This window comes from Chaetodon auriga, chromosome 1, assembly GCF_051107435.1.
Source record: "Chaetodon auriga isolate fChaAug3 chromosome 1, fChaAug3.hap1, whole genome shotgun sequence".
NCBI lineage: Eukaryota > Metazoa > Chordata > Actinopteri > Chaetodontiformes > Chaetodontidae > Chaetodon > Chaetodon auriga.
In genome coordinates, this window is record NC_135074.1 from 11,123,628 (window position 1) to 11,392,609 (window position 268,982).

Consider the following 268,982-nt stretch of genomic DNA (forward strand, 5'->3'; position numbering starts at 1 on the left):
ACCATGTCTGGTAACTTGCAGGGTTTGTTAGAAAGGTTTTTGAGTTTGTACACATAAAGACTGAAAGTTTAGCAGCTAATGCTTGTGAGGAACAGCATTTGTTATAAACTGGAACCCTTTGACCCAGGACCTTCTGTCTATACACGATATTGGACCGTCTTTTCATATGTTCCTGATGATATTTACTCCACACTGAACATCCGTGAGATACAGAACAACATTGTGAGGATGTTCGACCCTAAAATTTGGATTGGAGTGCATTCAAACAGACTCGGTGCTCAGTAGATATGATGCAGTCTTTTTCTACCTGGATGTATTTGCAAACACAGGCAATATCAAAATATCTACCTGCTGCATGCTACGTTTTCTCTAATAATACTTTAACTGACTAATTACTTAGTTTTTAATTAAAGAGCACTTGCGTCAGTATTAGCAAGCTCCAACATTCTTCAACTTTGTATGGCGAGACAGTTAAGAATGAAATGCTAGCTGCTGCAGTGTGAAATAAATATGTGGCCTGTCCACAAGTAGAAGAGAAGTTTAATGTTTATACTGCATATTAGAAAAAACTATGGTTTATTTTTCATCACTGTAGTTGTTATTGTGCCTCTCCTTTTTGTTCCTCCTGCCTATCACTCTCATCCCATCTCAATACTTTGCTGTTAGATCAAGTGAAAAACGCTGAAAACATGTCAGTGATGGCTGTCTTCAGAATCTTTGATGAAATCAGGCATACACCTCACTGTCACTTCACACCTTTATGCCACAGCAGCACCAGACTGCTGCTTGTATCTCTATGGAATTGGGTGGGACAGAAAACATTATGTGGAATACAGCGGAGAATTTGCCTCAGATACTTTAGAAAACACTCCAGAAATCACTTATCACACAAGCTACAAAACTTCTCTGACACAAATATAGACAATGCGGCATTATACATTTTCAGAGTGTACCACAACATGGGAATTAATATGTCAACGTTATTAACAGCACCAGCAGTTAGCTGCATATGTTCACTTCTCACCAATGTGGAGTCAGTCAGTAACTAGCACTCAGCAATGGATATAATATAATAATAATAATAATAATAATAATTTTATTTGTATAGGTGGGTCTTAAGTTTGCTTTTAAAAGTATCAATATTACGTGTTGCCCTCAGATCTTCAGGCAGGCTATTCCATAAACGGGGGGCCTAGTAATAAAAAGATGCCTCACTGTATGTTTTGATTCTAACTTTGGGTACTGTTAAAAGGCCACTTCCAGAAGACATGAGGGCTCTGCTGGGTTCATATGGTAAAAGCAAGTTAGATAAATAAGAAGGAGCAAGACCATTAAGAGCTTTATAAACCAATAAAAATTTGAAAATCAATTCTAAAATGCACATGAAGCCAATTCTGAGAAAGAGATATGAACAGGTTGCATTAACAGTATTATGTTGGCAAGTTTCAGTGTCTGTTTAACTTAACATTCTGTAGGTGCAACATGGTTTCTGTATGTCAAGAAACAAAAATAGTCTAAATATTCACTAGATATTCAGTTTACCATTAAAGCAAATCAGCAAATCCTCCCAGCTAAGAAATTGGATTTGGGTCTTTGGAGGACTTCTACCCAAAAAATGTTAGTTATTTGTAATTAGTCACCAAGAATTATACTTGAACAAATGTTCACGGGTCAGAAATAGTGGGAACAGAGTAGATAGAGTTAAAGTGTTATCTCCACATTTATACCATGAATGCTTGGTCAGACATAGACGTGAAATAAACCAGTAATCCGTGGATCACAGATGAGAAGACGGGTGCCCTTTGTGTCTTCTGAAGACCGAAATAGCTGAGCCCCAAGAAAGTTCAGAGTCTGAAGAGTGACTGTGTTGCTGTCATAATAAGAGTGAAGAGGCCAAAGTAAAAGAAGGTCCACATATGGAACAGGCAGATGTGCTCACATTGTGTGAGAGGGAAGTCAAAAAGGTTGCTGGACAATGAGCAGAACAAGGTCAGAGGATTTATGTGGTTAGCATTGCAGTATTGCAACCACAGTCATGGTTAGTGGATAGCATTTAGTGGCAGAAATTGCAGTTACCATCTATTATATGGGTGAAAAATGGGTGGTGGGTTGCATGTTTTTCAATCTTTACGCCACGACCAGTGAACAGTACTTAGATGTCCACTTAACAGAATGGTCTGTTCCAGAGGTTTTCAAGCCATGAGGCAAACCTCGCCAGGGGGCCACAGCAGGGTTGAAGGGTGATGTGGAGACAGAGAGACACAAGGCTAAGATACTGCATGAGGTGAAAGGGACACATACGTGCTGGTGTCCTGAAAACAATGGACAGTTAGTTATTGTAATTTCACCTTCTAATTTTGCCTGTTCGCCAGCACAGTCAACAGCAAAAGCTGTGACACTCAGCACATGGAGGCAATTATGGTAAAAACCCTTAGCACCAGATTGCTGTGATTTGTGTCAAAAATAGCACTTATCCTCTGAGTCATAACTCAGTCAAATCTGTACACACAGACATGATACACTCATGATTCAGTCTGACTAACGCTTTCCCAGAAAAGTAAAGCTGTTTAGAAATCGCAGAAAAGTAGACTAATAGAATTTGCCTGAGAATGAATCTAAGTTTTTTTTTTTAAAGGAACAATATGTAATATGTCTAAAAATGATGAGGCCTTTGTTTAATATTTTGTTGAGCTGTGTGGTTAAAATGATCCTAAATGTTTCCAACAATTTTCAAAATCAGAGAATTTGATAGCATCATATTCCTCTCGAGTTGCTATAGCTTCGACAACACGAGAAACAGTAGATGATACGTCAGGGAGTGAGCGAGGGAGTCGCAGAACTAGCCGGCCACTGAATATACATCACTTAATGTAATGTGAATAGAATAATACATTACCTTGTCTGTGAAAGTTTCTGCCGAGTCATGTCAGATAGATTTTCATCGGCAATGTTGGTTGTTTAGCAACGATGACAACAACTCCCATGATCCCGCTCTACTTCATGATGTCATCATACTTCGTCTTTTGTCATTGTTTTGATTGAGATCAGAGAGTAGCAGCAGAAATCATGCAACAAAGTCATCCAGTGATAATTGTTTGTGCATCCCTGGATTCAAGCAAACAGGAACGTCTGGTAACTAATTTGGCATAATTTGACAAATGCATCAACAAATATAGGCTAAAGTTGTAGCCCAGAGTGTAGCTAATTGAATCCCTTGCAACATCATGCTTCCTGTTTATATTCTCCAAATCATCCTGGAAACAGTCGTTCCAACAATTAGAGCATGCGCATCCCTCCAAATATAGGAAAGATTAAGAATAATATGATTGACAAAACTCATTAAGATGAACTTTTTTGTGTGCAACTGTGAATATTTTGTCTCAGTTTTGTTGCAGGGTGCCCCATGGTGTCAGTCTTCTTATAATCCCTGCCCTATTCCAACATGCAGCTCTGAATTCGAGCCCACATGTCTAACAGTTTAACCTAGGCACTCCCTGTTTTTGCTGCTAAGAATGGAAGTTGAACTGTGACACCACCATCAAACAGGAATTTTGTTGATCATTACTTCACAACCTCAGCTGTTACAGTTTTCATGGATGGGTAGCAAAGACTGGACGTCTGCAAAATTAGAAGTCAATATTACCCTTGATATCTTAAATTAATAGGCCAAATTGTTGTGGGTGAAAAGACTTAATGGATCATTATCAACCAAAAAAAGTCAGTCAGTAATCTCTTAGAGGCTCGTGTCCACTCAATTTCACCATCCGTTATGGCTGGCAAAGCCCTGTATGAATGTTTGAAAGTGAACTCTGTTTCTTAAAATGAAAGAATCATGTGTAAATAGCAGCTTTAAACAGCTTCATAGAGCAGACTTTTAAAAATACAGTGCAGCTTCTCTGAAAATCTACTCAACTACAGTAACTAGTTTGTCATTGTTGCACACAGCAGCACATCAAAGCAAGCTAAACTGAGGATGTGATGAGCTTGAGTGGATAATTGATCAGACTGAAATTACCAATGGATTTCTGCAGAGCCTACGCCTGAAAATCTATCGTGCTTCAGGTGATCTATTGGGAATCATAGAAGTATGTAATACAGTGAAATGGGCACAGAACACAGTGTTAATAATATGTTTACACTTCAACCCCTTTCCATTGATTTCCATTCTCACCATGCACTGACAAGCACCACCTCCCCCAAAGGACTTCAGCTAGTTTTGGTGAGAGCACAGACATTGCAAATGAAACTAGACAAAATCTGTTACGAAGGTCTGCTTTGATTTATCCTGTGTTATATACGTACATGTTACATACTGCTGTATGTTTATGTTTGCTGGTGGTGAGCAATTGTCAGTATTTTGTAAAAAACTTATTGGTAAGCCATCAGTTCTTGATTATTTGCAGGACATATTGATCGAAACGTCTATTGAATTTTGTTCACTCATTTATGAATGTACATACATCATGTTTATGTCTGTGTATGCAACTCGTTCTCTTTCCCAGAACGTCAAATACCAATGCTCTGCCACCCCCCGTGACATCTCACGCAGGGTACATGTAAGTGTCTGTATGATGCACCAGACATTCGACTAAGGCCATTGTAAACCCATCCACAGCAATATTAGATGCCCAGAGCCCAGCGACGCACAGAGCATTCCTGCCAGAAGTCTTTCAAATGTGATTTAGGCACCAAAGCTGTTTGGTTAGTTATGAGAAAAGATCGTTCACCTTTGTTTTCTCGTGGGACATGAACCCTGGTCTCCTGGGTGAGAGTTGTGTGTGGCTTTACGGTGAAATTTGTTTGAATTCCTGGTTCGTCTCATTCAGATGCTAAAGGGTAGCCACGTTGTGCGTCTGTATGAGACGTCAAGGCGTGTGACAAAACGTTGGTATTTGACACCCTCCGAATGAGACTAGGCTCGTTTGTGTGTTGGTCTCTATGACAAGATTGTGTGTGTGTGTGTGTGTGTGTGTGTGTGTGTGTGTGTGTGTGTGTACAGCGTGTGCCTGTGTGTATGTTTCTTGGATGAGTTTTGATATATAGCCTCGATGACAAAAGGTCAAAACTTAGATGGCCAACAAATTCCAGCAGATGGAGGTTCAGAGTGGGCAGCGGTGATGTACAGTGTGCCTGTGCATGAGTATGTGTGTTATATGAATTAATAGTTCTTATCTTAAGGCTGAATGATTTGAGAAAAATATCAAATTATGCTATGTTCAGTCAGTCGAAGAAAAAGTCAATTTTTAAATAAACTTGATTATCTTACTTTGTTAGTAACATTATTTATTATTCAGTAATTTGCAAATACAATCATGACATTCTGTTTTGAAAGATTATTTCTTTTGCCTTTATTTACATAGAGGAGAGTGACAGTGGAAAGGAGAGCGAGAGAGAGAGCGAGAGAGAGCGAGAGAGCGAGAGAGCGAGAGAGAGAGAGAGAGAGAGAGAGAGAGAGAGCGAGAGAGAGAGAGAGAGAGAGAGAGAGAACGACGCACAGCAAAGGACCACAAGTCAGAATTGAACCTGGACCACTGAGGTAAGGGCACAGCCTTAGTGCGTGGCGTCCTGATGATGAACACATTGTAAAGTGGTATTATACTCTCTAGTTAGTTATAGCAGCAGCATAATGCCCACTTATGGTAATGATGACAAACTACTGAGAAGTCACATCTGCCGATGTTTTGTTATCTGGCTGACGTTTGATCCAGCTGACAGTTCTGCATCGTAGCTACTTGAGCAAACATTAGCTGCACAGACTGACAAGACAGCCTGAGCTACCGGAGGCTGCAGTTTACAGCTTTTAATGTGATGATGTTACACAATTAAAAAAAAAAATGATGAGAGATCCCATAAACTGTGTTCACAAGCTGTCTGTCAGCTGTCTGAATTTTACACAAGGTGATTTAGATCATTTATGTGGAAAAAGACTGTAACAGCAAAAAGAGACTGCTGCTTATAACTTGCTTTATCAAGTACCAAAATTATACCGAGCGGGTATCTTCTTCTATAAAACCACTTTTGGCCGAGCCTAAATAGTGCAGACACTGTTATGAACCAGGTAACAGCAAAGAGTTTCCTTTTTATTGTTTAGCCAACTCATAAAATAAAAATCAATTAACGACAGGTGAGAAAATGATTATGGTTAAATCATGGCTCATGGGATTTGAAAATTGTGTTCTTTCAAATTGTAATTTTCATATGAAAATGATTACCATTATTTATCATATCACAATCAATTGTTCAGTCCTACTTTATGTACATTCTACATTACCGATAGCATGATACATGATCTCATTTCCTGCATTGTTTTACATGTATTCATATCCTTAAATTGTCCACTCCACACTTCTGGCTGTTGTGCGTGTGTGTGTGTGCACTGTACCGTATTTCATTCACCTGTACCTCCTTCATCCACGCGCATGCCTATGTGTGTGTTTGTGTGTGTGTCTCACTGCAGCTCTGTCTGTCTGCCTTTAAAGAGGCTGTGAATGATCTTATTTAGTGTGCGCTGATTGCTGCTTTAACCTGGCGGCCACGCTGGCTGCTGCTGCATTAATAATCGCAGAGAGGCAGGAGAGCTGGCGAGGCCCGCACCTTGTTCACCGCTCGCTCGCTCGCTATCTCCACGGCACCAAGGAAAGAGCCAGCAAACAGCAGGGGAAGTGTGGCGGAAAATTACAGTCCTCACATGCCAGCCAGGGAGGCTGCTGCTGCTCGGTGGGGGCCAGTGCTGTGTGAAGAAGACAGAGGAATTGGGAGGACATTTTGGTGTATAATGCCTATGTGGAGGCAGAGGGGTGGTGTGTGTGCGTGTGTGTCTTTGAACCAGTTTGAGCTGAACATCTTGGTCTCTCTTACTGAAGGAGCTAGTTTTCAGGCTTTAAGTTTGAATCAGGATTCAGCTTATAAGTTATGAGGCTTGGGTTTACCTTGACAATTAAGAAATGGCATGAGTGTTGACAGCGTATTCGTGTGTGTGCATTCCATATTTGTGTAAATGGCTTTGGTATGCTCCAGTTTCCTCCCACAGTCCAGAGACGTGCAGGTTCGGTGATTTTGAAAGTAATTTGGTCAGAGGTGTGAATTTGAGTGCTAATGCGTGCATGTTAGCCCCGCAACAGACCGGCAAACCGTCCTCGGTGTATTCTGCCTTTTGCCCAGGGCATGCTGGGATTTGCTCCAGCGGGTATGTAAAATATATGGATGAGTGATTTTGTATGTTGGTGAGTGGGTGTGCATACGAGGCATGTGAGGAGTAGAGGGAATGAAACACGGAAAAGCAGAACATGGCGACAAAGCGGTCCACCAACAGACCTCCTTTGTGTCAATATTAACTAGATGAGTTGAAACTGCTGCCCTTTTTAAGCATGGCCAACAATTCCCTCTTTCAGTCCAGTCCAGACGACATTTTGATTGGTTGTGTGAAGATTAAAGCTTTGCACTCTCTGCCAGGGAGAACAGTATAATTGATATTTCAGCCCTGGGCAAACTTGCTCTCGCAGGCCAGTGGCTGTTTCAGCAGAAAATTAATGTTAGCACAGCTTGGCGGCAGAACGCTCGGCATGTTTCAGGAAATATACTTTGAGTTGGGTCTCTCTGGTCCACTGGCTTCTGCTGCAACTCTCTGTGTGTGAAATGAACATCCTGTGTCACGAAAATGCATGTTCTTGGGCACACACGCACACACACACACACACACGCACACACTCACACACACAGACTTTAAAGATCTGTGCTAAGGGAGGCTCACTGTATGTGAAGCTGTAGAAATACCTTTTTTATGGCCTTGTCTTATGATGCCAAAATGTTGCATACAATCAAAGATGTCAAGAGTTCTTCAAAGAGGAAAACAACGAGAGTCTGAGCAGGATTTGATCAGTCCCAGTGCTCCTCAATGATATCAAGTTGCTTCACAATGAGGAGCATCTCGTCTACTTCATTAACACATGTATCATTCAGCCAGTGTGAAGAACATAAAAATCGACCTTGCATGAAACAACGCCAGAGTCCTCGTTCCGATAGCACCCTCATGGTGCACTTGTCCTGAATGGGCCATTTAAGTGGACACAGGGGATTAGGCAGATGATGGCAGCCGAGGTCCTCATATTGGTGCAGTGTGACTCGGACCACATTAACAGGACATTAGTCTCATTTCCATTCCGATGGCGTGCACTTCCACACAACACTGGAGAGCGACTAAAATCATTGTGACCCTCACGCTCCAGCCTTTCATTTCCTGTCGCCATTCAAACCTTCCTTATCTCTCCCTCTCTCTGTTCTCCCATTTTCCTCCTTGCCCTGTCTCTGCCGTCGTTCTTTTTTTTTTTTTTTCCCGTCCTTGCCCCCACACACCCCATCCTCTCCCCTCTGTCTCCTCTTTTTTTCTTTCTTTCCTTCTTGTTCCACATCAGCAGCTCGGTGAAGCCTCTCCCCGTCACGCTTGGCCGCACTCCCCTTAATTACCATGTATTCTTCTTTAGCTAATAAAAAACGCTGATGAAACCGATTACATGGCAGCAGGGCTTTGTATGGAGTTGGATTTAGGCACGAATGGAGAGTGAGAGAAGAATGGAGAAAGAGAGGGACATTGAAAAAAGAGCGATAAAAGGAGAGAGAGACAGTAGGGGAGTAGCAACAGGAAAAAGCTGTAGACAAAGGGGTTGAGAGTGATAGAAAGAGGAGGAAAAGAGGAGACGGTAGGAAAGACTGTGGCAGAAAGGAATGGAAAGGATGGAAGGAAATGAAAAAAAGGAATGGTTTGGGCAGTAACCCGTTTGTTGTCTTTGTTGTTGTTTGGGTCAGAGATGCTTTAGGCCCTGAGGGAACTTCCTCATCTTATCACAGCGAGCAGACGGCTGGCACATCTTTCTCATTACTAGCCTCTCAGTTATAGATTACTCCTGCCTTACTCCTCTCCCCAGCCACAGGCAGTCTCTGTTACAGTCTACAGAGCCACGCTTGCACCAAACGCAGTTTGAACCCCTGAATATAGAGTTTGCCTTTTTCTTTCCCTTTCATGAGCATTAAGTCACTCTGTCTGTCCATGTAATTGTGGTTTCAACTGCACCCAACTGTGGCTTGGAGGAGAAAATGAATTAGGCCTTCTTGCTTGATTGAAAGCCTTCTGTTAGGAGCTGGTAACTGGTTCATGATACACTCCTTCTCCCTGCATTGCATTGTGTCCCTGCTCAGCTGGATGGAGCTCGTATGTTCAGCTCATTTAGTTTTTTAGAGTGTTAGTTTCAACGCATGCTAAACAAAACAGAACAAACAAAAAAACAGCAGCCAGCAGAGAAAAGCTGTCAGTGTTGCAGCATTGTGTCTGTTACAGTGGTTGAGATACCAAGAACCTGGTAAATGTGATTTAACGTGAGCATGAAAAGTCTTCCTCATTTTGCTCTGGCACTCTTGAAGAATTGTGTTCCAATAATGTAAGAGTGGCTGCTACTGCAAAGTGACCCCTAATGTTAGGAAATGGTTACTGCCAAAATATACATAGACAATTTATTATCACTTATATATATTTATATATATAGTGTGTGTGTTGTGTGTGTGTGTGTGTGTAAAAAAAAAAACACCTCAGATATTCCTAATCAACAAGTTGGAACATAAACTATGACCTTTGTACCCACTGCTAGTGCAATTTTCTGTTTGCATATCTGGACCCATTAGCAGCAGAACAGTGCTTCGGAACAAGCTGTGCCATTACTGGTTTGTTGTCCTATTTCATGACCCCTTTTCAATGAATACGGAAGCCCTGTGAGGCATCCTCCACATTTACATGTTAATGTTTGCAATTTGTAAACATAAATTGAAAATGTCAGAAGCTCAATAGCTAAATGGAGATAAGTAAACACATTATTGAAATGCTGTGGCCACTTAAAGTCGGACACCCATTCCATACAAAAGTCGAAAATTATTAGGAGGAGAAGGAGGAGGAGGAGGAGGAGGTAAGAGAAAGGAGAGGAGGAGGAGGAGGAGGAAGACAAAGAGGAATAAGAAAGAGAAAAAGAGGGCAGGGGCGCTTTAATTCGCACAGCACGTACTTGCCGAGGGGGTGAGACGATTAGGTTTGTGATGAGAGGCAGTAGTGTGACGGAGAGGGCATGGGGGTTGTCAGGATGAGCGAGGATGAGGGAGATGAGAAAGAGAGAAGTATTATCTTGCCGTGCTTTCAGAATCCTGCACATGCATGTGCACAAGCACTCATTTATATGTACAGATACATACACATGCGATTACGTTGACTTGTGCGTGGCGTGCCCACATGGCCACACTTAAAATGTATACATATGCACATAATGTTCACACTTAGTATCTATTTCTGCCTCCTGCACACACACACACACACACACACACAAATGTGCACACAGTCAGTGGAGAAGAGGAGTCACTGCAGTTGGCACCTGGTTCCCCTCTCTGCACACACATTCATCACTCAGTCGTGGACCTGACAGAACCCTCTGCCCCACAGGCCATGGGTCCACACATACACACAATCACACACACACACACCTTTACGCTATAACACACATGCACAGACTAGAGAGGCAGAATGAGGAGACATCAGCAGTACCATCCAGCTATAAAACTGCCAACAGGCCAGAGACCTGCGCATAAACACACTTAGGCTGTTGCACAGTGTCAATAAAACATTTTTCAAGGTGTGGTGGCATCTGTGCATTAATTACTGCATTGTAAGTACGGAAGACTATGATAACTAATAGACAGGTATACGGAAAGGTTTGTGCCTTAAGGAATACTTCAGCATTTTGAGAAATATGCTTTTTCACTCTCAGGGTTGGATTAGAAGATCGATGTCACTCATGTGTGTACATTAATTAAGTAATCGGTTAGCTTAGCTTAGCTCAAAGACTGGAAACAGGTGGAAACAGCTAGCCTGCGTCTGTCCAAAGGTAACAAGATCAGCCTACGAGCAGCTCTAAAGCTCACTATTGAAAACGTTATCTTTTGTTTAAACTTCTCCTGGCCCGCCTCAGCCTCACATACACAACAGTCGTGTGAATGATATTGATCTTTAGGGTCGGGAGGGAAATCGATTCACATAAGAATGAAGTAATATACCTTCTATGATTGTGAATCGATTCACAAATGCTAAAAATCCATTTTTATACGTTGTTAACAAAACTATGGTGACGAAATGAAAAAAAGGTGGGAATCATCTATGAGACCGCACACTGGGCACATTTTGAATTTAAAAAGTTAATAATGAATTTTGCAAGACGAAAAAATATTTTCTGGATTCTCTTCTCGCCATCACCCAGAAACTAATGTTAGTGGAACTCCAGCACTAACAAACGAGACTGGCTGACCAACACCCGCTGCAACACAAAACTCCAGCTAAGTGTGGTCAGGTGAAGAAAATGACTCCATCCACAGTGAGTTTCGTTCCAAAAGACCTGCTCCCATACAGCGTTGTAGATAACAATGGTTTTCCCCAGCACAAACGTTGCAGCAGAGAGGCTGTTCTCCACTCCTGGAGATATCACTTTAATAACAACACAGTGGAACGCCTGGCTTTTTTTTCCCAGAACACACCTCAACTTCTTTTTTAGCAAAAAAAAGAAAAAAAAAGAAAGCAACCAGCGATGCTGATCAGTAAATTGCACTTTCATTTCATTACTCACAGACTGCTACACGCATCCAAATTAATGCAAATACCTTTTTTTAATTTAAAAAATGTGCGTACTCACACATTTATCTTTTATGTACTTTCCTGTTCAATCAAAAAGTGACCTTCATCAAGCGCAGTTAGCCTGTGTGGTAGTTAATGTTTCACATTGCATTTCAGTGGAGTAAGAGCCTGACAATGCTGCACACATTTCTATTTATTCAGTCGAGAATTGAGTTTTGAATTGAGAACTTGTCTTGAATCTAAACATGACTCCACATATCGAAGAAAGATGACAAAGTATCTCACACCTATTGATGTTCTTCATGTACCTCTTGGCAAGAAAGGCAATAAGGGTATTTCCTAAAATGTGGAATTATCCCTGTAATTTCAATGAAAGATCAAGATCAAGTTTTAATGGTATGAATACTCTGGGTTTCTGCAGATGACAAAACTTGTATTTGTGTATTTGTCATAGAACTGTACTTTACTTTTACTGTACTTTTAAAGCATATCCTGTTTTAAAACTGGTTGACCAGGAAGCACACCAGACCACCATAGTGACCATAGAACATTCATCTGAATGGGCAAACCTGCGTTGTCTAATATAAATGTCATCAAATCTAAACCATGGGACAATGACAGTATACAGTTACAATGGAATCATTAAAACATGTGGCCCTATAGACCCATTGATGTCAAGTAGGTTGTTTCATGATGGGATTAAATGAACAATACAGATCCCATAAAGTCAGTTTGCCTGTACCTCCATGTTCAGTAAATAGTATATATATATGTGTGTATATATATTGGAATTGGTCCTGTTTCATGCCAGAGTGATGTTTGCTGAATTTCAGCAACTGAACCAAGGTCACGTATGAATGGCAGTGACCAGGGATCAACCCACGACAGCAGGTTGAATGTGTTCATTATGGTGCACCAAACGTTGGAGTTTACGTGTGAAATTGGTTGAAGACACTCAGCAGTCATCATGGGAGGCAAATGTCATCTCACAACAGGGAAAAGAGAAGCTGCTATTACTGTGAGGAATGAAAGATTGTCTTACAGAGAAAAACTGTCAAAAACCTTTAATGTCTTTGAGCTCTGTGGCCTACACCATCAAAAGGCACCCAGAAAATGGCAAAACCTCCACTGGAGCTCTGTTTTAAACATAGATGTGGTTAGCATTAATAAATACACAGCCTGGTACAGGTTCATAATTTGAATAATCAAGGCCATTTTGTTATCCATTAGACTTCAAACATTTCTTATTCTTCACTCCTCTCACATATTTAGAGATTGAGGCTTAAATTCTAGATTAGATTTAACCAAAATATTTGATGGTAAAAACCTTTGGTGGTGAACACGTACATGGACTCAGCCTATCTCTCTGTCCTACACACAGGCACCAGGCATAATTTACTCAATACACAGCGTGTGTTTACTCCTGTCCTTCATCGTACAGACGGTGGAATTTTGCTAATAACACAAGTACACATCAAATGAGCATTGGGTCGTCCTGCATGAGCTATGGCAGTATTACCTTGTAACTTGTTCTTGAGAAACAATGGTTAACAACATGTACCGGGATCTCTAGAATGCATGCTCGGAAGTCACTCCAGTTACAGTAAGACAGTAGATTTAGAGCGAATCATTTGTCAAAACCTTCCACGTCCTGTTGTAACAAGGTAGTTTTTTTTTGTTGGTTTCTCAGCAAAAACAACTTGATTGCAGCACAGGAAAAGAGTCTATTTACAAAAGAAAACAGGTATATTTGTAAATTGCCAGTGATTCATGAGTTACACAGCCAAACCTCATTTTGTGTGGAATTTTGCCATTTCCAGATTCATCATTTGAACATAACAACAATTTCCACCATTTCGTTCTTCTGTTTCAGGTGGCCCTTTTTTGATATGTATGACGGCATGGTACAGTTGTACAGCTTAAATGATGAAGTTCAGAAACTTTTTCATCAGCTCTTGACTGCTTAGACCACCAGAGATTAAAAAAAGTGAAGCCCTGTCAGTTAATTTAAGTGCAGCGTAATGTGCTGATGTCAGCCACCTGAATAAATTGTGTTTTGATTTGCCCCCATGGGTCCATGTAACCCACAAAATCCTTTGATTGTATTTCCATGTCAGTCCATGTGGTTTACGGCTCGTGGTTTGTTTGTAAGACAACACAGTGGGACTGAAATAGTCTGACTGCAAACTGCTATTATTTTTTCCTGGCATGATGAAGACAAATAACAATAGCTGTGTCGTGTGCTTTGAAAAGTAAATGAGGTGATGAGGACACTCCCAGACGCCTTCAAATAAATATAAAATACAGTACATTTTTTAAAGTATTTAAAATTCCAGTTTTAATTTGGTACCACAGACACTGGAGAGAAAGATTGAATGGTTCAGTCCAAAAGTTAACAGTATTAAATGCTCTTAAAATGTCATTGTACTTTGGTGCCACCAGGCATATATTATCAGTATATTAACCTCTCTTGCAGTAAGTGTCAAACTGCACACCATGCTAGAAAATTCACTGCTTTTTGACATTTCACTGCATGCAATCTCATCAGCTGACCTTTACCCCGGGAACCTTTTACTCTTCTCACAGTATGTGAGTCCAGTCAGTGGTCCAGATATACATACAGATTATAAATGTTTTCCTTTTCATCATGATGTAAAATGACATAATTAATACAAACAGTAACAATGTACTGTAAGTAATCTGGATTGCTTTTTTAAATGGATGCAGTGGTAAACAGTATTTTAAAGTACATACAAAGTGTTGACAGATAATGCTTCATTAAACTACACAGTGTGTCGACGTCTTCTCTACCAGTAATGAGTAACAAATATTTATATATGTAAGGAAAAACATTCAAATTGTGTCTCACCATCAAGATGCAGTGTAAGCACAAGGAATGATACATTTCATGATACATTAGGCCTTTTCTTAAAGTGCAACTTGAGAAAATTGCAAATGTGCATGTATGCGGAGCTTTGCCTAAAGTAGTGTGTGTCTGAATGTGCTCATTTGAATGTGAGCACTTGTGTGTGGATTGCAGTATTAATGGACGTTCCAGTACATTTGGTCTGACGCCAATGGGCCCAATTGCTTAGCATGCCTGCAGGACATTAATTGATGGCCGGGTTACGCTTCCTAATAAGTGTCATAAATAACGGTTTAGCAGGACGAGGGGGAAAATCTCAAATACATTAACCACTGCGTTGACATCTTAATGGAGATTCAACTGAGATGTGATCAAGTGGAATCCGTCGAGTAGGAATCCATTAATGCGGGGCTGAACCCTCCGCAGCGGCAAACTGGTGACAGTGATGACGGGGATGGGACAGACCAGCTTTACTGCTGCCCATGTGTCACTCGCAGCTTTAATGGACAGCCTTGTCAACATCCTCATCCCCACCCGCACATGGCCCTCCACCAACACAGCTGTTGAAGATCTGTCAAACCTCCGTGTCAGAGAGCCACACACACCCTCCCAAAAGTCACTGATGGAGCCCATAAAAACCACGGGCCGTTCACTGGCAGCATCATTGATTTTATCCCCGAATTATTGTTGAGGACACACCACGCCTTGCATACCAATGGCGGGCCTGTCACAGGCAGACAGACAGAGGGTCAAATTAGCCCCAGGTTGCCACAGTTCTTGTTGTGGGTATGGAAGTTGGAGAAGCGAGCACTGGCAGCTTTGTTTGGCGATTTGTCGAGTCGCACGCACAAACACTCAGGCGCACATACACACAATAAATTCATAGAAACGCACCCACGCACACTTTGCCAGATTTACCTCCGTATTGGGTACACAGCCAATAAGCTCATCAGTGGAATTACAGGTTTAGCCAACTGAGGATTTTTCCGTGTAACCAAGCCTCAAATGAATGGCATAAAAAAAACCTCTGAGCTCCCACGATATACTGTAAGTGGTGTGCGACTCAGCAAAGGTACGAGCATTGGCACGGGACGTGCTGGGGCTATATTACGGAGAAGTGTGCGTATTCAAGTGCACATGTGGGAGTGAGCCAGACTATGCATCTGCATATGTTGGTGCATACTCATTTCTGGGTTTGTTGACATGTGTGAATGGGATTCTGGATATAGTGCATGCTTATTATGGTGTATGCGTACACATATACCTCTGAATAAAGATAAGCATTAAATTCGTTGCTGTCCCTCTTGTTACTGTAATAGTTTTTTTTTTCTCTCTTTTTTTTTTTTTTTTTACTTGGCTTCTTTTCAGTGGGATGTTTTTTGTGAACCCATTTCACAATAAGTCTGCAGTGCAAGGATAATGGCACTCCTAGTAGTGGTACCTTTTTGATAGTTTGACAGGAATTGCCAAAGACAGGAAAATTTGAAATTATGCACATACAGATTGGAAATTGGCTACTTTTTGCATTTAGGTAGAGTTTTACATTCTTAAGTGACTGTTAACATAAGTAATATCACTCAGAGTAACAGTACTTTTACTTCCGTATAGTGTCTTACCGCCCTTGCTGTCAGTCTCTTTCAATAAAAATGGCTGTTCAATAGTGTAGCATAAGATGTGCCATGCTCAGCTCTACCAGCAGAGTGGTGGATGTAGTCTATCATTAGCCTACATACTGTCTTGACAGGTGCTTTTGTTAAAGGAATTCCCTCAAGTTTATCAACTTGGTCCTCTGAAGTTTCTTTTGTAAATGTGCCAGTGTTTAGGAGGTGAGTAGAACTGCTGCGGTGACAGCCATTGTATGTCTGTGTGTGTGTGCCAGCAAGTGTGAATGCCGGTGTGTGTGTCAGTGCGGGTGCTTGTATGTGCATGAAAATGTCTGTTGGGGCCTGTGGGGTGACAGTTCTGCTCTCAGCAAGTAGGTAATTAGCATGCATTATTCAAATGAAAGACGGAGGGAATGAGGGTGGGGACCTGTCCACCTGGTTGTCAGCACTGGAGCCCGTCTCGTTCAGCGCCACTTACTCCACATATTTGGAACATCAGAGCGTGTCTCTTGTCAATGTATTACCCTCCTCTGAAGCGTGGTGATAATGTACTTTTACAGAGCCCCATTATGAGGCAAGATATGATCGAAGTAAGCCAAAGTCAGAGACATTTAATCTTTAAATTGGAACAGAAAAGCTGTTATGCACTTTTATATTTGAGTCAGATCAAGTCAATTTTATTTGCACAGCACATTCAGCAAAAAAGGTCTGACAAAGTACTTCACACAGCAGCAAAGGGCATTAGTAGACGGGCCTTCACATTAACACAAAGAACGCTCAGCACAGAATGACATACAGAGCTTACAGTATGACATTGAGGTTCTATATAAAGTGGAAGCGCACTTATAAAGAGGCCAGACTCGCCTGAAATCAAACCAAAGCTGAACCTCGTACAAATACGAGCGCACAGTACTGGAACGCTTGTATCTTTTTAACCAATCCAATTTAGTGGCCTTGCAATGCATCTTACCTTTGTGAAGCTAATATCTTCTTGCTGTGGCAATTCTGTGGTAATATATCAGGCTGTAGTTTGTGGTCTTGCTGGATTACCATATATTGTAAGGTGCTCCCGTTATTGTGCCTACTCCCCTGTACTTACTCACTGAGGCTTTGCATTGTTGGTTTACTTAAAACTCCATGGCAGCAGAGATGCAGGAAGCAGAATTGGAAATGCTTTTCCACAAAGCAGCAAAAGCAAATTGTGGTATTTTAGACCAATTACAGACTTTCATGCACCGGGATCTGGTGTGTGAAGAACTCTCCTAGTTCAGCCAGCAAGCCTGTGCGAAGGCTGAAGCATCTGTATCTCCACAAACATGTCCCTTTGTTCCTGTGAATGAGCTGAATTATGTTTCTGCAGCAAGTGCACTGGCAGCTAAAGTAGCACGAATACCACGTTGTGCCTTTGAAAGCAAAAAATGGAAACGTGAAATATGAAAACAGGACTGTAAAATGATAAGATACAAGCTTATCGTATCTGTATACACCTAAAATATTGCTTAGAGTGTGAAAGTGAATGCACAAAAAAAATGAGCTTGCAAACATACACACATGCACTCTCCCATGATACTGACTTTTGGCATGGTTTACAAAATATTACACCATTTCTGCTGGATTATCATCTCCAGGCTCATATTTTAGCTACAGATGAGTCACGAGCACCTTGCCTTATCTCCCACCCATTCTCCAGCCCTGCCACGACACCCCTGCAGGAGCGGCCTCTGTTTACTTAATTGATCAATTAGCTGCTTGAGAAGGCTCCCTCTCTCCTCCACACGTCCCATTTAGCCAACATTTACATGTGTCAGTTTAATTGTGTCCCTATCTCCTCTCCCAAATTATTTACCTACTCACTCACCCACACTGCAAAGCTCCCATTGTCCCCAGGTGACTGATAGTCTGACTGGAATGGCAATGTGCTGTCTGCATCATAATTTTAACTTGTTTTTTTTTTGGACTGGAAAACGATGAAGCTGAGGACGTCTAACCAGTAATACTACAGCATCAACCTGCACAGTCTCATAGATTCTTTTTAGTAACTATACAGGTGACAACTTTGACCTATCAAGTGCTGTTTGTTCTACAATATTTAAGCAACAGTCACAGTTTCAGCACAGAGCTGAAATAGAATTAAAAGTGAGTCCTGCATGTGGGCAGACATGAAAACAAAGCCAAAATATATCCCCAGATGAAAACTGCAGGAACAAAACATTTACAGAGGAAAGTGATTTCGTGTCGGTGCCTGACTTTTCACAATGCCTTTTTTTCTTCCTTGACTATTCAGCCATGGGTCTGCTGGCCTGAGGTCCTCTTCCAGAGGGTTGACCGGGCATGGAATCAGACTGGCATAACCCTCCTCTCCCTCAGTGGATTTGCACGATTTACATACAACAGTCTTTTGATTGTGCTGGACCACCAACTAATCCTTTGTTCCCAAGAGAGCTTGGGCTGTAGTTTGTCCACTCTGTGTCTGCTGCAGACTCCTACTGCCCTCCAGTGGAGGAAGGGCATGTTACAGCCTGGTGAAGGAAACAGTCGCTCAGTATACTGTATTTGTTGATGCTGATTCAAATATAAGTAGGCAAACATATAATTTATTGTCTCCCAGTAATGAAGGGCGGATTGATGCATTCAAAGTATTTCTTAAAGGGGAAAAAAAAGGAATTCCTGAAAAATTGGCTTCAAGAATCAACACTTGTTGCACACTAAATTACACAAAATGACATTACACTCCATATAGTACAATGACAACCTGCAAATGGTTTAGCATATTTATAGATGTAGATCATCATATTAAGTTGTGTGCTGATAATGCACTCAGGGATTCTTTAATTTGCCTTCTATGTAACATCCTGCTTTTATCTGAAGGAATGTTTACTGACCAATTATTTACCTTTTGTTTTTTATGTATTTGTTTTTATATTTGTACAGAAAGGTACTCTACTTTTTTTTGTCTTTAAATCAAACAAGCTTATTATTATTACAACTAGTCTTCTACCCTCCAGCAACCACAAGGTGGTGGTAAATCACTAAGATTGAGTTGGTGTTTTTCTTCTTGAGGCTTTTGAAACCTGGGCCGAAATGGGAATTTTTTTTTTCTCTCATTGAAAACAACAAAGAGTGCTGTTTAATTTTTTTTAAACCAGCATAAAATATTGCATCCTCCTTTGAATGTCGTCACAGTTTGAACTCGTCCTTCATCCTCTCCACTAGTTCAATAGAAATAATGAAAAATGCAATATGAACACATCAAATAGCATTTGTTTCTGTACAGACTCTTTACAGAAACCAGTCCTTACTGGATTGGAATTTTAAGTCAATAAAGCAACATGCTTCCTGTGGTTGTTTTCACTGTTAGAAATTCAGAGAAACTCATCCTCAGTCCTTACAGAACAGTCTACTTTTGTACAAAATGTCCCTGTGACAAACTGTGAGGTATCTTTATATGTAAACTAACAAAAAAGGGCCAGCAACAGCTTCAAAGAAAAACCTCTTCGGCCAGAATTTGAAACAGTAAGATCTGTTTGTTCCTTGTAGAGCACAGACTACAGCTCAGTGTGAGTGCAGCAGCAGCAGAGGGGTTGTGGTCAGAGTCATATTAGTGTAAGGTCGTGTTTCCAGTCCTGTCCAAGTCCTTGAGCAAGACACTGAGCCCCAACCTGCTCAGGGCCCTCTGACCGAACCTCCCCGTCAGTCTCCAGAATACAGATGAAAGTCACTGATGATCTCTGTGGCCATGTTAGTGTGAGGGGGATGATGGTACACTACAACATATGGAATTATATACTGGTTGAATGGAATAGCATGATATATGGCGTAAAGGATCACATATAGTGATATATTTAGGGCTGACAAAATCTTTATGTCAAAACATTGTGGTTCATAGAGAATAAATGATTAGTAAAAACTAACATAATGAGATCTTTGAGTGCCAAACAAATCTTTTCTTTTAATTGTCATAGTGTCCATGTAGTTCATGAAAAATATCAATCCATAAATGATTAATGATGAAGCACCATGTGCATGTGCACACTTTAGCATTCAATAACAATCAGTGCTTTATTAGACTCAGTATAATTATTACATAATTATGTGAAAATTAATGAGTATGCTGTAACTTTAATGTAAAATAAAGTGAAACTGAAGAACAATCAGAACAACAAACAGTAACACAGATCATTTAAATATATTATAAACAAATTGCATGTAAAATAAAACATTTGTTAGAAACAATAAATATATAACACTGAGTAGAAATTCATTTGCTTACTTTAAAACTTTAAAAGTAATGTTGCAGCATGTATTTGAAATTCTCTGCATTTGACTTTGCTGTGTGTGTGTGTGTGTGTGTGTGTGTGTGTGTGTGTGTGGATGGAGGCAGATGTGTATTATATGTTTGTACACAGTACAAGCATCATACATTGCGTTTCCTCTTAGGAGGTTCAGTAATGACTACATCTAACACAAAACCACAGTTTGGTGTGGAGTCAAGACAGCGGTATACTCTGTGTGTGTGTGTGTGTGTGTGTGTGTGTGTGTGTGTGTGTGTGTAGGTATATGTATTCTCATGTGGGCGTCAGTACTCTGTTGAACACTGGTGTACTAATGGTACGGACCTCTGTCAGATTCAGGCCCCCATCACAAGCATCCAGCCATCAGAGTTCAAGCTAGGATCTGCCCATTAACACGGAGGCTGGAGGATACAGGCTATCCACACCAGGAGAGAGAGAGAGAGAGCGAGCCTGACACAGAGCAGGTCGCTCTCCCACAGCATGCGCACCAGCCTGCACTTTCCAAGGACATTACGGCTCCATTCCACCAGCTCTCCAGTGGCAGGCTATCATTAGTGCGCTTGCAAGAGCCCAGAGAGGTGATAGCAGGGGAATTGTGGGCTTTCATATCCACAAGCTGGTCCACAGGATGCCAGGCAGAGTGTGGCAATTTAGCTCAGAGGTGATGGAAAATAGTAGGTTAGTTTAATGACAAGTTTGTGTGGCCATGTAAAAGCACTCATCAGAGAGTGGGCGATAGAGAGAATGGGTGAGAAGCACCAAAACGAAGAGAGAGAAGGGACTGTGTCAGTGTGTTTCTGAGTGTGTATGTGTGTCCTCTTTTCTTATTACGGCTCTGTTTTCTTTTCCTAATAGCGTGCCAACTTACATACCAATTTTCAGTGGCTTTAGAGTTTATTTAAAAGAAAATAGATCAGTGAGATGTCAGGGGCGAAGGCTGAATCTTAAATCCATCCTTTCTTTTGATAAAATGAATCGGCTAATTATTGGAAATTCAGAACAAAAGACAGACATAAGACAAAAAGGGCTGACGCTCCACTCAATAATCAGGACAAAACGTAATATCGTACATTAATATTGTACATCAATTCACAGATTAATCTAAATCCAATGTAATTGTTGTATCCATAATATAATACTATGACTGACGGGAATATTAATTCAAATCACATTATTTGAAGACTAAAATACAAATACAGTTCCCTTTAAATGTATTTAGTACTTCATTTGTCAAAGTCTTTATAAAGGTTTATTTCCAGCGACGCCCCTCTTAATTGCATTTTTACATTTTAATAAAATTGCTAAGAATCAAAAGAACACTGTTATCAGTCCAATAACAGTTTACCTTCAGAGTATCCCTCAGAAAAGCCTTGTGATCATAAAAACAGACTCAGTGCTAATCTGTCTGATAATCTGTGTCCAGATCAGGTTTAAGACTGTAAATGAATGAAACCACCATTCAGAAATGTTAGTGCACCTTGTCTTGATGCATTGTTTATTCATGCATCTACTTCACTTTCAATTTCAGTCCTAAAAAAAAGAAAAAGAAAAAGAAAAAAAAAAATCAATCCTCCATCTCTGTCTCCCTTGGCAACAAGTTATAATCCATAGTTACGAGGAGCGGTTGCTAGGTGCGTTGCCGAGATACAGACCCTTGTCTCCGCTGGCGCTTCGTAGGAGGCCGCCGGGTCCTCGATGATGGCAGAGAGATGAGGGACGGGTGAAAGGATGACAAGAGACAGGACAATGAGGAGAGGAAATGGACGCGCACACCTGACAGAGGCTGCGCGAGCAGAGGCACAAAGACAGCGCAGAAGAAAGGCAGAAAAACGAGCGCAGAGCATGAAAAGTAAACACAAAGAGGATAATGTAACAGTCTAAGTGGGCAATCTGCACACCTCCATTTGCTGCGGCTACGTTTTAGTGCGTCTGTCTCTGTGCGTGCGTCTGTTTCTGTGTGTGTGTTTGTGAAAGACGGAATGACAGCAGAAAGGAGAGCGAGATGGGGAATCTACTTTGACTCCTTGAAAAACCTGCTATTATACTAAAAGAAAGAAAGATTAAAAACAAAAAAAAAAAGCTCCTCTGATGACTTCAATCACTGAATCTTTCGTGTGAGGGCTTTTTTCCCCCCCGGGGAGTAGGGAAAAAAAGTGAGCAAAAAACAAAAGGAAGGAAACTTTGAGTACGGCCAGCATTTTCAAGCTCCAGGTGGCTCCTCTTGGGCATAAATAGAAGTTAGGATTCGATTAAAATGGAAACAAATACATGTTTTATCATTTTGAAGCCGTGGTGATGATTCTGGACATGTTGGACCTGTTCTGTTCCAACAGATGTTGCATACAGAGGCAGTAACAGCTCTCTGTTTATTGGTGCTCATGGCCATATAAGCACCTGAGTAGCACAAGCTGTCATTTTTTTCTGAGGCTGATCCGATTAGTATGGTGATGATAGAAACCCATGGGAGCGCTTACTTCTCAAGACTTTCCTTGTTGGTAGATAGAAAGAGCGTTCTTTGGTGGTGAAGCTGCAGGAGCCATCTGCCGCTCCCAGCGCCGATTATCCCCAGCCTCTCCCCCAGGGGGCAGTAGCACCGTGCGCACGGCCACTCGGCACACTCTGCTCTGCCCTGAGATCAAAGACACAGAGCTACTGCAAGCCAAAACAGCCACCATCGCCCTCTCCTCTGTCTACCTCAGGACAAGTTTTCAGTAGTTTTATATTTTAAAAAAAGGATATTAATATGATGTCATAGAATGAGAAGCCGACCTCGAAAGCAAGGCTCTTCTTTGAACAGGAAGCGCAGCTATGCCATGCCCATCGCTTCTGACAATGTTATTAGGAAGATAATTCTCACAAGCAAATAAACAGTATGAAACACCCCATGCGAATTTTGCTTTCAGGTTGGGTTATTGTGTGTGTATTTCACTGATATTGTGTCATCTGGTGAGGGAGCAAGTATCAGGGACAGTTAGAGTTTGGGCTTTTGATCTCTTTTGAGACTGCAACTGAGAGGGTTTATGGATGATCATGAGCAATGCTTTACACTCAGTTGAAAAGCCACCGACATCAGTCACTGACTGACAGCGGTTGAAATATATTTGCAGCTCACAAACACCTAATTTTGTCTGAGGTGCTTGGATTTCACAGTTGTACCCTCGTTTCTCTGCTTTCCTTCATTGTTTTAGGACCAAAGTAATTCAAGAATCACATGACTGGTAAGAAGTACTTAAAATGTTCTCCAATTTGTTAGGTCTGTTATTATTAAAAGTTAATGAATTTGAAATCTCAATTGTTGGCTGCCTTGCGTGATTGCTTTGATGCCTTAATGTGGCTACCCAAACAAAATCCAAACAAAAGGGAAGAAATAAAAAAGGAGAAATTAATTAAGTGCTTATTAGTTTGTGATTTGCACGTCCTCACTGAAAAAAAAAAACAAAAAAACGAATCAAATTCAGAAAAAAATACAAGGGTGGCAAGAGACTGCTTCGCTGCTTTTTGGTAAACTGCTCTCTGTGACCGTGTGAAAATGCATTGTGAGGCAGTGCAGACGTCTTTGGATGAAACATGAGATGGACCCCTGGCTCAGTATCTGTCCTTCAGCTCAGCAGCATCTTCATCCTGTAGACTCTGCTTTGAGGAGAGACCCCTGTTGCTCGATTGGAATGACTTCCCTAATTGGATTCAATTCCTAATTGAAACGTAATAAAAATGCATCAGTAGACGTGGTGCCAACAATTACCTCATGCAAATCTCTTGATGAATTGACGTGAGGGGCGTAATTGCAGCTGTTAAAAAAATGCATTGATTTCTCCTGGAATAACATCAATTCAAATCAGTTCACACTCACGCGTCAGCCTGCGTGCGGAAAGCATTCGTCACTGCTCAGTGTCCCCGTATGGAGGTGTGCAGAAAAAAATAGAAACATCTGCGCCCTTTCACATGGGCATGTCAAACTGACTGAACTTGGGAGACTTCGTATCAAACGCGCCACATCTTATCTTTGCATGTGTAATAAATTATTCCCAACACCTGGAGGAGGGAAACAAAAGAAGAAACGTGTTTATCCTTTGTTTTCACTTGGATGGTGCACAGGTCATGACTTCCTTTGGTTTGTAGAACATGTTCTGCTGGGAATGCAACACACACACACACACACACACACACACACACAGCTGGAAACAGTTGGAGAAAAAAGAAATTAAATCAGAGAGACAGAGAGGAACTACGATGGCTTTGATTCTTCCCTCCACCAAATGTTGTGAACGTTATCCGTCTGTCTGTTGATCGGGGGTGGCGGTCGAGAGGGAAAGGGTTAAAACATCTTCTGAGTTATTGCCTACCGCCGTAGTCATAGCAACAGGTTAATAAGTAGCTTCTCTGATCTTCCTCTGTTGCTGCACGGGTTGCTAAGATACAAATAGCATTCTGGACCCAGTGGACTGAACTGCAAACATCTTTTGATAGCAATGAACTTTAAACATTTAAAAGTAATGTGGAAGGAAAAGAGCCCTATATGCACTGAGAGGTGTAAAGGGAAAAAAAGAAAAAGCAGCAGTAGCAGCGTTACACCTACAACCACAGTGATTGCATCTACCACGTTTGACCTACCCAGGCCGAACAGGAGCACAGCAAAACAAAATTGAACGCTTGCTAAATCCAGCTACCTCATACCTAGGAGGCTAGTGGTTGGCCCATGTCTAAAGGTAAACGGGCCAATCAGCTTTGGAACAGAGTGGCTGTTCCTAGACGCGTGTGCGAAACCAAGGGCAAATTAAAGCATTGCCTCCGAGTTGCATCATTCTCCCCTCACAGCTCTATTAGTAGGCTAGCCACAATGTCTCTTTACGAGAGCTACTCTCAGAGCAGAATTAGGCACACTTCCCCGCAGTGATATGTCTTTTTATGAAGCACACTGGCGTCATGTGTGCCAGTTCCTACAGGTGCAAGCCACAGTTTAATTCCTGGGAGAAATGCATGTCTGGATACCTCTGTTCCCTGTGAGGTGACGTAATCGCAAAGCAGCAGCTTTATGTATATTTTCTTTTTCAGTGAGATTCTGGCTCAATGAATTTCTCAGACGTTCAGATAAATGAAGACGCGGATCAGGACTGACGATCTGAACGCTGATTTGAAGAGATGAGAAACAGGTGGCGTCATCACCTTTCTGTTCTCATCTGAACTTTTTTTTTTTTTTCTTTCTTGTTTTCTGCTCCTTGTCTCCTTCCCCTTCAAATAATAGGAGCTGAAAAGTGCATTGATTTAAAAAGACGGACGATCCACATTGACACAACAAACGAACAAACACACCAACAGCTTGACTGGAGGAAGCTGTGAGGCCGCAGTAGGGAGCACTGGAGTCGTTTTTGATGATAATGCTTGATCCCTCTGTTCTCTCTGTCACTGGGCCTCATGCTTTCACTTCAGCTCAGCTCAGCTGTCAGCCGGCAACGGCTACTCACTCAAGCGCGCGTGCACACGTCCGAGCTCACGCACACCCACCCTGACACTCGCGCATTATCCGAGGTTGCTGGATTGCGTGCTCGCTCGTACGTAATTACAAACTGTGGTGAAACATGTGATACGAGAGTCTGATGAAATATCCATTTGTGTGTATCACATTTCAGAAACGAGAAACTATCCATGTGTGGTAATTTGGATGCTTATAGGCAGCATTAATTGTGTATTTGTGTGATTAAGACAGTAATCAGAAAGTAATGACACTTCAGTGTGATTTATGAGAATGGATGAAATTTCACAGCTGAAAGGTGACAGGTTAAACAAGACTGACCCGCCAAATGCCAAGAGAGATTTAAACAAAGGCCAGAGCTAATTCATCAGTGAAACAAGGAGGTTGGGGGGTGGGATGTGTGTGTCGCCGAGCTTTGGACAGCATGAGGAGTCCGTTTCAGACAAGAAGGGATGTTGAGGTTACGCTACTTCTGAAGGTTGAAAAAGGAGTACCCACAAAAAAACCCCCCAAGTGTTTCGTGATAGAAGGAAATGCTCTTGATGCTCTATGTTTATTAAAATGATGCCCTGGGTTTTCAAGAGATTTTGACAGCGCGAGGGTCATGAAGCTCAGCCATCCTGCTCGTGAATATAAAGAATCGCATATTTGCAGTTGCAGTGTTTTTAACCACAACAGTTTTATTCAGCGTACATCTACAGATGAAAGCACCACTCTCTCCAATACTGATTAAAGGCTCTCCGCTCCCTGGGGGCTGCACGCTGGTTTGGGTTCATTCAATCTCGGCCTTGATTACTCGATTGGTCTCATTGATTGAAGGGGAACTTTAATGACCTATTATCTCAAGTGTTAATCAGGTGTTGACAGACAGCTCTCTGCGGGACTGGGCAGGGCTGAGGGCCAGAATGGACAGAGCTTGCTGGACTCCTGCCGCTTGGATGAGTCAAGGGTTGTGCGGCACACAGAGTACAGACGCACAGCTCGGCAAGTTTCCCTCTGGAGCACAGTCTGTGCACCGCGGTGACATCATCTTCAGTTTGCCCAGGTCGCCTATGACTCAGATGTTTTGCTGCCTTTTTTTAACGCGCTCATTCTCACTCGCTTTATCTTCCCTTGTTACAGTTTTACCACCCTCTGAAGTAGTTCTAAATGAGAGAGAAAGGAATTTTTATATATATATATATATATATATATGAAAAGGAGGCTCGTTCGTGCTCTCCATGTCTTCTCATTTCATTTTGTATTTGGAGAATATACGCAGTCGTGTTAGCCTTGTCGAATATTACATGAGAGCCACTACATTAAATTGAGCTTTCGATTGTAGTTTGGAATGAAATTACTTCCAAATGTGTATAATGCATTTACACTGTATGAGGTCCATTGTATCTTGAATTTCATAAATTTCTCTAAACTGGCTTCATCAAGGAAAAGAGGCATTTCGAGACAGATTCAACAAGGAACCTCTCTTTGCTTTGCTGGTGCTTTGCTCACTATATGAGAACTTGAACATGATTCGGTGGTATTTATCTGCAAATGTAATTGTTGCTGTGTGGTTTTCTTTGTCAGGCTGCCTTTGAAAGACAAATTGAGTTGCAGTGTTAAAGTACAGAAAGAAATCCTTGTAATTGCACTTTACTTTTCACAACTTTAATTTCACGTGTAACTTAAGTGTCCCTTGTAAGACATTGTTTCTGCTCCAATAGTTTTTTCTCTTGTTCAGGTGGTAGTGGGTGGAAATCTTAGCAAATGCACTTCCTGCTGTTCCAGTGGAAAGCAGAGACGGCTACACGAGTCCAAGTTACACCTGTCTGCTTCACCACCTGTATCTGCAGCCTAAATCTCTTTTGTCCCTCCACCCTCCCCCACATCTCCCACTGCATCCCTCTCTTTAATTATCTCCCTTTTCAATCCCGGCATCTTCAAGTCTCATCAATGCTTCTTAATTTCCATCAATACCACTGCAGCCTAAGCTCCCCACACCTGTCCAGTCACCATGGCAACCTCACCTCTGACAGCAAAGAGCTCTGTAAGACATGGCATGCTGTATTCCCCTTGATTAGATATTGATTAAGCTTTTGTAATACATAATAGGATCAAAGGGATTGTGCAGCTTTGCTTACCCAGGTCTTCTTCACCCTTTCATTTAGTTATAGTCTTTTGTTATTTAGGAATATGCATGTTAAGAGGGATGGAATCGAAATCTGCCACCCTTTGTCATAGCCATTCAGAGCCTCCTTCAGGGACCAAACCTTTTTTCATTTTATATAATCGTTCAAAAAAGAAGTGAAGTGAAGGCACAAAGACTCTACTGTGCAAATTTGCACTTTAAAGACAATGTTGATCGCACATTCGGGTTTCTGAATGGTGGAGCTTATGCTTGGTGTTTGCAACATGTTTCCCATTTAAGAACATGCTAATAGGCCCGTTGGAGTGTGCAGAGACTCCCGAATGCTTGAGTGTCCCTAATGGATGCATTGATAGATTAATGGACGATAAAAGTCAAATGCTAAATGCATGGTAAGTGACAAGTGATAAGTCAATGTGGTAAATATTTGTGCAGGACATAGTTAAGAAGTTGAAAGGCCATTATTCACGATTACCTAGAGACAAGCCATTCCTTGGTATAATGAGGCACATGGCATGAATTTAAAAGCGTATGAGAGTAATGGCGTGAAGTGGATTTCTGTTAATTATATATTAGTGTCAGCTGCAAAAGAATCATGAAGACATTATGAAATTGGTTTGCTTTATCATAAAGCTATTTAATCAAATGTTCCATGTGAGGAGACAGAGTAAATATTGTTATCTATTGACAATGCGGTGCCCGTCCAAAACCTGCCTGTCCAGAACACGCCGACTGCTTGGCCTCTTGCACTTGTCTCGAGAACCTTTCATCCAAACAACATCACACTCAACACTGCGCTTCCTTGGGTCCACTTTAGTAGTTTTAACTGTATCTTTCAACCGGATGACGGATTTTAGTCATTGGACGTCTGGATCCTAAGTTATCAGAGAAACAAGCTGAGCTAACATTAGCGGCGGCTCGGTTTGCAGCCCATCCTGACGTCCCGTGTCTGCTGAAGAGCGCCGGAGACACACTGATTTTTAATGTGAAACTGCTTTATTCACAGTTTGTACCTGTTTGAATGTTGGGCCTGTGTGGAGGAGGAGGAGACCTCGGGTGGATTATTTGGCTCCCAGTCAAAACCTCCTGAACAATGAACATGAATTCTTACCTTTGAGAAAACAGCAATGGTAGTTCTCTCATGATCCCACGCTACATCTCGACATCATCAAACTCTGTCTTTTGACAACCTTTGGCAACCTCTAAAATTACAAATTGTACGTTGAAGCCTCCAAATTGGGTAAGGCCCATGTATTTTTCTTTCACCTGTCAAACTCAGACATGTCCTCTTGCTTGTGAGATTATATTTACTGGAAAGTCCTCCATATTGTGAAGCAGTGCCAGGTCTGAAGCTGGCTAGTATTTTCACCCAGCTGGACACTGTATGCACTCGTGGAAAACACTGCACTTTTTGATGCAGCCAATTCACATGCTGCTCTTTGTTGACGTGAGTGATGTAATTCTAAAATCCTGAAGACACTTGCTTGAGGACAGTAGAAGGATTGAAACAGATCTTTTAAACACCTTTTTTTTTCTTTCTCATGTGTGTCTGTGTTGTCAGCTGCAATATTTGAGCTTCATAAGACCACCCCATCCCAATCAACATCACCAAAAAAGTAAATACACACAAGAAACACTCCAGCCAGACAGGAGGTTGTGTGTTTGTCAAATTTACACTGAAGATTTAGAGGGATACAAGGTTGAGAGAAGTGAGAAAAATGATTTTTCCTTTCCCACACTGAGTAGGGGAGTCGGAATTGAGGATAAACCCGGGAACTGCAAAGAACCATGTTTGGAACAATCTGACCTTTTTTTTCTTACAACTCAAACAAGGATAAAGACAACAAAATGTAATAACTTTCCCCTATCCAATCCATACTTCATGATTATCCCTCACTCCAAAACATTGGAAAAAATGGAACTGTCAAAAGAGTCTGGTTGTTCCATTTTCTTTCCCTTGGCCCCCCTCCTGGAGACAAACAAACAAACCCCTGTTAGCACATTTCATTAGCTTTAGGGGTTACAGAACAGATTGAGTATCGACAACAGTGGCTGTCGAGGCTTATGGCTCAAAGGCAACAGTAGAGGAAAATCTCAGGGGTAGGAGATGCAATCGAAAGGACCAAAATAATTCAGCAGGACTCACTCGAGGAACAATCCAGTTTGTCATGTGGAATCATGGAGTGTCTGCCGCACAATGAGAAAGGGTCCCCCGAGACTCTGGACGGGAGTCAACATGTGAATAGCCAAGAGTTAGTGCCCCAACTGGCCACTGTTTGCCTTTTTATCACCTACAAATTTAGCAACCATAAATCTGTTTCCACACCAGTGCTGCTACACGGATGCACCAGAGAGGCCCATAAACAAGGAGTGATGTTTGGTGTCTTGGGATGGTTTGGTCATTGATGTTCCCCGGGGTGTCATGCTCTATTCTGGGAACAGTTGCTGTCAGAAGGTTTTGATGTTTTCCCTCTGTTGTGATGGACAGTTGTGGCTGTTGGAAATTGTTGAACCATGTTGAATTGAAGTTGAAGAAACAGGTTGAATTATCTCACCCGTTGTGCACAGGGGGTTCAGGTTAATTGTGGGACACAATATTATATGGGCTTTTCCTCCTACTGTAATAGACTTTGAGGCATCTGGTGACTTCTGACTGACACTGAGGGTTAATGAGGGAGGACGAGTCTCAGGGCCATAAAAAGGACACTGACTATAGGCTTCAATGTGACCTGACCCTCCTTACCGTAACGTCTCTGTCGATAAAATGCAGCATGAGGAAAACCTCTGATTAATCGATTGACCTCCTGCTTCTTATTCACAGACGGTAACCAGCAGCAGCCACTGCACCTGATTTTGTTTCCACTGTAACACCTCCACAAGACAAGAGCTGAATATCCATTTCCCTTTAATCAATTCACAATTTATTCCCCTCCCTCTTCCAATCTCCCTTCCATTTATTATGCATTATTCGCCCTTTTTAAACGATTTTCTACTAACCGTCTCATCTAATTTGGTATTCGGATATGGTTAGCGCTGTTAGCTCAATTAATACAATGACATGTCCTAAATGCATTCTCTCCACAATCCAAGTGACAAGAGGACACCGAACACTTCACATCTTTGCAAACGGGGTCATGCATGCACACCATGATAGATCCAAACCTTCAGGAATTATTTAATCAAGCTCTGTGAATAGATAAAAAGGACAAAGCAGCCTCAATCTTCTACAGGACTGTGCTTTATTTTAGTCTAAGCAGAATATAATGAACTAGAGAACTACAGAGTTCAGGAGCACTATGGGAGATATCACCTCGAATCAGGGAAACAGACCCGAGCCAACGCTTATTCAAATTACATCTCTGTTTCGAACAAAAAGAAAACAGTAAATCAGTTTGTTCAAGTCCAATAACAAAAGAAATGATTATTCCATTTGTTGTGAATATAAATACCCAAATATATTATGATAAATGAATTTTGCATGAGTAAAAGTGAAGAGGATGAAATTAGATAGTGAAGCTGGGAATGTAATGATTTATGATACGAAGATCCATGGTGCAAAATTACCTATGACTAAATGTGAATTCTTTAAAGGCTCTCACTGAATGCTTGATTGGAGCAAACGGCTCAGTTAGCTGAGTTTGTTTACATTTTGGTCCTTGTAACCAATGGAAATGGAGGTGGATGACCACATCCGTATTTGTGTCAGAATGGGCTTGAGGCAAAACTGACTCTGGCAAAGTGTTTGTCTTTACAACAGATTTTTGACCTTTGAAGATAGAACATTTGGCATCCCCAGAATGTAGTGTGTCTGACCACTGTTCACAGGTAGTACTGTCAGAGAGAACAGGCTGGGTTTAAGGCAGAACTCCCTCCTCACATTAACAAATCAACCTGACGGGAGGAAAGCAATGTGACACTCTCTGCTGTTGGTACAAGTCGTCAGTGGATGGAGTCACATTAGATAACAAACTGTGGAAGAAACTTCCCATCGTTAAGAGCAGAGAAGATGAAAATCGAAGATATGTCAATGATTACAACAGCGCAAAGAGCAAAACAACAAAACTAAAAAAACAAAAGAAAAAAGAAATACACTGTGATAGAGAGAGACAAGAACATTACAGGAAACCATTCATGGCTTGGAGACAATGAGATATGACAGCATAGGTCTCAAAATCAATCTGACTGAAAAGCTTGATATTTTTTTGTCCTTTTTTTTTTTGGTCTTTTTTTCTCAAAACAACAAAAGGCCTCAAATGAGATTTTTTTTTGAACATGCAATGCTGATTCATTTGAACTCAGTTGTGCAATGACCAGTACCATCAATCATCCTTTTACAGTGCAGTTTGTTAATTCTTGTATTGATTTAAGAGCTTTCAGTGAGCAAAATCTCTTTGAACTCGCCAATCCACGAGGGATTTCATACGGGGATTGTGCAGCCAAAAAAATAAGGAAAAATGATCAAAGCATATACGAATAAACCTCATGACAATGGGTCTATCCCAGCTTCAGCAGATAATAACTAAACAAAAGAGAGAAAATAAAGGACCATTTACTAACATGAGTAGAAAATCCCATTTGTGAACATCAGTGCTTCACTATACAAGAAATAACATCATTTTATCTTCTGTTTTTGATAAATTATTTCATAGGTTCCTTCTCTTAGTTTCACTGAAATATATTAACTATTCTTTTAATTTTTTTTAAACGTTTGAGCATGATCTATCGTACGGCCTATAAAGAAGGTTCAACAGAATTGAAAAATAAGCTATATTGTATGTACAGGAGTAACGCAGCTGTGTGGTCAGGAGAGCATCGGCAGATTGGGTCAAGCAGGCAGGGGGTTCTGCTGGGTTCTACAATAATTGCTCTCTTGTTTGTCCCCATCCTCCAATCTCAAATGTGGGTTGGACCGTGTGTGTTAGATGATGATTTATGTACATGTTGAATAAACTGTTACCTGGAGTTTCATTTTGCAAAACGAATGTCCTTAAATGTTGTGACGGCCAAACTTTTACTTCCAAGAATTTGAAAGCGTCATGGTGGCTAATGCTTTTTTTTTTCTTTTTTTCTTTCTTTTTTTTTTCCTTTTTTCTTTTTTTTTTTTTTTTTTTGTCGCACTGTCAGGCGGTAAGCATGCAGATGGATGAACTCCACTGTCACTGTCATATCTGTTCATCAGCCCCAATTGGACTAATCCAATTACCGCACAGGCGATCTTTCTTCTGTCAGAAAAATCATGACATGTCGGTGTACACAGAATCTTAATTAACGGATCACTTCGGGGCCGTGGCTTAGGTTTGACACTAAGTCAAATACTCTCTAAGCCTTGGTCCGATGCTTAGGGTTGTAGGATGCATGTTCAGAGCCCAAACTTAAGGGGCTTAAAAGGACTAAAACTCTTCTCGATCCCTGCACTGCTGTGGATACATTTTATAGTGACATCATTGTCCCACAGAGTTGGGCTTCTTAACACGAGCTGCTATACAACCTTCTTTTGTTTTTGTATTTCATAGGCTATTTACATTAAGGAATAAAAAAAGTCTTTGTCTTCATTACTGTCAGCCATCTTGTTAAACATAATTGCACACCTCCAGCAATTCACTGTGCATTGTTAGGTGGACGATGGTATCTTTTTTTTTTTTTTTTTTTTGTCTGTTTGTTACTCTTGGAACTGGATGACGATAGTATAAATCCAAAGCACAATTTAGGTGCTTCATCAGCCCTTCTGCTGGCACAGCACTTCCCCGCGATGGGATGCGATCTGACCTCATATTTGTGATTCTGCTCGACCAACCCTCAGGATCAGGGGTAAGGCAAGGCTCTGAACCTCTCCACTAATCATGACATCATAGCGCCTGATGCCCTGAGTATTGGGAGTGATTTTGTGGAGTTTCAGTTTAGCACACAGCACCCCCACCACCCAGTGCCTATTTCCACCTCCACCTTTTTCCATACAAAAATCCCATTTCCACGGCAAAACCCTTTCTGCGCAAAAGAGAGATGACGGAAAAGCTCTCTCCCAAAGCAGCTATTAAATGAGAGGCATTAATTTCTTCCCTCCTGTCCAACAGGTTCCTTTAATTATCTCTCCACTTTCAGTCAATTACATTTCACTTCCTTTCCTTGACAATCACTGCTATTTTAGGGTGAGTGTTATGCACCCAGGGGGTTGGAGACTCGTAGACATGCTCTAGCACTCCTCTGCTTGGCCCCGCCATTGGTTTGGGCCTTGAAAGATACATGTTCCTCTAGAGGACTGACCGTGTGAGCAGTGGTGTAGTGGTAAGTACGGTGTATGAGTACGCTATGTACACTATATACCCCTCAATGTCTCATGTATTGATACAAGTCAAAGTGGGTACTTCCATCGGTGGCAGCAAAGCAAGTTGCCTAAATTTTCACTGTCATACAGCTGGCTGTACTTGTGTTAAACCACTGATTCTGAGATGCTAAATAAAGACAGCATGGCCACAGAGAAGAGAAGCTTTATGCTTGTGGCGATATGGACATCATTTTGACATGTCCTTGTAGGTTTTTGCCTGGCATGCCAAATATTATATTCTCATAATTAATTAGATTCAAACTAATTCCTTTTGGCTAAAATGCCAAGTTACATTTTCTCTTTGTAAATTAGAGGACAAATATCAGATAGCATTTTGGCAACAGCTTGGCCAGTGCCTGCTGGGTTGACATTTGTCATTGCTCTTAGAGGTGAAACACGGCCTGGACTAAAGTAAAAACCAGAGCAGACTGAGGCTGGGAGCAGGGCAAGAAGAGACTCTTGTCAATAAATGGGGGAATGGAAAGATCTAAAAACAATCTCTTCTTGTTTTGGTAGTTCCGGAGCATGTTTCATAGCTATTTCTGTTTTTAATGCACGTCACTTCAGTCACATCCTCCCCGGGTGTAAAAGTACTAAAAGCACCCTTGTTAAGTGTTGATTTCACATTGCCTAATTTAGCCCTGGCATAGCAGAGATGCTACATGAACACTGCACTGTTAGCCAAGCAGACAGCAGGATACTAGGCTAGGCTGGGTTTTGGCTCACTGGGGACTCAACCTGCCATTAGCAGTAGGAACTAGTACAGCATCTGGTACAAGACAGAGAAGATCAGTGGAGCAGGCATGCAAGGTTCATGTTCAGCCTGACAGAGCATCACTTGCAGAAGGTATTCTAAAGATGGCCAAGACAAGCACAGGAAATTTCATTGCTCATGGTACATTAGACTTCCCATCGATTAGTTCAGCTTCACATGAATAATGAGCACAAATGGTTTTCAGAACATGGCTTTGTTTTGACCTACTTCACATCACTACAACTCATGTAGCTTCCTGCTTTTCCTGCTAATGTCCGATCAGGGGCTGAGGAAGGAGGGCTGGGCTTTCCCCTGCATGTATTTGAAAGCAATTTCTTTTTCTCTTTTTTTTTTTTTTTTTTTTCAAATGTCATTTTGATGGGCATCATTTTTAGTCTGAAGAACTACTGTGCTTCACAAATATTCTTTCAGCTTTGAACAATACTGTGCTTTGCAGGTGTCCCAGCAGGGATACAAGCAAGAAAAGGAAAGAAGTATAGAGCAAGTTATTTTGTAAAAAACTGCAGCCTCTGTAGAGATCGTTGAGACACAATTACATGCTGAAAGAAGAAGCACAATAACACAGTTGCCACAGCAGCTGCTTCTACAGAATTGAGGATTTCCAGCAAAGTTGTTAGTTTCGACCCACTTTTAAGCAACTATTGTTGCAACGTTTGTGCTGAAGAAAAAAAAGGGTTTCGGAAATTTTACTGTCCATCTTTCTCTTGTCATTTTCGGTAACACCAATCTACTTTGCAATATTAACACCTCGCTATGATATGGAAGGTTTTATCCCACATCCTCCATTGCCTCTCTGGGTAAATTTGGCAGTATTATTGGTGCCAGGTCAGCTGTCGGCAGCCTTGCCAGGGAGTAGGCACAAACATAATTCTCTCTAATCTTCCTTCTGTCATCCATGTGCATGCAGGGGACCATCTCTCCCGTCATTTGGTCCAAGTGATTATCCCGGTGATTTTTCACTTGGTTGCTGCTAATGTATAGAGGCTGGTGATTACAGTGTGATTAGAGGGAAAGGTGAAATAGCATGTCTAATACGGTGTGGGAGATAATTGAAGGGTAGCGAGCACAGACATTAGCCAGGTTCGAAAATGCTGTTCCAAGGGGAGAGCAGCTGAACAGTTGGGCTGAGGTTTGGAGAGGCATGGCTGCTCTTTGGACATGGGAAAGAGAGGGGTCGTGTGGCGCGCTGATATCAAGGACTCGAATCAAGACCCTCTACTTACTTAAATGAAGAATGGTGGTACGCTGAATCTGATGACACATTTTATTAGTCCCTTTTTCTCTGAAGAAATCCAGAAAAAGAGAGAGGTAACGGCAAGGAGAAGAGTCTCAGTAGCAAAAAAGAACTGTTTGGACTGGAGCCTAAGGTACCAGACTTCAGTTCTATTTGATCCTGTTCTTTGAAAGCATCTAGCACAGATATCTAGTGTGTGTCACCAGGAGCTTGTTTACAGCTTCTGATTTTTTGGATCAAGTCACTGGGCATCATCCGAGAAGTATCAGTTTCAGGGATCTTGATGTTTGGTTGTTGACTTCCTCTCGTCACCTCCCTCTCTCCTTCTTGCCTAACCATGCCTCTTACTGCCAGCTGTCAGTGCTCAAAGGGCTGGTGTACGGATGTGAGCTGGTGTGCGACAGAGAAAATTGGGAAGTGTTCAGACTGATTGAAACAGCATCGCTCCTCCCTCTAGACTCATTCCAAACATATTGATCTGCTTTTAGAGAAGAGCCCGCATGGAGAGCTCGAAAACAGTCAAAATAAAGGCTACAGGACTCTTTATCAAGACATGACAGTACTGGAGTGCTTTCCTGTGTTCTGCCTGGCGTCAGTGTCAGAGAGGCTACAAGCGAGCTGAACGATGGTTAAGAGTGACTGTTAAAATCTCATTTAGATATAGTCTGTTTAAGCAGTAGCTTTTTCCCCCATAGGCTCTATGTATAATATATGAAGAAAGCAGGTCAGGGAACATGTTAATAATGGAATTTACATTATATTTGACAGAGCTAAATGAGCTCTAAAAGCCTGCACTCCTTTGCCATCAATACAGTAAATTGAGTTTGTCTTCAGAGAAATTTATGTTTGTATCTGCCAAGGGACAAGAGGCAATTTTTCTCAATCTGGAGTTTTGCAGCAGCTCCAGTGGACACACATTTCCTTGGCATGTCGCTCATATAAGTCCTGGTTGTTTACAACGGGCATACTTTGTTTTGTGACAGAATTCTGACGCCACAAGGGCCAATTCATTTGTATGCTGAGTTCATTCTGCTGGCAGTTTCATTAGCTGTCACCTCACTCCTCCTCCCGCTCTGTTCCCCTCGTGACCATCCATTTGTCCATCTCTCTTAGTGGAGCCATCTCCTTTAAACAATTTGTGGCTTCATAATTCACACTCCGTGTTGCAATATAAAAGGTCAAGAAAAGAAAAGAAAAGAAAAAAAAACAAAAAAACAAAAGACACACCATGTCCATTTTGCTTGGTCTTTACAGTGGATTGTCGCTTGAACACAAAGGCCAGTGAGAAGCCTTAAACGTCTGCACTCCGTCCAGCACAGACATTAGTAAGTTCAGTCTTTTTTTTTTCTCTTGTCGTTCTTTTTTTTTTCTTCCAGAACGGTCTGTTCATAGCTGTCAGAGAGCGCGGTGACTTATACGTCATGATGAGCGAGATATCCAGTGGCTGATACCTTAACATCCAAGAGGAAGAGACTTGTTGCGTACAGGGGCAGATGAATGTTTTCATTTCCCCCACTTTTCATTACGACTTCAAGTATTTTTTTCAAACAACAGCAAAAGTTAGCAAATCTACATTTTTTTTTTCTAATCTACTTTACTATTCTACAACCTGGTGCTAAATCAGCATCCAGAGCAAAAGATCAGCCCCTATACTACAATTCCATGTCTTTTTTTTTATACATTATTCCATTTTCTTTTATTCGTACTTACAGTAGGCCACTGGATATTGATTTAATGATTTTTTTGACTACGAGTAAATTGTAATACTTGCAGCTACAAGGTATGAGTTTTTAAATATATATTTATATATTTATATATTTATATTCTTTTAAAAAGCGTTTAGTCCTTTGGTCCCTATTTCCTAAGGAATGATGCATGTAAATTATCCTGGATTCTCCTCTTCTCTCCTCGTCTTCTTCTCGTTTTCTTCTTTGATCCAGAGCTTGCCCTGTCACAGAGCACAACACCTGTGTAGGCACAAAAACCAAAATGGCAGCAGGCTGGTGTGTGTGTTTGTGTGTATGTGTGTGTACACACACGCATGTGTTTGCTTCAGTACTTGAGTTGGCATTTTGCACGTATTTATACATGTACAAAGTAGATTTTTTTTTCTTTTTTTTTTTAAAGTGTAGCATCCTTAAATGTGTATGTTTGGTTTGTTACCTGTGTGTATGTGTATTTATCTATATCCTGTGTCAGTATGCATGCTTTGAGCATAATGAGTCTATAAAGGTTTTTTTTCCCCATCATGTCTAAAAAACAGCAGCAAAAAGTTGGTCTCTGCAAAAAATCTTCTTCCACAGACGCCAAAGCAAAACAGGGAAAAAAGAGGCATTTGCGAAGAAAGAAAGAAAAAAAAAAAACTCTGGGATCCCTCACTCAGTCACCCAATCTTTCAGCGGGTTTCCAGCAGGATCAAGGGACCACCCTTCCTTCATGATATGTAGCAGAGCAAGAAGTCTTTGTACTTTTACTGCACTTGTGGAAATAAGGTGTTGTGGCCCTTCATCCTGTGACAGAGAGAGAGAGAGGGGGAGGGGGGGGAGAGAGAGGAGAATAAGGAGAGTGGATTCAGTGAGGCTGCAGCAAACATGCTCAGGGTTGCTGGCTCCTGGTTATCACACAGACTGACAGGCACAGCCAACAGCATGAGAAACAGACGGGAGGAGAAAAAAAAGAGGAGTGTGTCAATCAAAACCAGAAATAAGTGGGCTAGAGGTGGGGTGGGAGATTTGTGTTTTAACCATATGGAACAGACATCTACACTGTGACAGCACTAATCCAAGGAAGGCCTAATTTAAACTGACTACATCTCCCTGCACGGAGAAAAAAATACAGCTGAATGTTGCGTGAGATGTTGCTGTCATTCATCTTATTGTTAATTCATTAAGGACAAACTACCAAAAGAACAAGGAGGAAACATAAAGAAAACAAGACAAGTGTGTGTGCGAGTGATTATGACAGAAAAAAAACGATGGTTGTCCAATATGAAGGAAAAAAAAGCACATACTCGAGAAATAACCTGAAAAATCCCACTTAAAGAAAAAAAAAAAAAGCCCTAGCTTTTCCCCTGCTTTTGTGTTGCCTTAAAATGCTGCATTGTCACTAAATGTGTCCGTACTGGCCAGCTTTGGATATAAGAGATCTACTTTACAGCCTATCATCCATAATATGTTGTGAGCTGTGATGTGGGAGAAGAAAGGCTGTGAAATCACAGCAAATCACTCTCTGGGAGTGAGCATGAAAGGGTCTGACTTTGGGACGGGAACACGCGCCCAGACGCTCTTTGTTCTACCTTTCCATTCCTGTAAATGAGCTTGTTACCATTTCATAATAGATCTGCTTTTTAGATGTGGCAGCGGAGATTCTAACTTATTTCTTATGCGTGCCAAAGCGAGCTCAGCCATTAGCAGCATGAAGCACTAACAGTCCCGATTACAGATGCCCTCTTTCATAAGCCGCTAGTGATTCTCGCTATATACGTACATCTACCACAGAGCAGAAGAAACACACTGTGGCTTTAAAATAGATCTCTTTTTTTTTTGCAAGTAAACAGCTTCTTTCAAAACATCACAGCTATTTCACCCTCCAACTTTGTCAGATGATGAAGAATTTATTTTCTTTCTTCCCAAGCTGTTTTGTCCCAGTCCCCCCCCCCCCCCCACATCGCCACCTACTTAGATGGCTCCATAAAAGACACCTGGCAGTTAAGAGGCATAGTTGATGCCAGAAAGACCTTATCCCTCCCGGCTTGCCTGGCTAGACACCCCCCTGAGTTCATTGGATCGACTACGGGAGGGCGAATCGCCTGCAGGGCTTCTGAAAGAATAGGGCAGAACGAGTTCAATGAAAACGACTAACTCTTATCAGGGTTTGGCCTGGAGGGATAGAAACAAACTCACTTGCAAAGAAAGGACCTTTTTCCACTGTGAATCTGTTTGCTGCCTTTTCTTTTTACAGACCAAGTAACAATTATCTCACATACAAGCAGCGAAAACACAAGCCATAATTTATCTGCTGCCATAATCCTACTAGTAGAACAACAGGCAGCGGCAAAAACTCATCCCTGATATTTCTATTTTGTATTTCTGCACCCTCCTGCTATATCTACAGTATGGCTGTATGGTGGACAGATTTTGGCCGTGTGGGTCTGCAGCGCTGCCTGCAGCTCCGCTATCACGGTGTAATTGGTTTGCACCCTCATAAATAAATAAATGGGAAGTGATTCTCATGTTAGGCAAACAAAACAATCTTGCAAAAGTACTCCCTGTGCAGATGGAATCAAGGGAGAAGTGGAGTGTCAACATTTGCCTGTGCTCTCTGCGTGAACGGTGGAGATTTAATTGGCTACACAAACATAGGGTCGTCTTGGCCATCTCTCCACTAAACAGCTGTCGATCGGGTGGGAGAAAAAGGTCCTTTTTGCAAAGATTCAGACTTTCATAAAAAAATATATTTTGCTGAAAAGAAAAATAAAAAAACACTGATGTGAATGTGAAGAAATAGAGAAATAGAAAATACAGTACATCCATACACATGAACCCCACAAGAGAAAGTAAAACATCACAAGGGCACATGGTACAAGAGCACAAAGGGTTAAAGGCCACTTCCAGTTATAATCAACCAACCAGTCAGCACGTCAGTTACATTATGTACAACAGGTACCAGCCAAGAAAGGCATTGTTTTACTGCACTCCACAAGCTGCCAATATACAATATACAGTAAATATATATATATATACGTATATATAAAAGGAGGGCAGAATATAAAGATAAAGTTTAGAGATATCAATCAACGCCACGTCATGCAACGCAGTCACAGTCCCACCACATGACGTCATCCAAAAGAAAATGACACCATGGGTTCAACTTACAGCTGTGGGAACTTGGCCCCATGACAGGTGTGGGGTTGGGGGGTGGCTATAGCGGAGAAAGGCCACCTCACACTGTGATTGGCCATGTCAGGTTGCCAGGTTGGTGGGGGTGCAAAAGAAGGAAAGAAACAGTGGGATTTTCTTTTCCTTAAGTCAGAATTCAAAGCACTCTTTCCATATTTGTTCCACACTCTCTCACTTATTCTGCCTGACAAATCAAATCAGGTTATTATGGTCATTACCATAAAAACTGGAAAAAAAGGAAAGAATTGACAAGTAAAACAGAAATAACAGAACAAATAATCTTCAACACAGCACAAAAAAGGAAAGGCCTGCTCTTGTGCCTCAGTGTGGTGGTGAAATATTCTCAGGCTGACAACATTTGCAGGTTAAAAGGTTGAATTGATGTTTTTATATTCACAAAGATAACCCTTGGGCAGAAATGCATATTTCAGAAACTTGTCCTGTCTACAGTAATTGGATTTGCCTTGCATTGTTTGCTATGAGGGTGGCCGTACAGTGAGTGCTTCAGCTTTTTTTGCATTAAGTTTATCTTTAAGACACAGAACGCAATTTGAGAGTAGCAGGGCTCCTGAGACCAGCAGAAGAGAATGCTGTCTGATCGCGTTTTTAATTCAACTTCAAAGCGAAATCGTCAGTGTTATAGGAAAAAAAAAAGGGGGGGGGGGGGGGCTCTGAAGTTATCTACATATTGAAGTTTTCACCCAAGGAAAGCGCGAGAATTCATCATTCAAGTTTCATCGAAGTTTTACATCGTTATAGTTGAATTTAGAGAAAATTAAAGTTACAGGTGAACTTTGCTTATTTCAGTCTTTTCCTCAAGTACTCGATGCGCTGTCTGTCGCAATGCAAGGCAACAAATGAAAAGAAAGAAATTAGAAGTCGATTGGTCCAATTTTTCAAATAGGTTTTTTATATAAGATCCCTCATGATTTTTAAGAATCTATAAACCAGGAACTGCCTTCAGAAGCTCCACTGGCGTAGATTTTCTTTCCCGTTTTCATGGGATTGCTCTTGGTTTTGGTCTATTGGGTTTCCTTAACAACACAAGTGGTGTAATAACAGAAGAAAAACACAGAGATGGATTGAACAAGACCAGAGACAAAGGAGGACATGAAAACACACACGCACACACACGCACACGCACAAACACGCACACACACACACCTCCTGATAAAGTGACAGAATGCTGTTGTGGGAAATGTCTGTACTTGGAGAACATCTCAATGACTCTCCTGTCATTCAGTGCTGTTGCTGATATTTTCCATTTGTCCCTCATTGATGTGCTAAATCAACCCCACCCACCACCACCACCACCACCTCCCCACCCTTTCGCAGGGTGTCTGCTTTGAAAGCCTCTCTTCAATTAGCAGCACACAGCTCTATCCAAAGGCTATCAGGCAAGGGATAAAGGGAGCATCTATCATTTGTATTGCATACCACCTTCCATTAATGCCATCCTGTGGCTTTTAAAGAGTCAAATCTAAAACAAACAAATGGTATTACCATGCTTTTATTTATGGAGGAATATAATCCAGGCTTATGTTATTGTAATGAAAAGTTGCCTCGCCAATTGGGCGAAGAGAGCATGCATCTATATTATTTTGCACTGGCAGCTGCACTTTGTAACAGATGGGCGATGATTCTTTGAATGAAGCCTGACACTGTGAAATTAGTCGTTATTGAAGGATGGTGCCACTTTAAGTGAAGCATCTTTTTATTAGTTTGTATGGAAGCTCTGCCTTTTTAAGGGCCAAAACAAGGAAGTGTTAGTTATTGAAGATATGTGCTGGCAGATACAGTATGCTATCAGCACAAGTAGGTAACCATACGTTTGCAAGATCTCTTTTGCTCCACTCTGTGAGTGCATACTTCATAAAAAACAGTATCATTAAAACATTTTAATGACCCTAACCCTAACGACAGATAATTGTGGGCATAGTTCACATCTATTCCGCAAAGTATAAACTGGATTTCAGTAAGTTATACATTAACTTAAATGGATGCGGAAACTCTGGTGTAGTTTAAAAGTGATGCTTTTATATAGTTCCGAACACCTTCCCCAGAAGAACACAACAAATTTCCAACATGAATGTCAGTTTTGCCATTTTATTAGGTGTTCAAAATGCTATTTATTAACATTGGAAATGTTGTTCATTTCAATTTATTTACTTTCATACACAATAAAACCATAAACCACATTCAGTGCCGCTTTGTGACAAGGTTATGGTTCATTTAAATGAGATATGAAAGCATGCACTCAATGCAGAACAAATGTCCTCATGAGAAAAATGTCCAGAACAGAATAAAAAAGTTGAAATTACAATCCTAACACAACCCTAAAGTCTGTTTTTGCTATTTTGCAAACAAAGAATGACAGAATATGAAAATGGAGTATGACTGTTTTGGCTGAGAACAGATTGTGAAGCATCACTTGAACTAACCAAATGGTGCTTACTGGGATTGGTGCTGTTCTCCACCATTATACGAGCCACTGCTGTTTGTAGAGTGAGTGAGTGCTTTTCCATTAAGCATCTTTTGGTTTATTTCTGTGTGCACAAACTTTTTCTCTCAAACATCATGCATTTACTCATCATGCTCATCAGCAGTCTTGTAAAAAGCTGTTATACTATGAATCTACTCTGTATTATCATGCATCCCCTCTGCGAATTTTCCTACAAGTTAATGTTCAACTGAAAGGACCTCTAGATTTTGCTAAGCAGCTGACAGAAATCTAATGCTGAGTTATTTTAGGAGAGAAATTACAGCTATCTGGTTTTATGAATTTGTAGCTTAACAACTCGCATCGATTCTCAACGCCATCCTCAGTAGACGGATAATTATGCACAGCTGGGTATTGATGATGTCATCAGTTTGCACTGGAGCATCCTGCAGGTACAAATTAGATTTCAAACCCCTGAAGAAACAAAAACAATTCAGTGGAGCAGAGCAACCTGACAAAAATCTCAAGAGGTTGATTCTGTGAGGAGGGCCTGCAAAATCAAGAAACTAGCTCCCTGACACTTTCACAGCTAATATGTTAAAAAAAAAAAAAAAAAAAAAAAAAAAAAAGAACACGCTGACCTGGGAGAATATAAATTTCACATAATTTCAGGGCTCATGGGGACAAAGTCATAGTTAACTGCAGAATTAGAATTTTAACTCTTCCCCCGCATTGACCACTTTAATAGTTAAGTAGGTAATTCATGCATTTTGTAGTTTTATTAGTCTGTCATATTGATAAGTATGCAAATTTCAGAGAGTATTTCTTACGCAAAGTGCTGGTTTTCTACTGTTTGGAAATAGAAGTCGACACTAGAAAAAAAGTTACCTTTTTTTAAAATAAAATTGGGATGAAAAATTTGCAGTTATTAATGGTTTTATTCATTCAGGTTAAGTCTCAGTTTTAAAAGGACATAAAATCTCAAAGGAAAAATCCATCTTATATAGATATGAACTTTGAAGAATAGTCCCTATTTTTGCATAAAGGTTAAATTGACATTCAAGGCAGTGCACTCTCAGACATTACTGCAGCAACTAGAACTAAACTATCCGAGTGAAGTGGGCAGTTTGGTTTGAGAACTGGCATGACATGGCATAGCATGGCACTGTGTGTTATGGCATGGGTGTTACTATACCTGGGTATGGACAGCAGAGGAGTCAATAAGGTCGGTTGGCATCCTTTGGCCGCTTTAGCTGCACCTTCAGCCTCTTCATGCCTATCTGAAAGCCGTTCATGGCCTGGATAGCGGCTTGAGCACTGGACGGGTTATCAAAACTCACAAAGCCTGAGACAAGAGCACAGAACGGCAGAGAGATGGGGCAGAGAAAAATGGGAAAATGGAATAAAGGAACAACACATGAGGGGAGAAGAATGGGGAGAGATGAGAGTGAAACAGGACAGCGAGAAAGGGAGAGGGAGAAAAGACAGGCGAGATGAAAGAAAAAAGGGGACAAGAAGACCCTTTTTAACTCGCAACAATGACACAACAATAGGTCTTTGTTTTCTCTTTTCAGCAGATTAATTGAAAATCTTTGAATTAAAGAGATTACATAAAATACCACAGAGGCTAATAACACAGATATTAAAAATCAAACGAAGAAGAGCTATTAGAAACCGTGAGTTTAACTTGAACAGAGAACAAAAAAAAAAAAAAAAAAAAAAACATGAAAAGGTGCTCAATGATTAGAGAGAAAAAGGGGAGTCTCATGTTGTGTGTGGATTTTCAGAGCAAAGCCGTGTGTGTGTAAATGTTACCTGAGTGTTTGAACCATGCAAGAGTGGCAGTGCTCTGTGTGTGCGTGTGTATTTTCATGTATGTGTGTGACTGAGCATGTATCTGAGTAAAGAGTAAAGGGCATGGGGGTCGTGACGAGAAGCTAGGAGCAAGGTGTGCAGGACGGAGGTGCCTGCTGCTCTGAGTTATCACCTGGGTGTCGAGGCGGAATGAGCCCACAGCTTTCCACACCGGGACTCCTTGCCTGCTCTTATCAGACACCTCTGTGATTGACGGCCCGAATTTTCCGCCTGCCAGCTGATTTGATCACACCGCTATGGGTCCAATTTAATTTGGGGGGAGAGGGCAGGCTTTTGTCAGTGCGGGTGAGATAAGGCTGCTGCTTTTACAAACCCTTTAAACAAACTGAGCAGGGAAGGGCCTGTCAGTTGGCAGTGATCCCCCTCCCAATCACACACACAGACACACACACTCTGCCTGCCTTTAACGAATCTCCATACTTCACATTTACATCCACATGCCAAAAAGGTGATAGGATGCTAGGGGTCAAAGTACGGAAGAGGAGGACGCAGAGTGCAGCACAAAACACTACGCGCTTGAATCCATGCACATTAAAATAATCAAAAAGCAGATTAAGATATTTGAAAGTGTTTCTCGGTTTTAGCTGTTTTCTCAAGACAAAGTAACTGGCTGGCATTTCATATCTTTGATTCAGCACTGAGTGTGTGGAGCTGTGCAACTCAATACCCCGAACACTACTAGTGTTTGAGGTATGGCTCTCACTGCAGCCATCCATATCAGCAGAATGTGTGTACACATTGTAATGTTATGCATTTTTAATAAAAACGCACAAAGTTGCAAACGTTACTGGGTGACAGGGGGGAAAATACAAGTCGAGGGCCAGGTTGAGCGGCTGAGTGTGCTGCAGTACATAAGTCACGTTGCCCAAAGAAAAGAGGTACTGTGTAGTCATGCTGTGCACTAATGCTGTTTGGTAAACCCTTTTCTGCACTACGCCATAGTCTAGAGGTGAGATCCTGGTTCAAATACCCTCATAAGCTGGGAAAAGCAACGTCCCCTGCGCTGCTTTAACTACCCTTGAACTCCCTTTCAACAAGTAAGTCAAGCTCCAGGTTATCCACCGAAGGTGCTTAGTAGTCAGAAATGTTCACAGGAGGCTCCACTACAAAATTTACAGCTTCAATAAATTTTTATTCATTTATTTATTGTGATGATTATTTCGCATTTGCAGGTGTTGACCGGAGGTTTGCTTGTTCTTTTTATAGAAAAGATAGGGCTTTATGGTGGCTGGATAAAAGTGTTAAATTAACTGAAGATGGTGAATCTCTGCATCGTAAATATATGAATGTGCCGCTAAAACAAACATGCACAGGCAACTTCCCCCCAGCTTGAAAGTGGTAAAGAACAAAACGGCAAAACAAATAAAAGGGGAAAAAAAAAAAGGTATATCGTGTTTTCAGAAGCCCTCCAGGTAAATTGCATCTCTTGGTGTATATTTTTTCTGTCATATCTAAAAAGCAGCAAGCTTCATATTTTATGAGTGTGTGTGTGTGTGTGTGTGTGTGTGTGTGTGTGTGTGTGTGTGTGTATGTGTGTGTGTGTGTGTGTGTGCGTCACTCCACTCTCAGAAGACCTTTTGAAATTCATTTTCAAGCTAAATCCAGCTAATTCCACTTAACAAGGTAAGCTTTGATCACTTTTAAAAGTCAATATTGAGTGACTAAACGCAGAGGATTAAGACTAATGTATCCATAGAGTCCCAGGTTAAATTAAACACAACCATATAGCTCCTCAGCAGTGAACGTCTATGTGGTTTACACGTTTGCCTTGTGAATGTTCAGTGACTCAATAAAGCATTAGTAACTAAACAGACACACACACACACACACACACACACACACACACACACACACACGCACGCACACACTGTGTTCATACCCGCTTCACTCCTGCTTCCTTGTCACCTTTAATTTTTTTAATTACTTTGAGGTGAATAATCCCTCAGACTTTTCTTCATCTCACCTGCAAACCTGTTTAATATCATGCCATGTCGTGTATTCGTATCCATTTGATCAAAGTGCAAATAAATTTACTAACCTCAACAGACATCTGTCTGAATTGACAGTGATGCATCCCTTGAGAGTATACTCCAAACCCTACTCCAGAAACACAGCCTTTATAAGACCATGCTTCGAGTGCTCCTCCAGTGACCTTTTCATCATATTCAAATTTTCAAGCTTCCCTCTAAACACTCCATCTCAAAGAGTGATGCCTGATTATCTCCTCTCAAAATCCCCAAATGTAGTTCACCTGTGCCGCAGAGATGTCAGGCCATGCGCGCCTGGATGTTAGTGTTGAAACTCGTGAGAAACATTCTGCTGTGCAAGCAATTTGCCAGAAGTGCTTCATTTAAAATGATTAATTATATTAAGTAAATGTTTAACATTCTTTACCTACTCCGATACTGTAATATGCTGCTCTTTATGAGTTACACCGACATTTTTTACAGAATGTAAGATGTATTTAGATGGCAAATGTGAGGTAATGCTTTTTAGATTTTAATTAGGAAAAGAAAGAAAAATGTGGAGTATCTAAATGAGACTGTGCTGTTGTACTGTTCAAAGGACAGCGGGAAAATTAAAATCTTGGTTAACTAATTGCTTAAATATAGTCTGGATTTATTCGTATGTTACAGATCTGAATAATTAACTTGCCTTCCTGGTTTTTCATTTTGTCCGATTTGAATGCACTCTGCAGTGCTTTTGAGATGATCTCTTCGGCTGACAGTGAGGTCGTAGGCTTTCACTTGGTTTGTATAAAATGCTGTCTGCTTGGTGTCCATCATTGCAGCGCTTTGTAGATGCAAAATGTCGTGTTTTTTCTTGTTTTTCACACCAGTGTGTGCGAGGCCAACTTTGTATATTTTCAAAGGACAATACATCAGTCTATCCATCTATCCATTTTTCTACATCTGTGTACTGTAGATATGCATACAGTATACTGTATCCACACATGCCCGTGAGTCTACGGAGCCCATTAACCACATCATCAAGGCTAAACTCACACATTTTTAAGATGAAGTGATCCAAGTTCTTGGAGGCCTAATAACTTATCCCCCTTAATGCACAGCATCTTCTGCCTAATTTGTTAACGTCTTACAAAGGAGCCCTGGGGCCTCGGCTATAAAAAGGAGGGAGAAATGAGTGAACAAAAAAAAAAAAAAGGCCCAAGAATCATGGGTTAAATTGCTGTTTTTCAGCCAAGATCTTAATTACTAGCCTTGGAAAATAAGCCGGTGAGACTGATGAGGTCACCGCCCCTTTGTCCTTCCCCCTTGTTGACTGACGGATAGTGATAGCGAGCGGCATATGTTTAGAGGAGAACACACAAAGGGGGCGAGAGAGAGAGAGACGGTCCGGAGATGGACAGAGTGAGACAAATGAGAGAATGAGGGAAGAGTGGAAGAGAAAGCCTCATAGACATGACATGTTGAAGAGAAACTGAAAGAAAGCCAATGCTGGGTCTCTCTCTCTCTCTCTCTCTCTCTCTCTCTCTCTCTCTCTCTCTCTCTCTCTCTCTCTCTCTCTCTCTCTCTTTCTCTCTGCCTGCCTGTCTCCTGGGTGCTGCTGTCCAACTGAATCAACAGCAAGGCCCACACCAGTCTATTATTATCTCTTTAAGCCCATGGATTCCACCTGCACCGCCTCCACCCTGATGAACTGGTTTGCTGTGTGGGTGGGAGGTGAGAGAAAAGGAGGGGAGGGGTGGCGGGATGCTGCTGGGCTGCCTGACTGGTGGACTGTGGGGTGGGGGGGGATCTGGGAAAATGCTTTTCTCTTGGGTAAAGGAGGCTGGGAATGGCAGAGAAGAGGGGATGGATACTGATTGTATTAGGAATGGTGTGAGAGGGTGATGAATGGCAATTGTGGAAAGATGTTTGGGTCAGTGAGGGATTTGTGGTGGCGTTGGTCTGTGTGACTTCAGGAGATTAAAGCATCCACCCTCTCACACCACCCTCCCTGCTTTCCATTGCCGAACCCCACCATCTTACATATGCCTGTGTGATGGAGCCAGGGAGCATGGGTGTATTGGTCTGTTCATTTCAGTGAAATTCTCTTCACTGTCGATTTTTGACTCACCAAAACATTTGCTCTGATTGGTCGCACGGTCCACAAAGACTTTGGCAGAGATGACGTTGCCAAAAGGCAGGAACATTTGCATGAGCTCCGCGTCTCCGAACTCCTGGGGCAGGTGATAAATAAACAGGTTGCAACCTTCTGGCCCTGGTGATGAGAGAAAGACAACAGGAGGGTTACATGGGAGCATAAACAGGGGATGCCTGGTGAGAGAGAGACTGACCGTAATAACATGGAAAAATGACTCAATAAAGCAATCCAAGGAACGCAGGAGCCATGTAAACACCAAATTCTGATTACATCACCTGTGGCACTAATATTATTGGTGTTAAACCTAGTTATGGTGGTATGTGTGGACCAGGAACACCTTAATCTCCCTTTTCAAGTGTTATAAGGTCAGCTCTTTTCCTGGATTCCATTTGAATCCTCCCATGAACCCCATTTCAGGTAATAACTGCATAGATAGGTGGCACTTTAATATATGATATTATGGGGCCAAATTTGACTGTTGTCTCTGAAAATGTGCTGGCAACAGCTGCTCACGTGCAAACTGCCACAGAGAAGCAGAGATAGGAGTAAAAGAGAAAAACAGGCAGATAAAAACAGAGACAACAGGAGGAAGAAAAAGCACAGAGAGGTTGATTGAAAGAGAAAGATTAAGAGGGTTATATTGAGAAAGAGAAACTCTGAGACAGAGGAGGAGAGAGGGGAGGAGGAGGCAGAGCATAAGCCAAGTTTTTGTCCCAATTACTGTGTGACAGTAGGACTGTCTTCCAATCTCTCTCCATCCCTCCACACTCATCCACCCAGCTGCCACATATTGTACAGGCCAATCTGGATAAAGAGAGGAATGAACTGGAGAGAGAGAGCAAACCATGGACAGACAGAGAGAGAGAGAGAGAGAGGGAGAGAGAGATGTGATGGACTCAGGGACAGTACGCTTGCAGCTGGCTGCCTGGCTAGCATTCTCTCCTGTCTCATTGCTCAGGGTGATAGCATGACGAGATGAGACTGGGGCTGGTGAGAAGGCTGATAAGAGGGCTGCAGTGGTGGCTGGCTGTAGTGATGCTATGCCTCAGCGAGATAGAGGACACACACACACACACACACACACACACATACACAGGTTGACAGAGCGAGGATTTTTTTTTCTTTCTTACAGTTTAAGGCTGAATTTCAGCTCTGTCTGTTTAGGTTTAGGTGTCTCACAAAATTCATGCTTTGAAAAGAAGAGGATTGTTTGAGGGAAATAAATGTCTCCAAATGCTGTGTGTAAAGACTGTGGATAGCTTGGGTTTGCCGCACATTTAGTTCACTCCTCACAAACATAACCTTCTTTTTTTTTTGGTGATTGCATGAACATTATGCATTCATTTCTGCCTCTTCCATACATGCAGATCTGTCCATTCGGCTGTGTGGGGGAAAGGTGACTTCTTGAGCTGCTGCATGTCAGTGACCATGTGACTGGATAAAAGCATGAGAATAGAGTCATACAGTCATGTGTCTTACACACTGCTTGCACTTTTACCCAACAAAGAATATTGTTACATGTGCTGGGTTTCCTCCAAAAAGTATTAACATTTGTATTATATTTATTAAAATCTTGTAACTGGCAATTTAAAAAACGACAATGTTGCTGTGTTGTATTTTTTTTTAAGGTATACAAAGAATAAAAGTTGCAGCGAAGACGACCGCTGGCTGCATGACTTTTATGCACATTTTAGGAAGTTATGTGGTATGATTCACATATGCAGAACTTATTATTATTTACTTTTGAAAGGGGAACTTCATCTATTTTACACATCAAAGTCTGTTTGCAGGTGTTGGTGAGCACGGCTGCCTTTGTGAATAAAGTTGGAGAAAGATCTCTGTGGCTCCACAGGGAGCTGCGTGAAATCTGATTGTCCCAAGTGATGTCACTTGCAGCTTTGGCTGGTCTGAAATGTACAAGTTTGAAAATGAAAAACATCTTGGTGTGTGGAGTTAGATTGAAGTGAGATTAGCAGAGCTCTGTAGCCCACTCCTCATCTCTACTTGAGGCTACATTAGCTGCCACTAGCATAACACACCTTAGTTAGAGTTGCATTGTGGGTAATGCAGGCGCCAGGTTTTGACAAGGAAGAAGAATGCATGAAATAAAAAAGTCAATATCCCTGCTACACCTCGGACCACCCTGAAATGATTCAGCTTATGCAATTACAGTTGGCAGTGATGCATTCAACTCAATTAGTTTAATCAGCACTGATTAAAAGTTGGGGCATTTTTCGTTTATCCACAAGGATTTGACAGCACTGCACCGCTTCAGGCACAATACATGTTGATATTTTCTGTGTCAGCATGTGTTGCTACACAGTATTGACATGATGCACATAGGGTAGCTATGCTGGAAATGCCTAAGATGCTCATCTGAAGTGAAAAGGACACATTGTCAAGGAGTACAGTGAATATTTATCTGGGTAAAATTATATTTTTGGATTTAGGGGGATTTTCTTTGTTCACACACACACAGACACACACATACAGAATATATTGTTGAAATTGCTAGCTTTCAGAGGGAGGTTGAAGCTGAGGCTTGACTGTGCCTGTTTATTCAGGTTTAGGTGTCTCTTGTTAAATGGCAGGGCTGCAGACTGTGGCAGTGGACTGAGACAGGCTGGGAAAGCAGCCAAAACCCAGAGGAGGCCAGAACTCAGACAGGCCACTGGCTCAACCAAGAATAGCTCTGTGTGTGTCTGTGTGTGTGTGTGTCTGTGTGTATGTGAGAGAGAGAGAGAGAGAGAGAGAGAGAGAGAGAGGCTGTGTCTGAGTGTGTATGCATTACCATGACTTCTATAATTCTTGCTAATGATTAAAATGTTCCAAGGTAGCAGTGAGCGATGGGATGTCCTTTATAACTGTGTGTTTTTCCCGTGGTGTGAAATTATGCCTGCATGTAAAGCGAATAAGCTGCTGGCATGTGAGGATAAGTTTGTCTATGTGTACTTCATCCGTACAGTTCTGCACTGTGACCCTGGCGTGCACTCACACTCCTGAGAAAATGCAAACATAAACTAACTTTTCCTCGAGGCAATGTTGGAAACACTCAATTTCAGAGTTCCTATATTGAATATTCATGCCACTCTACGCTGTCTCATACAATCATATAGATGAATAATTGAGACTGACGAATGGCGTCAAAAAGAGTGATTTACCATCGCAGTATATCCTATGCTTTATTACATCTGATGCTGTGGCATAAGAACGAACACTACACTAGGAATGGTAATAAATGATTATGCATGCAGCTAATTAATCTGATGAATATTTATAACCACTTAAACACATTGTAATGGACTGATTAAGCAGTCCAACGCTGCGAGTTTGAATTAGTGCAGTTTTTGAATAATGACAGAGTAACTTTCCATCTCACTGCTAATGTTCTTCTCTTTAAATGGGGAGCCTTTTTCTCACATTTTCCCCAGCCAGCTTTTTCCCTCCCTCGCTAATTCAAAGCAGCGCAGCTACATTAGAATGGAACATGGCAATTATCACCTTTTATCTTGGGTGGGCGCGCTTGCTCGCTCTTACCTTCCCTCTGTTGCTGGGGAATGATGGTTGGTTGCTGGGGGAACGCTTGGCTGATTGGCGCATAGGCGGCAGGGTAGGCTGCTGTTGCAAAGGGAGAACCAGAGTGGAATTTTTCACATCTCCATTTTCATATTTGACACAACAAAACTCAAATCAGTATTCCATTGTTCATTTTTGTCCTCTAGACGTTGCATAAATAAATTGCATTACGACAGGGAGCCTGGGCTCATTTGGCTGTGGATCACTACACAAAGAGTATGGCAAAAGGGGAGTGGAGTGCGGTTCAACTAAGCAGACACACAAAGAGAGAGAGGGAGACTTACACTGTGTTAATGAGGGCTGATGTCAGACAGAAAGCAGTGGTTATGAGAGGTCTATGTCATCTCTCATGTAGGAGGCTATGGCAGGTTCAGATCCTCGGCTCTCGGTGTACTTTTGGAATTAAAGATTTTTTTTGTGGGGGTGTATAATCAAGTCAACTGAAAATCCCTTTGCCATCCTAATGTAAAGCAGCCTAATCCAAGAGGAAATTGGCTGGTCCGGCTATCTCTACCTGTCACAGTGTCTACTGGTGTGACAAACAGAAAGGGAGAGGGGAGAGGGAAGGGGACAGATGGAGCTAGTGAGAGAGTAGAGGAGATAGGAGAGACGGATCACCTGCGTAGTGTTGGACGCCAGCATAAGCCTGTTGGAGAGGGTCGGTCACCGTTGGACTCTGTGCTGCAGAGAGACGAAAAGAGAGACAGAGAGAGGGGGGTGACAAAGAGGAAAGTGAAAGCAAAACAGACAAAGAGAGGATGGAGAATGGTCAAGACAGACAAAGAGAGATGTAGAGCAAATGCTGAAGAGCAAGACGGAATTTGGCTTAGCGGTAGAGAACCATCAGGGGGTAAGATCACACAGGGAGTGGGAGAAATTTGGGTTGTCATATCTCCGTTCTTCAAAATGCCTGTTCGCCCCAGATGTTTGCATCAAATATTAACAACATGCCAAACAAACCACTTTGTAGTTCATTACAATTGCAGCTGCCTTTGCATAATGCAGAAACAGGGAGTGTGTGTCTGTCAACTCTTCAGGAATCAGTCCCAGACAACATTAAGAGGCTGAGGACGGGCTGAGACACATCAAATTAACCATAATGGACTGATGGATGAACTGATGGATTCATCATGATACTAGGGCTGGCTGCTCAGAAATCTGCCAAAGACGTCGCTGATTGACCCTCAAGCCTGAAACGCTTCAGTTCAAATCAGAAAAAGATGTAATGGGAGTATGGAGTAAAAAGGACTCTTGTCAACTTTTAAGCAGTAGCATGTGATGGAATTCAGCGTGTCACTGCTGACATGTTGAACTTGCATTGTGGCAATTAGGTGATCTTCTTTTTCAGATCAAGTGCAACGCTCGAATAATCAAACACTCATCGCTCACCGTGAGTGCAAGCTACTGATCGTAAGTGTCAGGGTCAGAGCAACGGCCTCATGACAGTAGATGTTACGGATATATCTCATGTTTCTTTTATGTAAACCTTGATTGGCTCACCTGGGTAGGGGTGAATACCGTTGGTGTAGATGGGCTCAGAGGTCGGCTGCCCGTTGCTTTGAGGCGGGAGGGCACTGAATCCGTTGACCCCGATAGGGGCGGCTATGCTGGGCACGGCTGTGGCAGAGATGCCCGGGGGTGTGCTGGTGCCTGCAAATAGATACGGAATCATTATAGAAACATCAGGGTCCATGCTTCACATGCTACACGCTCAAAAATAGAGGTAGAAGAGAAGTGTATTTTGGTGCTTCCTCACAAATGTACTACTGTAGAAGAGGCACGTAATGGTCCACATGAGCACAAATGCATATCCTTTGACCCACGATGAAGTGCAGCTTGGTACAAATTGGTGCCAATTCAGCCTGAACTAAAGGTGCAGTTACTAAAATCAGTCATAGCACAATGGCTAAGGTGTAAGTTGGGGAAAAAGCACTTATCCATCACTGTAATGGAACATGATAAAGTTAGCATTCTGATTTTCTGAATATTTCCTCATTGTTTGTTAAAAGGTTTATTTTTATTCCCTGGGGTACATCACTGCAAGGTAGAAAAAGTAGTGGCACAATACTGAGTTACAAGAAAAGCTACCATAATGGACAGTATAGTGGAGGCAGGGGCTTGTGCCTCCTCTTCCAACTGCCTTTCCTCCTTGTGGTGATTTTCCAATTCTGTCACCTTGTCAGTGCCCTTTTGTGCCGATGGATTTTTATTATTTTTTCTAATCCAGGTGAAGGACATTTAAGTCATGTAGGATTATGTTTGATAGGCATTACCTGGTATATGTAGGACTTGTGGATTACAAATGCCAGGTACAGCGTCAAGCCACTTTATTTAATACATTTGCAATGACCCTGCCTTCAGGCGGCCTGCCTACTTAGTGTCGAGCCATCAAAGCTCCTCATGACAAGGGCCAAAAAGATAGTTCAGACTGGGGTCCAGGATTATCTCACACAAATCTTTGCTCTTATATTGTATAAGCCAAGGACTCTGCATCCAAAGTCATCGGATTGGCTGTGTTCCCAGAAAACACATACTGTCACAGACACACAGAGGGAGAGAGCAACAGACAGAGAGAGAGAAAGAGAGAGAGATAATGACAGAGAGGAGGCGAGAGAGGGACTATAATGTGGCTGCCAATGAGTGTCAAGGAATGCTGTCCATCTTCTCCACTCGTGCCTCACTCAATATAAAACTCTGCTTTTGTTAATTCAACACTGGCAATGTCTGCTTCTTCTGAAAATGGAGCCCACATCTTAAAAAATGTAACAAGGGCAAAAGCAGAAAGGCCTTGAATGAATATATTACTACTGCTTCTATAATTCTTGCTAATGATGAAAATGTTCCAGGGCAGCAATGAGAAATGGAGAGAGAAGCCCTGTGTGTGTGTGTGCGTGTGTGTGTGTGCGTGTGTGTGTGTGCGTGCGTGTGTGTGCGTGTGTGTGCGTGTGTGTGCGTGTGTGTGCGTGTGTGTGTGTGTGTGTGTGTGTGTGCGCGTGTGTGTGCGTGTGTGTGCGTGTGTGTGTGTGTGTGTGTGTGTTCGTATGCCTCTGCTCTTGCACCCGTGCCAGTCCGTGCCTGCCTGTGTGTGCCTATTAGTGTATACCTGAGGACGGTGTCATGGGAGTAGCCACCAGGCCGTTGACATTGAAAGCTGCCATTTGCTGCATTTGCGCGGCAGCGATGGCTGCCATGGGGTTCAGGTAGGACCCTTGTGTTGCTGCCATCAGGGCTGCTTGCTGTTGCATCATCTGCTGTTGGATTAAAGAGCAGTGGGGAGAGAGGCGAATGGCGGGAGGGATGGAGGGAAGGACAGAAAAGGAAAGGAGGGTGAAATAGCCGCAGGACCAGAGCATGTTTACTCTCACATCTCTGTTTGCTTGGCCCATGCCTTGTTCTTGAACAGAGTGGTATGTGTTGCCCTGCAGCGTTGCTTCCCAGCTACTGTAACACCACTCTGGCCTTGTGCTCATTATACCGACACATTATAAAGGCCATGCGGTGAGATGAGTTTAGCAAGCTGGAGACTATGTATAGTATCTATATGGACAGTAAATGCATATGTGTGAGAGAAAAAGGGAGCTGCTGTGGCAGAGCCAGTGTAGAGACTGTGCATGAGTGGGCGATTCTCACCTGTCAGGGTGAGTTGTTAGCTACTGTGTGAGTGCAAAATCTCACACACTCCTAACCCAGGTTGTGACTTTCATGTGTGATTATGAAATGGGGTGAGGTGGGAGTGGGGGGGCTGCCAGGGAAAGGGGTAGGGGGTGAGGGGGTGTGGGTTCTTGGTAATGACGTGCAGCTCTGTTCGAGTGTAAAGGCTTATGTGTAAGTAGATGAAATGTTCAAGAGGCAAGCTCGAGTTTGGCAGTTTAAATTCACAGACCAAGTCAGGAAATGTGAGAAGGGGAAGTCAAGTTGAAATGGATGTGTACAACTGTATGAAAGTAAAACAGTGCAGTGCTGAGCATACATGATAAGCAGCTTCCCTGGACAAATGAAGGGATAAAAAGACACAATATAATAAGCAATGCAGCGTTTTCTGGAAAGCCTCCGTAAACTTGGACTCTAACAGCCATTTAATAGCGTGAATCACTTAAGGAGTTGAGCGCCGGGAGTGTCACATGCCTAGTGGGAGAGATAGTGAGTTCAAACCTCAAATCACAACAGTTTTTGTTTTCTTTTTTTAAAGCTCACCGTCTCCTCCCCCGCCGGGCTGAGACTTACAGCATGAGAGTAGGCGCCATAGGCCCCAAACTGGATGGTCATGGGACTGAAGATGCCGAGCTGGCCTGCCATCTGGTGCATCCTGCGCAGGGTCCTCTCCTTATCAGTGTCTGCAAACTTGACCACCAGACTGGATGAGGCACCCTAGGACATGTATATACACCAGGTTAGTGAAATATGCAATTAAACGTATATTCATACTAAGTTTACCAGCTCCGATTTCTTTTTTTTTTTTTTTTTTTTTAGTGTGTCATCATAAAAATAGTTTAATGGACACTTTATGTGTACTTGTGTATTATCATATTTTCCAATGGCTGCCTGGAGATTACCAAAGACAAATAAACATAAAAGAAACTTCTAAGTATTTTTCAAAGTGGAAAAACAAATAATACCAACTTTTGCAACTACCATGATTACTTTCAATCAGCAGCGTGTTGCAGATTGCACCTGCCACTTCAGCTGGCCAACCAGCTAAACCAGACTGAATAGGCAGTTATTCACTGTGGAAAAACTAAAGGAAGACAATGAGACAGTAACAAATATTCTGTAACTACAGCAGTTTGGAAAGCTCACATGAATTTCCTAAAGTTGACTGCAAGCTTTAGCCAAAATGACAGTACTGATCTCATCAATACTGATGTCACTGACTGACACTGGCTACATTGGACACTACGATTATGCTCAATAATGTGACTAAGGCATTACTCCAATTGAGGTGTTTACATGATTTGGCAGAAATCCCATTTACATGCTACTTGCTGTTATTTAGCTTTTTGTGTGTTTACTACGCTGTACTCTCTCAGATTTCATCTGCAAAATGCTGCCCTTGTGTAAATGCGGTTTTTTCAGTCCCGCCGCCATCTTTCACAGGATGTTTATGATGTCACTTCCTGTAGATGTGCAGTGTGATCAGAGGGAAAGAAATGTGATTAAGGTGTATACATGCCTTCATAATGCGAGTAAAAGAAAGTGCAGTACTCCAGGTATCTTAATGCGATTAAGCTTAAACTGATTATGAGCTTAATGGCATTAACATAATCGAAGTGTGGTGTTTACATGGGCTCCACCATACTCGCATCAAGGCCTTAATCGTATTATAATCGCATTATCAGTGTCCATGTAAACGTAGCCATTGTTACATATGCCCTACTAGTTAATAACGATAAGCGCTCGTGTGCAGATATATGAACATATTGAACACTATCAATCTGACCATAACCCGAATATAGGCCATGTAGAAACAAGGTTGCTGAATGCATACATTACATTTGCATCTTTTACTGTGTTGTTGAAAATAGCCTCCTCCCAATTTGTGTTTCCCAGAGGAAATGACCTACAACAAAGTGTTGGCTCCAAAATGAGAAGATGTGGAGCTAGTCTTTATCAGTGTATCGAACGAGTGTGAGATCTCTGCATCACCACAAACAGTGAGATGGTGTCGTTCATTTCTGTCATCTGATGTGGAATAGCATATAGGCCTTGAACGATTACATCTTCCCCCTCCCCTGATACCTTGAGAACCCGTCTTAGATCCCTCTTCTTTAACCCCTTAATTATCCTCATGAAGACATCCTGATCACACTCTGGTGTGATTTTATCAAACTATTCTATGCTTTCATTAATTTACTTAAATCCTTATTTAAGTCTGTCTTCATATGTTGTCATTAATCACTTTTTAAAGCACTTTGGTCAATGTTGTTGTTTTTAAATGTGCTCTCTAAATAAACTTGACTTGACCATGTCCACAACATTCCCGGCTTGAAGACCTAACGTCTCTAAGCCGAGGAGGCCAGTGGAAGTGAGTGTGCACCTCTCATGAATGCAATCATTTAGCTGTCAGCGTTAAATGAAAGAGAAGAGCTAGTGATATTTGCTTTTGTGAACTTTCCAACTCCACTGTATACACTGGGAGTGAACTGTGATCCTAACCAGATCCCACAGGAGTCCCAGTCCCCCACTGGTGAAGCTCCACTGAATACTGTACTGGGTAATTAGGTCTGACAAAAGCCTTCGGCATGTGGAGGGCGAAGTATTGACTAATGGCTCTGCCTTATGGCAGATATAGTTCCGTATTGATGTCCATGCTCCTGAGTTTGCATCCAATTAAATCATTTGAGAGACAGAGTCCAGAGTCAGTTCCTCATGTGACATCCAGGCAAGGAGAGAGGGAGGGAGAATGTCCGTGTGTGAGTGAGAGACAGAGAGATAGATAGAGGGAGAGAGAGGATCAGGAGGCTGCCAGGCAGAGAAAGCAGTCACAGACACTGTCAAGAGGACCAGGCTCCTATTTAATTACAGGCAGTGCATGCTGGGAAAGAGCACGGAGCACCACCAGGACAGAAGGACACAGGCAGCCAGGGGGCAGTCAGGATATGATTAGTACGATCATAAAAGCAAAGACGTGGGGAGAAAAGGACTCCATAATCACAACTTAGATTCATCTTTCACAAAATGTCTCATCCTGACAGGGTCAGTACAAATTCAGGCTTTGATTTAGATTTCCATATTTGCTTTGGGTGTAGATATCGAAAATGTGAGTGAACCGCATCGGACATAGCGACAGAAAAACCTACTTAACCAGTGTGAGCAATGCTGCGTACGCTTTTTGTTGTTGTTGTTTCTGTACTTGAGTTTATATGACTCTCTGTAGCAGAAATTGAAATTGGCAAAGCCAGACCAAGCTGCTCTACAGGTCCAAGTTTAAGCTCGAGTGCTACTTACAGGTGGCACATTGCTAAAGCAGAGCTATCCAAACAGAAAATCAGAGAAACAAACACAACGTATGCCCTGTGAAGCTGAATATTGCATCTGCACAGTGAGAGAGTGTAAAATCAGCCACTGAACAAACAGTCTCAGTCTCACTGTTGTGCAGCCTCACTTCGTGCTATTTCATAGTAATTCATACAAAAAGTGTGTCTTATTTTTGTAAGTGCTTCATGAAATTTTAAACAGGAACAGCTAAGCGATAGTGCCATTGAGAGGGCAGTTTGCCAGGGTGGTCTTGTACTTTGTGGTTTGGTTAGTCATGGCTGCTGCAACAAACCTTACATAATATGTAGTATCCTGCCAAAACCTGACATGTTTTATTGTTTTCTTCCTACATTACCATGACATCAGTAACAATTTTCTTGAGCCTTACCCTTCCCTAAGCTACTGTTTTTGTTCTTGCCTTTTTTCGTCTCTGAAAAAAAAACACAAATATGCTTTTTCAAAATACAAAAAATAAACAAGCTCCTGTTCAGAGGCTTTGCGAGAAAGCTATTCGACTAACCCATGTGAAAAGTGTCTTGCAAACATTCTATTAACAGAACCAAGAGTGTGCTGGCTGTAGATAACTGTGAGAAAGAGGCTGGGGAATGAAGGAAGGCATCAGAACGGACCCCAGGGACAGTGCGTCTCAGATGGGATCCTATCAGAGCCAGCCAGCACCCTACCTCAGGCCAGAGGAGACCCATCTGGTGTTTCTCCCTCGGTGCCGTTTCAATTAGTTAAATCAATACACCGACATGGCGGCGTTAACGGCACAGTTTTTCCCTTTCTAATTTCATTTCGTCCCACCTCCTGACCTTTTTCAGTTCTTTCTCAACTTTGTGGGCCAGTTGAAGGGACTGGGCTGTTGGATTTAATGAGGCTGGCACTGAGCAAACATCTTCCTCCAGCGTTGTTGCACAAGCCTGCCTGCCTGCAGCACAGGGGCCTGGCATTTAGATCACATTCATTTTCTGCTTTGTGTATCTGTGTATTCTTACATTCATTTAATACTTCATGAAGAATGCATTGTGAGCATCGGGACTGTGAAAGCCCGAGGCTGCCTGTACTCACTGCACCATGACTCAAGAGTCTGGCCTGGTCTGGCTTCTCCCAGCAGAGTGCTCTGCTGTAGACGACAGCACGGGAGGAGACTCAGTTTGCAATGTCTACGCTGAACAGACTTGGCAGCAGCACTAAAACACTACAGCAGCCTCTGCAGGTGTTGTCAGCACTGCCACCCATGCCACATTTCTAACTTTTATAGCATTAAAGCCAAAATATCCCCTCTAAAAAAAAAAACAAAAAAAACAAAAAACAGAATCTTCTCTTATCCTCACTCCTGAACAGGAGAATTTCATATCCTCACATCTCAAGCAGACGTATTCTGACTACATCCGAGGCCTAAGTGGAAAAAGCTGATTTCAGAGTGTGATCCCCCTCACGGATCAAGAGTTTCTATTTCCACTTTCCACATAAAGAAAGAGTAATATGTGGCCAGGTAATGAAGGAACAGGTGGCAGCAGACAACAGGCACTGGATGCAAAGCAGCCACTCCTCACTGGTAGCAGAAAATCACAAGCTGACAAACAAACAGAATAATAACCTCCACCGGCATGACTCCTATACCTGGAGAGAAAATGAATTCACTGAATTTGATAAGGGCCAACAGGGAGCCTTCACTTTTGACAGGTACAACTAAGGAATTTGTCACGGGTTCAAAAACTAATCTAATTTCTTGAACAACACACTTGACTTGTGAAAATCTCCCATATTGGATTTTGTATAGGCCTAAAAATGTGTAGATGGGAAAATACACAACGGTAATTGAGGGATTAGAACTCAACTACACCAGTGAAATGGCATTATGCTTTTATCTCTGCATTACTGTGATACAAAGACACTGGTGCTGAGTGTGTACCAACAGGTAAACAGACACTCATCTTCCATCCTCTACGGAGGCTTACAGCAAAAATAATTTAACAACGCACACATTGAGGGGAAATCTGTCATTTCAAAAAGCATATTAATGATTAACAACTGACGTGATAAGAGCCTTCCTTCTCCCCCATTCAGCAAATATGTAACAGCTACTTTTAAATGACAAGTGAAACTTCAAAACTTGTCTCAGGTTTCTGCAGACTCTGAAAGTGTTAATCGAGAATCTGTAAGAAATTAATTGAATACACCATAACAAGTTTGTTTGGTAATTGGATGAACCCCCTGTGGGCTTCGCATTCAACTCTCTGAACCTTGCTACATCTCTGCTAGCCTCATGGGAGGACTGTCGCTCATTAGCACTGGATGATGCTGTCTTGGTCTGGCCTCACTGTCCACCACATACTGCTGCAGCTGCCGAGCACACTGCATCAAGCCAAAAGACACAGAAGAAGAATACTGTCATTTAGAATGGTATTTAGGCTTGGTATCTATACTACATCAGATTTCACTGCAATATGTGAGGAACGCAAAAACACGAAACTCCACGTAGTATGTCAGCTACAAGCGTGCCGACATTCTACAGTAGTTTCATGTGGCGTCTGATGGTATTGTGTGTTGCAATGCTTTCTGGCTTGGTCTTATCTCTCATTAATCCGGAACTACTGTATAGTATCACACACACACATGCACGCTCTTGTCCCTGCCAACACCGGCGAGCTCCACAGACCCTGTCAGCCACGCTGTGACACTGAACATGACAATGTCTGCAATTTGCTGGGTGTTGTCTGCCTGCCCCCAGCTCTGCCATTTGAAGTTTTGCCACCTGTGCCTGTGCAGCCTTACTGTAATTCAACAACTGAACCAGTGAGAGAACCTGTTCTCTGCCCAATCACCTTTTAAGTTAATTTTGGAACCACCTGCAATCTGCAATAAACATCAATTAAAGCTATGACCCGATCTATCAGCGCATGCCCTTCAGTGGCATCCCTTGCCCTTAAGCTTCATTAAAGCCTTTTCATTTTGGGCCAGCTTATTTTGGTGCAGGTATTATTTATGGCACGCGTGTGTGTGCCAGGTAACACAGATGCTGTAGAGAGAACATTAAGAGGGAGAGAGAGACAGAGAGGGAGTGAGAGACAACTCTTTGTTCAAGGTTCATCCAGGCCTCACAGCTGGCAGCAGGCAGTGAGCAGAGCAGCCCACTCCCTGAATCCTGCCTCCTGTTAGTCTGTTGTTGACGACATGTGGCAGTGATATTATCCAAATTAACTGCATCCCCCATCGGTACCAAAGCCTTAGTTGGATACTAATGGCCACCTTGCCTATTAATCTGAGAGGAACTTGGATTTGGGGAGAGGAGGATAACAGGTGCGGGGATAGAGGGAGAGAGATATGGATAATATAGAGTATTAATGAACTTTTGGATGGCTCTTGATCCGCCCCAGGTCTGTTTGGGGCTCCATATGTTGCCTTGGACAGTTCATGTGCGGCAGGCTTTGAGCAGCTCAGTGGACCATCCTAATGCAACTGCGCCACTGCCACAGCAAGACAAACATACAGAAAGTGTGCAAAAGCAGCCAAATTTTGATCGGTACAAGGAAGCAAAAAACAGCCCCGGAGGAGTCCAATTATGTAAATCTTGTGGATGTAAACATATTCTGTTGATTGAGTCAACAAGATATTTTGAGTAGAAGGTAAATATCTTGATTATAATCAAATTTCAGTAAGAGGCCTGTCATAATTGTGCATGATCAGTGAGCAACATGATTATTCTTTGGCTCGTGGCCCACTGCTTATTAGATTTTGACCCTTGTGGTTTACATGCCAAAAAGTTTGGTCTCTACTGAGCACAACAACCACACACCGACTACCACTTATTTCCCTCCCTCACTTCTTCAATGTAATGCAAAATGAGGCAGCATCAAAAAGATGTGTAAATTGCATCTGGCTTCCAGGACACTATCTGGCTGCCAGGAAGCGTCCGTAAATATTTATTGCGGAACATCAGTGAAGTGTGTGAAGGTGCGGATGTCTGCCAGAGGGAGTGTGTGCTCATGTGTGTGTCCAGCTGTGCGGCACTCAACACACGCAGCACTGGCAGGGAGATGCTGCGTAATTCACCATTTCTTTTACTTAAGCCTTTTTGGTGGCCTTGTTCAAGCCCGACAGAAGCATATCCAATTTGTAATTAACTGCAGCTTGATGAGAGTTACAGGTTTGGTGGCCCCATTCTTCAACTAAACAAATCAACACCAACTAATGCTATTTCATGCATTTCATAACCACCGTACCACCATATCAAACTAGACCAGCATAACATTACCTACAGTACTGTCCCAAATTCCTACTTACAGCTAATCTACATTCCACACCACTCAAACGCATATTTAAATCTACATCTATTGTGTGGTGCATTATAGTCCGGGGGTTCTCTTGCATTGTATGTGAAGTTTTGTCCTCTCGTTATATGTCAACATGCTGCATGATTCTATGTTATGGTCAGTGTGTCGTCACTGGAGCCATGAGAATGTGTGTCCTATGTCTGTAAAATGAATGAAGTGACTCCTATGCAAGCTGTTATACAATTGGGTTGAGCAGCAGTATAAATATAGTAGTAGTAGTAGTATTAGTAGTAGTAGTTTATTATTTACAGTTTAACATAATTCCACAACACATAAAGATAAATACCACAGCTTTGGCTAGATGATACTCAGGCTATGAAGAATAAATGTAGAAAAGCTAAAAGTTAATGGGAGGCTGAGTCCCACAATATTATGAAGGACCCGATGCTGAAATATCAGGAAGCAAAAGTGTCTTACTAATCTGACCTCATTTTGGAGATCCATCCTAACTCTAGGGTGCTTTTCAATATCATTGACTAACTTGTTAACCTCTCTTCTAATGAAGTCTCCCTTGATAAGTGTTTTCAAGTGTTTTAAATGTTTAATATTCTTTAACAAAAAGTGGCCCCCTGACAGGAGCCAAACTGTCACCGTTAATATTTGGCTGTGATGAGCTGCTTTTCAGTCATATTCTCCCCTTGTTGCTGGAGGACACTGTGACTTGTATGAAGCCCTTTACTCGTCTCCCTCCATCTGACAAAATATTCAGCATCCTGCATGTTATCTATTATCTATAGCACCCTGGTCACTCACATAATGTATTTTTTAAACATGCAGTTGGTCTCAGAAAAAGATGGAGTCCATCCTTAGAAAATATTTACAGTATCCACTCGTCTTTCTTAACCTCAGTAAAATTGAGACTGATTTTGTTGCCATTTACAGTATTCATGCACGATTCTACTTGGACGTACCAAAAGCACACAAAAAGTTTCACTGTTATGCCGATGACACACATTCATATCTCGGTGTACGAAATTGTAAAACTACCTGTCTAGCCATTCTCATAAGTTTTCTAAACAGCATATTAAGTGTCAAAAGTTAATTACACCATTTCTGAAATAATCTTTATGGCCTGCTACCTCAATTAAAGTTCTTCACCATGAAGATGACACACTGCCTCCCAATGTAAAGCCACCAATTTCACACTAATTTCAGTTTTCGGGAACAGGTTAAGAGAGCTGTTCAAACTATTAACTTTTGACAGAGGACTACTTCCCCATGCAATGAGAAGCATTTTAATCCATAAGTAATCAGAAAATAGTCATCCATGCTTTAGTTTGCTCTGGATTTGAGCATAGCTCAAAAAATTCTCTCTTGCTTTTGTCTCCAATTGCACAGATGTATCCTGTTTTTGCACTTTTACTTTTACAATTTTCCTCAGTCTATCATTTGTGTCAGACTTTTTACCTCATAATATCAGTGTTGCATCCAGAGGTCTTCTGGCTAGATTATGAAAAATTGCCTGAAAACATACACACATTAAATCATTCATTATCATTACCTCAATAGTCCTTTAGACAATGTTGTGAGCTTGTTTTGGTCAATTGTCTAAACCTACTTTTATGATTTTTTCTTTATTTAATTCAGTTTATTTATTCATTTTTTTTCTTTTTTCAGAAGTTGGTGGACCAAAGAGGGAGTAAAATGCTGGTCAATATTGAACGTACAGTCAACAGGTTGCCAGAAAAGGTTCCCCAATGGCATTAGATAGTTTTTCCAATCAAAAAAAATCCTGAAATGCATTCTGTGCTGAGAATAACTATGGAAATGAACTAAAGAACAAACTCATTCCTACAGTATAATTTTACACTGTCCATTTGTACATAGCTCTCTATTTGTCCGTCATTCCACAACTACAGTCTTCTGAGGACACTATCATGTTGCTCACTGATCACAGTAATCATATCTTTATATGACTGTGGATGTAAACACTCTCTATCTGTCTGCTGAAAAGGTAGTCTGAATAGCAAGAGGATGAAATTGATATTGAGTGAAAAGACAGATACAGAGTATGCAGCTGTGTGCTGTAAGGTAGCAGACTTTGACTGTGGGAATCTTTTGTGTGCGATAACGCACATTGAGAATGTATGTGAGACTGGACTGTTGATGTGCTTTGAATAGAGTAACTGTTGACTGCATACACACACACATATATATATATGGTACACTGTATAGAAATACTACATGGAGATAAGGGAATACATAGATAAACAGAGATTATGTTATCTTGTGCATGCATGTTTCTGTGTTAAATGTATGAGATTTTTCAAAAATACAATAAAAAAAAGACAAAGAAATTCAGTATTGAATTTTAAAAAGAGGCATACACCCTCCAGTGGGCATGTGCATATGAAATAGAAAACTTTAAAGGAAGACTGGATCAGTGTCCGTCTCTTGGCAGGGTATAAAACAGAATCAAATAGTCCAGCAACCTTTGTTCTAAACTTTATCCCAGTCTACCCCAAACATTTTATACACCCGAGACCACAGAGACAAAACAGCTGGCATAAACAGACGCCGAAGTGACATCGTATCCCTTGCAAAATTATCTCTAAAACTGTTCACATTGAGCGTAAAAGCAGCTGTTTGCAATCGTGTTTATGTAAAGTTGACCCTGAAGTTAATTCTGTTGTTAGTGTGTGTGTTTCAAAGCGTGTTGCTGTACTTACAGGCATAGTCTGTCCACCATGTAAGCTGTTGATGGCAGCCTGCGCTTCTGCGTGGCTGGAGAACTTGACAAAGGCACAGCCTGTATACACAGAAAACAAGAGAAATAGAAGGGAGGGGCACAACATCAGGAAAATGGCCTTGAGTATGGGGTGAAAACACCGTTCATTACCATTGTTTTCATGTTATCTGGTTTGTAAATATATTCTGCCATTTGTGTGTTCAGCGCATAACTCTGAATAAATCAGTCTAATTGTAGTGAAGGCATTAGCTGCATGGAACATCCTGTCCCTCGCCCATTTCTAATTCCACCCCCTCCACTTTGGAGCACAGAGCTAAGGCATTTACTATCCTGACTTGTTTGTGATTATTAATCTGTTTAATATTTACACATTGTGATTTGTGTGCAGTCACTCATAAAAGAGATTATGATGACAAAGGCATGGTATTATAATCTGCCTATCTAACCGAATCTTTGCTCGCATATAATTTCAGATGGAGGGGGGCTTTGCTCAAGGGGCATTCAAATCATCTTAAATCTGTTGTGTAGTTAATGCACAAAAGGAAAAGTCAACATAAAAAGTTGGCCGGAAGACAAGGGAACGGGTGTTGGCAGCAGTGTTCTGGAGCCTCATTGCATTAACATTTCAAATTATGTTAAAAATGATTTAAGTAGATAATGATAATGTGCAATATGTTTTTTGGAAGGTTACGTATCCTAATCACATGATTAAATTGTGCATCATTGTATAGGTAAGGACAGACACTAAACCACTAAAACATAAAAGGGAAGCTATAGTGAACTGAAATACAGTGGAACTGAATGTGGTAATTTTCCAAAAGCCATTAAATTAAACAGGAGCTATTTCTCTAAGCTTTATGGTCGTCATAGACTGCACTAGGTATTCTGTTATGTCCTATTCTTATCCTTGCCTTCAGGTAGCTCATGTGTTAAGTCAAGAGATACCTAATTAACAAACTCTTGGATTAATTCTGCCCCCTTTTCATTAATCGAGCAGCACCAGTGTCTTAGAACCAGGCAGGATTTTCCTGAGTTCAAATCCTGGTTTCTTGAGGACTGCTGATCCCTATTTAAGACGCTTACATATGTCCATATACATATCACTCTACATTCTCAAAGGAGCTGTGACGATTCATTGAAATGACTGATTTATAGACTCAGGATATGTTCCGTGTCTGGCAGTGACCCATCCGCTTCCACATCTCAGCAGTCAGCTTTGCCTCCCGGACAAACAAATGAATAAGTTCTTGCCAAAATCAAAAAGACTGAACTAAGGGACATGCAGTATGTGCACAATCAGTGGAGGACAATTTCCACCTTCACCGGAGGCTTTCCATCCACAGACCAGCCACACAATAAATGGTGAGCAGCTGAAACTGTTGTGTGCAGAAATGCGGTGAGTAGTAAAGGCCATGTGTTTTCTGTACTGTCAAATGTCCTCAAAGCCGTATAGATCTACAGAGGCAAACAGATAAGTCAAAGAAAGCTTTGATTCTGTCACAGCACTCTAGCACCCTTTTACTTCACTTGAACACCCCTCCGGGTAGAGGCAGGAAAGGTCTTCATTTGTCCAACTGAAATGCATTGGCCTACTGTGTGCCATTTGACTGCAACTCTGTCTTTGAAGGAACAAACACATTTAACCTTTGTAGTTGAAATAATAAGGGGGCATTTTGTTCTTGCAAAAGCCTTTTGGTTTTGTAAGGCAACATAACTTGCTGTTGGTTCCCTAACAAGGCTATCAGATATTGTGCCAGAATCCCAGTGACCTCAGCAGCTCGACCCAACAAGAAAGACACTCAAAACGGCAGGGTCTGGCATACAGCGTCTATGGCAAAGTCATGTCAAACATACAGTGTCCTCAAATTTCTTCCCTAAAAAAATCAGTGCTGTAGTCTTGCTTTTCCTGACCCAGAAAAAAAAAAAAAGTTAAGGGACACAGAGCACAACATCTCAAAAGAATTGGAAGTGCTACAGCCTCATAAATTATAGTGCACATTTGAGTTTTTGAATTTGATGGCTCAGAATGAGTTGGGGAAAAAGGAAAAAGAGAGATTGTATTGCTTTCAAGCAAGAGGATCTGCACTGGCTTTTGAATTCCCGGGGTAATAATATGTATGCATGAATTCCATCCCGCTGGATGGGTGACATTTATAACACAACTTAATTATAGACCTAAAAGCCATCTCTCTATTTTTCCTGACAATTCGGGGCTCTATTCAACTCTGGCAGCAAGTGTTGCACTTTGAAAGTACTTTGAGGAGCAGCGCCATAGAGAGATGGGTGTTAAACTTCTCGGCCTTTTTATTGGGTGAAGAGGGGTGCTGAAAAGCCTCTGAGTAGCATAAATTTACATCAACAGGGGACAAAGCCTCCATCATGGAACAGATAGCACTGTCAATTTCAAGGTCTGTCTCATTCAAATTACGCGAACCTCATCCCAAGCGAGGCGGCTGGCAAAATAATTTGCCGTAACATCCCGTAATGATTGCGTGGGACTGTTGCACAGTGAGTGATAGGACCAGATACCTATATATGAGACCTTTGTCTGATGGTAGCATTCATAGTGAACATTGCTCTACAGTCCTCTATTCCATAGCAGTGAAAACTTGAAGAAAAGGTAATGATCAAGCCACTGGTAATAGAGACAAATACCAACACAGCAAACATATGGCATGTGAGGAGAGGAGAAAGAAAAAGAGATGAGGTGTAGGGTGAAGGAGGGTGAGAAGGAGCGAAAGCGCGAATGAGGGAGAAAACTAGCTCCTGTCTGACACAACAGCACCGGCCTTATTTCATTTTATGTGCTGTCAATCAGCTTGAGGCATCTGAGCAGACAGGAAGAGAGGGAGCTGGAGAGGGAGGGAGAGACAGCAAAAGAGGAAACAGGCCAGGGAGAAAGAAAGGTAGTGGGCTGGTGGGGCGACGCAGAGCAATAGACCCAGGATTAACAGTGAGAGGAACAGATGTTGACACAGATAGGTGTGTGGTTCAGTATAGCCAGCCTTTCTCTTCCGATATACTCAGAAGGCTCCCACATTATCAGCCCCTCTCCCTTGCCTTCCCACACATCCTTTTCACACATTCAGACACTTCATATAGGAGAATAAATCACAGTCAACGGAGAGAAAGGAAGGCAGAGCTTCCGAGGAATATCATTGGCATTATCGCTCCAAATATGGCTGTGAGACAGAGACCCATCAGAGGATGATGGGGACCCTCCCGCACTCTCAAAACAATCCCACCTGCATCGCACACTTCACAGCCATCTTTAATTTGACCACGCTCTACTAACTAAATAGCACATAAGCCGCAGACATGAATGCATAAGCTGTTTCTGAATGCAGGCAAATGTGCCCCACAGTGAGTGACAGTAGCAAAACCCAAAGCCTGGCCGCTTTGTTTACAGTGGGACATTATCGTCCAATGATGTCTCTGGGGAGGGATGACGGAAAGTGGGAAACAAACATGATTACACCCCTCTGCTTTTCAGATAACAGGAGGAGGAGGAGGGGGAGGAGAGGGGTGAGCAGAAAGAAGAGGTGTCGTGTGATGGATTTGTTGAGTACAAGCCCAGGGTGAGAGGAGCTGCCGTGATGAAGAGACAACATGAGAAGAAGTTCTGGAGGGAAAGAAAAAAGGAGAGAGGAAGGAGAGGTAGAGTGAGAACAAAAAAGGGAAATACAGAAAGTAGTGAGAAAAGGAAAGTGGGAGGAAGAAGGTGTCGGAGCACGGTGACAATGAGCTATGAAAGAAATGCGAGCGAGACACATAAGAGGTGGTGAAAAAAACAGAGTAGCTGAAGGGGAGGATGAGTTATTCAGAAGAGCAGAGTGTCAATGAGTGTGCAGTGGGTGAAGCGTGGTTCTAAAAATGTAAAGAGGAGAAAGGGAAAGAGAGACAGCGCACGAACAGGTAGACAGACGCAGGGATTAAGAGGGACAGACAACGGGAAAAAAAATAGCAGGAGGTGTGTGGGCTCTGACCCTTACTGGCCCCATCAGGCCCTCGCAGGACGGTGCACTCCTCGATCTGGCCGAAGGTCTCGAACAGCCGCCGGACGTCGTCCTCGCTCTGCTGCTTGCCGAGCATTCCCACAAACAGCTTCCTGTCTTCTGGATAGGAAGAGAGGAAGGGGGAGGAAGGAGGGAGGGTGGAAGAGAGGAGAGCACAGACAAATGCTACAGCTGATGGCATCGTTCTGCTGAGCTGAGAGCAACTCAAACCCCCCCCCCCCAACCCCCCCACCGCCGCCCCTTTTATCAGCAGTCTGCTGTGTTGAGCTTATGTTGCCGCTGCTGTTGTTGTTATTGTTGTTGATCTTACTGTTGTGTGGTGTGCCACCTCGCCCTGGTATGAGGGAGATGTATTCTTGTTTTCAGTGAGCTATTCAAGTCTGCCACAGTGACGTTTGATAGAGATGATGTTTGGAGCGCTGTGGGTTTCAGGTACCGGTAGAAAGGGAGCGGGAATATTTTGCACAGGTAGACGAACTGTTAGATCGTCTGGATGCTTAAGTCACTGAGTTGAAAGAGAACATGGAACAAGAACATGGTAGTACATTTTCTCATCACTAAAGGAGGAGGAATTATAATAAGCAAGAGTAAACTTGCAGCACATTCTATCCGGCGATAAACTCAAGAAAAGTAACAAAGATAAACAGTATCTCAGCCAGTGTGTACTGGTTTCTCATTAGAGTCTACACTTTCTCATCCGCTCCACTTTCTGCTGGGTAGAAAATATGTTACATGGAGACAAAGAGGAAGGCACTCATATTTCTACAGTGTAAAAGCCTATGGGAAACTTTATGTCAGGGAGCAAATACTTTGGAAATAGGGTAGAGTAAAAAAAAAAAACTTTCTGCAAATTTCCCAGTGTTGGCTGCTCAGAAATAATGGATGAAACTTTTCCACGTTAAGTTGTTTGTGGATAATTATCAGCCAAAGGTCTGCAGATTTGCCATTTTTCAACTCTAACAATCGCAACAAATAAAGAACTAAAATTAAGCTCAGCTTCTCATAGTGCAGTTCAGAGAAAGACTTTGTCTTCCCACTATTTTGTGCACACACTGCATAACTCTATAGAAGTTATTCTCAAGTGAAAGGGTAAAAGATTTTTTGTATTTTATTTATTTACTTATTTATTTTGCACAACTCAACCACAATAACCATGACCACGACCTATTTCTTTCACAGCCCAGTGATGGAGAACACTGTTTGTAGAAAGTATTGCAAAACATTTCATTTATGAAAGCTACAAGATGTAGTTTTCATGCTTTGAAATGAAAGAATGACAAAGCAGTACAGTAGGTAGTTTTTACTGTGATAAATGAACTCCTGACTAAATATTACAGTTGAATCCGTGGTTTAATTAGCCGAATAGATTGCCTCATTTTGTGTGTCAACAATACAAAGCTAGCTAACAAATGAGGTTAGATGCTTGGAGGGGGATCAAATCTACAATGCTAGGTAAGAATCACGGCAATATCAGGACTAGTGGTGTGATTGAACATCTGGGCTGACGTTGAGCACCGTCTTCCCAATTTGTGAACCTATATTCAACTGCAGTCAAATTTGCAGTGCTGCTCCTCATTAAGTTTGAATGCCAGCTCCACCTACACCAGTATCTTCACGGCTGTTACCGGCCATAGCTGCTTTCTTAGCTCCAGAGGGGGGCACTCTGGCACAGACGTATGGGCTCCATACCACTAAATTCTGGCCAGTCAGAAAGCTGGATTTTTCTAATTAATCTTCCTGGTACCCTGGCATTAGACAGAACATTCATCTTCTTTACATCTTTTACATTATGCATCCCCTATTCCGCTGTGTTGTGGAAAGAAATGGCTACTAGCAAGAACCTATCGCCAGAACTGATGGAAAGTGGCAGGAAGAGGAAGAAGAGTTTATTGGAAATGACACTGTTGATCTTCAGTGTGAGTCATTTGACTGGCCGGGAACGGGCGAGAAGCGGGGAAGAGTGGAGGGCGAGAGCATCACCTGGGCCTCGACAGATGTGACGCCTCCTGTACCTGCCAGGCCCCATTAGACGCAGCTGTTCTAAAAATAAAGCACCAGGGCTTCCTTTTTGCAGCGGGGAAATCGGATCCTGTTCCATTCCTGTAAAGTTCAAATGAGACACGCGCCTGCTACCCGCTTGGCCACACAAATGAGCACCTGCATAATCAATAAGGCCATGCTGCCTGGTCTCTACTGCTGGTGTTGTAGCTGTGGTGTCAGTCCATGTTCCTGTAGTCACGCCTCACACAGCAGGAATTCTCAAACACGCCAGCTGAGCCCGGTACTGCTGCTCATTACTGTTACTCCTCCCTTGGAGCTCCAGGGTTGGAAGTGAGCGAGAACCCTGAGGAGATCACCACAGAGACAGCCACTTATACTGTCGACTGAGATTTAGCAAAGAGCGACAGGAGGACAGCCATCTAGCTGGATATTTGGCATCAGCGGAGGAGCTGCGTAGCTGTTAAGTCAACCCTGAACAGGTGTTAGAGAGAAATGAGCCCGACCCCTGCCCATGGCAGAAAAGGTGAAACATGAAATGAGGCAACAGCCTGTCTAGAACACACATGACATTACCCTCCATCCTTCACATTTTCACTGAGGTGTCACTGTCACAATTTAAATAGGCAGAGTGCAGTTTTACAGGCCTCCTGCAGTGTGTTAATGTTTTGGGACAAAAGTCTCATCTCGGTCCTGGCCCGGGGAGATCTAATGGCGGCTTTACAAGGCTAATTAACAAGCCATGAGCGAAGTAATGAACTTTCCAAATGTGCTGGCAAACGCAAAAATAAATTACACCCCAGTGAAGGCATTAAAGGAAGTGTGAGTGTACTTGGGAGCCTTCCTTTGGGAGAGCCACGGTGAGAAAATGAATTTGGAGCTGCTATCTTTTCATTGCCTGACCTAAGAGTGTCTCAGTCGGCCCACTGCATGCCCTGGCCAGAGTATAGATTGCTATTAATTAGTCCACTTTGCACCTGTCTCCATAGCAGCTCTTATTGGATTTTCCAAGTTCCCGCTCATCTCCTATGGCCACTCGCAAGTGTTAAATTGGCATTTTATGAATATGAATAAATATCTTGTAATGCACCCTCTGCACAAGGAGATGACTCCATGACTCCAAAGAGTTATTCATTAAAAGTGGGGAGAAGAGAGAAAAAAAAGAATACTCTTCTCAAGTGCAGTCATGTATTTGCATTAAGAGGGGTGAGGACCTTCCTATGGAACTGTCTGAGGATATACAAGTATGACAAAACTCGTTGAGCTGACTGCTTGACCTCTTTGTACTTATCTCTCATTGAGAGGGGCTCATCTTATCCCTCTAACAGGGCTGAGCCACCCAGCTGGAGAACATTTGAGCTCTACAGCACCTCTCTGCTCTACTCTGAAGAGACCTTTGTAATCTGCACTTTCAAGCCTTGCTACTACTTTGAAATAATGTGTGTGTGTGTGTGTGTGTGTGTGTGTGTGTGTGTGTGTGTGTGTGTGTGTGTGTGCGTGCGTGCATGTGCGTGAAGTCTGGCATTTAGATTGTTTGTATCACTATATCCTCAAACACTGTTAATTAATGCATGCATCTCTGGAGCATTTCTATAGTGTACTTTAAAATGTAATTAACAGATTCAAGCATACATGAGTGTGGGTGTGTAGATTTTGATTTGGTGTGATTTGGCTTGTCAACACAATTTGGATTTTTATTATATACACAGTACTGTGTGTTTTATATATATATAGACGTGTGTGTGTGTGTGTGTGTGTGTGTGTGTGTGTGTGTGTAAAGGAATATACCATAAAGTTTTTTTCAGGCCTTAGGCAGTGCAAACTCACTTCCCCCTTGCACACAAAGTAATCCGCATGTCATCGTTGTCTCCCCCCACCCCTCATCTCCTGACCGGAGGTGGAAGCAATTGTGTGGAAAACAGTTCCATGTCAGTCTCCAGCCATGTCCAAACGGTGGTGGCATGTGGTCAGCCCCGTTTCATGAATGCAAATAAAAAAGGAGATCAAAAAAGTTATCAAAACACTACTGACATCTGACAATTGCTTGTCTCAGGAAGCCTTTTCATTTCAGTGCCCGGTATATTAAAAATTAATGGATTTTGCACAGACGCCATATGCTGTCAAGATTGATGCTGCTCTCCATGGAATAAAGTGCTACTTGTGTTGTAGGCTGCAGTATATGCATATAGATTGTGCTCTTCCTTTCCCTTTCTTCTCCTTTTGTCTCTCTGTAGCTATCTCTGTATCTTTTCCTTTACCCTTCATTGTCATCCCTCACCCTACTCTTTCTCTCCAGGCAAAGACTCACTTGCTGTGAAGTCTACTTTTCAAAAGTTTCTGCTTTTGTTTGCCAATAATGGGAATGCTCTCTTTAAATAATTACTCTCCCGCTCCTGTGTCATGGTAAATCTATATTTTTTCATGATTCTATCACTTATTGGCCGCAGGCAGTAGTCAGGGAAGCTTGGTAGTAAGTGTTCAGAAAGCATGGACAGCTGCATCCAACGATAAAAGATGCCTGCTAGGCCGCTGGGTTCATTTCAAATGCAGAGTAATGTTCCAGGCAGCACAACAGAGAAGTTGTGCTTCTTATGGTCTCATTAGAAAAGCCTGATGCTGGTGCGCTGCCGCCTGGGAGGCCCGCCACCGGACACGCTCACACATGTAGGCGTACAGACCGGGTGTACAAAATGTTAAAAACTGCTTCTTAGCATTGTGTTCGACTTTGTTTTTCATCATCTACTGTATGTTGCAGTTGTGTAAAGGCAGGAGTCTGGTTGGAATCAAAAGGTGTCGTATAGTTTCAAAAAGGCTTTCATAGATAATGAGCATTAAACATTTGCACGGGTTGGGTGCCCCTGTAGCTCAGTTGGTAGGGTGTGTGCCCCATGTATTGAGGCTAACTGTCCTCTGCAGTGGCCACAGGTTCGACTCCCACCTGCAGTTTGTTTACTGCATGTCGTCCCCTCTCTCTCTGCCCCCTTTCCTGTTGTATCTTCAGCTGTTGCTATCATAAAGCCCCCCCCCCAAAAAAAAAAAAAAAAATATATATATATATATGCACAGCACAGAGAGAAAGAAATGATTATTCTTAGCATTCCTTTTGTTATCTGCCGATGTTATAAGAGTTTTATCTGGGGTTATCCGGAGTTAATGGTACTCTGGCCACAACAGACTTAATGTCCTTTCCCCAGACAAGCCTCATTTAATCACAGAAACTTTACCTCTGTACCACTTTTTGTAGATACATTAATAGATTACCATTATCTTTCTTGTGGAAGAAATAGTAATAAAAACAGCTGATCAATTGATTAATTATTCATTAGACAAGCAATCACTGAAAGTCAATGATATTTAATCATTAAGAAAACTAAATAATTAATAGGGTAGTTATTAATGACAAAAAAACCTTAGCTGCAGTCTTAAAGTGAAATGAACTGAAGAAAATTAAGTGCAGTGAATATTACTGTATCAAAAAAGACGTACAGTACAAGAAACGTACGTACAAGAAAACAGAAGAAATTACTACACATCTACTAATTGAATTCCCCCTTAGGGATCAGTCACTTAAATGGTAGCACATGCTACATTTTATTTACTCATTAGTACTAGATCAGGTATTTCACAGAACAAAGTCACAGAATGACACTTTTGATCATGAAACTTCTCAGATAAAGATTTTTGTCTCCTATAATCTTACAAGATAAGTACAATTTTGGGGCTTAAAGAAGTAGCAAAGAGGGGCTGTTGATGTATTTGACAAATATGATAATGGTGCATAAATGAGAGACAGTTACTCCCTTTAAAGGCAATGAGTGAAAAGGATGACTGAAAGGTATCCACATTAAATACAATGGGACTAATTGGCTTTCAGAATGGACTAGAGAAAAACAACATAAACACAAATGGAAGCATTTAAACTAAAATAAAAAAGTTTGGTGGTGTAAAATACACCTGCATCTCACATTGTGCAACCACCGGTTAGCATTGTAAACACACCTTCAGCCTTTCTCTAACATGGGAATTGGCCCATAGAAAGAACGCCACGACATCTGGCCAATGATTTCAGATGCTACAGTATTTCAAAGCAATGTTGAAGTTTTATGGATTGTTTAAGCTTAACATCATTTGCGCCTATTTTAACAAAGTTAGTATGGAGAGTGGGATGAAGGTTAAAGATGAATTCATGAAAGCAGCTCAGGATCTCTGCACCTTGTGTTGAACATGGTGATGTTCGCAGGTGCATCAGGGAGGCTGCCAGACCTGGTTTACCTGGTGAGCTGGGTTTGCTAACATAGAGTTATTGATGTACTCGTGTTACAGATGTTAGCATTTATATCAACTTTTTAAGCTAACTTCTTTAGAGGTAATGTATGAGCTCGTGCAGGGAGCAGTTGCCCGCAAATGCAAATAACTGCAGAGTGGGATTTAAATTTTCTCCAGGATCAGCAGTATAAGCAACCCAACTCAATGGGGAATCATTTGATTTAAGATTAATAACAACAAATATTGCTGGATGGAAATTAAGGACAATATTTATGTTGGATACTGAATATGTGTTCATGTTTATGTGCCCACTCAACTATTTTCCAAGGTTTGTAGTTTAGTAGTTTATAGTACAGTAGTGTTCCTGTTGTAGTGCATTTCTCAACCCTCACAAGCATTCACTTTGCCTTTGTGCAACACCTTCCACTGCTTAATAAGCCCTACTGCTTCTAACTCATGTTAGTTCCTACCCAGCTAACAGAAGTAATTAGACCCCATCCCAGTGACAATGATGTGCAACCAAACACGAAACCTTTCTGCTGCTGGTCCCAATCTGATGTATGCAAGTGGATTATCCAGTATAGTGAGGTGGTAAATGGAATAATCAGAGGAGAACAAACATTCAAATTGTCAGTGTATCAGGCATGATGAGAGGATACAGGCTTTGTGTTTGTAAATGCATTACTTATACCACTAGAGCTGTCACATCCATTTACTCAAGGGAGTGGGAGGGGAGCTTAAACCTTCTGATATGCATCCTCAAAAACAGCATAGGGAAACTTGTGAGAAATTGTCTGTTGGAGCCTCTATCCAAATATCTTCACTCCTTCTTTTTCTACATTAGAAATATCTTCTCTCATGTCGAGGCCCACACTTGGAGCTCTGCAAAGAAGTAATTCAAATCAGTGCTTTAAAACCTTTAATTAATACCCTGCAATGGTCAAATTGGAAATCTCTGAATTCTTTTGTCTGTCCATGTGTCCTTGTGTCTCTTTGTGTATTTCTCAGCGCACACATATCAACCACTGCCAGGATTCTTCTTGACTTTTCGGAGTTTTGCACGATCGTGTCCAGAGGCGCAGAGGGATCTTTTGGCTTCATTTGCATGTAAAGTGGAGAGCGCTCTTCTGTGGCCGTGAGTTGCCTCTAGACAGTCCCTCCCCTGTGGCCTGCCAGACTGAGCCAGCCAACAGCCCTCACTCTTCCCTACCTGCTGGGGTGGGGCATGACAGCACAGTGCGCAACATCTTAAGGTCCTGTCAATCTCTTCACTGCCTCGCTGGGGGTCAACCTTCTGCAGAGCAGCAGGTTGGCAAGGACAAACGTGACCCATTCACAAAGACCCCTCAGACAGACAGACAAAAGGCATGGACAATATATTAAAAAGGCTTGCATGGGATTGCGGAGTATCAAATGCAGGGATCGCAATGCTCCTGGCACTGTATAAGTATCCCATAAAACAAAAGTATGGGGAGCTAATAAACAACTAGGGTAAAGAGACTGTGTGTAGACAAATGCACTGTGAGTGGCACTTTGAGAAAAAGTCGATGTTGATGGAGGTTGCTGGGCATTTCGGGAGAGTGTTGAAACCATCTTATCAGAGTTAATAAAAGGAGAGGGTGTTGCTGGCTGACCCATCATCTCTCTTCTCATCAGTGTGGTCTCCAGTCTCACAGCAGTGGCTAGAGGAGTGGGACCTAGCTCCAAGATTGTGTTTAGATAATGGCCATCTCCAATCATAGATAATCTGGCCCCATCTTTTCTTCACAGACACAGCGGCAGACAAGGTCAGGAGGAAAAAGATTCCTGGCGAGGCGAGGAGGAGATATGGATGGGGCGGCTCTGAGATGATTTACTGCTGAGATTCACTCAGCTGCCTCCATCACCCTCCGTTAACTTTCTCATCCTGTCGTCTCTTCCCCTCTCGCTCTTTTTGTCTTCCATCTCTCACTCTCTTGCATTCCTCCGTGGGCCTTGTACTGAATCCCCACCTCTCTCTCTCTCTCTCTCTATCACTCGCTTCATCTCTCCCTTTGCACTGCAGCACCAATGAGACAGAAAGAGGTAGAAAGAGAAAGAAAGGAAGCAATAGAGAGCGAGAGCAAGAGACGTCTACTTTTCCTCATTTCTGCCCCTTTTCAGTTGAAGAAAATTGCTTGGGTTTCAAGTGGCGATATGGTGGCGTGCCTGTTCCTGCACTGACCACAGAGCGAGTGAGCTGAAGACCAATGCCTCGATTGTGTCTCAGTATCTCTGAGTTGAAATCATGACTTGAAAGAATTCGGCAGGAAAAAAAGTGGTGTTAAGCACATCAGATAAATGTGGACTTTGCGGGGAAAAGGTCGGCTGACTCAAGGAACAGAAATAGATTTAAAGGCTGTGAAGCTCCCCTCCCATGCTCCATTCTTTCTTGATAATCCAAGGAAAAAATAAAAAAGACATGAGTCATTGTAATAGACAGCCAGAGAATCAGCTCTGTGATCCACAATGGCAGCCGAGTGGCAGGATTGTGCCGTGCTGGGCCCCCCCAGTCATTCTCTGAGCTCTGGTTTAGCTTCTCCTCCTGACACTCCCATATCCCCAGAGAGAGGATGTCTCTCAGGGACACCGTGAACAAAAGAGGGGCTACTAGAGTCTCCAAATGGAGTAATGGACCCTAATGCCTGCACAGGCACGTAATCGAGACCCCTGCACATGTTCCTGTGACAAATAATTGCTGATGTCTTGGTAGTGATAAATGTGACTCCATTCTAGAGGAGCAAATGTCTTGGTTCAGCCCTGGGTTTGACAATCTAGAGGTCCCACTGGGACTGGTGTACCTGACTGGTCCTCAGCCTTCCACAGATGAATCCCCCGCTACTTTCTCTCCTTTAGTCAGCCCTTGCCGGGCTGTCTGTTTTCCTTTAACCACAGGCCTTCATAGTAAATCTCATTTCATTGTCAGCCACGACTGTGGTTTACTTCCCTGGCCTGTCTGCTGACTTCCTGTTGCCATTAACGCTCAATATCTCTGTTGGGGCCTGTCTGCTTGGTCTTATTTCATTCTGTGCTGTGTCCTATCCTGTCCTCCTATATAGAAAGTTCGTCTGACAGACTAGCAGGGGCTGTGCCAGCCTAAGAGCCCTCTGTATTTCATTCACACTGCCTGTTCATCTCCCTTCTCTTTCTGCTGAAAAAGGGTAGTAATTGATATTGGGACCCATCCATCCTCCCCTCTTAAGCCCAGAGATCCAATTTATCTTGGTGAGAATGCCGATTGGCTCTCGCCCAGGCCTTGTCGGTCAGACTTTGCCTGTTTTTAGATGGCCGTTAATTAAAGTGCCGCCATGACAAAAATAAGATCTACATGGGGGTGTGTGTGGCAATAGAAATGGGCCATCTGATTCACACTTGACCACATAAATCAGCGAAGTGGCTCAGTCTAATCTGACCTAGGCAGTCTAAATCACCACTCTGAAATGCAAGCACAGGGCAGACACAGACCAGTCCAATTAGATCCAATTCCACCCACGTAAATCTTTAACTGGCTTAATCTGCATTAACCTCAGTGATGTTTGTCACAAATGGCTTCAAAATGATCTAGTCAATCACCATGTCAGTCAGACTAAAGATGGAGGGGGGAACCCGTGCGAGAGAATCAGTACAATGTCAAGGCAGAATTGCACATTCGAATGCTTTTAAACGGGCAGGTTTACTCACAAAAAAAAAGAAAAAAAAAGATTCTTTTCATACAAATGATCTAATTTAACTTGTAGAATTGCACCCACTGATGCATGTAGAGTATGTCGATTGAGTTCAACTGGAAGTCTCACTGAGTCGCTGAATCTCACTGAATCTCGGATAACTTTTAGGTGGTTTAACAATCTGTACTATATAATCCCAGTGTTATCATATGACAGTAATGAGGCAGACAGATAGATACGTAGACAGACAGGTAGTTAAGTTTAACGGATACAGTACATTTGTGTGCTGATCTGGAGAAGTGAACAAGGGACTGTGTGTAACAATCAATTCGCCGTGCCCTTACTTCTCGATAAAAACAGACACTGTATACCACAAAGAGGTTCTAAACTCCTGAAATTATGATACATCCCATTTTTAGACACTTATACTGTCTCTTCCCTTCATTCAGTGACTTGTAAATTACTATAAAGTAATAGCTCCGGAGTGAGTTTGTGCCTGGTTCTGTGTCTGTGTATATTTGGGATGTATTCCAGTGCCTCTTGCCATCTGAAAGCAGACTTCACTATCACTCTGTGGAGATCAAGAGATGGAGATCCTCCACCCTTCATTCTTATCTGTTCTCTTCCTCTCTTTTACTTCTCTCTCTTTCTCTCCATGTCTCTCTGTCTTGTCTTTGAACCACTCCCAGTGACTGTGAACCTGAGACAGCCCCTCTGCTGGCACAGATGGGAAGTCAATAGAAGCAAGTGACCTATATTACGGGCTACTCTACCAACTCCCAGTGTGTCTCAAGTGAGAGCAGAATATTAAGGATTGCGTGTGCGCTGTTCCAATGTATTTGTGTGTTTGTGTGTGTGTTTTTTGAGGGGGGTGTGCAACGGAGACCAGGAGAAGGTTAATTACCTCCTCGTCCTTCGCTGTCGGCTGGCTTCACCTGGATGGGCCGGTTCATCTGGAGAGAAAGAGAGTCAGAGAGAAGTAGAGGGAGGGAAGGAAAGAGAGAGAAGGAAGAGAAGGGAAATCCCAGGTTAGCACAAAACGATACGAGCAACTGCTACAATATGTGAAGTGGGAAGAGAGCAAGTGAAATGTGGCAGTGTTCCTGGCGTTAATGTCCTGAGTTTGTCCTGCTCTCTGAGCTAAACACAAAAATCAAACAGTGACGATGCCGTAAAAGAGATAAATCTGTGCAGTGCTCCATGCCAGCGTGTTTAATTAATCCAGGGCACTGCCTCTAGAGATGCCTGAATTCCCCTCACAGTTCAGCAGAATTAGCACTTTTCAATGACGGAGCCACACTGGGTGTCAGATGGCACTTGGAGATTAATGCCATTACATCAGCCACTCCCAGCCCCACAGGGAGAGGTCCTTTCTGGCTGGCCCTTGCTCTTCCTGTCCCCTCCTGGCTCCAGACTCCCAGTCACCAGCTACATCCTGCTCATCCCTGACCCCCAGCAATCCCTCTTTCTCGGCCTCCATCCCTTCCTCCTCTCTTTCACCTCTCTGCCCAGAAGCCCTTGTGCAACTCACAACCAATATGCCACTGGTCTGGACAGCCAACCCCACCCGGTCGCAGCCTCCTCCTCCTGGAAGCTATTGAGAGCCGCCGAACAGCGTAGCTGTGAAGCAGCTTGTGAAAGGTTAACAGTGGGGAATCGATAAACAACCTTTGAAGATCCATTCTAGAGTGAGGTGAAAGCAAAACGTCGCCAAGCTAACATAAAAAACCCTTTTAAAAACTGCCTGCCGTGAATAAAAACTCCCCTGGTTCTTTTCGCTCCCCTGTCTATGGTTTCATTTTTTTCTCACTCCCTGGAGTTTGAATATGAAAACAGAAACATACTCGATCTTGTGCCTCCTCTGAAACAGGAATAACATCCCCTCTTTCCCTCAGTGAAAGGGGTCCGTGTTAAGAGCCACCCTCGAACACCCTTGCTTATTGAGGCTACCCACGCATGTCATATTTGGCATTTTGTTTTATATTTGGCATGGTGTTTTTCTGGCTTCAGTCAGCAGTGGACCCATCTTTCTAACTAGGCCATGTGGACAGGTCCAACATGTGAGTGCCAGTGAATGGCACACGGTACTGCCCCCTCAGATCAGTCAGCTAGGGCAGCACAGTGGGCGTCGGGCCCTCAGGCAACGCAGCACTTGACAGCAGTTGACCACAGCCAAATATAGACCGAAGACTGCTGGACATGTATAGACAAGCGTATACATTAGTGACACCCTGGGGATGTAATGTACTCGTCGCAATATGGTGTGACACTGGAACAAAGCTTAGAGAGATGACGGACGCATCAGAAAGACAAGTGAAGCCATACACACACATACAAAGAGACGCAGGCGCAGTCATGCTCATACAAATGAACCTTGCCACACACTTATTTCCACACAGATGAACAAACGAATGAATAAACACTCACTTATTCGGCTAATACTGTATGCAGAAGCTGAGGCAAAGAGGCAAATACTGTATAAGTCCTCTGTTGTTGTTTTTAAGATGCACAATGCTGAGCGTTTCACTTTGCAGACATGAACAAACAAAAGCAGAACTCTGAGTTGCTGCTTACTGTAGAATCACATCTTACTCAGACATTTTCTCCGATATTGTAGTGTTTTGGGGTATGATAATGACCTGAACTGAAAATACAAAGATGACATGCTCAGTTTCTGCACCTGTTGGTGTCTGATGAGTTGAAGCATCACTGAGAAAGACGCTGACCTGCTGACTCACTGTTAGTCACTCTGTGTAAACATCATCCAAATGCCAGCAAGATTCTTATGTATTATCAGAGTCCTGTACCAATGATTAGATTACAGTGAAAGTAAAGTAGAGACAAAGTCGTCTTTCAAGAGTCCAGATGTTTGAGCTACAGCCATTACTGTGTCAGGACTGGCTTACTGAGGCTCTGGGAGAATGGAGTACACAGTCCTGTTGATTTATGTTTGTAGTGTGGATCAAGGGCTGAAGGGGCACTTAGCATCATTATTATCATCTTTGCATGGCCTTAAACAGAAAGGGACAGTTTCATTCTGCTGTTTCTGGTTGGATAACAGCCATCAATATTAGACTGACCATGTTCACATGTGAGTCTGGGGTGAAGTTCAGCTAGGATGAGGCATTGATGTATGCGAGTGTGTGGTGGAGAGAATTAAGGTCAGTTGGAGCATTGTAAGCAGGAAGTTAAGGTGTGCCCTGCGTGCATATTGGAAGTGTGAGTGTGTCTTGACAGCAGCTCGAGTCGGGGGCAGAATTTGTCTCACATAAGAGGTTTAGGGTAGCCTGAAGTCCCAAGATCCCTGTCCAGTGATCAGTCAGCTTCCAGGTCTTAAACAGCAGCGATTGGTCGGGAGGCTTCATTAGTAGCCCCTGGGCCACTGCAGCAACAAGAGTCATTAGACAACCCAAAAGTACACTTGGGGTTGCTAGGCAACCGAGCGGAGGTGGCCGGCAGGCAGGCAAGGCAAGCTGGCCGTTGGTCTGTGGGCTGTTAGCCAACCAATTGGCACTCCTTTCTTTCTTCATTTTTTCTTTACTTCGTCCAAGGAGGTCATAGTGAGAGGGGAGGAAAAAAAGATTTCTCAACTCCCACCTTCCAGCATGTCCCACTTTCATGTCCCTTTTTAGTGAGTGTGACAATGAGTTTTCAGAGCGAGTCTGCTGCAACTTCTGCTTCAGCTTCCTGCCAAATTATGGAGTTCAGCTTGATGCCAAACTATGGAGTTGTGAGTAGCGCTCGCATGCATATGGCAGTAGTTAAGATGTCTGCTTGTTTGAGCTACTTTATACTGTCCTCTACATATATTTTCTTGTGCAAATGTTTTTAGCACAGAAATCTTTCACTTCACTTTACTTTTATCCCATCTCTCTTGCTCCCCCTCTCTCTCTCACTGTCACACACATACACACACACAGAGGCACAAAAAGTCTAGGGGCTCAATAACAGCAGGTGGCTTAGGTGACATTTTAATCCCTTATTACTGAGTGCAGGATTAGCCAACAGATCAAGGCAGAGTTAATTATATGAATTCATCAGAGGCTGGGCGAAGAGGCAGCCTGCTCTCCCCTAGGGCCAGGACCCACCCCCACCCCACCACCCACCCTTTGCGTGCACACACACACACACACACACACACACACACACACACACACACACCAAGGAAGAGGACAAGTGACATTCTGTCTGTCTGAAAAGCTAGCTAGTTTCTTATTAGCATTGCAGCGGCAGAAAGCTAAGATAACACATACAGTGGAGCCTCCAGAGATGCTGTAAGACAAATGACATCTACTACCTTCCCATTGGGCCCTGCAAAATGAACTGCATAGACATTGGAGAGGAAGACTACAGGCTTTTTCATCCTGCAGACGTGTGGCTGCCGAGGCTGAAAGGAGTTCAACACCCCCCGTCTTACTTTATCTTTGTCTCTCTCTGCCCCTTTGGCCTCCAAAACCAATATGCTTCCCACCACAGCCCCTTAATGGGTTGATCAATGCTGACAAATAGGCAGCTCATGCTGTCTTGCCTGGGAACTCACAGCTCTGTGCCTGTGTGCTGCTGCACTTAGAGAGGCCATCTCTCTTTCTCCTCATCTCTCCCTTTTTCTGTCTCTCTCCTTCTTTCACTCACTTTTTTTATCCTCTCCATATTTCCCCCTCCTTCATGCTCTATTTCCTTTATGTCTATACATTCATTTTTTCTTCGTCCTAATCTCCAGAGGCAAATCTATATTTTTCATTCTGTTATGATGAATAAAAGTCAGCTGAAGTCACGGAGGGGTGGAAAACCAACAGTGTGGAAGAGAGGAACTTGCTTATACATTTTCCAGGAGAGGACTGTGTGTTAGTTTCAGGAGTGTATGTCCGTGTGTGTCTGTGTGCGCATGTATTTCGGTCCATCTATCTTTGGCTGGTCTCTCTGATTGATAACAGTGCAGTGGAGAGAAAGAGAGACAAGGACACTGCTGGCCTCTGACCATGTTTGACCATGCTCTGTGAATACCACTGCTCACAAAGCAAGCAAGGAGAAATGCTATCTACCAGACACTCTAAATACAGAAAAATGTTCTCTCGCAACCATGACAGAAGTATGAGCACTTTGTCCACTGTTGAGTCTCTTTGCCTCTAATTCTTCACACTTCTTCTTTTCTATTTAGGTGACTAGAATTATCCAGTATGAAGACAAACTTAGGTAAAGTAAATTTAAATGCTTTATTTCAGACAATAAACTCTGGAAAAGTCTTATTCTTATTCTTATTATTTTTAGTTAGTACAGTTTGTACTTATTTTACTTTTATTCATACATATTCTGTTCTGATGTCTTCTGGGTGGATTTTTGTTAAAGTGAGCAGTGGCCTGAACCCAAAAGTTCTCTAAGTGCTGCTCGTGTAATAATTGTCAAGTCACTCAGAAAAAGACAGCGAGCTAAAATGCATATGATATAAAATGAAAGATATTTCCAAATGATGATTTAACAAGGCTATAATGACCATTAGCTTTGCCATATTGGGCCCTATTTTAACTACGCACTTGCAACCATCAGCGCAAGTCTTGTGTCACGAGCACTATTTTTGCTCTTCGGTGAGCATTCACACTCGACAGGTGTGTTGGGTAAAGTGGGATATTAATAGGACGGTGTGGTGATGAATCATTACCTTCTCAGTCAGTCACATTACTCATCTCATAACTTTTCAACAGCTGTGCCAATCACAGTGGCACATGACCAATATGGCCCACCAGATGAAGGAAAGTGTCTCGGCCAGTTTGCCTGCATAGAAGATCGTTCTTGTCTGGGAGGTGCAGAGTGGCAAAAGCACAAATATACAGTTGCAAAAATGCATTGTTTTATTGAATGCATTGTTTAAACATTTTAACCATACAATACAATTAGAGCAATAAAAGTAAAAAAAAATAAAGAAAGTGTCACACTGTCACACTCGCTGAATTTACTTTGTTCCGCTTAGGAAAACAATACAGTTAGACTCATTAAGTTTTGGCTGAATCTACATGCAACAAAGTCACTACTGCCAAAACTGTGATTGAGCATTACTCTGTCTCACAATTCTCAAAATAATCCTGTTTACATGACTTCCCCAGAGAATTGTAATGTTGTTTTTTTCTCTCCAAAACAATTAACTTGTCTCTTCACCACTGTCAAATTTAACTGAAACACTTATATACACTTTACTCTCTATCACATCATACTGTGATGATCATATCCCAGCTACAGATCAAGCTCAGCTGCACTGTAACCCAGTGACTGGTGAGAACTGGCTGCCATGACGTTTTGTGATGTAACTTTTTTTTCATGAAAGCTGAACCGGACACATTTATTTTAAAACAATGATAATACTAATACAATAGTAATGATAACTGTTAATTAATTTCTCTCATCTCGCCTCCTTTCATTTCATCTCACAAATCACATACAGTTTAGTTTTCAAGTCATCAGGTACCATTCTCTTGATAAGCCATCCATTGTTTGATGCCTCTCATTATCATTCTGTGGTTTCACCGTCAGTGAACTCACGGGAGCTGGCGATGCCATTTACAGCCTTTTAAGCTCAATTAAAGATGTTTAATGCAGACTGACTTTTCTTAAAGAGCCAACAAAGAGCCAGTGGCGATGGCTGAGACTGAGAAAAATCGTTCTGAAAGGAGATATAAGGATGCTAAAACCATGACCTTTGGCCATTGTGCAGCCATGGAAGTGCCCTGACCCCTGTCATTATTATCAGTGCCTTTGGAGGTATAGGGAATTAAGAGTATTCTATTTCATTGAATGGAATTGGCATTTCTGTCAATACTCACTTTAGAGGGTCATAGTAAGCATGTAAGTGGTTTAACTGTTTTTGTGTGTGTGTGTGTGTGTGTGTGTGTGTGTGCGTGCGTGCGTGCGTGCGTGCGTGCGTGTGTGCGCGTGTGTGTGTATGTGTTATCGTGAAAATGAAAGGAAAATAATAAATACAAACAGAGAAAAATAACTTAAAATAACACTTTGCAGATTGGATCCTTTTCTACATTTAGGATTTATTCAGGTAATGTCATCCTCTTTTTTTAACTTGAGATAAAAAAAAAAAAAAAAACAATTATCTCACTGTAGGCCTATCTCACTGGCAAGCAAGCGCCCAGATCCCGCACAGCCTGTACTGTACCCGCCCAAATTACTGCTTCCATCACCCATCGCTCACACGTCAGGACATCCTGCCCCTCATTTCTGTGTGGAAGAGAAACAGGGCCAGCACAGCAGGAATGAGTCTTTCTCTCAAATTGGTGTGCGAGTTCACAGCAGCCTCCCTGTGAGGCCAGCAAGTCAGGAGAGGTTGTGCCTGCCGTGTGTTGGAGGAGATGGCTTAGAGTTGGAGTGATCACACACTGCCTGTCTCCCTCGAAAACACATGAAGGAGAGCTGTGTCTGCCTCACTGTGAAGAAGAGGGAGAAGGGGCGCTGACAGCTCAGCAGAGGGTGGCTGGCGGTGAAATGCGGCCTATTTTTAGCTCTGAGCCCGAGCTCCTATTTAAAGACTAGGTACTGGGGGTCGGTTTGGAAAGGGGAGGGGCGCAGCAACAGCTAAAATGTGTTGCTTGTATCCAGCTAACACAGTATTCCCTGGTGTGATGCTGCAGCGTCATGGGGAGGATCTCTGTGTTTTTGTTTTGTCTCTGTAATCTCTGTCCCGTTCTCCATAATTACCTGGCAATTGATTCCCCCCGGAGCAGGATTTTGGCTTTTAATTTATCTCTATGAATCCGGTATTGGCTCTTGGTCCTCTGAGAGGCCCAGCTGAACATCTGAACCAATCTATACTGCCCCACCCTGCTTGGGCCAGTCCAACCCAATCTAGTCCCGGGGACTGTAGCCCAGCCTGCATTCATAATGACCCTACTCTCCTTTCCTATTTTTATTTTTACCCTGCTAGTGCCCAGCTAGCCTCCTCTTGAGGTGGGACAGAGGCAGACAGAGACAGAAAGTGGATGAGAAATCGAGCCATCATGTTATCCTCTGCTCCATAAAGCCTCTGTTCTTCCTCTGACTGTAGATGGATTGCTGTGTAGATCACTGCAACCAATGGCCAGTGCACTATATTACATTTATTGCCCCCTTTTTCCTCCCTATCTCCCTCCCTCCTCTTCCCATGGATATGGGGGTGGGAGGGTGGAAAGAAGGACAGGGGGAGTTGGGGTAGAGGTGCATCAGGGGGAAGAGGGGGGTGACGATTCAACACAGTGAGACAAGACTAACAAATTAGTCAAAGTGACAGGGAGTTTTATGAGGTCTGCTCTTGTGAGGCGACTGCTGCTCTCTCTCTCTCTTTCTCTGGGCCGCAGGGACACCATGCCGGGGCAGTGTGTGTGTCTGGGTGTGTGTGTGTGTGTGAGTGTGTGCGGGCACGCCTCTGTGTGTGTGTATGGTACATATATTCGGGCATTTGAAAAGGAGAATAGTGAAAGAGGTGGTGGAATAAGGAAGGAGAAGTGGGTGCACAGCAGAGAAAGAGAGAGGGGAGAAATAAAGAGGCTCAGGGATTAGGGAACAAGAAGGCAAACGTTCAGCTTTGCTCTGCTTTTCATTTTGCGTGTCATGATGTAACAGCCACTCTTAACATTTGTCGTCAGCGTTAACATATTGAAGGGGGAGGAGAAGTATTTATGAAACGAGTATATCACTTTTTCATGCTAACAGGCAGAAGCTGTAACTTACAGGTGCCTGGATGTCCCATGTGAATCTGTATATTTATTGCACTAAATGGCAAGTGAAGTTGCATTTGTAATGACATGTATGTTGAACTGTGTTATCGATGGAGAGGTTCTGTGGATTCCAGCTATTTCAGGTGAAAGTGAACATTTGTGTGCATGTATATGTGATCTGTGTGAAGGCAATCCGAGTGGATACACACACGCCGCTGCCAATGCATACGCCTAAACACATAAGGTTAAATGCCCAGACTAGAGTCCTGCACACAAACAAAAAGCCAGAGCAGTGATGGCAACAATAACCTGGTGCCTCCCCAGGAACATCTATCACTCCGCAAGGCCACAGTACAAATGTTTCCGAGCCGGGCTGGGAAAACAGCTAAAGTGGCTCACAGTATAAGGAGGAGTGGGAGAATAATAATAAGTGGTAGGTAATGACACACCATGCATCTGTCAGATTTATGAGTGTACATCCTGCTCTGCTCCTCACATATACCTGGCGGCCGGGTCGGCGCTCCAGCCCGTACACACCACAATGCTGATGAGAGGAGTCAGCGGTGAGCAATCATAGAGCACAGAGCGAAGGGGAGAATGGAGCTGGACTCACTCTGCTATGGGCAATGACAACATCCAACAATTGGGCACTAAAGGCCCAGGGCACACACGCACAGTAGCACACGCATCAAAATGGCCTGCAAAAATGCACAAAATCACAGAGGGGTTTACAGGAAACAGGGAGCCAGGGGCATGTCACCGTGGACGACTCAGAGGAGAGAGCCCATGAATCATATATTTAAATAAATTCAAATTCAAAGGTATACATACAGTATAGTCTTAACTAATTTTTTTTTTTTTTTTTACATCAGTGGCCAAATGCCAAATGGCCAAAGGCTGGCGATCAGGCCCTCAACAGCATATTCTTTATACAAAGTTTATCTTGGGTCAGATTCACATGTTTGTGGCTGTTTTTGCTGTAGCCATATTTAGAATAGACCTCTTCATCTGGCCATGGTGGGTAAGGTTCACGCTGAGGTTTTCACATTGAAGTTTAAATTTAGATGTATTTGTTTGATATTTTCACCAATAAATAGACACTAATGAAAAAACAGCACCGTAATTTTAAAGAGCAGCAATACATATAAGAAATGCACTTAATGAAATAACTGGATTTACCAGCTATCACGATCATCTGGCATATTACCATCAACACACTCACATACACAGAAAGATCCTGACAGCCAACAACAGAGCAAACACACTCCCAAACAGCAAGTGACAGTGTGATCACACACACACACACACACACACACACACACACGCACACACACACACACACACACATTTGCTTTTACCATCAGAATGGTACATACATTCACATGCAAATAAACACATATGTTAACACATTAAGCTGCCTGCCAGCATGTTAGACAACATGTGCCTCAGATCAGATCGGTGTTTACAATCTTAACAAAATTCCCAGCAAGAACTGACTCCCAGTAAATGTACAAGCATTACATGCGTAGCAGTAGGATAGGGTTAATAATGTACGTGTGCTCGAGTGTTAACCTGAGAGAGGATGTCACCACATTGACAGCTCTCTCCATTGTTGCAGGTGCGTGTGCAAATTACCTTAAAATAGCAGAACCAGGTGGTATTACTGAGGTGCCAAAATAAAAAGTTATTAAAACTAAAAAAAAAAAAAAAAATCCAATCTCACCAGCTGAAGCATATTTCCGATGCAAAATAGTCTTGATTTTTATTCAGTCCAGTGGTAACGGTGAGATACATTGTGAGATACATGAATCTCTTCACCTGTTTTGTTATGATAGCTGTCTTCTCTTGTCTTTGTTGCACAATTAACATATGAAAATGTCAGTAGAGTTAATAATATTGTTTTGTGCAGTGCTCTGCTGTGTTTTAAGTCTGAGACTCATTTTCACTTTAATTTGATTTGGTGTTTTAGAGATTTTTGTCTTTGCGGGGTTTTTTTCCACCTCTAATTAGGTTTTAGTTTTAGAATTTTCCAGGGAGTCAAAAAAAAAAAATCCTGAAACATTCACAGTTTAATATTATTCACCTTTGGGTATTGATTCTATTAGGTTCAAGATAAAATCTCATGCCATACCCACACACACACAGGCTGCTGATGATATGAGGTACGTACAGTATTACACACTCATCATGCATGAGACAACGCGCACAAAGGAACAATGGATTCATAAACCTGCCCACAAACACACACTCACTGGCTGCTGATCGTAATGGAAGGCATGAGCATGAAGATGCGCATCAAACAGACACTATCATAGTTAAATGGTCTCATAAATACACACAGCAGAACCAACACAGAAATAAGATAATAATAATGAAACAGAAGATGTATTGTTGTAATGGGCAATACAGGACTGTTATTACACACGAAAATGCAAGCATGTGGATAACCAAGCGTATGGAGACATACACACTAATGCATACTTGCTCAGTTGCAAACAAATGCATGCATCCGTAGACCGACACACATGCTGGCAGAGATGCCTTTGGACACATACTAGCACACACACACACACTCACACACACAAGCACACAGCCCTGCAAGAGTGTTCCAAGACGCCGTTAGCACAGAAGGCTGTTTGTGAAAATGATCACATCAATCGAAGTGATAGATAAAAGACTGGGAGCAATTGATAAAGTGCCACAATTATTTGGAAGATGAATGGCTGAATTTGCTTTTGAAATTGGACTGGATCTCAGTGCAATGGAACAGAACTCATCATCATCAATGAGCCTGCCATTAGATTGCTTTCTGTCACAGCCCAATATCAGCCCGGACAATTGGATCCATCTGCCAAATGGGATCAAATAGACCTACTCACACAACATCAGAGGTGATGTATAGTGACCATGTGTAAAACATATTACATTGCAAATGCACAATGTATCATCGTGTATGTTGTTGTGTGTGTGCTTGGGTGTAACATTAGCCATCACTGTGTATGAGTATGCTCAATAGAAATGATTTGAGACACATTAAGGGAACACAAGTTCGACATGGTGAGAACTGATAGCCGTAGCAACGCTGGGAGGGGAAAAAAAACATGATGCTTAAATGCCACAAATGAACCCATCAATTCATATAATGTGTGCAAGATGATTGTAAAGAATAGGTAGAGTGTGAATAGCCTGAGATAGATGTGCAGTTAAAGACAGGCTTTTAGCAGTAGGGAGAAAGGAATCATTTTCTCACATCTTCCAACAACAGGATATTTTTCTTTTATTATTATTATTTAAAAGAATATTTGCAAAGTTGCAACTCATAAAACTTGCACTATCGTATCACATAATTTATTTAAGCCTATAAATCCTTTGGCTTTTGCAGTTATACGCCTCATAATGATGCATTGGTTAACACGGCCTGAATATTTGAGCCACATAAAAATGGTAATAGATTAAACCAGGGGAGTGTGTAGAGCTGTGTGTGTGTGTGTGTGTGTGTGTGTGTGTGTGTGTGTGTGTGTGTGTGTGAGACTGTGCCTATGTGAGCGGTGCTATCAGTAAAGACGTATTACTGCAGCTTACACAGGCCTTAGCAAACAGAAGGGAGCATCAGAATACACTGTATCTTCTCTGCATGCACATGCACAAAGCAACTGAAGAGGGACAAACGCAGCAGGGGGTTGGAGGGAAACACACTAAGTAATGTATGGTGCTGGGAAGGAGGTGACAGGGGTCTGACGATTCAGAGGAAGCGTGTAAATGGGCCGCTATTAAGGGAGAGGGAGACTGAATGATTGTTTATGGCCATAGATCTGCTCCGAGAAAACGTCTTAGCACCTAGAATTAGTTACTTACCTTTCCTGTGTTCAGTGTCAGGGGTATCTATGGCATCAAGCGCACCCAATTCACATTTTCACACTATAAATCACACACACATCTGCTTCAAGCTGTAAATCTGTCAATGAGGATCACACTGTAGTTTAGTCTTCATTTGCTGTATTCTTTTCTATATAACAGGCTTATTATCCGTATTATCTTCTCTACTGCATATACTTTATTTTCGCTCCATAATGAGCTAATTATGGAAATATTCTATTTCGTTGTGTTGTCTCCTCTTTCATGTCTTTCTGTAATGCTCTCGTGTCATGTCTGGGGTTGTTATGGTTTTAGTTTAGTTTATAGGTTAACTTAACAGGGGCCTTGCACAACACAACTGTTGAGCCAGAGTTAGCTATATAGCTGATTTGTAGGTGAAGGCCAGCCATGTCTGTCTAAAGCAATGACAGGCCAAACTTAAGCAGTGAATTTTTCCAAACACAGACACACAATTATAGAGACGCCTACACTGTACCTTTTTCTACCCACATTTGCAATAAAAGAACTTATTTCTGCTTCCCTGTGAGGGAGTGTGTGTACACTGCATTCTGATATACCCTTCACCATCACATTCACATTCTGTCCTTTTTTTTTTTTTTTTTTGCTCTCATTGTCTTTGTCAAACTCAAGCACACACACACACACACACACACACACACACACACACACACACACACACAAAACCAGACAGATATGTAGGCATGCATGCGCACGTGCACTCAGAGCACCCCCCCACATACACACATTGTTCCTGTGTGGTCATTGTCTGGGGGAGCTCTGCGGGGACCTGTGCTGTCAGAGAGCAGACCACAGAGCATCCCTGGTCCCTGCTCCACCTGCTGTGACAGCTAATTAGGCCTGGCCACAAAGGCTGGCCTGTCTGGGTGCTGGAGTGGGTGTCGTGGCATGGCATGGCAGGGCATGGCATGGGATGGCATGGGGATAGCGTGGCCAGCTGATAAGGTGCCCTGCCATGTTGTCTGGGAACACCCACGACCACAGTGGTGTGTTCTTGTCTTCGTTAGGCTCCCCTTCAGTCATTAATTACGCTCACGCACTTATATTAGTCCTCTATTTAGGCTAATCAACAAGCAGGGCCCTCCGCTGACATCATTAGCTCTCATAACAAGCAGCAGCATTTGGGGAGGGGCCCTTCAGAGCCGTTTGTGAACATTAACCCTTCCTGAGCAGTAATGAGCCATTCTTATCTTGTGGTGCACCTCTGGGCCTTTTGTCCTGCTCCTGTTGTCCGACACCCCGGAGCCTGTTCTTCTTGCACCACTGTCATTAGGAGACAGCAGCAGCTAGCGCCAAAGCTGTGGTCGCTCCAGGCAGACAAGGAAGCTTAAATAGCATGGCAGGAAGTTAACACTGCAAGGGGGGCAATGTATTTTTGGGAGGGCTGGGGATCAAAGGCTCTGAGGAAATGGGATGAGACAGGGCAGTCTAAGCCCTTTGGGTGTGTGTATTTTCTTTGAGTGTGTGTGACTCATATTAGATATGAGGAAAGGAAGGAAACACAGGTTGGAGATGGTGACAGGGGGCTCAGCCGTTTGCCTGGACCAGCAGGGAGCATGGGAAGGGAGAGCGGTCCCCTGAGCAACTGCACAACCTCCTGGGGTTTGAGCTGCTGTTTGGACATGAAATTAAAAACACAAACACACATACACACACACACACACACAAATATGCTGGCTGAGCTAACATTTGCCAGTTGTCCTCAAGGAAAACACATGTCCAACTTAAAAGTGTACGTTATCATTTTGTGATTATCACACACCAACACACACGCAAATACTGTATGTTTGTGTCTCAGAATACCTCAAACAGTGTTACTTTTGTCTTTGTGTTATCAAGCAGTAGTCGTGCATGCTTCTACACAACTGTGCAGTAACTAGTGCTAGACACCCACCATATAGTGTCACCTTTCACACCGATTTACATCTGAACACATATCTAATTCATGTTATCTAACATGCGAATGTATATTTGTATGTAATTAAGGCTGCCTCCCACACAGATGCACATGATTAATGTTTAACATCTGCCTCATAAGTCAGACAAGAGTCCCAAATGTATGTGTGTTATGTATGTGTACGTGTGTCTAGTGACATTGATGAGACAGTGTCCATGTTGTAGTCACAATTTAGCTTCCATACACAAACACTGTTCCAATTCATTTCCATTCAAGCTAACGTCTTGTGTGGCCCATCTGCTTGATGCAACTGCAGCAACTTGTTTACATTGTTTACTGTAACTAAGCGTCAATCTCCAGGGCTGAAAAGTAAAGCCATAGCACAACTGCCCAAGTTGCAGTTCCTCTAATGGCCATTTGAGGCTGGCTTCAAAATCCCCATAGACCCCCATATTACAATGCCCATCTTTACAGCAGAAATAAACATATTTACAGATTGGTACAGGAAAACATAATAGTACATATAAAGCGTTATCATTTAGGGTGACCATACTTTTGAACATAAAGCATCAGTGTGAGATTGGAAAATAAGGGTCCACCATACTAGTTAGCTAACATTATGCAATGTTAACATTAAACTTGTCATACAGGCATTTTTAGATTATTACACTTTTAGATTATTACGCTTTTCAGAAACCTATGCGTCCATGTTTTATACAGTCTATGTCTGTAACTAGCTTGTATACCAGGAACAGGTGCTGCTCTGTGTGGCAATTTGGCTATTTAGATGTTGTGGTCAAAGCTGTAGCTTTCTAGATCATCACACAAAAACCACAGACAGCTGTATCAAGATATTGTTGTGCAAGTCATGTGGGCGAGCTGTTGTCCATGCAGAGCCAAAGAAGTACACCATTGCACATGCATCATGTGCACTGACACAGGAAACATGATTAATTTTTTTCAGCGTATTGTATGTGCTTTGCAAGCAGCTTTCATTAGAATGAATGAGGCACCGTGTTTGAATACCTCATTCATTGTTAAATACACCCATGGTAACTAATCACCTGTGGAGTATAGCTGGGAGCAAAGAACTTAACAATCCTAACCAATAATTTACCAGATGAGATCCGCGAACCACGTTAAAACTAATCAGAATGAGCGAGAAAAGTGCAACAAAGTCAGAGAAACCTTCATTAGACTCATGTGCGCTGCTTCAAGTTGACTCTGAAGGCACAATCCTAGCCAATTACTGCATCTCAAAACTTGTGCTCAGGGCAATGGGAAGCTCTCTCTGTTCTTTACTTATTAATCCATGCCAGGCCTGCTGTTGGTGTCCTGATTGACTGTTCATGGTAAAAAATTCATGCTATCTCATTGTCTTCCTCCGTCTTGCTCACCTTCCTTGTAACCATCGCTGACCACTAACTGCATTTTCCTGTCTTCTAAGCTGTAATTTAGAAGGGTATGCATGCATCGCTGCTCTCTGTGGGCTATTGAGGCCGAACCGTGTGAAACAAGGTTTTAAAGTTGTCGCTGAATAATGTAGCCGTGTTGGTGAATGCTATGTGACACAAGGTGCTGTGCAACTTTAAAGTGCAAGACATTTTAAAGATGTTTGTAGTGGCCGAAGCAGAACTTTTCCTCCAACAACTGAGGATTCTCCAAGTAAACACAGAATGCTGCAGAGCAATTTGCAAAAAAAAGAAACTGCAGAGCGCCTTGCACAATACTGAAATATGTTAGTGTACCTATGTTTGTTTGTTTGTTTGTTTGTTCTTTGATTCATTTGTTGGCTCATTTTGCTCATTTGCAAACCCACAACAGACAAGCATATGCACACATTCAATCATGCATGCACACATGTAATTTGTGTCAAGAGAGGTTTGGTATGAAAAGGGTTAACACACTATTTTCTAGCTCTTATCGGTGCTTGTAAAAGGATAAGGAGAGGAAAAGTGAGAGATAGAGGGAGGGGGGAGCGAGAAAATGCCATTTGGGGGGAGAGCCAAGTGGGTCTGCTAAACGAGTGGATTCTTATGCAAATACATGCTAATTTATGCGCACAAGGCAGTGGCAGCGCCCGAGGCTGCTTTGATTGGCAGTTGCAGGTCTGTGTGTGCTGAGGAGGGACGCTTGGCTCCGGGTGCTTCTGTAAAGTTGGGCACGGCTGCCTGTCCATGTTCTACATGCTCTGGATCCACCGACTGCACACGTCTGTAGCCTAGCCTCTCCACCGGACTAGTCCCAGCAACCAGCAGGGCTCCCATCCAAAAAACTCTCCACACACCAAGAGCTCAGCTCAGCCAGCTTCAATTCCTCCATGGCTGGAAGCAGCCAGGGCATCATTATAAAATCAATGCCCCAGCTTCAACTTGCCTGGCTCTTTGTGTGTGCGTGTGTGCGTGTGTGTGAGCAGGAGGGGCAGCGTTCTGGGCTTGTTTGTGTTGATTCTAGGGGGTATTTGTGAGTGGCAGAACAGCAGAGGCGCCGATGCAATCCTCTCTACGCTCACTAATAGGCTGACAGAGAGGCTCTAGGTCAGGGCCTCCCATTACTTCAGGAGGCAAACTGGCTAAATGAATAGGAACCTGCACCTAGCTACCACCCAGAGGAAATGTAAATGCCATTTGTTTCTGTGGCAAGGTGTTGTCATGTCGAGCAGTGGTACATCTTGATAATGTAAACATAAATTCCTGAATACGGTGATGCCAGAGTAATTGGGTGGCTGTTATTTATCATTTTTTGGCAGTTTTTTTGTATTTGCAAGGCAGGAGGAAGAAAAACAAATTTAGCCAGGCGAGGATGAAGCCATTACTCTGTCTATTACTCATTCACACAGACCCCCAGGCCAATAGGAAAACACTTGGAAATCACCAACATAAAATAGAATATGTTGCCTAAAAATATAGTGCATTTTACGCTACCTCATAAATATACTCTGTCGTGATGAGGTTTCTTGGAATGAAACAATGGAGGCATTTTTTTCCCACTACTCCTCTGCAATAATATGTATGTATGGTAGTACTCATGCATATGTGTTATGAACATCTCATTCTAATGTGCAACCATGCTTGTCCCACAGACGCATGCACGCACCACATGTTCGTGTGCCCACATGACCGATGATTCCTGCCCCCCACCCCACCCCCCCAGCTTTTCACACGAGCCAAAGCAGAATGGGTATTTTTAAGGTCTGCAATTATACCCTCTGCAGAGTGTCGGCAGCAAAATTACTTGGTTGGCACCCCCAGCATCCCAATCCCACACTCCCCGCACACCATATCTCAATGGGAAATAAAGCAAAACCATTTAGACAGATCTGGAACAAACACATCCAAACCTTTTGTTTGTCACACCTGGGGACCACAAATGGATTCTCATCATACAGTAGATTGAAAATTTATGCTTATTTACACCAGCATCCCTCTCTCTCTTTCTCCAAATATTACAGTCATTTTGCCAGCCATGAAGTGGCCCGATATCTGCCCATGTTGTCCTCCCTCAACTAATCTCCCCTCTCCAGCTTTTGATGACACCAGAGACACAATGTGATGTTCCCTCATCACCCGTCACATGTCACCCGGCGTTGGCTTTTTGAAATAGCGCAGGCGCCATATGCATATTTCATCCCTCCCCTCATCACTGTAGAAGCAATGAATAATACATCTTTTATTATATTATTGCAAGAGATTTGTAACACTTGAAACAGAATGCAATATGCAGTTTATCTCCGTGCATGGCGAACACAAGGTGCTTCCGTAGTGTCTGTCTGTGTCACCAGGCGAGAGGGGAAGAAAAGAGGAGAACAGAGGAAACAAGCTCGTGTGACTCCTGACAGTCCATCAGCTTCCCGGGGCAATTATTCTCCCAGCTGAGGGGTTGGATGCTGAGGCTGGTGACGGCCTCCGTGCCTGTCTACACACTTAAACAAAGGATGTGTCATTTTTTTTTACATGTCTATGTGCTTTGTGATACTTTGCAACCCAGCGTATGTTAATAGCAGCTCATGTTGGCATATGTTTGGTATTAACATCAGTGGCCAGAACCCTTGTAAGCTGTCGTGACAGTTTGGTCGTTGGACGAGTCATATCGCTCTACAATATCTTGTCATACACGACAACAAAACATCAGAAGATATTAGAACATGACAGTGACGCCAATAACCCCATTAAATATACAAGATATCATCATTGAAAAAGTTTGCGCTCAATACTTTTTCGGGCTTTTTGTTCAATTCACTAACCTTTCAAGACCTGGAAATTATTACATTCATTTCTCATATTCTGCAGACCTGTGTGGAAAATATGGCATTATTAAAATCCACCCTTAATCATCAAGCGCCTTTGTTTTGCTGCCATAACTGTGATCCATTTTGAAATTTAATTTCCTGAAGTAGAGGGTCGAGAGCTGATGCCATTTTAAATGGAATAATTGAAGTGATTTTTTTTTCCCCTGCATGTGTGAGCAGCAGTGTTTGTCGTTGGCCTGCCTTGTCCTCTTAGAGATGGAAGGGTGAAAGCATGCTGAAGGCCTGCAGAAAGCCCTCCAGCCTCTATTGTTTAATTAGACGAGGAGGCGTGAGGTGAGCTGGAAGAGGAAATGCGTCTCGCTGTTGCTGTATACCACTTCAGAGCTCATTCACTGCCTGGGGCTATTGACCACACCATGTCAGGTTCTATGCTAGAAATGCGTCCCCACACAACACTTAAATTGCATTTGGACCTTGGCTGGAGTGAGCAAATGCCTGGCCAGAAATCAATGGGAGGATACAAGCCTCGGTGGACACGGGAAGGCGTTAGCTTTCATTCCAGCTATTGATGAATGCCAGGTACATTTCATCAAACTGCTGTAGCTCTCTGAGTTTTTGTTAACTGTACTCATGTAGAATTTGAGATAGGCTGCTAGCTTAGAGAGACTGTATTTACATGAAACGTTTATTGTCAAAAGTTGGGATATGACTTCAGTGCTCTCTCAGTCACAGGGAGCTGATACAGTAAGTCTTCAATCTTAAGGAAGAGGGGTTAAATGTTTAAAAAAGAATAAGTAGATGGATAAATAAACATTGTATCCCAGCTTTGCTTCGCTGATCTGTGACTAACTGGATAGCCATTAAGGTTTAAAAATCCCAGAGTGTGAAACAGACTGGAACACATTCAGCTTCGGCTCAGCATAATAGATTTTCATTTCCTTAATCAACTTCCTTATTCATCCTTTTTTTTCCCAAGGAATTAATATAGATCAGTGTAAATGGAAGCCAAATACGTGAGTGGCAGCATGCAGGGAGCAGGCTCAGTGGAGGAGAGCAGGCTTTTCTCCTTCACCAGGAGCAGCATCTGTTGCTCCCCTGCTCCAACGCTATTTACAGATAGCTGCCATTATTTACGCCTGATAAGATTCTATCCAATTTGCCAATCCACACTGTTCACAGAGACACGGACAACACAACCGCTTAACAAGGAAGTATCACAGCGAGGCTTGTCAGTCGGTGCGTGCCGTTTCTGATTCAGCATTGGCTGCATATGAAAACAATTTGTTGCTATGTAACAAACACAAAAGATTGACGAGCATTTGTTTCTCTGATGGCAAATGGCAGGGCACAGACAGACAGCGACACAGCCACAAACACACATCTCATACATATATGCCACGTATAATAAGTTAAATAACCTTCAAATTCTAATATTGGTTGGCTATACCAAAAACATACACACTGAATTATCTGCTGCTTCGTCACCGTCAGCATTCAGGAGAGGCCGGCAAACTGAAGCGCCCCAGCAAAGAGACAATATGTATACTGAGATAAGGATTACACAAAGCTCTCAGGATAAAATTCTCTCCTCACCATGTAACAGCCCCCCTTCACAGAGCCACCGGAGCCACATATTATGTACACCTCTGCCTAAATACTGTGCCTAAACCTCAGATGAATCCTTGGAAAGTTTGATGTGCCAGCTTTCAGCTCTAGGCTAGGTGGGCGAGAGTTATTTTTTCAAGTGAAATAATGCACTGTGAATATTCTGTGCAAGTGACTTTTTTGTGGATTTTGGAAATCACATTCTCTCTGACTTCAGGGACTTCAGAGAAAGGGGATTTATTTATGTCTGTATTTGTGTGTGTGTGTGTATGTGTGTGTGTGTGTGTGTGTGTGTGTACGGTGTGCAAAAAGACAAGAACCAAGAAAGAAGTAACGAAAAAAAAAAAACGCTGTAGAGAGAGGAAGTGACAACGAAACAAAAGAACAAGAAAAGACCAAGACAGAGAAGGAGAAAGTGACAAAGGCAATGAGAGTAAAATGAGGCGACGGAGAGAAAGAGAGGAATAAAAAAAACGAGGGATGTCAAAAGTAAAATAATAGAGGAAAAGAGAGAAAAATATGAGAGATGGGAGGACACACAGTACCAGACAGAGAGAGAGAAACTTTAAGGAGGATTGACTGTGGCAACAAAAACGCTCTCTCTATGATTGCAGCTCGCTTTGCAAATAACATATAGTGTCAGTTTTAGTCTGCTCCAAGCACCAGATGGATGTTTTTTCCACATACGGAATATTCAGATGCCAGAAGAGGGGGAAAAAAAAAACTGAATTGTCAACTGTAAAGAAATAAGTTGACTTTTCAAATGCACCAAACTGTCATATGTCAACCCATCAGACTGCAAGGAGATTAAAACAAAACAAATATTTGGCTTTTAGAGGTAAAGATTCGGATGCGCATTGCACAACTGTCATCCATCAGCATTGCCTGAAGAGATGTCGACAAAATTGTCAACCAATCACAGTCCTCGGTTGCTAATACAGTTGCCCTTTGTATCACAACATCTAGACATTGCTCTGAGTCGCTGAGACAACACAAGTCTGCATCTCTCTGGTCTTAAAGCACCAGATCACCATTACAAAAGGGGGATGATGCTTGCCGATGACCCTAGGTGTGCACACTACTAACTGATTCCTCCTGACGCACACACACAAACACGGGGAAAAAGAAAAATCAACAGGTTCTCTTTACTTTGCTGCTCTATGAAGACGAGAGAATAACAAGTCGCGTGAAGTTTTGACATATTCTTTCCCTTTTTTCCCTCCGTTTCCCTATGCCTGTCACTGTCCGCTGTCTGCTCTGCAAGTCACCGCAATAGGAACAAAAACACACACACAAACACACACTACACATCCCTCCCCTTTTGCCAGAGGATAACCCTGTGATGTTATACCCTTGCAGGGTGCAGCATCTATAAGCTCCTTTTTTGTCTATTGAAGAAAAGCGTTCCACTCTGGTAGATTACGGTCAGGGGCGATTAAGATCTTTGCCTCACTGAAGCAGGGAAAAGGGAAAAAAGGGACGTGCTCTGTGTAACCTAAAAAAAGAAGACAGAGGAGATAAAACAGATGAAATCCTTCCTTCACTCCAGAGCCCCGGGCTGCTCAGTGGGCGTGGCGATCTCAATGCATGAGCAGCATCATTGGCTTCTCTCTCTTTGAATGTCTCCGTCTTTCTCCTTGTCTCTTTTCTGTAACTCTCTCCCAACTGAATCTCCTTGTCTCTTTTCTCACCTTACCGCTCTCAGAAAAGAAAAACATCCCTTGTTTGTCTGTCCTTCGCTCTGATCATTCTGCTGTCGGAATATTAACCGGACACAGTGGCGTCAAATGTTACGTTTCATGATGTTGAATTTTTGGAGATGTGAGCTCAGTCTGCCGGTGCACGTGTTGTAAGTCAATCTGGGTCAGTGGATCAGCAATCTGTCGAGAAACTGTCTAATTTAAAACGAGATCTCGGACTATATCTTATACACGTATTAAACATACAGTACATGCATGTACATATAAGTGGGATTTTTATGTTGGTGGTGCTTTGTTCATATTGAGATTAATGATATGATATGCTGATATGCTTTTATCAGTCTTATTGAGTACAAAAAGGAAAAATAAAACAACAACTAATACAACCACTTACTGTAGTTTGCTAGTTTGACCTGGAGCTCCTGTTGCTGGTTTTAGCCGATTCAAGTATTGTGTCTTGTAGAATTGATCCTGTTCATATGTAGATGATGCATCATTTTTAACCTGGACTTTAGATTGTCCATGTCAAAGAACAGAAGTCACAGAACACAGTTTTGATTACCATTTCATTCACAGACATCCAATGATAAAAATCAGATGAACCAGTGAATGCATTTGGGTTGAACTTCACAAGAATGTCAGCTGTCAGCAAAATGTGCAGACACTGATGGAGATGCAGCCTAATCAGTCAGGAGCAACTGCTATTTTTTTTTAAGTTCAGGCAAACATTGAGATAAATAGTGCAACCCTTCCTGTATATGAAAGCGTCTCTTTGCTGATTTCATTAATCCAGAAGTGTTCAGACCCTGCTGCAGCTGCAGTGGCTGATTTAAGTTATTTGATGACTGAATGTCAATTATTTAAGGTTGTGAGCCTCATCAAGTGATGGAATCAGCCGCTTTGCTGTCACAGCAAATTCCCCACCAACATCAACGGAGAACGGGTCCGTTAACAGCCTCATCATCTCGTAGGGGGATGCTGAAAGTTTTACATTAAAAAGCAGTTGATTTTCAGCGCCTCCCACAAGGCCATTACCACTATTTTGAAATGTGATGAGTTTTTCAAGATACTTTAATGCCTGCCCTGTAACCTCTGTTAAGTTGATTCAAATGATTAAATATGTCAATCAACGGAACTAACTTCATCCACTTCATGCAGCATGAGCAATAGAAATGGCTGCTCTGGTGTCTTGCTCTGCTTTTGGTGCTCAGCATTAACGATGGAAAGCCAAAATCATTTTAAGCTAAACAGCCTAATGTCAACGTGGGTAAAGAAATCCTTCTTCTCCGCTGACATGTGACTGGTAGAAGAGGCGATGCTGCGAGTACCAAGCACCACCGAATGAAGTTTATAATTTGCCACTGCAATTGTCTTTTGAACGCCGCCTGCTATTGTAGAGGCACTGTCTGTTACCATTATTTCACTCCGTTCCAAGTCTTTTCTTCTTGAGAAATGAAACAATCCTCTGGAAAATGATTTCACCAGCTGCGTGTCCTGACAGGGGAATATACTGTAGACTAAGAGAGTCCTCCTGAAACTCTTGCTAACTTGGCAGTCATTCCTTCTTCACAGACCTTTCCTTGGCCGCCGGTCCTGCCTCGACACTGTTACCTCACGTGACCATCATGTTTTAATTTCTATCTCCTCTACAGCTCTCTGTTTCTTCCCCACTTAAACATTACCTCAACTGTCACAGAGTTGGGAGAAGATGAATGGCATTTCAGCACATTTATCAAACAATCCACTAAAATGTCTCAGGCAGGGTGGGAAAGCCAGCAGCCACCTAGCAAGTGATTGTAAATTTTGACTCTGGATGGTAAATTTGTAGTTTGCGAAGCAGACCAATGTGCAACCTCATGTTTCTTCTGCTCTGGTATATGTGTCTGGTAGCCTTTAGACAGATTTCCCTCCATCCTGGTTTGTGACTGGCCAATCATAACTGTTTATCTAATATGGGGCAGGTTTGACACTGACTTAATATATAATCTATGCTTAGATACGACATTCTGTCCTGACAGCCAGTCAGGTTTGAGCATGAGCAGTGGGGTTCTGTTGTATGAGCAGTCCACCAAAATCTGTTTCTGAACAAAATTTAGGTGAGACAAGCAACCCAGTTACTGCATCTTCACTCATATTAGATCTATAAGGCCTGATTTAAAAGTTTGTTCTGTGAGGCAGGGGCACTACACTGCACTGCCAGTGTTTCACTTTAAATGGTGACTTTTTTATGCTGAATGCATCTATGGTTACCATGTACAGACACTAGCTTGCAAGTAGTTATAGTTTTGAGTTGACGATGTTGTAAGAACACCAGTAACAAACAAAGCAGCAGGCTGTGTTTCACGGTACTCTTTGTATTTACATTAGCAGTTGCTAGTAAGATTCTCTGAGCCATGATTCAGCGTGAGCTAGCGAGCTTACATTTCATCTGTGCTTTGAGCTGTGCATGTTCTGCTGTCGCATATAGCTCACCACTACATCACACATTTCGTTGTCTGATTGGTTTGTAGGTCTGTCCAATTGCATCCAGAGGCATTTTGGTCTGTGCCCGCTGATAATGCCACTTAGAAATCAGAAGTGAACTGAGAGATTCCAGACTAATTTGTTTTTGCAGATTGTTCTAATGAAGCCAGGCTAGTTAGTTTGTGTTGTCAATCAGGTACTTCAGAAGTTCATCATCCATCATTTGGAGGTTTTCTATTGAAAGAAACAAGCAGCTTGGTAAACTAGTAAAAAAAAATAAATAACTCTGGTGACTTTGAGGACTAATCAGCTCATGTGTGATGGTTGTACTCCTGTCCAGTATCACACAAGGAACATCCACATATTTAAGAAGTTCAAATCTAATGAGTCTCTTTTCTCAAAGCTCCATTGCTTTACTGTTGGCCTACATAGAGAGGCAGGGTTTTGGTAGGCATTACATCTTCCAGGCACGTTCATGAGGAAAGGGAGAGATGGCAAGATAAAAGGTCTTTTTGTGGCTCCCACCCTCTGCTTGCCTCTCGTGCCTACACTGCAAAAAATAATCCTATTGACAATTCAATTCAAGTGGGCTTCTGTGTTAAATAAAATCCCAATTGTTTACCAATTAATCTAATTTCATTGCAAGAACTTGCAGGAGCTCATATTGTTACATATTGAAGTGTGACAGAATAATATCAGTTTATTCAGAGAAAAAAAGTTGGATTGGGAAGGAATCAAGTCAGATCATCTCGAAACATTGATAGTTTTTCTCTCAGATTTAAGCAAAGTTAGATTCTACACCAATGGAAGATTAAATGAAATGTAAAAAGAAAAAAAAAGCACATATTTTTCACAGTGCTTTCTCTGCTTGGCTCTAGTGCTTACACTCTCTTTGCTCCTCTCTCACAACCCGAGCAGGGAATCGGCCATATGGCAAAGCATCCCCTTTCTCCTATGTGCTCTCTATCCCACCTCCCATCTCCAGTCTTCTCCAACAACACACACTCATGCGTACAGGAAAATAGTAGAGTAAACCACAGGCATGCTATGGGTCCCGGTACAATAGGGCATAGCAGGGTGGGTGAACAGAGCAGATGTCTCTCCCTTTCCCTCTGTCCCTCTCTTATCCAACCCTCTCGGCGGTGTGTGGAGTCAACTCATGCCAGGACACTCGTCCGGGCACCATGGTGCTCCACATTGACTAAAATGTATTCATATAGAAGTTGTCCATGGAGATTAAGCATCTCTGCGGTGTCTGCAGGAAGGGGTCAGAGTTGGCTGGTAACGAGGAGCAGCAGCACAAGCACAGGGCAGACAATAAATCTTTCCTGTGTGCCAGCAGACCCGTGGACCTACAACTCACTGAATGCTTTGTTTTTTAAATGAGCCGAGTTGACCTTAGCGGTGCATTAATGCACATTGCAGATGCAAAGACGTTCTAGCCCAGCAAAAAAAAAAAAAAGAACGAAAAAAAAAAAAAAAAACCACTGCTCCTGGCTATATAAAAGGGGAAAATAGGGAGAGGGAGGAGAGCGAGAGAGAGTTTACTGTTATGACTGTTCACCTTTTTACCCTGGCTGCAGAATTAATTTCAGCATTTGAATGGTAACACTGATGTTTGGCTGAAAGATACTGCCAGTGCAATGATCCTCAATAAAGAGCTATGAGCGCTTTACATGGGAAGAGACATTTGCCATTTGCAGTGGGAGGCCCATTGGATCACTTGCTGAGGGGCTTAGGGGAAAAAAAAAAAAAAAAAGACTGGGGCTTTCACAGGAAGCTGATAGAATAGCCTCAGCACATAAAAGCTCTGTCATACTAGGGCAGAAAAAAAACACTATTCTCTGTACTCAGATTATGGGTTGTTTATGCTCCATTTGGAATTCAAATGGTATTTCACACTGACAAAGAAACAAAGCTGCTGAGATAAAGGCAGCTGGTGTGAGAGTTGTCATAGTGGCAGTGATGTTGCTAATGTCTACGGCAGGTCCAGCCGTCACGGGCAGATGGCTGCAAACCCAGCAGGAGAGCCCAGCACAGCGCCCCCTTCAGGCAAAGTCCTTCATGCACGTCTTCTGCAGAAGTAAAGACAGAGTGAGAAACTGTTGGCCAGCCTGAGTCAAGCTGTCATTTTGTCATAATGATTGACAGTGATATAATTTCTCAACCATGCTGCCTCCTACCCCAACACCACCCACCGCCCATCTTGGCCACCTCTGAGATGAATGTCCATCCTCCGATCAGCCGTGCTTACACAGCTTCATCAGCGCTCCCTGGAAGGGCCGGGAGCTCATATAGCCTCGTGAAACAGAATGCCAAGATGAAACGGGGGATGAAGGGGACACCAAAGGAGCACTAGCTGGGGCCAGATTAGCCATTATTTGCCACACAAACCCCTCACGATGTGAGGCCAAGGTCAGACAAGCAGGCGGGCACAGCTGGGCGCAAAGACTGAAGCATCCCAGCGGCAAATGGCCAGCCTTTGATCAGGCGTGTCATTTCTGTCGCGAAGGTGACCTGCACGATCAGACCACGTCGTCTAGCCGGAGCCTGTGGCCGTGGCAACGAATGACGGCTACCATTCACTTTCTCTCTCTATCCACCATCCCAAATGAAACTGCAGGAAATTTTTATTTTGTGGCCATGTCAGCCTCACAACATGAGGTCATACCCTGACAGAGATCTGCTTTTTTTTCTGTCTTACCAAAGCCTGTTTTACTTCATCTTCCCCTCTTCTATACCCTAACCTCTGCTTTATGAGGGCTCATCACAGAGACAGGCAGAAACAAACTGTGAGACAGATCGAGCTGGAAGGGGGAGGGACACCGCAGACAGAAGCATGGCAGCAGTGCCAGCCACAATAATGGTGCCCCCCACAGTAGAGTGGCCAACATCCCATGGTCCCATGTAACACAGTCCTCTCTCCTCTTTAGCCTCCCCTTCTTTGCCTTTTCAACTATAGGAAGGCAGACTGACACTCAAGTTAATTAAGATTTTAATCCAGGGTGGGAGTGTCAGCGGAATACCACACAACAAAGGCAAACTCAGGCCTATCATGAAGGGTCTGAAAAGGAAAAAGAGATTTGAATGTGGGCTATACAACATGACAGAATTCACCCCTCCTTCCAGAGGTCAGCCGCAGTCAGTCACTTTGTAGAGCGATCAAAAGTGCTCAACATCTAGGTCCATTACACCAGGCTAAGGGCTCAGTTCAATGCCATCTACAGCTGAAATGATGAGTTCATTTCCAAACACAAAATGCATAATCAAAAGCCATGTCTGATGTTGTAAACATGAGGAAACAAATTACCCACGATGGTAGGGGAGCGACAATCCATGACTGACTAGAGGAAAAGGAGGATGAAATTGACTTGGAGACATTTGAATGCCTCTACTTCTTAAAAATTCTCTCGCAACTCAACTTCAAAATAGGACAGCTTGCTACAGTTGACGTCTTTGGAGATGAAATATGAGCTCGCACAAAGGCTGATTCATTCCTCATGTTTTTCCACTTAGTTCCGAATCAGATTTGAGGACCTTTCTCTATCAACGTGCCCCCAGGTTCTGTATGGCCAAGTGTGAGACCTTCTGGGAAATGTAGTTGGAGTGAAAATGCGAGCAAACCATCCCACTGGCCTGATATCAGATCAGGTAGCAGGCTGCAGGAGAGGCAGGGACCTATTCCATATTAGGAGGTTCACCTATGTGGTAAGGTGTGTATGGTCGAATAAGTGGGACAACTCCCAGCTGGCTTTGAAAACACTGGCCAATAAATGATAAAAGAGCAGGACCAGTCCTGATGCCTTATTGAAGTTTACCTTTGTACATTTACACCAAATCCCAATTTGCCCTCCCTGCATTTTTTGACCCACACCATCTCCCATCCAGAAGTCTGGGGACCGTCAGGCACATCCGCCACTGACTGGCCTTTGTCACAGTGAAGATAAAGGAGATCAAACTGAGCCGCAACTACAACTATCCAGAAGCTGTTGATAGAAAAACTACCGTATTTCCCTGAAGACATTTGTTTTTCAGGCACAAGCTTAAGTTCTTAACAGGTCTTGCAGTTTTCTGAATCTCTTTAGACACGGAATGAGCAATAAAATGTTTAGTAAAAGCCAGTGTTTGAGCCAGACACACAAAAATATTTGAGAAGAGAGAGATTGGAAATTGATGACGCAGTTCATTCAGTTGGAGGGCAGTTTGAGGTGAAGCCCCTTAAGTGCTGCTACGCAGGCCCTTAACCCAAGATTAAAGGAATCAGACCCTCTTTAATTACTGCAGATTGCCTAATTTTCCTATGAGTGACATAGCTTCTTGCCTATGTAAGAACTTTTTTCATTTTGCACTGATGAGCGAAATGTTTAATTATACAGAGCTATTTATTCCCCCTTGACTTGTCCACTGATGGGTGTGAGCAGCCATGTGATAGAAGAATTTTAATGAAATCATTTTTTGTTTGTTTTGAACCCTCTGTGTCAACAAAGCACCACAGTGCAGCATTTTAATCAAATGACAGGGAAAAAAATTAAATAAAATGAATGTATACAATCTCTAATTTACCTTTCATCAGAGGATATTTCAGTATAACTTCAGTAAACTAATAATCATGCATCGTTTTTATGATACAACTAACACCTGGAAGTATTTGCAATCACAGAGGAGGCTGTAATATATCAATATTTTGTAATGTCGCAAACAACAAACTGGGAAAAACGGTGTTAGGTTTGTGGTATTTTTTTCTCAAGTGGTTTATTCTTTCCAGATAATTACAAAGCTAATATCACATCATTTATGCAATGTGAAAGTTATTTACTCACAGCTCAAAAAGATGGTTGTATCCTTCATCCTTCATTATACCCTGTAATTCCGCTTTAGCTTTTTTAACCTTATAAAATAAGAAGTGCAAGACGTGAAAATGTGCTGTTGAACACGTGAAATGGACGAACTCAATGCAACTCGGTGCAAATGTAAGTGCACATTCCCTCTGCTTCATTAGACCTTAACAGACATAAGCCTGATAATACTCTGACCCACTCAGCTGACCCGAAAAACTCTAATCATATTTGCGCTGATTCCCAAACATAAGCACTTTAACTTAGATATGCAAATATGACTTCATACCAGCGCCTACAAGACAAACTCTCGGTGATGTGTTTTTTTAGCTGTTCCAGCCAGCTCAATACCTTTCCACTTAATATGCTGCCAAGTTAATCAACGTTGGTTGAAATCCGAGAGATCACAGGCACTTTAGCTGCTGACGCGCCAGGCGTTCCTCAAAGGCTATGGCTGATGGATCTCCTGTGTTCATTATGGAGTGAAAGAGTTCTCTTTAATCAGCCTGGGAGTCACTTATCATAAGGACGCTTTGCCACACACACATGCACATGCTCACACACAGAGGCACACACTCGTGCACAAAACACGCACAGACGAACCCTCATGTAGAAAAGCACACATGGAAATACACATACATTAGGATGCCTCACCACACACACACATACAGTCAGTTATTGAGACACTTCCACTCAGACATACAAAGGAGGGAAAGTGGTCCAGTGTGGTCACAGAGCATAGATGTACAGATGCAGAATCACATACTGTCAGGCATACAGGCGCTAACATCTTTGAGACCCTCCCAACCTGCAGTACAGAACAGTCGAGGAAGATGTACTCTATGTGGACAGATCGTACAGGACCTAATATGGGCATGCTTGATTACGGCACTGTTCGTACACACACACACACACACACACACACACACACACACGGCACATGGCTGTAAGTACAGCAAGTTAGCTGCCATACCCGTCTCAATGTGACAGGCTGAGAGAATCTGATCTTGTGACAGACCATGCTTAAGACTGAATAAATATTTGAGGTTTTGTGTTCAAATGCTTGTCTGGGGGATGTAGGTAAATATATGCGTCTGTATATTTGGGTCTGTACTGTGTCCCTGTGTGTAAGTGCATGTCTGTTTAGGTGACTGCACGGGTGTTTGTGGTGTGTGTGTGTTTGTGTATGCCAATCTCTTTGGATTGTGGACAGGCGTACACTGATTTAATCACTCCCCAGGCAGAGTGTGGGGGAGGCAGAGGAGGCTGTGAGGCAGATAGGAACAGACAAACGCGACAAGGCGAAAGAAGGAGCGAGCATGCTCGCCCCGCGGGCCAGCTCTGCTGCAGAATAAATACAGACTTGTACTCATACTACGTTAAAGGCGTTCCTACATGGACACATAAATACATACATGTATGTATGCACTTCAACCTTTCATACATACTGTAGATAAATATTAAAGCATTAAACCAAAGTATATGAGCATAAACGTGGTTTCGTGTGTGCAGGGGTCGTGCCTGGTTATGCGTGTGTTTGTGTGTACACACATGTGGTTCATTACATGTAACCTTGCCTTTGTGAGTGTGGATGTGTGTCTTTGTGTAGTTTGGATGCATGTACTGTATACATTTAGTCTCAGCCAGAGGTCACTAATGGAAAACAGGGTGGTAATGGGCCTGGCAGTTCAGTTTGTTCTGTAATCTCATCACGCTTAACTCAATAAGGTAAAGGTCAGTCTGCCCCCTGGTAGACGCCCTGTCCCTGCTTTGACCTGCTGAGAGACAGAAGGCATGGCACCACAACCTCAGGGCCTCTGATGGAGGCTGGATCGAGACCTTCAAAGCTTTGTTTTTGTCTCTTGGCTTTAAAGCTGCACGAGACAATTTAAATGCAGTACATAATGGCAGCAACAGGTAAATGAAATTTGATGTCAATTATCATGTGGCATGGAGTCAGTGTAGTGTGTACAGTACAATAACACACTGATGTGAGTTTATAGAAGAGGTTTATATTCCAGGGGTCAAAGGGGGCAAATGCAAATACCTGATGTTGGTGAGTTTGGTTTTTAGGAGGTTTTTAGTCTCTCAAAGTAGTCTCTTATTCACTGAAAGAGAAATTTAATTAGGGCATTGACACTTATTGCAGCACAGATGCTCTTATCTGTTTCAGCCCCACTTTGTAATTTAGACTAATAAATTAGGATTATTATTACATTAAAATGACTTGTACTGCAGCTTCACGATGAAACTGCACAGGAAAAATGAAGGTGGCTTAGTTCTTATTGGCCCACAATATGTATTGCTAAGATTACACAAACCTTTTGTAGCAATTTCTTTGTTTTTTCTTGCTTGAATAATCTGTTCGGCAAAACGAGATTTTGCAAAGGCGCCTTTGGTTTTCCTTTTTGTCGCTGCTAAAGTTGTGCCTGTTAATGTTCGCAGGGTTGAAAGATGCAGACAATAGTGAGCAACTTGTTCTGAGAACTTCAGAAATGCCAGGAGACTGCTTCTGTACCTTCCTTGTTCTGTTCCCCAACCCCCTCCCTTATTCATCTCACACCTATAGCTCATCCCTCTTTCTCACACGCGTTATTTCAACATTCTCTCAATTGGATTTCTCTCTCACTACTATAGATTTCATTTAGCCTGTGAAACATAAAATAGACTTCCAAAACTGCTTTGAAAAATAGCAAAGTCTACTAAAATTAAGCACGTTTGATCTATATAACACAGATTTGATGATGCTGTGAAATTACAAAAAAGCGCTCTATGATATCAATGAAAATAGATTATTCTTTCTCCTTCTCTCACTGTCTTCCTTTCCCTCTCGCAGCAATGAGCGGGGTTGGTACCGTGTTGACAGAATCAGACCATGTGATCAATCAGAGCACAGCGGTGACGATGAGGACCGACAGGTGAAAGATTACACACACACATGCACGCACACACATAGCGGAAACCTGAGACTAACAGCGGGAATTAATTCACAACTTTCTGCAACGCACACACAACACAAAATGGCTAAAAACAGGAGTAACTGGAAGGTAACAGCTATAAAAATGTCATTTTCCTCAGGAGTCATCTCCCTGAGTGTCGGTGTCTGACATGGCAGGCTTGCAGAAGGGGGAAGGAGCTTAAAGAGTGACCTGGGAGTCTCCCAGTGAAATGCCTCTAATCAGCCCCGGGGGATAACATCCTCTCTGGGCTCTGGCTGAGCTGGGAGCCGGGGGCAGGCACACGGCAAGTCTGACAGACTCTCTTCCCAGAGATCAATAGCCAGACTCTCTTTAAAGTGTGACATGTTGAGAGGCAGACATGGAATTCTACTTCTGAATTCCCAGGGAGGAGAGATTTTTTTTGGGGTTTGTTTGTTTTTGTTTTGTTTTTTGTTAAATGTGATTTTCTGGTGAAATTGCCTGACATATAGTAAGTGTGTGAACATCAGTATGTAGCTGTGGGTGTTGCGTTGCTTTGGATTACGTCAGCCTTATCTTCATTAGTGAGTGTGAAAGGGAGGGACTGTGCATGTTCAGTGTGTGCTCGGATAGAGTGACTTGTGTGTCATTACTAGAGGCCAATATTCAACAAAGTAGTGTAATTCTTTAAAACACACTCTAAAACTGTGTTCATGTCTTTCAAAGGAGTGTTGAGTACTGCCGCTGCACTGCTCAGCCTCACCCTGCCACCTACCGGACGATCATCCACTGAATCCTTTGTCTTCAATTGTGATTTTTGGTTTTGTTGGGTTTGGCCCCACCTTCTGTGATAATTGGTCAGTGCTTTGGTGTTTTGGACTTCACTTCCCCATGATCGCATTAAAATAGTGTTGGCAGTACTTTGATGTTGCAGGACTGACAGCAGATCCCAAACCCCAAACAAACAAGAACAGGCTGTCCTACTGAGAAGGGTGAAACGACTACAAATAACAGCAACAGAATTTCAGCCAGCGCTTCGCAGCGACCGTGTCTACAGAGACAGTATTATGTGCATTACATACAAGTATCGAAATTGACAGAGAGGCTGTTGAGGTACGTTATTGCTGCAAATCCACGATAGTCAATAGCAACAGCTTGGTCAGCTCTACAACTAAACAGAAATAAAGACAAAGTCAAATTTGAGCAAACTGCAGTAACGCACAATAATACAACCAAACAGCAGCACTGGCAACACCTCCATTTTCTTTTTATCTTGGAATAGGCCTCGTGTTTATCTGTCAAGAATAATTCTGATGTTTGTCCAAGTTTTGGATCAGAGATGCCTGTATTATCTTTAGCATGCCTGCTTGCTTCTGACTCTGATTATGTATTGTTTTATAATTTATATTAGATTGATCTTTCTGTAGTTGCTGCGTTATTCTTCGTCTGTTCAGGCACTGTGGCCAATGCTGCTCATACCACCTTCCAGTTCGTCTTCTGTTTTTTCCAAATATGGCACTCGCTTCCGTAGCTGTGCAACACATCAGCTTTTGGGTGGTGAAGGGTTTTTACTGTGGAAGTGCCAACTGGGACTTGGTGTTTCTAACGGCAGATGCAGGCTTTCATGAACACATTATGCACAATGTTTCATTGTTAGTGTATTTTTTAATCATAGTTAAAAGTAGCTGACTTTTATGTGTATTTAATTTTAATCAACATTCAAAAAGTGGACCCTAGGTTCAGTAAGGAGATATAGTGTGTGGTGATCAGCGGTTGAAGAAGTACTCAGATCTTTTACTCAAGTATATGTGCTAATAAAACAATGTAAAAATCCTCCATTACAAGTAAAAGTTCTGCATCCAAAATCATTCTTCAGTGAAAGGATAGTATTTTTCAAAGTGTCACATACCAAAAGGTGCCCAGCCCACATGGGCGTACAAGACACTGCAAACATAACAAACAAGAGTAATAACGCAAGGACAGAACAAATATAGTGCACCTTCATGACAATGTCAAACCAAATATGAACACAATCCTGCTCCGTAGACACTCACAGAAGTATTATTAGCTAAACACATTTGGTAAAAGAACTCATTGCACAAAAAAATGCTCCCTGTGAGGAACATATTACTGTGGATTAGACGATTCTTAAAACTGCTTCTTAAAACTGAACCAAAAATGACGATTTTTCTGTTGTAGCTGCAGCAGTGCTGGTTTTAAACTCAAAAACAGTTTGGTAGTTTAGTCTAGCTGCTACCTTCGAGGTCGGCAACCAAGTTTTGGTGAGATGATTAATGCAGTAGGAAAGAAGAGAACACAAAATTTCCCAGCACACATATCTATTTTTATGAAGTTCTGTTACTCAAGTGTTGTGTTTATCAGACAACTAAAAAAAACAGTTTTTCAGATTATTTCCTGTGGATATTTCAACATTCTGACACTCATTTTTGTTGTCTTATGTGGCAAACAAGTAACACCCATCTGGCTCCCCAATAGGCAAACTGTAAAAAAAAAAAAAAAAGTCTTTGCCAGTTCTACCTGATCCAGGCCTGCTCGTTCCTCCTCTGCATAACTATCTCTGCCATCCATCCCATCTGACATCTGGCACCGGCTGACTGGGCACAGCTCAGCCCAGCTCGGCTCCATAGCTTCAGGGGAGGTCAGCGACTGGGGGCTGAGCACTGGGGCCGTCAGGGAGGTTGTTCTGCATACTGAGCAGCCTGATTAGGCAGAGGAGCACAGAGGGGCTCCAGCCCGAGAGGCCCGGTGGGGAGACAGGCGTGACGGCACACAGCCCTACAGCTTCCTGCCACCACTGACCAGGTAACCGATGACAACTCACAGACCATCTTCCTTTGCACAGAAGACGAATCACTGAAAACTCCTCCTCTATCCCAGGTTTTTGGGTACCACCATTGTCATCAAGAAAAAAAGTACATTTAACATCCTGAGATAAAAGTACACTGATGGGATTAAGTTTTGTGAAAAACAACTTTACGGTCTGCGCCAGACTGGTCACACTGGTAATGGACAAACGCATCTGTGGTTGTCTCATCTCTGTGTGAGGCAAAATTGCATAAGGAAAGAAATATCGAAGAGTTAATGCATACATTTGCATAATAATAGCAAGCCTGTGCATTTTGCTTATGAGTGATTTGTCTTTTAAAACAGCGTCTACTCACCACTGTCCCTATGGTAAGAGCAAATTGATAAAGATAATGAGCCCGTGACAAGGCTGGCTCACATTGAGCCCAGCACAGCTGACTGCCCAGAGCAATGCATCCCCTGCTCTGCCTCCGTGGACACACTGCCAGTGTGACGGATAATTTGCGTAATACCTCTCCATTCCACCTCACCCTACCACTCCATCTAATCGCACCAGCCCGCACCAAAAATCATCAGCGTCTGCATGGAACATGCCCAGGTGCATTATGGTAACTGATGAGTGTTATCACGGTAAAAAATAAAAACAGAGAGACGTAAATCAGCCAGTGATTGGGGAAATCGTTTTCTGCAACACAGGCATAGGGTTTATGAAGCGTCCCTGACGTACACTGATTACTTTTGATTCTCTCTGCTGTGTCTTCTTTTCCCAATGAGGTGAACAATGGGGGAGGGGGACTGGAGATGAGGGCTTGTATATAATGGCTGCTGTGAAAAATAGGTGTGCAGGGGACGACTCAGTGGTTTTCTCACATCATTCCCCATGGCTCATTGTTGTTTGCACTTTGTCAGAGGGGCTTGTCACGCACAAGCATGCACGCAAACATGCCAACATCACCAGACACAAGTGTATGTTTTTGCACAACTATATATAACTATATATACCTGTAAACCCACACATAAGGGAAAAGAGGGAGCCCGACACTGCCAAGAACAAGAGGTGGAGAGAAAGCAAGTGAGGTAGAGGGGTCAGCCATCCGCTGAGATGATAATGAAAGAATAATAATAGAGTACAGGATGAAATTACTGAGCTTTACCCACAATATCTTCTCTCATTAGCTCCAGCACTAATGTTGCCGTTTATGCTTGTGTTCTACACCAGCTCCCCCTAATTAGGCGTGGGCTTCTAAAAATAAACAGCAAACTAAATAGTGGCGTGAAAGTACATGCAAATCTGTTGATGTACAGGAATAATGGTGGCAGGGTAGAGGAGGGGTGGGGTGGGGATTAGTGGTGCGCTGCAGACTAAAGTAATTGAGTTGGGTAGTGTTGACACCCAGGCGCAGTCAGAGTGCCCATGTTGTGGAACGTGCTGCATGCGTGTGTGCTACAAGGCTCAGACGGCGTTTGTTTTGTGTGGCTGGTGTCATGGTAAAGGTGTTAGCTCTGGATAAAAGGCTGGAGAGGATGCACAGATACTAATCCCTGCGCTACTTTGAAAGAGAGGAGAAGGGTGGAGTCTTCCTCCTGTGACACAGCGAGGACAATCTGTTGCAACACCTGAGCGGGGCACAGCTCGGGCAGTGCGAGGGCACAGGGCTTGGCACAGCAAGGACGAGGAACTGTCAGCCATCAGTCAGACCCAGGACAAAACAGCGTTGTTAAGAACATGGTAGGAAAAAAAGTAAAGGTAATACTGTTGTCTTAGTTCAGAGGCCCAGCACCCCCCCCCCCCAAAAAAAAACCCAAACAGCCTTCTGTGCACCTACAGCTGCACATCTTCAGCCACTCAGATGCCAGAGCACCCTGAGGTGCCACTGGAAAAACAATGACAACTTACAAGTGCCACACAGAAAGGAGCAGGACACCTTCTTTTCACTGCGAGGTGTCAGTGCCAACCGCTGAGCCACTGTGCTGCCCTCCTTTGTAATTTCACTGAGATGAATTTACCATAACAAAGACTTTGAACCCTAACAGAATAAAATTCAAACTCAGTAGCTCTCAAATAAAATCCAATATAAATGAAAATGGGTAGAATGTTGACAGTTTTATGATACGTGGGAGATAAGGTAGAAAATACAGTGGCTTAGAGCAGTTTTCACAGCAAAGTGCCTGTTTAAGCACGACAGGGGCAAAGTAGGGCCAGGCTCATCTTGATAATTCCTTTCTTAGCCTTGTCACTCCAGCTTTGCGACTTAAAGGAATTACTTGATCTCTTGACATTGACTTGGTTATTTTTTCATTCCTTGGCATTTATCATATGTTTTTAACCTTCAGTGAAATTGAGTTTTTACCGTAGAATATTTTCACAAACAGCCTTGACATATGAAGGTTATAGACTTTTATGCTATATGCAGCAGCAGGCAGTTAGCATTTGATTCTTAAATTAAGAAATTACTATTTCACTATGTACAAATTTCCCTACATAAAAGATTACGAATGTGTAATATTTGTATTGGTAGATTAGACTCCCATACTTTGACTCACTGTGGTTGTTGTTGCATTTCCTGTTGTGAAACCTTAAAAACATGGCTTCTCCCTAACTTCAAAGCTATATGGCTGCCCAATAATGTAATAAATCCATGAAAACATTATGTCCAAATTCATCTGAAGTGTCTGTTTTCATTGGGCAGGGTGTTAAGGGGTTTAACAGAAAAATAAGTGTAGACACAGTCAGAAAAATGGTTGGTTTGTGTACTTTATATTGCTTGCATTCATACGACCAGATCCATAGCCTATGCATATGTGAAAATTATTATATTCTTTCTCTCCTATTGATCGGATGTCCACTGAAGTTCTACAGCACTAACAAGCCACTTCGGAGAACCTGTAAAAGAGAAAACTTTTAACTCAGTGCAACAAATGTCGACCGAGGAAGAGTGAGTACCCAAAACTCAGAGTCTCAAGGCTTTCCTTTGAAGAGAGACAAGGCTAACTGGAATTACTGGGTGAAGATGAGTCTGTCACTGCTTTGCTTCTCTGGTGCTTTAACAGGCACTTTGCTATGATTATAGCACTAATCCAGTGTATTTCTACCTTATCTGCTGCATATCATCAAGCTGTCAACATCCCAGCCAACTCTCATTTATATTAGATGTTATTTAAGAGCTATTGAGTTCGAATTTGTTCTCTCAGCAATGTTACCCGAGGACCCCAAATCTTTGTTATGATAATTACGGCTCAGTGACATTATGTAGATGAAACAAATGAATGGGCCAAAGTTTCAGCAAGCAATGCACTTGGGAGAATGTTGTGTTTTCTAGTTAGTAATGTTAGCGGAGTGAGTACAGCTTGATCAGAATTCAAATCAAACCAAACCAACATAAAAATCAAATCGACTGAAAAGTGTTGTGAACTTCCTCCCAGGGAAATCTGTGACATCCCAGATGGAGAAAGATTGTGAAAATAACACTCAGCTATGTGATGATAGGTGAAATGTCCTTCCGCCTATCAGGAACAACCTTTATCTAATCTCTCTACTGCTCTCCCTCAATATCCAAACAAACATCTTTTTTTTTTTTTTTTTTTTACAAATCCTTCATGGGTCAATAGGTAGTTGAAATCTCAAATGGATAAACTGTACTTTGCAGATTTACCACTGGCATTACTCATTTCTCCGTGCAAAAAGTAGTAGCACCATTGTGGTGTGTTCAAAGAGAGACGTGTGGTGACTAATTTCTGCCTTGAATGCAGTCCATTTGGCCTCGCTTCCAGCCTAGCTCTGTCCATTACTGCAGCTCTGAGTCACAAACCTCCACCCTGAGGCTGTCAGCAAGAGTCACCGTGGCGGGGGGGGGGTTCAAACACACAGACAAGTAGGCTATACATGTACTTTCACACACACATACACTCACACAAACCTTTACTTCTCACACTATCACACATGCACACAAGCTCTCTCCTTTTCTTTCTTTCTTTCCACCTCTCTCACACACAGAACCTTACTTCCCCAGGAATCTGATCTTTTTATAGAGCGGCTGTGTGTTGGCGTGGGCGGCGGTATGGCCGTGCTGTTTCACCCAGCTCAGACTGGATCTCAGATCAATATCCTGTCCCCCGCCGGCCAGCTAGTTCAGGCCGGACAGACTGCTTCTGAAAACCTGTCCTTGTGGTTTCACGTCTGCCGTCTCTCGTAAAAGACAAAAAAAGTCTGGTGGTTATTTACCCTGCTCTAATACATGCAAGGGACACAATAATGTCCCCTGTATCTTTTGTGTTTGTTTGAGTGATGACTTAATGATTCTTGCTTATATAGTTGATCTTGATTTGCATGCATTTGTTGCGGTGATATTAAACCAGTCAGTATATGTAACTGTGTGGCACACATATGGGAACACACAAAATAAGTGCCATGACTGCAGTGTGAGTCTTCAGATGGTTGTGTCTGCTAATCTGGTTCTTGTTGGTTTTTGTTTGTTTTTGCCTTGGTGGTGTTATCACCGATATGGATGTGATGCATTACCTTGTCTGCTCCCATGTTGCATGGTGAACTGTGTCGCCTTTTTTTTTTTCTTTAACCCAAGCATTACATTGTAGCATAAACATGAAAACTTACAGGGAAATGATTGGATGTTGTTTTGGTAATCATAAGCTCTTTGGCAGCACTGAATAATTTCTCTTGAATATGACATTGGTGATTAGCTGTGGGTCCTTGGCAAACCTTTTTCACAGACTTTATTCATGTTTAAAGCCAAATCTGTCCTGGTTTATAATTCTGTGTAAGGATAACATCTTTACGAGGGCTGAGTTATCCCACTAAGAAAAATTCAGAGCAGAACCAGGACTTATTCAGCGTCAAACAAAGCAGGTGCAAATGGTTTGGTAACCACAATAACCATTACTTGAAAAGGACACATTCATCAGCTGTGCATGAGAACTGTATTGCATACTTGAGGCATAGTCCATAATAGTTTCACAGAGAGCCTGCACTGTATTTGTACCAGTCACTGTCTCTGTATGAAGAATAATTTCTGCTCTGACGGTGGAAAGGTGCAAAATTCACATAACAGGAATAATAAATGATAATATGAATCATTTTCAAAAAAATTTAAAAAAATAAATGAATAAACAAAGCAGTTACTGGTATTTTTTTAATTGCTTGAACTGATCAGCAGCTCATGGCCTGTAAACCATGGTGAAAACGGTCCTCTTACACAAAAGCATTTGGGTGGTTTGGAAATTGGCCTACTTTCAAGATGACCCCACCAACGCCCCTTTGCAACACATATTGCTCTCTTTTACATCGCATTTGAAGACATTGTAAGAAAAATGTTTCACTTTAACAATAATGCAACTAGATAATGTTTCAAATACTGAGATGTATCATCTCACTTAAAAACGTCCGAAAAGGTCAAGTTGATGATGAACAGTTTCAGTAGGGAAATTACTGATGTAAGGCCAAATAATAACCCAAAACACACCAAAACCAAGCCACCAAACCACATTTCAGCTCATATGAAGTACATTTCTGTCTATGAGGCCTTTTAGGTTGCCAACATGGCATCTAAGGCTCTAAAATCTTAACCCCTAGGGTTGGGTAGATTGTGCAGCTAAGCTGAGCTGAGCTGCAGTGATCTCTAAGGCTAGTTGGGCCCTTTCACAACCCTGTCAGCCCCTGACGGCTCTTCACGATCAAGGTGACTTATGGAGGAACGTCTGGCGCTATGACGTTGCGGTCGGGATCTCATTCCCTGACAGATTACAGTGTTGGACAAGCTGCCACTTGCAGCAGTGTGGCTGTGATGGCTCTGATAATTGAAGTGCTCAAAGGCGGATGGGTTGGACAGATGAAGCCCAGCAAGTCAATGGATCAATAATGTAATCGTGAGCTCCAGGTGCTGGAGCTAAATGGGCCAGGTGGACTGGGCCCAAGCAGAAGTAAACTAAAAAAAGGTCACAGGGCATTTTGTGTCCATATTCTGTGCTTTTGATTTTAAATCTATGTGTTACCCACCAATATTTGCCATTATGGGAGTGAACAACTCAGTGCTAATGAATCCCATTGAGCCACATGTGCCCCAGGCAACGTATATGATGCACAGAAACTGACAGCAGAGAAAATATACCTTTACAAATGATATGACAGCCAATACCTTCTAGCCAGAATGTGGCATTTATGGGCGTACTGGCTGGGATTTAGCCTTTAGATTCTGCTATTATTGTTTTATCTCCCCCAGTCCCATTTCACTGATATAACCATCTATTGGGCTTCTTCCTGGCAAATAGACAAACAGACTGCTCAACATTCATTGTGTAGCGGCAAACAGATTTCATAATCGTCACTCGCATTGCTCACAAGTCAATAGCTATGACTTTATCAGCAGGAAAACACACAGAAGGTTTGTTCATGGACTTAATTGAATAGGAATAGCTCAGCCCCGGCGTCATGAACGCAAAGTCATTTTCATATCGCTCAAATGTCACCAGCTGATGGGGTGACAGGCTGGTCTGGCCACCTGTCAAGACTCCCTGTGACAAGTACCACCAAAGAGAACACCCTGAGCCTGGCATTAAATACAGACTTCTGCAAGGAAATGATCACTAGAATCTCTGTATTCACCGACTATGAAAGAACATATTTATTTCTTTATGGCACTGAGGAAGCATTATCAACTTGCACAGTTACAAATGTCTATAGTCAGATGCTGTAGAGGAACAACAGCACCTAATATTAAGTGCCAATGGACAGTGCAGGACAAACAATACATTGCACACTACAAACATCACTTTGCAAACATGTCATTCAATCAGACGGGGCATTCGAGCAGCACGGCGCACAGAGAAAGATGAGAAATACTAGCTGTGCGGTTTGCCAAATGGAGGTGTGCATAGGGAGAGGAGCTGCAAGGATCCATGGGGAAGAGGACAGAGACATGGCTGGCTGTGAAAGCGAAAGAGATGATGATTTCTAATCTATGGAGGTCTCTCAAGAATGAGAGGATCAGTCACCAGTAGGAGATGGGCCTAACCAACTAACCGTAGCCCTTATACACACCCCCACTGGTAATTTACACTCGTCCACACCGTGACTGAGCCTGAATGAAGGTGAAATGCACAACAATGCGTATGAGAAGGAGATTTATCCTTGTCTTTAGATGTTAAGAGGATGCTTGGGTGGAAGGACAAAGGATTACATTTAACCTTTTACATTTGCCTGATGCTGTTAGCCAGGGCCACCTATCAGAGTAAGCTTAAATTGTTATATCACCAACATGACAAGCAACCAGTAATAAGTACAGTACATGCAAGGGTCAGACGCATAGCGACAGGGCCCTAGGATGACAATATTAGAGTTGCACTGGACAATGAAATAAAGAGGCAAAGGAAGAAGGAACTGACAGGGTCAGATGAAGATAAATGCTAGATGCTGGAGGCTAGAGTTGTGGTCGGGCTCTACAAGAAGAAGAAGAAGAAACCCAGAGTGTATAGAGAAGAAGGAGTAAGAAGGAGTTAAATAAAGTGAGCAATAGACAGTGAGAAACCATATCCACAGTGGAAGGGAGCGATAGAGAAGTAAAGAAAGAGAGGCAATCCAGGGAGGGGGTAAAAAGTTAAAGCAGAAACAGGGAAGTAGTGAGAAAGAGATATAGCCAATTAGCAGGGAGCCAGCAGGTGTGCTTTCTCTCTGGAGCCCCCCCCCCCCATCTTTGGTTTGGGGTAGGGGGTGGGCTAATGCTGTGCGGGCCTTAAAGAGCAGGGAGTTGCTATGGCAACCGCCTGGCACGCTCTGTCTCCAGGGAAACGGAAATGTCACAGCTTAAGAGGTCTCACAGAAAGCAAGTGAGCAAGAGGAGCAGAGAGAAAGGCAGGAAAAAGGTACAGGTATGAGCGCGGAAACGCAGCGACAGGGTCGATGCATTACTCCTTATCTTTGTCGCAAGGCTGTCACATTATCTATGGAGTTTCTGTACAATCAAATTAATCATCTGCCATTGCCCTCCAATCCTCCCACTCACCCCTTAACTTAGTTTACAGCCTGAACAGATGACAGCGTAGACGTTGGGTAATTTAGAGACAGTCCCTTAGTAAGAAACTGAAACTCAAGTCACCCGCACCTGAGTCACCCGTACAGTTCATTGCCAGACATTTGAGAGCTAATCAACCTTCATTTATTTAATCAAATATTTACTGTCATAAGCAGCTGAGGAGCCTGAGGGTGTGGTGGGAAAGCTAAAGTCTGCACTGGCAGCGTGTGGCGAGGGTGAATGTGACCGGTGTTTGCTGCTGAGCTATGGGCTGACCCTCCAAATCACACATTAGCCAGGGCCGACTAGCTGAAAGCCCATTAACCTGAATGGCCGCTGATTGCTCCACTATTAACACAGTCTGACTCCTCTCCTCCAGGGCTGTACCCACTTACACAGGTGCTTCAGCACCCCTCAAGGTCTTGGATTAATCAGGGTAAACAAATGTTGTTTCTTTGTCATGGCAGTGCCACTTTGTTTGATGTATGCCACACATTACAGCGATAGTCACTCCCACTTTTCTCCCAAAATCTTTTTTAAATTTATTCACTAAATGTGCCCATCTGGTGTAATTGACCTTTTGTGTGTTGCCTGTCGTGATTCAAAAAGCTTGTTTCAATTGTATTGGAAAGTCACAGAAGAAATGAAAGGTGTGCATGCATGTGTGGTCTGTGTGTGGGTTTGTGTTAGTGTGAGGATGGTGGGATCTCGGGGAAAGGAGATGGCCAGCTAAATGGAGCATTTCTCCAGCATGCTGCTGCGTGCCTGAGAGTGTGGCCTGGCCATGCCTAATTTATTTCCTCTTTTGTCGTTGTTGTCTCCATTCCTCGGTTGATTAAACCAACCTCATGCAGCTATGCTCAACAAATAGCCTAATTGAGTACGACCTTGGCAAATGATATATCAGCCCTATCCTCCAAAAACACCACCTGCACCAGACGCCCATCTCCCCAGCCCATCGCTCTGCGGGCCGCCGCACCAGGCACAACAAACATAAACAGGGGATTCGCCTCCTCAGCCAAAGTCATTTCTTGCACGACCTTTCCCACAAATCACCGAGATGACACAGGGCTGGATGGATCACTGAAATGGGACACATTTGTATCACTTAGACCTTTCATCAGATGCAAGCAGATACTCATCTATTATTCCCCCTTCCATTTGCAACTTTCACCCCACAGCCTGCACACAGAGGGCAAAATAAGTGAACAAAACATTCCTATCTCTGCTCCATGCAGCAGCTGGAGCAGGCTTAAGCAGCACAGAATTCTCATTAAATTTCCATCCTGTCTCTGTGTTTAGATGGGAGCTGGAATGAGGGAAGGGTGGGGGGATGGCGGTGGGGTGGGTAGTTTGTGTTCAAAGGGGCCTGCCGTAGAAGATCTGATGGCTCTCTCAGTGCAGTCTCTGGTGGGATCTCTCACAGGATACAGATGCCTGCTCCGAGATGGCTTCATACCTAATGAGTCTGAGCTCCAGCAGGGCTGCACACAAAGCAGCGCTGCCCTCGATTCTCTGTTTGTTTGCCACCGCCAGCCCCACCCTCGCTGTCTCACTCACTCGCTCACTCAGCACTGAGCGATGTGCCTGCCCACAGCTAGTGTGTGACACTGATGTGTTTCTCAGGAGGGATGCGTATCCTGCAGGTAAACACCTGGAGGCTGAAAAATCACCCTCCAAAAGCAGGCGACAGGGGCTGTGCTGTAGCCAGGGACTGTTAACAAAGTGAGACTCATCCCTCTGCCTGTCTCCGTGCCGGCTTCGGTCTCAGCACTGAGGCACTGGACCACAGGACCGGGTTCTGTTTGGTGGAAGAGGATGAAGAGAGACACAAAGCTTCAGATTCTCAGATGTGAATGTTTTTCTTCAAGATTTCCTGGAATTTCTTCAGTTAGCCTTACAAATCTTTTACAAAATGGGAAATTGGTAACCAGAAATTAACAAGATCTGTTGGGAATGTAGAAATAAATTGAGCATGAAGAGAGTGTAATCTCTTCACTTGCCTTTATATTAGATGGGAGGACATTTACTGAATGGGTTGATTCCTTACTCAGAGATCCCAGTGTCATTGTGACAATAGTTACTTTTTTTGGAACAGGAGTACATACAAAACAGAAGTGTAAAAAGAAAGGCAAATTTCAATAAATCCCTAAAAAAATTAACATTTAGAAGCGACCAAATGAACCCTCAGGTCTGCATCTTCTTTCATGTAGAGGAGCTGTGTGTCTTCATACTTCGGTACGGTATGCACGTATAAATGTGTCCTTGTGTGTTGGGAAGTTAGAGCCCATGCTGTGGCGACCTCTACTAAAGACATAGAGGGGACAGAGGTTTGGTAAACAGCAGATCTTCCTTCCATGTCCCTCAGAGCTGAGCCGCATCTGGCCTGGAGGTGGAATATGGACGTGTTGATAAAAATAGGTCACACTGCCAATATATACAGCCTGAGAGGATAGCAGGGAGGTTACCACGGCAAGGATAGGAAATGGACGGATGTGTCTGTCTGTCTGTCTGTCAGTCCATCATCCTCGTCCTGCTGGGAGATTAGAGGAGAGTTGTAGGGAAGAATAGGGCAAACCAAATAATTCTTGTCCCGTCTTGCCAAAGAGGTCAGGCGCTGTTTTGAACACTTGAGCTCTCTGCACTGCTGATAATTTTCATGACAGCATCCACAGGCATCCATTTTTAAAATCACATGGAAGAGTCACACTGGGGGGTAATGCATACTGTAGCTCATTAAAATTTCACTTTAGAGCTCTTTGACGTGCTTTGAGCTCTAAGACAGCATGCCATCGAGGGCATGTGAGAATAAGTCTCTCAAGGCCACTTGGACAAGACAAACTGCATGGGATGTCTATGTTCTCTGCTATCTAGGCGATTAATGTATACAGCACTAAGGGCTCCATACAGTCCACAGTCTTCATTCCATTATAGGCCTGCCTAGAATGAGCCGTCATCATATCGACGCTGGCTGTCCCAAGGCAGAATGGCTTTAATCAAAGCCTGTGAGGAGCCAACAGTCACTGGGGACAAGTTTCGTTGGGAGTTAAGTTATAAGAATGAAGGAGCCGTGCAATCTCAACTCCTCCCAGATGAGATAGAGGGATTAAACAGTGAAGAAGTGGTGAAGATGGATGGAGAGGAGAGGACGTTTCTACATGCCTCTCCCCTTCTTTACCTCGGAGAGCTGTCATGATAGCTGGCCTGGTCTGCTTATTTATTGAGAGCTTTCATTCATGAGCTGACTGACTGGGAGCATTTAAACAGACCTAAGTTTCTGCCCCTCGGCGTGGCTTTGCTGCCTTTTTAAACGGGCCTTCCTTCATAACCATCAATCAGTTGATGATTTTATCAAGCACTCCACGACACTGACAGTCCACACATGCAGGGCCTCACCAACACAAGACCCTAATAACGTATTCCTTTCACCACTTCCCTGCAAATGTGCCAGGGGATTTATTAAAACACACTTCCCATGGTTAACAATTTACATATGGCCAATATCACAAGACTTCATTAAATAAATAATCTGGGATCACATCTCTCCTCTGATGTTTGTAAATCCAATTATTGGTTTATCAAATTGGATTTCGCTGTTATTATTTTTATTTTTTCAGGGTGTGGTGCCTGGCAGTAGGATGATGAAATTGGTGCAGTTTAATATCAGCGCTGCTGATAAATGTGTTTGGTTTCATCACTGCAGCTGTAGACAGTCCAAAGGGCAGGCACAGTGCTCAGGAGCATGGGCCACTGCTGGGACGACTTCTGCGTTAATCATATTACAGTGCAGCTCCAAGGTGTGCAGAGGACATTTGCACACAAGGAAATGTGTGTAGGACAAAACTGATAGGCAAGGAAGCACCCCAGGCCACCACAGGGAGGCTAGCTTACAGTGATGCACAGACAGGATGGTTGTGTTTACTGTTTAAAGACACGGAGAGACTATAACTTTCTATGGGGAGTGTAATTAGCTGCGAAGCGTCAAATAGACGACAAAGAGCACAACATGAAACTGGCTCTGATGCATATCCTTGAACGTTCTGTGAGGAGATGGTGCCTTTACAGAACAAAAAGATCCCACATCTTTGTCTCTGGTGTCCTCTGATCTCTTCTTTTTTACACTACCATCTACATGTTTTCAAAATAAAAACAAAGACAGCAGAGAAGGAAGGATTCTCCACAGTGCCAATCTGATAAAATAGTTCAGAAGTTTTCCCTGGAAGTAAGGAGAGAGTCCCCAGAGTTCCTGTGTCCACTCTGAATGACACTCCAGCAGCCCTGCTCTCTGGGGAGGCACTGTTCACGAGACACAGGGAAGAGAGAGAGAGAAAAACACAAGAAAACTAAAAACACTTTCCTGCTTTCTTCTCTTCTCTCATCTTTGATGCTCCTCTGGTACAAACCTGGGTTTTCTCTTCCTCTTTGTAGCACCACGAAAATGAAAACATGCAAGGAGAAGCAGAGAAAAATGAGGCAGCCTAAGGTGTAAAAGAGAGGGTTGAGTGTGAACGGGGGAGCTCTGAGGCTGTTTTCATACAAACAGCTATGCCGGAGAGAGGGAAGTGGAACATCTTGTTAATGTGCTGCCTTCAGTACAACCTTGCCCTGATACCTAATATTCCCCAAAGTGTGAATGTGTGTGAGTCTTGCATACATATGAGAGCATGAGCGGGACCTATCTAGTGACCCATGCTGACCTACGAATGAACAGCTTTACTACAAATGGACGGGAGTGGTTGGAACTAAAAAGCCTGTCATTTCAAAGTCCCTGAGAGTAAAGGCGGTGGGCAAGAGGACACACAGTAAATAGACATGGGGCATGATGGGTACCTGCTGGCTAATTAGCTAGAAATGCTAAAAGCTCTCAACTGTTGATTCTTTCTATGTTGTGTCCCTTGACTGCAAAAAGTGTAGTCTATAAACATAATTTTCAAAAAACAAAACAAAACAAAACAGAAATTAGAAAATCTGGGAGAGAATTAAGACTGTAACCCTCTGTCTTTTTCTTTAAAAAAAAAAAAATAAACCACCAAAGCATTTATCTACCCACGCCTCTCTGCATGTCTCTGTCATTGATTATTGTACAACCCTGGTTCCAAAAAAGTCAGGAGCGTGTAAAATATAAATAAAATTAGGATGCAATCATTTACAAATGAAGTTGATGAGATAAAACATTAATATACTGTCTTGGTACTGCTTTCAAGTGAATATATATTAACAAAGACTAGCAAATTATCACTTTCTGTTTCATTTATCTTTTCTACAGCGTCCCAACTTTTTTTTGGAATTGAAGTTGTGATATTTACTCCTCTGAAAGCTAAAAACAGGGTTTTTGCTAATGCAGATAGCTGCTTAGCAACTCCAAATCAGGGGAGACACGGTGCATTGGCTCGGGAGGTCAATAGCCCAGTCAGACCAAGTCATACAAGCATCACCATCAATTGGATAGAGCACTAAAACAGCACCGTAAAGGATACAGGCTGGGAATTAAACAGGGACAGGAAGGCAATGGGCATGACAGTGAACAGGACACAGTCGCTTAGACCCAGTGAGGAGACTCACTCACACTTCCAGACTGCATGGACTGCCATGGACACACAACACAAAGAACTGACGTGAAAATAATACCTAAAGATATCATGCAATACCAGGTACCCACACTCATTACCTGCTCTCGATTTTTAAACCATCACTAAGTTTATAGAATTTAAAGTTTAAAATGGTTGACAGTTGAGACAGGCAAAGGCAAAAGTGAACATAAAAGGAGTTCTCACATGCAAAATATACACAAACAACAAAAGGAAAATAATTAAGTATGCTGTGAAGCTGACAGGCATAAATATAGATGCATTAAAGTGCTAGCTCATTACCAATATCTGAATAGGCAACAGCTCCATGCCAGCCTGTGCCATCTCCTGAGACCTGAGGGTGTTTAAGATATGTAGGCAGTCTATATGCTCCTCTCCTACCTTGGAGAAGGAGCTGTGAAAAAAGGGTTGGGTGTATACCTGGTGGTGGCAAACAACAGGGAACAAGAGGTCTATGCTGTATAGCCCACAGATGCCCCCCTCCTCAACCTGGTTTCACACCCTGAACGTCAAATATTGACATTTTGTCACACCCCTCAGCATCTCACACACCCAACAGGTACCTTTTAGCATCTCACACACCAGGCTTTCAACTAACTTCAATGTAAACCCAACCTCAATAATATTAGATGCTCAGAGCAACTGCTCCAGCTGTAGTGGTAAGATCGAGTCCTTAGGGTGGAGGTCAGGGTAGAGTACACATGACCTTCACCCCAGAGACCGGGGTTGGTGTTTCCCATGTAAAACCAAAACCGAAACCAAAAGTCAACAATTTTTTTCTAAACCTACTCAAACAGTTTGGGTTCCTAAACTGCACCAAACTGCGACCGTTTCATGTTAACCATGTGTTTGAAAGCCTTTCTGGCAGGAAAGCTTGCGAGTCGCACAAAGACTTGTGCATGGCACCGAGGAGTGTGACAAAACAGCAATGATTTTTGACGACCTAGGATGAGAACACGTTGCCCTCCTCCATGTCCTCCTCCTGCCTGGCTGCCAGACAGCCATACAGCTCAGCGGCCATATACATAGAGAAGCTCACAATGTTATCTGTGTCCTCTGCCTTTCCTTTGCCCAGTCCACCATGATCTATTTATTTATCCTGATCCTGAAAATAAAGATGGAAATGAAAACGCACCTTTTTCATTATTTTTTTCTTCATTGAAGTGCTTTCCAGCTGACTAAAATTCATATTTATGCTAATATGGGCACCTCTTTCCGCCTCTGCCTCACATGGGAGATGGGAGCCAGGCTAGAATTAATGACATTGCATCGGCGGTAATGTTTGCCGCGTTTCATTAGCTGGTATATCTTTAATTTCCAATAAACACAGTAATTAGGGGAGGTATCCGCGGAGACAGGCCCTGGCAGGCTGCTGCCGTGGTAACAGCTGTAACCGAATCTGCACAGAGGTAACAGCAGTCAAGGAGGACTTTCAGCTTAACCAAATCCTGCCTCGCTGTGGGAAGGGCCTCAATTCAATTATATGAAAATGAAGCCCACCACAGATATCAGCCCTGGCCGTTCACAGAAAAGTGAGAGGAGAGAAAAAAAAAAAATGTGACAGAGCATCTGCACAAAGGATAGATCCATCCATATGTACCTATATGTATATGGTGTTTAAACCAAAAATGCATTCATATTTCAAGACTGATTTTTTTTTTCACATATACAAAAATCAAACACTGACATAAACCGAGACTTTCATGTCACCTTTTTTCTTTAAAACCCCCTTCAAAGCAGTATCTGTCTTTGCTTCAGCTTTCAAAAGCCTACTCTTTCAAAGAGCACTTAAGAGGGAGGGGAAAACATTCACAGAATGTTCCAAAAATCAGCCCCTCACATATTACACAGTCTCTTGCTCACTATGAGCACAAAGGGCAAAAGAATGGATTAATCCTACACATTATAGTCAAAGGACTAGTGAGACTCATGTACAGAGAGGCAATTTACCATCCTGACCTTTCAATCTTTAAAACGTTCCACATATCTCTCCCCACCCCCCACACACATACTTTTGAATGCTCTCCTCCAACGCAAGTGCTGCAATCATCTGAGGATTTCTTCATCTCAACATGGCTTGATGAACAGAGTCAGATAAAAATGGAGGAAGAAAGAACGTTGGAAAGAGTAAAGGGAGGGACTAGATAGGAGAGAGATATAATGATGGAGACAAAGAAGGGAGAATTTCTCCCTGAGAAAGCATACGGGCCAGGTAACCGAGTGGTTGTGCTGCAAAGGAGAGGAGAGCTATAATGGAAGCTGACACTGCCTGCTTTCCAAGTTCTGACCTCCCAGTCAGAGTGTCCTGTTTATTTAGAGACAAACAAATAGTGAACCACAATGAGCTAACAGGCTGTGCTAGGTACTCAAACTCAGTCACCCCAGTGTAAGGCAAGGATGCTGAACACAAGCTGAATGCCGCTGATCTCACAAGAGCTGACATTTGTTTCCTAGTGACTGTGGAAAAATAGACACAGCTGCATTGCAGTTTTAAAAAGCAAATTTCAGTGTGGATCATTCAAAATCCGCGTTTAGATTTGTGAATATGCTGCATAGTCCTCACATTGCCCCATACAGGACATTTAATCTTTTATGCATTTTGCCTCAGTATGTTTCTTGTTCTCAACAAATCCCAAGAAGAGACGAAAGCCAACAATGGATTGATCCCACTAACAAATTTGTACGTTGATTGAGCCAAAGGCTTCTATTGCTGTCCAAAAACATTTGAAAATGCTTTCATGGGCAGCAGCCTTGCTATAGATGGCATGTTCCCTCATTACAATGAACAGGGACACTTCAATTTATTTAGAGTCGATCTCTTGCACACCATTCTGCTGCTGGAAATACAAATTAGAGCATCAAATGATTCATCTGCAGCTGAAAGTAATCCCCAACAAGTACACTATTTACTCATGTTTGAGTAACCTTTTTAACAACTACAACCCAGTTGTTTTAGGAAATTGTTGAGCTTTTCTCTAAATATGAATCTGTATATTTGCGACCTGGTTTTTACAGATTTACATCACTAGGAATAAGTGTTGTCTGTGCTGAGAACTACAGATAGGGTAGAATAGCCTTTTCCTAAATTTTAGTCACATGACAAATTTTTTCAGAAACTAAAGGCTATTCTCTGCACATGCTATTATATTCGCATGCTTTTCCTTCCTTTACACTACAACTACTTCTAGGTTGCTCAGTTGTTTTGATTTGCCAGTTTTCCTCAGTCCTCAGCTCCTTTGGCATCTCTACCATTGTACCCGTCCCTCCCCTCCTCTGTTCTTCCTCCACGGACTGTACACTTCACCAGTATACCAGATCAGATAGAGGCTATGGAAAGGTCATAGCTCACTGGTGGGTCCATGGCAGCCTCTCCCGCTGCCCTCCATAGGATCAAGCTCTACATCCTGGCTATGGGGGCCCCAGAGCAGTTTTGCTTCTCAGTAGGTTCCCTGACACCCCAAGCCCAGTCTGGTCCCCCAGCATGTGGGATCCATAATGTCAGACATTTCCATATCCCCAGTAATAACCAAATCAACTTGGGACCGTGTGCAGGGCTGTGATTAGCAACGGTGGCTTACCAGTCCTGTTCAGACTTCGCACGGGAGAACAATAAGAGTTGACGTCTCCATCTGCTGCCGTGAATTACTGCCATTGCCTTCCTTCACTCCCCTCACTGAGAGAGATTCACAAGGAAGGGAAGAAGAGCTCATTCACTTTGGAAAAGCTTGCACCCTAAGTCAGAAAGCAGCGGGCTCAAGCTGTGCCTCTTCACCCTCCCATCTCAGTTGATCTTTGGGTGAGCATATGGCCTGAGAGTCGAGAAAGTGCAGCATCTCGGCAGGCTGGATTAGGGATGGAGTAACAGGCTGCAAGGGAGTGGTGATGGGCACTTTGGCTGGAGCACGCCGTAATCTACCCAGCAAGGCAGAGCACAGATGCTGGGCCAGGCAGGGAGGCTCACTCCTCGTTAAGGGTCCATTACAGAAAAGTCCTCGTTAAAGAAACACCACTGCGAGGAGAGACCGTCCGATAGATGAGCAGGAATGGAGAGGGGAAAATTTGATTAAATGATTATTTCATCGTCCCACCATTTTTAGTGCGATTGTGTCTTCATTACCCTCATTGATAATATAGCAACCTGGGTGGAAGGCCCACTTTATATCCAAGCTCATTAATCTGTTTTTTTTTTTTTTAATTTTGTTGCAAACTCTTCCACATTCACAGTCTCTTCCCACCTTTTGTCTGACAAAATTTCGCCAACGTTTTCCATCCGTACTTCCTGACAGGCGAACATATATGAGAAAATGCTTTTGGTTAGCAAAGCAAGAAGATGTGGTGAGGTAAGGGAGAGAGACAGAGGTCTGAGGAATTCTGCTCAATTGAGCACAGGGGAGGATGTTAACATGGGGCCCTGGCACCTCTGCCAAAAGGAGTTAGCCTTACTTGATGTTTCAGTGTTGATTAAGAGACAGGGATGGGAATAGGTTTCAGCTCTGTTTAGTAAGGGAGCAGCAGGTGCGGGTTGGGACAAGCCAAAGTGATGAGGGTGTTGACTAGCGTCAGTCTGTATACTGCGACAAATGTCCTCGAGTGATTCATCACGGCACAATCAACACAGCATTGTTGTCTCAATAGCAAAAGGCACAGAAATTCTTCGAACTGCTTTCCATGTTTCGTGTTTTGAGTGATGTCTATGAATACATGAAGTAACTTTACAGAACTTTTGAAACATTCTGCCAGAGCAGAAAGAAAGTTTGACAGAAGTCCAATGTAATAATCAGATTAATGATGATCAGTTTTTAACAGAATAAAATTCTTGAACCTAGTCAGGTGATTGTATTGGCAGCGTAAAGTTATGTCACCCTACAATCCAATTGGTAGACTAATTCTAACAACAACATTTAATGATCAAATGCAATTCAATAACATTTCGTGTAGACATTTTCTGCTGCGTAGAAGATGGAGGAGATTCTCTAGAGAAGCACGTAGGCCGAACTGATGTAAGGAAGATTTTTCCTCTCCCTCTTTTTCACTGTAACAACCTCCCTGAGCATTTCATAGCTGCATATGCTGCTGCTTAAAGCACCGCTGAGATTTATGCCGTTGTCAGCTCACAAGGGTGCAATCAGGAATAAAGATCCCATAAACCCCTCTGATGTGTCCACAGGTACAGCAGTACTAGGTTATTGCTGATGGCGGATAAAAACCACGTAACTGTGTGTTTGGTATTTTTTCTTTTCCTCATTTGAAGTGAAAGCTTACATGGTTAAGTTTTGAGTGAGTTTCATGGCCCATAGGCTTTGGAACCCTGATTAAACCTCGTGGCACAAGTTGACAAATACATTGACGTCAACTAGAAGGCAAGTTGAGACCCTCCCTCGTTCATCCGACAACAGCACCGTGGTGGTTGAGAATGAGGCTACGGCAGGGGCGAGAAAGAAGCCGTAAAGATTGCAGACTGCCAGAGAAAGAAAAAGAGATTAGGATGGATGAGAAAACATGCACATCACGTCAAAGCTTTAGGGTCCTTTGTTTTAATCCTAAGTAATGCTGATTTCCTCTGGGTTGCTGAGGTTGCCAAGAGTGCTTATGTGTGTCTGTGTATGTGTGTATGTCCGTGTATGTATGTGTATACAATATGCATGTACGTGTGTGTGTGTGTGTGTGTGTGTGTGTGTGTGTGTGTGTGCTTAAATTGTTTGTCCACTCGTGAAGTCAAGCCAGGTTGGCATCTGCTGTATTGTGTATGCTAATAGTGCGAGTCTGCATGAATGTGTATGAGTAACGCTTGGACCCCACAGATTAGCCACTGTGTCCTGCATGTTTATGTGTGTGTGTTTGTGTATATGTGTGTGTGCCCACCTGGCTATCTCTCAACGGGTTACATAAGTATGTGCGATCCCTTCAGGGGACTCCCTAGCACCGGGTCCAGCTGGCACACTGCTCCCGCTCCTAGCTTTGCCTTTCAACTCCGTCAAAACACTGACTTTATTTATCTCCTCCTTCACCTGTATTTTTTTTTTTTTCTTCATTTTAATTGATTTATTTGTTCTCTGGATAGTATTAACTGGGGTGACTAACAGGGCTTAGCTGATACAAGCCCACAGCGCTGCTGAGACAATTCACTTTTTCATTTTGTATTTTCATGGTGAGGTTGTCCGTTGTTACGCCTGACTAGATCATATCTACTGAATCTAGCCTGGCTCAAAAATGTGGTCAAAACTGCACAAGAAAATAAACAAAAAAAAAGCAAATATGTGTAACTGTCCGTGTGTCTGTGCAGTTTGATGACTGATGGGAAAAGTATTTGCGTGAAGGCCGAGGTATGAGAGGTGTCTCAGTCCTGTCTGTGTGAGATTGCAGAGTAGTAATCAAAGAGGTGGCACATCTTGGGCTGAGTTGAGGTTGCACTGCAAACACCCCCGCCCTCCCCCAAAACCCCCCTCTGGGCCTCTCAAGGGCCGTCTATCCCACTCCATCGCATCACTGTAGCGACAGCTCTCTCTCGCCTCCCCATCAATCCCCTGGCCAGTCGCAGCTTCCCGATCTCACTGCCAGCTCCTCAGCCAGTCAGCAGCTGCCCTACAACGCCAGGCCTGACAATCGCTTACCCTGCCGGCTTCAAGTCTGTCAACCCCGGGCCTGTCAAATTACTGTCAGCGTAAACAGTGGGGGAGGGAGGCAAGGGGAGAAAGAAAGAAGAAGGGGGTGAGAGTGGATGGGAAAGGAGTGGAGAGAGCAGGGTGGGGCATGTTGGGTGGGATGAGATGGGGGAGAGTGTTACACACACACACACACACACACACACACACACACACACACACACACAACTTTGACATATATATCACTCTCCCCCCATCTTCTTCTGATGCTGGCACCCGCTCACTCCCATCAATGTCCCCCTCCTCTCTCTTTTCCCCATCTTTCTTTCAGGTAATTCCCTCGGTCACATCAGTCCTACTCATCTCTCCATGCTTTTCCTCCCCCCATTCCTCCCTCTGCCCCTCCGCCACACATGTTCTATCTCTATCCCCCAGTCTCAAAGCACCAGCTCAACATCGCTTTGATTCAAAAAAAGCAGGGAAAAAAAGAAGAAAAAGAAGACGACGAAGGAAAAAGTAATGGGCAGAAAAATGAAATGACTTTCTGGGCCCTCACGTAAAAGTGTGGCTCGCTCTTCGAGACAGGCAATATTCCCTCAATTATTGCCACTCACAGAACCCTCTTTGCCAGTGGATGAAGTTTTAATTCCAGGCCTCCAATAAAATGGATGCCCCAGATATAATGTGGAAATAACCCCTCAATGTTTCAGGATTTGCATGACAGTGTACTGTGCATGTGAGTGCTACACACATGCATTGTGCATGTGAGTGGGTGTGTTCTCACATTCTATAAGTGAGTAGGAGATGATGTGGAAGCTCCGTATTGATCTGTCAGCTGGCCATGGGCTCTCAGCTGTGAACTCCAACCTGTTTTTTCTTCATAGCTGGAGTCTATCAACTCACAGTAATTTACATTTTCAGTACCACCTCTGTGTAAGACTGGACATGAGCCAATATGTCAATAATGCCTCAATCGTCACGCGACTACATTCTAGATTATTAAGATGTTTTTATTTAGTCCTAACTGTCATAGCCATGTTTCTAGCTCTTGTAATAATCATATTTCCATTTCTAGTTTGAATTCCTGTTCTAATTCGAGTTCAAGCTCAAGCTATAGTTTTACTTTTTAACCCTTGTGGTAATAGTATTATAGTATTAGTAATAGTATTTTCAGTTCTAGCTATTATTCTAGTTCCAGTTCCAATTCTAGAATTGATTCTAGTTATATTTCTGGCTTGTATTGTACTTATATTTCCCTTTAGTTCTAGCTGTAATTGTAGTTCCATTTGTATTTTTAGGTCTACATTTAGTTTCAGTAATGTGTCTGGCTCTCATAGTAATAACTACATTTCCATATCAAATTTAGATCTAGTTGTATTTCGAGTTCCAGCTCTACCTCTTGTTCTACTCCTTCCTCTAGTTTTAGTTCTAGTTAAATTAGTAGATGTTATTCTAGTTGTTCTAGAGTTCCAGGTAATTGTACTTGTAGTTCTGGTTCTGATACGAGCGATTTCTAACTCTTGTAGTCTTTTGTAGATTTCCAGCTCTAGTCCTAGCTCTAGTTCTAGCTACAACAAAGTTCAGCCTCTTTACTCTGCCAGGCTGCCTTTGACTTTGTATTGAGACGCTAAACTGATTTGCCATAGTGACTAACCTCAGGCACTCAGGTCTCTGATTGGTCAAGGGAGGGGAGTGGCCCCGCTGTGCATAGATGAGTGCTCAGATAATTGGTTGAGAGAATTGGGAGTCGTCAGCGGCCACTCTAACAGAAATGGGTCTAGCCAGCTGAGCTCCTGGCTCCTTAAGTGCCATTTTAACACAGTCATTCCCCTCGCCTTTTAATTGCAATCTGACTTTCAGGGCATAGACGTGGCCCCGGCCTTCCGTCATAAACGCACACATTCCATACGCACGTGTAGTTGAGCAAACATGCGCGTTCAGGAGAAAAAATGTGTCAGACCTGTACGGATGATCCACACAAGACACACACACTCACATGCTGACAAGAGAACAGAAATCCTTCAGATCCACACTGCTGACACACCAGAGGGAATAAACATGGCAGAAAATTCAGCTTTGTCTCTGACTCGGGGAGAGAGAGAGCAGGGAAGAGAGAGGCTTTGTCTTGGGTGTAGCTGTGTGGCTGTGGGGATCGATAGGTTTAACCAGCAGGGGCTTGGGTTTGTGGAGCAGGAAGAGACACAGGCAGGAGGTTAGGGCTGGGCAGAACAGCCTGGAAATGCTTTATCACCACTACCAGCAAGGTACTGTCTCCCATCAGGGGCGCAAGAAGCTTAGGGGCTTGAGAGGCTGAGGCTGTGTGTGTGTGTGTGTGTGTGTGTGTGTGTGTGTGTGTGTGTGTGTGTGTGTGTGTGTACCATGCAGGGATATGTCTGTGTGAATGCATGAACTGTGCGTGACAAATATTACATTATCGTCCGGGGTGTTTCACGTGCATGCTGATATTGTTTGATTCAACCTGGCATCTGTGAAAGACCTCAGGAAAGCCCTCTGCTATTGTTTCTGTTTTGCCCTCCCTTACCCCACCAGGTTCAGATGGAGCCATCAGAGAGAAATGAATCTAAACTGTCTGGTGAAAGGGAGGAAATAAAAGGCAATGGGAAGCCAGGTGAAAACTGTAATATCAGGCAAGGCGTGCTGCTCCTCCATGCTGACATTAGCCCAAAGACGAAAAAGTGCTGTCTATCTTTCTCCACTATTTGGATCAAAGAAGGAGGTTGCTTGAGAAGAGGAGAGGAGAGGAGAGGAGAGGAGAGGAGAGGAGAGGAGAGGAGAGGAGAGTGGAACAAAGGACTGTGAGACAAGCTGACATGCAAAGAAAGGTGGATTACACGTCTTCACACGAGACGAGAAAAGAGGGAAAGACGGCAGAGTTGTGGAAGCAGGAAGAGGTTGACGCAACATGCTGACCCATCACACTTAAGTACCCGGGGTCCATTGGTGACAATGACATCACCCAGCTTAGGGCAAAGGGGCGCTGATGGGTGCAAATGCACTATGACTACTGCAGTATGAAAACATTTGACAGATCATAGATTATCTTCCAGTGTAACATCTCTGCATTGTGCATATTTCTTTATTTTATTTATTTGGAATAAAAACTCTTCAAAGTGTAACTCTGCATGCTTGGTTTTGGTGAGACGAGAAGATCACTGCATAAAGAAACTCAAAATGACAAATTAATCCCATGTGAGTTATTCATCTCAAATATTGATAGTTTTGGTCTCTGACAATTTCATTCATTAAGCCAGACAAGTCACACAGTAATTGAGCTGCATAAGTTGGCCTAATGTCTTAGTCCTCCAAACAAACAATGCTGTCATAATTTGTTTTTAATCGGATTGCATTGTTTTGGCTGATAAAATATGCTAACTTGCATTATTATGAGTAATGAGAGTAACAGAACTTACTGAGCAGCGGCCCTCTACCCATACAGTAAAAGAGACGGATTGTGTTTTTACAGCAGATGCAAATGAGCTTGTCTTGCTGCTTATTGATTAAGAGGACTCCGTCTGATGTGGATGTTGCCGTCTTCCAATCTGATTTTTACCTTTCACCTGAATCAGACTCCTTCTGTACTCTGATCCCAGTGTTTTAATTAAAATGTGCTCCTCAGCTCAATATTTGGATTAGTTGAGGTTTAAGCACAGACTGTGAAATTTAATTTGATGATATTTTCCGCTGTATCAAATGAACAGGTAAACAGCTACAGACCTTTCATGTAATCCTCTCTATTTCCAAGTGCAATTTGGGTGTTAAAATACCTTAAAAAGTATTCATTGTTTTTGTACAATGTTGTGTATTCTCTGGTGTGTAGTATACATCAGCGCACTGTACTCTGTGAAACCAGATCGGTTTTATAGCTACTGTATGTACTGTGGAATAGTCCTAGAGATACCTGGAGACTAAAATGAGTCTAATATGTAATCAATCAACTTCATCCCAATATCTTCACCACGCTGTATTTTCAAGTGTGCTTCGCAATCTGTTGCATTTATTTTTATATTTCAAATCAAACATGTGCATTTCATGCTTATTCTAATTATGCCGACAAAGACAAGTATTACCACAAACATTATCCTCTGATATCTAAGTGCATTAATAATAACAGGCAGAGCTTAATTTTTCAACAGCCAAAACATAGTTGGGATATGCAAGAGTAGCTGCGTAGCTGGGTCAAGTAATCACTTCATCCAATTTGTTGTCAGTGTTGCAGTCTGTGTAATTTCTATTTACATGGTAATAGTCTGTCAATTCATGTTTGCAGAGGTTTTTGGGACGGAGGTATGAAAGTGCATAAAAACAGCATATGTTATGAATAAAAACTAGATCAGGAGATGAGCTTTACTTAACTTTCCCATTGCAAAAAACATAAATTACATGTAAATGTGCATTATGCAAGCTCTTGTTTCACTTTTCCAAATCAGTCCATGCTGCGTTGGGAACAACTAAACAGTTGACTAAATGAGTGCAAATCAACAAGTGTCTGAGCTGTCAAACCTGCCTTAAAACACCAGGAACCTGCTCAAACACTGACATGAATGACTTAAACAGTCTGCACTCCGCTCTAATTTTCCTATTTAACTCTGTGGGTGAAATGAGAGAACAGGCTCTGCTGCCAAGTGTTGTTTCTGCCTATCTTAAAAATGGCATTAGGTACAAAAGTAGATTGTGTAAAAAAAAAAAAAAAAAGAAAAGAAAAGAAAAGAAAAAAAACACGAAAGAAAAGGGAAAAAAGGGGTCTTTTTAAAGGTCTTTTTTTAAAACCAGCACCATGATTTGAAAATGGTTTAAAGATTTTGTTCAATCCAAATAATTTTGGCAGTTTTGCAGTTTTGTAAAAAAAAGAAAAAAAAAGAAAAAAAGAAAACCTGTGCTGCACATCGAGGGGGTGTTATGGCACAGCTGTTCCAATTCAGAGCTAATCTGACAAAACTGCAAACTGAACATAAATGCAGACTGTACATTCTTGCTCATACACACAACCTCGGAAAGCAATATATTCAATGTATGGGGATTACCATCATTTGACCATAAACATCCTGTCAATCATTGATTCAGTTTTTTTTTTCCCATTAAGAAACGCATCAGTGGAAAAACACAACACCTACAGTAACTGCACGAAGCCAAATTAAATGCTGTACTGAAGGATGTAAATAGTAAAACCCAGACACTCCAAAAATAAAGCTGACCTGCTTTGAGGCAAAATACAATTCTACACCAAGGCACAAAGTGAGCAGGGTTGCATGTGTACTTTTTTCACAATAGTCCATAAGATTTTGTTCAAAAAGTCTCAAATAAGATCCACTTTAGCATTTGTGACAGTACGTGTCTCACCTTCATAACACTTAACTATTAGTGCATGCACTGAGACCTGTACCTAAGGACTGAGCTCAAACATTACATACATTTCCCCTTCCTAAATGAAAATCAAACTATCAGCTAATTAATCAGCAGCAAAGAGAAATGAGATGATAATAAGACCTTCCCTATGCTTGAATATTTGAAGCCAAAGTGGATCTAAATAACCTCGAGGTAAGGCAGAGATAGGACCCGGGCAGCTTAGAAGGCTGATAAAGGTTTTACCTCCATTACAGGGGCTAAGACGAGGCTCGGGCCACTGCAGCTCTGGATTCCAAGCACGCCTCTGATTTGTCAGCTCTGGGAGAATGCTGTAATAGTGGACGTAATGGCACAAGGAGGGTTGTTGTTGGAGTGTGTGTTAACGTGTGTGTGTGAAGAGGTGGGATGAGGTGTGTTGTGGGGAGACAGAAGGAGTGAATGACGGTAGAAAAATGTCTGCAGATGGATTTTGAAACAGCCATACATCCTCGTTAGACCCCCTGTCTCCCAGCGGCCGGAGCAGTCCCCTCATCTCACACACACATATAGACGTACACACACGCGCACAGACACACGCACTCATACAAACATGCACGAGGCACAAACACTCCTGCCTGGTAATGAAGAAATAATGTTCACACAAAGACACACACAAGTTGTTAAAAGGGCTGGGTGTCAAACTTCAATACTTTTTGTGTACCTACTCAAAATGGGTCAAAACGTGTCACACACCAAAAGTTGGCATTCCGTCTTCATAGTTGCAGTCATCGTTGTAGTTTACTTTTTGTTTGGTTAGATATTTCCTTTGTTGCCAGTTTGAGACCGTATTTTATTCAGACAAGCTCTTATACAATACACTGCCTTTGAGATGTCAGCCTATTTTCTGAAGAACACAGAATCTATAGCCATGCTAGCAGCTCTGTGAGCCCAGGCTTAGACACAGCTGTGCTTTGAGCTAAATGCTAATGATGGTATGTTAACACACACACAACATGACAGTGTTAATGTGAGAGATGTTCACCATGTCATGTTAGAATGTTAGCATGCTAACATTCACTTAGTACCACCAAAGTGCAGCTGAGGCAGGTTTTTGGTCATAAACTGAAGAATCAGACAAATCAGATATTCTGATGCTGCTGCTTGAAACAAAGAAAAGGCAGCCCCAGGGTGAGTAGGGTTCATCCTGAGGGGAACAGGAATGTGTCCACTAAATACTAAGGCGATTCATCCAATAGTTGTTAATACATTTTCATAAAAAACGTGTCTTCCTGCTGGTGGTGCTGGAGGTAAAGTCACTAAAGTCGGTAGGATTCATCCTCTGGTACAACGAATACATAATTTAACTACTTAATTTGACAGCAATACATCTGATGGTTGTTGAGATATTCCCCTCTGCTCAAAAGTTGGGTACCAGCGATGCTACTGGCATTGCTAAAAAGGTATGTAAAAAAAAACAAAAAAACATCTTTATATTCAGTGTGAGTCGCAAAAATATGAATATTTGTACTGAAACTCAGGTATTATATTGGCACTATTATCATAAAATTTCAAACAATATCCATTGATTCACACAAGCCCTCCAAATGTCTTCCTCTACTCACATCAACAACATTACAACTGCTTATAAATGATCTGTTTTAATCCTCACATATCCTCTGTTCTAGCCGCAAGGAAACCAATCTGTACACTCCGAAACTAAGACGAGGAAGAAAGTAGCTTTCAGACCAAATGCCACCCTCTCTCTCTTTCTAGCCCAAGAGACGCTACCCACCCGCCACCCCACATGATCCGCTGGAAAATTCCCCCCCAGCATCCCCAGCAGCCTACCGAGTCATGTCCTTTCCCATGTTGTCACCCCCTCCTCCGTCCACCCACAACACAAGTCACTTGCCCTAAAGAGAGCTGGCAAAGCTACAGTGAAGCCAACAAAGATACAAATGGCCGCTCCAGACAGCTCACACTTGCATCTGCATTCATTACCTCTCATTTTTGTGACACACAAAAGCCTCTCATTGAGGCGCCGTTGTGCGCTTATGATGGGCTTCACGGTGCCGTCACACCGGCCCTCGGGGCTCACGGCTTCCACGGTTGAGACAGTCAGAGGTCAGTAATGAATATACATGTGTGGTCTGCAGCAGGGAAGATACTGGGAGAAATAGAGCGAGGGAGGAAGATGAATATTGAGTTAACGTGCTGAGCAGGGTAGGGCTACATTCCCAGTTCCCCAGTCACAATGTCCTCTGCTGTTAGTCTCAGTCTGGCTTGTGAGCATAAATATTTACACGGCTGTCACGATCAGGATTTATAGGACATTCTCTGCTCTTCCCGTAAGAGAAATATAAAGTGTGCTTTATTCCCTCTTTTCTTTGCAGAGGTAACTTTCCTTTTGCACAATGGCAATGAAATTCTTGTTTGCTCTGGGATGTCTACACAACGCTGTTTTCTCTGTATTGTATACTGAGTGCACAGGGTGTGAATATTGTCTCATTATATTGACAGTTCTCATCCTCAATAACCAACATTCAGCAAAAGAAGTGCTGTAATATAAACAGTTTGGATATTTCCAACTGCTGGGCTGGTGAAGTGAGGGAGAGGCAACAGAGGCAATAAAACACAGACAATATACTTATTGTCTGTCTTTGTAATACTGGCTGCAATAACAATACTGCAGGCTAACCTGTCTGATGTTTATTTTCGTGTGACTGCGTATGTGTGTCCAGACAAGCTCTAAATGTCTGTGACCATAACTGGAATATTCTTAATTGACGCAGCGCCGATGCAAACACCTTTCTCTCCCTCTCTCTGTTTTTCTCTCACCTACTCTTCCTCCGCCTGATTCCATCCTAATCTGCCAATGCCAAATCTATTTTGTCATGTAACTCCTCTGATAGGTTGGCACGTAATTAACTCCTTGGCATGCGCTGTGGGTTGTCATTTGCATGGTAATAAATCTCGGCTCCTTAATGTAGGTGGGGGAAGCATACAGGACTGTGTGCTTAGCTTCGGCAAACATCCCTGTCTAACCCTTATCAACTCCCCCGACTCCAACCTGTTTGGTCCGAGAGGAGTAATCGTCATTTGCAGGTGGCAGACCGTATTGATTAAACACTGCGTTTAGTTTTTATAAATGTATTTAAGGGAGAGCTGTGGCAAATGAAGCTTTTGGACGACTGACTGCTATTAATCCGAGGGTGTATTTGGAGCTTTGTATTTATTTGTTCCTACAAGCCTTCTGCCATCCATTACAAAGTCATTTCCTTTTGTCCACTTTATCAATTTTGAGACTCATCTTTCCTGGAGATCCCTGGCTCTCGCCCAACTGTTCCTTCTATACAGTGCATCAGCCAAAGCCACAAAGAGGAGGCTGAGCCAAAGTGTGTGTGTGCGTGTGTGTGTGTGTGTGTGTGTGCGTGTGTGCGTGTGCATGTGCATGTGTGTGTGGGTGGGTGGGTATGGGTGTGTGATGTGTAAGTATGTGTATATTTGTGTCCCTGAGTGCACATGCACACACACAAATAATAGGGCGAAGAGATGAGGCATTTGGGGCAAGGGGTGCGTGAGGGGGTGCGAGGTGATTATATGTGTGTGTTTTGAGAGATGGATGAACGGAGTAAAGATTGCACTCATCTGTCGTGGTACACTGCTCCCATCAGGTCTAATGAGCGTGCCGGGGTGACCTCAGTCTCGTAGGTTCACAGGCCTGATTAAACATCGTCTCCGTGTCGGCTCAGGGGATGCCGGGCAGACCAGCACCGGCTCCCTGCGCTCCTCTTCTCTTCCCCCTCTTTGCTCCCCTCCATCGTCCTAATGGCCCCCTCTGATCTAACCCCATTTATCTCTATCACCCCCCCACACACACATACACACACACACACACGCACGCACGCACCTCGTCACCCCTTGCTTCACTTTCCCAATGCTGCTCCCTTTGTTTGACTGTCATATGTCTTTATTAACATTTCTTCTCTTGGATTGTGAATTTTTGTAGCTGATACGTTAGACGGTTACATGTTTCCTTTGACTGCCATCAGTACGTGTGTGTGTGTGTCTGTGTGTGTGTCTGTGTGTGCGCTCCTTATGAGCCTCCAAAAGCCAACTCACACTTTTTCTTCGACTACCATCCTTCTATGTTTATTCAGAGCTACTAAGCCATAATGAGGCTGAGGGTGAGGGATGATGATTAACTGCAACAGGATCCAGGAACTGGCTTAACTCATGATAAGACAGCTTTCTGTGGAGACTTTGATTTATTTGGCTGTAAGGTGCAGAATATCGGCCGTTCCTCTGAGCTGGAGGCCATGTGGGGTCACGCGTCGGAGACATGCAGTTAAGACGCAGCCAGTCAGTGCGTTTTAATCTTTCTCTCTTCACTTTGATCTCAGTAACTTCAGTCGAAGCTCGCTCAAATCATCACCAAGACATTTTAAAGGGTTGCAATTAGGGCCAAATAGCCCACCATTTATCAAGCTCCTTTCATGTCCACCATTTTATTTTATGAAAGCAATCGATTGTCTCTGTGGCATGGAGGTGCAGCTCAACCTCTGCTCGTGCTCCTAGGTGCAAGCAATGAGCGCAGTCAGGCCATTGCTCCAGCAGTGAGTGAGAGAGACAGAGGGTGATTTGGCTGGCGGGAATACCATGACCGACAGTTCTTTCGCATTTACACCAGAGCAATCAGACAGTCTGGCAAAAAATATAGCAGCTAGTCAAAATGCCAGGGGCTCTCCGGACATCAGCGTTTGCTTTCAGGGTGGGGCTCGGCAGTTTGAAGGGAGACTGGAGAACAGAGGGAGGAAAAACAGACAGAGGTCAAAAGAAGGTGAGAAATGGATGGAAAAAGAGATAGCAGAAAGGGAGCAAACAAAGCCAGCGAGTGCTAGAGTTGCATGTTGTTTATTTACAGTTATGTGTTATTTACATCACTGCTCCAGAGGAGTGCTCAGCTTCCTTGCAGACAGACGGCGAGGGAAAGACATGTGGCCGACACAGACTTAGACAAAGAGGCTGCACACATACAGTACGCACACACACACGCGCGCACACACACACACACACATCAACACACAGATGACTGGGATTTGTTCATCATAGCAAAAGACTATTCAGAAAATGTTGTACAAAATGAGCACCGTTCATCAATATTTAAATCCTCAAACTATGAAATGAAACGTGTTTAATACATGAAATATGCATGTATTCTTTGAAGATTTGGTCTGCAGGAGATGTGTTTTTTATGGCCAGTAATACAACAGTTTTTACACGCATATCTATTAGTAGCCTGTATTAATGGGTTAATGCGAGGGAGACGTACATGCATGCACAAATGTTCACACACCAATAGCAAATAATCATATATCCACATAGTGTGCACTTTCATGCACGCACACACATACACACACACACACACACACACACACACACACTCTGAGACACACAGAAGCAGAGCAGAGCTCCAGCAGTGCGGGGCAGGAGAGGAGGCTGCAGGGCCCTGACCACATAATCATCTCCTAGAGAGTGATCATCAAGGCCTCAAACATCACTGCACAAATACACCAACCTTGGACCCCCTGGTATGAGGGGAGGGAGGAGGGGTGAAGACAAGAGTGTTTACAGGAAAAAGGGAGGGAGAGAGAAAATAAAAATAGAGGGGAAAGGAGGGGGAGTAAAAGGAAATTAAAAAGTGGAGAGCAGAAGCAAAGCAGAGGGAAGATGGGGGTCTGTGTTTACAGGGGGAAAGTGGAAGGAGGACAGAAAATTAAGGGGACAGGAAGTGAGAATATAAAGCACAGGATTGTAGGAAGAAACAGTGAAACGGAAAAAGAAGAACTGATAGATGTTATGTTGTCAGGGAAGGGGAAAGGAGACAGAACATTTGCAGGAGAGAAAGAGATGTGTGAGTCTTTTGGGTTAGGGGGAAGGGAGGGAGAAAATTGGGAAGGGAGAAAAGCAGGTGAGGGGGCAAGATGGGGGTCTGTGTTTGCAGGAGAGGAGAAAGGAAAAAAGTGAGAAAGAGACAATAAGAGAGAGGGAAAGGAAAGAATTAGAGGTGTAAATGGGGCTGCACTGACAGGAAACAGCCAAGGAGGAAAGGAAGAGAAATGAGGTGAGAGAATGAGCAAAGGGGAACGAGAAAGAAAGAGGTGGGAAACATAAAAAGGGACACAAAAATAAGGGAGACTGTATCTGTTTGCCACGCACGAATGTACAGCAGCGTTGCCCTGGAAACGGCAGCCGCTTGGATTATGAGCTGATTAGTTGCCCTCCTCCTTGAAGCCCCCCCATCTGGGCTGCCTCCACTCAACAGGGTGTGTGCAGGCTACCTGGGACACAGTCTGATGAACAAGCGTGCACACACACACACACACACACACACACACACACACACACACACACAGCCTTCATTCAGACACATACCGACAAATAACCTCAGCCTTTCTCTTGGTTGGCCATTGTATTCACTGTAGCCAATACCTTTCCGCGTCAACATCTCAATCTTTCACTCTCTGCTGGACTCTGCACCTCTGCCTCTCTGTGTGTGACGTGGCAGGGTGCTAATCTTGGCCCTTATCTTTGCCTGCAGCTCTGCTCACATTCCCCTCTCCACAAGCACCTTATCTGCCATCGCTGTCAATCAGAGCAGATCAGGCTACCTACAGCTGAGTCCGTTCGACCACCCTCCTCCCCTTGCCCCCCCCCACCAACCAGCCTCCCGACATGTCCATTACCAACACTCTCGCCATGCATCCTCCGGCCTTTCACACACCTTATACACACATGCAGGTACACATGCAAAACTAAAACCATCATTAGAAGTGTCAACGCTGGCATCCGTCAAGCAAGTTTGGCTTAAATTGATTTGTTCTTCTGGCAACTGTCTGGCAAAATGACCACTAATGCTCCTTCCTTTGTCAGAGCCTGATTAGCATGTCTGACCACTAAACTCTACATCCTTACAAGCTAATTACCAGATCAGTTCTTGTAACCTGCTCATAGCAAAAACAAGGGTGAAATTTGATTTTGATTAGAATTTTCCTCAAGGGGATGGAGCCAAAGTGCAGCAGTAATTCACTAAGCATTGCAGCAAACAGAAGCTCCTTTGCAATCACCACGTACACTACATACCGATTTATTGCAGGCTCACCAGTGAAAATTTGTAAAGATTTATACATAAAGAAAGACAACAATATAACCAGTAAAATCAAAATACTTTGAAGTATATTAGACTTGCCAGGGCAGATACAACATAGCAAACCTTAACCTTACCATCATTATGTTTTCCTGTAATGACCCCTCAATCCTGAGTTTAATGAGAAAACTAGATTAATTAACAATAAATTTTATTGATGTATTAAATATTTTGATGAGGGACACTTGGGTTAATTTAGTCTAAAAGAGTATGTGGTGAAGGTTGTTCTTTAATTAACTCTAGTTCAGCTCATTTTCTGTGTAATGAAAGTTTTTGTACTGAATTGCATCATCAGAATGTTTAACTTGTTGCTGTAACACTATGATTATTATTATCATTTTTTTTTCCTGTCCAATACTCATTTCACACAAAGCATCCTCACAAAGTCTCCAACACCTCGCCCAAGGAAAGAGCCAGTACACACAGTGGCTGGATAGATGCTGTTACTGTGTTCAATGTGGACTCCCACAAAAAGAAGTCCCCAAAGGAACATTGCTTAATGTTATGTCATGGCTGCATAGTCATATACACAGTACAGCAATGGCTGACATGCAAATGAACACACAATCTCCTCCAATCAAGCAGGGCCAGTGACCGCCACCTGTCATCACGCTGGGAAGCCCACCCATCTAAATACGGTTCACACAGCCCACATTCACACACCCACACACTAATCAGGAGCACTAATCCAGACTGCCGGCATTTTTGGTTCACAAGCCTCGCCATGAGGGCAGCCACACTGCAGGTACAACAAAAGGAGAAAAAATGAAAAATCACAAATCCCTTTTGGGCAGGTTTAATATTTTTAGGCGAGGGCACTTTTATGTGGGGGCAGGTGTGCTCTGGCTCCCTAATGCTGAAGTAATTGTCGATAATGGAGTTTTAAGGACAGCTGCTGATGCAGGTTTAAGTAGGATTTGGGTAGAGATTTATATTGGAAGGAAAATGGGCGGACTGGTGGAAAAGTTGGAGAGGTGTGAGCACGGGGGAGTGAAGGAGGAGGTGGAAAAGGAGATGTAGCAGTTAGGAGAGACAGGGGGGTCTGCCTTGGCTTATCGCTGCAAAGGTGAGAAGGTGGAGGGGGGGGTGGGGGAGAGTAAAAAAAAGGAAATGGCTCTATCTTCTTGCAGAAAAAGCTATGGGATTGAGAGGGTAGAAAAAAAAATTTACTCATCCATAGTTTAGTGTGAAACGAGAGCCCGTCTGGCCCGGTGCTTCTCCAGAAAAGGGGTTATAGAGGGCACAAGCTGGATGACTAATTGGGGAGGATACGAAATGAGGCTTGACTCAATCCACACCCTTGAATCAACTCTGCCCTACAGTATGCATCAAATGGGCTCCCTAAGTGGTGCTTTTCCATTGATTATACCCTTTCAATGTTACGCTCCAACTCCTTGTTGGAGAAATTTGACATAAAAAAAGAGAGAGAGGGATCTAAAGGGGGCAGTTGAAATACCGGTCAATACTTAGCAGGGGCAAACCAGAAAAGTAGGAAAGCAGAGAGTGAGTAATATCATATAAACAGATAACCATGAAAGCGATTCAAGAGAAAGAGAGAGAGAGGACAAGGTGTGTAAAAAGTGCGTTTGGCGTGCCGTAAACGCAGCGGTGCGTGGCACTTCGCCTGGCATGGCACTCACACTTTATGAGGTGTGGAGGGGCCGTCTCCCTCGCCTCTCTGCCCGTTTTAATGATACAGTTTAAATGGAAAAGCTGGAGCTTCAGTCAGCACCAAGGACTCCACTCCCTCTGCTCCACACCCATGCATGCACAAACCTCGACGGGCACGCATAAACATGTTCTCACGCACATGCACAGAAGTTTACCCCTGCACACACGTCAGCATGATCCCGGGATTTTTTCAGTTATTTGTGGAAGCAAAGAAATTTTGTGGTAGTTTTTACTTCAAATAAGCAAAACCTCGACTTAAAAATTACATTAAACAAAATGACTCACCCTAAGCTTAATGCACCCAACAAAAAATAACTAAAACTACTGTAGATGTGGTATCATCGAATGTACAAAAGCACTTTTTGTGTTCAGACTGTTTGAGCAATTGTAGTTTTCATCGGACATGTAGGAACCTGAGTTAAAATATTGCTCACACACACACACACACACACTATACACCCTACACATGCTGTATAGAGGATCACAGGCCCGAGGTAGAGCCTTGGACGAGACCAAGGCGCGACAGCAATGAAGGCAGAAGGTGAAACTGGCTGTCAGAGCTGTGAAGTCTCCTCAGATCTGCCCCATGTGCCTGGCCACTGTACAGACAGAAGAGACAGTTTTTACCCACACCCCTCACCTATCACTGTAACCTCTCAGAAGAGAACATACTGCAGTAATGCAATATTGATCTGACAATGTAGTGTGTGTGTGTGTGTGTGTGTGTGTGTGTGTGTGTGTGTGTGTGTGTGTGTGTGTATGTGTCCCTGCACAGGTGTGTGTTAGCGTGAGATGTGTGCTCACCAGCTTTGTGTACAAGTGACTGAGCTGTGCGAAGTTTGTTGAAGTGTGTTGCATTGTTTGTGGGACTGTGGTGTTTGTGTGTGTGTGTGTGTGTGTGTGTGTGTGTGTGTGTGTGTGTGTGTGTGTGTGATAGGGAGGCGGCTATGAGAGCGATGCATTAATAAGCAAGAGGTAAGGTGTTAGCCTTGGTGCTATTTCTGACACCTTGCTGTCAGAGCCTTCCTCTGCAGTGACTGAACAGAAACTAGCGGGGGCCTGTGCACCCTCATTTCACCTTTCACTCCTCTGCATCGCTATCGTGTTCTCTCTCATTTCCCTTCTGTCTCCCTATCTACCTGTCTATGATGAAAAAGTGTTATACCGCTCGGTACTATTTACAGTTACAATTGCTTAAAACTTACCAAGGGAGTAAAAAATCTGGAAATAAAGTCTTTGAATAAATGTATGTAATTAATGTATAATACAGGATTAAATTAGGAGTCAAGCTTTTATATTTGCAAGATATTCAAATACTGTGTATCTCAACACATATCAAGTTATTTTTACGTGTAATGTTACATACACACACGTGTGTATACACATACACACACACACACACACACACACACACACACACACACTTTCACACACATTTTCTGTTATTAATGTTTGCAGTTTTTTCATTCAGAGTGATGAAATTCATCGATCACAAAAATTTAGTACTGAAACCACTGTTTTTCTTCAATGACTAGCAATGTTCCCAAACCCTTTCAGGCTCTGGATGGCTAAAAAAGAAACATCAAGCCCACAAAATGTGTGTACCACTGCACATTGTTGTAACAAAAGAGTTAATCAACAATTTGGGTTTGATTTTTAGAAGCCTTTGTTAAGATTGGATAACCCAGACATGAAATGGCAGAAGAATAAAGGTTGATGCAATTGTTCTAATCAAGCAAATGGTCCATCCCCATTGCTGTAATTCGAATGTAATTCAAATAGTCCACTGTAGATGCGCAACAGACCCTTTAGAAATATAGGACAGCATAGTGTAAGAGAGATAAAGCTAAAACTGGCAGATTCATATTCTGTATGTTCATAATAGTACGTCATGTTTTTTTTCTTCCTGCCAAGAGGACTTTCTTTTCTTGTTTGTGTGAGTGTGCAGAGGATAAAGGATCAATAATGTAGTGACATGAGGAAAGCAGGAGACATGACAGCAATTAAGATTAAAGAAAGAAAGAAAGAAAGAAAGAAAGAAAGACGGGAGAAAAAATCTGGAGTCCTCGTGCTGAGTAAAAATACATCCCAAAGTTCAGCTGAAGCTAATATGAGTCTTCAGGAGAGTTAATCAAATAAAGTGTGTGTCTTCCAAAGTTACAGTTTTCTTAGCACAAAGTCTCCCTTTGCACTCATACTTTGCTGTAACATAAATAGTAAAACAAAGAGGGAATTTTGTGCTGAAATGACTGTAACTTTGAGAGACTTTCACTTGCAAGGATCTCTTGATGAAACACGACAGTACCCTTTATTTTAGCACTGATTACTGTACATTACCCACGACCCTGTCTGCTGCTTTATTAAAAGTAAGCCTCAACTAAACTACAGCTCTAACATCAGTTGTAATGGCACCATCTGATTCTCCTATATGCTGCACTTCACATCGACTCTCCCTGGCTTAGATTTTGTGTTTGTGTACTCTGACTGTATTGCTGTACTGCACAAAGGGTGTTATGGCACAAAGAGGTGCAGCAATTCCAGTGCTAAGTGATAAAACAAACATATCCTCTGTAGTGAATCAAAAGAGACAACTTTTGAGGGGAAAAAGAAAAAAAATGAAAAGCAGGAAGGATTATATGAAATGTGGCTTTCATGTTGAGAAACACTAACCACAGCAGTGCCACTATCTTAAGACGGAGACTCACTTAAGACAGTGATTTTACAAAAAAAAAAAAAATTACATGTATTACAATTATTACAATTCCAGACAGATATGTAAAACACTGAACACAGCTCCCTTAATGCAAGCCCAAAGAAGAACCCTACACTGCCCTCTTAAAAAGCCAAAACGACTGCATAAATGCCCTTACTCAAAGGTCTAAAACTCACACTGGTTCTTACAAGAAATGAACTACAAGAGCACTCACATGCACATCACACACACACACACACACACACACACACACACACAGATAGTGTAGTATATAGACTGACTCATAGGAGCCAAGAAACAGCAGCTATTCCCAGTGCAATAAAACAGGCAGACTAACTAATGGAACCACCCACACAGCAAACATACTTTTTATCACACACCACCTTCACAAACAAACACACGCGTGCACACTGTTTTTGTCCCAGCCCACTCATTGCTCGTTAGCTGCTACATCAGGTGGTTGTTTTTGCGTTGCCACTGTGACACAGTCTGGCTGCGGCTCGCCGTATCTGCTGAGAACGCACCACCAAAAATACTTCACTTAACAAACTCTTGTGATTACAGTTTGACTTTCTCGCTGTCTCCTTCTCTCCCTCCTGTCTTTAATCAGCATGTAAACAAGCGCAAGGTCATTTTCTTTCTTAAACGAAATGGGGGAGATAAGAGGAGCGTGGCGTAGTTAATCCTTTGGACACGCTGATGGAGGAGTTTGTCCTGGTGATGCTCGGGTGTTAATTATGCAAGACTGCATCTCTCTCTCTCTCTCTCTCTCTCTCTCTCTCTCTCTCTCCATGATGACTCATCAGTTTATCTTTTTCCTTTCTTTCTTTTTCGTTTTCTTGTTCTCTGCCCCTACACCCCCCCCACACACACACACACACACACACACGTGCACACTTATTCTGTCCCCTCCCAAAAATGTCAGACATCCAATCACATATTTTCTCACAAGTCCTAAGAGGTGCCTCCAAGGTCCTGTGTGTGTGTGTGTGTGTGTGTGTGTGTGTGTGTGTGTGTGTGTGTGTGTTTGTGTGTCACCGTGTGTGTTTTCGAATCAACAATCAGTTTAAAGTAGTCCACGTGTGATTAACTGCAGCGTTTGATAACTCAGGCTGCCAGAGTGATTTGCTGAACTCAGCAGCATCGTGTTCTCTTTACCCCTTGTTTTTTTTTTTTTTTGTTTTTTTTTACACTTTGAACAAATACGTACAGATTGCCTGGATGTCTTCAGTGATTGCCAGAATGAGTTGTGAATTGCAATGAAAGGCTACTAACTTACCTGACAGGGAGGAGAGTAAAGCAAAGGGAAAGCAAGGGAGGAAAAAAAACTAGCAGCGGATGAGAAAGAAAAGTAAGGACTCAAACAATTTTTTCAGACAAGTTTTCAACGCAGCTGTCACTTCTCCCTTTACCTACTCATCGTGGGGTATCAACAACACCTGTTTCTACTGAGACATCACATTGTCTGGATCTAGATGGAGAGAGTCTTTGGATGTCACATAACTTTAAAGGTACATTTACACAGGAGCCTTCTCAAGTTGATCTTTTAAAATTGAATGGGATGTGAAGTTAATCAGCGAAATCCACAGGATTCTTCATGATGATTGAGTTTTTGGGTTTACTTTTTATTTCTCTTTCCAGTTGTTATTGCCAAAAAACCTGAAATTGATGCAACACAGACTTTGATGTTTAATTGGTTTAGGAAATGTCATATTCCAGTGTGCAGCCTAACAGCAAACCAGCCTGAGGAAAAGACTAAAAGCATCATTCTTGGGGGTATGACGGCACCCAGGCCTCATTTCCATCCCTCTCCACTATTTGTCAGCCTTCTCCTCTTCCCCAGTCAAGTAGCAATGTTAACAATGCTGTCCCCACATTTACCAGTTCTGCCTCATTACAGCTAAAGAAGTGGATAAATTAGCACAGGGGAGCATGCACGGTGGAGTCTGACTCCACCTGTCAGCGAGGGAAAGATAGTGAATGTGTCGACGAGGAGGAAGGGTGTGAAGGAGCTGCTCAGCTCACAGGCTTTCAACATGTATTAAAACAAAAAGCATCCAGTGAGGCTGACGCTCGTCTTTCCAGAATCATTATCTGTAGTACATCTTTCAGTACTTTAGAATACAGGCAATCGTATTCTGTAAAGGTTTTCTCACTTTGTCAATAAAAACCTGTGACCTATGGGAGGGTCTTTCTAAGCAGTTCGTGTATCATGCGGTCATTCAATTATTTCATTCAGTCTGAAAAATAGAGACGAGAAAACAGGAAAAAAGAGAGAATGTTTCTCTGTTTTCTTATTGAAGTGAGTCAATAATCATTAAATAAACAAGAAAACAAAAGTCTCGATTCTGTTTTTCTGATTTGTGGCTACACTCGCTGTGCTCAAAGTTCCCATCTGTGCAGGGTAAAAACGTGGATTATAATCAGACGTGTTGATCATTTCTGACTGGAACTGGTGTTTATGATAGATATTAACATTTATTATGCTGGTCACCAGTATTGATGGTCTGTACCCTGTGCAATAATCATGTTACCATTATTAGGCCGGAATTATCTTGATTTAAAGTTGACTCTAGGCTAAGCATAGTAATGATTACAAATCAAGTACAGCGATAACACATTGTCGCTTCTTTTTTGTAATGGGATGAACGATTTTCCTTGTGTGATGCCTGCATGTACTGACTTGCAATATGACTCTGCATGTTCCTGCAAGGTAACTGCATGCAGTGCACACTGCAGCATGTGCACAGCGGAGAGACACAGTGCAAAACAGAACAACAGAAAAACTGACGTCAGTGGGTTTTCTGTTTATTAGTTAGTTTAAAAGAGGAGTGCACACTATCATTTTCCTTCCAGACTAAATGAAATAATTGACAGATGATACAAAGATGCTAATCTCATGGATACACTGCTTTCGCTGTGTTTGGCTACGATAAAATGCACTTTTTCAAATCTTGGACAAGTCAGAAAAGTTGCTTTTGTTTTTGTGACTGCAACTTTGTTCATGAACCTATCTTTCAATAAAGTGAGAAGCTGGTATTTTCACCTGAACAACCTGGGCACCAGCCTGTTATACTGTATTGCAATATATGTTTAAGATCAAGAGGACAAATGGACCTTGTTGTCGCCATCCTCTGAACACCAAAACTCTCTTGCCCGGTGGCCGTTAAAAAGCACTATGTCTCCTGCTCATTTGTCCGGCGCCTCTGGCCTGCCATCTTTATGGGCTGGTTAAGGGCTCTCTCACAGTCAACTATGTTTGCACCCTGTCCACATTTGCCAGTAAAACAGTCAGGCATTCCACGATGTCCACCCGCCTGCCTGCCAGGATTAACATTTCGCACTCTCCAAGGTTGAAAATCCCATCAGATGGAACGAAATTAATTTTTGCACAATATTCAGGGCCACCAGCCACATAATAGGAGACAATGCCGAGTGCATCCCTCGATTGTGATTCCATTCACTCCCTAATCGGCAGGATGGCCGTGCACGGTGCAGCAGCGTAGTAAATGCTTTCATCCCAGGGGGATTAGAAAAACAATGGCCCTTTTTAATTTCTTTTCTAAAGCGGGCAGCAGAAAGAAAATGATATAGACGTAATTGATGATGAGGAGAGCAGGGGGAGCCTTTGCAGAGGTCTCACGTCCAGTTCCCAGGCCTTTCTCTTTTTTTTTTTGCTTCATAATGGCAACCGCTGGAGGTTGACAAATCTGGCACGGAGGACAAATTGATCGGCAACAGAATGCAATTTGTCCCTTAAAAGAATGGGTAAAGGGCCTGTGTGGCCTGAATAATTAGTTTAAACTACAGCATGTCTGTCCAGGAGTGGACCCACTGGAGAGGGGCTCAGTATGTCCTCTGACAAGATGCCCTGACACGTCAACACACACACACACACACACACACACACACACACACACACACACACACACACTCTCACTGCTCAATATATCAATTAACATGTTTTCGAGATAAATGGGAATTATGAAAGCAGGGTAGGCATGTCAGTGCAAATGTCACATATCAGGGCATGCAGTTGAATGCATGAGTGTTTTTGTGTTTATTTGTATGCATGCATGAACTTGCATCTTTTAGCACCTCACAAATTCCCCTGAGAAGTCACTGTAGACAAGTCGATTTTTCCGTGAATAAAAGTCTGCTTTAATAAAGACTAAAATAAACAAACTGCTGGAGAACATTTACACAAATGAAACTTTTTTTTTGTTATGCATTCATGCTCGCTGCCTATCTAAGGCTTGGGTGATTTTAGGAGAGTAAAAAATGACAAGGGGAAAAATGCTGGTTGCTTATTCTCAGCGTGCAGCGAGACACAGACATAGACATATGGCAGGTCTACGGTGGCCGCATCTGTGGTGTGATGCAGGGAGAGAGTGTCAAGAACACGGATGCATTGGTCCATGGCAGTGTGCTTAGTGACACATAATACTGGTGTTGCACAATCTTCCCCTGACCCATTTTTGTGTGACACACGCTGAAGTCAATTTTCTGCACTTTTCATGCACGGAAGAAGAAGAAAAAAATGTGTGAAGCCCAAACATTTTGCTCCTCACTTTGGTGGAAGCTGATACCCTCAAGCTTACCCTTTCAAATTTGAAGAGAAACACTTCAGTCGGTAAGTTTTTTTTTTTCTCTTCTATCTTCTTCACGGTTGCGCTTGGCTGCCTCGTCATCAATACAGGGGTCAGGTGCTGCTGGTACTTTCACTCAGAAACCAAGAAATGTGGATCTCTCCAAAGAAACCCCTACCTAAATGACAAGTGTAGGGTTGGGCTGCCACCCCACACTCAGCACATTCCACAGAAAAAGTGTGGAAAAAGAGAGTGGGGGAGTGAAATTGGGAGAGATATGATTAGGCAATGGGGGAGGGTACGAAGAGGAAGAGAGCACAAGTGAATGAGAAACAAAGAGAAGCTGGATTTTTTTTTTTTTTCCTAGACATTTTTAATTGGCTTTTGGGCTTCAGTAGCACCCAATTAGCATGCTTGTTACATGTGAACACCAGGAGCTAATTGGCCTGAGAGGAGTGGCGTGGCCCTGAAAGGAGAGAGCGGAATTCATTTGAAGGTTCGTAGCTCCAACAGCAGCATGTTGGGAGGCTATTTGGCAAGCAAGTCGTAAATAACATTTTGGAGCAGCAACTGCAAATATTATTTATTACTGTCTCTATTGCCAGATCGCGCTACAAAAACATAATGATTGCCATGAAGTTTAAAAGCAATCAAAGAAAAGTATTTGGTCATCAGGACTCTATTTACTGTAATCAACATCTTACCTGTGGTTATAAATTGTCTTGAGCTAGAAAGAAAATCTTAATGCTTTGTTCATAAACTACTCCTCGTCCCAAGACTGCATGTAAATGTCCCAGGAATTAATGAGATCCGGGGAGAAATCATTCACAGGCATGACCTAACCTGTCCACATACACTGCCATGGTACCCTGCTTCGTGGAAAATGCTGAATGTGCGTGGAAACACAACAGCATTATGAGCTCACCAAGGGCAAGAGGCTGAATCTCTGATTACATTTACTGTACAAACTGTAACAGCGGGATCGGATGCACAGGACATCAAGAGCTCATTATGCTCTTTACATGCAATTAATCAAACAATGTAAACAAAGCTCGCTTCAGCCACAACAAACAGAGCCGGATTCCCTGGTGGCAATTCAAATGTGGTACGCGCAGTGCAAGACTTAGTAAATAAAGGAATGCGAATTATGGAAAATTTAAGATTCACAGCCAATCTGGAGATGATGTAAGAGTCGTAGCTTCCTGCTGAGACCACATACACAAATATCTCTGCCTCCTCTCTGTCTCACTGCTAAACTTATAGTCTCCTCCTTCTGTGAAATGCACACAGTGTGTTGATGTGAAAATATCTGCACTGTGGAGGAAAAGTGAGACAAATACGCTTTGTAACAATGGAAGCATCACATGAAGGACGTCGGCAGTAATACAGAACTCTGACTGAGACGCCTGTGTGGCGTGTGCATGTTCCTTCAACTGTGATGACGTGGACCCAGTTCATGAAGAGAAGATCTCATTTTCAGAGCAAACATTTCTTGCTAAATCTTTTGATGCGTAATCGGTGAAAAAAAAAATTGATTGTATTCCACATCTTTATGCAGGCAGTGAGACTAGAGGAGGAGGTAATAAGTCATTTTTAACTCTCAAATTAATACTTTGTGCTCACAAATTAGATATTTGTCCCTTCAAATCTGTAATGTTGCAATACACAACAATTACATCCCTTTGCAGAAAGTCAGCTGAAGCAATAAATCCTTCTTTATTAGTAGCTAGCTACCTCAACCTGCTGTGCTAGCTACTTTTTAGCAATGACAGCAAATCACATGCAGATTACATTGCTGGTCATGGACAAATAAGACATAACATAAATCAAAAAGTTATGTTATAGCAAAAGAAAGAGGGAATCCACGGCTTCTGCTTCACCTGCTCCATCACCTGTTTGAACACTCCGACCTGCAGCCCATACACTGTCCTGTACGTCCTGTGTGTACGACACTTGAGACGTTATCACAGTACTTTAAGTTGATTTGTTCCTGTATGTTTTAAAGCAGCGGCCGCACCTATAGGCTCTCTTTGAATAAACCTTTGCAAAGTGCTGGATCAAACCTGGGAGTTAATTAAGTGAAATCAAGTATTCTCAGTGCTCCAGAGCTTTGTGGAAAAGTACACTGATTTTTAGAACTATGTGAGGAAGCCATATAAAGACTTCATCCTGGTACTGTGGGCTGAAGGCATAGTTTGATGTAACCTAATCCACATATAGGGAAAAGGATAAACACAATGAAATTGGCCGATGACTCTCAGAGCTCTTGTAGAGCTAACACATACTCTCATTTGCATTTTACCTCATATGACGCAACAGTGCAGCTGCCATTGAAACTGTGATTTACCTGCGTCCAATTAATGTTCTGGTATTATTTTGTTGACCCAACATTTTTACCCTAATTTTGTTTCATGTATCATCTTCTGAGAGAAAGGCTTTTTAAATGCCAGATGTCTCATTGGAACAAAATTTGCATTAAGGTTGCCTGACAGTCACACAGCCACAACCGGACTGCACAATCATGTCTGCAACGGTGTGTGGAGGAGCCACTGAGAGGGCAGCATTATACAACAGAGCATTTCAAACCATCAGGCCTTGACAATGACAATGAGGCTTGTCCAGAAGTGTCACCTCTCTCTGTCTTTGTCTGTGTCTGTCTCCCTCCAACTCTACTTCTCTCTCTCTCTCTCTGAGTCTCATGCACGCATCAGCACACACAGACACACACGCGCAAACACACACAGAAAGACAGAACATCTTTATTAGCCCTCTGTATGCAGGCTGTGCTCAGCCTGAGATTGCAGGACTGACCCCTCGCTGCGAGCTGTACAGGGGAAATGTTTACTCAAACCCCACAGAACATGCCATTAACCTCTTTCTAGATAGAAGACAAACAAGAATGTCCCTCCATGAGGGCAATAAAGACAGGAACACCTATCCAGGACCATCATGACAATCATCTCATTATGAAGCTGCGGGAGGCAGTAACGAGCCAGGGAGCCCGGTCTCTCAGGGCCTCTTTTGCTGCAGTGTACCGATGTGCCTAACATTCAGTGAAGTACCAATGAAATGCAGTGAAGTGCAAACAACTGATTAACCCAACAGTGAGGAACAATAAAAGCCCCCCCAACAGTCAAACACCTCTGCCCCCCCCCCCCCCCCCCCCTTGTCAAACCAATCCATACGCATACTTTCTTCCTCTTCTAATTCCTGTCTCTTCCCTCCTATCTCCCTCTGTCTCTATACCTCTCTCCGTCCCTAGAGATTCAGATGGATATCCCGAGGCTCTGATTAAAGCTCCTTCCTGACAGGGTGTCTTGGTATGCGGTGGGAGGAAAAGGGGGAGTGGAAGGGGGCAGTGAGGAGCCTGGGCACTAGAGCAGTTTCTCCTTCTTAGGGACCTGCGGGCGTAATTCAATCACACCTCGATAATTCCCCTGATGTGAGAGTCGAATCCCCCTCACACACATCAAGTACAGATAGACACCACGAGCTCACGCTCATCCCAGATTGAGGGTCTCCTCCTGGGTGGGCTTAAGAGCCCACTACTGGGTTCGTTTTACCTGTGTCGTTTTAACAGGCCATTATTTTAATTGAAAAAGTTACCCGCCCGCCAAAGGCAAAACGATAGAAGACGAGGGGGAAAAAAACAGGGGAGAGAATTAAAACAAAAACACCAGATGGTGATATACATGGTAAAAATGATTGTTTATACTTACTGTTTGATTATATGTGATAATGAGAGTGGGATTCCTCAAGGCAATTAGTGTCTGCGGCAGCCATATTGCGAGAGGACAGGGGAAGGACGGCACGGGCTGTTATGAAAGAGCGCTTATCAAATATCTCCGCCGGGGTGATTAGTGTAATAAGACACTGCAAGGTGAGATAGGCCACTAACGCTCTTTTAGTACGTCTGCGTGTGTGTGCGTGCGTGTGTGTGTGTGTGTGTGTGTGTATAGGTGAGTGAGCATGAACGCCTGTGTGTGAGCATGAGCAAGAAGTAGAGGCTGAGAGGGAATCTGAGAAAGTATGAGTGACTTGTTCCATCTGTTTCCATCTGTGTGTGTGTCGGCGTGCCTGAATGTGCCTCTTAATGTATACTGTGTCCCTACGCGCCTCGGCATGTGCGCGTATGTGTGTGTGCGCAAGGGTGATATGATTCCTATGTTAATGTAGGTTCCCATGCCAGGCTGGCTGCCCCAGGGGCTGTAGCCTATGACAGAGGGCAGATCAGGGCCACTTACCCCTGGCAGAGTCTTCTGTTCATGGAGGGCGCTCTGGGCCTTCAGTGCTGACTCTCTGGCACAGTATGTTAGAAAGGCACATCCTGCAGTATGAGGGAGACAGAAGAGAGACAGACTTATTCCACCAGACAATGCTTTCACAGCTACATCCTACTAATGGCAAGAAGAAGTGTTGCAGTGACAGAGAATTTATGGCTTTGCTTAAAGGGAATATTTATGGCATGTTGTGCTTTTTGGGATGCTAAGTAGTCTTCAGGACTTTATAGGAGACCACAAAACAGAAAATCCAAGTATAAAGTCGGTGTCATTATGATGATCGAGGGATTTCAGCATTTAGTACCCATCAACTACACTGTCTAAATGTAAAAATGCTGATTGTAAAAGGTAAGAGCACAAGCTATATAGCAGATTAAAAGAAGATTAACTCCAGCTATCTCTGTCATCTTTATGTAAGCCCACTTAGACCGCACAATGTGAACTCTCCAATGCAAATCTTCATTTTCACTGGATAGCTGTACCATAAAAGTCTATTCTAAACGCAGCATGTGAAGCCAGCCTAACGCCTCTCCAGCAATGTTTGTTTTTTAAAGATTAAGCATTCCTGCAGTCGACTTCCATAGACCACTTTGTAACCTTCCAAAAGGACCCAGAGATTTGTGATTTCACTGAAGTAATTCCAATGCACGCAAGCCACAGCACGGCAGAAGACTTTACTGGAGTTTTACAAGCGAGGGCCGAAAAACATGTATTACATTAAAATGGAATTCATATAATCCGCTCACAATTTGGAGTGTGGCTCTCTGAAGTTAATAGCTGTACACCCTGAGAGAAAATAACATGCTAACTGAGAAATAAGATTCAAATTTCACACAATTTTGTTTTTGTTTTCTACATTGTTGCCTCTCATTTTTTTCCCCATTTAGTTCAATACAGTGAAATGGGCTGAGATCAATAACACAGCAACAATGTTCAACATACAGGTGTCAAAACTGGCGTGTTCCTGGAGTTAAGCTTAAAGGGAATAGTGATGGAAAATGCTTAGTCATCCCAGATATGATGCTATTATTTTCTTTCAGGTACAAAGAAATATGCATACTGCTCTCCGATGAACAATCACTTTCACAGTTATTGAACGGGGCACAGAAGGAAAAAGTCATATGCATGCATATTTTTTCTTTTTTTTTAGCTGCCAAGTAATCAAAATCCTCTGGTGATGAGCTGAAACTGAGCCCTCACACATCTCTGTGGGCTTGAAAAATCAGAATGAATATGCATCAATAAATAAGTCCCTAACAAAAATGTGATGGCTTTCGTTAAAGGGTGAGCGCTTGCTCTGTTACGCGCTTGGCAGAGCTGACAGTGGGTGACCCCGTTCAGAAGAGGTTTTGCACTGTGCAGCATAATTTCCCATTACTACATGTCACACCTGCTGCCAAGGATTCCCATGGGAGAAAAGAGACACGCACACTTGCACACACACACTCACACACACAGATGATACCCGGCATGCAGCACATAGCACCCATCGCCCCCGAAAACCCAGCAATGCACTCTGGCGCCCGGCCAAGAGAGCTCCCTTTCACGACAACCTTCACCCACCTCCACAACTAGGCAGTTACTCAAGAGGAAAAATCACCTAAACGACACTGATGAAACAGCATGCCACACAGCAAAGCAGAAAAGTTTGGAGCCTGGGGAAACACTCTTCATCCTTTTGTGACATTACAAAACTGTAGGACACGAGCCGAGGTCTCCCGGGGGGCATGTGCTCGCAAAGGCTTATGGGAATTGTGGGCTGCTGCTGACAGTCATCTGCCACTGCCCTAACCTCTTTTGGTGGTTTTCACTGTGCCGCCTTGCTGCATATTCCCAAGAAGTTTAGTACATATATATCTGATATATATCTTGACAAGATTTCATCACAGCATTTACTGTAGTGTGAGTTTAAAAATGTGTCATGAAAGTCACGCAGCAGTGATGGTGTTTTATCTTTTCTCGACAAAGTTTACCAGTAAAGTTTTATTTGACCATTGTCCTTTCTGGACAGCAGCTTTGGACTCCTGGGTCCTTCAATGAAACAGAAACTACAAAAAGTGTCCATCTGAGCATGAAACTGGAACAAACACACTCTGGGGTGAAGTGGTTTTGTTCTTTCAGAAAACATTTTCATGCATTCATCTTTTCACTTTTTTACTTTTCTCCTCAATTCAAAACGTGTTTAGTTTCAGTGATACTACATTTATTATTATACATTCACAACTATAGTTACTAGTTACTTCAGAGTAAGATTTTACGCACAAAACACATTAGCAGTTTATAGGATATAATGCATTAACTAGCCAGCAGTTTATGAAGTAATTAAAATCAGTTCCAGTTAATGCATCAATAATAAAGATCCAATAATACAACCGGGCCCCTCCTGCATCATGACTACTTTAATTGTTGATATTTTAAAACTACTTCATTGCAAATACTTCCTTACTTTTGCTTTAGGAACATGCTGAATGCAGAACCTTTAATTGTTATTGAGTATTTTATTATTGTGTGATACTTGATTAAATCATCTGCGGTTCCTCCACCACTGTCCATTTTTTCCAGCAGTTTGCTTAAAGCAAGTTAAACTGCATCTAAAACAAGTGAAGCCAACTCCCCCACTGCAGATTTGTCGCTTGAAGAAAAATAGCATTTGAGACTATTAGTTCAAATGACTTGTTAAACTGGGCTTTTTCTGTCGCTTAGCCTTTAATATTCAGGCCAGCTGCATGGCTGCCTGTGCTTCCTCGCTGTGGTGGAAAATCGGCAGGACTTTAGTAAAGCTTCATATCCAGCAGTGCTGGCTCAGGGGACATCTTGAGCCCATGGGAGTCAGTGATTGAGAAAGCCAGTTGTCGAACAGATGAGCATTCAGCTTGGAGAACATGAGGAGAGACACCATGATACTGTTTCAAGGGAGGTAACAAGGATGTAGCAGCTGGTAGCAGGTTAGGGCTGTCATCTTAAAATTTTAAGTTGACTAATTGGCATGGGATTACATTCATACTTATAAGTTATCCCACATTGTTGTCCCCTTGGTATTATATAAAATCATGCAAATGGACCTCTCGAAAATACACTACTTTCATTGGTGTGTGGTAATGCAGCAGAATGTGCAAAGTGATTGGAAAGAAAACCTCTGACAACAAAAGCAGACACGATGTTCACTGTGATGTATTACATAACTTAAGGAACTGAAGCAAGTCTTGTAAGTCTTTAGCAGTAACATACAGATTATTTGCAGTAAAAGGGTAAAATATGAAAAAAAAAAAAAAAAAAAGTTTTGTCTTTTAATGCTTCACACTGCTGTTAAGATGTACAATATTCTTTTTCAGCACATAACTCAGGTAACATTTCAACTTTCCTTTGTGAATTAAAGTATGAATGAAGCAAATATTAAGCAAAGGCTGGAGAAAAGAAGATGCTTTAAATGGGAAGAAGAAGTGCAGGAGGACACGGACAAAATAAAGGGTATAAGCTCTGCTGGTGGTTCAACAGAAGGACTGGTGGCATCAGGTTAAGTGGGGTGAAAATAATACTTTGGTAATCAAAGACAATTTACCACACTATAATTTCAGTGAGGGACAAAAGTTCGCCAAATTATATTTAAAGCAAATGAAAAAGTAAACCCTGCAAACTAGTTCAAAGAGAACGCAGGAAATGTGAAACATGTCTTCACGTTTTCTCGACACGTTTCAGGTAATTACTTAAAGAACTTTCCCCCCGTAATGCTTCTTCTAACAGTTTGTTTTTAAATGGAAATTAGTATGTGCTCACAATTGCATGCATCCAGGCATTAAGAGTAAATTGTGCTTTTTTTAAAGGCGTCAGATACCTGTAATTGAAATAACTCCAGAACAAATTTGTATAAAATTTCAATTCATTACCACCGAATTCATGAATGATGAGCAATTTGCGCTCCTCCAGTCTCCTCGCACGCCTGATGCAAGAATGTTCATTAAAGTGGGAAAAGAATGCAAATTAATTTCCTAAAAAGCAGAAGGAAAAAAAAGTAAAACAACTGGATGCTGCGCAGCGTGGCAGCCTGACCCTCTCACAGGCACTGAGACAAATAGGATGGGGGGATTCATTCACCGCTTCACGTTTCTCTGTTAACAACACGATAACCCGCAGAGCGTCTTTCTGTCTTTCAGTCGTTCCGTCCATCTACATTCGGAGCGGAGCCGTTCGGAGCAGTGAGCTGTCTGGTTCACACACAGCCCCCTTTCTAATGATCAAAGAGGTCATCTGTAGACTTAAGCTACGCCTGTCACTCAACTTACACAAGCTGCCAATCACTGTCCAACGCTTCCTCTACAACACTCGTACTGTGGATAAAACCAATACAAACATGGGTCTGTAACTCCTCGTGGCCGTTCCTAAAAGCCTCAAAACTATTCTTTCAAAAAGCAACAGAATTGCATTTCACAGAAAACCACAAAACTGTCTATGAATTGAAAAGACACTTTCAAGGATTTGTTGCTACATTCTATGAGTCATTTGCAATTAGATATTAGTGCCCTACTGTGGTTTACTTTTGACATTTTAATGCCTGAGAGGGGTTTTTATGTCAATTTGGCAGGCTATTTATAGCCAATTACACTGCATGGACCTACCAAGGAGAGGAGAATGGATGAGGATATTTAACAACTCTTTGTATCTCTTCCTCCTGGCTGTGTGGTGCAGCTCAGAGTCCCTCCTCTCAGCATCAGAGACGGACTGATAGATAACGCTACTCAAGCAAAAGATTTGCCCCCCACTAACATTCAGCATGTCTGAACAATGCATGCATTCTGGCACTGACACTAAGTATTATGATAATGTAGTGCTCAGCGAAATGATGGATGTTAAACAGCACGACCTGGCTGCACCGCACACTGACGAGCACCGTGCCCGCCAATAGTGTCAAGTCATCCCACGCGCTGTATAAGGCTCCCTGACGACACACAAACTATCAAACCGACATTAAAGGCAACAGTGTCTAACAACTACGAGGCAGGATATAATCATCTGTTAAAAGAAACAGATTTTTTTTAAAAAATGCTTTTGAATAGGTATCAGCATAAAATCCCACTAATCCTCTGAAGTGTACAGGAAAATACAAAACCTAAAATTCCCCTGATATTCAGAGCAAGTCCCTGGAGACACCCTAAATGTCCAAAGTACGAATTCTCAAAGCACAAAACATCTGTTCAACCTGATGCAGTACAATCTACATGAATTAGTCATGAGCAAACGTGACATATTTTGATCTGCCCTTAAATCCATAATTATGGTGCAATTCTGTGTCACAGGACTCGGGCTGTGAAAAAAGGTAGTGCTGCAAATCATCCATTAGGTACGGTTTACTAACTGATGCCAACAGCCATATACATCATCTATCCGAAACAAATCAAATCTTTCTCAACCACAAACTAAGCTCAAAGAGGGATTTCAAAGTAGTAGTCAAACTAAATTTATGGCACTGCGCTAAATCTTTATGAACTTTATGTTTTTAGGCATCATGGAGCCAAGCTGATTACATCCTCCCCCTCTCTTCTGCTGCTCTGCTGTGAAAAATGTTTGTGTTACCGTTTATGACGAAAATGTGGATTGAATTTGTGAAAATGTTACAACATTGGGAGCCTCCTGGGCTTTGACATAACAGCAAGCCACTGTCCACTGGCATTTTATGCATTTTCATGAACCAAACAGAACTCAAACTACTGCACAAACTTTGAACCACCATGCAGTACTGTACATTTACTGTGGACAAAAGATTGCTGCAAAACCTTACTGTGCAGAGGCGGAGGAATGGCTCAAGGTCTGTTCTGCTACATTGTTGATGATAGTTACACAGCCACAGCACTTGTCTTTGTAGATTAATCCCATTCATCCACGCGGTACAACATCAGGAAATCAAGCTTTTCGCTGCACTGTGAGTTGTACAGATCTGTGAAGTTGTGAGGAACTGTTGTCAACACTCAGCCGAGGGATTTCTACCAGGTGGCCGTGAGTCTGAGACTGTCATGTGACCCAAACTATCAACTACCTGCATGTGACATCATGATGTGAACAACGCATAGAGGTCAAATGCCCAGGCTTCACCTCCAGCCAGTGGGAAGGATGAAACGCATTAGATGAGTAGCATAAAGTCTTCAACTATAATTTAATTTCAGCCTGAGGCTGTAATACTTGTACAGTGGGTTCATTTTCATCCAATCAAGGTTTTGGACAAATATGATCTATTACTGTATTAGTGTGATGGAGCCACAGCAAACTGAGACTCGTTTCACTGTTCAGAGATCTGCTTTAAACCTGTGAGAACTCTTTATTTGGCCCCTGGCAGCATCAGAAAACTAACTGTGACCCAACACACACTTTAAGTCGATTAGGCAAACTTGATTTATTAGCGAGTAAGCATGGAGCATTAGCATAAGCATTCATCGTGTTTTTGGTGTTTCTGGCCACCTGATGAATGTAAGGCCAATATTCACTCTTCTTGTAGCTCTGTTTCTGTGAGGAAAATGTATGTTTCTTTACCTCCCAAATGCCCCCAAAACATTCAATAGCCAATCACTAACTTTGTCTGTAGGTTACTTCCTGCTGGGCAAGAAGGCTATACTTAATTTTTAAGAGTTATCTCACGGAAAACATCTGTCTGCTTAAGTCAAAATCAATGACAGCGTTGAGAGTGAAGCGAAACAGTAAAGTTGAGTCAGAAAACCAAAACAATGAGCTGAAAGATGCTAAAGCACTCCATCAAGCTGAGGGGGGGCTGCAGAGTCATGTGATAATTCTCTGTGGGTTCATTACAGCATGTGACCCATTTAACAAACAAGTAGTCCTGTGATCCATTTTCAATAACAATTATTATATTGTTATATATTATTGCTTTGAATTATGTATTTAACCGACATCCTGGAACGCTGAAGCGGTTACATGCCGTTGATTTCTGAGATATCAACATGCTGAGGAAACTCAATGGAAGCTTTAACCAGAGGAACTGATGATGCTGACGGTTAAGCCTCGATCCATCTGGAGACTGTAACAAGCCATGCTCCAGCCACAGTGTCACTGTTTCATAACTGTGCAGCTTTCATGTCTGAATATCTTAAACCTGAGAGTATTTGTTCGCAAATACAGAGAGCTGAAAAAACTAAACTTTTTCACAAATATAAACTTCGCTGTCACGTTTCATTTCAGCATGAAGCCTAAAAGACGAAGAAATGTTTAAAAGTAAAGCAATATATTATTATTGTTATTATCATTATTATTATTATGAAGTTATGAAGCCGAGTGCATACAGTTAAAGCTCCAGACAATAGCCAGTGGGCCTTGAGCCAAATGAAATCACAATTTAATATCAAAGTTAGAAGTCTGATTATATAGAAGACTGCAGCACTGACCTTAGTGTGTTGTTCACAGCAGCATTCAGTCTGAACAAACTTCGTGTAGCATTTTCAAGGACAGTTAAGTAAGTAATTAATTTTACCTTTAATTCCCCTACAAAAACTTCTCTCCGTTTCAGAATGGGCTTTCAGTCAGTGTTTTAAAAGCTCTCCTTGAGTGGCACACCCGATTATACACTATACCTTCTTCTGTTTTGTTAACGAGACTAATCCCATTTCTTACTCTTGTACTGTCTTGCTTCAGTCCACAGATATCACACATCGACGCAGCAGGAGGCACTGAACTGGTTTAGGTGAGTGGCCAATAAGAAAAACTCATCCATATAATGCATTGGTGAAATCTTATTAAAAGTGCACGCTCGTGCTCCCAAAGTGACTTTGAATGTCACACGGGATGAAGTGGGCATAATGCATACATGAGAGTGGCCTTGGTGGAGGATGATTTGAACGGGCATACAGTCTGGCTTTGGAACAGGATTATCCTTCCAGAGGAAACCATCCTCCAGAGTGTTGACATTCAGGGCTGGTCGAGGACAGGCGTAAACAACACGAACATCAGAAATATTGTTTTAATCGATCATTTGGTTCCAAAGAGGACCACCGGAAAGAGGAGGAGCAGCTTGAGCGCCAGTGACTGATGGCTGGAGGAACAGGTGGTGCATGGAGACCTTCAGGGCTGCACACACAAGAAAGCAACACTGAGCCCACACTCGTTTCTCCCTCAAGAGCGCTTGACTTTGACTATGCTGATCAATAAGATCATGAACTGTAGCCACTGACTTACATATTATACATAATTTGCCTGCCTTGCAAATGGATTATTTTTACTGAGAGTGAACTGACAGTCCAGTGCTACATGGTCGCATAGGTGAAGTGTTGGCTGTGCGTCTGCTCGTGTGTTCCTGCGTGATTTAAAATCACATCTTAATCTTAACATAATTCCCAAATACCTGCAAAATACTATCAGTCACAATAGCAGCAGCCGTGTGACGATGATGTTCTACAGAGCGCTGTCCTTTATCTGATATTAAACTGTAGGTTCTACAGTAAGCTTACCATGACACACAGAGTGCTGGAAGTGTGACCTTATTTTGGATTTCTATTCCAATGACATTTATATATAAAACACTACCAAAAAAAAGGCTTAAAAAAATCACTAAAAGCAACATCAATAGTAATAATAATAATGATGATAATAATAAGTTCTCATTACAGTTGGATGATTGTCAGATTCGACACAATAGAATCAAATAAAACACTGATGGAAATTAGTGCGATTGAAAGCTTGTAATAAAAGAAGAACTTGTAAATGCAAGTGGATGCTGCCTTTCAAAATCTGCTTATTAGAAATACATTAAAAGGCTAATTTTAATATACTTGTTTCTACAGCACATGCAGAAAATATAATATGTATAGTGCACATAGCAGTAAGTTGTGTTTAAACCAGACTTGGACTTTGAATTTAGAACTTGGACAGGATTTTTCTGTAAATAAAAGATCCTCACCGCACTCTGGCACTCTTTATTATAGCTATCATTAGAAGTGATCGATCCCTGATTTCCCCTGGCCTGGCTAATTACTAAGTGAATACTGATCCCGCTCGTTTTGGACAATGAGGAGGGACGAAGAGGGGGCTGAGAACAGAACAAGAGAGAAGACGATGCATGCTGGATCTCAGCCTCTACTATTATCCTGCTTTGTACTTCCTGACTGCAACCCGCCCACGGAGCTGCACAACAATACAGCTGCCGTGTAAATAGTATTTTCCACAGCTAATGACGTCCGAAAAGTAGGCTACATAATAGCTTCGCTGAAAGGTCAAAGCAGCATGCCAGCACCACCTTAATCACCGATGCTGATTGCCTGATAATGGTTTGCATTTTCCGCTCCCCTGAAACCATTTATTTCTGTCTGACAATACGCAGCAAATGGACTCTGTGGTGCACAACGGAATGTTTTTTTTTTCTTTTATTCTTATTATTATTATTGTTATCATCATTCTCATTATTATTTTTAGTTGTGAAGACATTTCTGCAGCTGCAGACATAAGCCAGCATCGAGCGCTTGCCTGTCCCGCCCCCTTCACTGGGACGTTCAGCACATGAGAGTCAATGTAAACACACAAAGGCGTTTTCAGCTGGAGTATTCACGTGGATGGGCTGGACGCGCTAACAATTAACCCTGCGCTCGCAAGCCATTCACTTCCACGTGTTCTCGCTCTCACGCCTCATATATTCGCGCGCGCACGCGTGTGTGTGTGTGTGAGTGTGTGTGAAGGCTCTACGGGGCTCCCACTCTGTCCCAAACATCTGCAAATTAACACACTTTTTTTTCTTTCTTTTTTTTTCATGCCCCAAAAACTGAATCGGGACGCTCTTTGATGCCTCTCCGCCTGACTCCCTTTCATTTTCTAAAGGAGCACAAAAGTGAAGATACCAAAATAACCAACCTTTATGCATTCCCGTAAACCTGTCTTTCAGTACAGTGAGTTCGTATATCTTTCCGAATTCCTCAAACAGGGGTTTCAGGTCTTTTTCCTCCAGGTTTCTGGGAATCTGCCCGATGAAAAGCTTGATGGCGTCGTGGTCCTTCATTGGAATGGTGTTCTGGCCGATGGTAAGCCCGTTCATCCTGCCGGCGCTGTTCGTGGTGCTGAATCCATTCTCTTGCTGCACTCCGTTTGCAGTGACTGTAGCCATCTTTCCTCAATGGGCCGGCGAGCTGCTCTCTCTCTCTCTCTCTCTCTCTCTCTCTCTCTCTCTCTCTCTCTCTCTCTGTAGTCAACTGCACAGTGCACACTCCCCCCCCTCCGTTATATCTTCCTCTCTCCCCACTCCTCCTCCGGTTTTCCCTCCCTACACTCTCTCCTCTTCCTCCACAGCCTAAGCCCCCCTTGTTTGGAATCAGCCTTATTTATTTGTTCTTATGCTCTATGTGTTTTCATTTTTTAAGTCCCCCCCCACACACACACACCCACCTCAACTGCCACTCTGCCCGTGACGTCAACTCGTACTCTTATGAACAGACCCCGCCCACCACCTCATTTGCATAATGAGCGCGGCCCCAGCCAATGGGAGAGCGGCATGGCTGAGGGCCCCACAGGGCAGAGTAAGAATGCAAACATTTGTGTAGAGTGGAAAGCTTGGGACATTTAAACGGTGCAAAGGCAGCGTTTGTGCTGCTTCTCCTGCGTTCGGTCATTTAGTTGAGGCACAGTTGGCGCTGGTCTAGGGGGAATAGCAGCTTTGTAATGGCAGCTCACTGCAATGCTGAACATCCGTAGTTTTAAATATTTATTGTAAATGATAACTAATGAAGTGACAAATCAGAATTTAACCCCGTGGCTCTAAAGAATGAATCCTTTATTTGTGCGGATTTATAATTTGAATGAATTTTACTGTATCGTGGAGGGTTTACAGTGTGTAGAGCCCTGCCCTTATAACACCGCTGGTCGCTTTGTACAGGTGCTCTACTGATTTTTCTCTTTTCTTTAATCCTCTCAGGTAAATGATTGCATTCATCTGGCACACTGGGCATACACAGAGTCCCTGTCAGATGTTTAGAAAGGAAAGCAGCAGGGCTGTAAGTCCCGAGGACCAGTCACGAAAGGCACTGCTGTGAAGCCTTGTAGAAATGTTCTCTACAGCAGTGGTTCTCAATCCTGATCCTCAGGAGCCAGAGCCCTGCTGGTTTTCATTCTAACCATCTAACAGGGGCTATTTTACACCTGAGATGCCAGGTGAATGCTATTAACTATCCGGGAGGGTAGAAAACCAACAGAGCTGTGAATCCTGAGGTTACTGAGAACCACTGCTCTATGGTACTGTGCTCGACTAATGTACTATATATTTTTCATGGTATAGTTAAGAGCCGTTTTAAATATAAATTACTAGCAAAATTCCCACCCACATCTACAGAAGAAAGGAAGCATAAAAAGACTAATGACGGACTACAATGGAGCAGACCTAAATGGAGGGCATAAGAGTTGGTGTATTGCTCAAGGACACTTCAGCAGCAGAGACTGTTCCTAATACGGGGCTTAAACACACCTCTGTCATCAAGGGCCAGCACCTTTTTCACTAATGCTCCAAGTCTTCACATGTGTTGTGATCTTTCTTCATGTTTTATGTTTTTCTCCAACATAGCAGGAGGGATTTTGTAAGCTCACAGATACCTCAGACATGAAGCGCATTCATCAATGGTTTCAAACCACAGCTGCTTTCATTTAAAAGAACGATTTGGAAAGAAAATGGAAGCTTGGTCAGGTGCGCGGATCAAAGGCATATTCGGGTGAATAATTAAAAAGATAGCAGCATGTTGGAATGCAACACGCAGCAGCCTTTGGAGTGTTGCACTATTTAAGATAACAAACATGTTTCTCTTTCTGCACTACACACAGACAATGTGAATAGATGGAGAGCAAAAGAAGGAGAGAATAAAACTCGGCAGTTTGAAATGATGTCAGCTCCAACCTCTGGATTCAGAGCTGCCTTGTGTCACTGTCCGTGGTGCTGAATCAACGCTGCCATTCAGAGACCGTGAAATAGATTGTTGGAGCTACAATTTCAACAATACATGTTTGCACTACAAATTTTGCACGGCCCCTATCTATGTGCTGTGCACAATTTCCAGACCGGTCTGTCCTTTACTTCACACAAGGAATGATGCATTCAACGGCGCTCTCTTCAGAATAGTTTTGTTATTCATGCAAGCGAGCATGTGCCCTGCCAGTGTTGTATTACTCGCACAGTGTATTCTGTACACAGAAAGGTCTAATTAGTGCAGATGGGAATATAACATCAATACAAGGGCAATCCAGCTCATACTGATATGAGTAATTATGCTTGATATGACGGCATTTATCTGAACCGTATCATGTATCAATAATCGATTGTACTGCATGTGGCAACTTTATCATGAGAATTGCTAATGAGGGCTGCACGGTTGCATATAGACTAATAAGATCTGCCGTGTTCAAGTGTCTTTGAGCAAGATGTGGAGTGTCTGACATCTCCAGAGGTGTTGTTCTGTAACTGAGCCTGACCTCTGATCCCTCTGTGGAATTGGGCAAATGGACAGAAAGCGCATCTTCAGGGATTAAAGGAGGATCACAAAAAATGGCATGTCTACTATTGAAATGCATTCAACCGACATGCTTAACCTCTGTTAGGTCAGAATTAATTGGCTAGTAAAAAGATGTAATTACATAATAGTTTGTTCTGTTGCTTCTGCTAATTAGTGGAATGAAGCTGCCTCACAAGAATATTTAACATTTGAACTGCCATATCTATCTATCTATCTATCTATCTATCTATCTATCTGTCTATCTATCTATCTATCTATCTATCTATCTATCTATCTATCTATCTATCTATCTATAATTGCACAACAATGTGCATTCGTACACACTGAAAACATCTTTGTCATGAAAAATGAAACAAATACACAATTTCCCAGGAGTCAGTAATTGAGCTGACCAGTTTCTTTCCCCCCTGATACCAATGCAAATTTGACATTTGGATGCCTTCTCACTGAGCTACTTAGGGTTTATGTTATCGGAGGAACAGTCTTATCTATCGTCAATAGACAACGGGGTGGCCACCTTTTTCAAATAATATCATCCAGTCTGATAAGCACATGCATTTGTAGTGTGTCACCCCAGTGGGAAGAGTCACAGTGTACCCAGTGAACTTTTTTGGTAGTAGAGAAGTCATCTTTGATGGATTACATGCTATTCACATTGAAGGCACCTGTGTGTGTGTGTGTGTGTGTGTGTGTGTGTGTGTGTGTGTGTGTGTGTGTGTGTGTGTGTGTGTGTTTTCACCCCTGATGTCTGTCAGAGTGAGTGGTCTTTGGGGATAGTTGTATTCTGAAAGCAACTAACAGTAACATCTGGCACTGTATTGGCTTTGTTATGAGTATTTATGTATTTTCTATTTAATCATGTCTTTGTAGACCATCTCAAAAAAAAATCTGCAGTGTTTTTTTTTCTCTCTCTCTCTCTCTCTTTGCTCTGAATGGGGATCAAAAACACAACGGGTCTCCCTTGTCGATACCATCAGGGCCATTCTTCCCCACAAAGACATAGCTAATTTAGCGTCAGTGCTGCTTATTGGCTTTGTGATTTTTGTTTCCTTGTTTTTGTCATTTCTCTGTGGGATAGTTTGCCTGCACAGCTGTGAAGACTTGGAAACTGCCTGGCAGGAGGAAATGCAGGTACTGCATGATCTCTTCAATTATGCCTGTGTGTAAGCATCCTCTTTGTTTGAACACAGGCAAGCGTATCAGAAAGGTTGACAGGGTTCTTTTTCTTGTCTGTGCCAAGCTCAGCACCTGGATGGTTGCACAGGGCACCTCTGCCGATTGCTCTCCTTTCAGACAAAAGAGCAGCCAGAATAGTTCCAGCTGTGTTTGTGAAGTGGGTATGAACTTGCAAGAAGAGCAACACGGAGGAAAAGAACTCCCTCAAGGATCTTGTACACCGAGAGACGCATTTCACTCAAATTACTGTCTTATTATTTCTGGATAGAAACTGCGTCTGCCCATTAGCAATGAGTGAGGATTTTTCTCTCACTAGGCCAACTAGAAATGGAATTGGGGAACAGGGGAGGGGGGGTCATTTCCAGAGTCATGAAAAAAATATTTACCCTGAGTATTTCACACAGTACAACTGCTATTTTCCAGTCCTGAGTGAGTGCCATTTCTGTTTTTATCACCAAAATTATTCACACCACTGCCAAGGTGACTTGTTGGAATGTCACAGACACACCACTTGAAACAGCTACCAAAAATACAGTCCCTTGAAGGAGCAAAATCAGTGACATAAGTCATGCATTGTGCATAACAGCTTGGTGTCATGCACAGTTCCTTTATACTGTGTGTTCATTATCCCATTAAACTGGATATATAGAGTGGGCCAGGTGGAACGTAGTCATGCATGAACATTTTTCACTGTCTGTTTTGTAGAGTGAGTCCAAAAGAAGAGCAACCATTGATATTCATGGCACAGCCAGTATGAGGTGTGACAGTATTTTTTGTGAATCTGTGAGTGTACGTATATGGTAATACCAGAGCTGCCTCAAACCTCAACTGCAGTCTCTGCCTGAGGAAGGGGCGCACTCTTCCCCCCACACAGGCTATGCAAGATAAAGAACCACTCGCTCACAAGCCATAATTTTCTCTTAAAACACAATTTCTTGCCAGTTCATTTGCTTCTGCGCTGTAGGGAAAATGCAGGAGTGATTGTTGGCCTAGCCTGAACAATGTTTTTGATAAATTAAGTTTTGCTCATTTTTATTTTGAAAAGGTAGATTACATCTCTATTTTCCCTTTATGGGTGATGTTTCATCTATGCTGCCGTTGATATACTGTTGAATGATAAGCAGGCATCTTGCTGCATGTTTAAGTTCACTGGTGATGCAAGGAAGGGAATAAATAAGAGAAAAAACAAATAAGAGGTCACGGAGACCACAGTGAGTCATCTGCTTTTTGGCAGCTAATGAATCCCAGAATACTCTGAGCAGGCCCTCCCTGAGTACACTCACACAGGTTTTACTTGCATATTCCGTCACATGTATATGCAGTATTTTGCTTTCTGCTAGGCGTTAACTGTAGATCAGTCTACATGTATACTGTGACTCAGCAGCTTTGTAATTGGTTGGTTGAGCTGATGTCATTGGCTATTGCTCAACATGTGCTGAAACAGAACATTTTAAGAACAGGTTTAACCAGCAGTAGGCTTAAGGTCACTGAGGTCATCTCACAGCCTTGTAAAAAGTTAAATATATAAATGCATAGTGTTCAGAGAGTGGATGCAAGTTGTTGCTAAGATTATAAGTATTGCTGAGGTGCCCACTTAAATTGCACCAGAGTCCAACAGAAAACCTCAATGTGTGCAGCTCAGTGATGTTAATATAAGTGTTGTGCATTGTGTGTGTGAAAATGTGGTGTTCAGGGGTACATACGTGCACACACACACACCCTCTCCTCCCACTCCCCTTCCCCTAGGCTGTTGTTGCAAAGCTGATGTCACTTTTCTGTCAACCTAGATTCCTCTGATATGGATTAAAAAGTACCTACGGCTGTTTTAGCACATTATCTCTAACAGGAGTTCATACAACTTTTTAAAGCTATTATTATACATGTAAAGATACTGTGTTTCATAATAGCATTTTCACAAAAAAAACAGCATTTTTTTTCATTTGTCTCATAAAGATATAACTTGAGTGGAACTTGCAATAATGTGTCAGGGGTTTATTATATCATTGTAGTGTATCCTTTTGATGTAAAATGTATCAAAGCTGTTTTGAAAGCCACTCAGAACGAGTACTGTTCCATGGCCTTACTTTGATAAGTTGACCTAGTTACTTTATCTTGCAAATGTTTTAAAAAGTTTAAACACACTAAAACACCCCGCACACACGAACACACGCGCACACGCACACGCACACACACACACACACACACACACACACACACACACACACACACCGGAGTGCTTACATGCACACAAAGTTGAAATGCACGTTTCAGTACTAGAGAGACAGTGGCAGGACAATTACGTGCAGTTAACTAACAAAGACCTCACCTCAGCAGAATGCGGTGTAATTCTTTATTGCGGTATGAATGGTGAGAGAAGCTGACTGGTGAGAGGAGGTGATGAGGTCAGGGGATGATGGAATCTGGGGAGGATGAGACTCAGGGTGTCGGCAACATCTCAGCTTAGAGTCTTCAGGCTACCCCTGGGGTTCCTCAGGAGAGAAGAGTTTGGAAAGAGTCGAGAAAAGGGTGAGGGAGGGGGAGTTTTGTAAGAACTTGAAAGATCATAAAGGCCTTGTCTCTGTTCGTTGCATTAAAGGAATAGTTTAACATTTGGGAATTACACTTTGCTTTCTTGCGGAGAGCTCGGTAGCAAACCTACGCCACTCTCATGTCTGTTCAGATATGATGCTGGAGCCAGCAGCCAACTAGTTTAGCTTAACACAAGGATGGAAGCATGGAGAAACAGCAACCTGACTCTGTCCACAGGCAACAAAATGTGCAGCACCTCTAAAGCTCATCATCATCATTAACATGTTACACCTGTTTTTTAATTACAAGTTCTATATCTGTAACTTCCTGGAGTGCCTCATGTCATTGAGGCTGCACATAAATTTAAACCACAACCACATCAACAGGCTAGCTGTGTCCCCCAGTGTTCAGTCTTTATGCAAAGCTAAGCAAACCGGGTGCTGCCTCCAGCTTCATATTTACCATACAGATACAAGAGTGATATTATTCTTGAAAATTCTCATAAGTACTATTACAGAACAAAAGCATCACTGTGGATCAGGCATGGATCACTGTGGATTATTTGTGGTGGCTTCAGGAAACTAAAGACATGTCTTCTTCAATTCAGGGCAGAGAATAAGCCCCATTCTTCTGAAAAAGTTTGAGAAAGTATCACTATCTGTACAGGACACGGTGACAGTTGTGTAGTTATGGATCAACAACTCATTCACGTATGACGCAAGGACTTTAATGACTGGGCTGAAAGACAGTGCCAAAGGACGAAGACAGCAGAGTCCACATGTGTATGTGCTCTATATACTGTATATAAAACATGCCTATTTGTGGAAAAAAAGGATAATGAATGGATATGAATGACCTTTATGTGACTAAATGGACACTTGAAGATTAATATGTTATTTTACAGGCCAGGAAAAGACAACATAATGACTACAGACTATAAAAATTATTGGCATTTCAACAGCTTGGAAAGAGAAGACTTTTCAAAGCTGTAGTCATAAGTGCCTTTAAAATAAACACCCCTCTGAGCTTGTCATTACCAACAATAACATCAGTGCAATGTCATCAGCGTCTGAAAACATAATACTGAAATTGCTGTTTCAATTTGCAATAGCATGGGTTGACAGATGTTTTTTGTATATAGAAAATTAGAGCTGACTGAAATATAGATGCGCTGCAGTGTCCTTGGATTTCAAATCAACATTTTTTTAAATACCTAGCTAAGGAAGGGCCCCTGAAAGCATGGAAACCATTAACATTATGGAAATTAGTATCAGTTATCTGTTCATAATCATCATGACACAATAAAAAATCTAATTGTGAGGAAGCCTGATTGAAAGATTAGCTTCGTAAAATGCCAATAAAGAGTCTGCCCTCGTGCTTTAATGGTAAAAAAGTAATGTTCTCACTAGTGGCAGCAATTTTTCAGAATTGTTGTAGACGTAGACTGCAAATAAATGTACAGGGATTTGTCTTGGTGACATTGGTGCAGAGACATTGACAACTTACAGCGTTTCATTGTGCATACTGAGACAACAATGGCACAAGGACAGCTGGGCTTTATGCACTGTGCAATGCAAAAGACGTGAAGTAAGCTGGCAGATCACACAAAATACAGCACAGCAATGCCAGGTATACTGCCGGTCAAAAACAATACTCCAGGACAATTTACAGTTGCATCAGTGCATATTCTGAGGCTGCCCACATCTGTTAAGTAGCTTCAATAGCAGTGATGATGAGACCAGAGTGCAGTTAGTAAGTTGGGCTATGATGCTTATTGTGCAAATGACGAAGTCAACACAAAATGAAAACTCTCACATAGACACGTACGCATCCGCATGCATTAACGTGGAAGCGGGAAGACAAATAATGTGCAAGGGTTACATTGGGTTATTGATGAAAATTCAGATGAGTCAGCGATAGACCTCTGACTTACGCACAGTTTTAAACAAGGGGGTTGCATTTGTAATATGAGTAAAAATGTGTTAAGACTCAGATTAAAGGCCTGGCTCTTGGCAAAAATAAATTGTACATTATTAATAGATACATTGTTTATTCACTCTAATGAATGAATGCCAAATAAACAACTTTAAATATTCTAATGTGAAACTGTAGCGATAAATGGCTGCTATTTGTAACTCCAGATAGCCTACATCCATGGATGGATTATGAAGAAACGGACACAGATATGGAGACTGAAAGATGAAAGATGAAGATGAAGAACGCAGCCGCATCATTTGTACTTGTTTTCTATCTACTTGTGGTCACCTTTTCATCTCTTTGTGGTCATTTTGTGTCTCTTTGTGGTTCATCTTGGTGGTCGTTTTGCATCTCTTTGTAGTCATTTTGCGTCTCTTTGTGGTTATTTTGCATCATTTTGTAGTTGTATTGCATCTCTTCGTGGTCGTTTTGTGTCCCTTTGTGGTCGTTTTGTATCTCTTTATAGTCGTTTGACTGACTTCTCAACAAGAAACATTCGGTCACTCAAAACAGAAGTTCTGGTCCAGGGGCCCTGGTCCTGTACCCTGTAGGTCCATTCAGTAATCAGTTTAGTATAGTCCAATATGTCTAACCTTGTCTGCCACCAGTCCCACCACTACATGACATGATGCCCTTTAATTCTCCCAAAGAGGTGCCCACACAAGTTCCCCCTATATTTCTGAGAGTCAGATGAGGACATAGTGGATCCTCATGCTGTGCCGTTCAACAGAAAGAGCACAGTGGAGCTTACACAGCACTCAGCTATTGTCAGGCTCGATGCCATGCCTTGCACCAACAGCTTGCACTCTGTTTCCATCAGATGTAACACACAGTCTGGCAGTGCAGCCAGTCAAACCTTGTTAGTTGCTTTAGCCACTGTTTACAAAGACTGGGCATTTTGTCACATTGGATTTTGTTTATCGTATAGCCTCTGTGGTATGGACTGTTTGATCAAGGAGGGAAGTTTTTTTGTTGTTGTTGTAGGCTGCTGCAACAGCTTGAGGTGAGCTGATCTGGATCTCCCTTCGGCAGCTCCATGAACACACATTGTTAATGGGCGTCTTTATGGCACCACAGAGTTGTCATCACAGTCTATTTTTACTTTGGTGGAGGCCCGGCAGGATCAGCAATGTGGCATTTGAAGCTCACACCGTTGACTCACAAACAGCGCTGCTTCACAGAGCCTACACAACTAGTTCACAAGCTGTTCTGTCACACATGTTGCCTTCCATCACGCCGCTTTGGTGAGACTTAAATAAAGTAATATGTTCCCTACTAAATCTATTTTTCATTAGCTTTTAGCACCGTGTTGTGCAAGCTGTTTGATTTCAGCAGTGCTGCCTTTAGCGCTTTGGCTCAACACATCAAAACTCCTACATCTCCTTACAACTCCTAAAACCTTTGGAGGATCCTTTCTTGTATTTCAGTCCAGGAATAGGAAACACTGAGTAGACACAGGCAAACACATATGCCAAAGAGGCAATTTGATAAAGCATGTGCACAGTTCACAGCTTCAAGAACAACAACAACAACAAAAGTATTGTGTTTTGATAATATACATACATATGCTGCCATATTGCCAACATAATTAGAATAAGTAGAAGGAGAAAAAGCAAAGACATGACAATAACACAAAGGTACATAATATTCTTTTCGCTTTTTCTGCACTTGTAACTGTCCTTGCTCCTTCGCTTGTGATGAATTCTTTTCAGTTCCCCTACTGGGGTTCATATGTTGAAGGCACAGTGTGCATCTGAGCATGTGTGCATGCCTGTGTGTGTCTCTATATGAGCCCGAGTATGTGGCAGAATTGAAGCCCACCTCTCTTAAGATGTCTGAGGACCTCGGGGGCTCAATATAATATTGTTGTTTTCTACTTATTTTCTAAGAATGTTTCGTTCCCAGTAGTGTGCTTCCATCCAATATAATGCTGTTTATTGTGCTGGAAGGACAGGATATGCTTGTTTTGCAGTCTAAAGGATGTATTTTGTGTCTTCAAGCACTCAAGGTTGTACATTGAATACTGTATAACTGCACTGACGCAGAGTACAAATAAAGGTTCAACTGCTAGATGTTTCAGTTCATAAACTTTTTATATATGTTACACTTTATGAAACTTTTTGTTTTCTAATATTCTGTTTCCCTAATGACGACTGCAGACCAGAAATGTACTGCTTATTATTTTACTACATTTGTCACCCAAGTGTCGTTGAATTAGTCGTTATTGTTATAGCTCTCATATGCAGGCACCTTACTTGAGCAGCAAATTAGCATCTGATTAGAGATTGTTCTATTGAGTGTTTCAAAACTGATGAGTTACTGTTGACCTGATGCTAGAAATATATTAGTAATAACATTTAGTGACAACTGTGTGGAGTGACACTTATGTTTCATGTATCAAAGCTGTTGTTTCGTAGCATGCTACTGTGTATTATTTCCAGATAGTTTGTAGCTGCCTTGAACTTTTCAGTTCAGTTAATTTAATGTATCTTATCGCGTGTTCATCCTTTCAAAGAGGAGTTTTTCTTTCTTTATTTACCCATATGTGCGAGTATATTAAACTACAGTATATTGTAGCTGAGAGCATGGTGCATATTGAAAACTAAAACGTGGGTTTTGGATAATTCACCTCCAGCTGAATATTTACAGGATGTTATTAAAGTTACAAATATTATATGGGGAATTGTATTGTCACAAAGAGTGATTTGTTATGCCTGTCACTGATGCTATGGAGACGGCTGTTAGAGCACTATATATATATATAATGCTGAAGGAGGATACAGTGGGCTACTGTACAGCGGATGACTTAAACTAACTTTCAAAAAGCAAATGTCTCACATAAAGCTCTAACTTCTTTTACTATCTGGTCCCGTATACTTACAGAGTGACTTCAAAGGCATTAGGCGAAACCGTCAACCAGTGAGCTGGATTGCATCCATTGTTCTCCTCTGATGGATCATTTGCAACAATCCAGAGATAAATCTGCTTTCTATTTTTGGGCTCTGACAGCCTCTACCTGTATCCAGCCGCCTGCTAGCCCCCACCCAGACAGTGACTGGCCTAATGTCTGGTCGCAGTGGCTTCCTTGAAGTGCTCCTGCAAGTTAATAAATTCTGGGCCATCTGTTTCCATACAGCCCCTTTCCATTACCAGGTGCCCCCCCCCCACCCCCCTTTGGACCTCTATCTAATTAACTTTCCTCTCTCTGCCTCTCTTTGTGCCCACATTCAAACTGGGGAAAGAAAGGTTGGGAGAGAGAGGACAGAGGGAGTGAAAGAGGGGAAAGGTAAATTTGTTTAACCTGTTGTTTTGAGGCAAAGTAAACAGTGCGGTAACCCAGTTAGCTGCAATGCTTTTTTGTGCGATTTAGCAATGATGTTATTAATAACCACGTGAGTCTAAAGGGTACTTAACCATGCAATAAAGAGATGGGACATTGAGTGCCACTGTTCTGCCTTCGCTTTGGAGAGGAACACTAATTGCTAGTCGGGGAATCTAATGAAAACCCTCCAAACAAATAACAAAGCAGACAGTGAAGAGTGTATGAAGTAGAACAAAGGGAGGGGAGAAATGCAAGGAAGAATGAATATGAAGTAATGATAACAATAAACTGTGTAGGTATTAAAGGCAGTTAATGCTTCACAGACAGTCAACCAACAGTATTTCAAAGTCACGAGGAGAAACAATAAAAAGTCCAGCCATGAATTGAGAAAGATATTAGAGATCAATAAAACAAGTATTTATAGTAAAGGTAAGGTTAGTAAGAAATAATGTACGAAGCCTTTCTGTGAAGCATGTTTTAGGAAGAGATTTAAAAAGCTGACCCAACGGGACATGAAATGATCTCATTTCATCATTGGACGGCTTTTTATCAAATAAACATGAGCAACATGTTCTGCTCTCACAGATTTTGTGTCCTTTCTTTAGATGAATGCTGAGCAGAAATGGCTGTGGGAAGAAAAACAGCTCTCTGACACTGAAAAGACTAGCAATGCCCACAGCATATAACGCTTTTAACTACTTTTTGCTGTCGCAATCTAACTGAAAGCATCAACCATCAAAGCCATTAGGGTGCCAGAGTGCCCCTGTGGTTTTGCCATTAGCCTATAATATATTGGCAACACCATGCCACGACAGCCCTACAGTATCAACATACATACACTGAGGAAAAATTTGGCACATAAATAGCATAGCCAAAAGAGCACAACAAGGTTAGGATTCCCCATTGTGGAGGAAATGTAAGTTATGAGTCTACATTAAGCTGTAATGTTCTCGGAGAAGATGATGCCACTTTTTTATGGTAAGGCTGTTGACTATTCATGAAAATCATGAAGGTGGCTGTAGGAGATTAGATTCCTGCTGTTGCGGGAAAGCCTCGTAAGTCCAACTAGTAATTTCCATGTTTCTACCTGAGCTGAAGGTTTATGTGGTTCTTTATAGGAAGTGCCAGCTGTGTGACCCCAAGGCCCACAAAATCTATTCATAAACTACAATAAGGATGCATGGTTGTCAGTATGAAAATAAGGCTGCTTTCCAAAGATACAAGGTTTCTACCCGGTGGCAGCGATATTTCTGACACATGTTTGAGGCATTCCCATTTGCATGAATCCTATGCATATTACATCGCTCCGACCTGTTGGCTACCAAGGGAATTGTCATCATCGGTTGCAGGCAATAATAGTAAGTTACTGCTGCTTGTCATATGCCATCCTGCTTCTGCCATAATTTATGTGCATAGGACCATTGTCTTTTGGCCCGGGGGGCATTTTGTGTGCCTCTGATTTCAGCTTTATGACGCAAGGAGCGGAGAGCCTCCACCAATGCCAACTGAACCAAAACCTGCTGCATGCCGAGAAGCTCCTCTCCAAATGAATCTTTCACTTCCCTTCCCAAATTGAATCCGTGAGATGGGGAGGAAAACGCACAGCCTTCGTGTTGACAGAGTCAGAGAGGGTTACGAACAGTATGAACAAAATGGAAGGAGAGTGATCGGGATCGTTTACTTCTCTGAGGAGCTCATCCGGAAGGACGTGTCCCTCATTACAGCTGTTTGGAGAGAGGTCTCATTTTGCTGGCGCTCTCTCCTCCGCGTCCTCCACCTGCAGCAGGTCAGGGAGGGAGGGAGAAGTCTCTGACATGACCTCCAGTGAAGTGAGCATGTCGGGAACCACTGGAGATTGGGGGCGGAACCAATGCCGAAGAGGGAGAAACACATGCCTCGCAATCAGCCATGAAATGCAACCTGGCACCAATTGGACTGGGCCTGCAGGGAGCCTCAATAGACCTAAGCCTGCAGAACAACAGGGAGGGAGGGACGGGTAGAGGGTGAGGGATGCAGAGGGTATAGGGAGGGTTGTGGGGTGCGAGGTCATTCTACCTCACAGGGTGTTTTATTAATGTAATTAAACACGGGCGAACTCTCTGGCTCTGCATCATACCTGACCTCCACAGTAGAGGGAAGGGAGGGAGGGAGGGAGGAAAAAGAGGGAGAGACAGACAGGGAAAGGGAGGGCAGCAGAGGAAGGGGGAGAGAGGCAGGGAGTGTGCAGGGGAGAGAGGTAGGGATAACAAGGACATGAGATTGGCAGGATAAGGCAAGATGAAACAAGAGAGGACAGGGCTAAGCAAGAGGGATAAAAAGAGATAGATGCAGCATGATGCATGAGTGGGAGGGAAGATGTGAATTTAGTCAGAGAATTAGTGCATGGGACAAGGCAACTGAGCCATGGAGGAGTCAAGGCCAGGGCATTTGAGGAAAGAGAGGTCAACACGAGGGCAAACAAAGGCCTCTGGGCCTGGTGCGAAATATGAGGAATGTCATGTAATCATATTAGACACAGTTCACTGCTCTGTCTAAACACAGGGCTGTGCTCTCTCTCAGTGTAATGATAATGATGCATAATATCCTTTTTAAGCGCACTTAAGCTTAATTCTTCGTGTTTAGAAGAGGTATTATTGTTGTATATCTTTCTCATTAAATACAGGAGTGGACAGAATCATCAAAGTAGCATATAAAAAGGGACTTGAAAGCCCTTGAAACTTGGAATCAAATCTTAAGTATTTCTTTCTAACACTGAACGTTCATGACTGAATCAGAACCAATCAAATGCAGACAATAAAAATCTTGGATATTGTTCATTGCGAGTATAACTGCTTCGTTAGGACTGCATGGGTGTGGTTTGCACCTCACGTCTTTTACACCTGAAACAGAGAAGAAAGGGCGAAAACACAGATACAGAAATCTCTGATGTGAAATAACCAAAACTTTGGGAGAAAGTTTTGTGCTCATGTAAGACCCTGTCACTCATAGTAAGAAGCCAGTTCAGAAAGTATCTTTATGGCACCTCTAAAGCTGAACAAACTTCCTTCAAAATAACTGACTACTTTGACACATTTGGTGGTGGTGGAAGGCAAGGCCCTGTTCTCCTGAAAAGTTACCAAGTGAAAAAAAAAAAAAAAAAAACTGGTGAAGGATATTAAAGAGGAATAAAAGAAAGAATCAGTTCCTCCCCATCTGCTGTAAAAGTGCGTATTTTGTCCTTGAGACAACTACTTTGTCCTTGTCCCTGTAGACTGTGTTGGCGACCTCACACCAAAAAAAGAAAAAAAAAAAGAAAAAAAAAATCTTGTAAAATAGCCAAATCTGTTATCTCATTTAAGGTACTGACTGCAGTTCAGGGCTAAGAAATAGCTTATTGCTCAGTGACAACCCTGCTCTCAAGTCTTGGAACTGTTATCAATGAAAGAGGAAAACAGTTCAAATAAGTCTTTCATGCTTTTTCTTTTGCTCAGTTGGCTCAGAAACATAAGGGCCACAAGCCTTCAAACCGTAATGCTGCTGCTTTATTGTTTTGTTTGTTTGAGTGTTTCTTGACTTGCACACTGTAATAGCAATGTAGGTTTAACCAGACCTTGGCCATACTTCAGCTGCAACATAGTGATAATAAGTTCCATTGTTCTGAAGCTAAAGAAATACTGTCTAAGATTCCAGCGCCATTACAGTATGTTTCCCTAAAACATAAACCCTGTCCGTTTTCAGTGATGTCTCCACCTCCTCTTTTACTCCGTCGTAGATGAACTCAGTCACATACACTCTACAGGAAGATGGAGGGACACGTGCCACAAAATCCAGCCTCGAATGACAGGGCTCTGTAATAGGTCAGGCCTTTTGAAAAGTGGTGCTGCGGCAGGATGGGCTGGCGAGAATTCACCACTGTACGTGACAGTTTGAAGCACACCCCGTCACAATCCATTTCTCATCTCCACGGCCCACATTAGACGCCTTGTCACAATAATTACATTTCTCTGTATTAATTGATGACTTATAATGGAAATAAGAGCTGTCGGGGAATGGATCAAACCACAGCAACAATAGCAAAGGCAATAACCAAACAAATATCAAATGGACAAGTGAGCAAGAGTATTAGACGTGATTGATGAGGGGAACAGGTGCAACCACACGCTGTGTATGTGGTGAGGAACTTCTGCTGCTGTGCATTTGACAGGCTTGTTTGGCTGTGTGTGTGTGTGTGTATGTGTGAGTGTGCATGTGTATCAAACAGAGAATGGAAGAGTTTGTGTGTACTTATCTGTGTGTGTGTGTGTACGTGTGAGTGTGTGTCCTTGCATGCAGCTAGTATTCACTTTTAGTGTGGGCTAGAGACTCTGCTTGAAGGGAAATTATAACAACTAATAGAGCAGGAATGAGGAATTTGTAATCCGTGTCAGAATTGAATTACTATCCAATAATGCTTATTTCAATGCACAAAAAGACATAATCCCATTCATCTGTACGCTTTCCTATTGTCATCAGCGTTTACACAGCAGAATATCAATGCAGAGACGCACAATCATTACATTATTGATATGAAAGCTCATTCGTCCTTTGCCCTCTAAGTTCAGCTTAATGAGGTATATCTGGTTTTTCAGGTACAAATATTTACAACTGCTGCGTAATGGTTCTGCACAAAATGTCATTAGAATGTGTGCCTTCCTCGAGTGTAATGAACTGAGGAACCATCGCACACAGTTAACGACGCAAGCACAAAGTGTGTCCATGTATACAATTAGTAATGCTACAATGTACTGTGATCGTCTGGTTTGGCTTAGCCATTTATCTTTCCTGGTCTTCCTGAGAAATGTATTGCTACTGACATGGAAAAAAAAGGGGCGAGATGGTCCAGTGGTGCAAAAGACGTTGAACTTTTATGAAGGAGCCTCGACCTGTTGTCATATCATCCCTATACTACCCTCCCACATACCTTCTCTTTTCATGTTTTATTTTCTAAGAAACCTTGAAACAGAGATCTATGTGAAAAGGCGTTTATTATGAAATGTACAGATTGCTGACATCTCACAATCATCAAGTCAACTGGTTAGTGCTTTCTAAAGTCTGTACCAATATTTCCACTAGCTTTTTTTTGTTTTGTTTTATCTTTTTTGGACGCTTTTAAAAGTCGCACGTACAGTGGTGTCACTTTCAGTCACGCAGTCACTCTGAGTGCTGTAAAAGGAACCGATGGATGTGTTTCCAAAACGACCATTCCTAAAATTGTACTGATGATCATCCATGAAATTATACCCTCAATCAAATCAAATAGTCCCTTGATTTTAACCTTGGTTTTGGAACAGCCGCGATACCTAATGTGAAAGACCTCTGAGGACAGCAAAGTTAGAAACTCACTGATAATCCCGCACCAGGCCAAGTAAAGCCTTATGTTAAGTAAAACTATAAAGGAGATTATAAAAAAAAAAAAAGTGACAAACTGCATGGAAGCATCTGGGACAAAAATAGTTTCGTTAATATCTCGGCTTTCTTCTGCACAACTTAGAAATTAAAACTCAAGCAAGAATTTAAGAGCATAGGATTCTCTCTGTAATACTAAAAGACAAATTTGCTGTGATAGGATATCTTTTTTACACTCTCTCCAGGGTGTACTGCTGAAATAACTAAGGCATGACAGCATTTGCGTGGAGAATGAGGATAAGAAGTTAAGGAAAGGGAGAGTTCAGGCCCAATAAGTAGCGTATAGTGAAAAAGGGCCTCTTGTGTCCAAAACGCCCTCACGCCTAAACAACTGAATAGTTTGACTGCCAATGACCCCCAAAACAGCATATATGACCATGAACAAAAAGACACATATCAATGCGGAGGAAGAAAGAGGAGAGAGAGCAAGACACACAAGCATGGGAAGAACGGAGGAGGAGTTGCAGAGATGGTGGAGAATGAGAAAAAGAGAGAAAGGCCAATAAGTGAGAAAGAAAGATTTCTTTTTTAGTTAAAGCTAAATCCCATGATGGTCTGGAATGGCAAGGGTTGATAGATGTGAATAGAGGAAGGTATCAAAGAGACACTTTTATTTGATATTGTATGGTAATGTGTTTGAAGTGGTACCGCTATAAATTACATTTCAGGATGAACAAATATCTTTGTATCCTCAAATGATTACTTTAAGTTTTAGTCCAGAGATACTGAAAGCAAATGTGTTTATTCACTTTCTCGCTAAAAAAGTTAGATGCAGCAGGTCCTGGTACCTGAATGACTGAGTAGGTAATTTACCAATCACTCCCAAAGTGACATATATCACCACTGGAGAGTTCCGCCAACAGGAGGACTGGACATTCGTCACCATGTGGTCAACATTGTGAAACAGTGGTAGTTTGCTTAGTCAGTAACCTAAACCCAACCAAGAGTAAGAGTACTTGATTAAGTTTAGGCAACAAAACTACTCGAGGTTGAGGAAGAGATCATGGTTTGGGTTAAACACATTACTGTTACTTAATTACATTAAGTTAAAAGTCGACACTGACTTTAAGTTTCACAGTGCAACTTTTCCAACAGAATAAGTTTGCCTAAACAGATTTTTCATATATATAGATATATGTGACATTTGTGTCATTAAACCTCACTATTTGTAAGGAAAGATTTTCAAAGAAAAGCCAACTGATGGAACAAAACTATGCTATATTAATTTTATCACATGTTGCAGGATAAATTAACTGCCACCCAAAGATGTGCAAGCATGGAGTGTGTTCACTCTGGTCTTTGGATCCATCCTGTTCAGACCTGGTCACAGTGTGCTGTGGATGCCATGCATAGATGTGGTAACAGTACTGCCTTACTCCTGCCTCCTGCTGCGTGTTGATGCTGTAAGATATAGTGAAACCGTTGCTGGTGTGGGCCACCTTTTTTTTTGTCTTGTTTCATGCAGACTGTATTTCAAAGTGTCTGGTATCCAGCAATGAGTTGTTGTCTCTGCATTCACATTCCTGGGATAGTCTGATTGATCCGCAGGTGGTCGTGGTATTGGGCTTATATACTGCAGGATGACTGCTGTTTTTCTGTGATGATCAAATAATGACAGCAGCACTGACTACCAGGGAGCCTGTTGTTGTAGATGTGATCAATCAGGAACTGGTTCCAATTTAAAACCTGTTCTTGTAATTCATCCATACTCATATGAAACTGATATCTGAGGTAAACCATAAGTGATCTCTGTCGCCCACAACATAAAACCATCAGCTGAGAAATCCATACCGGACAAAAATGAAGTGAATCAGTTCAAGGCAACCTTAGAAGTACCCACCCACCCTCTTAATCTGTTAATTAGAGTGCCATTGATTATTTCAGCACCTCTAAAAGTTGTTCAGAAAGAAGTTGCCCAAAATTGTAGGAATGTAAGGTAATTTCAAAATTAGTCTAATTTTTCTTTTCACTAACTGCAAGCATCAAGGTCAGACCATTTCAGCACCCACTCTTAAAATATCTGGAACACATCCAGATGAAAGAGAGCTGTTTTGAATAGAAAGCAAACCAGGGCCTACAGCCCACATAACCTCGCTGAATAAATTTGTGGAAATGCTATCAAGAGGACTAGAGCCTCATATGTGACACAATCTCAGCGAGAGTGTGCAAAGAAATCGGCCCAAAGCGATTCAACAAATTAGGGAACGGGCAAGGGAGGTCTGCAGCAGAAATTAGAGGAGTTGGAGGAGTTGATATTAGTCCTTCCTCAGCTTCAGTGAACCTGGGGAGAATATTTCAGGACTCTTTTCATGTCCATCAGATAATGCAAACATTTGGAAGCCATTTCAGTCTCCCAGTAATATCACCAATCTCCCTTCTAGGAAATTAAGCTGCACGTGTCACAGGTGAGAGGAGACCACAGCTTCTCTTTGGGGTGAGCCTCTACCTCCTCTCAAACTTTAAGAGATGTGGGAGTTGCTTGCTAGTTGTGATAGCAATGCAAAAACATTAGCTAAGCTATGGGTCCTGTGGAGAGATATTTATCTCAAGAAGCCAACAGCTTGTTAGACACAAATGAACTGCATCAAAACAACCAGGGAAACATTTTAAAGGATTTTAAACTTGCAGCACCCAGAAAGGTAAAATAACATCAGCAGCTACAATAGCAATCTTTTTTATTAACTTTTAGTGAAGAACAGCTCTGTTGTTTCTGGTGGTAATTATGGTTTCAGTGTTTTGCTCGGAGACAAAGTATCCCGAGGATTTAATGTCTGTCCATATTGGATGAATATGCAGCACAATTTACTCCCAGTGCCAGTGTTCAGCGCCATTGTTTACAGGCACTTTACCTCAAAACCACCTACATCTGACTTGGATAAAACACAAAATGCATCTTCACTAGTTGCTCCAACATGAGTCAGCACATCTTCAGCAGCATTTCAAAGACACTGAAACACTATTATGGCTACTAGCAGCAGTACACATAGGATTATTGTTGTACATTAGCATATACAGAGATGATATTTTTACGTTTATAGCTGTGCTTCATAGTGGTATGTGAAGTTTCTTACAGGTTTTCACAGCCACATTTGACAAATGAAAATTTTCTTGTCATTGTTACGTTTTCAATATGGCACAGTTTAAGATAAGATAAGATAAGATAAGATAAGATAAGATAACACTTTATCAATCCCCTGTTATAGGCAGCAGCAATAGTAGCAGGAATCAAAAATACAAAATGAAAATTAAAAATCAACTATATATATTCTATACAAAGGTGGGGGGTATTAAAGAATAATATTGAAAATTTAACATGGTGACTGAAAAATAACAGTGTTTAGCATTATTTCACAGTAGATAAAAAAATATGTAACAGTATATAAAAAATGTGTATATGCATAGGCTTGGTACTAAAATCTAATAATTATGTAATGTTGAAGAAAATATGTAATATTCCATGGATGTAATAGAAATGTGGAAAACATAAAATCACACAGTCGTGCGAATAGTAGGTGTGTAAACACAGAGCTACATGAGACAGTTGTGTTGAACAGTCTGATCGCAGTTGGAACGACGGACCTGTGGTAGCTTTCCTTCTTACAGAGTGGATGCAGCAGTCTGCTGCTGATTGTGCAGCTTGGGGCCCCCACCATCTCATTCAGGGAGTGGCATGGTTTGTCAGTGATTAATGTCAGCTTGGCTAACTTTTTAGTCTTAGTCTTTTTCAGTGTCTCTCAGAGCTTCCGCAGCTCCAGCAGACCACTGCACAGAAAACTGCAGATGCCACCTCAGAGTTATAAAATGTTTTCAACAGTGTCCAACATGTTCCAATGGACTTCATTCTTCTTAGCAGGTGGAGACAACTTTGGCCCTGTACAAGGCATCTGTGTTGTTAGTCCAGTCCAGTCTGTTGTAATCCCCATGATCACTGGTTTGGTCTGTGGGACTTTCCTGCCAAAATCTATCACCATCTCCTTTGTCCTGCTGGTGTTTGTGGGCAGGTGGTTCAGTCCACACCAGTCTACAAAGTTGGTTATGACTTCCCTGTATTCCAATTCATTCCCATGTGATACACATCCATCTATGGCTGTATCATTGATGGATAATAACTTCTGGATGTGACAGCTGTCAGTGTTGTGTCTGAAGTCAGATGTGTAGAGGGTGAAGAGGAAAGAAGAGAACATTGTACCCTGCGGAGCCCCTGTGCTGCAAACTACCACATCAGACGCACAGTTGTGAAGCCTCACAAACTGTGGTCCATTGGTGAGGTAGTTGATGGTCCTCGCAGCCAGGTGGTAGTCTACTCCAGCTCCTTCCAGCTTCCCCCTGAGCAGTGACAGTTGGATTGTGTTGAAAGCACAGGAAAGTCAAAAAACATGAGCCATGAAAGTCCTGCAGGGGAAAAGGTAAAGTGCTTTGGAGTGAGGGAGTGAAATACAGTGCACAGCAATGAGCAGCTACATTGGTCAAGTCTAAGTTTGCTTCACAACACACCAGCTGTGTGTGTCGCACTAAGAGTGCTTAGTGAATGGCAAACACAGTTTTGACATCCTGGGGAGCACAAACCTATCACACCTCCGTTAACATATTTAAACTTGATAATGGGTCACTTGTCTTTGATGTGCAAATGTTCCCATCAAGCTGAGTAACAAAGTTAGTTTAGCATACAGTGTAAACCACTCTGACAAGGTGTTCTTGATGGACATGTCACTGAGCCAATACTTGATAGTTCTCATTTAAAGTTGGGGCACTCCTTAATTTTACATATGCTTTTCTTTACTCGTTATTGTACTTAGGTGCTGACGCCACAGTTTGTGAAACATATGTCAAAGCCCAACTGTCAATCCCTACCCTCATCCTTGCAGGTGGTGAGCCCCATAATAACAAAACGTGCATTGTATAATGTATATTGCTCCATTATTTAATCATCTTTCCTAGCTTCACCACCCCATGTCGTTTTCTAAAATTGTTACTGCCTGCAGTGCTGCTTAGCTATAAGGCCGTTCCACCGCATACATACAGATGTTGTTTGGGTTTGTTGAATGTTTGGATTGACAGGTTTTGAGTCCACATGTAATGGCTTTTAATGGTCGATGGCTTATTGTGAAAAGTGACCCACAAGCCTTTATTGATGGCGTTCTTTAAGTCTGCTGTTAGTGAGTCAGAGATAAATGGTGGTGCCTTTTCAGTCTACAATAAGCCATCAAGGTTGTCATCAAGGGTCCTTCATGAGTAAAGAGCGATGAAAGGACACAGAGCAAACTATGTTGGCAAAGACCATAAACCCTCACTTAAATGTGGGCTTACAACTTGGCCACCCAAGTTTTTCCTTTTATTAAAAAAAAGCTAGACACAAAAACATGAATAAATAATTTATTAACCATCAATAAAGCAAGTGATGCTAACGTTTAAACCCTGTATGAGTCTGTCTTTTTGTAGAGTTGAATACATGTTCTGCATTATTTAAAACACAACCCTCAATATTCAGTATATTCGAAGATGCATGATGCTCAAATGTCATTTGATTTTGGCACCGTTTCATATACCTGAGATTGGAGGTCATCAGGTTACTGGCATGAAAATTTAAGTAGCACAAAACCCCACCGTACATTTGGGGGACTGTAAAAATCAATATTTACATCAAGAAAATCAATTCAAAGAGAAAGCTAGCCGTAGGAAGGGGATACATAAACCTTCCAGTTGTATTTGGCTAAAATTACAGTACAGCAAATTCACCACAATACAGTAAGAGGTTTAGTACAAGACACTTTTGTAAACATGAAACCATGAGTGCTGCAGTGTTTGCCTCTGGTGTTCAGTCTGCCCTTGTTTTCTGTCTTTCCAGTTGTATCTGGAGTAGGAGTTACAAATATTTTCAGAACAGAACACATTTTCATGCCATTCATAAATTTTCTCTTGAGAGTGTCGGCCAGTACTCCACAGAAAAATGGAGGACGACAAGTTGAACATCTGGAAGGAGGAAGGAGACAAGGAGACAAGTTAGGAGTTCTAGGGACATCTGTTTGGCTCTCCTTCCTTCCCCGGCCTCTTTTGGAGCAGAATCTCTCTCCTTCTTCCTTGTTTCTGGCATCTTCATCCGAGGAAGACAGATGGATTTGCTCCTCCCTGGATACACACTCTATCACAGGCACACACACTCACTCACACACACTAACGTCCATGCATGCGTGAACTGTACATACACACATATAGTATAAAGTGACACACAGGCGAAGGCAGAAATAAATAACTTACAGAGTGAAGGCATGGTGACTTTGACAAACAAATTGACTTCAGCGGGCACACACTCATACAGTCAGCACTTGGGAGACGGACAGCTGGGCAAATATGCCCGGCCCTCATTCTTGGGATCTGTGTGGCGCTCCAACCACAACAGCAAATATTTCCCCTGCTGTCATCTTCTCTATTTTCTCTCCCTTATTCATCTGAAGCGTGCCCAGTGAGAGGCAAGAGGGGTTGAGCAGCTTCATGGTATGGCCAGGAACCACCTCATCCCTCTTTTTCCCATTTCCCTCGTCTTCCTCCAGGAGCCAGATGCTGATTGGGGGGAAAAGTGGTGGCGAGGTGGGACCCTACCTGTCCCCTGGGGAAGATGAAATGTAAATTTTGCGACGTGGGCTCATTTGCTGCAGTCTGGAGCTGTCTGATAGGACCTGACTGGAGGCTTATTTGATTAGCTTAATTCCATCCTCGTGTGGACCACCACAGCAATATTCCTGGAACATTTGTTAGAGCATTAGGCCCACAGTTAATGAACAATTTGTTCCGTTGAGCAACGAACCACACGAGCCATCGTGAGCCGTCCGCACACTCCGTGAAAAGGTTTTCATAGTTGTGACACCTGCCCAAGAAATTAGATTGGAGAACTTGTGACTGTAAAAAGTACAGCTTTATTAATTTTTCTGTGTTCAGATGATGGAAAAACAGCTTTGTTAATTTCTCTATGCTTGGATGATACCTTAATTTCATTGCTTGCATGGGTTTGGTATTTTCCCAGGGCCCTACTGTCAATGTTGTTAACTTGTGAATGCATTACATGTTGTCCACTGTTGTGCATACAAACTGAATTTCCTCTGGGGACAATAAATACTATTTTATCTTAAACTGTACATGTTGCATATAAAGAGGTGTGTTGATAGGGTGATACCTCAAAGCTTGTTGGCATGAGCTCAGATATTACTCGTGACAAAGACATTACACACTCACCTTACATGGTGCATCCTTCACACCCTCTCCATATGTTACACTTTAGCATACGTCTCCATGTGAGAAATAGCATGACTCATAATATTATATAAACAGCAGCAAGAGCAGTCAAACATGGCCAAGGGAGCAGTACATGTCACAATCCCTCGCAGATTACAGTGATTAAGTATTAAAGGAAAACACAGTTATGTTGACAAAATATTTAATTTTAGGTTGCAGTTTAGACCATGTTTTATTTTATCTCAAAATAAGTGCCTTTAATATAAATGTGGTGTTATTTGTGAGAAACATTAGCACTAGTTGTTAGTGTGTTTACAACAGGGAGTTCTTATAATGACATCTTTTCAGAGGTCATCCTACAGTGTGTGTGTTTTTTTTTTTTTTTACGGCTGAAAATGGGGAGGATTATGAATTATAGCTGACATTATGTGGCATCAGAATTCAGCTGAGATATAACAGGTGTGATTGATATCACGGAATAAAACATGAAACTCCTGCAGGCTAACAGGTGTCTTAACTACAGACCTGGTTTTGTGCATAAATCAAAAATGCACAGATGTAGGCTGCTGAGGGGACAAATGGCTCAAATAGTAATACTCTATTAATGTAATTTAATAGGATTTTTTTTAGTTTAGTTTAATTTTGCAGGATGTCTCACATTTAAGCTGCTCCTGCTTTGCTGGCCCTTGAAAAAAAAAAGGCAGGGCAGATTTGCAAGGAAAAGAAATCCAGTGATATGATAATGTATGATTATGATGTATATTGCATGAATTATTTGAGTGGGAGGTTACATTAATAGTAAAATCTGTGGTGAGCTGATCAGGTAATGAATGAAATATGATCCAGAAAATCCAGGTTGAATAATACATCCATGAATTTGGAGACTTTTGAGGAGCCAAGACACTATGAGGGACTACGAAAAGTTATCATGACCACAATCATTTGCTACTGTCTGTCTCAGTGATTTTGAGATAAACCACAGAATTACCTCATTCATGGTAGAAAGAAATCTGTTCAGGGATGTGCCAACACAGTGCAGTGCTGGATGACATGGCATCGTTTTATGGCAACATTTGAGCCAGGTTAAGCTTCTTTGCCAGTGTCCTCTACATTGGCACCCCCACTGCGCCATCAGATCAGTGTCAGCAAAAATTAATAGAAGCTGCACTAGCCATAGACATTATGTAAGATCATAATCACAATCTGTATTGTATATAGGCCTGGCAATTCTATTCAGCCCAGTGTGTGAAACAGTAAAGCAGGCTGTGTTTGCCTTGTGACTACAGCAGTAACGCAAGCTTGTTAGCAACAATTCATTGAATGGGAGGCAGTGAAAGCAAACTTTAAATGGAAATATTAGTTACTGGATTTTTTACCTTGACCTTCGCTGAATCGAAACCATACCCAGACTTTAAGCAATAGATATCATTTTGGACTTAAAAAGATTGATACCAATCTCATATCTGTCTGTTAAATAAAACAGCAAAGCAGCTTAGCAAGAAGCATCAGCAAACAGTTAGCTTAGCTCGACCACAACTTGTCATTTCAGTCTTCGGAAGTCAGGTGATATAGTATGAAGAGCACGAACGTTTGCATATGGACAAAGGCAGGGTGGATGGATGGGTCAAACAAACACAGGACCTAGTGACATACTTATCTTAACCTGTGATCTTTTCCTAAACCTTACCAAGTAGTTTTTGTGCCAAAACCTGACCAAACTGCGGTTGTTTAACAGTGTTACCCATGTGACCCCTGTCGCTGCTGCTCTGCAACAGTTATATATGTCATTTTGAGAACAGTCGTATATGTTGTTTTGGGTGTCACTGGTAATCAACCTATTCAGTCATAGGAGTACATGTTGCATCTAACTCTATGCAAGAAAGTGCTTTTGCTTCATCACATAAGCATTCAGTCATGTGTATCAACCTTGCCATACCATACCACCATGGGATTTCACACCAGCTAAAAGCAAATCTTTCTTTTTCACTTTTTTGCCTTTCTCTTTTTTCTTTCTCCACCATCTCTGCAACTCCTCCTCCATTCTTCCCATGCATGTGTGTCTTGCTCTCTCTCTTCTTTCTCTCTCTCTGCCCTTCCTCCTCCGGCCTGCCACGCTCTCATTTGTCACATTTACAATGGAAACATCCAAATTTACAGATGCTATCAATTAATCACCTCCGCTCTAATTACAATCCAATTAACCTCTGTTTCCATGCACCGTGCTGCAGGACGGCCAGCACCCCTCCCTACTCAATCACACTGCTCAGAGACAGACAGACAGAGAGATGGAGCGTGAGGGAGAGTGGAAAGCAAAGTGAGATTTAATAGAAGAAAAACAAAGTCAGGAGGGGAGAAGATACTGTAGATAGACAGATAGATAGACTGTGTGGCCAAAAGTATGTGGACATTCTGGTCCGCATATTGATGCTTTTTAGCCATTCTCACGGTTTGGGCCAGCTTCCTTTTTTTTACAATTTAGAGAAGTGTTCATCAGAATCAGAATCGGCTTTATAGGCCAAGTATAGTGACCATACAGGGAATTTGACTACCTGCATAGGAAAAAAAGACATGCAAAACACTGAACAATAAGTTAAATGGTGAAAAAATCAAAAAAAAACAATCAATTGACAATACATACAGAGAATGGGGTAAATAAGTGAGATAAAAAACAATATATATGATGAAATCAATGCTATAGCATGTCAGGCTAGAGGGTGATTAGTATAGTACTGCTTAAGGGTGGCAGCAGTTTGGGGAAGCACATTTCCTGTTTCAGCATGGCAATACACCCATGCACAAAGATCTATGAAGACCTGGTGTTGCATGTTTATTGTAGGAGAACTTGATTGGGTGACACAGACTCCCTGACCTCAACTCCACCAAACATGTTTAGGATGAACCGGAACACCAACTGTGAGCCCATGATACGTGCATACATAGGTACATATAGACATACAGGGACGGACCAAAAACGAGAGAAAGCGAGATGAGAGAGGAGACAGACAGTCATGGAAAAAATGAGAAATAATGGGAGGGGAATGAAAAAATGAAGCTCAGCTCAAGAGCTGATGTCTCAGCAGAGGATCACAGGTGTGATTTGTGTGGAGACAAAGGAAGCAGAGAAAGCTGGAGGAAGGGAGAGTGGGAGAGAGACAGAGGGAGGGATGAAGAGCTGTTGCTGCTATTGTCAGGAGGATTGAAGAAAGAGGACGGATGTGTCCATTACAGACAAGACTGTTCTCCTGGTGCCGTGGGAGACCAGACTGTCACCATGAACCACCTGTGTATGAGTGTGTGGAAGCGTGCATGTGTGCGGTATCTACATGCACACAAACACACGCCAACATCTCCACACAAACTTGTACACACATTTTAATGCATGTGATTACACAGACACACACGGTACATCTGTATAAAAACAGCACACGCACTTAAAGACACACAGTTCACATGCGTGCAAACACATACACACATTAAGATGCACACACACGTACCACGCATGCATTAACATCATGTACGTGTGCACACATAAAACAAAACTAGCACACACACTCATCCAGCTCTAACACAGATGGATATACAGCACCACTATTAGCAGCTCTGGATTTACAGTGGCCCGTCAGCCTTCAGCTTTTAATGCCACGTGGGGCCTGTTTTACAGCTCTGCCCCAGGGCCCCAATCGGCTTTCAATTAGCAGGTGAGCTGCAGCCCTGTTCCCAATCAATAGCCCAGTACAGGCAAGCTGCAGGCACCCTGGGGCCCCCAGCTTGGAGGGAGGAGAGAGGAGGAGGATGAGGGTGGGGGAAGGAGGGGAGCTGGCAGGAAAGACTGAGGTGGAATCATGCCATGCTACCAGGCCAGAGGGCTGTTTGAAGGGGTTGGACCTGTCACTTCCTCTCTTTCTACACACTTTCTCACACACACACACACACACACACACAAAACAAGAAAAGCATCATGGCGCAATTTGTGTGCAAATTCAATCTTCAAATCTTGCTTTACTTAAACAAGGAAAACCAGGCTAATAAAATCGACACACTAAGTGAAGAATGTTTAAAGCACTATTGGCAACATTGGTGGAGGAAGCTGCCCCCCGGTCCAAAGCTGTGTTTCTGTGTGACAGAGGACAGGACATTTGAATTAAGAAAATTCACTACATACTAGTTAAATTCCATACCTTGGTTGACATAAATTGTGCAAAGTTTTGAATTCATTCATTTAACACAGGCATTTTCAAAATCTGTGCTTCAGTTTGACAAATGAATGCAATTTAAACACTTTTGCTGGCAATAATGTCTCAGAGATAGTTTCACGTGTTTTTCCTGGCTGAGGAGTTTTCCTCAAAACAAGTGACAGTATCTTCAAAGATGGCCATTACTCTGTGCTTTTCAAGAAAATGTCAGTTAATTCCAGCAGGCTTTTGAAGGCGGCTGGGTTGCATTAGACAAATGTATTTGTCTCACAAAAGCTAGATTGTTCTACGGCATAAGACAGCTGATGTAAAGACAGATAACAGGATGAGATTATACGAGATGGACATTTTTGGCAGCATATCTTTAATCAAGGGGTCTGGGAACTCAGTCTCATGCGTCTGTCCAGGAACATCAATAAAACCAACATGAGTCAAGTCAAACTCAGCTGATAAACTGCCTGACAAGAGCACCACAATTTCTACACTTTGTGGTCAGGACATTTTAATGGTCCCGCATTGGAAGTTAAATTATTTATGACTATAGGACTGAATCCAAATTAAGGGACTTATTAAAATTTTTTCAGTGAACACACACACACACACACACACACGCACACACACACACACACAAATATGCATCCGCATGCATGCACAGCTGTCAAATCCACACTCTCATCAAGGCTCAGCTCAGTCCAACTCCACAGAGAGGAGGAACCAAGCGAAACAAAATTAAGTGTTTCAATTCTCATCCACCTCTCTGAGACACCATCGCATGGCAAAATAGCCAAGTCATTTTAATTAGACTCACAGAGCACCACATGCTTTGGTCCATACCTCCAACACATGAAAAAGAAAAATCCCATTCCCCTTAGTGACAGCAGAAACAGAGGGGGGGGGGGGGTCTGCCAAAGCAGGCAGTTTGGCACAGAACTGGCGCTCGCTGAATAACGGAAAGCAGAGCGCCATTTTTACATCACACTGTACTGATTGTCTGGAAGAGCAACCCCCATCAAGCAATTGCCTGTCTGTGTTCCTCTTTTGTTTATTTCTTTTTCTCCTCTGTGTTTTGTAACCTTGTAAAAAGCTGCTAACAAAGTGAGTGTGGTGCATGGAGGAGAGGTTAGAGGAGATTGGAAGGCATTGAGGAAGAGGAGGAGGAGGAGGAGGAGGAGGAGGAGGAGTGAAGCTACAGGGTTAGTGGAGTGACATGGGTGTCTTTGAAGGCAGGTGGAGGGGTTGGTGGGGTGGAGGGGGCTGGGTTGATAGGGGAGAGGTGTGAGAGATAACCAGGTCCCCTCCGACACCCTCTGTCTCTCCCTACATCAGTTTTATCGGAGGGGGGGCAATGAGGGGTCTTTGATGGTGTCCCAGCAAGAGGTACGTGACTGTGTGTGTGTGTGTGTGTGTGTGTGTGTGTTTCACATATATGTGCCTTGATTCATCTGTGCAGATGTGTGAGAACATCAACGTGTGCACATGAGACATGAGCACCTGTATAAATGAGGTTAACTAAATGAGTTCAGGTGTGCATGTACAGTACGTACAGTTCTACTCATGTATGTGCATGTGTGCCTGCATGTGTGATGGGAGAGCAGCCCGCTCCAGTACATCTCACTCTGAGTGGTGGAGAAGCAGAGCTAGAGCTGCTGGAAGGCAGAGAGACAGGCAGCTCTTCCCTCCACACATCTCTGTTCAAAGGCACCATCAAAGTCTGGCAGAAATGTCAGTGCTGCAGGCAGGGGACCGGCCTCTGAATGTCAGTCCTTCTCAGGTCAACACCGAGAGCCAGCCTGCCTTGCACAGACAGAAAGAGGGGAGGGGGGGCAGAGAGACACAGGGAGTAGATGAAGATAAAAAGAGAAAACACGGGGACACTGATGAGGGGAACATGATAAAACGATGGAGAACGAGAGAGCCAGATGAAGTTACGGAGGGAAGAGAATGATAAGGAAGGAGAAGCTGATCGCAGGGCAAAATAACAACAGAGAGGGGAAGAGAACAAAATGTTGGCTTTGGCTGTTTGTCGCAAGACTTTTCATTCTGTCAGTGTGTGTTTCTGCGGGTGCAGCAGGATGTCAAGTGACTTCAGGCCAGAGATCTAGGGGAGACTTTGAGTGAGAGAAGTAATAAGGAATGAAAAACGCCCTCGCTTCTGTGTGCATCTGAAATGCAGGAATGCACTCGCAGAGACAGATATAATAGCAGACAGACAGACACACAGAAATAGACAGAGGGCGATGTGCACTCACACATGCACACACACACACACACACACACACACACACACACACACACACACACTGGTGATTGTCCCAGTGCAGGCCATGAGGAGCCTGTCAGATTACAGGAGGGTAATTGAATGGTAAGGGAGCAGACAACACATCTAGCACAGCCGGACTCCAGAGGCGGCCGCCACCATACCAGAGCTCAGGGGAAATTCAGGGCCCACTTAATAGTGAATTGGAGATGGGACATTGCATGTGTGTGTATGTGTCTGGGTATGAGGTTGTGCGTGAGCGCTCGGTAGGTGTGGGACAAAGGAGTGCGCCCATGGCAGAAGCAAAAATGGTCACTAAAAACTTGAAGAAGGCTGATTTGAGAAACTACTTGACATGAGTGGGATGGGGGGGAAACACACTCTGGAAAAAAAAAAAAATACAGAGGAATCACAAAGCAGACAGAAAGAGATGTGGAAAAACAAAGAGAAAGATGCAGAGACAGAAAGAAAAGCAGAGAAACAGACTGATGCAGAGGAGCAGAAAAGCATAGAGGGAGGAAAACATGAAAGGGGACAGCGGGGGAAAAGAGCAGCGGGGAGAGAGAAAAGAGAAAGAAAAAGAGAAGCAAGAAATGAAGGCGAAGCAGAGCTGCTGTATGATGAGCCTGAGAGTCCATCTGCCAATGAGCATCTCTAATAGCAGAGGAGACTGACAAGGGAGTGTTGTGAGGGAGTCAAGGAAGAGCGCCGCGGAGCGCCACAGGAGGAAAGTGACAAATGAATGTAGATTTTTTTATTATTCAGACACACTTTAATGGCAATGAACACTCAGCATCATTTTATGCCATATGAATAGGCAGAGACGAGCAGACAAGACATGCACAGTCCACACACACACACGCACACACACATTATAATATGGACTGAAAGGCGTGTGTGTGTGTGTGTGTGTGTGTGTGTGTGTGTGTGTGTGTGTGTGTGAGAAAGCCAGCCAACTTCTGTTGGGTGCCTGTCTCTGCAGACGGGAGCCCAGCGGCTGAGTAGATCCTTCACTGTGGTGAGAAAGACAGAGGGTGTGGAGAAATGCATGCAAAGAGAGCAAAAGAGTGAGAGACATAAGAACTGCACAGAGAAAGAGAGAGAGAGAGAGAGAAAATGAAAGGAGGGTGGAAGTGCGAAAAGAGGAGAGAGACAGGAAAAGAGGGGAGAAAACAAGAAGGTCTGCTGGGTGTAAAGTTTCCTCTGGATATGATATGTGGATATGGGGATGTCATGAAGCCTGTGAAGTGGAAATAATAAAGAATTAGGATTGTCTCTGAAGACAGGGGAATTAATCCAAAATGAATTACGGAGGGGGGAGAGGAGGGAGGGAAAAATCAACATCAGCTATTTCCTTTTCCTCTGCTTCGAGGCAGATAGGGGGCGGTTTGTGCGAGTGCTGTGAATCCCATAAAAATTAAATTAATAACAAAGGGAAAACACACACACACACACACACACACACGCACGCACGCACAAACAGAAGCGGAAAAATTAGTAATACGGGGGTGGGGAGAGATAGTCGTACAGAGAGCAGGGGTACAGATGGAAAAAAAAAAAAAAAGACAAGAGAGAGATTTGAGGGAAGTGAGGGTGGGCACTGTTGCTGCCAGATTGCACTGCTCTTTTGTTCCCCCTCGTCTTTCTGCAAAGGGCTGCCGGTGTTAAAGAGGAGATGCCGCGGAGGCCGTTGTAATAAATGCCACTTGTAAATTGCGGAGTGGAATTATACAGCGTGCAGATGGATCCATACGCCTGAGCAAAACGTGGCCAAAAAAACCGGGAGCGATAATTAAGACTTAGGGGGTGAATGACAGAGCCATTTGTGACGACGGAATATGGCGTCTCCGAGCTCTCTGGGAAACAGAAGGGCTCGGAGAGGCTCGGTGTCACAAAACATTACCCACACAGCTGTTGGCTTTATGAGCAGCAATGGTGTACTCCCCCTCCTCCTCTCCCTCTCATCCTCCTCGACTCTCTACCTCTTTCTACTCTCTTCTTCTCTAACTCCCCCCCACCCCCTCCACCACCACGACCACCACCCGTCTCTGGTTGGTCACCACACAGTGGTGCTGTTCTTTCCCAGTTTGTGCCATTTTAAAGACGACCACCACCCCGTTTGCTCCCCCAAAACACCGCCACTATCAGCTCCTCCATCCACCGCCACCCCCTTCGCCTCACACCATCTCTGAGGGACTAGACAAGGACTTGTACTCCATCATTCATATCCAGGGAGGAGGAGGAGGAGGAGGAGGCACTCCGCATGCACACAAATATAGAGTAACACCCGGGCTGAAAATTCAATAAAAAGCACTGACACTGACAGTGCTTGGTACTGTTTTGAATGGGAGTTTGGGCTTACTGGGGCTCTGGACTGACTGTAAAGTAGGAAAATCGAATTCTGTTGTTTTTCTTCTCTCTCTCTTTGTTAAAGAAATAAATAAAAAACATTTTTTTTTGGTATGCCAGCCCTGCTCTCACGATGCCCATGCATGCGCTGCTTGTGAGGTTCAGGAATCATGTCTGCGCTTTGTTCATCCTCTGGCTTATTCCGAGCGTTTCTCTCGAAAAATCACGGGACACTGGCACAGTTGCACTCCCGGGAAATCACCTGCACCTCCCGCTCAACAAGTGCAACTGTCATGTAGCTGAATGCCTCCTTTGGTTTTTGTGTCACTGCATAAATTCTCGCCGTATCTGTGCGCAAACACCGCCGAGAGCAACTCCTGCGCATTCATCCTCCTTGGCGAATGAAGCGATTCTGATTCTGATGTGTCCCCCAAACTCTGCCCTTTTAGTCTCTGTCTCTCCGCTAAGTCCATCTATCTCTCTGCCTGGCTGGCCAGCCTGTCTTCTGGTCTCGTCTACCTCTTTGTCTCTGTCCCGGGGGCCTCCGCAGCGTGCAGAGTAGCCTGCGAAGTCTTAACTCAAACGAGACCCCTTCGCGCCCCGTTAAACCACCGACCTTCTCTGTCACTCCTGTCGCCCGCTGCTGCCGACGACGGGGGCCTGAGCTGCAAGCTGAGAGACCCCGAGCTCAATAAAAGTGTGGGTGATTAAACAACTCCCTGTAATTGCTCCTTTTGTGCAGAAATCAAACGGTCACACTTATTACGGAGGCAGCACAGAGGAAGGCTGGGAGCGGTCCCCTCCGCCGAGGGCCAGACACCCTCAGTGACCCTCTGCCCTCCCGTCACTACTCCTTTATCTGACCAAACAACCACTGTGTAGTGTGTTTACCTGCGTGTGTGTGTGTGTGTGTGCGCTAATGCCCAGTGCGCATGTGGATGCGTGTGTGTGTTAAGTATGCAAAGAACGCGGTGGAGACGCGGCAGAGGAGAATAACACCAGAGCTCCCCTCGGTGGCGGATCCCTGAACTGCATGAGGAAAAAGCCCCGGTTGGATCTGAACGATGTGCAGTTGTGTGCCACCAGCCAGCTGGCTTTGGTAATGGGGGACAAAGCCAAACCAGGGGACCGTGTCCAACATGAGGGCCGGGTTTCAGAGATCATAGTAACACGTGAACCATACATATCATCTGCTAGTCTCACACGCACATATACAGATATCAGTACAAGGGCCCAGCCATGAGGCCCTGTCAAATGGGTCAGCTCACAAAGGGAGGGGCCCAATTATGATAGCCGCAAATACACACATAAAGTGCCTTTCAAGGGCCCATGAGTGCTTCAGCTTCCCCATGATTACGCCTGCTCTCTACACACCCAGCACTTGTCGTACACACACAGGGCCTCCTGTGCCAAAACAGCCATCAGCCTGGACTTTTTGCAGCACAACAGTGAGATGAGATGTGTTCAGCTGGTTTGAGAGAGGAGAGCTTTCTGTGGTCAGAGAGGGAAAGAGAGGCAGGCTGAGGGAGCAACTGGCTGGTCAACAGCTATTAGTGATCCGCTCTCTTCGAGGTGAGAGCGTATGCTGCCATAGTTAATCCAGGAGAGCCTAGATCGGAAGAAATCAATGGAGACCTGAATGGATTTGTGATGCAATAAATTGGAAACATTTAGATGTAGTTTTAGCAAGCCTGGAGGTGCTGCAGTAACATGCCCATATGTTTGTCCGACTTGCGCCACTTCCTCCAGAACTAAATCAATGGTTTTTGAACATAAAAATCTGTTTGACCGGGGGTGTCCTGCTTCAGGACTGTAGTGTTGTGTTTCTTTTATTTACTCTGATACTTAAAGGTTTAGTATGATGAATATCTTAGTATAATTCAGTGTTTGTCTGCACTTCCTCAGTTTCCTCTCTACCTGTCCTTAAAATTGCCATTTGCACAATATGTGCAATGTACTGTATGTAGTTACAGCACATATTTTATTAATCAGTCTATAATTATTCTTCATGCCACTTACTTTCTCTGTCTTTGTTCAGCAGTAGCATTGAGGAATAGTGTTTTCACATGCAACTCACAGAAGGAGCTTTTTGTTATGTTCCCAACATGCTTTGTGACACACACAAACCAGATAAATTATATTTACATCAAGCATGTTTCACTCAATTCTTTCCAAATACCGAACATAATGGCTCTATGAATAGAAGTACTGATTGCAGATAATTGATTTATGTCACTGCAAGAACTTGAAGAGGAAGTCTGATTCACTTGGAAAAGGTCCACAAACTGTGACTATACAAAACATTATAACTCACTTATAATTGCATCAACTTTTTCTGCTAATTATATACGTGAGGGTTGTGAATGTGGGAAAAAAAGGGTGGTTTGATTTTCAGACAAAACTTCAAGTGGAGGACTCAGGTGGTCTGAGTCTATGTTGGTGGAGTAATGGTGCCCCCTTCTGCCCAAAACGTTAGCACAAAGCCTCAGCACAATGACCAATTCTACATTTAATGGTCAAACTATTTTCCATAGAGACGTCAAAGAAAAGGAGACCGTATGTAAAACTGTGCAAAATCAGGCTTTATTCTTTTTTTTATTTTCCTGCATCATCGCCTTTCATCACCGTCAAAATCACCATCATTGTCGTCAACATCATCTTTGAAAACATTACTCACCAGAGACATCCAGAGAATGGAGCCTCAAAGAGACTCATAGCTCAAACGTCTTGGGAAAAACAGGCATCAGCTATCAGCACAGTCCCGCAACACAATAACCTGTACATGTCCACTTCTTTTTTGGGCAATACATTTCAGCAAGGTCTCCAATGTCCTTATTTACAATTTGCTCTCTTTCAGTGCCTCAAAGTCCATTCAGTGATCAGAATTTTTAGCTCCAGGAGACACTGAAAGCCCACCTCAGTAAAGACACGGTTAAGATGTTGGATTATAGTCTTGTTGACTCCATGAATACTTTTCTCTCCACGTTTCCTCACTGCCTGTCCGCCGTAGGTCCGAGGACAGTCCATTACTCCAGGTTAGGCAAACATTGAATAAGTGCAATGTCTAGTATAATGTCAAGAAAATACAAACCCACACGTACATACATACATACAGTACATGACTAACTGATAAACTTGAGTAGCTATACAAGGTTGCCATTCTCCAGGGTGGACCCATAGAGTTGCACATTAATGCAGATCTAGATCATCCAGTGTCCATTAGTCAGGGAGGATGTGAGCTCACCTGGACTGGATACTGTCAGTAGATAGTTTGGTAAAACTCCCCATAATTTTCTGTACAGTGTAGGTTGTGAATCCAGTGGAAAGTGTTGAGACTGATTTCAAAATGAGATATCCACCACGTAAAGAAAAAACTGATGATTACTTGAACGAAATGATTGCATGGGACAGAGTGTTGTAGTTTTCTGAACACAGAACATAGGTAACAGATATAACACATACACATATTAAATCCAATTCAGTGTTGTTTTTTTTTTTATTTCAGCGAGAGTGAAAAAATGTATAATTTCATCGTTATACTGTATCTATATTGCTGTAGATGAGGGGTAAACCTCACAGCTTCAATTTGACCAGCTTACGGTTTTAACCTGATATATCCTCCATGAAGCAACCTTCAAATAAGGAGCAGGGAGACACTAAACTCACTGCACCTGGGACTTGATGCACTGCGTCATTCACGGCATCAAAGAACTGCGGCTCTCATGAGACTTTAACGTCGACGCAGAGTCAAAAACCTTACGAGCAATGACAAAATATTGTCTGTTTTATTGTCTTCAAAACGTCAGGCTGCTTTCTAGTAAGTATAGTGAATGACACAACACTCCAGTGCCATGTTTCAGCTTTTCAGACAGGCAGAGAAACAATTGTGGAGTGAAGTCCAGAGGGTCACAAGCTAACCTCTGCAAACCAAAACAATGAACCAAAAGCATCAGAGTGCAAAAAGCTTCAGACATGAGTGTTGATTCTCAGTGGGATCAGCCCTTTTGCCTTACAGAGCATCATTTCATCACATTTAACACCCAAATATCATTAAGTGGAGCTGTAAGGACACAGTATGACCCTTGTTACTGACCCTGCCTGTTACACGTCTGTCCACTGTTTGAGATTTGGGGGCTGTGAAAGTGCATCATTAATCAGAACTGTCTTAATTCTATAGTTAAAAAAAAAAAAAAAAAAAAAAAAATCCTACTACTGTTCAATAATACTGATCAAAGTGCCCATAGTGTATGTAAGTTGAGTTCCAGCCACACCTCGCTTATTGGATTCTGGGAGCTCCGTCCAGTGAGCACGGACAAAATGACAGAGCAGAGCTTTGTCCCTCAGATAACCAGACCTCATTTCATGTCATTAGTCAAAGAATATTAAATAAACAGATCAGAGATAATGCCTTCGCAAACACAATAAGAGGACAAACTTCTATGTGCATGTAAATCCAGCTCTTATGTGCCACAAACAGATCCAATTATCATTTGGAATGATTTTCTAGTAGATATTCACAAAGAGAAATGATAGAGATACTTAGTCCAAAGGATCAGCAAAAGTGCAGCCAGAAAGGAGAAAGCCAAGCTGACCTTGGGTTTGAAAATGTGTGTGTGTGTGTGTGTGTGTGTGTGTGTGTGTGTGTGTGTGTGCGTGTGCGTGTGCATGTGTGCGTGTGTGGAGAGCCACACCAGTGACTACTTCCTTTTTTCTTCACAGCGTGTTACGCTTCTGTCGGAAAGTGACGCGAGCTGAGGAAAGCAGACTGACTGAAACCAGGTTAAACCAAACTGAAGGTTAAATGAACGTGATGCAGAACCACCGGAGACGAGGACCCAAGGAAAGAGAGGAAAATGAGAGGACCAGAACAAAACGACCGTAGAAATAATGTGCTCAAGAGCTCCCTCGGCCTTCAGTATCAGGCCTGAGGTCAGCTCGCCCAAACATTCGCTGTCTGCCTGCCTGTGTGCCTCCGCCAGAAAGATGTATGGAGAACCTCCATTAGCTGGAGTAGATCTGGGTCCCAATCACACGCATGATCTCCTTCTGGACCTTTGGCTCCTGGGTGTTGATGTTGGCGTCGCCCACTTGGCCATCCTCATACCTGCACACACACATAGATGAGCTGGCAAGTGTTTGTTTTCTTTTCATCCTTTCATCAATAGCTGCTTAAAGATCCCTTCCACGCATGTATTAAGGTGGAAACTATCACAGAGAAAATCAACACTTTCAGCAATAAATGTGAAAACAGTCTTTAAGTATCAACTCTGCATATACATCAAGATCAAACATTCAACTGTCAGAACAAGAGGACGAATTTCTGACTGGATGGGGACTTAAAGTTTTTATCATTCTCTTGTAAGGACCCAGTTTAAATATAAATAACATAGCATAATGCTGATGATAAAACAATAACCTTTCCACTGACAAAGGAGCCTCTGTGAGCTGCTCTTGTGTTAAAAGTCCGTGAATTACAGTGATTTTTAAGGAGGACTCGTTAGGTCTGACACAACAAATCTTGTTTTTAATTCTAATCATATCAAATATTTCTCTGAGCTGAAAAATACAGCCACACACTGAGCGCGAGTTCAGAACTGAGTTAAATTTAGCTGTGATTTCAATTTGATTGCAGGCCATCTCAAATCTAATTTCCAACTCAGAAGACAGCAGTGGACATCATAATAGATTTTGCCATCTGGTGAATGCGTGTGTCCAGAGCTTGGACCTCAGCAGCCACGTTTTATCTGCTGAGCTCCAGAACACAGTTTTAAACATCCACACTGAAAGGCTCTGACCTGAGAGGGACCCACTTCAGTGGAGTGGCAGCACCACTCGACCAGCGGCACAATTTATCCACAGTGATTTTAAATGGCGATGAGTGCAGCATATGCGGTGCCGTCATTTCTGAGTGATTAACTGTGCATTTTAAAGCGTGAAAGCTATTTTCAGATTTACTGGCTGCTATGCCAACTGTTGTCTTAATGTAATGACGCGTTCAGTCTGTGAGAATCATCACAGAGTTCAAAACGTCGGAGACACTCACACAAAAAAGAAGCGAGTACAGACGTGGTCGGAAACTGGACACACCCAGATGTTACCGTGTTTCTGCAGGTCCTTAGATGTGATCACTACAAGAGAGACGCATGTTATAAAAAAGATTGTCAAACAAGGAGCAGCTTCGTATTTATTGTACTTTCTTCTTTTTCCATCAATATTACTGCATGTTATTGTACACAACTTAAGATAGACTGCACCTTAAGTGATGTGTTCTCTCCTGTTTAGTTTTCAGTTTTCTTCTGTTATAATGATGATCATATTGTGATAATTGCTACAACTATAATACATATTATTACACATTAATACACTACTCACATCAGATAGTTTTAATGTATTTTTATGTTAAATATCATTTGAATTCAATGTTTTTTTAGACAAAGATACACAGCATAGCCTTGTTTTTGAATAGACACATATCCATTATTTGTGTTTTGAACATTTCTACAACAGTTTACCCGACAAACTTCACCAATAAGTTGCTCTTTGTATACACAGCACAGAATATTATTGTATACACGAATACTTTAACACATATTATACCCTCCTCTTGTTTTTACCTTCACAAAGAGCGATGCAGTTCAGGTTTCTACTCTGAAGAAACCTTGATTGTATTGGACGGCTCTATTGAAAGAAGAGGCAACAGTTAAGTCCCTGCAAGCGGCTGCAGTAAAGACCATGATCTAACTAAGCTAATGAATGCATCCAGAGGACTGTTCTCACACTGATAACTACAAACACTGACACTGTATGGAGTGTAACAGTCAGAACCGGATACAGTGATTGTAAGAACATTTCAGCTGGAAATCATTCTTGAATACCTTCTGCCATAAGAGCCACAGCCCTCAACTGGAAATCAATAATAATATCTGTCAACGCTTCGAATCCGTCCTTAATATTCTTTGTGTATAATGGAAATCACAGAGCCAAATGGTCATTTCAATGACACTTTTATGAATTCAGTAATCTGTCCACTTCCCTCACCTGTGGTATGGTGTTCATCCGGTTGTAACGCTGCACCAGTTCATCTTTGGTGGGCATGCGGTGCTGTCCTTTCCCCATTCCTGCAAGAAGCAGCACACAGAGAGCAAACAGCCCCGAGTCAGAACGACCTTACCTCGAGTCACTCAAGCTGTGAAAAACCTTCCTCTGGCGGTCTTGAACTCCTTGTACAGCGAAATCATTACCCACAGTGCTAACCTTCATGTGAAGGTTATTGTTCCCAATCGCTACTGAATATTTCAAAATGATTTGCAACATTCAGCATCGAGACAAAATGGTGACACAGCAAGTACCGCCGTTACCACTGTTATTAACAAAACTGCACTGCTTTACATAGTACCATTATTTCTGATAATCTATGCCATCAGCTAAGTACGTAGTTACTGTTTTTTTTTATTGAGCAAGGACAGATTAAGCCAAATGACTATAATGGCAGCAACTGTTGCATTCATTTGCAGTCTTTAGCTTAATATAATGAATTCTACAAGCATCCTTCAAGCTAGGAAACCATTGTTTAGGGGATTGTTAACAGTGCTAACAGGTGGGTCCCTTTGGCAACCTGCTGACCTCCTGTCCACATAACCAGCACCAAAACCAGACTACCACAGTGGGCCCTCAAAGCCAACCTCTAAAATTGTGTTTCATCACAAATACACAAGGGAAAGAAAGTTTCATTTAAATGGCTCTACACCCCAACCCAAGGAAAACAATATAAAAAGCCAACAAAGTACAAGGTAACACACACAGATCCACTGACAGCCTCATTTCACACAGCCACAATATAATGTATGGTATGGGAGGCGGCACACAAGCTCAGAGAGACGGCCCAAGGCCCAGCACCCAAAATGGACACAGAACACAGAGCTGGACAACAGGATAGCATGGAAAGCTCCAGTGTGTGACAATGAAGTGTTCCAGGATGATAATCAGGCCATGTTACAAACACAGAGCGTACTCAGTAAACACGGTGGGGAAATAATGGAGGGGGGGGCCGGAGGGGGCTGAGTGGCGAGGAATTAGCCGTTCCTACCTGAGTATCCAAAAGATATGCTGGAGATGGGGCTCAGATAGATGCCCTTTCCATACGCTGCCCCATGCAGCTTGGGTTTGAAAAGAGCAGGAAGGAAGGAAGGGTCACTGAGCAGTTGCACAGGACAGCCTCATATACATGCACACACACACGGATGTACTCACACATACAGTGCAATACATACCAGTCCTCTGTAGTTATATCACAGCAAAGCATGTACAAAATAAGTCAGGGTTGCATATGTTTCTGTGACAGTGTACCTGGCAAACCTCAGCAACCAAGCATTCTAAATACACACACCCACACACATGAAAATCCAAAGATAGTGGAGGGCAAAGAGCCAAAGAAAGAAAAGATAGTTTTATTATTCCACTGATCTGAAACGACTCCAAAAATCCACACAGTCACACCTTTAAACTGCCAACATTTTTTCTCATTTTAACACAATGCAGCCAAGTGAAGATCACATGATGCTCGTGAATTCTGTGAATGAATTTTGTGTAATGTTCGGGTATTCAAGCGATGCTGACACGGGAAATGAGGCCATGCGTGCTGGCTTGAAGGCAAAGATGGCAAATAATGAGGATGATCGATGGCGATGATGATGAGCCTCCAAACAAGAATGTCCAGAACAAGGAAAATCGAAAAGGACCACAGGTGTAACATGGACAAGTGTGCATAAGCCAGAGTGAAACCAGAGGAGAAACGAGACGGAGAGCAAAGACTCAAGAGTTTTTGGAATGAAATGTGAGGGAGATGGAGGTCAGGGCGTGGCACATCTGGAAGAAATCAAAAGGAACAACAGACAAGAGGTTTTGTGTGATGGCTGGAGCTGGAGGCACACTTAGTCCTCCTCCTGTGAAACGCAATGACAAAGCATGTCAATGCTCAAGGTGAAGAGGAGAGGAGAGAGAGAGAGAGGAGGAAGACGAGCGCTGAGGCGAGATCAAAGATGGAGAGTTCAAAAAGTTGGAGAACAAAGAGTGCATGAATGAAACACATCAGCATGATAGAGCAATCAAAGTTTCAAAGATCCTTGAGATTTCACATTTAATTGCGTTTAATCCATTTTCAGGACATGCTGGTATATCTCCGAGCAGTCATTATCGGCCTTCTGTGCAAATGAGCCAATTCGCCGCTCTCTAGTGCTTACTTTTTCTTTTCTTGTTTTATTATTTATCTATCTTTAGCAGACCTGGGTCACAAAGTGCAGCGCCGACCTTGGCAGAACAACATACAGATGCAGACAGACGCAGGAAAACAAGAATACATTTGGAAGTTTCTGCTCTGCCTTAAAACGATCTTTATGGCCCCTATTTGATCTATTGTACTCATTTGGCATCAGTTAGGTTTGAATGAACTTTAAATAGCTTCAGGCTACTATCTGACCCAAGTCTGAAAAGATCATGAGTGGCACCAGTTACTGACCTTTTATGGAAGCCCTCCTTAATCACCCACAGGAAGTCTTTACTCACTATCATGGAGCTTGTCCTTTGCATCCTTCAGCTTCAGACCTAACCTACTCAGTGCTCTAGGTGGTTAACCCCAACAGGGCACACAGACAGCCTCCTGACATAACAGCTGACACCACAGCCCCCTCCCTTTGTCCCGCAACAGGAAGAGACGTGCTGTCCGCTGCTGCCGACGGAGGAGGCAAAAAGCGACCGACATTGGCCAGGAAAATCTCCCAGTGTGCCCCGCTCGCTGAAATGCCAATTGCAAAGCTGATGAAAGGGAAGCTGGCATCCATTAACTGCAAAAATGAATCAGCCGGACAGCGAGCCTGCTCTGTCCAAGAGCAGCCTCGCTGTCCGAGAGGAGATGCATCATAAATTCCAGCCAACTGCCAGGGTTACGTACCTGCAGTTTGGTATAAGAGGCATTGACTAGTCCATTTCTCAGAACAGAGTGCCAGTTCTCTATATGGGAACCACTAGAGCAAGTGTAGAGACAGGGAGAGATGAGACAGAAGAGATAAAACAAAGTGCTGTGTGAATATAAACGGTGTGTATCTGAGTGTGCAACCTCTGACGTGGAGAAGCCAGATCCCTACTGTTCAACAATGTTTTAATAACATTTGACCTTTGAGTCCCGAATAAGGTTTAGCAAATGCACTTTTACTATTATTTCATTTAATATTGTTCTATTATTTACTGTATTTGAAAATATCCTTAATAATTACTGTAAAAAATCAATTATTCGTTATGTTAGCTTTACAGATTTTTACTTTTTATCATCACAGACGAGAGGAGAAGATTCAAGCTCTCTTCTGCCGACAGCTAAGGAGGTACGCTGGTCATCTATTTATACAATTTGTGCAAGGATATTTCAGGACATTCTGTTACATCATCATAGACCTCATAGTCATCACTTAATACTAAAAAAAGGACTAAAAGATGAAGACCAAAGCTAAAAAAACCCATCAATGCTGTCTGTCAGCACAGGATGGGTTATCAGAACACATCTCCCAGTGCAAGAATCTGGACGGTCTTAAAATAAAATACAGTGGTCACATCAGTGTCACCAGCGGATATTTTTAACTAGTTTTGAAGCACAATGAACTTCTTGTCCCCACAGGCTAATAAATGAACAGACAAAAGTTCTTTATTTCAGTTATCAGCTGTTTATGTATTCCCATCTAATTCTCACAGATTGTCATTAAACTGACTCTGAACATGTACTCATATTTTGTATGTTTCTATTTATATCAATAGAAAATGATGGCAGCCAAGCTGACATACTAATTTGGCGCTTCCTGCGGCAGATTATTAAATTTGTAGTATTAAACAGCATAAAGAGAGACTGTTAGCACTGCCCGTGAGTTAGTTGTAGCCTGCGAGTGCCCAAATGGGCCATGTGTATCTAAAATATTCAGCAAAGTCCCATCTGCTACAGTACAAATCCCTATCTCGCAGATACTGCTGGCTCCATGCGCTGGCTTCGCAAGGTGGTTTCTCCGTCCAAGAGAATGGCCGCTGCTCTGTGCTGTTGTTTGTTATGGTTCCATAAAAATCTGCTAGAGTGGTTCCTCCATCCGCAACATAATGACCAGGTGTTACACTGAGACGTGCTCATGTTTGAAGTGTACTGCTGTAATGCTAAATGAACCATGCATTTTAGCTTGAGTTCAGATCAATTATTTACAGTAAGTGATTTGTGACACTATATTCTCACAACAGCCAAGTTTAGCAGCATGACTACAAATTATTTTCTGCTATTTTATAACAGCCTAATGCGCTTCACAGTAGCCATTCAGGAAAATAGCGAATGCGAGGAACAAAGTGGACTCACTGGAAGGCGAAGGTGCTGCCGTACAGCTTCTTGGCAGTGCGAAAACGAGCCTCCTTGGCTGGGGGGCTGCTGAGCAGCAGGAACTGGTGGGAGGTGTGCATGAATTTCAGTTGCTATCACAATGAGATCATAAGGGACAAGTGAGAGCAAGAGAGACAGACAGATAGAGGATGAGTTTCAACCATCAAATTCTGTACTGTAGCATTAAAAAACTTTGATAGAGGGCACTTGAGGTGGTTCCCTACCCTACTCAGAGGCAGCTTCACAATGTGGGACCTGTTACTGGAAATAATCCTGCAGAAAGACAGAGAGAGGGTCACAAAACGAATAGAACAATTTGCAACAGAATTGAAATCACCCGCCTCTGTGCCACCACTTTTCTTTAACCACAATAGGCCTTTTTCACAGCAGACATTTTGACTTGTCATAGCAGGAAAAGCATGGGCGTTGTTAATAACATTAAAGATGGCTCCACTCCATTTAGGTGTCCCAGTAAGCTGTGACAGTGTGACAGTGAGCCAACATGCACAATAGCAGACCATGAAGCCAAAGCAGCTAAATGAAATTCAGCCATCATTGATTTCTTCATTTAGTTGTTTTTCTGTGAAAAAAGCCTCTCGGTATTAGTTAATTACTATGCTTTCCAGTGTCATGAATATGCTCCCTTCTGTTCAAAATGAAATCAAATCACCATAACATGCAAAGCAGGGTAAACCCAATATTCGAACAGATCCCGTCTACTCACCACTGTAGCAGAGGATGGGCCAGAGGGTCAAGTTTGTCCATCTGCTTCTTGATCTCTAGATATGAGCCCTGGAAAAACACACAAGCATGTGTTGTTTTCAGCTTGTTTTTGTTTTCAAGTCAAATGAGCAAGTGCTTTGATACAGGCTTATGATGCATTTTACACATGGTATAGATGCACTCAAGCCACGGTGGGTTAAGAAGCGATAGAAAAAGAGTGGGGAAGTCTAGAGAGGATAAACTAATGAGCAGCTGATCAACAAAGACCCCACGCAGCTTCAACACAAGAGTCCAATAAATACAGACATTACACATCAGGCCTAACTGTAGCTGTGGTCCACTGGAGCCCTTCCCTTCTCCCCCTCCCATCTCCTTCTTGTACCTGGGTCATTTCCCGAATGGACATGACGCTGTCCAGTGCCTTCTGCAGTCTCTCATAATTCTTCTTCTGTGTTCATCGGTTGAGCCAAACATCCATTGTATGCAATGAGAGAGGGAACAACATACAGGCATCTAAAATCACTTGTAGAGGTACAAAGGTTTGTAATATTTTGTCACTATTTTCCACACAGTCATATGATTAATATGATCCACAAATGGATGCGTCATCTTGGAATGAAACATGTGCATTGATTTAGTTTGTAATCACAATGTCGGCAGTGAGGATGCAAGGATGCTGACCTTTGGGTTGAAGGCCAGAGTCTTGGGGTCATTGGGGTCGACGACTGACGGGTAGGGCTCAAAGATGATGCTCTTACGGGGAGACTCGAGAGCAGCTCGACACATGGCCACAAGCAGGTCCACCACCTGGGAAGAGAGAGATTTTACATTCATATTTTATGCCTCTGTCTCACGCCATCTTTGACTCATTCTCCAATGAACATGACCACATCTCCTCACTGTGGCAGTGTTTGACGCTTGTCTTCTCTTTTTCTCAAAATATATGTTTCATTCTTTAATCTAAATACCAAATACAAATAAAATACAAATAATCTGAATTATGTCATGCACTATCTGTTGTGTTGTGGTCACCTCTGCTCCCGTGGCCACTTCCTCTGCAGCTCCGGACATCACACCCAGAGTGTAGAAGGAGAACACACACAGCTCCCTGGTGCACACAGCCGGCTGTATGAACACACATGCACACAGACAAAGAGGGATGAAAGTAAACTTACTTCAACGTGTCCTACATATCGACGCAAAAACAACAATCTTGCGCCCTCACAACTACAACTGTGGAAAATCCATCGACAGAATCGTATTACTTACAGAGAACACATGACGTGCACGCTGTAAATAAAGAAATCTACACTGTGTGTTTCTCTTTCTTCTCCGATACCTTCAGCATGGATCCATTCTGAAAGACGTGCTGTTCGTCACACACCACGCAGTACTCGTTGAGCGTGGGGATCCTCTGCTCTGAGTACTTCATTATCTGGTAGGAGGAAAGCAAAGCGGTGTTCCCGGTTATCACGCCCACCTGAAGCACTGCCATATAAAGGAACTAGTTTGGCAGCTGAATTGTCACAAAAGTACAAATTTGCACTGCAACTGTGGCTGGCTTAACCTGTTACGAGGTCCTAGCACAACAATGCACTGTGGGCCCCACGCTTTGTTACTGCCAGCTACCAGCAGACGCACAGTCCTCTGAATAAATAGCTAAGACGACAGGGACCTCACATCCAAACAGACTGTTGCTGACATACATACAGTAAATAATCGTTGCTCATGATTGTGGGCTGCAGTAAGGGCTCTCAAAGGACAGGTTGTGTAAGTGTCTAGTTAAATGGACTCATATCCTCTAGATGTCTAACCTGCACTAAGAAGCCATACTCCAAGGTAGGGATGTTCTTGCAGTGGCCGCCCGCCTGGGATGAGAAAAACAATTCAATCAGCTGCCTCGTGGTAATCTGCGCTGGGGCCCTGGCCGCCGGGACAGCCACAGTCTGATGAGTCAAGTGAAGACAAAGCATTATGGGAAACGGCACAGCAGCCATGTCACGGTAGGGGTAAGGAAAGGCTCAGGTGGGAACAGTGCAGGTGGCGGGTGACTGAGAAGAGGGTCAGAGTGGATCACAGAGGAGTAAAACAGAAAAGAATGAAACACGGTGCCTTCTTAAAAACAGCATTCATCATCAACATTTTGTTGATAGCATTGTGAGTTTCTATATCAGTGTTGCTACGAGTCAATGTGGGAAGTGTACTGTTCAGAGCCTCAGACGTGTGACAGAAGCACCACGACCACCACTTTACACTTGAGTGAGACACACTGTAGACTAAAAAGTGGAAGGGCGGTGCAATTCTGTTCATTCCACAAATTCAAACTGAATCTAAGATCTGAGAGACGTATGCGTGCTGATTTGTCCAGAGTGGCACTGACCTGGCTGTTTGGTGGGTAGCTGAAGAGCTCCCCTTTAGGGTTCTTCATGGTACATGAGATTGAGCGATTCATCAGGCGGGTCACTCTCAGCTCAGGGACACTCAGCTTCCCTTTTAAAACTGTGTCTTGGATCAGAGGAAAACTTGGAGACCTAGAAAAAAAAAAAGGCAAGACACAATTCATGCCTCGTCAGCCATTTTTTCTATAATGAGATGATGCTAAAGTTGTCCTTGTGCATGTCATCGTACAGATTACATAGTGGAGGGTTTGGCTTTAAAGGCCCAATCAGAAATGGAGCTCATTATTGTAATGCTTTGTTTGCAGCGTCTCCTCTGCTGTAATCTTGTATGGTAAGACTGGACTGTGCTGTACATGGTCAGTACCTGGGTAATTATAAAGTGGCATGTGTTCAAGAAATACACACTCACACTCCACTTGCAGTATTACTCTAGCTCACACTAGTGAAATCTGTTTGGACAGCAGCTCAAGTCACTAACTGTTAATATACAGTACAAGAACCAGTGTTCACTTCCACCATCACTCTCAGTCATTATCCATGTCCACTCTTGACACGAGACTCCTGTCGAGTTGTGAGGATGTCACGACAGCCTAGTAGTTAGTGAAGATGACCTCCATCGAGCGGGCCGGGATTCAATCCCTGTGCACCCATAACTGTCAGAGCATCCCGGAGAAAGACAGGGGCCGAGAAGAGAGCTTCCCCCTTGGGGGGAACTGGTTGAGTTTGTCAAATTCTGAATTGAAGTCAATCTGCAGTATGCTGTGTCAGAGCTTCCTTTCCCCTGCTTGTCTCCATTGCTCCAGCTCATCTTGCACAGATAAACCTTCACAAAGTATTTCCATCACTATATTTAGTTTACTTTGTTGACCAGATGGATAACATTTTACCCTGATCCCCCACAAGTCTCCAGTCCTGTGAAAACAGCTCGCTTGTATTTAAGTGTGTAGCTATGATAAACATATTTATATTGCACCTTTGCAGATCAGACATCATAAAGAGCTTCAAAAAAAGAAAAACATTAAACAGAGACACAATATAGAAGTAACAGATAAAACAGAAAATATAAACTGTAGACACCATTCCCTGTGAATGAGGGTATTTCCTGGTAAGGTGTTAAGTATGTTTTGTGAGCAGGTACAGATGGACTGAAGTTTGTGCGTGAACTCTGTATGGTTTATTATTTAGAATTAAAAGTCCATAAGCAATAACAAGGCATTACTAAAAAATATATAATATATAATTAGCTAGCAAAATATTATTTAAATAGCACCTTTTATACAAGATTGTGCTTCACAGAGCATGAGCTACCACGGAAGCTGCGGCCACAAAAACTACGTAGATAGTCAAACATTATGGACATAAGTAAACACCATTAAAACAAACACACATAAGTGTGAATTTAAAACCTTTAAGAAAACGAGTTAAGTACATTTCCAGCCTTCTATTATTTCCTAAAAACCTTTCTGATGACTGACGAAAGCAGAATTTGCCCCTTTTTTTTTAATATTTCTAAAAACTGCTTTCACCTCAGCCACAGGAAACCTTTTCAAATCTACTTACTGTAGAAAAAATGCAACAACATACTGTGGATGTTATGCCAACATAACCCTAGAATAGTCGTGATTGCTTTCTGTACTTGAGGTAAATTAATCTGTGCTCGTCTCTTTGACTGATTGCAGACACTTGGCAACAGTGAAGTGTTTAGAAACAAACCAGGACAATAACAGGATAATGACAGTCACAAGTGAAGCACACAGGTGAACTGAAATATCTGCATTCGCACTGGCCACAGTGGCCTGGATCAGCTATCAGATGTGGTCAAATGTGTCAATATCGTGCATCACTACTGCTGTGTTATTTCAGCATATGACAGAGGCTGCAAACATGCACAGGGAGAGAGAGAGAGAGAGAAAGAGAGAGAGAGAGAGAGAGAGAGAGAGAGAGAGAGAGAGAGAGAGAGGGAGAGACCTACTTGGGTATGGGGGAGAAGATGCTGAGCCCGGCACGGAACTTCTTTATGGTTCCTCCGGCTTTGAACCAGCTGTGCCTCTTCTCCTGCTGGGCCTTGAGGAACTCATTACTGAGGTGCTTCCACTGCTGTGAGGTGAACGTGCTCAGGATCCTGCCGTGTTACAAAAAAGGGGAGTCGAGCAGGAAGAAGAGCGAGTGAACATGTTGCTAGACCAGACAAAAGACTGCAGACAAATGTTTATGCATCTCTTTTGTAAGGCCATTGGTTACTTTGAATTGAAAAATTAATGAGCTGCTGTTTTGTATTTCTGCACATTTGGTTACTTCTTGCAGGAAACTGCAGTTAAACGATGAAATCTGCTCTGCACAATTTCCCCATAAAACATTAGAAGTAATGTGACTTACTTCTTGAGCTGCAGGCCCAGGCTGAAGCCTTCCTTATTGGAGGGCTGGAACACTTCCACTGACGGCTCTGAGTGAAGACGACAAACATGATTACGCAGCGCACAGATACACAGACGCTCTTTCACGCTCCCTCTTGTATTGCACATATTATACTCACCTCCCACGCTCAGTGAGTGGCACAAATACCTAAAGTCCCTCCCAGAAAACCAACATCCACACTGACATCTTTACTCACCAGGTCCATCGAGGTACTGAGAAAGAGAAAAGCGCAGTCTCAGAATAATGGGCTCTGTTCTGATAACTTTCCAAGCTGTTGCAACCTCCTCCTGAGTCAGACGTACACACACATACACACAAATATGCAGAGTTAGCATCCTAATTACGGCCATTTCTCATTACATAAATAAATTATGAGCACACGATGCATTATAAATGATGTGTTACTTCGCAAAATGTCTGCGTTAGAATAGTAATGGGCAAAGATGGAGAAGGTGGGTGCAGAGAGGGAGAAGCTGACTCACATCTAAGAAGCCAATGTTAATATGAAGATCGATGTCCACGTCGTCAATGGTTCCATACTCCCTGTTCAGAGACACAACGACAGATACAGTTAATTTATCACAAGTAATGGGATGCAGTACACAACCCTTTCAACTGATTATCCCCTGAGGGAGAAAAACAAGGCTTATTTTTTCCTACTCTGCCAGACAGCACCTAGTTAAAATTAGTACATCATATATTTGAATCGTGCCCGTTGACAGCGCGTGACACATCAAGACATGCAAGCAGGCTGAATCACACTGCCATTTGGTTATTTTGTTTGTTTCAAAATCAAACAGTTGTGTGTGTGTGTGTGTGTCTGTGTGTGTGTGAGTGAGTGTCTGTACCTGACAGAGACTGCACTGTCGGTGTAGATGTCTTTTACTGCCTCAATATCTGCATCCAGTTGAGGGTGGCGGTACAGGTCAGCAGCACAGCTCCCCTGTAACAAGCAGCACTTCAACACTGGTCACAAATGCAGCACAGGAAACGCTACAGAGCAGCGGTTCCACACCCAACACACAGCCCCGAGCAGTTGAACTCAGGTGACCTTCGCCAGCACCACTCGACATGTTGATCTGATTCTAAGATGATTTTGAACCAATTACTTAGTTAAAGTAACGGTGAATCAGTTTGGACAAGTTTGCATTCATGCTGTAATTACTCTGAGTGGCAGAAGCTTAAAGTTTCAGACATTCATCCATTGAAGTGAGTTGAGTATTTCCACTCTTTGTGCAACACTTTAAGCTAACTACCACGACCATTTATCCATTAAGATAAGGCTTTATTGATCCCACGGCAAGGAAATTCAGTCGTTACAGCCAGCAAGTATAACAAAGAGCAAGCACAGTGGCATGAAGGGGTCAAAATAACAGCGGGTATCTATTACTTTCAACTATCAATTTACATTATTTATCTATTACTTTTTTCAAACAGTGCACTGTTACTTGAAGCTATCTATTTCAAATATTTATCAATTAAATCTAGCTCAGAATTTGTGCAACACTTGTGCAACAAGCTAACTATTTTAACTGTCTATCCATTATACTTAGTAAACCATTTGGACTGTCTATTCATTTTTATTTCTCTATTTTAACCATTTCTATATTACTTTGATCTACCTGCTGAATCCTCTCTGTTTGCTTGTTGACTAGTTTTTAACACACTCTCAGCTGCAACACATAGTGTCCAGGTGTTCCATCTGACTCAACGTGTATTTGTTTTTTTAATCAAACTGATTTACATTTCAAATCAGCAGTGTCACTCAATCTCCCATCTCTTGCCCACACACTCCAGACTAGGTTCTCATGGCATGAAATTACATCCCAGTTGTAGTTGTAGAATATCCAAATTTTGCTTTAAGGAAGTAAGTCCAGTTCGACACGGCCTGTTTAATCTAATCTAATCAGCCCTTCCCAGCTCTGATCTAACATCAAGCATGCTTTACATTTGCGATCAAAATAACATTTGATGTTTGATAAAGAAATATCCAAGGAGAGAGGGGCTCCTTCACTTCTGACTCGTAGGGAGCTCTGTGGGGTCGCTGAAACCACTTGTATTGTTTGTGTTGTTAGAGTCGTCACATGAGGCCAATTATGATGAGCTGTTCAAAGTAGTTTCAATGGTAAAAGTGGTATCAGTGACCTTGACCCTGATTCAGTCCTTGGATAAACATGACCTGGATGGCTGAGAATCTTCACAGAGATACTTTGTTCAGGAAATCCTTAGTGAATTTCTAAAACTCTCTTTTTCTAAGAGTAATCTCTTTGAATGAGATGAGCTTGCTTTAGCGGGATGTGATAGGTCATTTTCATATTTAATTATATGTATTTTTTTTTCCCTAGTATTTTTCACCCATGGTTTTACACCCCGTCATGTCGTATGTTCTGTGGTTACCTCATCACATTCGGTATCCTCCATAACTCGCATTTTCAAGTATTAATGACAGTAGCTGACCTAAGTTTGTCATACGTGTTCCTGGTGTCTAGACTTGAAGACAGACTCTCATCTCGTCATCTCTGAGCGAGCAGAACAGATCCCACACTTTCATCCTTATCTTCACTACGCTGCTTTCATGTTCCCTGACTGCATAGAAATGAGCTTTAAGTCGCAGACTAGATTTACATTTCAATCCCAAGACTTGGAAGATAACAGTAAAAAAAGGATGAGCAACAGATTAAGATCTTATGTGGAAGTGAGGAATTGAACTTCACGAGATGAGATGATACATGAAATGGCATCCACGGAAATGGAAATGACAGTGTTTGCTTGGGACTGATACTTAAAGTTGCACAGGGTGATAATACTAAACCTGTATTGTATTTAAGTGGTAAATGTCATATTTGCCATTGCCAGCTGGTAAAAAATCACATTTTAGACCAAGCCCCTCACATTCTAACTGAATCCTGCTCCAGATGAATACAAATGTTTGCCCTGCTAGCAGCGAGGCATTAGGATGGAAATGTCAGTCAGCTGGTCCATCTGCTCTGCACTACCACAGCAAAATATCTCAACTATTCACCACACTGCCATGACATTTGGTCTGAATATTCAGAATCCCCAAAAGGATGATTCCACATGATTTTGGTGACGCCTGACTCATTGTCTGGTAATTCCCCTTCACCAACACTTAGGTCTATGACTATATCTTGAAAACTAGCGCTGGTTGTCCTTGAAACGTGCAGCAGTTAATCATGTTTAAATCATTATGTTCTTCTTGCTGCTGACGTATCACAGCAGCAGAAGCTGTAAACACATCCTATCAGAACCTCTTCTGCAGTTTGTTTGGAACTAAAATAGAATTTGGTAAAAAAAACATAATAATAATTAACTCGTACTGACAAGCATCGTGAATAAACACATACATTCAGTGTAGGAAACGGAAATGTCTCTGCTGTACCTGAATGCCATACAGGAACTGTTCCGATTCGTTCTCTCCGTCCGACTCCTCGTCTGTCCAACACTGGCCTTTGATGTCCTGTGGGCCCACGCATTGTGAAAAGGCCATTATAGTGGAGTGGAAAGAAAGTGCAACCTCTTTCTATCATCCTTTCATCTCACATCCTTTCTCACATCTCCCTGTTTAGCCTCCCGTTCTCGGGCTTCAAAACACTGCTTTATATAGCATCTCAAAGAGAGAGAGAGAGAGGAAGAGACATTATTTATTTCCAAAAGACAGGATATTCTCTGAATTCAGCCCTCAGAAGAATACGCAACTGACAATTAAAAGGGACGGCGTGATAAAAATATCTATCTTTTGTATAAAAATAACCATGTCAACTTTTGTCATTTCCAGGAAAGCCTGAAGCCTGGAGATCCTGTTGCATAAGCAGACAGTATTTAACTTAGATTCAGTTAATACAGCATGCAAGTGTCTCAGGAAAATCTGCACTTCCACGAGTAGCTACAGCAATGAAAATTTATTTACTTTACCATTTCGTAAACCTTAAGCGAAACCATGAATGAGCGACACATCTTAACCGCAAACACAGATTACACCAATAGGATTGGAGCTGTCTTACCATTGGTTCTACTGTTCATAGGGCTCACTCAGACAGGTTTAGGCCTTTGAACACTGCCAACCATTGCAGCCTATTTCCAGGTGGAAGGAGCGAGAACAGCAAAACCGGAGAGCTTTGACGGACCACCCCTCTCTCTGTTTCCCTCTTCCGAACGGCAAAAACCTTGGAGAAACAGAAATTTCTGTTCAGTAGAGGAAGGAAAACATGAAACAAAGAGGCCATCTCCAGTGATGCCATGCTTTGTGAATGTGCCCTCCTCCTCTTTTCTTTAAACGGTCTGCGCTTCACCTTGCCATGTATCCTAGCAACAGCCATCTCTGCCTCCTTTCAGAGTGGCATTAATCACTGTGGAGAGAACGTGTGGGTGATGTGTGCTGTACGTTCAGTACCCAGGATGGCTCCATTTCATTGTTTTGCTTTGTTGTTTTTCCAGGAACATCGTCTATTAATATCGAAGCGCCAAAGGTTGGCACACCTTAATAGACACACACTGAAAACAGCGCGTCTGCTGATGTCACTGTCAGACTGACGGCTTTGATTTGCCTGGTAAATAAATGGCTGTGAAACTCTGAAATGCCATGTAATTTCCTGGGTTTGGATAAGGAGAGGTGGTGGAACACAGGGTGCTGAGTGAAAAATCATGTGGAGGACATTTCTCAAGGATTTAACATAACAAAATAATGGCTGCCTGTGGAATAGTTACAGCTGACATGATGAGGGGAAAATAAAGAGATGTTGAATTTTAAATGGTCCAGGTTCAGAGATAAACCATCGGCTAATCCAGAGGCAGCTACAGTACACTGTGTTTCATAGCAAGGCATCACATTTGGTGTCAGACATGTAAACAATGAGCATGCTGTGCTTTTAACAGGACTCTGAGCTGCAGATGCAGAGCAGCACATTTCACACTGCAGCATCAGAATACAAATTGAAATGTACACAGTCTGATGCATTTCAAGGCAAAATAGGAGCAGAATGTCTAATATTTACCAGGACTGAATCCTGACACAAAGACTGGATGGAGACGCAGCTTGGCCCTACAGGACCAACACAAAAAGCATCCAGCATGAATGTATCTACTCCATTTGTGGGCCAATTTAATTAAATGAGCACCAGTTATTCACTTCCTCTTTTTCATCAGACATGAAGCTCGTCTCCACCTCAGATCGGGCCTTATCTGCATGTCCACACAGAGTAATCATGTCCTGTGTTGTCCTCTTCAGGATTCTGGCCTTTTGTCGTGTTACGCTTCGGCTCGTCCCTTGTCCACACCAGCTGCACCCTGATCAACACGGCCCCCCCGTCATGAGCACGTCCTCCACCTCAGCTCCTCTCTTTCTCTGCCTCTGCCCTGCCATGTCCTCAAGCCTGTTAGCATCTCCACCCCTCCACCGCCCCCACTCCCCGCCATTCTCATAGTCACTGTCGTCTCACATACCAACAGTCCCCCCCCCCCCCCCCCCCCCCCCCCCCCACCGTCCTCATTCCGGCTTCTGAAAACATTCAACCCAAACACAGATGCAGTCGGGCGGATTTTCCCCTCCCCCCGCGCTCTGCGCCCCTTCCCCATCCATCCACACTTACCTCCACGGAGGATGGAGACTCGGATGCTGTCCTTGCCTCAGCTGCTCCCCCTCTTAAAGGGCACACCTGCCCCTCTCTCTCGGTGGCTGTTTCCTCACTGAAATGACAGATGACAATAAGCCCATTAAAAAGAAGATTTCGGGGAAACCGGAGCCGCAATCGTCCGATTCCGCGGCGTCTTTCTCTCGGTGCTTGTGGTGTGTGTGTGTGTGTGTGTGTGTGTCTGCGAGCAATCCAGCTGGTGTGTGTTAGTCTGTGTGTTTATCTATTGCAGATCTCTCTGTTCCCACTGCTGTCTTTTATATTTTGCCTGACAACACTGAGGGGTCTGAGCATGCTCAGTGCGGCCAGTCACGTGACCTGCAGCTGACTGCACTGCTGCTGAGAAATAGGAGGAAAAATGGAGGAAAGATTGTGTTTATGCGTCTGCCTGCTGTGGGTGTATGTGGTTGCAGCGTCAGTTGACGTGCACTCATGCTTTGGAGGCAGCCTCTGGTTAACACTGAAGTGTTTTCATGCCTTTTCTAAATTTCGTTAAAAAAAAAACAAAAAACCCTTGAGCTGCTCTGCATGTTGCATGGATGCAGCTATGCACAGGCTCCTTTCAAAAAATCAACATAACAAAAAATATCACACCCTGCTGTGTCTTTCTCTCTGTTGTTGTGTGCATGTGTTACATAATTGCCATTAGGCCTTTGAGCTAATCAGTCTTTACCCTAATTATCTCAAGGTATCCATTTAAGAGCTGACCTAAAAGAATGGACAGATTAATGAACAGGTGTGAGGCCAACTGTCTGTTCAATGTGTAGCTGCAGCCAGGAGAAGAGGCCAGGAAAAAGATCTTCACATGTTAATTTGCCACACATTAAGGCCACTGACTGATGCACAGTGTAAATATGTGGAAGCAGTTTGACCTCATGCCAGAGTTACTTCGTCAGCCACAGTTATAATGCCTGTTTACTGCTCGTATACAGCATGACGAGATGTTCCAGGTTCAAATGAACTAGAGTAGAAGCCCGAGAACAATCTTCCACTTATCGTGCATCAGTCAGAATGTTTTTTTTTGTCTGGATGCAGCTGAAAATACAGATTGCAAAATGATTAAACGTTCTTAAATCTCTCCAATATAAAATATGTTGCATATATTTAATTTTGTTAGCAAAGAACACACTTCAACCACACTACTACTGACACCCACTAAAGCAAAAAGTCATTTGTGATCATTTTGTCTTTCTTTTGCACTATGAGAGTATATCTTATATTCACATATCTCCAAATATGTCCACCTACTTTGAAAGAGACATTATCTTTTATTTTAACTATCACTAAAGTGCTATTTCTTTTTTGTTTTTCTTTTTATCTTATTATGTTCACAACATAATCAATACATTATTTGATATTTTAGCTCTTCTATGTGTGCTTATTTCACATTGTTATTTGATTGGTTTCCCCCCTTTTATTCATATCCATGAGTAGCAGTTGCTGTACTTGTGCAGTAATAATTCATTCAGAAGTATTAGGACGTCCTGTCTGCTCATCTGAGATTTATCTGAGCACATTCCCACAGTGTCTTAATGTACCCCGTGGCCAGGTGTTAGCAGCTATTAATACTGAGTGACAGCCAGGGGCCTGGCCGGTGGACAGGGTGACTGGACAGCAGAACTGTCCCTCACCTGGACAGGTGTGTCCATCGGCTTCAGGCGGTGGAGTGCAGTGGATCCACGCAGAGGCTGTCAAAATCCAGTGCAACAGCAACATGGGCAGTGGAAGCAGCAGTGCTAACACCACCACAGCTGTGAACAGGTGAGACACAGGGGGAGGAGACATGGACTCTGTGAAGAGTGCACCCTTATAGCAGGCCTCAGGTAGTCCAGCAACATATGTATATATATAAGATCAGTGTTTTGTGTATCTGCAAAGAAAATGGTAATTTGAGGAGTGTCTTTGCCAGATTTATTTGTCTAATCTCTGCTGCAGAGTTTGAATGTTTAGATTTGAATTTCACTGTGGTTGAGGCAGTTGTGTCTGCGGCAAGGATTTAGTTTCTGTCTGCCATCTCCTTGGCAGAGCTGATTATCATAACAAAAGAATGAATCATCCAGGGGAACAAAGCTGTCTGCACTGGGCAAACAATCATTATATCTGGAGTTACTGTCTTTCATTAATATACCACAGCTAATTCGCATTGTGATTACACTAATCAAGTTGAGGACGTATAGCAGCACAGTGATGTACTGCCTGCCGCCAACAAAGTTTCTCATACTTGTGTTGAAATCAAGTAATACTTTTTATATTTAAGGGTGTTGTAAAATGTAATAGTGGTAGTAGCGGTAGTCGTAGTGGTAGCGGATTTATTTGTATTTTATATATTGGTATGGTATTGGTATAGCAATATTGGTTGTGTACTTGAAATATGTATTTTCAATCAATTAAACATAGAGTTAATGGTGTGAAGAACCATATTTAATATTTAAGAAATAAAACGAGATTTTTTTCATTTCTCAATATGAGGTACCTCAACCTAAATGTACATAATGCACATCAGGGACAAAATACATCATATCATTGTTCATCACTAGATGGAGGTATTGCCTCAAACACCGCAAGTTGCTGCTACACCACGGGGGTCCCTGTTCATCACTCAACCATCCACTGAGTGGCAGTGAATAATGATGTATTTCTGTCACGCTTATTTGGGTGTCCTTATTGTACCAGCTTTTAGAAATTAGAGGGGAGCGGACATTTTTTAATAGCTCTCAAGACAGTTTTTCACGTGCGTACGAGTCAAAAACGTACTGACATTATGAGACGATGTCCATTACAATGTAAATTCTGGCGATTAAGTTGGGAAAGGCATTGAATGATCATCGCAGCCAAACCACTGCGTCTTGCAGAAAACTACACTCCGCCATCCTCGGTCACATGTCACACTCCACGCGCTACTGATGCGTTCACACGCGCCGATTGGCTCCCTAACTTTACCAAGCACTTCCAACGCGTATGAACGTATCCTTCCGCGTCGTTTTTAGTTTTAGTTTTTAGTATTTCCTGACATTCCAAGGGAGTAATTTTAGAAAAAAAATCATACATTTGAGTAGTCTGTGATGACTGCGGTTGGTGTAAATGTGTTAAGAAGTTATATTCCTTTTCATTAATATGTACTCTCTCGGATGGATATGCCTTAGCATCCCTGCAAAGTAGTTCCGCAGAGTAAGAGAGTAGGGAGATCACCTTGAGCTTGTGTTAGTGTAACGGCAGTTGCATCAGTCCGAGCACTTCTCCAGCGAGTTAAGGTGGGTATCATCAGCAGAACTGCGGGTTATTGATCCTATGAAGTGACTTGATAACTTGTGGGATATTTGCGCTGTCACATTTCCGCCTTCTAAACAATTTTGTCTTTTATTGTATTTGCAGCTAACGCTGCATCATGCGAGTCCGGGGAATGTATGAGTCACTCGTGGCTTGTTTCGACTCTTCAGCTTTTCATTTTCGAAATAATGTTGGGAAAAAAAACAATACACCTGCACGTATGTGATTAGCTTTGATAAGTCAATTCACTGCCGCTACGCCCGTTTGGTAACGTTAGGTGTTCAACAACGTTCTGTTTTTGTTTTTTTTGTACTTGCAGTTAATGGATGGATAAACTAAGGGAATTTGTTCGTGCTTTAAGCATGTATTTCAGTTCATACCAGCTAACACGCTGCAATCGTGTTTCATCGCGAAACACAGTCATTACGTCTGAAATGGGGAAATTACATGTGATGCAGTGTTTAACGCTGAAGAATCGCTTCCTGTTGCCTCCTGTTGTGGGTGTGGCCCTTCCGTCTTCTCAGCCTCCCATTGGCCAGTGCCCGTGATGTCTCTAGACCAGGAAAATGTGACGCAGGATTGGAACGTGACCTCTGGCGCATCGTCGGCTCTTTATTGAAGTATTTTCTAATAAAATAGCGTTAGGTTTTTACTAGTGACATTAATGCACCAAAGCTAAAACATGTTGAAACACGTGTGTCTTCGTCACATTGCAGAGTCAGAGAAATTAATCACAATCATCCTTTTTTAAGCCATATTTCCTGTCATCTCTCCTCAACATCACTTTGTTCTTTCGTTGTGTTGAAGGACATAGCCATCCTATGTTAAATGTTGTTTGAAATGTGTACATTGCTCTAACAGCTTCACTGCAGTAGCTTCCTGCAGTGGTGCCACAGATAACAGGCCGTGTTGACACTGAATACATGGACAGGAAGGCAAGTCTCACCCTGCCTGTCTAGGTTGTAAGTACTGCTTGAACTGTGTTGTCCTTTGTTATGTGATTATTATCTCCTGTTTATAAGACAGCTGCAGAAAGAACAAGATTTGACCAAAGCCAGGCTTTCTCTTAAGTAACATTTTAAAGTGTGATGTCATGCAGGATATGCCTAGCACCTGTGGTGTAGCCTGCACATGCTTTATGTTGTGACAAATAGTTGTTTTGTGTATAACAAAATTCTGGAGACACTGTCATTGCCATGTCCTTCCTGGCTGGAGGCCCTCTTGACAAAATGGAGTTTATCTCAAGGGACCAGGCGATGAACTCAACAAAGGGAAGTGCTCAGTGTCTGCCTGTTATTTAAATCGAGGTTGTTGACTTGGAGGAGGCAACTTTGGAGTCTCCGTTGTCATAAATAGTCGCCCACATCCTATTAAAATCACTCTTAGCAAATTCCATGTGCTGACTGTAGAAAGTTCATCTAAAAGTCCAAACCAGAACTTATTCATCCACAGATATGAAGTGCTGGTAAAATCTACAACAGCATGCAAGTGTATATTGTTAATTTGTCATTGTAACTCTGGATGCTGAAGGACATTGGCAAGTAATCAGCCATTTGGAAAGATAATAATGAACTGTGTAGTCCACCAGCTACAGCAGTTAATGGATGGCAAAACTGCCATTTTTCTGTTCTGAATGAACATGTCTTTGACCTGCTGTTGTTGCAGGATAGTTCAGTTTCACCTGAGCCAGTGATCAGTGCAGCTGGCACTGCTCTCATGCAGTCCCTTCCCTCCATAGCTGCATGTTTGCTGACTAATGCTATGTAGAGCTGTGGGATGGAACACTACCAATTATGGGTATTTCCTTTGCCACTACAGACGCACTTGACTGCACTGATAAGAACTCTGCGCACTCAATTTGATGTAAGGTGCTTGTGTTTAAAAGATGCATATTGGGAATGCATTGAATATGCACAGAGTTCTGAACCATTCATGAACGTAAACTCATGCAGTACCCTCATGCAGTTTACAGGCCTACATAGTGTAAGTGCCTCCGTACATTCCAAGTATTAGATTTCTACAAACAGACATACTGTGCGTTATTATTAGCTTACTCTGTTTTTAGACCTGGGGCGTTGTATGACCTAGGCTGGTAGTAACAGTGGCACAACACGGCTCCGGTGCGTCGTAGTGGAAGTCTCATGTATGTCCGCTGTATCTGGTCATGGGGATTGCTTGGTCACAGCAGGCGCTCTCCATGTCCTTTATCCTCATTGAAGGGATTTACTCTTGAGCTCCTGAAAGTATCATACATTGGCACGCGCACTGCAGCGGTCAGTTCTTCTTTGACTGCTGTTGCAGGGAGAAGTTCGCGCATTGATATTGGAAGGTCCTACACACTGGGGTTGTTGCAGAGGTCATTTGTTGTAACGTGCCTGTTTGTCCCCAGGAGGAACAGGAAGATCTACTGGGGGTATGTAGCGCTACCTGCAAATGGAGCCTTGGTTGAGTGAGTGTGACTGATAGAAGCCATTTACTGTCTCTGTGAGCCAACTTGGATTAGCCCAGTGTTACGTCACATCAATAATAGATGATACTAAGTGTCATGTCGCCCTGATAGCAATGCTGCTATGGCTGCCAATGATTGTGCGGGCGTCTTTCACCGATAAGTGATGAAGAAATTGTTTGGAAAGACATGAGAAGATAGTGGCTGAGATTGTTACAATGAGAGAGTATGATACAAAGGTAGAAGTGGTGGAAAGGGATTGGAGGGGATTATTAGTGGCCAGCTCTAAAGTTAGCCCTGCATCTGTGTCAGGGTTACTACCGCTGTTGTTGGCCTGTGGCGGCTGCTCACTGGCGGTCCTGGGGTCAGACATGCTGTCCATGTCTATCAGCCAGCAACTGAGATCAATTTGTCTGACATTACTGTACTCGGTCAAGGATAGTCACGACCAGATTAAATTTTTTGAATATACCTTTTACCAGCCATATTCCCCCTGATAGCTCTAAAAATAACACATCATTTGAGGAGACAGGCTAAATTTGAGGTCGAGTTTCCTCAGGATGACATTTCATGAAAGTGACAACGATACAGACTGTGACTTGTTCGCTAATGAAATCTTGGTCCATGACAGTAATGCAAAGAAATTTAGGAAAGTTGTGGTGGATGCACATTTCATGGGTACTGAAGGGAAAGAGGCTGAACATAAAACAATAGAGTACCTGACACTTGCAATCCCTTAATAAGCCTTGCTGTGTGACACCTTGGATTGAATGGATGACAAAATTTCACACATATGTTTATGATAAATTGTGACATCTTATATCCAAAAAGTCAAAGGCCAACTTCACTGTGATGTCATAGTGTTCTTCGAAAACACTTTTCTGCTGATTATTTAACATCATAACTCAGGAACAGAAGGGGAGACTGTGACCATATTTCAGATTTGGTCTGATGCTGAATTGGTTACACTATGATGTGTATGAGGCATTCACGTTTTACAGTTTGTAGCTTCTTTGCAGCGACATCCATATTTGAAGCATTGTAGTTCACCACAAGCTCATTGGCTCTGCTGATATTGAGCTTCAGGTGGTTGTTGTTGCTCCATGTGATGCAGCTCTCTATCAGTCTTCTGTACTCCTCTGGAAAAATGGTCTCTAAGTGAAGACAGCATGTTTCTCACTGGACATTATTCGCTGGAATCATACTTGTCAATATAGTGATAACTTGCAGTTTGCCAAAAAAATGTACTTAATACATTTTATGAAATTCTTTCAAAGTCTTCACTACATTTGTTATGAGTCTGGAGAAGACATGGATGTAGATTGCAGCTTGACTGGTTGGTGGAGGTACACAACCATGAAGCAGTAATGCTTTTGATTTGTAGTCCATGCATGTGATCAGCTAGCAAAACAGCTTATAAGGGAAGCTGGGTGAAACTTAATCTCAGTCGTTCCCTGTAAAACAAATGTGCATCCCCTTTCAGTTTTGCAACTGCAACTGTCAGTATTGCATTATCTTAAAAAGTACGTTAAACTTGTGATATCTTTGCTGGTCATGCTCTAGTAGCAGACCAGTTGAGAAAAACATTTCACTAAATGGCATCCATTAGCATGCCTGGATAGTTCATTGTCCATTTTTATTCTTCAGTAAAAAAATTCCAGACTGTTTCCCCCCTCTGCAGTCTTTCTCTGTGGTTCAGCCCACTCTGATGTCTGCCTGCAGCCTGGTCATGGTTGTGTGTGTTGCAGTAGTGGGATGTGACTGTGCTCACGTAGAGCACTGGTCTGGCATTGGTCTGCCCCATTGACTCGGGTGTTACATCATCAGCAGCCCCTGATGAAGGATCGTGTTGGTATAGCGTCTCTGCCTGGAATCTCCCACCATGATGCATTTGTAAAAATACCCACTTGGTAATAGTACCTTCAAATGCTTCTTTAATTCTGTTGGAAGTGATATTCAGTGTACATGTAACATTTAGACTCACTTCAGGTGACGTGCACATTGTGCTATGTTTCCACTAGCACCCCAGGACAGGTCTTACTTCTGTGCAGAGGGGATCGGAAAAGGAGGGAGGTTGTTCTGCCAAAGAAACAACCAGTGAGAGTGTCCCCTGTTGAAATGAAATGCACTTTAATTCATAATTTAAACTGTGGGAACTAGATCTCTCCACTGGGTGGTTTGGATTGTGGGCTGAGTTGGTCACCCGGCAGACAGACATTATAACTTTAAAGTAATTGAGTAAGATTTGCATTTGGGCTATTGGTATCTCCTGCCAACTATGCACTTTTACATCTCTTGCACGCTGCCTTTATTTTATGAATGTTTTACTTGCATTGGCTTCTTTTATCATCATAATCTTGCTTTGTTCGTCCTCAATTTTATTCCTGATTTAATCAGTGTTTTTTGTTATTGCAAAACACTTTGGAAAAGTACTATGAATGTGCATACTTCCAAGTATTTAGCAGCAAGATCTTCACCATAATGAATTAATGATATCTGAAAAAGCTGCAGACCTTCTTGTTCTGGAGCCCAGTTTCAAAAAAGAGTCACAATATGAGCAGTTTCTGACCGCCTCATGAGGCTCAGAGCTTGAGTGAGAGATCTCTGCTGCTTACTGTGCCACCAGATTGAGACTGTTCAACCAAGCATTTCAGCTTCAGTCAGCTGTGCTTTGGTTATGTAACCACAGCAACCTGAGCTGTAGTAAAAGCAACATTCCTCATCAGAGTGGTGTGGTAGTGCTACACCCTGCTCAAATATACCTGCGTTGTTGTCTGTTTGTTGGAACATGCCTGTATGTCAGTGTGTTTATTGAGAGTGTCTCATAATACTTTCATGGATAGACCAAAGGAAGAAAGAGGAAGTGTCTCAGGCAAGTCACCATCCATACACTCTGTGTTCACAGAGCAGGATTGAGCAATTTACAAGTGCACAGAATTTGATTACATCTCTTTTAGTTCTACAGTGCACTATACAGTGTATTTTCCCTTTTCTGGCCTAAAAGCAGTGATGAAAATGTCGTGATGAAATCTTGCCAATTCCAGTCCAGTAGATGAGCTTCGTGGTGGTGTCGTTTCCATGGGTGACTCAGGGAGACGTGGGTGGGTGGAGGGGGGAACAGAGTGTACAGTATGGTGGAGCAGCTCAATAAGCTATACTATGCTGCTGTCAGTGTAGGTTATGGATGCAGTAAAGCGCATGTTCCTTAGCATTTCTGATCTACATTCATTTTTCTGTTATCAAACTGTAAACAATTGGAAACTACCTGAATGAGAATGAGTGCTTTTCTTTCCCCACAGTTGATATAAGTGTAGAGTTGTCCATGGTGTAAGCCGATGATTGTGCAACTTGAAAGGCAAATAGTAGCTCAATAAAGGACAGTTTTGTGCAAAGTAACACACAATACCACATTATTTAAAGAGAATTGCAGTGGTGACATTTCTTAAGTCAAACATAGTCTTTATTGTTCTTAGTCATGGTGTCTGAGGGTAGTTGGAGATAATTGTGCTGGAGGTGAAACCATAAATTTAGCCCTGCAGTTAACTTTTTTCCTCCATTTTTTTTTTCTCCTGTAGGACTTCTACAGTTGCGCCATCGAACACCATGCCTCAAGCAAAGTCTCTAGACATGGGCTCTGCCTTCATCCAGACGCAGCAGCTCAATGCCGCCATGGCTGACACCTTCCTGGAACACATGTGCCTGCTGGACATTGACTCCGAGCCCACCACCGCACGCAACACTGGCATCATCTGCACCATTGGTTGGTCAACATTATTGGTTGACATTTTAGTCGCTAAGTAGTCTATTACTACTACTACTGTGTCTTTGCTCACCAAAAAATAATGCGTCCTCTCAACTTAACCTGGATTTACACGTATGAAAAAAGAGAATCCCTAGACAGAAAATGTAACATACCATACCTTTGATCTAGTTCACTTACTATGAAATGTAAATCAATTCAGAATTTAAAATGCTCTGCGGTGTCTTAATCCTTTCAATAACTGCCTGCAGGGCCAGCCTCCCGCTCTGTGGATATGCTGAAGGAGATGATCAAGTCTGGAATGAACATTGCTCGCTTGAACTTCTCCCATGGCACACACGAGGTGCGTCTTTCCACACTTCTGTCTACTGTGTAAATGACTGGGGCAGGTACAGCAATCCAGTCACATTGTTCAAAGTCACGTTTGAACTGTGCTGATAGTTTCATCAAGCATGGCGCTGTGCTTTATCACAGAATGCCGTTGGTTGGCACGTTGATCTTTTTGGCAGTCTCTGCTTTTTCTGGTCTGGCTTGTTTAAGCATTTCAAGCAGTGTTGGCAACTCTTTGCATAAATTAACTGTGGTGAAAGTAGGTCAACAAAGCTTGTGCTGAAGAAGCATGTCCTTTATCATGAACTGAAAGACTAGGTTTGCCAGCATGAATGGAAAAAATGTGTACTGCTAACTTTACAATAGAGTTTGGGCTAGCTACAGTAAGTTCAACTGTTAAGTGATGCAGCCTGAGTAAGTATGTATTTCATGTAATGGCACATGCTCTTTAAAGTATTTATACATTTTAAGTTGTTGAGAGGACAGATTAATAAAGTGGCTTATATTATCTGGAGATCTCACCTGAAAGCACAGTAAAACATGAGCTAAAGTGAACTTTAAACTTAGCGTTTCCAAGAAAAAGTCAAAATCGGAACAGGTCTCAAAAAGCTTCCCTCTTGACTATACATATTTTATCTTAAAAACAGACAAACAAGATAATTACCTAATGATTTGTGTTCTCATCTAAAAGCCAAATAAGTGTTTTGTCTATTGGAAAAGATGTAGTCAAATCTATGAATGAAATTACTGATCAGGTAAACTTAAGAAGGCATGGGCCGGTGTGAGTTCCTGAAATGCTGTAACCCAGCTCAAGGTAAGACGAAGAGGGGAGAGGTGCACACACACACAATTTGTCAGTTTAAAATGGTTTAGTTTTGCTTTTACGAAAGCAAACACACCTAAGAGATGGCTGGCTGACTGCCACCAGCTCACTGTATGTAGTAAAGTGAAGCAATCAGTCCAGGTGAGCTGAATCTGGTTGACAACCTGACTCAACCCTTAAAGATCTGAGACTAATGAAGTGATTACTTCTGTTTATAGTATTTTGAGTCCTTCTCAGTGAAAAGCATCTATGGTTTGTGTTGGTCTGGTTGTTGTGTGGGTTAGGCTTGATTGGGAGAACAGCAAAAGAAACCAGAGCTTTGTTGGCTTGGGGTGCTATAAATACGTCATGTGTAGCTTCCTGCCCTGCCTTTATCTGCTCAGCAGGCAGCACGCCTAGACTCTTACTATATGTGCACACAAAGCAACGCCAAGGTCAGTCCACTTTTAACTAAAGTGGGACGGAGAAAGAAGATTATGTTGCAAATCCAGAAAGTCACATCTCTTAAAAGCAGTCCTAATAATATTGAATGAAATGGGCACTAACTGAACATTAAGTGGAGTTTGACCCTGACCTATACGCAGTTATCTGCCCTGAATTCACTGTGCAGCATTGGTCATAAAACTGCAGTGTCTGCCACACCTGTCTATTACCCACTCCAGAGACATCTGCCAAGACCTCATCCATAGATTAATCATGATATATCAACTTTCTGAAGCTAATTTTTAACAAGGTTGCATTTGTATGGCCGCTTCGTCAGTACTGGACTAAGAGAGACACAGCCAATGTGATTACCTGCCACTTAAGTTATTGCCAAAAAGCTCTGGTCACCGAGGTGGGCAGCATGAGCTGTGATCAGGAGACAGCATTTTGCTATGTGTTCATTAGTCTGCATGACAAAGGGCTGCATTAGTAATATGACGGTGCTGAATTTCTCTAAAGGTCCCTTCCATCATTTGCCAAAGCATTTTACAGCAGAGGTCATCAACATTTCTTGGGCAAAAGTGCACCTACCTTCATTGTTTCTCTCATCCTGTCAAATGGAATTTGTCTGTTGATGGTGTGAACAAAGTCAGGTCACGAGTAATGATCGTAAGTCTAAGTCTGCTTACGTTTCTGATATGATTTAGATTGTTTGGTTTTATTGTTATCGTCCATTGTTCAACCTTGACTGCACTGAGGAATGTCTTCCCACACTTCCTTATAACTTGGACACAAAAGGCATTGGAATCGTTGCAGGTGGCATTTGTGATTTCATCATAGCTCAAGAACATATACTTACGATGACCTTCTATATCTATATATTGTTACAATACAATATGAAATGTAATCCCTTAGGTCCTATTTAATGTGCTTAATCTGCAAGACATTTAATGCAAAGGCTCTCAGTTATTCTGCTTGGTGCAAGCAGTAAGGGTGGTGGAAAGAACAGTGTGACCGCGTAGTGATGCAGACAGTATGACTCATGTTTATGGCTGTGTGAATTGTTAGACACACACTATCTTTTATTTGCCCTGGCCTAATATAATCTATATCTTACCGTAACTGTAACACCAGTGCCTGCTTTGTGTTTTCTCTGGATATATTTTAACACGTTCCACTTCCTTTCCTTTCTCTAGTACCATTCAGAAACCATCAAGAATGTGCGTGAGGCATGCGAGAGCTTCGAGCCTGGCAGTATCCAGTACAGGCCTATCGGCATTGCCCTGGACACCAAGGGCCCAGAGATCAGGACTGGCCTCATCCAGGGAGTGAGTTTAGCCCCCATAGTTTTTTGATGGCTTTATTAGCTGTTGTTGTCAATCGAGAATATTTTGCATGAGATGACCAAAAAAAGAAATTATGAATGTTCATGATTTGACAGAGCGGCACAGCTGAGGTGGAGCTGAAAAAGGGAAACATGATCAAGATTACCCTAGACGACACTCACCAAGACAACTGCAGCGAGGAGCTCCTCTGGCTCGACTACAAGAACATAACCAAAGTGGTGGAGATTGGCAGCAAGATCTACATTGACGACGGACTCATATCCCTGCAGGTCAAAGAGATTGGTGAGTGGCAGCCCCATAAAATCTCCTGTGATCCTTTAGAGTGTTTAGGAAGCACTAATACCTGATGAAAGACCTCAACCCATTCATATGTTCTTGTGTCTCCAGGTTCTGATTTTCTCATGTGTGAGATTGAGAACGGCGGCACCCTGGGCAGCAAGAAAGGAGTGAACCTCCCCGGTGCTGCTGTCGACCTGCCTGCTGTTTCAGAAAAGGACATCAAAGACCTGCAGTTCGGTGTGGAGCACGGAGTCGACATGGTCTTCGCCTCCTTCATCCGCAAAGCAGCAGATGTGCACGCTGTCAGAGCCGTGCTGGGAGAGAAAGGCAAAGACATTAAGATCATCAGCAAGCTCGAGAACCACGAGGGTGTGCGCAGGTGTGTGTGAAGGAATTGTCGGTCCAGCAATGTAGCACTGTTGTTTACATCATGACATAATCATGCTGTGATTACAGTTTGTTGATCTCATTTTATTTATTCCGTCACTGGCTGAGCATGAGGCCATGTCTGTGAAGTGCCAGCTGTGAAAAGCAACGTTTTATGAGCCCACCTCTTTTACAAGGCCTTAAAACTCTTAATCTCCTGTGATGATTTACATTTGTACTTTGTGATTATATTGTAATTTTCTGTCATCTGTGCAGATTTGACGAGATCATGGAGGCCAGCGATGGCATCATGGTTGCCCGTGGTGACCTGGGAATTGAGATCCCCACAGAAAAGGTCTTCCTAGCCCAGAAGATGATGATTGGGCGCTGCAACAAAGCTGGCAAGCCGATCACATGTGCCACTCAGGTTAGATAAAAGCAGAGGACATGCTTTATTTTCCCCCAGCTGCTTATATGTGTCAGTATGCGCAGCTGTATGAACGTGAGAGAGGGCAGTCTCCGTTAGTGTTAGCTCTCATTTTGTTTGTAGCTCAAAAGGCTGTTTTAAGGCCATTTTAAGATTTGCTTATTTGTATATGTTGCCCTTTTAACACCTCACATGAACACCATTCAGATGTTGGAGAGCATGATCAAGAAGCCCAGGCCAACCCGCGCTGAGGGCAGTGACGTAGCCAACGCCGTGTTGGACGGAGCCGACTGCATCATGCTGAGCGGAGAGACCGCCAAGGGGGATTACCCTCTGGAGGCAGTGCGCACACAGCACATGGTGAGTTAACGTACATGAGAACAACACTAAACATCAGGAGAGTTGATTCAACATCAAAATGTAAAGATAATTTTAAATCGTAAGGATTATTGATTGGAGAAGTTAATTATGGAATAATCTTGCATGGTTTGTCATTTTTAACTCTAAGCATGTTTTACTGGGAGATTACTCTTTCTCATTTCCTACTTGTTGTGTTCTCCTGAACACATCTGTAACTTCAGTTGCACAACAATGCTGCATCTTTTTCCCTCACTTGGTCTAACAGCTGTTAAAAGGAAGTATCAGCAGGATTGTCAGGCAGTGGCTATCCTTTAATCATTTTTCAATCCACTTTATGCTAATGAATAATCAGTGAATGACTGATGGCCATTAATGATCTGATGATTTAAAGATAATGATATTGGCAGCACAAAGTTGGTGCAACCTTATTTATGCATTCCTGAAATATTCCAACTGTGCAGAAGTTTTAAATGGCCGAACCACTGCATCATTTCCATACAGTCAAATTTGAGTCCGCCCAGCCTGAGGTAAATGCCTGTCACCTGCACTTCTTCATCTAACAAATACCCTTCTTCACCATTTCTTAATTTGACTTGGCATCCTAAAACTGATCCATCCAAATTTTTGTCAACAAGGACTTTGCAGTGCACATATGAGCCACCCCTACCTACTTAGATATTTGCTTCTTTTCTTAAATAACTATACAGCTGGTGAAGAGGGAGCAGGAACAGCAGTTTAGAGTGATGCCAAACTCAGATATGTAAAATTTCCCCACATAGGGGCAAACAGTGCATTTATTGAGGAGAAAAATGTGATTTTCTGTATTTTATAAGCTTTTAATGGTGAATCAATTACTTATCAGTTTGTTTTTTTGTCATTGCTGTTTTGTCAGTTAGGGACAGACACAAGTACAGCACCTTTTTGAAGTTTGAGACCCAGTACTGTTAATAATTAGGTCTCAGTGAAATCTTGCAATTCGGATCATTTGCATGTATGGATGCAGTCAGAGCTGTCGTGTCTGTCTTTCAGTGTTCAGGCCTTACTTGGCTAACCTCCACTGTTCTCGGCTACGCTCTGTTTTTGCACTGCTATGCAGATGCAGGAGTGACTCAGCAGTGCTGCAGCTCCTGCCTTTGAGCTTGCTGTCCTCATGCTGAAGTTGCACGAGGTGCTTCCCAATCCAAAGTAAACGACAGCTTCCTCTGACCTAAAACCACACATTTATTGAGAAGACTATTCTCGTGAAATCACATGGATTAAATCTGCTTCTCAGCTGCTTCTGCTCTCAGGCATTGTCTTTCCCTCATTGACTTCAATCTTAACATCTTAAATTAAGCTTCCCTGTACTTTTTTCTTGACTGTCTTTAACCATGTCTTCACACTTGTGTGTAACTCCCAGTTCTCTTTTTAACCCCCTAGTTGACTTTAGTCAGGTTTTTCAGAAGTTGAAGTCATTTATTTTGTAATTTTATTCAGCTCATTTGGTTCTTTTATCATTTGATATGTATTATTTTTCTAATCGTAAAGTAACCTAGACCTTTTTAAAAGGTCAAGTTGCCTTAACTCCAGATTAGCATGGGTTGTGTTGTATTATTTTACATGTAATACCTCATGTAAATGGCTGTGGTAAAGTTTGGACTCTTGGATATGCACCAGCGTTGATGTTTCTCTGTCTACCCACACTAACTGCACACCTAAACTCTTGTCCTCATTGTCTCTCCTGTCCTTTCCTTCTGTCCCTTCTACTGTTTCCTTCAACTTCTTTTCTTACGTCTCTCCAACATTGTCCCTCATTGCTCCCATCTTCCTGTCCTTTTTTTCCCCTCCCATTTATCACATTTTACATCTGTGTGTGCTCGGTGTGGGAATGCCCTTGCTTGATGCATCTTGCCCTCACTTGTGCCAGATTGCTCGTGAAGCCGAGGCAGCCATGTTCCACCGGCAGGTGTTTGAGGACCTGCGCCGCTCCACGCCGCACTGCAAAGACCCCGCTGAGGCTATTGCAATTGGCGCAGTTGAGGCCTCCTTTAAGAGCTTAGCCTCTGGGATCATTGTGCTCACTGGCTCTGGAAGGTAGGCAGGTCCTGGCAGGTCGAGGAGGACATATCGGTTCTTGAGCAGTCTGAGAGAGGGAGAGTAGGGTCAGACAGGGACTGACTGAGGAAGTTACTGGGAGATGCTGGCAAATTTCTTAAGTAGACTGCTGGTTGATTTTTACTCATGTGAACGAATGTAAGCACTTTTCAAAAGCCTGGAGTAAAAAGGCACAAATTTACACCTTAGTCCTCAGAGCTTGACTGAAGTCTTTTGGCATCTTCCAGTTTGCTGTAAGGAATTTAGCCGTGTGCTAACTTTGTTTAACCAGGAGTCTAGCTTAGCATTTGCCAGTCACTCCCAGTGGTGCGTGCGGTAGTGTGTGTGTGTGTGATTGAGAGTAACCCCCGACCCCTTCCCTCATGGTCCCTCTGGGCTCAGATAGCACGGGAGGCCGAAGCGGCCACCTTCCACAGGAAGCTGTTTGAGGAGCTGAGGAGACACTCCCAACTGACCAGAGACCCATCAGAGGCTGTGGCTGTTGGTGCCGTCGAGTCATCCTTCAAATGCTGCGCTAGTGCCCTCATTGTTCTCACCAAGACTGGGAGGTAAGATAGAGGAGCAAAGAGGGGAAATGAGCCTGGTCCTGAAGGTAATGTGCCAAGTACATGACAACCCGTCCACCAGGGCTCCTGATTCTCCCTCCAGCACCTAATGTGCTCTCACGGATCTCCTCTCTTTGATTTTGTGTGTGTGTGCATGTGTGTCTGACATGGGCTGTTGCAGAGGGTGGGTGGAGATAGCAATAGATTACAAGAGTGAGAGTGGGGGTTGTGATTAGCCCCTGCCTAATGTCCATCCTCCAGACTTCATTTTATGAAAGTAAATCATGTGATATTAAAGCTTCATATAGTGTATGAAATCAGCAAATCAGAAAACATTATTGGAGATCATTAGTTGTACTTGTGCTTCCTGCTAGACGCAGTACATAAAAACTTGGCCTTCTCATTTTTAACATTATACCACAGTAGTATTGTGGGTAAGCAAGGTCTGCTACAGTTCTGTCCCACAGAGAGTCAGTTTCACTGCAGCCCTGAGTGCTCACTGGTTTAACAGGAATAAACATCAAAGGCTGTGTGAGTGTGGACATTTGAATTGGGCCATTGACAGTGACTTCAAGCCTCTGCACAGCCATAAGTGTTGTCACTAACTTTGGCTGATTAGACATCTCCGGGCTGTTTGGGCGGTTGCAGTCTGCTCAGCGTCCTTGACTGTTCATAGTTATGTTGTGACTGTTAGGGTGGGGCAAGTCAACACCTTTTGTTGTTTTAATTAATTGTGGGGTTTGTTGAACAAGCTGAGCCTAAGAAGAGGTCAAAGTCAGGCAGAATATCTGGAAACATCTATGTGGGGTGCAGGGTTTTTAGTCAAACTGAATCGCTTTTACCAAGAATCCATCTGCATGGAGTTCATTTACATGTGCAAAGGATTAAGGTTAATGGCTTACATGGTGCTCAAAACGTTATCCAACGTAAGGTTCTATATTTACCTTCAGATTCTACTTTTGAATGTCTGCCTGAATGATCTAAACGAAGAGTAAAAACAGTTTGCGCACACTTGAAGGAAGCATGACTTTACATGAGTATGTTAGCATTGAACTGATCTTTTTGGAGTGTCACAAACAAAGTACACATGGGGAGGAGGTCCTGGTGGACGAATGGAGTAAAACACAGGACTTTGAAAAGTCAATGCTGACTTCTTTTCTTCCCTTATTTTTAATTACATAGTTTCAGTTCTTTGCAGTCACTGTTTGGTTATGTTTAAAACAACTAAAAAAAACCCCACGTGGTCAGGGTTTAGGAAACCATCGTGGTTTGGGTGCATTGCTTGCAGATATCTGGGTGCCAATCATCTTTTATACTCAGCTGTATGTCTTTGTGTGTGCATGTGCAGGTCCGCCCACCTGATCTCCAGGTACAGGCCCCGTGCCCCCATCCTTGCTGTGACCCGTAACGCCCAGACAGCTCGCCAAGCCCACCTGTACCGCGGCATCTTCCCCGTCCTCTACACCAAGCCCGCCCATGATGTGTGGGCAGAGGACGTCGATATGCGTGTCAACTTTGCCATGGATATGGGTAAGTATGTAGGGCCTGAAGTGACATTCAAATATTCCCTCTTAAAAAATACACAGGTTGGAATATCTATTTTTGAGCAGTCTCAAAGTTTTTGAAGTTTTTTCAGTATTGAATGAGAGCGCTGCAGGCAGCAGTCGGGATTTAATCCCTTCACACGGTCAATGTGCGTCCACTAAAAGTGTTTGTTGTCACTGACAGGCTCAAATTGTTATACTAAGTGTCTGACAACATTATGAAAAGGATCCCTACAGAGGTGCATTTTTGTTAAAGCGTAAGATCTGTTTTGTTTAACCAGAAGCAGCAATCATATAATTATATGGCTCTCACCAAAGCCACCAGAGTCCATTCACAAAAACAGTAATTTTATCGTCGTAAAACACAGTTCATTCAAATGCTATGAGAGAGAGAGAGAGAGAGAGAGAGGGCGGACGGACATCAGCGCAGCAGCACATGGAGCTGGAATAGTTTCATATCTGCGTAGACTTCAACAGATTTTCCTAGATAAAAAAAGCAAAGAGTAGTAATTACTGGATTACTTTGAATACAAATTAGAATTTAGAATATTAGTTGACAGCCTGAGTAAGTATCTATGGTATCTTTTAGTATCTTGTGCAGCTGTTATAAGAACAAGAAAAACAGTGTTTCCACCTGCTGGTGTGAAGCTTTGAGCCAAGACCTTGTCCTTAACTCAATGTAAGACACCTAATAAGCAATATTTAATAAAATGTGTTGTGTCTAATTTCCAGGCAAAGCCAGAGGTTTCTTCAAAGAGGGAGACGTTGTCATCGTGTTGACCGGCTGGCGTCCAGGCTCTGGTTACACCAACACCATGCGCGTGGTTCTGGTGGCTTGAACAGCCAACAGGGCTGCTCTGCTTTCTCCCTCCACCTTCATCTATCTTTCATAGCTCTCCACCTGACAATCCACTTCAGCTCTCAGCCCTTCTCATCCGACACCTGGGCTGACAGAGTCATTCCCTGAACAGTTTAGCCCAATGCTAAGAAATTCAAAATATAAATAGAGCATAGCCCTCGCGGCCAAAGAGCTGTTGTGGGTGGGAGTGGAGGCTTGATTCGTAAATTCCACTTCACTTCCTCATTCCTTTCACGTCGAATCTCTCTGTCAAACCAGTCTGCAGGGCCTCAGATTAATACACCCCGACCAGAAACTGCTGTATTTATTCACTCAAAAACTTGTATTATTAAAAGTGAACTAGTGTGTGAGTGAATGCATCCTGGTCTGTGTGCATGCGCATACTGACTCTTGTTTAGGTGGGGTGGGTCGTGGGGCAGGCTGACTTTAACACAGAGCACCTTGAGTACTGGAACAGTTTACTAATCGCACTCCTCTGCCGATATAACGAACAAACTCGTGGCATCCTAAATCAAAGGGCTCCTCCAACAGTGCAGCCATGGCTCCACCACTCCACCCAAACAGGTCTTTCTGTAGTGCTGTCTGTATGAAGTGTCCTCTCTTAATGCCAGCTTTCACTGTATTTAAGTGTATCTGTAACTGTTGCACTCCTAACCTACTCCACACCATGTTACATTCGATATTATACTTGACTTTTGTGAATGGTAAAGGTTTGTTTTAGGGCATCCAATACTACTTATATTTTGTCTGACGATAGAGAAATGTTAGTTTGGATGTCCTCTTCAGAGGTGTTGATCTAGTTACTGTATTTGTGTTATTAGTTGTGTCATAAAGCCTTTACATTTGGATCATATCCAAGTTGGCACTTATGAATCATGTATGGTTCACTAAAGTCCACTGATATGAATGAGCACTTTGAGGGGTCTTTTTCACAGGGGACCTGATGAAGGGATGATGCCCTGTCCCTCTCAACCCCAGTGGGTGATGGGTAGAGCCCCTCTGCTTATCTTTCTCCTATGTTAGTGACCCACTGTAGTCGTCTTCATATGTTTAACATGCTTTTGATTGTAACGCTGAGTCTAAGAACTAACTAAATGTAAAGGGGTATTCTAATGTTTAGCTGGTGTACTGAGCTGTCCTTAAAGGCTGGATTTCCATCAATAAAAGAGATGAGCACCTGTGTTAACTCTGCCTTGCAAATGTTTTGTTTGAGTTTAAGTTTATGGGTGGCTCTGCGGGACATTTACATGAAGTGAAGGACTCGGTGAAGCATTCTGGAGACTGAACTAGAACTAACTTACTGAAAATACATAAATATGATCAAAAGGTTTTACAGTGTAGTACCCTGCTTGAGAACAGGTTTATGATGAACTTAAGGTGAGTTTCCAAATATCAGCCACAGTCATATGAACACGTTAACCATACTGAAGGTAATCATGGTCAGCAAAATAAGAAAAGGAGGACAGATGTCTGAAAAAAGTGAACATGTTTTTCACTGAGTGTGAAGTCCAGTTGGAACAAAATTTATTTACCATTGTAAAACTTGACCTACACAACAGGAGAAATGTTGCTTTCATTTTGAACATTTACTGGCAGTCCTGGCTGTACACCACCCCCACCTGCCTGCGAATCTCGTCCTCCACCTCAGCCAGCAGGAGAGAGTCTGCATGGGACATAACTGCACTCTCCTTCAGCCCTGAATGGGAAAATGAAACTGTTCAGTCTGCATGTGCGCCATTCAAGATTTCTGTGTTTCTGATGCCACCCTGTGTTGAAAGTGTGTATTACAAGTAACATGCATGAGCATTCAAAAGTGACTGACGGTTAATTACCTACTGATGACACTTATTTTAGTTATTCTGTTCATACGTTCATTCGTTCTTGTGGTGATGTAGATACAGACTAAAATATGCTGCAGTACCTTTGAGCAAACACTGTCGAACCTCCTCTGCTTCGTAACGCATCCCTGTGCTGTTGAGGAAGTTCAGAGGCAAATAGGGTTCTGGCACTGGGTACTCCATCACCTTCCCATTCACCATTAATGACGTGGGGCACCACATGTGGTCCGGGACCTAAAAAAAACAGCATATTTTCACAATTATGATCTATACAGCATTGTGAAGTGTTCTCCGTCTTCCTGTTACACAACACACAACTTCCTACCCTGCTTCACCTTCCTTCACTTCACATCACGCAGAAGCACATAGAGTAAATGAGTACACCTTTTCAGAGTATTTGAATTTGATGTTACCATGTGGTCCAGCCGTGAGAACCTACCCTGATGGTGCCCTTTGTGCCCACAATAACTGCGTCATTGGGCAGCAGCATACCCGCAGAGCAAGTAAACACTGCCATCCTGTTCTTGGAGAACTTCAGAGTGACAACCACGGTCTCATCCACTCCTGCAACAACAGACAAAATAACTCACTCACATTTGATGAAAATAAAACAAATTAAAAGAATTTAGTGACAGTTTCTTAAAATGCAGCATAAATGGTTGTTGTGTCCGATGCTTCCTCTGAAAACAAAATGATTAAATCGCATCAGTGAGACCCTCCTCGTTTTCTTTACCTGTCTCCATGCAGACCGCCATGGCCTGGATGCTCTCCGGCTTCTCTCCGTTATACACCATACATATGAACTGCAGGCAGTAGATGCCAAGATCGAGCAATGCTCCTCCGCCCAGCTCCTTCTGCACCGATCTGGCCACGTGCATCACCGGCACGCCGAACTCCGACCTCACTATCTTCACCTCGCCCACCTCCCCCTGGGCCAGCAGCCGTCGGATCTCCACTGAGGCCGGGAAGAAGCGGGTCCAGACAGCCTTAGAGCAAAGGACAGGAGGCATTTCATACAGTTACATTAATGTTGCATCCACAGAAGTATAACAATGCTGCAACCTTTTTTCATCTGTCCATACCTCCATGAGGAAGACGTCGTTCATCTTGGCAGAGGCCAGGATCTCCCGCACCTCCTTGGAGTTCATGGCCAGCGGCTTCTCACACAGCACGTTCTTCTTGGCGTTCGTAAAGAGCAGACAAGTACTCAGATGGTAGGGGTGGATGACGCCGACATACACCACATCTGCACACCCACAAACACAGAAATTCATGCAAACACAGGGAAATATCAACAGGAAATGAAAAAAAAGCTGCTGTTCAAACTGAAATGGAAATGAGTGGAAGTTCAACATCTGGTTGGGGTTTGCTGTAATGTAAGTTTGGGCTCTGACTGGAGCGTTGGGGGTCTGACTCACCGATGTCGGGATCTCTGGCCAGCTCCTCATAGCTGCCGTATGCTCGGGCAATGCTGTGCTTTCTGGCGAACTCCTGTGCATCCTCCAACCTGCGAGCTGCCACAGCCACAACCTGAGAATACAGTTTCAGAGCATGATCTACTGAAACCAGGTGCTCCTGTTCCACCCACATGAAAGGTTGATCGATGGTTACAATCAAACGTGTGCAGCCTGTAATCCTGGCTGACGTTTGGGCTGTCTGGCAAGTTTTCTTTCCAGTGTGGACTCAAAATTGCAATGTAAACAATTCATAACTCTCATAACTCATGTTGATGCATGGTGAAAGGATACAGACCAGAATTGTAAAATAATTGGATGTAAAACTTTCTTAGCATTAGCTTATTCACTTTGGACAGACAGTGAATGGTGCATTATCTGACTTTATTTAAACACTGTTGCCGTGAAAGAAAGAAAGAAAGAAAGAAAGAAAGAAAGAAAGAAAGAAAGAGCCGTAACTCTCCAATTACAGCGCAAAAGTAAATGCCCGTTTAGCGCGTATTTACGGTAAAGAAAAAGTAAGCCAAACCGTAACAAATGCTGCAGACTTGAACCTCCAGCGTGTTTTAACTGAGTGGTCCCAAACCACCACCATTTGGTACCAGGCCGCACAGAGAGACTGAACAAAAAATATTTTATTGATCATCACAGTCTGAAAGAAGTTTTATTTTGAAAATCAGGTGATTCTCAAATTATTGCTTTACGTGAAACCGGTCCGTGGCGCTGTTTTAACTGACTGCTCGAAGGTGTTGGGGCGTTCAGCTCGTTTTAGCTGCAGGGTACAAATCTCCAACATTTCATCAGATTTGAACAGAGTAAACTTCAGATCGGCAGAAACAGCAGACTGACGGTCTACACGGAGCCACAAACCCCGCCGAGTCCCGAGCAAACGTCCTGCATGTGAAACAAAGACGTGTGTTTGTGTCCACGCATCTGCTCATCATACTCATACCTGGTGGTCTTCAGGAGGAAGAGACTTCAGGGCCACAGTGAAGTCATGACTGATCTTCCCTGCGCTACAGATCCCCCACCTGGTAGCCATATTGGACAGTAAAGTGACGGAGTCATTGACAGCGGCAGTTCTCCGCCGCAAGGTGGCGGTACAGTATTAATTTTACCTGTGTGACGTCGCACAAAAATAACATGATGATGATGATGACGATGATTCGTGCAACAGAGCAGAAACGTGACCTCCAGATAGTGCTCATAAGACAAATAAGAGCAGAATAAAGAAACCATGCTTATATGTTTGTTTTACAGTATGTTTCCTGTTCCCTGCCAGTGCTGCTGTTCTTATTCTGATTGTTATTATTTTTATCTATTTTTTTAATCTAATATTTGCTATTTTCTTTTACTGTATTTGGTATTTTATTCTTACAACCACTAACGGTGTGAGCTGTTCTGTATCATGCTTCATTGATGCCTGAATTGCCCATGTGATAAATAAAGCACCTATTGTTAATCTAAATAATAATAGTAATAATAGTAATAGCAACAATATATTTTCACTCTTCACTGCATCTCTTGTACTACTTTCTTTTTTTTTAACATTGGCCATGCTTGGTTTACCACAGAACAGCTTTCTGAAGAGCTGACACGTACAGGAACATTTCATTTTGTTAATACTAATGTTTACCATCATATGTGTTTGGACTGAGTGGTCCAAATGCAAAAGGTTGAAAGTTGTGGCACAGAAAATGTATAGAGCAAAGTAAGTATGTAATTGTTTATAATTTTCCTCCCAAATCTTTTTTCTTCTTGAATGAATATTTCATTATTATTCATTAAACAAGCAAAACAGTAGGTAAAATAATATTACTGCACCAAAATGTGTCATTTTGCTGTCACCAACTGTATCACATGTGAATGAGACATCCTCCAGTTTTTAGGCGTCCTACGAGCCCAAAAGGTTGAGAACAAGTATTAAATGAGCCGTGCTCTTTGCTGACTCATAAAGGCCTTTCTCCGTCCTAACCTTGAGAAGCAGACAGTGTCACCTATTTTTGTACAGAGAACATGAATCTATTCGCACGCGGCTGCAGGGGTCAGACATGACAGAACACTTTGATTCAAATGTGCCACTCGAAGTCTCTCGTCCTCTCCCGCGGATGATATTTGGAATGAAACAAGGCTTTCACAATCAGTCCTTTATTGGATTCATCAATCACACACCTCACAGTGACAGCTGTGTTTGTCTTTAAAGGCCCAGGACTTGATTACAGGATGGTTCCACATGGTAGCTCTGTTCATTTGCATTGTGATTTATCCGGTTAAAAATAACATTTTCACCCACGTCTTTTTCAACCACTGTGATATAAGGACCCACAGGGTGTTTACATGGTGGCTCTGGGTAGAATGACAATGCTTGGGGCTTTAATGGGTGTATAAGACTCAAAAAGAAAAGCATACAGAAAACAAACAGTAATAAATGTACCCAAGAATCCACGACCCAATAATTTGCAGATTGTATCTTTAATTCAGTGGCAGCTCACTGTGTTACCTGAGTCACAGTTGCCTCAGTGACACGGCGTCTGCTCTGGCTTTGTCATACAGTGCCATGAGAGATCTGCTTAAACCAAAGAACCAGAGCCCGCCCCGAGCAGCTCCCTCTGTTTCATCTGAGTAGGTTTAATTCAGGTGAAACAGCCCCGGCTTTGGAGTGATGTCACTGGCTGTCCTGGCTGAAGGCAACGCCCACCTGTTTCCTGATTTCATCCATGATCTCTGTCAGCAAGACGGAGTCTGCCAGAGGCATCCGTGGGCTCTCCTTAAGTCCTGCGGATGAGCAGGAGTTTCATAGGAAAATCAGACTGACTGCAAAGACTGTCTGTTCATAGCCACAGTGGAATTATGCACATATTCACAATGAAGCATGAATTATGTCAAAGCAGGGATGAAGATTATGTAAATGAATATAGGAGGCGAAGCCAAAAGGAGTGTGGCATTGTATAAGATGGAGGACATTCCAAGGACTGATGAGAGCATTGATTCTGAATCAATCTGATGAGGGGATTCATGTATGGGTATTCTCACAAGAAGTTCGGGGAAAGCAGCTGTTTCACTGAATTGCTGTCCTTCTTACAAACTCACCTCACCTCACCTGCTGCTCACACAATTTTATCTCCTTGAAGACAAATACACAACTTTCCTTTTATCACGACCAACCTTTAAGCAGGCACTGCCTCACTTCCTCTGCCTCATAGCGAAGCCCAGTGCTGTTGGTGAAATTGAGAGGTAGGCAGGGTTCAGGCAGAGGGTACTCCGTCTCCTCGTCGTTCACCACGAGGGTGGTGGGGCAGTGCATGGGGCCCAGAACCTGCAGGGCGAAAAGGAAATGCACTTCTGTTAATCCAATCACTCAGCTCGTAAATCATCAAATGCAGTGGGCATGGATCTTTGTCTGAATAACTCGGTTTAATTAAATGTGAAAGTAATTAGTAGTCAACTCAGTTTTTGCATGTCTCAATCATTTCTTAATTAAGTCAACTGTTCCTGTACAAGACTGGCATGGCATACTTTAATGGAGCCCTTGGTGCCGCTGATGACGGCATCGTTTGGAAGTCGAGCAGCGATTGAAAAGGTACAGAAGGCCATCCTGTTCCTGGAGAACTTCATCACCACGACCACTGACTCATCCACTCCTGCCAAACATAAAAGAAAATAAAATCAAATCATTGTAACACTGGTGAGCAGCAAAATGTATGAATGACTCCTAACAAAACTGCTTTTGATATCTGTTAAATTCATTTGCAAGTTCCATTCAATCCAGTTCATTTCAGGTCATTTCAATGCAGATTTCTATCAGCACACTTCCATTAGGTAGAGCCAGTTCATTTCTATTCAGCTTTGCTGGCATGACTTTTTGATAAAAACGAGGCAAGGTCACAAATATACACAGTGAACTGTCTGATGTATATTCATTAAACTGTTAAATATGCTACATAAAGGTAAGAAAAAGATAAGAAAAGGCTCATTACATGTACAGTGTGATGTGATGGTCTTACATTGAAGGATATCTTGCTGTAAGACATGCAGCTACATATTTCCCTGCCACTTTTACTGTATTACTGTATTCCCCAGAGGGATTTGGATTAGCCTGACATTTTAAAGATAAGTCTGGGATTTTCTGTGTGAAGAATTCTTCCCTGAGGTGTTTACATTCTGGACAGTTCATAAAAAAGTGGTTTTCTGTCTAAGTTTCGTGTGAGTTACGCTCGGGATTCTTATTTTCTTCTTCTTCTGTTTATGGTGAGCAATTCGAGTAACCAGTTTGCGATCACTGATTAATGCTGTGTGGTCAGTGATACTAATCTACATCCCACTCTGCTGCATGACCTGTATGCTGAATCATACCTGAGTCGAGCAGCACCCCTGTGGCCTGGATGGACTCTGGCCTCTCTCCGTTGAACACCATCAGCACAAACTGCAGGCAGTAAACTCCAATATCCAGCAGAGCTCCGCCACCCAGCTCCTTCTCCACTGAGCGGGGGATGTGGAGCTGAGGGGAGCCAAAGTAGGCCTTGACCAGCTTCACCTCCCCTACTGCCTCCTCTGCCAGCAGCCTGCGCACCTCAGCGTGCACGGGGAAACAGCGGGACCAGATGGCCTGAGAGGGACAGAGCAGGCAACCTAGCACCACTGCAACAGTAAACAGTTTACAGTGGAGCTTCATCTGAGCAGCAGTTTATTACCACAGTTCTCCACTTCCTCCACCTCCCACGAGCACTGTAGCCAAGGTGCTGGTCAAACATGACACGGCAAGATGTTTTCCCGCACCATGAGTCATAAATATTCAGAGGACATTCAGAGCTTTGCCTCTTATATGAATCTCCTGAGCTTAGAAGGACTGCACTCATGGCACTGCAATGACCTAAAATGCGATGTGATATGAATTTTAAACTTTAACACATGTAGGAGATCGATACCACTCAAATGTCTGTATGCTACATACAACCAGTAGCTGGTTAGCTTAGCTTAGCATAATGACTAGAAATAGCGGGAAACAGCTAGCCCCATTCTTTCTGAAGGTAACAAAATCCATCAATCTGCAACTCTAAAGCTTGTTAATTAACAAATTAAGTCTTGTTTGTTGCAAAAACAAGTTGCAATAGTACTTTTGCCTTGCATTAGCATCTGCAATGATTCCCTCCTGCCAGCAAGTGGCCCCTCTGCAAAGCACCATATGAATGATTCTATCCCGTCAAGCTTACCTCCATCAGGAAGACATTGTTTTTCTTGGCTGCAGCGACAAGGTCTTTCACCTGTCTGGAGTTCATAGCGAAAGGTTTCTCGCACAGCACATTCTTCCCAGCCTTGAGGAACAGCAGGCCAACTCGCCAGTGCTCTGTGTGCAGCACTCCCAGATACACAATGTCTGCACGGACACAGATGTTCTAGGCTCAGCTTCAAACAATAACCCCAACACTCCATTATCTCGGCCCGTGCAGGCAGGCCGCTCATAGCTCTTAACTCACCAATGTCTGGGTCTCTGGCCAGCTCCTCATAGCTGCCGTAAGCCTTAGGAATACCATGCTTCTTGGCAAACTCTTTGGCACGCACCAAGCTCCTCGATGCAATGACTGCTATCTGTCCGTAGGAGAGAAAACACACACATATTTTTCACTGCGTTGCCCTGTCAGCAGCTCTGTTCAGTGCAAGGAAGACACCCTGTGTGACAATGAAGATGTAGTGAGCTTGTTTGGATAGAGTACCTGGTGATCTCCAGGAGGGAGAGTCTTCATGGCCACGCTGAAGTCATGGCTGATCTTCCCCGCACCGCAGAGTCCCCATCGGGTTGCCATGTTGAATTGGATGCTAAGTGACAAATGAGCAGGTTGGTGCTTCAGTAAAGATCTGAGCTGCTGGCGAGTTGTGACCTTGGGAAAGGTTGCACGTTGGGGGAAGAAACGTACAAAACTGTCACGCCTCAGAGCCAGCGGCACTTCAGCAAGAAGGCTCCTGCATTTATATGCTGGGGAGGCAGGATGTGTCACCTTCCTTCTGCTCCCACCCTGAGGTAGAGGGTGCAACACACACAAATAAACACATACTCACACTGTGGTGTTGTTGTGCTGTTGCTGACACAGGCCTTTCAATCTGGGTTGAAGTGGTTTGTTCCAGTTGTGTCTAACAATTTCTAACAACGCCATCAGTGGGGCTCTCATCATTAACATGACCAGGGGGAAAAAAATGCAGAGTTTAATGTGTACAGGGTGAAGGCTCACCTTGCCCATGGATCAGCAAATTCCAGGTCAAGTATTGGAACCAGGCGCTGCTTTGTTTCCTACTGAGAAAGGCACTGATTAGCTTGCGATGGTTTGACAGGCGCACAGAAGCCAATGATTAAACCAGAGTCTTGTGGGGGTTGCTGGGATAAATAGATATGCTGGGTTCACAGAATGCTCATGGAGTCCACAGCAGGGCAATTTAACTGGCCAGTAAGCTGAGCCAGGATGACTATGGAAAAGCATCAGCTCACTTGCCCTTGAGCTAAATATTATCCGTTTAGCCAGACAGGCGGTTGTGTAAACTTCCTGCCACACGCTGCCAGTAGAGGACACTGTGTTGTCAAGGTTCACTTTCTCTCTCAAGCTCTGAGAATTTGGCATGGCTCATTGTCAGGAATTATATAAAGGTATGCAAAATCAGGTGAACCAAGAAGAAGACAGATGCACTTTGCTTAGTATCTACCAGAGGTCATATACAATTTCTTGTTGTTTTTTTCTTGTTTGTAAAGAAAAAAAAACATTTTAAATCCATTTATGGCTGTAAAACATAGTATAGAATTTAATATTCAACAATTGCAATTAATTTGACCTGCATTCCAGTCATTATCTTATATAATACATGAGATTTTTCTCATTTCCTTCAGGTACTCTATGGTGATTGGATTTACATGAGAACATAGTGCCAGCGTCAGCAAGGTCTTCATTATAAAAGGAAAGGAATTTTATCAATGACTCTCCTCACTGGCTGCTTCCCTTTTGTATTTCACTTCCAAATGAATTCTGGGAGCTGTGTGCCGTTGTCATAACAACAAGGTGCCAGCTGGGTTATTTGTATGCAAATGGCATTGGGCTTGGTTTGATACCCCTGCCTATACCACAGGACCTGGTTGCCATGGGAATGCCCAACTCTTCCTCCAGTATTTTTTACTTTTTTTTTTTTTTTTTACTTTTTAGGGGGAAAGGACACAGCAGCATTTCCTTGGCAGGGCGACACAGTGACATCACCACAGGTGTTAAGAAAAGAGGTAGAAGTGTGCGGGGGGAGGTGGGAAAGTACAGCTAGATTTCTAGAATTGGTGTGGAGCAATGAATTGGTTCTGTGCTGCCTGACTCAAGTGCCAGCAGACGGGCACACAGCGTGGGGGCTCAGGTGGTCAGAGAGGGGTGTTTTGGACAGGATTTGGACAGGGTCGCCTGACAGCCACGCACTGGGACCCCACTGCTCTCACCCTCAGCTGAGCCATGGATGCCTACTTTTCAGCAGAGACTGAAAACTGAAAATTTCCTGCTGAAAGCGGCCCTCCCCTGTATGAGCTCAAGGTCACGAGGAGAACAAGACTGCATAGCGATCTTCTTTTCAGTTGTGGCTGAAGAGTGGATATCACAGGGTGGAGTTTTAAGGCCTGGGTTTCTGAACCGGCTCAGGGATGGAACAGGGCAGTAAAGACGGCTCCAGAAAGTGAACATTGATGAGCCAAGTCATTTGGAAACCTGGCATGCGGAAGGAAGCCAGCGCCTCATTAATTCAGCATGACCAGGACGATTGCCTTCTACTCCTATCACTTCTCACTGTCTTTATTAGATTAAGAATTCATGCATCATCTCTTGTCTGTGCCTCTATTCCACCAGGACATGGAAAAATGGCATCCGATAGGTCATGTGACCGGTCACAACAGTCTCCTTAGAGGGGGTGGATAATTTTGCCTGTGAAGGTGGTTGATCACAGCAGACAGTTTTGTTTCACACATTGTCATGTCATTTCATCTGTGTGCCTTGCTGTCAGAAAGACTCTGCCCCCCTGTGTCGATGACAATGGCAATGCACCCATGTGACAATGAAGCCTCCAAACTTGAAGTCTGTCACTGATCATGCCAATACTTATAAAAACCATGTTTTAGGAGTGGCATAGGAAAGGGTTACAACCCAAACATTCTAAACTTGTGAAGTGGAAGGATTCTTACAAAGTTAGCGTATTATTTGAAAGAAAAAAAAAAAACAAAAAAAACAAAAACAAAACATTGTTGTATTCTTGAACATAATCATTGAAGATAGTAAAAGCTGCACTGTGGTTCTTCAACCCCAGTTACCATTTAACAGCTCCATATTACATCAGCAACTTTAAGTTAATGGGAAATAAAAAGGACCAGAGAGAGGCACCCTAATCCTATTTTGATTGATGCGGATATGCAGTGCCCCCCCCCCCCCAGCTGTCAGTGTAAGTGAGAGCCATCTTGCTGCTGTGTATTTTTTTTTTTTTTTTTTGGTGGGGGGAGAGGAACTGTATTGCAGCAATTATGGGAGCACCATCGCTCCTTCATCTCTATCTCAAGGTCACTGCAGAGGAAGGGTGACAGGCTAGACAAGCGCCAGGAGGTGCCAGCCATTTTGAGGGGAGGTTGGGAGCTTGATGAATCCAGGGAGGGAGAGGGAAGTGTGCAGCGAGGAGTAATAAGTCATTTTGTCAATGCTACAGCATGTTCTGATGTGTGGGCCGGGTTATTTTTTTTTTTTTCCATTAGAAAGAGTGTGATAGAGGGAGACTGAGAGGAGCAAGCAGAAATGGGAGCCTTTGAGCCGCCCAGCATTGTGCCGGCCCTTTGAGAGTCCTATCTTTGTCTGCAGCACACACACACTGGGAGGCTGAGCTGTGGAGCAGGAGCAGGCTGGATCAGAGCTGACTTAGCAGCCCTTCATCTGGATGTTAGTGCTGATGGGGAGGGGCGCGGGATGTAGAGTGAATACAGCCACACATACAGCTTTTGCATCAAGTCACCTTTCTTCATTTCGACCCACTCTCCATGTGTGTTCATGGTTTTTGTCAGCTGTATCCACATTAGCTGTGGCGAGGTGAGTACTCTGTGCCTTTATATGGCTGAAAACACTCATGTAAGTGGACAAGGAGGACACGTTAGGCAACATGTCAGCAGGCAGGTTATTATATTATTGATAGTTTTATTCTAGTCAGTATTGTCCCTGATGCTTGGTTGCCTGCTGAAGGTCCAGATTTTGCATTAAAGAATCAGCCAGCCGGTACCAACTGTGCACATCCCTGATCAGTGTGACCAAATCCTCACATCTGCAAACCAACACGCTCCAAATACATTTCAAGCTAAATTTATTTTATCTTACTGTGGTTTATTTCTGCAAATTAATTAACAGCAGATAGTGTTACTCTGGACAAAGGCTGCAGGCAGAAATAGAGGAAGAATGAGTTTACCTGGGTGAGTTTTCATGGTTACTAATGTGCCAAAATACAGTATGTCTCCTCTTTCCTGTTTACATCTAATAGAGCTGAAAGAGGAAGTTTGCCCCTGTGGTGAATGTTTATTTCTGTTTGAGTGCAAAACAAGGAGTCTAGTCTATCAGTGCTGTTGTTCCACTGGAGTAAGTGCTATCTGTCTCCATTAACAGCAGCCTGAATCTAGGCAACATGGGACAAACACTGTCACTCCCTTTCTCTTTTTTCTTACTGTATCTCTCTCGCGCACACACATACACCAAACTAAAAAGAAGTTGTGTCTCTATCCAAGTCTGCGGTGGTGCCACCTTGTATCGGCTGGCTGAGATTGTGTGAGGCGATATGGAGTCCATCACAGAGCGCCTTGCTGGGGTCAGAGTGGTAGACACGCCAGGAGCCAAGACATGGGGCAGATACCGACCTCTATCACCCAGCTGATAATGTCCATTTGTGTTTGAGGAATGTCCATTATGGCATGTATATCCATCATGTCCTGAGCTGAAGCAGCATCAGGGATGTGATGTCTGCATGCTCAAGGAATGCAGCTGAGGTGTAAGTCCCTGTGATTTCAGACTGCAACGCTTTTCTTCCATATGATAATAAAATGAAGCATAACTGGTTGTCCAGGACTATTAGACTGTTGGACACGGAGCAGCAGCATCACAGGCGACTGAGCGGTTTGCTTGAGGGCAGATGCCTGCTAACAGTCATGGGTCCATGTGGCTCCATTCACCCATCTTTCCAACACAGTGGAAATCTCAGCAGCCGATGCCCATAATGACTCGGGTCTCTTCATTAATATTGAGAGAGATGAAAGTAGGAATGTCATATGTAGATATAATAGCTCCAAGAGGAGGATGAAATAAGAGCATGCAAGCATTGTTTATAAGTGGTTTATGAGTTGTAATTAATTAATGTATTGAATGAGTAATAAATAATTTATTCATGTTTCATAGGTCAGAAAGTCTGTAGTCATAAATTTTATTCAGTTGTTGCCAAGAGGATTTTGGTCCCTATGCTCTGCAGCTCTTTCCCATAAATTAAATGGTCAAATCATCCAATGGAGAAGCTAAAAAGGCAATCAAAGTTGTTCTTATTAATGGAATATTACACATCTTTAAGGCATTGATAAATTACTTTTTAAGTATTAATAAAGCCCTTACTTAGAAATTACACACCATTTGTAAAGAGCTACAAAGAAGCTAAAAATACAAAGACGGTTTCGAGGACGAGCACCAGCCAAAAGGTTTTTCACAACCTGGCAACCCAAATGTTCTCCTCTATAATGGCTTATTACTGATATGTAAGGCGTTATCAAATGATTAATTAACCGTTATTTGAGAATTTATACATTTTTAATCATTAAAAAGTACCAATATACTATTATTATTATATTTTCTAATGTTAAAAATATTTTAATTTAGACTAACAATGAATCTGTATTATAATTTCTAAGAGTTTTATCCTTTCCTTTCTCCATGGAAACATTTCCTCAGTACGAGGTAAGACCTCCCTGAGCACCCTTCTTCTACTACATGACAGAAAAACTGCTCACTGAGACCAATGCAGCTGCTTCACCCACCTTTTGATTTCCCACTCCATCAGTGGTCTGTATCCCCCCCGTTGGCCAGTCACACTGGCTCCTCTGCGGGGAGGCTGAAGCCATTAAGCAGCCAACACACTCTGCTGCTGCGTCTCCCTGTTTAATTGCCTGATAGGGCTTGTGATATTTTTATCAGTCGTCCTATGGCGGATGGCTGCCAAGAGGGGAGATGGGAGCGTGTGTGTGTGTGTGTGTGTGTTTTTGTGTGTCTTTACGTGTCATGCCTCGGTACACCTCTGACAAGAGAGCTGCCTGCTTGCTGCAGGAAACCCTGTGCTTCTGTGCACCTGCATATCAAACTGTGTGACCCAGCCTCTCAGCCGTGACATAGCACAGAACGTCCATATCCAGTTCGGCTTTGGCTTTGACGCCTCATCATCGCTGTGCCACAGATAATGAATCATGTCTTCAGTATTTTGGAGCTTTGTTAAATGCAGTCACTGAGAAATGTTTTCCTGCATACAGTAAACCATTGTTCCTCTGCGTGGATGTTTTCATACTGTATGTAGGCTATGAGGTTTAAAGATGGCTCTGGAATGTGTGGTGGATGGACTTATCACCAGAAGCTGCTATTAGTAGCAGCAGTTTTTCCTTCCTAGAGGCCTTCTCTCACAGACACATGCGCACATCGGCAACGCTAACACTTCCATGCTGGCTGTTAGGTTTATTAGCTGGATGCTTGTCCACCGTCAAAGTGATTTAGGGCTTTGGAGGGAGGTGAAGGGAGGAAGAGGTGTCTGTGGGGGAGCCTGAGAGACACAGCACAGGATCCTGACTGGAGCTCCAGAGCCTGGTAACTGCCGACCAACATAATACCAGGGAAAAACCAATTTTCTTTTTTTTCCAGCTGACTTTTTGGCAGAGGATTAGGAAGTGGATTTCACCTCGCTGGGATCTCTTTGAGTGCAAGCTCTGTCTTATGTGGGAATTATTGAATTTGTTCAGCAACTCCCTCCACGAGGTTTAAGACATTTCACTGCAGTCACTCCACACACTGATTGGATACAGCCAGTTAGTCACACAATCTCACAAAGCAAGCACAATTTCTCCTAAAGGAGGCCAAGTGTAAAACTCTGAACCCTGGAATAAATAAATAAACGACAGAATTAAACAAGCACCAGCTTTCATGTTCAGTCTTGATTTTTTTTTTCTTTACCATATTTTCTGAGTGGACAGCAGCAGTTACCCAAGGTGGTGACAATCACAATCTGCTGCACTTTGAGAGGAATACAAACAAGGATGGAGATTAGTAAAGCGTTTCATTCCTGGACTGTGCATGGCCAACAGTAACAGGGCCAGATTTACCACTCAAAAATCTTAGTAATGATTAAAATTATGGATCCTTCTGCTTTCCCATTTCCAGACCGTGATTGTTGATTTTGTGGTTAAAAACTCAGTCTCCAGCTGGCTTTCTAATATTTCTAGGGGGACCCATTTCAACCAGAGTCTTGTAAAATTAGTAGTAAAATAAAAAAATGCACTTCATGGCTACATGATATAGTCCTGCATCCTTACCGACTGATAATCAGCGTAGAAGAAACAGCCTCACAGAGAAAACAGCATTGTTGTACTGCAGTGCAGAACCATTTAGTCATGGCATTACAAGTATGATGAGTCATAAAATCAGCTATTATTTCAATCAGCTTAGCTACTTAAATTACATACTTCATATTTTGCAGTCCACTGTGTATACAGTATATTTTAACTTACAAGAGAAAATGAAGGCTTTCAGGGACTATCCAGTGTGCTTGGCAAGCATTATGCTATCTCAGGTAATGTTGGCACTGGAGTTGGAGTTGCTGAAGTGTAAAATTCCTCAAATCCAATGAAGAGCAGAATAGAGCTGCTAATGTTACCCTGCACACGCAGTGGGAAAATACTACACAGCAGATGTGTGAGTCATGAACTGGACCTTTTTTTTTTAACATAAGCTGTAATTCAGTGACTAATGTAGTTAGCTATTGGGTAGCTATTAGCTATCTATCCGTCTGGGAAGTAAGTCTCGGTTACTAGTGAGTATGTGCACAAGATAGCTGGACATGCTGACGGCTGAATCTTACATTCTTGCAGGTAAGTGTCATGCACATCACTTCCACCTCTGTGCCTGGTCACGGTTGCTATGCTATGATTTGACTGGACAGTAGCTGTTCGGGAGTGGGGATTAATGAGCGGTCAGTTGGGCAAACAGGAAATAGGACGGCAACAATGAGTCAACAAGACCAACAACAAACAGTGCCGACTCTTCTAATCATCACAGCAGAAAGCAGCACGTTATTAATCCAAATGAATGTGACTGACACATAAAAATCATGAAATATTCAGAGTTTAACTGCCTCCTTTAATCCCAACGGCTGTGCCAGGATTAGAATGGAAGCAGAGCTGGATGCTCAAAAACACCGCCTCTGTCGCTCCACGTCTGTCCGCCTCTTCCTCACACTCAGAAACTCACACGCCTATAGTACACACACCCCGGCCACAGACACACTCTGTTGTTCGCCCAACACCTCACAGGACTTCTCCTCATCCATGCACAACCCTCTCACATCCTCCACCTCCTTCCTATACTGTCTCTGCTCTGGGTACTCTCCTTCACCCCCTCCTCGATCCTTCTTATCACACACAAAACAAACACATTTGCACATACTGACATACTTACAGCTTTGTGTCCTGGCACACACACAGACAATACACACACTCACAAACACTGTCAAATAGGCACATGTGTAAGCACACACATATACAGTACACACACACACAATACAATTTTCCCCACTCCGCCCTCTTGTTGTTTTTTTCTCTGTTGCTCTGGGGAAGTTGGCACTGTACTGTAACTGTCTATTGTATCCATCGCTGTGAGCTATGTGGTCACACACCCACACTCACATTCACATACACACACACACACACACACACACACACACACACACACACACACACACACAAGCAATGAAAATCTTGCACATTTTGCAAATAAAAGTGATTCCCCGTGATACACCTGAGGTAACATCAAAGGTACAACAGCTCAGAAGGATCCACTTCTGCTAATGAAAGTGAGTCATCCTTTACACAAATTAGCATCTGTTTCCTTCATGTTATGTAAAGACTCTATAGCCTCTGTGAAACCTGCCTCATAGATGACTGTTGGTAGTGATACAGACAGGTAGACCCAGTTTTGTAGGGGATGACACTTGACCATGTTCCTTGCTAGAAAAACAACAGAAAATACCCCAAAACAACATACTGTATGTGTACATTGAAGTGACAACAGCCTCAAGTGGCCATAGGAATTATTACTCCTGTCCGTTTGGAGCAAAGGAGGAAGTTACGTATGTGATATTGTTATACGGCCATAAAGATTGCAGAGGGAGGAGGTCAGGGTGGTTGAATGGGGCAATGAAGTGACAGAGGTACCTCTGTGATCCCGCTGATATTACCTGTCTGCCAGTGTTTAAATCCAATCTTTAACACACAGAACAGCTACGCTCTGCCTCTCTGTGAAAACAGACTAATAGTGAGTGAAAATTAGACTTCCTGTCGCCCTTGGTGGTCAGAAACACGTCCTCAAATGAAAACTAATGTTGCCCCGCAACTGCTGCATGTGTAAAAAAGATACTGTTTGCTAACAAGTTCACTGTATGAACTTAAAGGGTACATTTTGTGCCTAAATCTTACCAAACCTTAACCACAGCTGTGCAGGATCAGATTTTTGCAACAGTGATTTGAAATGATTATAGAAGTCAGGGATTTGTTGAGATTTTATTTTATATGAATGTAACCCGTTTTATATGTTCCTCAGCCAGTCACGTGTCAGTTTTTACATATGTGGCTGTCTCAGTTGTCCAGAGACTGACATAAATGGTACAACTTTGCAGCGCTGACAGGCAGAAGGAGAGAATGGCAACATCGCCAAATGCCTGAATGATCTGCACATCTCCTAAAGCAGAATGTGACTTGATTCTTTCTGAAGTCATGTTGGCAAAAGCGCAGAAATCATTTTAAAGCACCCTTTGCAATGGCAGCCAAAAGATGGGCCGACCTGGTCACTGAGGAATGTCAATCAATACGCAGGTGTTTCATACTTTAGACCATGCAGCCATTGACTTAAACCTAATTCATTTTGCTTGAGGTCTCCCTTGTCGCCCACCTCTCATTCTTCTGTCTCCTCTGCCTCACTCCTTCTTTACCCAGCCCTCTCCTCCACCCTCCACCCTCCACAGCCCCATCTTTGTGAATATGCTGCTGATTGTTCAACAGTCCTTTAAGCCTCATGGTGAGATCTATTTCTGACTCTTGAACGCACCAGAGGAAATCAGCGACACGGAATTTTTATGTTCCATAATATTAAAAAAAAAAAAAAAAAAGGAAATCATTCAACGAGAGGCCTGTCAAGACTTCGATTGTACTAAGGTCTAACAGCCACAGCTGATTCTGTTTTCACTCAGTGCTGGTATATGTAACAGCTCTCCTGGGCTATATGACATAACAGTACAGGCCACTTGACATAAGGAGGATGATCACAATGTTGGCTTTGACTCTTTGGCCATGTGCGTTCCATCTGGTACCTGGACGATCAGGAACATTTTGTTTGTGAATTTGGGGCATGCATCAGAGTACAAGATGGCCACTGCAGGTAAGCCTGTTTGCTTGTTTGTTTGTTTTCAAGCGGTAAAGGCTCCAGCCTGTTCATGTCATGGATTCCAGTCACATTTTCTGGGAATCCATCACATGAATGGGCTGCCTTTTCTCCCCTCCCTCCCACCAGCAGCTAAGACCTTCATTTGCAGGTGAAGTGTAGAGGTGAGCAGGGCTAGTATGACATTCAGTGTATTGACTGACTGACTCCAAAACTGCTCCTATTCTGCTCAACAGACAGGCTCCGCGGCAAAATTATGACTATGGGAGTCAGTAATGATGCTCAAACGATCTTAATTATTCTGAACAATGGCTAGTCCTGCGCTGGCGTAATTAAGCCTTTCTAGATGCATATGCTGGAAGATAATTTGATCCTGGCTCCCCCAGCTCTTCATGGCTGACTCTCACATCGACATGATTTTATCACTAAATATATTGTGCTGCTAATATTTATTTAGTTTTCATCGCCAGAGAGAAAATGATAAAGGACTGTTTTCCTGATCTCCCTCAAGGCTGGAAGATGAGCCATGGCAGGAACACAACCCGACTAAGACAGCCAATCAAGACGCTGCATTCTGAAGCCTGGCGATGGTTTAGTACAAGGCCATTTACTGTCAGAATTTAAACCCACATGATTTATGGTATGGCCAGCCTGGTCTGCTTTCTCTCCTTAGTTCAAAGGATGAGTCTGGCTGCAAAATGCTCAAGGGCACGGGCTAATATGATAAACAGGGAACAGAGGCTGCAAGCTGGGGGGGGGGGACTTCTGCTCTCTACAGTGTACCCCCACCCTGTGAAAAGCAAGCAGTGGTGTATGGCAAGAGATGTAGCATCTCTACAGCCAAGGGGGGCAGAGGGATGTGAGGATGGGAGATCTTTTTCCCCATCAGCTTTCACTGGGGGGGGAAGGAGGAGGAGGGAGTGGAGGAGGAAGATGTTTCAGGGATCACCAGTCATGGAGGATTATAATTGCTAAAAATAAGAAAATGGTATTTTCCCCTCTTTCAAATGAGTTCCTCTGGGTTTCTTTTTGTATTATTATTTTTAGAAGAGAGAGAGAGGCTTTATGAAATATGCAGGAATCATCCACTGAACTATATGGCATGCTAATATATTGAAATGCATTTGGTTTCTCTGCAAAATGCGATGTTTGTTGTGGAGAGAAAACTACATCAGCTTACTGTTGAGCATTTCAAAGACTAGGACTAAACATCACTCTCCTTTAAATTAAAATCCCAAAAATATCCACTGGAATACTTTACTCTCATGCCAGCAATCAGTTAAGCAGAGTAGGGGTCATATTTTGGAAATGCCGGATATCACATTTTGGAATTAATCTCTGCAATTCAATCTGAAGGACCGATTCAATAAACAGTATTTAAACATTTTATGAGCATTGCAAGATGGATTTAAGCCTCCCTAGTCAGAAATAGGCAGCTAACTGAATCAGCCTCGGAGGGTTTGACTGGAGGGAGATTGGCTGTGCTTAGAAACGGACATTTAGGACGGACCGTTAGCAGATGGCAGGGTGACAACTTGAGCCGCTAGTTCTCATGTTGACATATCACAGTGGGGTCACAGCTCAAGGCAGCGCATCGTCACATCAAAGTCTGTCTCTCTCAGATTTTGACACCCGATGACACGGGAATGACCGGGAAAGGTGAAAAACGAGGATATTATGTTATATAATTTCAATGTACATTAAAGTGACTTTAATGTAGTGACTTTAATGTGTGACTTAAGTGACTTTCAGTGTGGACACTGAATTACAACTGAAAGTCCCACAATTCTACTTAAGTAAAAGTATAGATGTGTTATCATCAAAATGTACATGCAGTATATAACATAAGTATTTATTAATGTATTTGTCAACATCTAAAGAGTTGGGGCTGCTGTGTAAACAGATAATGAATGACGATTTAATAAAATAAAGTTAATTATGTCTTGGTAGAGGAAGTTGTAATCGCTGACAGATACTTTAAATAAACAGTTAAAATGTTCATATAACTGTGTGCAACTACATAACAGTGTGTTGTCAACCATTTATTAAATGTTTGTTTGCCAATGCCAATGTTGAATAGGTGTACCTATTGAAGTACAAGTGCCTCAAAACTGCACTTAAGCATAGTACCTGAGTAAATGTACTTGGTTACTTTCCATCACCGGAAAATTGAGTGTCATCATAGTCGGTGAGTTAATAATAGCCTCCACAAGGAAATCCAACTTGACAGGCACACATTCATCACTGGGCTAATCACATTTCACATGTCTTCTCCTGTCGATGGGAACTATTAGCTTGGTCCATAATATCACATTACAAACTTTTATTTCTAACACTAACTCGCTCAGTTTTGTCAGCGCTTTCCTCTACCTCTAAGTAGGGCACATATGGCCCATTTCTGACCATCATGATTTTTCAGCAAGGGAGGGACGGAGCGAGCAGAGGACCGGAGCTTTTTGGGAGGAGGGGGCGGGGTGGAGTGGCAGAGGAAGAGGGCAGAGTGGGGACATCAGGTTGGCAACCTGTGGCCATCTTTCTGATGTTATCCATGCGTATGCTTTCACGAACTTAATCCCAGGAGGCACACACACACACACACACACACACACACACATATACACAAATGCAGAGTCACCCACGTGCATGGACACACACATACACACTGACACAAAAAGAAAACTTTCAGCCATGCGCATCAAAAGCTGGAGCATTGCAAAGTTGGCATTTGGACAATATTTGCGAACAAACTGGCAGATGTCAAAAGGCTTTGACGGCAGGGTTTTAGAGGGAAAAAAAGCACTAATACGGATGTGCTGTAGTTACTGTGTGTGTTTTTGAGTGCTCTGGGCCCTGGGCTGCCAAAAAATATAGTGCCAGGCCTGCATGCTACAAGCGTGAGAAGATATGGAAGAAATAAAAGCATTTTCCTTAAAAACAGTCTCACAAATATCACAGACCTGTGAGATGGGGGAAAAGCAAAAAAAAAACAAAAACAAAAAAGAAAGCCAAAAAAAAGGACGTGTAACAAGATCATTCTTATGCACTGAATTTACAGAACAACTCTACTTTTGATCCACTATTGCTTTATACAGATCTTAGACTTTCAAGACACTCCAGTTTCATCCCTCTGGCCGACTGGAATCCACCCAAATCCCCGTGTCCCTCTCAAAAGTCACTCTAAACATTTTCATTTATGTGAAAGTTGACTCATGCTCTCTCCCTGCTCCGGCACCAGTGTGGAGTTGAAAGGGACTATCTGGAAAAAGAGAAAAAAAAACTTGAGACACATGCGTATACGGTGCTTTAACACTG

At 42.8% G+C, this 268,982-nt stretch overlaps 5 protein-coding genes across 31 annotated transcripts; 1 reads left to right on the plus strand and 4 right to left on the minus strand.

Moving 5' to 3' along the window:
- Window positions 1-38,266: 38,266 nt before the first annotated feature.
- On the minus strand, window positions 38,267-172,703 carry celf6 (CUGBP Elav-like family member 6). 17 transcript variants are annotated; one of them, XR_013078267.1, is made up of 14 exons: window positions 172,136-172,703; window positions 162,263-162,345; window positions 82,112-82,160; window positions 71,231-71,359; window positions 67,225-67,304; window positions 57,465-57,608; window positions 56,344-56,491; window positions 54,741-54,890; window positions 53,859-53,921; window positions 53,202-53,282; window positions 49,638-49,781; window positions 44,878-45,027; window positions 41,219-41,290; window positions 38,468-38,854 (listed from the first exon to the last, which is right to left on the minus strand). XR_013078267.1 is itself a non-coding variant. In XM_076750808.1 (13 exons), the coding sequence occupies exons 1-12, from the start codon at window positions 172,383-172,385 to the stop codon at window positions 44,900-44,902; spliced, it is 1,479 nt and encodes a 492-aa protein (XP_076606923.1). In that variant the 5' UTR covers window positions 172,386-172,703; the 3' UTR covers window positions 38,267-38,854; window positions 44,878-44,899. The 17 variants fall into 17 exon arrangements, 13 of the variants coding, with proteins under 13 accessions (XP_076606923.1, XP_076607447.1, XP_076607045.1 ...); XR_013078248.1 differs by having other exon boundaries at window positions 57,435-57,608; XR_013078252.1 differs by having other exon boundaries at window positions 38,469-38,854; window positions 56,344-56,488; window positions 57,435-57,608.
- A 35,083-nt stretch (window positions 172,704-207,786) lies between these two features.
- LOC143333742 (protein mono-ADP-ribosyltransferase PARP6) lies at window positions 207,787-228,138 on the minus strand. Of its 7 annotated transcripts, none has more exons than XM_076752281.1 (23): window positions 227,767-228,138; window positions 226,183-226,344; window positions 225,561-225,638; window positions 223,009-223,103; window positions 222,643-222,703; window positions 222,357-222,372; window positions 222,122-222,188; window positions 221,718-221,867; window positions 219,727-219,877; window positions 219,161-219,292; window positions 218,686-218,781; window positions 218,379-218,471; window positions 218,028-218,153; window positions 217,729-217,794; window positions 217,348-217,415; window positions 216,848-216,896; window positions 216,603-216,715; window positions 215,172-215,244; window positions 213,312-213,381; window positions 212,264-212,343; window positions 211,840-211,903; window positions 211,269-211,353; window positions 207,787-210,329 (listed from the first exon to the last, which is right to left on the minus strand). In XM_076752281.1, the coding sequence occupies exons 2-23, from the start codon at window positions 226,183-226,185 to the stop codon at window positions 210,227-210,229; spliced, it is 1,839 nt and encodes a 612-aa protein (XP_076608396.1). In that variant the 5' UTR covers window positions 226,186-226,344; window positions 227,767-228,138; the 3' UTR covers window positions 207,787-210,226. The 7 variants fall into 7 exon arrangements, 6 of the variants coding, with proteins under 6 accessions (XP_076608396.1, XP_076608476.1, XP_076608325.1 ...); XM_076752361.1 differs by having other exon boundaries at window positions 219,161-219,214; window positions 222,357-222,447; XM_076752210.1 differs by having other exon boundaries at window positions 217,729-217,791; window positions 222,357-222,447.
- Window positions 228,139-229,444: 1,306 nt separating this feature from the next.
- Window positions 229,445-247,863, plus strand: pkma (pyruvate kinase M1/2a). 5 transcript variants are annotated; one of them, XM_076752926.1, is made up of 11 exons: window positions 229,445-229,569; window positions 237,097-237,281; window positions 237,533-237,624; window positions 240,054-240,185; window positions 240,299-240,485; window positions 240,591-240,861; window positions 241,125-241,275; window positions 241,483-241,635; window positions 243,542-243,708; window positions 245,623-245,804; window positions 246,551-247,863. In XM_076752926.1, the coding sequence occupies exons 1-11, from the start codon at window positions 229,523-229,525 to the stop codon at window positions 246,655-246,657; spliced, it is 1,674 nt and encodes a 557-aa protein (XP_076609041.1). In that variant the 5' UTR covers window positions 229,445-229,522; the 3' UTR covers window positions 246,658-247,863. The 5 variants fall into 5 exon arrangements, with proteins under 5 accessions (XP_076609041.1, XP_076609127.1, XP_076609213.1 ...); XM_076753012.1 differs by lacking the exon at window positions 229,445-229,569 and adding an exon at window positions 230,954-231,059; XM_076753098.1 differs by lacking the exon at window positions 229,445-229,569 and adding an exon at window positions 231,942-232,037.
- Window positions 247,864-248,174: 311 nt separating this feature from the next.
- Window positions 248,175-251,041, minus strand: dhdh.2 (dihydrodiol dehydrogenase, tandem duplicate 2). The gene is made up of 7 exons (XM_076753220.1): window positions 250,922-251,041; window positions 249,934-250,045; window positions 249,598-249,761; window positions 249,249-249,501; window positions 248,955-249,079; window positions 248,599-248,749; window positions 248,175-248,373 (listed from the first exon to the last, which is right to left on the minus strand). The coding sequence occupies exons 1-7, from the start codon at window positions 251,009-251,011 to the stop codon at window positions 248,264-248,266; spliced, it is 1,005 nt and encodes a 334-aa protein (XP_076609335.1). The 5' UTR covers window positions 251,012-251,041; the 3' UTR covers window positions 248,175-248,263.
- A 1,411-nt stretch (window positions 251,042-252,452) lies between these two features.
- LOC143324695 (trans-1,2-dihydrobenzene-1,2-diol dehydrogenase-like) lies at window positions 252,453-255,782 on the minus strand. The gene is made up of 7 exons (XM_076737400.1): window positions 255,681-255,782; window positions 255,444-255,555; window positions 255,180-255,343; window positions 254,323-254,575; window positions 253,486-253,610; window positions 253,135-253,285; window positions 252,453-252,744 (listed from the first exon to the last, which is right to left on the minus strand). Exons 1-7 carry the CDS (start codon window positions 255,768-255,770, stop codon window positions 252,635-252,637), a joined length of 1,005 nt encoding a protein of 334 aa, XP_076593515.1. The 5' UTR covers window positions 255,771-255,782; the 3' UTR covers window positions 252,453-252,634.
- Window positions 255,783-268,982: the final 13,200 nt, after the last annotated feature.

Bases quoted from the DNA above. Each gene is read 5' to 3' on its own strand.
- celf6 (XM_076750808.1), bottom strand. From the start codon at position 172,385: ATGGCTACAGTCACTGCAAACGGAGTGCAGCAAGAGAATGGATTCAGC. The intron at 67,305-71,230 runs GTCAGAGCCCAC...CTGTGTATACAG, and splicing joins GCCTGATGGGGCCAGTAAGG to GCTGTGCCTTTGTCAAGTTC. The intron at 53,283-53,858 runs GTGATCCGTCTC...CCTTTGCAACAG, and splicing joins TGGCGTCCAACACTACGCAG to CAGCCTACCCTGCCGCCTAT.
- LOC143333742 (XM_076752035.1), bottom strand. From the start codon at position 225,668: ATGGCCTTTTCACAATGCGTGGGCCCACAGGACATCAAAGGCCAGTGT. The intron at 223,104-225,560 runs GTACAGCAGAGA...TGCTTGTTACAG, and splicing joins AGTTCCTGTATGGCATTCAG to GGGAGCTGTGCTGCTGACCT. The intron at 222,448-222,642 runs GTGAGTCAGCTT...CGTCTGACTCAG, and splicing joins TTAACATTGGCTTCTTAGAT to GAGGAGGTTGCAACAGCTTG.
- pkma (XM_076752744.1), top strand. From the start codon at position 233,217: ATGTATGTCCGCTGTATCTGGTCATGGGGATTGCTTGGTCACAGCAGG. The intron at 240,862-241,124 runs GTGTGTGTGAAG...TCATCTGTGCAG, and splicing joins AACCACGAGGGTGTGCGCAG to ATTTGACGAGATCATGGAGG. The intron at 245,805-246,550 runs GTAAGTATGTAG...TCTAATTTCCAG, and splicing joins CAACTTTGCCATGGATATGG to GCAAAGCCAGAGGTTTCTTC.
- dhdh.2 (XM_076753220.1), bottom strand. From the start codon at position 251,011: ATGGCTACCAGGTGGGGGATCTGTAGCGCAGGGAAGATCAGTCATGAC. The intron at 250,046-250,921 runs GTATGAGTATGA...CTGTATTCTCAG, and splicing joins TTCCTCCTGAAGACCACCAG to GTTGTGGCTGTGGCAGCTCG. The intron at 249,502-249,597 runs GTATGGACAGAT...CTTTGCTCTAAG, and splicing joins ACGACGTCTTCCTCATGGAG to GCTGTCTGGACCCGCTTCTT.
- LOC143324695 (XM_076737400.1), bottom strand. From the start codon at position 255,770: ATGGCAACCCGATGGGGACTCTGCGGTGCGGGGAAGATCAGCCATGAC. The intron at 255,556-255,680 runs GTACTCTATCCA...TCCTACGGACAG, and splicing joins TCCCTCCTGGAGATCACCAG to ATAGCAGTCATTGCATCGAG. The intron at 253,611-254,322 runs GTATGATTCAGC...TATGTTTGGCAG, and splicing joins AGGGGTGCTGCTCGACTCAG to GAGTGGATGAGTCAGTGGTC.